General features: G+C 53.3%; 14 protein-coding genes and 4 long non-coding RNA genes across 27 annotated transcripts; 9 read left to right on the forward strand and 9 right to left on the reverse strand.

The window, feature by feature from the left end:
* Positions 1-3,153: 3,153 nt before the first annotated feature.
* Positions 3,154-12,010, forward strand: BCL2L11 (BCL2 like 11). Its single transcript, XM_086744247.1, has 4 exons — positions 3,154-3,233; positions 3,435-3,813; positions 8,619-8,731; positions 11,480-12,010. Exons 2-4 carry the CDS (start codon positions 3,444-3,446, stop codon positions 11,567-11,569), a joined length of 573 nt encoding a protein of 190 aa, XP_086600373.1. The 5' UTR covers positions 3,154-3,233; positions 3,435-3,443; the 3' UTR covers positions 11,570-12,010.
* Positions 5,626-31,296, reverse strand: LOC147601486 (uncharacterized). 3 transcript variants are annotated; one of them, XM_086744249.1, is made up of 3 exons: positions 30,836-31,296; positions 16,480-16,627; positions 5,626-8,064 (listed from the first exon to the last, which is right to left on the reverse strand). In XM_086744249.1, exons 1-3 carry the CDS (start codon positions 30,980-30,982, stop codon positions 7,892-7,894), a joined length of 468 nt encoding a protein of 155 aa, XP_086600375.1. In that variant the 5' UTR covers positions 30,983-31,296; the 3' UTR covers positions 5,626-7,891. The 3 variants fall into 3 exon arrangements, 2 of the variants coding, with proteins under 2 accessions (XP_086600375.1, XP_086600374.1); XM_086744248.1 differs by having other exon boundaries at positions 16,440-16,627; XR_015258103.1 differs by lacking the exon at positions 30,836-31,296 and adding an exon at positions 26,543-27,201 and having other exon boundaries at positions 7,906-8,064; positions 16,440-16,627.
* On the reverse strand, positions 12,135-15,096 carry LOC147601487 (uncharacterized). The gene is made up of 2 exons (XR_015258104.1): positions 12,846-15,096; positions 12,135-12,602 (listed from the first exon to the last, which is right to left on the reverse strand). It is a non-coding gene; the product is annotated as an uncharacterized LOC147601487 (long non-coding RNA).
* Positions 31,297-32,570: 1,274 nt separating the features above from the next.
* Positions 32,571-63,426, reverse strand: ANAPC1 (anaphase promoting complex subunit 1). 4 transcript variants are annotated; one of them, XM_086744253.1, is made up of 47 exons: positions 63,128-63,426; positions 62,800-62,961; positions 62,573-62,624; positions 62,280-62,383; positions 61,860-61,942; positions 60,725-60,798; positions 60,311-60,456; positions 59,732-59,952; positions 59,035-59,244; positions 58,332-58,427; positions 57,789-57,879; positions 57,610-57,675; positions 56,813-56,950; positions 56,342-56,482; positions 55,900-55,960; positions 55,178-55,365; positions 54,286-54,360; positions 53,131-53,396; positions 52,069-52,160; positions 51,072-51,220; positions 49,345-49,423; positions 49,201-49,237; positions 49,027-49,097; positions 48,710-48,888; positions 45,831-46,057; positions 44,507-44,625; positions 44,096-44,367; positions 43,569-43,803; positions 42,708-42,799; positions 42,389-42,523; positions 42,149-42,231; positions 41,925-42,003; positions 41,227-41,301; positions 40,484-40,560; positions 40,152-40,242; positions 40,006-40,059; positions 39,508-39,701; positions 39,041-39,127; positions 38,469-38,586; positions 37,554-37,631; positions 37,059-37,126; positions 35,326-35,464; positions 34,944-35,030; positions 34,572-34,667; positions 34,035-34,233; positions 33,407-33,541; positions 32,571-32,934 (listed from the first exon to the last, which is right to left on the reverse strand). In XM_086744253.1, the coding sequence occupies exons 1-47, from the start codon at positions 63,338-63,340 to the stop codon at positions 32,819-32,821; spliced, it is 5,850 nt and encodes a 1,949-aa protein (XP_086600379.1). In that variant the 5' UTR covers positions 63,341-63,426; the 3' UTR covers positions 32,571-32,818. The 4 variants fall into 4 exon arrangements, 2 of the variants coding, with proteins under 2 accessions (XP_086600379.1, XP_086600378.1); XM_086744252.1 differs by having other exon boundaries at positions 60,311-60,459; XR_015258105.1 differs by lacking the exons at positions 32,571-32,934; positions 33,407-33,541; positions 34,035-34,233; positions 37,059-37,126 and having other exon boundaries at positions 34,615-34,667; positions 60,311-60,459.
* A 4,804-nt stretch (positions 63,427-68,230) lies between these two features.
* Positions 68,231-81,819, forward strand: MERTK (MER proto-oncogene, tyrosine kinase). Of its 2 annotated transcripts, none has more exons than XM_086745614.1 (19): positions 68,231-68,375; positions 71,128-71,491; positions 71,680-71,780; positions 72,006-72,179; positions 73,297-73,383; positions 74,026-74,141; positions 75,569-75,752; positions 75,981-76,132; positions 77,792-77,945; positions 78,198-78,351; positions 78,486-78,571; positions 78,679-78,774; positions 79,032-79,112; positions 79,377-79,469; positions 79,603-79,721; positions 79,867-79,976; positions 80,145-80,304; positions 80,624-80,760; positions 81,267-81,819. In XM_086745614.1, the coding sequence occupies exons 1-19, from the start codon at positions 68,306-68,308 to the stop codon at positions 81,745-81,747; spliced, it is 2,919 nt and encodes a 972-aa protein (XP_086601740.1). In that variant the 5' UTR covers positions 68,231-68,305; the 3' UTR covers positions 81,748-81,819. The 2 variants fall into 2 exon arrangements, with proteins under 2 accessions (XP_086601740.1, XP_086601741.1); XM_086745615.1 differs by having other exon boundaries at positions 77,795-77,945.
* A 1,424-nt stretch (positions 81,820-83,243) lies between these two features.
* FBLN7 (fibulin 7) lies at positions 83,244-87,754 on the forward strand. Its single transcript, XM_086744774.1, has 8 exons — positions 83,244-83,324; positions 84,476-84,635; positions 84,854-85,024; positions 85,371-85,496; positions 85,583-85,720; positions 85,813-85,950; positions 86,520-86,658; positions 86,786-87,754. Exons 1-8 carry the CDS (start codon positions 83,244-83,246, stop codon positions 87,156-87,158), a joined length of 1,326 nt encoding a protein of 441 aa, XP_086600900.1. The 3' UTR covers positions 87,159-87,754.
* An 824-nt stretch (positions 87,755-88,578) lies between these two features.
* Positions 88,579-91,815, reverse strand: LOC147601489 (uncharacterized). The gene is made up of 3 exons (XR_015258173.1): positions 91,569-91,815; positions 90,922-91,261; positions 88,579-89,840 (listed from the first exon to the last, which is right to left on the reverse strand). It is a non-coding gene; the product is annotated as an uncharacterized LOC147601489 (long non-coding RNA).
* A 476-nt stretch (positions 91,816-92,291) lies between these two features.
* Positions 92,292-117,150, forward strand: ZC3H6 (zinc finger CCCH-type containing 6). Its single transcript, XM_010116112.2, has 12 exons — positions 92,292-92,997; positions 102,740-102,920; positions 104,286-104,411; positions 105,418-105,673; positions 106,577-106,698; positions 108,686-108,802; positions 110,295-110,406; positions 110,934-111,043; positions 111,831-112,084; positions 112,657-113,177; positions 113,452-113,691; positions 114,680-117,150. Exons 1-12 carry the CDS (start codon positions 92,906-92,908, stop codon positions 116,179-116,181), a joined length of 3,633 nt encoding a protein of 1,210 aa, XP_010114414.2. The 5' UTR covers positions 92,292-92,905; the 3' UTR covers positions 116,182-117,150.
* Positions 117,151-118,163: 1,013 nt separating this feature from the next.
* LOC147601490 (uncharacterized) lies at positions 118,164-118,957 on the forward strand. The gene is made up of 3 exons (XR_015258267.1): positions 118,164-118,367; positions 118,570-118,719; positions 118,821-118,957. It is a non-coding gene; the product is annotated as an uncharacterized LOC147601490 (long non-coding RNA).
* A 3-nt stretch (positions 118,958-118,960) lies between these two features.
* On the reverse strand, positions 118,961-126,487 carry LOC147601491 (uncharacterized). The gene is made up of 7 exons (XM_086745631.1): positions 126,306-126,487; positions 126,024-126,213; positions 122,621-125,866; positions 121,777-121,947; positions 121,320-121,492; positions 121,067-121,184; positions 118,961-120,076 (listed from the first exon to the last, which is right to left on the reverse strand). The coding sequence occupies exons 1-7, from the start codon at positions 126,479-126,481 to the stop codon at positions 119,816-119,818; spliced, it is 4,335 nt and encodes a 1,444-aa protein (XP_086601757.1). The 5' UTR covers positions 126,482-126,487; the 3' UTR covers positions 118,961-119,815.
* Positions 126,488-126,883: 396 nt separating this feature from the next.
* Positions 126,884-134,354, forward strand: NAPB (NSF attachment protein beta). Its single transcript, XM_086744270.1, has 11 exons — positions 126,884-126,999; positions 128,249-128,328; positions 128,689-128,805; positions 129,396-129,442; positions 129,547-129,624; positions 129,973-130,028; positions 130,282-130,366; positions 130,973-131,077; positions 131,347-131,415; positions 131,785-131,835; positions 132,321-134,354. Exons 1-11 carry the CDS (start codon positions 126,902-126,904, stop codon positions 132,423-132,425), a joined length of 891 nt encoding a protein of 296 aa, XP_086600396.1. The 5' UTR covers positions 126,884-126,901; the 3' UTR covers positions 132,426-134,354.
* A 291-nt stretch (positions 134,355-134,645) lies between these two features.
* Positions 134,646-142,982, reverse strand: GZF1 (GDNF inducible zinc finger protein 1). Its single transcript, XM_086744269.1, has 6 exons — positions 142,897-142,982; positions 139,536-140,903; positions 138,289-138,383; positions 137,565-137,732; positions 137,186-137,343; positions 134,646-136,774 (listed from the first exon to the last, which is right to left on the reverse strand). Exons 2-6 carry the CDS (start codon positions 140,879-140,881, stop codon positions 136,427-136,429), a joined length of 2,115 nt encoding a protein of 704 aa, XP_086600395.1. The 5' UTR covers positions 140,882-140,903; positions 142,897-142,982; the 3' UTR covers positions 134,646-136,426.
* Positions 142,983-143,194: 212 nt separating this feature from the next.
* Positions 143,195-154,645, reverse strand: LOC104475230 (uncharacterized). 4 transcript variants are annotated; one of them, XM_086744265.1, is made up of 7 exons: positions 154,591-154,645; positions 148,375-149,682; positions 146,906-147,844; positions 145,312-145,406; positions 144,934-145,101; positions 144,246-144,403; positions 143,195-143,504 (listed from the first exon to the last, which is right to left on the reverse strand). In XM_086744265.1, the coding sequence occupies exons 2-7, from the start codon at positions 149,679-149,681 to the stop codon at positions 143,265-143,267; spliced, it is 2,907 nt and encodes a 968-aa protein (XP_086600391.1). In that variant the 5' UTR covers position 149,682; positions 154,591-154,645; the 3' UTR covers positions 143,195-143,264. The 4 variants fall into 4 exon arrangements, with proteins under 4 accessions (XP_086600391.1, XP_086600392.1, XP_086600393.1 ...); XM_086744266.1 differs by lacking the exon at positions 154,591-154,645 and adding an exon at positions 151,223-151,607; XM_086744267.1 differs by lacking the exon at positions 143,195-143,504 and adding an exon at positions 143,516-143,687.
* Positions 154,646-180,344: 25,699 nt separating this feature from the next.
* Positions 180,345-184,170, forward strand: CD93 (CD93 molecule). The gene is made up of 2 exons (XM_086744297.1): positions 180,345-182,505; positions 183,461-184,170. The coding sequence occupies exons 1-2, from the start codon at positions 180,698-180,700 to the stop codon at positions 183,477-183,479; spliced, it is 1,827 nt and encodes a 608-aa protein (XP_086600423.1). The 5' UTR covers positions 180,345-180,697; the 3' UTR covers positions 183,480-184,170.
* A 108-nt stretch (positions 184,171-184,278) lies between these two features.
* LOC147601494 (uncharacterized) lies at positions 184,279-186,853 on the reverse strand. The gene is made up of 2 exons (XR_015258110.1): positions 185,436-186,853; positions 184,279-184,757 (listed from the first exon to the last, which is right to left on the reverse strand). It is a non-coding gene; the product is annotated as an uncharacterized LOC147601494 (long non-coding RNA).
* Positions 186,854-187,604: 751 nt separating this feature from the next.
* Positions 187,605-189,803, forward strand: THBD (thrombomodulin). The gene has a single exon (XM_086744487.1). The coding sequence runs from the start codon at positions 187,605-187,607 to the stop codon at positions 189,297-189,299; it is 1,695 nt and encodes a 564-aa protein (XP_086600613.1). The 3' UTR covers positions 189,300-189,803.
* Positions 189,804-190,324: 521 nt separating this feature from the next.
* On the reverse strand, positions 190,325-193,767 carry SSTR4 (somatostatin receptor 4). The gene is made up of 2 exons (XM_086745539.1): positions 193,078-193,767; positions 190,325-192,696 (listed from the first exon to the last, which is right to left on the reverse strand). The coding sequence occupies exon 2, from the start codon at positions 192,646-192,648 to the stop codon at positions 191,404-191,406; it is 1,245 nt and encodes a 414-aa protein (XP_086601665.1). The 5' UTR covers positions 192,649-192,696; positions 193,078-193,767; the 3' UTR covers positions 190,325-191,403.
* A 19,176-nt stretch (positions 193,768-212,943) lies between these two features.
* On the forward strand, positions 212,944-215,103 carry FOXA2 (forkhead box A2). The gene is made up of 2 exons (XM_086744892.1): positions 212,944-213,071; positions 213,654-215,103. Exons 1-2 carry the CDS (start codon positions 212,985-212,987, stop codon positions 214,905-214,907), a joined length of 1,341 nt encoding a protein of 446 aa, XP_086601018.1. The 5' UTR covers positions 212,944-212,984; the 3' UTR covers positions 214,908-215,103.
* Positions 215,104-273,823: the final 58,720 nt, after the last annotated feature.

Here is a 273,823-nt window from a genome sequence, read left to right on the forward strand (position 1 = left end):
TGTCGAGGGGGTGATTTGGGGGTGGGGTTTTTTTGGAGGGGTTGGGGGTTTTCGGCTCACCGAGGGGGGGGTCCTTCCGCCCCAACCGGGCACCGTGTCCTTTCCCCCATCCCTGCTCCCCGCACGCCGGGATAGCGCAGCGGGAGGGCTGGGGGGGGTGTGTGGGGGGGTCCGCGGTCGCCCCTCTTCACCTCCCGTCTCATTTCCACCCGGGAACACGCGCGACGTTGGGCTGCCACGTGGCGACCCCGCGTTCCCCGAGGACGGACACCGCGGGGACGGGCGGCGGCAGGAGGAGGAGGGTTTGCGAACTCCCCTCGCTCTCCACCAAAAAAATGAGGCGCCCTTGGGGGACCTGGCTTGGGCGCAAATACCTCTCGGGTGGTTCAGAGCGAGAGGAACGAGGACGAAGTCGAAACAGATTTGTTCCGGGGGGCTGGCGCCGTGATTCACGAGGGGGGGGGGGAGGGTTAAAAATGCGCTGGGGGGTGAAGCCGGCGGCTCTCCGAAAAACCGCGGGCGCGGTGGAGGTGCTCGGTGTGTTCTGGCGCTTCCCCATCACCTCTCGGCTCGCGTGAGCCCCCCCCCGTCCCCCCCCGCAGAAACCAAAACGAACCCGGGGGGAGAAAATAGACGCAGACCTCTGCCCGCCAGCCCCCCGTCCCCTGCGAGCGGGACCCCCCCTCGTCGCTCCGCCGCGGCGCCGCGGGACCCCCGAGCCTTTCCCTCTGCCCCCCCCCCCCCCCGCCTTCAAATTGTTCCCTCGTGGGGTTTTCCTAACGAATTTCCCAAATTCTTCGTTTCTGGCACAGAACGGGATGGCAGCGGAGCCGCCGGAGCTGCGATGCTCTGTCAGCGGGCGAGACGAGCGCGCCCGGACCGTGCCGGGCTGATTTTGGGGCTGGACAAGGGGATTCCAGGGCTGGGACCCCCTGCGAGGGAGGGGGCACAATCACGAGGCCGCCTTCACGCCTCTCCCCGCGTGGGTTTTGCCATCCATCCGGAGAAACGCCGGCGGGCGCAGAGGCGTCGGCCACGGAGGGCAGGGTCACCCCAAAATCCAGGAGGACGTCCGGCGGCTCCCGTCAAGCCGCCACTTCGCGGGTGGGTTTCGCTGGGGCTCGTTTGAGAAAATTCCCCCCCTTCGCCGCGGAGAAGGGTGGGCGCCGGATGGCAAAAAAAAAAAAAAAAAAAAAAAAAAAAAAAAGGCGATTTTTGGCGAGGGCGCGCACCGGCCGGGCGTGGGAGCGGGCGCCGGACGGATGTTCGCGCCGCCGCCGGCAGCTCCCACCCGCGCCCCACCACCGTTCCCAGTTCGGGGGGGGGGGGGCAGGCGGCAGCGGGACGGTGGGTGCCCCCGGCGCGGGCGACGGGGCCGGGGGAAGCTGCGGTCGGCGGCCCCCGGCTGGCAGGGCGCGGGTTTGAGTTAAGTCACCGCAAAATAATATTGTGATTGTTCATGCAAAACATGTCGTACGCCCGGCCGCTGGGCTGGGTTGGGTGGTTTGGGGTTTGTTTTGCTTTTTATTTTGTTTTTTAATTTTTTTTTTTTTTTTTCTTCCACGGTAAAATTGGGTGCCGGCGGGGGACAGTGATTGCCGGCGGCCCCGGGATGCCGGGCACCCGCAGCGTGGCGGAGAGGTGGGGAGCGCGCGGGGTGGGGTGGGGGGGTGCGCACCGTGCGAGGGGTGCGGCGGGGGGACGGGGTGTGCGGTGCGGTGCGGGGGGGGGGGGCAGCGGGCGGTGCGCGCAGCACGGGGAGTGTGCGCGGGGGTGTGCGGGGCGCTGTGCGTGTGCACGGGGGGTGTGCGAAGGGCTGTGCGTGTGCGCGGGGGGTGTGCGTGTGCAGGGAGGGTGTGCGAGGGGCTGTGCGTGTGTGAGGGGCTCTGTGCGTGTGCACGGGAGGTGTGCGAGGGGCTGTGTGCGTGTGCACCGGGGCTGTGCGAGGGGCTGTGCGTGTGCACGGGGGGTGTGCGAGGGGCTGTGTGTGTGTGCAGTGGGGGTGTGCGTGTGCACGGGGGGTATGTGAGGGGCTGTGCGTGTGCACGGGGGCTGTGCGTGTGCACCGGGGGTGTGCAAGGGGCTCTGTGTGTGTGAGGGGCTGTGCGTGTGCACGGGGGGGTGTGAGGGGCTGTGTGTGTGCACGGGGGGGTGTGAGGGGCTGTGTGTGTGCACGGGGGCTGTGCGTGTGCACGGGGGGTATGTGAGAGGCTGTGTGTGTGCACGGGGGCTGTGCGTGTGCACGGGGGGTGTGCAAGGGGCTCTGTGTGTGTGAGGGGCTGTGCCTGTGCAGGGGGGGGTGTGCGAGGGGCTGTGCGTGTGCACGGGGGGGTGTGAGGGGCTGTGTGCGTGTGTGCAGGGGGGGTGTGCGTGTGCACGGGGGGTATGTGAGGGGCTGTGTGTGTGCACGGGGGCTGTGCGTGTGCACCGGGGGTGTGCAAGGGGCTCTGTGTGTGTGAGGGGCTGTGCGTGTGCACGGGGGGGTGTGAGGGGCTGTGTGTGTGCACGGGGGGGTGTGAGGGGCTGTGTGTGTGCACGGGGGCTGTGCGTGTGCACGGGGGGTATGTGAGAGGCTGTGTGTGTGCACGGGGGCTGTGCGTGTGCACGGGGGGTGTGCAAGGGGCTCTGTGTGTGTGAGGGGCTGTGCCTGTGCAGGGGGGGGTGTGCGAGGGGCTGTGCGTGTGCACGGGGGGGTGTGAGGGGCTGTGTGCGTGTGTGCAGGGGGGGTGTGCGTGTGCACGGGGGGTGTGAGGGGCTGTGTGTGTGTGTGCACGGGGGCTGTGAGTGTGCACGGGGGGGGTGTGAGGGGCTGTGTGTGTGTGCACGGGGGCTGTGCGTGTGCACGGGGGGTGTGCAAGGGCCTGTGCGTGTGCACGGGGGGGGGGGTGTGCGCGGGGCCGTGCGTGCACCGGTGCCCGCGTACAGGAGCGCGTAACCCCTGCGTGTGCGCACCCTCACCGCCGTGGCCGCGCAGCCAGGTGCGCACCAACGCGCGTGTGCGCGTCCAGGTGCGTGTGCGCGGCGCCAGGCGGGGCTGCGGGGGGCCGGGCCGAGGCGCGGGGGCGGGCGGTGGGGGCCGGGCCGGGCCCGTGTGGCGGGGCGGGGCGCGGCGAGGCGCTGTAAACACGGGGCGGCGGCGGCGGCGGCGCGCAGGCCGCGGGGCAGGCGGCGGGGCCGCGCACACGCACCCACGCAGAGCCGGGCCGCCCCGCACCGCCGGCGGCGTGAGCACCGTGAGCGGGGCCGGGGGGAGCGGAGCGGGGCCGGGCTGGAGGGGAGGAGGAGGACGAGGAAGGCGGCGGGGGTGGGGGGGGCGGCGCGGCGCGGAGCTGCCGCCTCAGCACTTTCGGCAGAACAATGGGGCCGGGCGGGAGGGGCCGGGCCGCGGCCGGTGGCGGTGGCCCCGCTCCCCTGACGCCGGCCCCTGTCCTCAGGCAGCCCCCATGGCCAAGCAGCCCCCGGAGGTGAAAACGCAACGCGACGGCGAGCGGTTACCGGCGGCGGCGGAGGGGCCGGGCCCGGCCTCCCAGCTGCGCCCGGGCGCTCCCGCCGCCCTGCCCGGCTCCGGTTCCAGCGTCCCGGCGGGGCCTCTTCCTCCTCCTCCTCCGCGGGGTCCTCCCGCCAGCCCCGGCCCCTTCGCCACCCGCTCGCCCCTCTTCATCTTCGTGCGGAGGTCGCCGCTGCTGTCCCGCTCTTCCAGCGGGTACTTCTCCTTCGACGCCGAGCGCAGCCCCGCGCCCCTCAGCTGCGACAAGGCCACCCAGACCCCCAGCCCGCCCTGCCAGGCCCTCAGCCACTGCCTCAGCGCCATGGGTAAGGTCCTGCTTAAAAATTGGGGGGGGGGCACACCCCTAAAAACCAGCCCACCGGGCTCTCCTCGCCCCCCTGCCTGCCAGCAGCACCCTCCGCTCCGCGCCGTGCTCGGCTTTTTTCCGTTAAAAGTTGCCAAGTGCACCTGCATCCCACCGTCTCTGGGTTTTTTTGGGGATGCCGGCTGCGGTCGAGCCAAGCTGGCCCCCGCCGTACCTGCGGGACGGTGGCCAAAGGCCTCCCCCGGGGCGTCGAGCCCACGCCGGGACGAGCCGTGGGGCTGGCCGCTCGCCCCGTTTGGCCGGGGACCGGCGAGCAAACGTGCTGCTGGCAAACACCCGCTCGCCCAGCCCTTAAAAAAAAAAAAAATTTACTATTATTTTTATTCTTTTCCGGGATGGGTCAGTCCAGGCCTGGGGAGGAGGGGACAAAGTTAATCCTGCTTCCTAGTCTGAGCTTGCTCCGCTCGCTTTTCGCCAGGCTGTGCGCTCCGCTGCCAGGTAAGTGCCTGCCCGCTTGTGGGGTTGGTTTTTTTTTTTGTTTTGTTTTTTTTTTTTTTCTTGCTCCTGTTTCTTTCTGAAGAAGCCGCGTGGCGTCGGAGGTGCTAAGGTCACGAAACTCCCGCTTGTTTTTGGCGGAACCCAAGACGAGCGCTCGAAAGCAGCGCGGTGGTGGGCGGGCGTGTGTTTACGTGTGGCTTAGCCAGGTAAGGCTGGGCCGGAGCCTGGGGCGCGGAGCGGGCGTCCCGCGATGCCTTTTCTCCCCCTCTCGCCGTTAATTCCCCCTACCTGGAGGAAAGCTTTTACCTTCCGCCAGGATTCGGGAGAAGCGGGAGCGTTCCTGCGACGGCGAGGCAGGCACCGCGTCGCTAGCGCTCCGCCGGGGATAACAAACCCCAGCTCCAAGCTTTACGTGAGCAAAAACATCTTTTTTTTTTTTTTTTTTTTGTGTTTGCTTGTTTTGGTTTTTGTTGGGTTTTGGTTGGTTTTGTTTTTTTTTTCTCCTTGGTTAATGGCTGTGGTTACAGCTGCAGAGGGCTTACTGTAATGTGCCCTCAGGAAAGATTTTCTGACATTATTGCAGTAATTACGGCTTAATGCAAGTTTCACAACCTCGCGCAGCGCAAACGCGCGTGGCACCGCCGCGCAAGGATGCTGGAGTTCCTCGCGGGGAGAGCCGCAGCCGGCGTTTTATCAGCAAGTAACTTTTTTTGGTGCTCCAGGAAGAAATTGAAATTTTCCCTGTTTTTTTTTGTTTGTTTTTTTTTTTTTTCTCCTGAGCTCTTCCTTTTCCATCCCCGCGCAAAAGCCGTGGAAAACGCTGTTTTTACCGGAGCCTTTGTTCTGTTATTGTTGCTAGGGGCATCATCCTAAAACAGCTATAAGCAAACGGAAAACACTCGAGCGACGTAAACGGGACCCTGGAGCGCGGAGTCGGGGACCGCGGCTCCCGGGCTGTGCCGTACCGCGCGGCTCGCCTCGAGAAGGGGCTGTGGGTTTGCCCCTCGCTCCTCTTGGCGTGCCGTCGAGTTTTCCCCGCGCGGAAACGGGTCGGTCCCCGGGCGGGGAAGCGAAAGGGTGTAATTTCTTGCCGTGTGTTTACGCGCTGATTTTTATCTGTTGTAAGGCGCGGGCTGAGGGATGGAGAGCGGCTGTAGGAAGCGTAAGCAAGCGGCCTTTAGCAAGAATATTAATAATAAACAGACGTTTCCTGTAAGCAGGAGCAGTTTGTGCGCGGTGGGTGCCCTCGGCCTCTCCCGTGGACGGCGACCGGCTGTTTCCAACGCTGGGTCGAGCGAAGCAAGCTCGTAACTGCCTCTCCTAAATCCCGCGAAGCCTTCCCCAAAATTCTCAGCGGTGATGGCCCAAATTGTAATTAAGCGCTGAAAGTGCCCCTGCCAGGCCAAAAAGCTGGAGGCAGCCCTGGGAAGAGCCGTTCCTGGCGCGGGAGGCGGCAGGCGGTGATGCTTCAGGCTGTTCCGCTTCTCTGTGAGGGCCGGGGGGTACAGCTGGCCGCCCCCAGTGCCCTTTTTTTTTTTTTTTTTTTTTTCTTTTTCTTTTGGGAAATGAGTTGAAGGCGGCGAGGGTGACGTTCTTGGATGGGAGGAAGTGGCGCGCAACTGGCCGGGCGTGCCTGGGAAGGTGGTTTTGGGGACGGGTGGGAGAGGAGCGGGGATGAGTTCATCGTGCGCGGGGTTGGCGTGGCATGGGAGCGCTCGCCGCGGAGTCACCCGGGAGGAGAAACCCACCCTTTGGTGGGGTCGTGCGACTCTCGCGCTGGTTCCTCAACTCTTCGGCTCCGAGGTTTCGCTTGGCTGGGTGTTGTTGTTTTTTTTTTTTTTTTTTGTTCCAGGAGCATCTCCGCCCAAGGGCGCGGGGGTTCGGGGCTCGCAGGCGGGTTTTTGGGGATGTGCTGGGAGCAGGCGCGCGCGAGTGCTCTGCAGATGGGTTTTCCCGGCGCTGTTCTGATCCTGATGTTTTCCCGCGCTGTGGAAATGGGGAGAGAAGCAGCGTGAGCCTCTCCTTGCCCATGAAGGAGATCTGGGTGGGGTGGGTGAATTTAAGGGGGGAAACCTTGAGGTGAGGAGCTGGTGGTGTCATTCCTGTTGCCCTTCTTTTGGGGATGCTGCTGTTTTCTCCCTGCGCTTCGCACGTGGATCACATGAAGCCGTTCTCCAACTCTGGAGGGGTTTTATGACCAAGTCCAGGAGGTGGAGGTGCAATTTGGTGTTGGATTTCTATTTTTTTTTTTTTTTTTTTTTCCCTTCCAAGCAGGGACAGCGACGTTGCCGTGGTGGTCCACGGCTGGAGCGTCCCGTGGGCCGGAGCGAGATGCAGGCATCCCGGGGCCGCCTCTCGCTTTGTCCCCGTCCCCACGGCAGCCGTCTCACCGCCGCCGGCGGGCGCCCGGTCGCGGTATGACTGGGGGGGCCCCCCGAAAACACCTCTGACTGGTTTTGGGACCGGTTATGACTGGACCCTTTTGACACCACTCTTTGGCAGCGCCACAGAAAGTCCTTTCTGAAAACCTCAGCCCGATTTCGCTCTCAGCCACCAACCCCAGCCATCAGCTCTTCAGCGGCTGAGCTCTCGGGTGCGATGCTGGGGCGAGGAGAGAGGATGGAGAAGGGGGAGAGGATGGAGAGGGAGCCATACCTCTCCCCATCGCAGTGTTCTCTGCCTCCCTGGGTCTCTTTACATCTTTTTGTCCCATGTTTTTAATTTTTTAATTTTTCTAGCTTAACTCTTGCCGGGAAAGGCAGCCCGGGGCCGGCTCTGGTGACGGCGGTGGGATTTCGGAAGTTCGCCCCGCCCCAGCCAAAATCCTGTTTGCCTTCCCGGAGCGTCGGGGTGGAGTATCGCGAGGGCTGCGCCGCGTTTCATTCACCAGCGAGGAAAATAAATACTCCGGGGCCGTCCCCGGCCAGGCGGCGGGTACTACTCCTGCGCTACTACAGCGTGAAAACAAAACAGATCCTCGAGCCAAGCGGTGCTAGTTTGGCTCGGAAATACATTTTCCAGTCAGATTGGAGCCAGGCTTTTATTTAATTTTTTTTTTTTTTTTTTAAACTGCCCCACTAATCCTTTGAATATTTTGAGATTGGAAGCTATTTCTGTTCCCTTGTGATTCCTTCTAAGCTGCCGTGCCAAAACGCTCTGTTTTGTTTTGCACAGTGGTTTTTTTTTTTTTTTTTTTTGGGCTGTGTGGGGTTGTTTTGGGTTTTTTTTGTTTGGTTTTGTTGTTGTGTGGATGGTTTTTTTTTGGTCGGTGGTGTTTTGTTTTTGTTTTGTTTTTTTATTTTTCTTCCTGAAGGCTGTGATTCTTGCGGAGATCCTGCGCTTGTGGAGGAGGAAGAGGTGGTGCAGGTACCGCACGGGGTCCTGCCTGGATCACAAGCTGCTCCTTTCTCCCCCAGTGTTTTGGGGATTGCACGGTGACTTTTCCACGTGCCTAATAACTTCTCAAAAGGGAGACTACAATAACTGTCGTTGATGCATTAGCTCTATTTTTTGTTTGGTTTTTTTTTTTCCCTTTCATAAGCCAGCCCTGTTTTCCTGCGCCGCCTTTATTTTGTTTTCCGCTAAAGCGCAGGAAGATGCCGTTTTGCGAGGCGAGCGCCCCGGTTCCTTCCCGCAGGCGCAAGGTCCTTCACTTCGCTGGAAGCGGGGTTTCTCCGCGTACAAATCCCGTTGTGGCTTTCTTCTCCGTGCGACAAACCCAGTCGTTTTCCTTTCCTCCTTGAGCACTTCAGAGCTGTTGGGGGAAGAAATGAAAGAAGGGTTCAGTTAAACTGTCCAGACAGAGGGTGTTTTGGTTGTTTTTTTTTTTTTTAAGGTTAGAGAAGTTGCTACTGTGCCTGCAAGAAAAGGAAATTGTTTAGAAAAGAGGGGGAAGAGAAGGTTTTGCTAGGGAGAGAAATTGGAGGGTGGCATCTCGGCCTTCCTCCTTATTTTAGAGGGGACTGGGGGATGTGCCGGAGGAGATGCTCTGGAGGGAAGCCTGTCATAAAGAAATAAATTAATAAAAGCATAATGATGATGATGATAGGAAAATAATAAGGAATAAAAACCTGTCCTGCGATGCGTGTGTTGTGTAACGAGTCCTGTTTGCACTGCGTACCACGTACAGCCTGGCACCTACATGACTCCTAGGAACTGTACTTAAAAAAAAAAAAAAAAAAAAAAAAATTAAAAATAGTAATAACAACAGAAAACCAGTAGTAGTCCATTGAGTGTTGCAAATTTAATGGAGGGTTTGTGTTCTGTGTTGTTCATCGGCTTCAAACGCTGCGTTCTTCTTCCGTGCAGCTTCCCGGTGGCAGTCTCCCTCGCTAGCAGAAGACCTGCAGCCCGAAATCTGGATCGCCCAGGAGCTGCGGCGCATCGGCGACGAGTTCAATGCCTCCTATTGTCCCCGAAGGGTAACTTTCATCTTTTTTACTTTCCATTTCTTTACGCACGGTCTCTAAAAGGGGAAAAGCTTAATCATCTCTGGAAACTAGCTCTGCGGCGAACGTTTCGTTCACTCAAACGTAGAAAAGGATGCGCGGCTGGTTGTGCTCATCTGGACGCGGCGGCGTGCTGTCGGCGGGGTCGTCCGCTGCTGCAGCGTCATGAAATCGTTTTAAAAATAACCTTTAAACTGGAACTTGAGGTTTTTGGGTACAAAGTTCACAGTATCTTTTGTAGCAGCCAGCCTAGTGCTGCTGGATTGGGGCTGGAGCTGGCAGTGATGAGGAAGAAACTTGTAAAAGTTGAGAGGCAGGGAAAGTTTGGGTGAGTCGGGGTGTTTTCGGGGCAACGACGGGAAGAGCTGCCTTGGCAGGTACCGAACGCAGCAGGTTTCTGCACCCAGCTCCCAGATTCCTGCTGCCGCGGATCGCGTGCGTGGAAGCGTAGTTGCAAATAAGAAAGAGAGAGAGGAGTTGGTCTGAGAACTGATTTTTCTTACAAAGGATCTGCCAGAGCTGTTTTGAAACGCCTGTATTTATTTATAAGGCTGTAAACTCTCTCACCTTCGAGTGTTGCAACAAAAATAGGTGGCATTAATGCAAAAAAGAGGAGGGGGGGGGGGGGAAAAAAACGAACCCCAAAGCAAGCCAACCCAGAGATGAAGTAACAGTGTTTTTCAGAGGAGCGGGTGTTAGCCAGCAGCTTGCCTGCCAAACGTTACCGACGGCGGCGTGTCTGTGCCTGCGGCTTCTGATCCGTCCGCTCCTCGCTGGGAAGAGGAGGCAGGAGCACCTCAGGTAGCGGCGCCGGTGACGAAATGCTGGCCGCTCGGATCCTTATCCGTCCTCCCTGGCTCGTGAGTCACTGCTGCGGCGTGTTCCCTCGCTGCTCCCTGCGGCAGATGGCTGTAGGCAGGGGCTTTTCCCCCAAATCGGGTGCCGGGCTGCCGTGGTCCGGCTCCTTCTGCGCAGCCTCGCTGCCTCGCCTCGCCGGAGCCTCCTGCGCCGACTCCGTTTGCTTTCTGGATGCTTTGGCTTTTCTGACCCGCAACAAACCGGAGACAAGCTGCGTTTTATCCCGAATCCAGGATGCGCGTCTTCCAGGCTGATCCCTGGTGATGCAAAATACCCATTTTTTTGGGTTTAAAGGACATCTTTTTGATGAAAGGTAGGGACTAAGCCAATCCTGCTGGCGTTCAGAAACGCGGAATGCCGTGCCGTCCCTTCTCCTCGCTGGCTTCTGGAGCGGTGCCTCGAATCTGGAGCGCGGGCAAGCCCTTTGGGAACAAGTTTGTGATGAGCAGGGGTGTCCTCCCTGCTTTCTCTCCTGGGGACCGGCTCCCTCTGTGCTGCCTCGCGGGGGACCTTGCACGTTGGGGATCTGCGCTGGGCACGTCGTGCTGCCCCGTACAAAACCGCGGTCCGTGCTGTGTGGGGTGTAAGTGTGGATTTAACGGGGGGGCTGAGGAGGAGTGGGAAAAGGTTGTTTTTTTTTTTTTTTTTTTTTTCCCCTGAGAAGGATGGGTGTGCTGAAGGGGCAGCGGGATGGGGCGCAGAGACCGCGCAGGTTCGCACGAGGTGATTCCCAGCGCCGCGGCCGCACTTCCAACGTGCTGCCCCGGGGAGAGAACCGAAACGCGGAGGACTGCGTCCTGCTTGCTAGATGACACGAGCAGAGGCTGTCGTGCGTGACCCTGAAAACACTTTGTACCTGGCGTAATTAGCATCTGACGAACTCTCGCTGGTTGGAACGAGGGGGTTTCAGAGCGTTTAAGCCAACGCGATGGAATTATCGTCCGCGTTGCGCTTGGCTGTTGCTTTGTGGAAAGGTGTCTTTGCCGTGGAGAAGCGGTGATCTCCGCGGAGCTGGAGCCCCTTGGCAGGAGGGGCGGGTGGGACGCCTGAGCGGCACGCCGGGCTCTGCCGCTCGCCGCCTGCCTGGGGTTTGCCCTTTAAGCGCGAGGTTAGAAATGGGGAACTAAGAGCCCTGCCAAAAAAAACCGGCGACTCGCCGGGCAGGTCGGAGCTGTCGGACGGGTCGCGTGCTCCCAGTCACGTTCCCCATCGGTGCGCCCTGCGCCTTGCTCCCCCGGCAGCGTCTCTTGGCCAAGACAGCGGGGAATAGGACGGTTCCCCGTCCAACCCCTCTTTACCCCCACGAAGCTCGTGGGTCTGGCGAGTGGAGGTGGCCGCAAGACCTTCTGGCCGCGGGGACCAGCTCCGTGCCGAGGCTTTTGCCGGCAGAGGGGGCATCGCTTGGCCACCGTCGCGTGCCCCGAACTTTGCTGCCTGCGCTCAAGCTGCAAAATATCTCGTTTCAGCTCTTATTTTTTTCTTTTTTCCTTTATTAAAGAAGACCTAATTTTGGTGTTTTCTCTTGCATCCTCCTCTAAGCCTGTTGGGTTTTTATTTTTTCATTTGTTCGTTTGTTCCGCCCTTGCTGGCGGTCAGGTGGTGCGGTGGGCGTAGCGTGGCGCTGGTGAGGGTGGGTAAACCCCGCTGGTGCGGGGACGCCCCGGGGTACCCAGCCGGGGGATGCTGGAGCATCGCCCCCGTAGCGGCGTGAACGGCATCTCTTCTCTCTCTGGGACGATTGCACATAAATTGACATTTATTAATGTCATTAATATTTTCCAGCACAAGGTGTTTGTGCTGGAAATTAAAATCACAATCTTGTTTTTTTTTTTTTTTTTTTTTTTTTTCTCCCCTTTCATTTAGGGTTTCTTGGACAACCGGGCAGGAAACCCCCAGGTGGTCATCTTGCGCCTCCTGCGTTACATCGTCCGCCTCATCTGGAGGATGCAGTGAGCGCCGGGCGCATCCCGAGGCACTGGGACTGGTTTGCTCCTTGGGAAAGCCTGGAGAGGACGGACGGACGGATGGACAGAGGGATGCGGGGCTCCCCGTGCCGCCCTGCCTCTCCCCCCAGACACGCGAGGATGGACTGGGACGCTCCGATGCGGGATTTTGTCCGAGAGTGGTGTTTACTGCGTTTCTCTCAACTCTTTTATTATTTTTTATTCCTTTTTTAAAAAATTTTTCCTAAAGAGTCTCAGAGAAAATACTCAATGGCGATGGAATTTTTTTTAATTGGTTTTTTTTTTTTGGTCATCGTTTCTGGAAAGCTGTCGGCTCGCCTGGTGGCAGCGGGGGAAGAGGAGAACCTGAGCCAGCTGATGAGCAGACCCGCCTTCGTTTGCCTCGCAGGCCTTATCACAGAGACTCTGAGCCCTCGCCTCTCCCACCGCCTCCTGGAAGGATGGAAGAGGGATTTAAATCAGCACTTCTTTTACCTGTAAATACCTGATGCTACCCCAAATCCATGCAAATAGCCTATTTCCTGCTGACTGATTTTTTTAATTTTTTTTTTTAATCTATCTATTTTATTTTTTTCACTCTGAATTTCAAGACTCAGCTGTCAGCCTCCCAGGGTCCAAGATACCACAACCAACCAACCAAACCAAACCAACCCACCAGGTTGCCTTTTTTTTAAAAATTCTTTCTATAAAACGTCTGAAAACGCTTAGGTGTTGTCGAATTACGAGTATGTGATGGCGGTGACTGGGTAATTCAGCAATAAAACCTTCTCGGAGGCGGGTGGAAACAGTTCCCAGCGCACCGCAGCTTTGCACCCGGAGACCGCAGCTCCTGCCGCTCCGCTCTGGTTTACGCCGTGGCTTCTCCCTTGCTGGATTTTTAAGGTGCTGGATTTTTTTTTTTTTTTTTTTTTTTTTTTTTCCTGGATTCTCTCTGAGTTCGGACAGGACAGCCCGGAGCAGGGCAATGAGCGGGATGAGACTGGCGGCGTGAAGACCCCGAACGCCGGCGCGCGGGGATGCAGCTGGAAGAGACGCGACGAAGGATGCCGACCCGCGTGGGGTCTGCTCCCAAACCGCCCTCCTTCCCCCCGCGAGCTTGCTGCCGTCCCAGGGCGTCTCCCCTTCCACCCGGAGACCCCGCAGCCCGGCTGGAGGAGCCCCGGGGGTTCGTCAGAAGAAGCAGATCTGTCTCCGGTTCATCTCACGGACGGGCGCTTTTGTGGGGCTGGCTGCCGCCGCCCCCCCGTATCTATGCACAAACGTACCCCTCGCCGCCTCCGGAGCTGCCCCTTTCCTCTGGTCCTCAGCCCCCCTTCCAGACACCGCCAGTTTAGTTCTGGTTTCACCAGCACCGTAAAAAAAAAAAAAAAAAGGAGGAAAAAAAAACCCACAAGCCTACGATCACGGTTTTTCCTGGAGGGAGAAGCTGCCCGCCCCGTGCGGCGACGAGCGATTTTAACGACGGACAAACTGCACAACCCGACCTTGATGCACCGGCCGCGCGCTGCTCGGGTAGGCAGAGAGCCGCGGCGGCGCGGGGCTGCGTGCCTCCCGTTGCGCTCCTCTGGAGCCTTACGGAGCGGTTTTTAATGTTTATTTTAATTTTTTATTACTTTTTTTTTTTTTTTTGGACCTGCGAGATGAGCATCGGTTGCAGGAGTTAGCCTCCGCTGCGGGACCAGGGGATGTTCTGGAAAGGGTGTTTTGCAGAGGGTTTCCCGTTGGGAAAATTAAAAGGAAAAAAAAAAAATTGGCAGCAGCGGGGGGAACCCAAACAAGCTTTCTTTTTTTTTTCCCAGTTGAGTTTCATCCGTCGTGGGTGGATGAAACGACGCTTTTGGGTCTCGCAGCCTTACGGCATCCCGCCGGCACCGCGCCGCCCAGAATGTGTCCCTTGGAGTACACCAAAGAAACGCCGAGCACTTTACCCCGTCCTCCCCGCCGGGCCGCCCCAGCTGACGATGCAGCAAGAAATGGGATTGATTTTTTTTTTTAAGGAGGGGAAAAAAAAAAAAAGAAAAAAAAAAAATCAAGGTATTGGCGGTGTTCGCCTGGGACTTCCCAGCCAAAAGGCAGGCGTAGGAAAATTAGCCCCCAAAAAACCAGATTTCACCCCTGTAGAGTTGTGAGGTTTAGGGGAAAAAAAAAAACAACCCCAAAAAGTCTCTAAAGAGAAAAATTATGTTTTTAAATGCCGATCATGCTCCTTCTGGCCGCGTTGGCCGACTGCTGCGGGTCGTTTTAAGCGTCACCTGTGGTCTGTGTGCTACCAAAAGGATGCGATGAAGTTTTCCAGGCGATCTCGCACGGCGTGTTAACGCTTCTCCTCCTTCCCTAACTGTAAATACCCAAATATTTATTAGAGTAGGGCACCGTATTATTTCCACCATCTGAGCCAAATATCTGCGTGCAATGTATTTCCTTTCCTTTCTCTCGTGTAAGTTTTGTACAGCTTATAAATCAGTAAAAAAGAAAAAAAAAAATTTTTTTTTTCCTAAACTTTTTTAGAGTTGAACTTGGTAAATACTGTAGATTATTATTATTTTTTTTTTCCCCCCTGTGTAATTAATGCACTCTACTGTTCCGTCATGCTGTAACTTGTAGAAATGTATATTTATTTTCTGCTTATTTAAGTTCCTGGGAAGGTTTTGTTGCCCCCTTCTCTCCTCCCCGCCCCCGCCGTAAGCGATGGATCACCTTCCGCAGCGCCGTCTTCTCCCGGCGGTGCAGCCAACACGGTTTGGATGATGAGATTTATTATTTTAATTTTTTTTTTTTTTTTCCCTCAAAGTGCCTAAGTCCCACTTCCCAGTAGTGATTTAGGCGCCTCACAGACTTCAGCATTAGCGAAACTCCGTGGGAATTCGGCTTCTCCCTCCCTGGGATTTTTCAGAGCCGCCCCGGGCCGCTTTCCCCGGCCGGCGGGAACGTCAGGTACCGGCCCAGCGCGCCGCTGCGCCGACGGATCACTAACTGGTTTCACCGGACCCAGCGTATGTAGCATTTTTACCGCAATTTCCCTGGCTTCCTTGTGTTTTGCACTGATGAATTTCGGACAGGGTAATTGCCACTTTACTCGTGCAATACTGCTGTAAATAATTGCAGAATTTTTTTTTTTTTAAATGCAATCTTTTATGTTCTTAATATGAGTTTTATATGAATAAAAACTTTCAACTATTTCTCACGCTCGCTGTTTTCGTTGGGGCTGGGGGTGTTTGCTGCTTTCATCGCCCGTTCTCCCCGTTTTTCACCAGTTCTCCCCCAGATTATCGTCAGCCAGTGGTGAGGTTGCGCCGGGTCGGCTTTTGGCACGAAGGGAGCACGGAGGAGGCAGCGTGGTCCCCAAATCGAAGCGGTGAGGTGACAGGAACGAGCACGGGGTGGGGTGGGGGGTACGGATATTTTTAGCCGCTTTCTTCCGAAATATCAGCTGGGTGGCTGGGGGTTGCGTGGCGCGCGGCGGGAGCGTGCGTCAGCTGGGAAGGCTGAAGGGCAGGAAGAAATCGGGGGGGAAAACAGACGGAGAAGTCCCCGGGTGGGGCGGGGCTGCGCCGAGTGCTCCCGCGCCTCAGCACCCACCGGCTGAAATCTCTTTTTTTAAAAACAACCCCAAAAAGTCCTGCTTGACAAACAACTTGAAAAAAATTCAGGATTTTTTTTTTTTTTTTTTTGTTCTTGTGTGTGTTTCAAATTACAGAAGTTCCTGAAAGGGAAGTTTATTCGTTTCAGGTGCTATTTTAGGGGCTTCTTTAATTCAAAAAAAAATTAAAAAAAAAAAAGGCTTTATTGCCGAGCCGAGGCTCTGGCAGCTGCCAGCCCCGCTCGGCCTGTGGCTCTTCGGTCCCACTGGCGTCTGGGAGCCCACCAGCCTGTGCTGGTGACTTCTCGCACCTCGTGCTCTCAATTTTGCTGTGACTCATGTTGGAAGGAGCTCACTGCCTGCCTGAACCCGGTGACCCGGGTGAGACAACAGGGAAGAGAAACGCCGCCCCGCCGGCAACGCGCAGCGGCGCAGAGCGCTGGTGGGATCTCGCCTTTGGGCAGGAGCTTGGCCGTCGCCAGGTCTAGGTTGGCCATGGCCAAGTCAAAGGTGGTCATGGCCCGGGTTGGTAGCTGTGGCCAAGATCAAAGGTGGTCGTGGCCAAGTTGAAGGTGGTCACGGCCCAGATTGGCCATGGCCAAGTCCAAGGTGGTCACAGCCCAGGTCCACCAAAGACACGTCATCTGGGCCTTACCCCAGAGACGGGCCCTTTCTGTGGCCTTGAATTTTTGCTTTAGTGACTAATTAAACCCACATGCAGTTGTGTTTTAAGGATGACAAACTTTCTTTATTCCTTGAAAAGGAAAAAACCAAAACCCCAAAACATTGCTTGTGGAAAAAACCGTCTGACAGCCTCACCGCCACAGAGCCCCGCGTCCGTCGGGAGTAAGCCCTTCTACATTCGCGCCCTCCCCAAACGCTCATGGCTGCTTTGTGCACACGCGGTTGAGGACACACGCGGTTGAGGACACACGCGGTCTCAGCCCAGGACATTCCCACACCCCTTAACCCCCGCCCGCCCCGGGAATGATGGGCAACGGGAGCCAACGATGAGCTCCCCGGTTGGGCACTAACGCTGGGCGTTGCGCTCGCCGGAGGGGCTTGGGTGGGACGCACAAACCAACGCGCCTGTCAAGCGTGAGCTGAAGGGCCGGCGGCTGCCGCGCTGTGGCCATCCAGTTCCACGGGAGCGACAACACCACTCTGCCAGGCTCTCAATATATATATATATTTTTTTTTTTAATTTTTTTTTTTTCCCAATGACTCGCCTCTGACCTTTCAAACACCTGTTCAGCCTTAAACAGCTAAAAATACCCACCCAGCTTTGCATTTGATTTTCATATTGCAACAAAGCTCACTGTTTCCAGCGGGTTTTCTCGCCTTTTCTGGCCGGGTCGAGGGTGGTCGGCCTCTACCTCTGGTCAAACCCAGCGCAGACGGGGACGGGAGGCCGCTGGCTGAGGGGAGGGTTGCTCGGGCCTCCCTGGCACATGGCCAGACAGGTCCCTAAAAGAAATAAAGGGGCATTATGGATGCTGTAATGGGGCCGGGCGTACGTTGATATGGGGTAAGTCAAGCCCAAGGGTGGTAGGACCAAGAGGACCTTCTCGCTGCCCACCCGCATGGGCTTTGCGAGGTGCCTGTGAGCCGTTGACCCAACCTCTGCTGCCCTTTCCCAGCATCCCAAACCTATTCCGGGTTCTAAAACGAAGCCCTGCAACGCTACGAAAGCGAGACTAATGGGTTATTTCCGATGGCGACCCCGCTGTAGTCCTGCGGAGCCGCAACGACCTCAGCCGCTGCGGCGCTGGCTTGCTCGGTGCCGCGTGGCTCGCTGGGGCCGACACTGGGCGAGGGCTGGGACTCTCACGGGGATACGGGGCCTTTTCTTCCCCGATTTGATGGATTTCTCCTCACCGGCCTTCTGACGGGCTCGTATGTTAATTTTCCCAGGAGGACGGGCGAGGAGCCTCTGCTTCCCAGCTCGGCGGGCCGCCGCTAATTAAAACATGCTTCATCTCAGCGACATCGTGCACCCATCGAAAGATTTTTTTTTTTTTCCCCCCCACAAAGACATAATTATCTTGGATATTAATTAGGGGAAACAAAGTTGGAAGACGGCACAATAGCCATTCCCCGAGCTGGGAGCAGCAAACCACAGCTTCCCCGAGCATCCCCCTCCGCTACCCACACCAGCGCGCGGCTCCGGCGTTAATTGGCTTTAATTGGTATCTCTGGAACGGCGCAGGCTGGAGGGTGGCATGCGAGGAAGAGCGCTGGAGCAAGAGCGGAGGGAGAGGGCAAGGAGAGCCGCAGCTCCGCCTCGGCACATCCCCACGCCACGGGATGGCTGCGCGTGACCCTGCGTTAAAAAAGTATTAGATTTTTTCCAAAATCTTGGGTTGTTTTGGGTTTGTTTTTCTTTTTTTTTTTTTTCTGAAATGCACAAATAAACCCCCTGAGCATCAAGGAGCAGGGGACAGGAGGGTGCTGGGGACCCTGGAGCTCGCCGAGCGCCCACGGCACCGTCGGGCCCGGCAGCGGCGCAGAGCCCTCCCGTCAGCCGGGACGGCCACGAGCGCCTGCCATTACCATTCAAATGACTTATTGGCAGAAATGGGTTTAAAAATAGGCTTTTTTTGTGATAAACAAACTAACCTCATACAGGAAGTGAGCTGCAAATACTAAAGACTGGTGTGTTGTAAGAGCTGGTAGAGCACAGAGCTGCCCCGCAAAACTCAAAAAAAACAACAACAAAAAAAGCAGCAGTTGGCTTCTTTTTAATCATTTCTTGTTTTTTTTGTTTTTTTTTGTTTTTTCCACATTATTTTCCCCGCCGACGCGGGGAGACTTGAGGGGAGAAAGGGCTGGGGGGGAGTAGGGGGGATGAGAGAATTGCTTCTCTACGCGAGCCCCTGAAAAGAAAGGCAAAGCCCGGCGATGCGCAACCGGCTCGGCGAGCCCCGCGCCTGAGCGTGCCGGCACCTTCAGCTGGCGCTTGCTTCTGCTGCTGAAAAGGTTAAGCAGTTTTCCTCCCGAAACCCCGCGTGTGGGCTGCGAAAGAACATGTTAATGAAGCAAATTTCCCCAGGGCTGCTCTTTTATTATCACCAAAAGCCATCGAGTTTCAGTTTGAGTTATTTGTATTTATTTATAAAAACAAAGATTAAATAAGTAGAACGAAAACAAAAACCTCATCCTAATTTCTGAGCCCGGCCCGAGGTATTCAAACGAAGAATTTTTCCCCCCCAGAGCAGGGAGCTGCAGGCTGTTTTCCCCTTCGTGTTGAGAAAGAAAACCCAACCTGAGCTGCTGACGTGCTGCATGTGAAATAGATTTAAGTGTTTTTTTTTTCAAAAACCACCCAGCTCAAGACCCAAACCATTCAACTGTCCTCGTTGGCTGAAAAAAAAAAACAAAAAAACCCAAAGGTTTTGAAGTCATTGACTGGAAGGGGAACGGCACGGTCGGCCGGGGCAGGTTGGCCGGCCCGGCTGTTGGGTTTGGCCATGGTTTGGTGATGGAGCATCACATATACGAGAGAAAAAGAAGAAAAGAAAAGAAAAAAAAAAAAAAAAAAAAAGCATTTCTCTTTTCATGTGTTTTCACTTCCATCACGAGAGAACTGGTGAAAAAAAAACACAACACACGCGCACACAAAAAAAGCCCTTCAGTGGTCTTGTAGCCTTCAACGTGTTGTTTTTCTACATATTTTATGTTGTTGGCTTTTGTTATCAGTCTCATCTGCAGTTTGTGGCCAATTCTGTCATGCTCAAGGCAGACATCTTGTTCCCAAAACTGTTTGCAACCTTTCAGCACCGGTACAGCCTCGAAGACGGGCAGAGACGAGCCGCAAACGAGAAAAAGGGCAGATTTAACCCCAAAATGATCGCTGGGCTGCGTTTTTCCCCCGGAGACGGGGACGAGGCGCGGGGCAGCAGCGAGCCAGCCCCAGCCCCGTCCCCTCCCCAGCCCGAGCATCCTCGCTTTTATTCGAATTATTTCGGGTTTTCCCATCCCGGGAGAAGCCAAACCCATCCCGACGCAACCCGGTGGGTTTTTCCCCATCCCAAAGAGCGTTTTCCGCCCCGTTTTCCCATCCGTCGGCGCGACGCCGTCCCGGTGGAACCCCTCTTTTCTTTTCTATGCGCGGCGCGGATTAAATCAGTTGAGCTGTTATTTACCACCGAAAACAAACGCCGCCGACCCGGCACCTCTTCGATATTAATAGCGAAACCAAAAAAGCAAATTAATACCGCAGGGTGAAGGCATTTAAAAAAAAAATAATAGTAATAAAATAAAATGAAAGTCTTCGAAGTGGCTGACGGAGTCGAGAGCCACGCTGGAGGGTGGGAGCCGATTTTGGCCTCCGCCGGCCCCCGTGGGTCGGAGGGGGACTGAATTTGGCCTTTTTTTGGGGGGTGGTTAAACCGAAAGGAACGGCGAGCGGCCGTCCCGCGCCCCGCTTCGGCAGGGTTTACGGCCGGGGCAGCGCGACGCTCGCCGGTGAGGGAAGCCGTGCGCTCCATCCCCAGGCAAACCCCCCCCCAGTCCCGGGTTTGAAATAACCAATTTTGGGGTTTTTCAAAGAATTTGGCGCAGGCGGCGGGGCAGCCCGGCCGGGGGAGGAATGAGACATTGTGAAACCCAGCTCCTTTTCCTGAGGCTGCCGGCAGCGCCCGAGCCCGAACCCTGCCCGAGAGAGAAAAAAAAAAAAGCTCTCAACGGTTTCCCGAAGCCGAGGCGCCCGAGCGGCTCTCGCCCTTCGCCGGGAGCCGCTCACAATTTTGGGCTCCCCGGCGCGGGGCACGGCTACCGGCTGCCGCTCCGGGAAGGGCTGCCTTCCTCCGCCGGACCACCGCAGCCCCCGGCCTCGGCTCCCCGGGATGCTCGGGGCCGGGGGGTCCCGTCGCCCCGCTCCCCCTCCGTCCAGCGTACCCCCTCTTTGTGCCCAACGCAACTGCGCCGCAGTTTTTTTGGCCAGAAAATATTTATTTAAAAAAAAAAGACCAAAAAATAGTCAATCTCGCAGGGCTCTCCCAATGCTCTCTCCACTTCCTGTGACAAACCAAAAAAAACACACGCGTCGTTTGAAATTTATTCTTCCTCTATCGAACGCCGAGAAATAATGACCGAATTAATCGAAACCCCGGCCCGCGGAGGGCTGGACGGCCAGCCGGGGCTGAATTTCCACTTCGCTATTTTCGTCCCGCCGCCGAGCGAGTCAAACGCTTCCCCCCCCTCCAACCCCCCCCCAACACAACCTCCTCCCTCCACGTCATCGTTTCAAAAACCCAAATCAAAAAGCAGCAGCAATGGGTAAGGGTTCGATCCATTCGTATTTTGAGTCATCCGTTTCGCCGCGGCGTGATCGAACTCCCCGCCGGCCGCCGTAATATTCGCCGCCGGGCGAAGGGGAGCGGTAACCCCACTCGTGAGATCGAGGTGGGGGGGGGGAAGAAAATCATCATTTTCGTTTGACTCATGTGGAAAGAGTGAAACACAGAGCGGGCTACGCAGCGGCTTTCACGGCGCTGTTCGCCGCGCGCGGAGATAAAGCAGAATTTTGGGCAATTTCAGGTGCAAATTTACAGCCGGAGGCTTCCCCCTCTGCAAACGGACGCGGTTTGGACGCAGTTTGCAGCCAGATGAAAGAAAACGAGGGGGAAAAAAAGAATAAAGTAAAAGGATTTGTGGTCAGCGTGACTTTGCGCCGTGGTAATTTTTCCAAACGGGGCTCGGGCTGCGCCGGGGGGAAGCGCCACTTCTCGTGGTGAGAGGTGGGTTTTGCCTACGGTGGGGAAAACCGGCTGGAAAAGTGAAACCCACCTGGAAAATCGTACGGGGAGTTTCAGGTGGGTTGGGCAATTAGCCTCTCTGAGAATTAATTAATCTGGAAAAAAAATAATAAAAAATAATTAAATTCATAAAGAAGCCCCAGGAGGGATCTCAGGGGCTGGCCGCTGCGGCGCGCTGGGTGAAACCTAAGCACGAAGAGTGAAAAACTGGGAGTTTTTCCGTGTCCTGCCCCCCCGAGGAGGGCTCCCGAGGGAAATCCCATCCCTGCGGTGGGAGGACTGGGAGCACTGGTCCCCTTTTGGGCTGCATCCCGCTGGGATGCGCCCAGCATCCCCAGCGCATCGTCCGCCGCGGCCTCCCGGGCCAGGAGATGCCAATCTTTTCATCAAAGCTCGCCGAAAACAAAACTGAGAAACAGCTTGTGGTTTGACAAGAATGTATTTACATTTTAAAAAAATATTCTTTAAAAAAAAAAAAAAAAAGCCTTTGGGGCTGGTGAGAGAAGGCGCTGGCGGTGTTTGTGTGGTCCCTGACATTTAAGCGCGGCTCGCCGAGCGTGGCGGCCTCACGTGTTACCCATGCCGAGCCCCATGCGGGAGCCAAAGCTCCTTCCTTAGGCCTGGCTTAAATTTAAGCAGGGCTTTTACCGTCTCCCCATTGCATCCATCAGCAGGCTGGACCGACAGCGGCCATCAGGAGGAGCGAGGAATTGACTCCCAGGCGTGTGTAAGATAAGGGCGCCGCACCAATTTCCTCACATTCCAGCCCAAAAACCAGGCAGAGCTTTAAAAAAAAAAAACAAAAAACTCAACCAAGCAACTCCAAAAAACCAACCCAAAGCCGGGTTTTTGGCTGCTCTCCCGCTCATCAGCCGTGACGCTTCGCTCCTTTGCTCGGCACCACGCATCAAATCCGAGCGCGCTTGGGTTTCTTTGCCAGGCTTGGTGTTGGGTTTTTGGTTTTTTTTGTGTTTTTTTTTCAGGTTTGTGGTTTTTTTTGCAAGGTTCGCAAACAGAAGATTGTGTTTATCTGCAAAGCTTGCGTTTGTTTGCAATTGCAACGTTTGCTTGTAATGCCTGCATTTGTTTGCAAGCACCCAATTCTTTGCTTTCCAAGTTAAAAAAAAAAAAAATAAATATCAAAAAGAAGAAGGTGCGAAGGCGCTGCCCGTTCCCGGCCGGCCCTCGCGTCGCGGGGAGCCGCCGGCGCGCGCCCAGCCCGGCGGTTTCCGTCAGCGAGCCTTTTCCCTCTTTTCTGAGTCATTCTGAGATCGCTCGACGTCTCGAGCACGCCGGCAGCGAAAACTCCGCTCCTAGAGCCTCGGACGGCGGGTGCGGCGGCACGCGCCCGGCACGCCTTGGCGTCTGCTGGTGCGGGCTCCCCGCGTCCCGGCAAACGCCCGCACTACGGCGGCAGCGCCGGCAAGCCCTCGCGAGCAGCACCCAGCTCCGGGAAACCCCAAATCGGCTTTGAAGCCTTCTCGTTGAGCGGCCCGGCGGAGCTCCTGACCTGCCAAAACCCTCGGGACGTGCGGCAGCAGCTTTGGGCTCAGCGGCATCCCTCCGGCATCCTTCCTGCATCCCTCCTGGACCACAAGTATCCCTCCTGCATCCCTTCAACATCCCTCCTGCACCCCCAGCATCCCTCCAGCATCCCTCCAGCATCTTCAGCATCCTCAGTGTCCCTCCAGCATCCCTCCAGGACCGTCAGCATCCCCCCCACATCCCCAGCACTCCTTCAAGATCCCTCCTGCATCCCTCCAAGACCACCAGCATCCCCAGCATCCCTCCTGCCTCCTCAGTGTCCCTCCAGCATCCCTCCAGGCCCGCCAGCATCCCTCCCACGTCCCCCCCTGCACCCTTCAGGATCCCTGCAGGACCACCAGCATCCCTCCTGCATCCCTCCAGGAACACCAGCATCCCTCTCATGTCCCCAGCATCCCTCCAGGACTGCCAGCATCCTTGCAGGACTGCTACCATCACTCCTGCATCCCCAGCATCCCTCCAGCATCCCCAGCATCCCTCCTGCATCCCCAGCATCCCTCCAGCATCCCTCCAGGACCACCAACATCCCTCCCACATCCTTCCAGCATCCCCAGCATCCCTCCTGCATCCCTCCAGAACCACCAGTATCCTTCCAGCATCCCCAGCATCCCTCCAGGACCACCAGCATCCCTCTAGGACCACCAGCATCCCTTCAGCATCCCCAGCATCCCTCCAGGACCACCAGCATCCCTCCAGAACCACCAGTATCCTTCCAGCATCCCCAGTATCCCTCCAGGACCACCAGCATCCCTCCAGGACCACCAGTACCCCTCCAGCATCCCCAGCATCCCTCCAGGACCACCAGTATCCCTCCAGCATCCCCAGCATCCCTCCAGGACCACCAGCATCCCCCTGCTCCCCAAACCCCAGCGCAGCCCGAGGGCGAGCGGGGCGATGGCCGGCGCGGGGGGCTGCCGGTGGCCCAGAGCCGGCCCGGCAAAGCTCGCCCTCCCCAAAGCCCCCGGTGCCAGCGCGGGGTCTGGAGCCCTCCCTGGCTTCAGCTCCCCCCCCCCAAAAAAAGGGCTTGCTCAGCACTTTTAGCAAAAAAACCCTCAAGCATAGAAAATGTTCACGCGTAGCTAGCAGCCGCGCTGTCTCACCAAAAAAAAATACTGAAAATATGGAAAATACTGAAAATATTAAAGATATGTGGGAAATGTTGAAAATATATATAAAAAAATAAATGTTGAAAATAACGAAAATGGTCAAAAATCTTTCCAATGTTGCAATACTTCGGGCGGACTGGGCCATTTCCTTCTTACCAACCCCCCCTGCAGCCCTCGGGGGGAACTGCCCCGCGCAGAAAGTGCTGGAAAATTGAGGTTTTTGTTGTTTTTTTTTTTTGTTTTTTTTTTTTTTTTAAAAAACAGCCCCCAAACCCCACCAAATAAACCCCAAAATGGCTTTTTTTTTCTGTTTCAAAATTAATCCTTTTTTTTTTGTCTCCATTGCCAAAATAATCCTTTTTTTTTTTTTAAATTCCATTGCCTAGATAATCCTTCTTTTCTTCCCCCTTACCAAAATAATCCTATTTTTTTACGATTAAAACCCCAACTGCCTTAATTTATACATCTTTTTATAAGGACCTACGCTACCTTTGCCAGCAAAAAGCACCCAATTGCTTTAATTAATGGCAGTATTCAGAGCCAGGACTAACAAAGCCAGGACTAGCGAAGCACAGCTTTAAACAGGCACCATGGGAATATTCTCCTGTCTAAGATGCACAGGGCTGTTTTTTTTTTTTTTTTTTTTTGAGCACGCTGTGGTGCCCAAATCCCTTATTTCAAGGCATTCAGCAGGAGAAAATAGCGAGAGTAGCTGCGTGGGATTGAAAATAATGGGGGGAAAAAAAAAAGAAAATTAAAATGTGACGGTGTGGTACAAGGCAGGTGAACCAGGAAAACGCAGCCAAAGAGGATTCACCGCATTTCTCCATCATTTAAAAAAAAAAAAAATATATATATATATATATATATCTCAGAAAATACATATGGATCAGAAAATGATCGGATCACATCGGAAAATGAAGGGAATAATCCAGCACGGGGCACCATTTCCAACATGTTTCACAAAAATTTCCCAAAAAGCAACAAATCTCCCGCGGGAAAAGCCGGACTCGCCGCTGAGAGTCCCTCCGTTTTTCCCCGTTTCGGGATTTTGGAGCGCGGAGGGCGCGGGACCCGGCGGTGAAATGCGAGTTTTACTCCGTTTAAAACCAACTGTTCCAAGCAGGAATTAAATTGTCGGCGCCCCCGGGAGCCAGCCCACCCCACCTGCCGCGCGCGTGGGTGATGGACATGAGCTGAGGTGACGGTGTGAAAATACGGAACTTTTTCTACGTGCGTCGACAAAAAAAATAACCCTGCCTTATTTTCACGCTTGGGTGCGGCTGAGGAGCGACACCCCCGTGCTGGGATTTCGTCCCAAATGGCAATTTTAGTAATTTTTTTTTAATAAACCCCAAAAATGTGGAAGACCCTGAAGTGCCGGCAAGCGGAGCAGCCGGGTGGGCGTTGGCGGGGGCGAGCGTGGCTTCGGCGCCCGGCGAGAAACCCCCGCCTATGGCGAGCGGCGGTTTCGGTTTCGGGGCGCAAGAAAACGGGGCGGCAGGAGCTCTTTCCTCCGCCGCCGCGCGTCGAGGGAGGGGACGGGGGGTCGGCGGCTGCCATCCCGGGGACGGACGGCGGCACGCGCCCCGCGCGGCTCCCGCCGATGCCGTACGGGTGTCCCTGGATGGCCGGTGTCCCATCCCGGCTCCGCTTGGAGCCTCCAGACGTGACCCCCCGCCCGGGTTTGGGCCCCCCAGCTCGTCTCACTTCTTTAAACCCGTTTCCCGTGCGTTCTCGCGAAGGAACGGTTCCTGTTTCTCCGCCTCGGCGGTGACAATGCTTTTTTCCTACCCGGCCCGCATCCCGCAACTCCCCAGCCGCCCGGGAAACCCCGGAATTTTAAAAAACACTTCGGCTTTGCTCTAATCCAGAGCTGGGTTGGGTTTTTTCTTTAAATTCCCAGGAAACGTTGGGTTTGGAAACCTGGCGTCACCCACCCCAGGGCCGTGGTGCGACTCGGGCGACGCAGCCCCCGGGCCGGAGCGTGACCCCCGCCGCCACCCCTCACCCCGCGACGGGGAAGCCGAAAGCCCCGGCCGCGGCACCTCAGTCGCCGTTCGCCCCGTCCGCCAGCGCAACGCAACCGCGCGCTCGGGCACGGCGGCGGCTTTTGCGGTCGGTTTAAGGGCGCCGTGATTAACGCGCGCCTCGGCTCGAGAAAAAAAAAAGCAGTTTTTCTTCCTCTGCCACGCGGGCGCAGCGGGGTGCGTCCCGGCGAGAGAAAAACCGGGGCTGCCCAGAGGCCACGGGGATGGGCACCCTGATTTGCACTCGTGCAGCAGCCTGGGTGCCAGGCGGATTATTCACGAGAGGAGAGCGAGGAAGAGGAGAAAACCGGCACGTGGGTGAGATGCTGCGTGCACCGGCATCAGCAGCATCATCGTCACCAGCATCGTCATCATCACCAGCATCCCCATCAGCACCATGAGCATCACCAGCATCACCACCATCATCATCATCACCACCACGAGCATCACCAGCATCCCCAGCATCACCACCAGCACCATGAGCATCACCAGCATCACCATCATCCCCAGCACAAGGAGGGAGGGTGGCAGCGCCCTCCCCTCTCCTGCAGCAGCCGCCCTTGCCGCTGACTCATTTTTGGCCCGCGAGCCCACGAGAGGCTCGGCGCCTCCCGCCACCCCGTGGGGTGGGGTTTTTTTTTGTTTTTTTTTTTTTCCCCTTTCCTTTCTTTTTCTTCGTCAGGCAGGCGCCCGGTTACCAAAAACCCTCGTCATGCGGCTCGCCAGCCGGCCACTTTCATTTACTGGAACGGCGCGACCGTGAAAAAAACAGCCCAGCCGAGCCGCCGGTGCTCTCGGAGGGCGTCGGGGCTGGGAGCGGGCACCCGGAGCGTCGACGGTGAGGAATTTCGGCGCAGGTGGGCTCCCCCGGCTCGGTGCCTCGCCCAAGGGTGCGCCGGGCCCCCCAAAATGCCCATCCCGAAGCCCCACGGCAACACTCACCCCAACGGCGGCTCCGTCGCCGTGTCCTCTGGAGCCATCGCCTGCGACGGGGAGGGGATCCGGCAGCGCTGGGTACGTTTTCACGGGAACGGGGTTAAAAAAAAAACAATCCCAAAGCACGGGGGGCGAATGTCACTTCTTTCCCATCATTAGGTGATGACCAAAATAATTACCAGGGGAAAAGAAAAGCCAAACCCTGGCTCGGTTGCTGCTCCCTGTGAGACGGCTGCGGTCCCACCGCCGCCTCCTCCGGAGAGCCTGGCGCAGTCCGCTGCCCCGGTGAAAAATAAGCTTTTAAAAATGTTTTTTCTCATTTATGCTGCTTGAAAAAAAAAATCTCTTCTGCTACTTGCGTTTCAGCCACGGGCCGGGGCATCGCCTACGGAGGAACCAGACCGTCGTCAGCGGTAATGGGGCAGCCGGAGCAGAGCGGGGGTCCCCGCGCGTGGATGTTTCACCCCCGTCTTGCCATGGGGTTGACGCCGGCGCGGTTTGGTGCCGCCGGGTGGAAATCGGCCGCCTCGGATACCGGCGGCGCGCAGCCGGAGCGGGACGCTCAACCGATGGGATTCACCCACTGCGTTTCGCCTTTCGCCGGCGTTTGACGACGAGGGCGAACCGCAGCCCAGCGAGCGCATCCTCCTGTCCCGCGCACTGCGTCCCCGCCGAATCCCCCCGACCTCCTACCCGGCCTCTCCTCGCCGCAGCTGCCAGGCCGGGACGCGCTGGCGGGTTTATACGGCCCCGCCAGCCTCTGCCGAGCCGCGGGGAAGGGAGGCGTTTTCCCACGGCCGACACGATCCCGCTTCCCCCGTCGGGAAAGGCTCGGGGATTTTTTTCCCATCGGGATGGGGCCTTTGCTGGGAAAGGTCCCGTTTCCCAGGGCTCGCGGCCAAACCCACGGGGTCCGTGGCGGCAGTGGGGGGGCTGGGGTGGGCCACCGAAATCCACCGTCCCGCAGCGGCGCGAGGCTCGGCCGACCAGCCCCCGTGCTCCTCTCGCGCATCCGCGAGCCGTGGGGCACCCGGGTGCCCTTCCAGCCTCTCTGTCGGGAAGCGCTCTGGGGTTTTTTTCCCTGCTTTCCATCAGCTGGGCTGAAAAAAAAAGCCGTGACCTCTCCACAGACCCTGTGGGAAAGGCCGGCGGCTGCCGCGCGGGCGACGGAAACGCTCGCCCTTCCCCAGGGAAGCGCTCCGGCAAGCGCCCATCCCAGACGCCGGCCGCTCCGAGGCCGTTCCCTCTCTCCTCACCCCAACTTGTGTGCCATCCCCTGTTTTTTTTTTTCACGCCCGATTTCTGTTTCGCGTGATTCCGGGGTGGCCGGGAGGCACGGTTCCTGGCTGTTTCAAGAAAAATGAGCCCAGGTTTACCGGCAAGCCCGCGCTCCCCGATTCAGCGGGGTTCAGAGATGAGTCAGGCGGTGGCGAGCAGCTCGGGGAGGAGGCAACGCGGAGGCTGCTTTAATCAGCCTTTCGCAAATTTTTTTCTTAAAAAAAAAAAGAAAAAAAAAAGGGTTTATGACAGCAGAGCAGCTGTGGCGGCGGCTCGGAGCGGGTGGGATTCGGCAATGCCGGGCACCCCGCGGCCGTGCTCACCGGGCGAGCACCCACGGCGTCGGCCCCTCGACGCCTCCACGCGTCCTCACCGCTCGACCCTTCCAGCCTCGTGTCCTGGGAAGCGGCCGATGCGGCTGGGACTGGAGGGATCACGAGCCCCTCGGTGAACCCAGGAGCCGTGGAGGCGGCCGAGCCCCGCGCCCGGCTACCTGGCAGAAGCCGTGGCCCTAAACGCCTGGATATTGCCCCAAAACCAGCGAGGGGATGGGTGGTCCCCTTCACCCAGCGCTCCCCGGGAGCATCCCCGGAGGGAAACATCCTGTGCGGAGGAAATCACCCCATGGGCATCCCACGGAGGAGGGCTGGCCCAGGCGCAGCGCGAGGCCGCGAGCTTTACGGAAAACCAGAGTTTTCGGTAAATTTTTGTCATTTTCCAGCCAAACCCCGCTGGCAGGCAGCAGGATGCTGGGGGAGCGCGGGCGAAGGTGCCTTTGGGGAAGGAGGAGCAAGAGGCGTGGGTTTATCTTTTATTTTGGGGAGGGGAGGTGTGTGGTTTTGGAGGGCAGAGGAATCCTTCCGAGTGGGATTTTCCTGGTGGCTCCCAGCCGGCGGTGTCCCAGGGGATGCTCTGGGAAGATGCAGGTCCCGAGGGACCGCGTGCCACGAGATGCCGTCACCATGGGGGTCAGCTGCGCAAATCAGTACGGGCAAAAAGCCACCACCCCGAAACATCCCCGAAATATCCTGCCGGGATCCCACGGGATGGCCCATGAGCCGGGCATGCCGGCACCTGCCTTCCCGTGGAGCCGAAAAAAACAAGTCGCTCAGTCACGGCAAAACCATGAAAGCAAAACCACAGAGCCCCAGAGCGCCTCTGAGTCACTCCCCCGGCCGCCGCCGCCGCGGCCCCACAGCCCTCCCAAAACTCGCCGCCACCTGCAACCAGCCCCAGAAGCTGCTGAGCCACGCTCGGCCGCCACGGCATGGCACGGCACGGCACGCGTCAGGGTGCCGTATGGGTGCCGGCAGCATCTTCCCTGAGGGAAAGCGCGGGTGGCAGTCGCCGTCTGATGGACGGAGGAGCCCAGGGCAGGGGAGAGCGGCCGCGACCCTTCCCACCAGCTCAGCGCCCTCCGCCGAGCCAAAACCCGCTCGCCGGCACCGCTTCGCAGCCAAAACGCTTCCTTCCCCTCTTTCCCGTAAAATCGCCCGTATTTTTATTATTATTATTACTTTAAATTGTAAAAAACACGCGCCTGAGCAGTGTATGGCGATGAAACACTCACAAAGCGCTCGCGGGATTAGTCAGCGGCTGCACCGTCTCGATTTACGCGAGGCAGGGAGGTCGGCTGCCCCGCTCCCAAATTAAAGCCCCGCCGGGTTTTCGGTTTTTGGGCTGTCCTCGGGAGACCTTTCGGTAACTTTTCTCCAGCTGCCTCCCAGCACGGGTGCTTACCGAAACGCCGCGAGGTGCCAGCCGCGGCGTGACGCGGCAGCCGGGGCTGGAACGCTGGAGGGGAGGATTTGTCCCGCTAAAACCAAGAAATGTCCCCGTTTTGTGGCTGGGATGGGGAGAGGGGCAGCGGGCGCCGCGGGGTGACGGGTGGCTGGGATGGAGGTGGGCGAAGGGGCCAAGGCGGCGGCGCTGGGCCCCGGCGGCGGCGCCGACAGAGGTCACTGTTGCCGAAAAACCGCGCGCCCCCGTCGAAAAAGGGAACTCGGCGAGGGAAGGCGGCGATGGGGCAGGCCGGGTTTTGAACAGGCGCCACTGCCACGGGACGTCCCCAGGGCCAAAAAGTTGAGGGATGGGGCAGGATGGGAGCCCATCGGCTGCCAAACCCCTGGCAGAGCCGCTCCATCCCGGGACAGCCGCAGGGAAACACGAGCGGAGCCCGAGAAAGCGCAGTTTGGGATGCGCGGGATGGATGCGTTTGCTTCCCACGGCAAAACGTGACGGGACGCCGGGAGCAGCAGGAGGACGCCTTGCCGCCGCCTTTCCTCGCCCAAAGCCCGAGGGAGGGCACGCGAAGGGCTCGCGAGCGCGGCAGGAAAATCAAACCCCAGAAAGGTGACTAAGCACGCTGGGTACCGAGGCATGACGCCAGCGAGCCCGGCCTCCCGCCCCGCCAGCTGCCGCCCGCCGGTATCCGGGTACGGGACCCCAGCGCGGGGGGAGCAGTCCTGGGGTGCTGCTGGTGGGTGTCCACGTCCCATCTCCCCCCGTTGCCATAACCAGAGCAGAGCGCCCCAAGGACCCCCCAAAGCTGGGGGTCCCCTTGTCAACAGGGTGCTTGCTGGGGACCCCCCGAAGCCGGGGAGGCTTTGAGGTGTTGAGATGCTGGGCACGGGGCAGGACAGGGGGATGCTGAGGGGGACCCCTCTTTGCCAGGCAGAGTGGGGGTCCCCATGTGCTGCCTCACCCCCACAATTCCTCCCCCACCCGCCCCCTCCAGCCAGGGCTCCCCAGGCAGAGCCCCCCGTGCGCAGGGGGACGAGGCAAAGCCCGAAACGCAACCAGCAGCCAGCGCTCGAGGCTGGAATGGCCAAAAAGTAAAATATTCACCCTGCGCCGAGGGCACACAGCCAAGCGACACCCAGTAGCGCAAGAAACTGCAAAAATCTCTTGCATATATACATTTTTTTTTTTTTTTTTTTGTAATTCACAGCCAGAAGCCAAAACAAGCAGTGTTTGGAACCGCCGGTAAAGCCTCGCCCGCAGCAGCAAACGGCACCTTACCCTGGCGAGCCGGGGCCGGAGGGAGCGCGGGGGCTCCGCGCGAAACCGGGAGAGCTGAGCGCCGGCGTTGGGAACGGCGAAGCTGGCATTCGTAACGGGCGCCAGGCACCCCGAGCCGAACCTCCCTCGCCGCTCTGCCCAGATCATTGGTCCAGGTCGCGGCGGCGGCTGCTTTCAAATTCTGTTAAAAGCTTAAAAAGGAAACAGGAAGCCTCTCGGCTCTTGACTTCAGGCAGCTCGAGAGGCTCGCACACCCACACGCTCGCCTTCCTACCCCTGAGCATCCCAGCCCCCGCTGCACGGAGAGAAACCTGTGCCGTTCCTTCTGTGTTGGTGGCTAAAAAGCCTTCGTCCTCAGAAAAGTCAGGAGCAGAGAGCTGGGGAAAGCAGTTCGGTCCGTTTTGGGAAGCGGGTGTTTAACCCCTTGTGTTTCGGCAGTTTAGAAGGCAAAAAGGAGGCGGGTTGTGGCGCGGTTTTTAAAATACTAAACCCCACTGGCTCCAGCTGCCAGCGAGGCACTGCTGTGCGCCCTCTCCTCTCCAAAATCTCTGGTGCAAACCGTTTCCCCTGGGGAACTGCGACATCTCTGTGTGCTCTCCTGTCCCTCAGGACACATCCGATTTCCTCTTCTCCTTGCTGCTCCACCCACAAGCGTGTTGTGTCAGGCTTTTTTTCCTTTTTTTTCCCCCCAACCCCTGTCCTGACATGGAGCCAGGAGCAGGATGCAGGAGAGCAGGAGCCAGGAGCAGGAGACCACCACCAGCAGGTCACTCAATGGACCTCTTGCCCGCAGAGAAAACCCAACTACTCACTTCCCATGGCCAACACCGAGCCCTCAACTCAACAAGCTCTTCGGGCTCTTTGTCCACCACTCCTAGTTGTCTTCCTCCACCCATTCGTCCCCTCCCCAAAATCCTTTGGCTCCCCTACCCCAGGGTTTGGAAAAAAGGGGACCGGGACCAGCACAAGAACCCCCAGAGCAAGATCAAATTTGAAACTGCAGAATAAGCCGAGCCCAGCTTGGCTCTGGCTGCTTTTCCAGCAGTAATCATTCAACCTCCGGCTGCTTTTATTGGAGCGACTCCACCTGCTTTATGAAAAATTAAGAGCCTGGCCTGCCCCGAAGAAATATGGAAGCAGCCACGCTCCAGGTTCAGCACTCTAGGGAAACACACGAGGCAGGGCAGCAGAGATGAAGGAAACCCAAACTGATGCCCAATTATTTAAATTGTCTGTAAGTAGTTTCAGTTCTTGCCCAGACATAACGTAACGTAGTGGAGGCAGGTGTTTTCTCAGCAGCCACTGACTAATTGCAGAACAAAGATGAGAAGAGGGGAAAAAAAAAAAAAAAAAAAAAAAAAAAAGATGTAAACAGTGCAGCAGCGAGTGTCACGGATGAGTCTGAGCAGAGCAATTCATACTTACAGCGTATGTACGCTTAGGGAGGGGATACACAGCAGCCTTTGAGACAAAAAAAAATAATATACATATATTGCATGAGCGAGACTGAAAGATCCTGCCAGTTCTTGAAAAGCAGACTTGGCAGGTAGCTCGCTCTCCCTTCCAGCCTGGGACCCAAGAGGAAAAACACGCTTGGCGCCTTCTGGGCTGCCCACCTCCTGCAACCGTGGAAGCGGATTAAGATACACTACAAGCAAAGAAGTTATGAAAACACGGAAATTGTGTGGTTCCCAGCCAAGAATTCCCCACAGACAGACATACTTGTGAACAACCCTTAGTTACAAAAGTAAATTTATTATCAGTTCACTTTTACAATTTTTTTTTTTTTTAATTCATTGTAACAATTTATAAATAACTCCTGGTCACAGCCACCACATCCAGGGACAAGTTTGGAGATTAGGTTGCTTGAGAAGTTACAAAACGAAACACATTTCACCTGTATGCTTTGGAAAAAAAATCACGGAACACCACGCAGCCAGCTCTGTCGTCCAGTAACCAGACGCAAAACGGAACGGCGCAGACCTACAGCACCATGGACTGCGGGTTTCTAAGCAACAGGGGAGCGAGCCGCAGCAACGCGCGAACCGGCATGTTCAACTGTTTGAACTTCAAGAGCAGCTCGGAGAAGTTAGTGCTTCCTAAAGAGAGGAAAGAAAGAAAGTGAGCGCAATATCGGCACGCTCGGCCAATAAAAGAACTGTCAATGGAGGAAGGAGGCGTACCTCTGGAGATGTGCTGCTACTCGTTTTGTCACAATGCTGCTTTAAAAGTAAGTTTTAATAGCAGAACTTTAAAAAAAATCCTAAATAAATGTAATACGGCCCCAGAACAGGGGCTTGTAACCAGCAGAGAGGACACACAAACCCAAGATTTCCACAAAGGGCGTTTGTCCAGTCCGAATCTACCTCGCTCTTATTTTCAAACCATTGTCCCTTGACTTCTTTAGTCCTGCATAAAGCCTTTGACGTCCAGATTCAAGACAATTAAATAATATGAATCGATGGAACACCTTGTCAGAGAAAAGGCCACGTAACTTACAAGATGTACTTCTCAAACCGAGGAGCGTGTGTCCGTGCAAGTTCGGGGTGCTGCCCTGCACCCCAGCCTTACCTTCCAGGCCTCCCGCTGCCAGCTGCCCCGGCGTCAGCACGGAGTGGTAAATGAGGAAGCAAGCCAGCATGCTCAGCTGCGACTCCTCTGTGGGCTGCCCGCTCAGGTAGGAATGCAGAGAGACGTCCCCTCCAGCTGTAACACAGCAGAAACTCTGACTAAATTTAGGGAGCACTTGCGGGAGGAAACAAAGGAGACACACCAGTATTTCCACAGAAGGAGCCCGCTGAAAAGAGTTTCCATCTCCCCACGGAGCAGGCCAGCGGTTTGTCTGCAAGCCTCCTTCACTCTGCCGCGGCCGCCCTTCGCCCCGTTCTCTGCGGTGGTCACCTCTCGCTTTTGCTCCTAGGAAATTCTCCCAGTGCAATATTAAGAAAGCATTTTCTCTGGGAAACAGACTTCTACATCGACTAAACGTCCCACCAACACAGTTCAGCATAATTCTTCAGTGAATGCTTCAAGACCAAAAGCATTAAACCAAAACCAAGCTGTTTTATGCTAACACGCAAGCGCCTTCCCTTCCGTTACCATTCTCCAGTACTTTTGAGGCAAAAGCCAGCCCGGATCTGTAAGACGAGGACGCTGAATTGCGAGCACAACTGCAGGATTAGAGTTATCTTCTCCGTACCTTGGAGCCACTGGTCCAGAGTGTTATCGATCGTGCACTTCATCACGGGCAGAAACTCAGAGTTCATGAAGAGCCCTCGGTTTGGATTCCTGCTCATCCTCTCCTGGTGACTTCTGGAACTGAAGAATTCTAACACCAGCTTTATCTGCCACAGCTCGAACGTCTCGGACATTTCTCCTCTTTCTAATCTCCTCACAGCCTGGCAGAGGGGAAATGCCAAGCGACCGTGAGAATGTGAAGAGGAAAGAAACGTTGATAAACACGAAGCAAATAAATCCTCAAACCCCACCTTGCCAAGGGCTGCCCTTCTGAGCACCTACGGAGAGAAACTGCCAGCCAATCCTTCTTGTGTAATTTCAATTTTCATTACCTTTGACTATTTTCCAATTTGCTTTTCAAATCTCTGCTGTGTCCCCATAAGCTCACTAATATGTCTCCCCTTCTTCCTTTCCACCCTCTATAAAAGCACCACAGTTACGCCAAAGCGTGGCTTTAAAAAAGAAGAAAAAAAAAAAAAGAAAAAAGTGTTTACTCCACCTGATCTATCGCTATGTACGTGGGCAGCATCTCTGGATTTTCTTGGGTAACACACTCGTAAAGGATTGAGGAGAAGAGATCCAGGATTTCCTGTTTCTGTTAAAAGATGCACGTTTCACAAAGCACACAAGTGAGAGAGAGTTTATTTCAGGTTCCTGCTTTGCTCACATTTCCTTCCATTAAAATTAACCCACGCACTGACACGGCATAAACGAGGGATCACCAACAAGGCTACACAGTTCGCTTTTCCCCCCTTCAGTCATTTTCCCTGTCCCCACTACTCGAAGGATTAATTCTTTTCCTCAGTTTAACATCGCATTTTCCCACCTTTTATTCATAAAAGCAAGAGCCCGTGCTAGCTAGGCATCGTACCTGGCCCATGTTCACAGTTGGTTTGCAGAAATAATCGGCGAATGAGAACAGAGCCGGATCAGAAGTGAAAGCTGAGATTGCTTCCGGCTAAAAAAAACCAGATTAAAACGCACACTTAAAACTCACTTTTTGCTTTTACTGCACAAATACAATAGCAATCTATACCCAACCCTTCCTTCCCAGCACGTGAGTGGGAAGACTGCAAGCGACGTAAAGGATTTCACGGGCAAAACGTGGCCACAACAGCTTATCTTAAGCTCATTGCATGCCCTGTGAAAGCCACCAGACTTCCTTTCCCTCATGCAAAGCAAGTAACTTCAGTGCTTCCCTCAGCCCTTCCAGAGGCAGCATTCCCACCAGGAATACCGTCCGGGAGCCGCACCTTGAACGCCCGAGCTTCAGAGTTGCGGTGAGTAACGGTCTGCGCCAAGAGGCTGCGCCAGCCCATCGGGTCCTCCTTGTAGGAGAGCTGCCCAGCTCTCAGCTTCACGTACAAGACGCCACCCTTTGAAAGGATTGATCTGAAATAACAACGGCGCTTGCTTTAGACTGATGCAGATACACAGCGAGACAGACCTGTAAAGGACACAGGAACTCCAACAGCTGATAACATGCTCGTTTAGGCTTTGTCTTGATTATTTAAGCCCTGCCGCACTTGGAGGGGGTACCAAGATTTCTGCGTGGGTATCTTCAGTGAGGTGATGGCAGGCAGTGACAAAAAAAAGGGATGAGCCCTACTGATATAAGGAATAAAACTTCCTGAAGCCACCGCAGGTTCTTTTTAGACCCTTCTAGGATGAGCTCCCATCACCGAGGAAAAGTATACAAGTTGGTATCCACAGCTGATGGTCCCTTCTCCACGTTAAAAACAAAAAAACCCCAAACCAACCACAACTCAAACCAGCAAAACCCCGCTATTCCTGATCAAGCCTACAAACAGAAGCGCGCGGCAGTTCAAAGTTAAGCTACCGCAGAGCAGGTGCGTGTTTACACGACGTAGAGTATCAGTTGCACCATTAACCGTAGGCATGGGCACCCTTAAAATAACTAAATTATCTGTATTGAAACTAACTGCTTAACATAACAATATCGCAGCAAGTCGCACGTGGTAAGGCAAGGAAAATTATTTCTCCCACGTGCATTTTCTCTAGAACACCACCAGCCAGGTCCCTGCCACTTTCAAAGGCCGGGGACAAGATGCTGCGACGCGAGAGCCGACAGATTCAACGCATCTGGAGACCCACAGAACAGATAAGCCCCAAAGGCAGCCAGTTCCTCAGTCACCCTCGCCGTTTGCTGCTGCGGCGGCACAGGAAGGTTTTTCTGGACAAAAAAGCACTCAAGCGTGGCGAAGGTTTGAGGCAGCAGGACAATCTGGCTTCTGCAGCAGACAAATCCATACGCGCCTCCCGATCCGGAGGGCTCCGCGCTCCGCCTCAGCCCTGTTCGTGATCTTTAACGGCACGGACCAACAGCTGCTGCGTCGTGGCGCCCAATTTAACCTCAACAGCGGCACTTCAGGTAACTAGAAAATCCACGTTGCTGGTGAAAGGCGCAGCCGGCCGCTCCTCTGCTGCTCGCAGCGGCGAGTTACGCCGCAGGCTGCTGAGCGCAGAGCCGAGAACGATTTTACCCACAGATACTGTATTCCGGTAAGATTTCTGTTTTTCACAGTCGCCCAACGGAGAGTTACAACGCAGTAAGCCATGCTTTGTATGCTTCACGTAAGATGAGAAAAAGAGTATTTCACAGAGCAGTAACAGTTAGCGAACGACTGTATCAACAGTCTGGGAAACATGACATCACATCAACTCAAAACTAAACTAAAACCATGAGTTGGAGATGGCTTCTGGTACTGCTCCATCCTGCTGCCAATATCTGCGGTTTTTACTATCAGGTTTTCCCCTGCTCTGTTTTTGCATGAATTATTCACATCAATAGGTGAAACCGACTACGCAGTTTCTTTCTTCACCCCAAAGTGCTGTCAAATGCACAACAGCGACCTGATCAAAACCAGACTTCTTTCCAAGTCGTAGGCGTTACAAGTAGAGGAGGTTTTAAAAAAAAAAATTTAAAAAATTATTACTACGAGGTCATGTTATAAAGAATACTTACTTTAGATGATTCGTCCCCTTGCTTAAATCTATTAATAACTCCCAGTACCGTGGTCCCTTCACTCTGATCTGTCAACGTAAGCATTTTTATTACTAGATATAACCAGAACCATCAAATGAAGAGTTTTCTACACAAGCCTACAGCTCTTTTGGGGCCCTTACAAGGGCACGTGCCCTTTTATAGTGCCACCCACCCGGAAAACTCAGAAGGAAGAGCACCTAGCTTTGTCTCTCCTACAGCAAAGCTTTCTGGCACAGGGAACTCCCTGCTACATCAGATCTTGAAAGCGTTAAGATCAAGACTGAAGCATAATTTAGCACGTGCTCCACAGTGACAGAATTGTCTTTGGAGCCATTACTATGGGACAGCGTTGTCCAGTCTGGCTAAGGTTGGACAGGGAACGAAAGAAAAGTCACTAAGTTTCTTTTCTTGCACTGTCTGTGACACAAAAAACTGGGCGATTAAATTCTTCATTAAAATGGATACTTCCTTTACCTGCTTCAGTAAGTGAAGCTCTGGAAGAAGCGTGGGTGCCATCAGTTCCTCGGTGGCTTCTGCGTACCACTGCGTGCCCTTCAAAATGCCACACGCAGTCACATATTAGTGGAAGGTTGTTTTAGTGTGAAAAGAAATAAATGAGACACACATTTCCTAACGACTCCATTGGCAAAGGTCAGCCAGTTTCTGTTCCTGAATTCTGAGCAAATTCATGACTTAGCATTGCCTTTAATGTCAGGAAACATAAGCCTAAATTAAAGGTTTATTTCCCACGGATGGATCAACACGCAACATTGTGCAAGTCAGGCACACTCCGACTCAAATCTGAAGGTTTGAGAAGTGAAGTATATTATGAACACGCAGAACTGTTTGCCAGACCCACAAGGTGCACCTCTTCTCCCCTGAAATCCCAGGAACCCTTTCTTTAGTCCTTTCACGAGGACCATCTGTCTCACGTAAGCCTGCAGAAAATAAATCCTGCAGAAATGACTCTTCCAAAAGACACACAACGCAAGCACTAAGTTGCCCGTTTCAGCAGAATTAGGAGAAAACTTAAAGCCACAAATGGTTTTAAGCACCTCTGAAAGCCTTTCCTCTTTAGAAAGAGAAGAGCTATGAGCCTGGGTCAGTCACGACACACTGCCAGTCTGAAGACTGCGTGGTGCCTTTTACTTGTCCCATGTTCTGCTCTCAGCGTGACACCAAAGCACACGTAAGGTGTGAGTGGGCTGAGCGCAGCCCTTCAACGATTTTTGTGTAGCATTTGGCTTGTCTCCATCACTACTTGAAAACAAACCCAAGGCTGCTGGCCACAACAATGAAAATAGCGTGCCTTTGGCACATCAGAGTCTTCAGTTGTCTCCCACACCTTCTCACAGGCCTTTGCTCCTCGCTGCCTCCCAGGCACCGTACCTTGTACGTAACCTCTATCAGTGCGTAACAAGGAGTGTTCGAATCCACATCCACGGGCGTCAGGAGCCGGGGTTCTGCCGCCAGCACGTACAAGTGACGCAAAGCCTGAAGGTGGTACCTGTGCGTGGGAATAAAGAACTTGGCACTGTGCTGGGACTAATCCGCAAATACCAAACTACGCACAGCTCAACAACCAGATACAGCTGTCGATTAAACTAAGAGACATTTGTAGTAACGTAGTACGTTTTATACTTTTTTAAAACATGTATGGGTTAGCTAACAGAACAGGACTTAATGAATCATAACTAAAACTAAGAGTCATAATTGGACAGATTGTGCGTGAAAATCTTTTCAGCTGAGCAAACTGGAACAGTCAAGTTACAGAAGCGCAGCGTAGAGCTTCAGGAAACCCGCTTGCATCTCCTCACTGATCAAAGACCACTACCATCATCTTACATCTTCACTTGTTTCTTCTGTTTTCCACTTTTCTTTTTTTGAAAACCTCCAAAATTTATTTGCGGAGTGCCCGGGTAAAAATTCTAGATAATTTATGAAGCCCAGCAAACCCTTACCGATTGTCTGTGCTGTGAACAGGAAAGTGAGGGTACAGAGCACAAAGGAGAGCAGCAATCGAAGAATTTGAAGTGCTCAGGGAATATCTGCAGAAAAATATTATCTATTAGTTTCCTTGCTAACAAACACTGACCACGAGTGCAGGTGTTCACAATGTTTTTGTGCCCCAGGGAAGGGAAGGACAGTAGCGAAGTGCATACAGGCACGAACTTACAAATGTGTTCCCACAGCAGTCAAAATAAACATGTAATGGTAGGAAATAAACACAAGCCAGAAACATTCCCGTGGCATTTAAGAAATGCAGTGTCTAGAAGACAACAGGACTTGCATTTGCAATAGAAGATGTCTTTATGCATCCATATGTTATTAAAAAAAAATAAAATCAGGTAAAGTGCACACTGCTCCAGCTGCTGCAGGAGAGGTGAAAGAAGGAAAAGAAACCCTCTCTTTGGAAATCGCAACTTACCTTCCTCCTCCCAGGAAGAGAAGCCCCAAAGCCATGTGGTGAGCCAGGTGGAACCCGTAGTTCATCTCTCCGCCCGTCTTCTTGTGCATGAAACGGCAAAGCTGCAGGACTTTCAGGTTTCCAGAGCCAGCCATCACCATTGCAAGAGCCAGCAGCAAGACGCTCAAGCATGTTTCGAGATTATAGTGACCTGTCTTCAAGTGAAATAGAGAAGACACTATTACACTTTTGTGGTCAAACACACGCTTCTGGTCGGTCTAATGCGCCGCTTTCCACCTCCGAGTTCAAAAACCACATTACACCGAAAGAGGGAGAGCAGAGAACCAGCAAAGTCCTTAACAAAAAGGATTCGCAGCCCTGCTACGTTCTGTAAATAGGCTGTGACATAGAAAAATAAAAGGGATGCGTGTGTTTGCATTAAGGTTTTGGTGAGGGGTATCAAAGTTTGTTACACAACAAAGCCTCCTTTCCATTGAGAGAAAACTAGAAAGAACTTACTATTGAAGCTGTCGGCGCTGACAAACACTTCAGGAAATCTGTCGCATATTTGTACTGGAAAAAAAAGAAATAACACACTAAACATAGACGCAAGAGGTAAGTGACAGCTCTGTGGAAATGGAAGGGAAAAAATAAAAACCTCTTACCAAGCAGTTAAATGCTGCCAGGTTTTCTGAACCAGCAAATCGAAATCCCATTGACAAACAGGCTCCAGCAATGATGTAGACATGAGCTTGCCTAATGAGCAACATAAACAGGAAATGACTCAATATTTCCCTTTTCCTCATCTGAATAGGCTTCACAAAACTCCTTCATAATTAAAAAAAGGGAAAATTGAAAAGAAAGACACATCCTTTACAGAAAGTGGAGAATAAAATTCCCTAAACATCAACGGAGAGATTTTCTTTCGCATACCGATATCTCCATAAAGAGTTCAGCTGCGTTTTTTTAAGAAGAATAATTTTTTACGTTTACTTACGCCAGTGTTTCTAAACTCAGGTCTTCAGACGAAGGCAGCTCTGTTGCATTAAGAGATATACTGTTCTCTCTTATGATCTACAAAAAGCACGAGACAGAAAAATTAATCCAGGGCAAACCGATCAATTAACTGAAACTCTGGGCATTGAGTGATACAAAACAGGGCTGTTTCACAGGTGTATAAGAGCTGGTTTTTCTTCCACATGTGCTATTGCTCCACTGCATTTCTGATCCAAAAGGGAAGCACCTTTTGATGCTCCTGGATCTGGTCCCTTAAAGATTTCTAAAACAGCAGCAAGACTGTGCCAGAAGCACAATGTTACTGTACGTACGCAAATACGAGAGGAAACAGAACAGGATGAGACCTCAAGAGGCTGTGCAGTCCATCAGCAGCCTGTATTTCTGACAGATATTTATCTAAGTAATTCGTAACGCTCAACTGAGCAGCAATTTTGCACCTGGCTTCTTGCTTGGTCAATGTGGAGGGAAGTTTAATCCCTTTCTCTCTGGCACCGTTTAAACCTCGAACGGTTGCGTCCCTCCTCAATCCTCCCCTCTCTAGCACGATGGGATGGGAACTCCCAGTGCTCCCAGTCCAGGGATCCAGTGTAACCATTATCTCCGTCACATCAACACGATTAACGCGCATTTTCCTGCGCGGCTCACGTGACTGAGGAAACGCATGCAAACCAATCCAGTGAGATGTAAAATTGTGAAGTAAACACATTAACCGTAAATACCTACTTGAGGCACGTTGCTGTTAACCCACTTGGAATTGGGCAAGATGTCATCCCACAAAATCAGGCATCGCGCCAAGGTCTAAAAAGGTGAGGAAAAAAAAAAAAAAATCAAAACATAACGAAGAAAAAAGCCTAACACAACGTTGTTTTTTTAAGGCACTAAATGCATCCTGAAACACAGACAATCCAGCTACCCACTAGCAGCTTCTTCACTGTTTCTCAGCCTTCATATGAGAAATGACAAAGCAGCTTTTATTTTAAGAGATGCAAATTCTGCTTGCAGAAAAAAGAACCACAGAATAAACCCTTGCAAGGTCTGTGTCTTTAGCTGGTAAGCAGAGATGAAAATTCACTATGTGCTTATATGAGGTCTAGCTTATTTTTTACCTGTGAAATTAATTTGGAAAAAGCTATTAAAAATTACCTGAACATTTAACACTCCCCTTAAAACGTATAATTGAAATACTTTTCAGTAAATTCTGTATCCAGTGCTGCATGACAAGCAAGCTGCCTTACTACAAGGAGAAATTGTTTGAAGGTATGAGTTTGGCTGGCAAGCAAGAGGGTTACCAGCTAAAGGATTCTGCACGATAGGCATGTGGACAGGATTAATTTTTTTATTTTTTTTTGGTAAGTTTTAAAAAAATCCTACTTTTTTATATCGCTAAGTAGACTTGAGAAACAAACAAAAGAAAATCTCACCCTCAATAAAAGGAACTCTGGTTTTACGAAGTCCAGCAAATACATGGTATCCGGCGCTTGAAGCCAGTCAGCAATGGATCTGCAGAGCACAGTAAGGGAACAGGATTTCCAGATCGTATTTCAGCAACGCACAGAAGTAAGTAAGCTGCGCAAAGCGGATCCAACGTTACGGCAGTTTAAGCCGCTGTCACGAGAATACGCCTGAGCAATTCCAAGGTGAATACCTGTTATTGGTCTTTAGGTAGATCATAGCAAGGGCAAGCGTGGCACCCGGACAAGTAACATCCACGTTTATGGTGTCTCCCTCCTGCGAAAACACAACGTGTACTTTCATACCAGCTGGGTAGGAAGGCAACGACCTGCAGCGATGCGTACAGGCATTCAAAGTCACCTGGTGCAGCGAGGTACATGCCTCTCAGACTTCTAATTTTCAGCTTAAACGAGCAAAAATTGTCAACACGGACCTTGATTTGGTAACTGGGAGACTTGTGCTTCTCTCTGTGCATTCCGGCTTGGAACCGCCTGTGACCTCCAACCATGTACTGGTAAAGCTGCTCGGGAACGTTGAGGTCCGACATGCCTATCAAATTACTGCCATGCTACGGGACGAAGGGGAGAAGAAACAATATGGAAGTGCCTTTCTAAATAATAATTAAAAAAAAAAAAAAAAATGCAGCTTTCAGCCAAAAGCAGTTGAGAATGAAGGCTGAAAGAGCTCTTATTACCCCACCCCAACATATAAGGGCTCTTCTAATTGCAGCTGAAATTAAGAGAGACACTTACCCCCAGGCAAACCATACCCAAGGCCAGCCCAGATGCAAGCGAGTAGGACTCTCTGTCAGTGCAGTACTCCATTTCTGGCCCAGGGGGACGTCCTAGAGAAAACATCCAAACACATCTTTTAAAGTTACAGCTAAGTCAACATTGTTTAATTAAGTACCACATTCCTCATGAAATGAGTTTAAAAAAAAAAAAAAAAAATTGTCCCTTCTCAAGAAAGTTAGGAAGGTTCTCAGTGGAACTACAAGTAATTGCCACTTAACCCATCCATCGCCAAACTGCAAACCCCTCCAGAAGCAGCATGTATTTCTAAATGGTACGGTTGGAGTTCAGACACACAGCGAGAACGCCATGTTACAACCGCATATACGTTAAGACCTCCAAATCTATCCAGATGCTGACAGCAGAGTTCAAAAGCTGTTGCTAGAAAAGATTAAGCGTATCCAATTACCAGAAACACAACAGGAACAACTTCACCTTTAAATTTTATCCCATTTCATAAACCATACAGTCTTGTTTAACTAAAGCTACATACAAACACGAACAGGAACTTAACTGCTACAAGCAGAAACCCCAGAGCAGCTCTCAGCAAACAAAACTGCCAGATGGAAAAAGTACGAAGGTTCAGCACTGATGCTGCTACATTTACTCTACTAAATTCAATGCTTGTTCTATGCTACACAAACACACAGTTCACGGTAACTCCTGTTCCTCTGAAAACAGAGGATGGAGTTTGGAAAGCGAGAGGTGAATATTGTGGTGGCAGATGTATAGTTAACAATGTTAAAATTCTCCGCTGTGCCAATTGCTCACGCGTTGCGATCCTCCCAGCCCTCATCCCGTTTTTTCAGGGTTAGCACCCACCTATTTCAGCCAGCAGAACCTCAGCCGTGTGCCTGTGAGCGGTGCCCTGATAGACGAGGCCTATTCCTACAACGGCAGCCACCTGCACGTTGTGGGGGACATCCAGCTCGGTCGAGGTTGGCGGCAGGAGGGCAGGGATGTGGATGCTCAGGAGGCGTGTGATGGCCATGTCCATCGTGCCCAATTTGGCAGCGGACACGCCAAGCAACAGTCCGATACTTGTCATCTCATGGCCCTGAGAAAGGAAATAAATATCAGCGACCTGTTCCAGCGTTCCAGTCACTTATGCCAATGAACTGTGCACAATATGGAAAGATTTAGCGAAAAAACTGCTGAAAAATCTTTCAACAGAAATAAAGTCCTGCACTACAAATATTAATGAAGCAACTCTGATATTCTCCCACACCAGGAAACTTCCAGTTTTCTAGTGTTTCAAAAAAAATCTGTTGACTTTTCCATCTTGTTTTGTTTAAATAATTCAGGTCCTATAGGTATTTCCCTCCGTTGCTTCCGAAAGAAGGCCTCACCTTCGTTAAGTAGTCGTGTATATTGAGCGTGGCAAGTTTTGTGAGATGCCCGTTGAGACCCAGAGCCATGAGGAAGCCCGCGTACTCGTTTGCCAGCTCGGCAATTTTTGGCTTGTTATAGACGATCCAAGCGGAGTCGATCTGCGAAGCAGGCGCTATCTTCAGGCCAGCGGCCACCCCGTTGTGAAAGCTGGCCCAGCAAGCCATGTTGGGAGGCACGTCGATGTTCCCGCTGTTCAGATCGACAGTAGTATTCCTAGGAGGAGCGCGGCCTGCCCACGAGAGAATCGTTAAAAGCAGCTAGGTGAATCCAAACTGCTTCAGAAACAGCTCCCAGCTACACGCTACAAAAATTATGAGAGGTTCAGCAAGAAACGGGGTAACAGCCAAAAGAAACTCAGGCCGACGTACCAGTTAGGTTCAGCTTTGGGATGGGCAGCTGCTCCGTTGGAACAGGGTGATAGGAGAACAAAGTGAACATTCCTCGTCCGACGGGCAGTGCCATGGTTCGCTGGCACAGCTGTAACAGCCTGTTGACAGGGAAACCAAGCCAGTTGCTCAATACCGAAAATTTTTCCAAATACGTGACATAAAATGAACCTGCAGACAACAGGCACTGGACAGACAGGTTTTTCCTGACTATGGAGATAGCATGTTGTCTTTATTTTTTTAGTAGGCTAGACTTTTGAACCAAATCTTTGGTCCTTACAAGATTAATCTCAAAGATACACTTTAGCCGACATCACGTTGAAACTTGTCTCTATTTCTCCCTCAAAACTAGGTGCTAGTTAAAGAAATCTGTGCTACGGACAATTTAGCAGCCACAATCAGAAATAAGGTGAAAGGAGAAAGCAAAACAAAGCCGATTGCCGTACGGGATCTTGCTATGACTAGTGCTCACATCTAGTAGTAACCCGTGTACAGCATTAATAACGCGCTTCCAAGAACGCTGACCACAATTCTCTACGATTTACTCTGGAAACACTTTCTATGCTCGTTAGATTACTCAGCTTGTTAGGTCAGACAACAGTTTGATGCATTCCTTTAGCTTCCTACTTCTGTAGAGTGTTTTGCATGTTAAGGATGTTCTGAAGTTTGCTTTTTTTTGGTTTGTTTTTGTTTTTTTTTTTTGTTTTGTTTTTTTTTTAAAGAAGGTATTTTTAACTTCCCCAAAATAAGTGAATTAAGAGGCAGGATGGGGACAACCATGAGGTCACTAGGCATATAACGGCTCCAACAGGAAGTTTCAGAAGAGAGAGGGATGGCACAGTGAATTTGCTCTCTGTAGAGCTAATTAGGTCCCCTGACCCAAGCCTTGCTTAGACCCAAGATCAGCCTCGAACAAAGAGCTCTCCAGTTTTAGGTAGGGGATAAGACGATGCCTTCTTCTCTACAGAGCAGGTCCTGCTTATATTTCGTACTTTTTCGGTGAAAACACAAATGCTACAATCTGCTTTCAAATCCCAAACGATCTCAACATACGCTGCTCCAATCCAGAGCGGCCTCCAACTCAAACACGGCAGAGTTTCGATGCACGCTGAGCTTCGAAGACTTGGATTATGAAATCCAACCTTCTTTTACGTGTCCCTCACTCAGGCCTGTCTACTTTCCTGTTCAGTTCAGATGAAAACACATTGCACTGCTTGGTTAGACATACTTAACTTGAAGCCATGAAACAATTTTTTACCTGAAGTGAAACACTAAAGAAAAACTGCTAGAAACAGACAGTTTTTACCTGTTTTCTTTCTCTTCTATGTACTCATGGTCACTAGCTTCTGGCATCTGCACTACATTGACGCGTACAGGACGGGCACTCTGAAGGAGCCTGCGTACTTCCTGCACTCTCAAGTCCTCGCTCCAGATTAGCGACATCACTTCCTCGTTCATGTCGTTCATGCCATCCTCCTCCTCCTCCGATTCTGTTCCAGAGGGAATATCGGAGGACAGCACTGGGCCCACAGACTGCAAGGGAAAGAGGAAGGAGAGAAGTCATTTTCAGCAGCGCACACGGGTGTTGCTAACTCTCAGAAAGGCAAATACGAGAACCACAACCTGGATGCCCTCAGTGCAATTTCCTGCACGGAGGTGGGTCTGTAAATAAAATGGACTGAGATTTGTGCGATCATCATCGACGCTGTTCCCCCACTCCTTACATCCCTTCAGAAGGCCATGAGGAGTTCTGAACATTGTAATCAACTATTTTTGCACACTTAAATGGGATAAATAACTACCAAGAGAGGAAGCGATGACACCTCAAATATGTCAGAGACGTAGCAAAGACTGTCAAGCAACGACCAACAAGCAGGAGCTTGAAGAAGTGACACATGAAATAGTGACCTTTCTTTCAAAGCTAGAAAAGGGCTTTCCCCTCCCTGCCTACACAATTATCTATGAGACAGATACGAAAACATATGTGTATTTTTCTTCAAGTTCAGCAGTGAAAAACAGAAACCTAGATGAGGATTTCGGTGTCTATTAAAACGGAGGTTAAACTCTGGACGGCACAAACACAGTCCCCTGGTGACACCCTGCTTTTAGAAGCACTGCTACCTACTGACCCTCAACCCAAAGCTGCTGTTCTGCATATTCTGCTTGGGAACCTGCTTTATTGTTCTAATTATTGATGTTTTCAGGAATTGGGGCTTCAACTTGGACCTTGGAAAAGCCAAGCTACCTATTAAAATAAACAGTAAATTCCAAATGTTTGTTGCTGGCAGCCAGCTTGGGTTTCACCACAGTACCAGAACGTTTTTTGAACTTGCAGACCAGAGCTACACCACCAGAAAAACACTGAAGCATTCCAGAAGCACTGCGGAAAAGCCCTCCTTCTATGCAAGATTTATGAAATCCTCATTTAAGATTCCGTTCTCTCCGGTTTACTCACATCACACAAGCGATGCACCGACAAGAACGGCAAGGATAGCACAGGTCAGCACACAACGGAGTACGCCCACTACCTGCTTGCCCTACGCTTGCTGCAGACAAGGCTGTTGCTCTACATGAGTGACATTTCATTTTATTTTCAAAGAGCTCTGCAGAAATAAGCTTTCCTGCAGAATATACAGCCTCCTATAGCCTGACAAAATAATCTGGACATTGACCCTAAGGTGGGCCAGCAGACTCCTCTTTCTTTTCCATCTTTCACAGATGAGAGGTTACTTTAAAAAAATAACAAGGCAAGCGATGACAAATATTGATATGACAAATCTAGGAACAAAAAAACCCCACACCTCTCTCTAAACTGGTCATTTTTCCTGTTCTACACCTCAGAATGTCAGCAAGCTGAAAGACACAGAACACCACAGACTAGATTGAATACAGGGTCTTCCTACGGCTCACTGGTAACACATGACACCAGGAGTGCAAGTAAATGAACAGCTGATGAAGGAAAACCAATTTCTTCTGATAAATACGCACTAAATCTCAATACAGAACTGCACCACCCAGAGAGCCAGCGTCCGTTTTGAAACAGGAAACTCCACCCTGCCCTCCTGAGAAATGACAAACAATTTGGTGTTTGAAGATCACTTTATCCTTTTAAGGTACCAGATATTCGAGGCATTGTTATAAAGTAAGTGATAAAATCAATTTTATCGTAATTTTAAGATTCAGTACTGCTACAGGGAGGCAAAGCTTAGCCAGCAGAAAATGAGATTGGTTTTTAATGAGTGTTGGGACACGAGATTTGAACATGTAGTTCACTTACTTTTCTGCTAAATTAATCAACTTTTTTTTTTATAATTAGTTAGTCATGAAGCCTGTTATCAAAATTTGGAATAATATTAGTATCACTTCCAAGGTTAAAACAGCAAAAAGGATCTTGACCAAGACGTACTTGAAACTACAAATCCCCCCTCCCGACTTCTGAAAAGGCTGCAGACAATCTGCTACTATTAAGTGTTTTTATGCATGCCACTAGCCAGCTTTCAAGAAGAGTTTTGGCTTCCAGAGCGTCCTCAACAAAAGACAGTTAAGTGAGTTACAACTCTGAGATGCTAGGGATTCCCACCATCAGAAGAAAATGTTTAAAAAACCACCCGATTTCTTTCATTTTACTTCAGGATACAAATAAACTAAACCCTTTTTGAGAAAAAAAAAAAAAAAAAAAAAAAAAAAAAAAGAAGTGTGAAAAGTGTATTTCAGAGGGTAATAGCCCGTTCTTCCAAAGGAGAGGGAGATCCCAGCCATGCCAGCTCCAAGAAGGAGCCAGACTGATAAACACCCATGTCCTCCTCCCTGTGCCACTGCTCTTTGGATGGCAGAGCCTCTGGACAGAGTGCCAAAACCCCTCCAACACCTCTCCAAGGTGCAGCTATTTTGGAGAGGAGGAGGAGGACTTAGAGGCAATCAAATAGCTCTGCAGGCAAAACTTTTGAGCCCCATGCCTCAAGTTTAAAATCTGTTTTATATTGACAGTTTCCACAGCTGTGCATACACTCTTCCTGCGCCGGATGCTGGTTTTTATACCGAAACCCTAATATGTGTGCAAACCCTGCGTTGCCCTCAATCTTGAAATCTGCACCTTCTGATGCCCCGAGCATCAGCAGATGGTGGGAAAGTTTCTGAACAGAGAGCTCTGCCCAATACGCAAAATCCACTTATGCCCGTACTCACAGATTTACCCTTTTGCAGGTTCCCTTCACACGCCTGTTTGGACAGATCCTGGCGCCCGATCAAGAGACAAACAGCTTCCGGCCAGTCTGAGGCAGGCTGCTCTCGGCAATAATATATTGCATCTCTGATAGGAAGAGCCACGCCGAAGGGGAGAGACTCCAGATCTCTTAAGGTGAAACCTTAAAATTAATGAGAGAAAAAAAAAAAAAAAAAAAAACTGTTTAATCAAAACTAGACAAGGTGTATTTTGTATTAAGCAAGCACAAGACTTACTTACGATTGTTACCGCTTTGCACAAGGATAAAAGCTGCTCTTACCAACATTAGTCATCCAAATAACTAACTTTTCAGCCAGGCTGGAGACAGATGTGCTGTGTCTGAAACTGCAGCTGTAGAATAAAGGCGAATAAAGGAGCAGTCAGTAAAAGCTAATCCAAAAGTCAGCAGAAAGTCCAAACCTCATATTTAAATTAATCCTAAAAGAACCCCTACCGATTGTCATCCTGTTCTATCTGCTGTTTTCGTTGTCCTAGGAAAGACAAGGCCACATTACTTCCACATTCTCCAAGGAAAAGGACAGCAAATAAGAAGCATAAGACATGAGGGGATGCTGTGATGGCACCAAAGCATCATTACCTGACGTAATCTTGTACAAATAATGGGAGGCTTCGTTAGATACGGCGCTCTCGTCACCAAGTATGTACAGAGCCACACTCTGGACAGGAAAGAGACACCACAACACAGAGTCACTTAGTGTGCAGCTATTGCTACACAGCCTATCAAAACAGGCAGAAGAGAACTTCAATAACTCAAACCGGGGGACAGGTTTGTTACGAAAACATTATTAGTAAAAGGAGACAAACAACTGAAGCAAGTTAACACTCTTACGCTTGAGATTTCTATCCTGAAGTTTGGAAAAAATAAATCCGGAAACAATTAACTCAAATCTCCCTAATAATTGTTTCAGAGGTAAAGAGAGAAAGATCTAACAGAAAAACATGTTCCCAGCATACTCCCCGTGTTTCTCACATTTCATTTAATTTCTCTTGCAAAACACGCACATCTTTTGCTGCCACCATTCTTCACTAAGTTTTCTCCACATCTTGAATACTGGCTACTTTGTGAAGGCTCGGAGTGAAAAGCCGTTTCCCTTTCAAAGCAGGGTCCATTTCAGCTATACAGCCAGCAAAATCAAAGTAATCAGTCACCCTATTTACTTTCTGATACTGACAGACGAGCCGGCATGCCAAAAGCAAACACCACAGCTAAAAATCTTTTGTTTTCCACTAAGATCTTCCGGTAAGACACACTGCTGACATGCCAGTTCTGAGCTCTGCATAGGCAAGTCAGGCTGAGGTAGGAGAAAAGGTGGAGCTGGATGGACAGACACGGGTGACAGCCCAAGAGAAAGGCTACAGTTCTTCAGAGCTTGAACGCAGAGGCAAATTTCAAGTGAAAGCATCAGCACTTTAAACAGTTTCAGTGCTGCAGCTCCGACTCCTCACACTTTGAAGCAGAGGACAAGCTGATTCCTGGCAGCTCCTATCAGAGACTCTGCAACTAATCTTGGATGCCTGGGTCAGAGCAGAATCTCTCCTTGTTTTTCTCTTCAGCCACCTCAGGCTCAACACCTCTGCCCCAAACCCTGTCTTGGCAGGTTTTCTCCATGAACGCTTTGTGAATAAGCAAGCGAGGTTGACTGGGAGATAACATCAGCACTCATAACTACTCATGCGACCAAATATTTATGTTGATACCTGCCCAAGAAGAAAGTCGGGGAATTCTCACTCACAAAATACAGTTAACTTCGAGTTACATTATTACTTTGCACATGCCACTACTGCAAACCACAAAAAAACATAAGCAGTGAAGCATAGGCTACTCACGCTGCGCTCACAAGCGATCCTTCCCGACCTCAAATACCTCCTCCCACCTGCTGAAAACCATCCACACCCTTCAGTAATATTACAGTAATAAAAAGAAGAGAGGACTCAAAGGGATTTCTCTCTGCTAAACAGATATTATTCTCCCTCTGGAGAGGCTGACACTGCACAGTTTACCATATTGCAGGGATACTCAAGAGAATTTCAGGTAGACAGATGAGGTCTGCTCACTAAGGAGCGGCAACACTTGGGAGACACTTAATTCTCCAACGAGAACAGCTACAGCAGAGTTATTTATCACAGGCTCAATACTGCTGCAGTATGCCCCCGTTGCTCCACGCAGTAGGATTAAACCCTCTGTTATTTGACTTCCCGTTGACGATGCTTCACTCACAGGAAATTAAGCAGCTGGGGCAAACCCTGGCCACGCTGCTGCTACGTTGACAGAATAAGCCAGATCCTTTTTACCAAAGTACGCACCAGTACTACCAGTTTGCTCCTTTCACAGATTCCTGGTAAGTAAGGATAAGGCTGCACTCCTTCTCCCTTCAGACAGGAACTCAGCCACTGAAAGATACTTGGAGGCTCAGCGGAGAAAAACGAGGGATGGTGCATGAAACCTGTTTGGACTGAAATCATATGAACAGCAATGACACTGAGCTCACGGCAAACGCACAAAAAAAAAATTCTCCACTATTCCCAAAGCCAGCCCTACAATACCTCTTAACAACAAAAAAAATTATCTCAGCCCACAGTGAAAAGGACTAAGTATAACGAGTAATCCTCAAAAACCTCACCGGAACAGTCTTGTAATTCAATAACATTAAATCACTTAAGGGAGAGGACAACTGAATTATAACCTCCTTGCCTTCCCTGTCCACAGGGACATGCAGCAAAGCTTGACCAATGCGATGAGATTTTTTTTTTTTTTTCCTCAGGAGAAACAGTAGTTTCTCCTACATGACTGCTAAATTTCAGCCGGTACGACACTAAACAGCTGCACATACAATATATGACCTTATTTCAACTTTAATTTCTGTGGTTTTAGCTCTGATTCAATTTTTACGAACTTTAAATTGAGAGCCTGCCAGCCTAGAATACTTTCCACAAGACAGACACATCTCACTGCCAGGCTTTTCCACAGCTGTCTGCTAAGATTCCTCAGCCAGCCTAAGCTGGGAGTTTGCCAAGATGAAACCACTGTTCCCTCCCAAATCCCTGTTCTGTGGAGTGTCCCGTGAGGAACCGGACTGAAGGCAGCAGCTCATGACTACACTGTGCTGATTCCAGTCCAGGCTTCTTAGGAGCTATTAAAAACCAAGGAACAAGGCAAACTCGGCACGATGAGCGCAGCTTTGCATATTGGGATTCAGCCCTGACCAGCTTCAGAGGGAGCAGTTACCAACGCGCTCAGTATTAGAGATAATTTGCATTTCATTATCACTGGGCACCCGGCTTCGCAAAGCCTTAAACTCACCTTGATCAATTACGCAAGTCTGTCTGGAGGTTTTTACAAGGGCTGGGTAGTCTCTGTAGTAATAATCTATATAAGCTTCAAGTTTTAAGTCCCTGGAACGAGAGAGAGGCGAATCACATTAGAGGGGGAAAAAAACCCCACTTCACCTTCCTGCATTTCTGTGGAGTTTTTTAATGCTTGTGTATGCACCAGACACACGGAGAGAAGTTCTGACTTCCTTAACCACCACCCTCATGGGCGCTGCCCATTCCCTGCATGTTTAATTGCCCCCCCAGTGCACTTCTGTTCAGCTGTCCTTTTGCTTTTTCCACCACCGCCTAAGGTGTGAACGCTGTCACTGCAGTTTCCTCCAAATTCCAGTTGCTAAAGCTAGATAACCTGCTGGGTTATCTGCAAGACATGAATGCATACAACAGCTGCCAGCCTCAAAAGATACACAGCCTTTCATTTCAGGCTTGCTTCTTGTTGGGATGACAGAAAGGATAGGCCAACCTAGGACTGGTTCCTACTTCTGGGAATGATTTAGCCAGCCAGCTATAGCAGGTGCTACTGGGGAAGAATCTATAGCCATAGAAAAAAAATTGGTAGAAATAGCAAATACAACTCAGGGAGACACTGCTGGGCATTTTACTTAAATATCTATCTGTATCTTTCAATCTATATGCATGCAATGCAACCTGAAGGTAGCTGTGGAAGACATCAGGATGCAGTCTCTAATTACAGTGAAGATGCCACAATAAGCAAGAATATTTGACAGATCTCATAAGCTGAGATGTGACAATACAGCAGAAAGAAAAAGAAAAAAAAAAAAAAAAAAAAGGAGCTGCAGCACCTAAGATTTGTGAATCACACCGACGCTGGGAAGCAGTCAGAACCACGTAAGAAATTTGGCAAACACATTTAAGTCCAATAAGGTTTTAAACGTCCATTCGTTTTCTTCAAACACACGAAAAGTCTGCTCCACTTTGGGCAATCCCCAAATTCACCATAAAAATAATAGACACCCATCATCAAGAGACACTGCACGACACGTAGTACCTGCAATTCGGCAGTTGGGCATACCTGGCCAGCTGAACGAGAAGAACAACGAGTGACCGAATTCCTTCGCCCATTAGACTATTCAGTTTGAGCTCCTCATAGATGAGATGAAGAACAAAGAAAATAGCAGGAATATGGGTGAAAAGGAGAGTTGAGGAATCCAAACTAAGGCTCTGTGAAAAGTCATCCTTTGGAGCCAAAACTTCCAGAGGGTCCAGTCGCAAAGCTTTGGCAACAGGATGAGACTCAAAATTCCGATGGTAATCAGAGGTCAAGAGATACTCCCAGTCCTAGACGAAACAAGCAGGCAAGAGAGGCAGAGGTTCCACAGTGAACATAAAACTTTCCAGCACTGTAATTCCAAAACACTGTTAGAGAGGAAGGTTTTTTCCCCATAAACCAATAGAAACATGATTGTTGTATGGTAAATGTGCTGCACAAACTCTGCAAGCCACAGAGAATCAATTGTTAAGTTTCATCCTTCTCTTTTTTCCTCTGTGTTGTGCATAAAAGAATCAAAGCCTTATATTTAAAAGAACTAGATAACAGAAAGCTGAGAGTGCCTGCCTTCCTCCAATATTCTGTGCATCAGACCTCACTGAGTATTCATGCGATTCACCCAGTGCTCCCAGCTTTCTTTGTACCTCCCCCACCGCAGCACATTAGGCATTAGATCCTGGTATCTGTTCCACGTAGACCGCAGTCTGTAACCCCATGGGCTCACCGAGCCGCCAGCCCACAGAAAGTTAACAGCACGACTGGACCACCACAGCTCGTAAGCCCCTTACGATGGGATGATAGGTAAGCCTCATCTGCTTTACTGATTGATTATGTAAAACTTCCTATTCCTGTCCAGGTGGAACTCAGTGAGCTGATCTTAAACGCTCTTCTAAGTTCATTGAGAATCAGTGCGTTCAGTGAAGGATGTAATTTGATGTTTCTAGCTTGCTAAAGGTGCTGAGTGAGAACCCTGACAAACAAGGTCACACGATGCAGCCACTAAACAGGGCAAAAATAACTTTTCTTCCCCCAAAGGCCTGTAATTTCAGATGAGCTCAGATGAAATGCAATACTCAGAGGGTGTTTCCTCTGGTTTGCCTTTAAAAATACAAAGCCAAACACCACCGCCCCCTGCCCCTCCATCCCGCCTCTTATTTGCAAGAGATAACCATTTCTTACTTCATCCGACCCTGTTTCTGATGGTCTAGCCTTCTTTGGAGCAATAACTGGTGAAAGTGATCCTTCAAAATCAAGCTGCAAGAAATAAAGAGATCAAAAGTAGCTCAGTATTGAAATTCCCAAGGTGGTGTAAGTGACTCACCCAGCATAACATCTGAATTTAAACCCAGTATTACATGACATTGCTTTAAGTATTCTATACGTTGCCTTCACATAAAACATATCCTGCAACTAGATTATTCTATACACAGCCAGTGTATGTAGCATGAATTTCACAGTTTGACTGCCAACACCTGGTATTTACTAGGACAGAGGAAATACTGTGGATGAGCTAATGCTAGCAACACAGATATACTGTAATTGCTTTCGTTTCAGCTGTACACATATCCTTACTGCTTTTTTTTTTCTCCTCTGCAAGTACTGCAAACAGACTTGCTAGCAGGAAACCCATTTACAGAAAACTCCAAATATATTCAGTAAGCAGCTGAAAAAACCCAGAACTTTAAACACTGTAATCCAAAGACGGCATGGAAAATCCTTTTTAGGAAACAGGAATCTGAGTGGTGACTTGTGTTTCTAGCAAGAATAAGCTTAATATGGATGAGATTAATCAAATCTTTAATATATCAGTGTTACCAGTGAAATGGCATAAACCTTCATTATTTATTTTTATTTGACCAGGACAGTTGGTTTATATTAACATAAAATATTTTTCATGATAAACACAGAGTAAAGTCTACGATTGAAATTGAGAAACACAGAATTGATTCAATGGCATCTTGTGATTTAAGACAAGATACAATCTATTTCTGACTTCAGCGTGTCTCTAGCCATTTTGAACTATCAGGAGTTTCAGCGTAAACTAGGAAAACAAACATATGAGCTTGCTTACATTACGGGTCCAGGACAGTCTCTCTGTGTTGTAACCCATCATATTCATGAGACACGTCACAAATAAATTCCATTCTGAGTGATAGCTCGGTCCTCCTGGGGCATTATAAGCATTGTACCACTTGACAAGCATCTGCACGGCTATCTCCTTGGGCAGGATAGCTTTGACTCCTTGCAGACACCTTTTCACTATTGGAAAAAAAAAAAAAAAGAAAGAAAAATTAAAAAATCAAGTGTGTTTTCCATCTTACCTCCTGGTACTCCTTCCCATCAGTGCTACACATCTCCACAGGTCCTCTTGTTGGACCCATTTTAACTCTCACACTCTTTCAATAAAAGCCACACTACACAGCCTCCTTTAGTTCAGGTTGAGACCAGCCCCTCTCATTCACCACACAAAGGGAAAAAAAAAGTTCCTTTTTGCTCATTACTGAAGCCAACTGTCATCTGAACTGGCATCTCAGCCTTTCCTCAAGCAATAACATACACAACAGTAGAGAGCAAAGCAACCTAAAGGAAGCAACAAAGGAAGTTCTAAGAGTGCAGTGGGTGAAGCACTGAAAGCAACAGAGCACACCTAAATAAACGGTAGCAGCTCTAGAAGGTAAGTTAATAAAGCTTGGAATAGCGGTCTTCTACCATTACAGTCTGAGCTACGCGTGAAATGAAATGAACCCTCAAAAATTACAGAACACATTTCACGGGAAGGATTCTGAATCATACCTAGTTCCGAAGTGGCGATTTCTGGAATTGTAATCCGAACCATTGTGTTATTGCTGAGTTCCTGAAAAAAAATAAAAAAGTTGAGTTAAATTATGAAATGTCTAACGTAAAGCCAAGCTCCTTTTCTATCAGCTCAGAACTCATTTATCTATTAAGCATATTCCTAATTCCTGGCTATTTGCTACACTAAAGATCTGCAACCTCAGATGCTAGCTCCACGAAACACTCAAAACAGATCTTGAGCTGAATCACTCAAGGGAATCAACTAAATTCTGTGACTTTTAGAGTATTCTACAGATAGAAAAACGTGGAACCACCAATGCAGGTCTGTTATTTCGCTGTTGATCAGGTGCTGCTAGCAACTTCTCACAGCAGAAGTAAGTGAGACCCTCGCTTTGTGTTGCTAACAAAACATCGACTCGAGTTACAGGATAACACCTACTAAAGTTACTCTGTTGTGGACAGGATCTCTCAGAGCATGAATGAAAGTCCCAAGCTGCTGAAAAGTACAGTCTTCAACGTAAGTTGAGTCCTGAAGTTTGGAAGAATCTCTCAGCTCTGGAACTGGTGACAAAAGCACACCCTGAAAAGTTGTAAAAGTGATTGCTTAGAATTGTTGAAACAAGAGGGTCTGAGCAAAGGACAGCTAGAATTGCCATTTTTCATGTACTAATAAGTATTTTGAAAACAATTATAAAACTTTCCAATCTCTGCCTTAGAAGTTTACAGAAATCATAAATAAACAAATAGGGCAGTACTAAATAGATCTTTAAACACTTTATTCAAGTGATTTGCAGAAGAATAATAAGATTTAGCTCCAAAAGATACTTTGAAAGTTAAAAATCAACCCATCAACCCATTGGAAGCTGTTACCACTGAACCCTTTCCAAGGCAGGATTGCCTTTCTTCTTACCTCTTCCAGGGGCCCCAGATGCTTATTCAAAGGCTTGGATGGAGTGCTGACACTATCCAAGGGAGTGCTTGGCCGAGGCATTTGGTTGGACATCGTCAGGGATGGAGCAGGCAGCCCGGGAATAAAAACCTTCCCCACCTTCGTGTGAGCAATATACAGGAAAACAAAGAGTCGGTTTCCATGCCTGTGCTTCCATCAGTTCCCTCACACACACAGACACGATGAGATTTTTAACATCTTTAAGGAAGAGTTTTAAGAAAAGTAGGTGTGTACTTAAACTAAAGTCTCTGAAGAGATTAAAGATGACTTCATGTAATTACTTTATTTAGATAATGACACAGGGAAAAAACTACCATATACGGTCAGTATTGTAGGTTACTGCTACAGGTCTGCTCCCACTAAAAGTTCTAGCAGGGCTTCACTGAGAAAGCTCTACTTTCAGAGTATATTTTTTTATATATGTACATACATATATACATACACACACACACACAAATGTGCGTACACACAAGTACAAACAGCAGTGCCCAAGGTTTCTGCGTATACAGAGAGAATATAGTGCATCTCCAGAGAATTTAAGAAAAAGTTTTAGTTATCTTGGATGATTCACGTCCATCCTAACAACAGCCCTTTGTAAAGTGAAATGATTTGAAATCAGAAACCATCTGGTATGCTACAGAGAAGTTTGAGAGTTTTTTGTTCAGGACCCCCCTGTACAGCTCAGCTGGTAACCAAAGATTCAAACATTGATTTTTGGGACAGGAAAGAAAAAAAAACAAACCAAAACTGTTACTTACCCGAACCACTCCAGAATAAAGCACTAGATTTCCACTGCCTTCCAGAACCAGCAGCATATCAATGCCCTGGAAGAATCAGGCAGCATATTCAGCTTCTTGTATTTAAGTAAGACAACAGTGGGAGGACAAGTGACAAGGCAGGACACTCCACAGTTAACAGCCCGTACAGAGGTACGTACCTCCACCGGAGCTGCGTCCTTTGCTTGAATATTAGTAACAGAACCAAAGATCAGCTGCGACTTATCGTTGCTCTCTTGAAATTTTACACACCTAGAGATTTGTGAGAACAACAGGAAACATAAAAGGACTGTCCTATCTGTTGTTACAGAAAGGAGACAGAACATTAAAGGTGTTGCATGGAGCGGTTACTTTTATTGTGGTATGCCTGGTTCCTTCCTTCTTCCTTTGCTTGTTTTGCCCTGCTAGTCAACTTATTTTGACTCTGCTAGTCTAATAAAAACCCTCAACGTACTTCCAAAGGGTAAAGATGAGGGTAAATAAGAATATCCTTCAAATTACAGTAAATGTTCTCTCATAACTCAGTTTTAAATAGCTCAAATGCCACCACAGTTAAAAGCACGTCATACGAGAGCCAGTGACGTACCACGTGTTCTCATAGCAGACTCCACTAGCTGGAGGAATAAGTGTGTTAAAACCCATATCTAGCTGGTAATTTCTAGAACGCTCCTCTGTTCACCTGTCCCCAAGACAGGGATGCTCACCGCAGCTGGAGCTGGGATTCCACCAAGAAGCACAAGAACTTCTGCCCACAAAGGTCAGCGGTAATAAACACTTTTGATGCTTGGGAATTCTTCTCTCTGTAAAAGAGACAGGATAATCAGCACACTCTTTGGTCTACCATAAAAATTTTAGGGAAGGAAAACACAGTGTCCATAAACTGTAGGGTCACACTGGACTTCAACTAGCAGTGCACCCAGCTGCCAGAATGTGCCAGTCTCAGTTTCAGTCATTACTCTTGAAATTGATTTTCTCCAGTTTTCACATTCCCCACTTCTTGGCATGCGGAGCACATGCTACTTGGCTTTGTTCTCCTATTCATTTTGATAGTAACAGAGAAAGAGATACTTCCTCTAGAAGATAAAAAAAAAAAAAAACCCCAAAGCAATGACCAGGTTAGAACCTACTTCACTTTACAGCTCTCGTTAAACCAGCCCCCAGCTCAGAGGGGCTGATAACACAGCAGGTAAAACCGTTCCAAGCACCCAATTCCCTTTTCAAGAGAGCTGCACACTTAGCGACCATCATTTTTCCAAAATTAGGACGTGCAGGTCCACACATCTATTTTAAGGCAGCACCACTTGCAGAAAGCACACGCTAAAATAAGTCATTAATTTACTTCATTTCCTCCCCCCGACCCCGCAACGGAAATCTAGAACACCTCACCCTCCAACACGAGCGCCTAACCTCATGTTTGTGAGGGTTTCTGTCCACAGGTGATCTATACACAGCTCAGGAACAATCGGCTCGGTTTCTGCCATAAGGAAGGAATCGCTGGCAGCGCTGCTTGGCGAATGGGTCATACTGTGCCTCTTCGGCGACTGAGCATTACTGGAAAAGTTGAACCTCTGCACTCCCGAGAAAGAATGCACTCCCAGGGCAGGGGAATGAGAGCGGCTGCAAGCAGAGACATAAGACACTATTGAAGATTTACAGAGCCAGGTACAGAATCCCCGTTAAGCCAAGGAGCTCATTTGTCAGTAGAGACTTTAAAAAACAACACACAGCCAAACCCACCCTGAAACAGTTCAATACTAGCTTCTTTTAGCAATACAAAAATCTCTCCCAACCTGTTTGCTCTGAATACACCTTTCTTTAGAAAAGCTAACTGAAGAGATCTGCAGGCAGTTCTTGACTCCGCTACAGACTGGCTGTGTCATGACAGAACAGCCTCTTTGGTTCTTGCACGCTAATTACCTTCCTGTGCTACAGAGGAACCAAAAGTCCGTTCCAAGAGGGCTTTTCAGGTGCTGTAACAGAAAAGGCACCTGCACCTTAGATTTGTATCGGCAGAGAAAGACAGGCAGCAATATCAGATGTCCATCCTGTTCTGCAGCTTCTATTCTTTGGTGTCGCCTGTCTACGCGCCACGGTCGGCACCCACCTCAAAGCAGCCATGTTGGAGATGGACGGCGAGCGGGACTGCATGCTGGGGGACGACACCGATCTGCTCTGGCTGTGGATGGACGAGTAGTTCTGGAAAGGGGAGCCCACGGGAGAGTCTCCTTTTGAGAAGCTTCTGAGATGAGCGGTCAAAGAGCTGCTAGTGGCCATGTGCTGCGGCGTGCCCATCTGCTCCGAGAACTTCAGCACTGTGTTCTGCTCCTGGGGGAGAAAACAGAGCTGTCTGTGCACAAACAGCACAAAGGCAGTAACAGCCAGGAAGACACTCAAATAGCCTGTTTCATCAGCGAGGTGTCAAAAATTTGTGCCTAGGCAGGTACTCAGCCCAAGAAGTTGTTCCTACCAACCACGCTCTCTCACTCCCAGGCACAGAAACTACTCTGGTTTCATGGCACTACGTTGTTTGTCGCTCTTCTTACAGAGCACAACAGTTTGAGTCCAAACTGTTTGAGTGCAAACATCCTACTCCCCTATAAATAAAATAAATCACAAATACCAGGCATTCCAGCACACAGAAAAGTTTTTTTATAATGGTACTTAGTCAACAATAACTTCGTACCTCTGGCTTCACTCTCCGAAGAGCCCACACGGAATGTAAACTCTGCACATTGTCATAGGTCATCACAATGGAAGGCTCAGCGTTGAGAAACACAATCCTCAAGGCATGGTCAGCGACGTACTGCACTCTAGCAGAGCCAAACACGCCTGCTAAAGAAGCGGTTACCGCGAGTTCAGGTGAAAGGGTCATTGCTACAGCAGTGTTGTCACTTACAGGGTTATGATTTTTCACACTTCCTGCTGCATCGAGGTTTATTTTCCCTGTTCGCAAAGCAGCTAAAACCACCCACCTCTGAATTCTTGAAAGAGGGATTATTTACAGATTTTGTAATAGAGAAAACGCTGAAGTGACACATGAAGCGTCCGATGCCACACGGACGGACTCCAAGCGAAACATCCAAAGACATAAACCTACCTCCAGACTTACAGACGAGCGGCGTTATCTCGTCTAACGGGTGTAGCATGCTGAACATAGTAGGCAAAGGCTCTCTACAAAACAAAAAACACATTCAAAAAATAAACGCTAACAAGTGTAATTGTTCCATCTTGTAGCCTGTACACGTGGTGCCATCCCAAAGCTCCTCAGTCCTTAACAAATCAGAGCCAGAAATCCAACAGTAGAGGCGTCGTTGGATTAACTGAGCAGAGTCAGACGAGGCTGGCGTATCAAACAGGACGATGAGGTCTTGTTTTACATCTCGGAGCACCTGAGAATGACCCCACCTGGTGGCCACAGGACAGCCTTGGCTGGCCCGAGTGCACAGAGCTGGCACTGGCTGAGTTAGGAGGAGCAGGAAGAGGAGAAAGCCCTCAACTCAACCTCAGCTTAAGAATTCAGCTTCCACAGCTCCCAGAGGAGCAGCCAGCCATCAGGTCTCTGTATCCATCACAGAGCTGCAATCAAGCCACTCATCTGCGGTGGCGGCTGCAAACGGAGGAATTTTCACAGGAGGCCACCTTGAGTGGGGTCAATCACAATTTTTGCAATGAAAGTTTTCAGGACCTCTATTTCTAATCCCAACTCTTCTAAGGACTAGAGAATCACAAGTGCCTGGGATGGACACATAAAGCCTAAGAGACAGCAAGCAGCTGTATGAGACGCTGCTCATCAGCATTACTTTGCTTCTCAGCTGTACGCCCAGCCGCAGAGCGCAGGGTCTAGGACCCTCACCAAATAGGTCACAGGAAGCACCCCGCAGCTGAGAGAAAACATCTCAGTGACAGTCCCTCAGTGAATCTCCCAGTCTGCCGCCGCAGCCTGGAACCAATTCCCTGGGAAACCTCAGTGAAATCAGACAGTAACACCCATATCGCGCCTCCCGTGCCCTGTTCCCAGGATCACCACCCCCAACTAGTTCTCAGGACAAGGCAGTATCGGAGGAATATCACGAATTGTCAGAATTCAGCCCCTTCCTGCTGTTTCCTGATGTTCCACCCGTCCCTGCCTCAAATGCACAGATCCTTTCATTATTGCTCTTCCAACTCTTGCACTGCTGTAATAAATCAGCGAGCAGCCTATAACGAAACAATCAGAGCCACTCATTACACACCTGGGCGGACTTGGGGGTACTTCGTGCGAAGAACTGCTGCGCTCAAACAGCAAACCGTATTTCGTTGGCCAGACATTTGCAACCTGTAAAAAAAAAAAAAAATCAAACACCAAAGAAAAATAATAAAGTACTTCCTATATTGATTAAGTTTCGTGTTTGAGTACCTCGTGACAGCAAAGGAGATGTTTAGGCCTTTTCTTGAGAGAAGGGTAATCGAAATCGGAGCGGGTTCTCACACTACGAAGCGGTCATACCCATGCTTTCACAAGCTATACAACCAGCTGCCGCTACACCCGGAAGCGTCCAACACCCTGATCACGCAGCCAGCCCCAGCTCTGTTTTACGCACACCTCCCCACCCCAACACAGCGTGCAACCAGATAACAAGCCTCTTCGTGGACAAAAACAGGACAGCCCTTACCTGAAAAGGTAAAGCAGCAATGTAATCCTTTCCTTCTACGCTATGCACATTTATACAGGAATTCTGCAGTATGCAGATACATTTCTCTACTGTTTCATCGCTGCCTGAAACCGAGGGAAAACAGAAGAAAAAAAAATACACAGTGAGGTTTCTCTCTTTCCTCAGACACCTTCTGTACGCAAAACGTAAACTTGAAGGGGGGGGTGGCTGTCTTAACACAGCAAGTCTTCATTAAACTTCCCATGCCAAACTCCAAGCTTTCGTTTTGGCATTACAGCAAGCAGCAAACTTACCGTCAGCTTTCTCAGATTTCTCCCGGGGCAGAGTGAAGTCGCACCACAAGGCCTGCAACCAAACACAGTTTAACCGTTTCTGAAGGATGAGCTGATGACAGTACACAGCCCGATCTTTCCGTGTGTCTCCCCCGATAACCCCACCTCAGAACACCGAAAACAGCCAGCGAGGGCTTTTTTTAGCGAAGGCGCACTCATTCGGTCGCCCCCTTTGCATGTTTTCGTACCTGCAGAACGGGGCTGTCGACGGTGAAAGCCTTATAGACGGCAGACGCTTGGTTTTTACTCCCTTTGCTCCAGATGACCACGTTGCTGGCCACATACAGCTCTTCATCGTAGTCCACCTCTTCCCCCACCTCACCGGCGCCTTTCCTCAACTGCCAGCTCTCCTGAAAACCCAGCGTTTTTAAAAAGAAAAAGTCACAAGACCCGTCGGTGCGACCGCAACAGCCTGCCCGTGGCTGGCTGGTCACGTTTTGGCCAATTTATTTGGGAAGACCCCCCCCCCCCCCCAAAAAAAAAAAAAAAAAGCCAGGCCCAACGGCTGCCTCCTACCCGCTGCCGCTCGTGGATCGTCACCTCCCGGAGGGAGCCCACCAGGCCGGCCGCCCCGTCGGAGGAGCAGAGCTCGGAGGCGGGTTGGAGCCGGCGTAGCTGGAGGGTGAGGGCGCTGGGATGGCGCCGGCAGTGCTCGCGGCCCCGGGGGGAGAACTCCTGCAGGTCGCCGGCCGCTATCATCGTCGCCCTCTCGTCAGACTGGTCCGACATGGGGACCCCGCTATCCTCATTATTTCTGGGACAGGACGAGCACCCGCCGCGAAACCGGGCTCCTCCGGTTTACCCGGGGAGCCCGGCGGGAACGCGGCGGCGGGAACGGCGGGGGAACGGCGGCGGCGGCGGCTCCTCCTCACATGGGCGCGGCCATTTTGCTGCTCCCGCCCTGCCCCGCGGCGCCGCGCGGGGGATGCCGGGAGGGAAATGGCGGAGGGCGGCGGGGTGAGGGAGGGTGAACCCGGCCCCGGAGGCGTTTGGCGGTGTCTCCCGAGGGGAATCCTGCTCAAAACGTGCCGGGTTTGGGGTGCTACGGTCACGCTGATCTTTAAAAGGGAACGGCTGGCGTGCGGTGCGGTCCAGGTCCTCGGCAGCCGAGTGGTGCGCGGCTGCCACCTCAGCCTGCTGTAGCGCCATCCCTTTTTCCCCGCTTTCCTCCTAAACCTGAACCTTCTCACAGGCTGCACCTTCTCTTCTGAGTGTAGCCAGCAGGACCGTCCTCTCCATCTCGGAGGCTTGTGAGAAAATCTCCCCCCCCCCCCCCCCCCCTTTACAACCAGGCCTGTATTTCCGCAATTAAATGTTTAAACAGCTTCTACACCGATGCTTCAACGTCTTTCTGTTTTAAAGCATAAAGTTACACAGCATGGAGTTAATTTTCCTGTACAGTTCGGGCAGTGTGCATGAGCAGTGGCTTTTCCAAGGTAGGCGTGGTGCTTAAGAAACAGAAAACACAACATTTTGTAGGACTGGCAGGGCCCCTCAGACCCCTGCCGCTCTGCAGCCGTCGACAGGCGTGTGGTACAACCCTCCATGCAGAATTTCAGCTCCTCACGTGGTACGGATTAGCCTAACTCGGTGGAAATCAGCGCTCCGCTGACCTACGCCAGCTAGAAACCCAGCGGACGCAGCGGCCGTCAGCGCCCGAGGTGGCCGTTCTCGTGTTTCGAGCGCAGAGAGGTCGCGTCGTCCACCTTGGCTCCTGATCCGGTGCGGGGACAGCCTGCCACATGCTCCCGAAGGCTAAGAGGGTGCCCAAACCTCCGCAGCTGCACCTCTGACTACCGGCGCTAGGTGTCAGGCGGTTAGCCTGGCTTTTCTGAGGAGATTTGCTCCGAGGAATGATGCGTGGATGCGCATTTCTGTATAATCAAATGCGTAATGGGGCCGTTGGGGTTCCAGCGGCGGCTGTTCTGCCTCGGTTGTGGTGTCACAGCGAAACGTGCAGAAACGGCGCTCCGGGATGTGCTCAGCTGCCAAAATCTGCCGGGGCAACGGGATTATTTTTATTCTTTTAAGAATTCACTGGTGAGATGAGCGCCGCGCTGTTGGTCTGCCCGTCTTGCGGGCGTCTGTACCATGCGGACGCGTTGGCAGGACGTAAGCTTATCCTGCGGGCTCGCAGCCATGCGTACATTGCAAAACGAGCTCTTTATTACCGCTCACCTTAATTCTTTTAATTAGCACCTGCAGTGTGAAGCACAAAAGGAGCCTGTGCTTCTCTGACAGGCAGTAACAGAGTAAAAACCCGTATGAAGTCCCCTGACGGGAACTGGAAAAGCAGCGCGTTCTGCCGAGGGTGATTTGTTTTCAAGACGCATGAGAAATCAAAGGAGGAGGGAGAAGCTGTGGAAGAATTGAAAACATATTTGGAACTGTGGTTCCAGCGCGTAGCGTGGGGGGGGAATCCTCCGTTCAAGTCACGACAATAAGCACTCTCGTTTTCTCAGAAACAAGAAGCAGCTTGCTGGGGAAAGCCAGGTTTAGGAGAAGCAAGAATTCACCCAGCTGCGGAGCGCTTTCCAATTGTGTTGCAGCTTCTGGCAGGAAGAGAAGCGGAAGAAACGGAAGCCTAGAGTTACAGATCCAGCCAAGGAGCGAGTTTCCATGTGGAGGGAAATGGGGGTATTTACAGAAATAAGGCTGTGAAATACAAAGAGCGGTTTTGCGGGCGAGGAAGACTGCTCGGGGCTCCAAATGAGGAAGGTTCAAGCCGGTGCCCAACTTTTGGAGATGGCTTTCTGCTTTTGCGAAAAAAAAATAAATAAAAAAAAAATCTGCAGACCGGGAGAAATTGTCCTAGGAAGAAACAGCTGAGCCAAGGGACAGAAGGTGCCTGGTGAGAGACGTAGCGTGTGCCATGTGCCTAAAGAAAGCGGCACAAGAAAAAAAAAAAAAAAAGCATTTTAGTAGCACCACAAAACGTTCTGTTTTCCCTGCAAATGGTTTGCAAGCGGCGTCCCGTGAGCGGGGTAGAACATTTGACGCAAGCGGGCCATCTGCCTTGAGCTCAAAACATGTTGCCAAAAGAGTTTGGCGTGTAAAAGAACAAGAAGAGCGCCTGCGAGTAGAAATAAAAATAGAGGAAGCAGAAAGAAAGGAAAGAAGATGCTTATCAAAATGAAAATAAAAATACAGAAATAGCAAAGGGGAAAAAAAATCTCAGCGGGTAACAGCCCAGAGCCTGATTGCTGAGTGCCGTTTCTGCTAAACGGTGTGCTTTCTCAAGTGCTGCGTTCCCTCCCGGGTCTCCTGCGAAGAAATTATGTCAACGCTCCGAAGTGAAACTGCAAAAAAAAACCCCAACGGGTCACGTTCAGGCGCTACCCTGGCACCGCGGTGCCTCCCAGAGCACTCGCTGGGATCCCGATGGCCGGCCGCGGGCCGCGCCGTTGGGGAGATCTTCTGAGTCCGGCCGCGCGTTGTGGACTTCGGGACGCAACGCCACAAGCCGTTCACGTGCAGGCCCCGGTGGCTGTTGAGTTTGGGCTCTGAGGGATGAAAATGTGAAATCTGCTCCAAAAAAAAAAGGCCGTCGAGGCCGCTCCGAGCCTGTATTCCATGTGCCGTTGGGCCAGACTGTCTCCTGCCTCTCCTGTCACAAACCTGGCCTGGGAGTTTCTCCTCTCCCTGTTTCTTCCTCCCCCTCGGCGCACCGGCCTCTTCCTCGCATCAAGCTGAAACGGACTGCAACGCCCCATCAAGCTGGAGACTGCGCTGAGCAGAACCCAACCTGCTGCAAAGAAATGACCCAAATTAGGGGATTTTAGAGAGCTGCCTAAATCCCCTTTATGTGCCCACGTGTTCTCATTGTTTATTTATTTTTTTTTTCCTCCTCTTTTGCAGAAATTGCTCCTTTTTCCTCGCCCCGGGCAGTCGTATGCCACGATCCCAACGCGAGGGGCCGTTTTCCACTCTGCCGGCCGCAAAGTCCGAAGGCTTTTCCATTGCTTTGTTCCCAAAAATCGCAAAGCCGGCAGCGACGGGGCACGTGGCCAGCTGAAAGTGCATCCGTGCGGCAAAGGCTCGTACCAACAGCCAGCCTGGAAAGGCAGAGGGATAAATCCCCGTCCCCCGCTCTCCTGCTCCCTGAGCGACGCCGGATGCACGGGGAACGCGCTCGGAATCCCGGGGAAAACGCGACGCCGCTGGAGCTGCACGGAAGACGCCGCTGAAGACGCTCAAGTCTTCTCGCAGCTGCTTTAGTAGGTTTTTCTTCTCCGCTTCAAGTCTGGGCCTCTAGCGACACGCGCCCTGCCTCAGCTGCTGATGGCTTCAAGATGTGGGAAGCCGGGCTGGAGCGAAAGAGGCGGCGCGGGGGGGAAATTCGATCTCTCTCGCCACGGCCTGAGAGAATACGCGGGGAATAAGCGGCTTTGCAAGTCGGAGAAGCCTGGGAGTGATTTGTTCTTTTTTTTTTTTTTTTTTTAACTGAACTTCTGAAGTTTTTTCTTTCCAATTGGAAATGATTTCATACTGGGTTTCGTGCGGTCCGGAGCAGTGCGCTGCCCTTCCCGGCTCTCGTTATAAATTTTACACAAACAGCAACGAGCAGCTTCCGCACAGAGCTGTCTTCTTGCCCCGGCCCTGTTTCCACGGTGCGCCGATGCTTCCCCAGCGCTCGTCGGACAAAGTTTACATCTCTTGCCCTAAATTCTTTGGGGAAAACTATAGCAGCCTGCCGAAAAAAAAAAAAAAAGTTACACTTGTGTTGTTGTTTCAGAGAAATTTACGTGCAGGGAGCGGAATGGTCGCAGCGGAGAAATGCACGGGGTCACCTCAAGTCAGGCTGGTGGTTCCCCAAATCCCGCTCCCTTCCCATTTGTGGTGGGGGAGATGCTGATGGCCTCGATACGGTTTGGTTTCAAACCTCTTCAAGCGTGGCCAGCGTTCGGGTCAGGTTCTGCGTACCCAGAAACTCCCTCGTTTCCTTCCCGTGCCATCGGGAGACGTCTTCTGTTTCGCTCCTTCCATTAAACTTGTGTCGCACGTTAGTTTCGCTTGGGTCTTCCTCCTTTTCTCCCTGTGCCTTGGTTTCATCCCCGTCCCCTCTTCTCCAGGGAAACGTGAAGGAACGGCGCTTTTGACACAGCGTGCCCTTCCTAGCCCGCAACATGGGGGTCCTGCGGTCCCCCAAGCGCCTGCCGTGTCCCCACCTTCTCGGCGCGGGGCTCTGCGGGAAGGGGAGGGTGGAAGCACGGAGAACGTGCAAGCTCAGCCCTAAAACACCTTCGGAGGCGTTTGTTGGTGAGAAACTCAACGGGAGCCAACGGCATCCCGGGCTGCGTGGTCGAGGGAGGGGATCCTGCCCCTCTGCTCCTCTCTGGTGAGACCCCCCTGCAGCTCTGGAGCCCCCAACACCAGAAGGACGTGGACCCGTTGGAGAGGGTCCAGGGGAGATGATGGAGCTTTGAGCGACCTGGGCTGGCGGGAGATGTCCCTGGTGGGACTGGGTGGTCCCACCCCACCCGAACCCCTCCGCGAGTCTCCAAATCCCCGCAGAAGCCCTCCACCCCGCCCCACGCCGAGGCCCCGCGGGTGGGAGGAGGGTCCGGAGGCGGGGCGGCAGCGGGGCGGGCGGGCGGTGCCGAGCCGAGCCGAGCCGAGCCGAGCCGAGCCGCGGCGGAGCCGCCGAACGATCGCCGGTACCGGTCCCGGTCCCGGTCCCGGCGGCGGTGGGCGATGGGCGGTGGGCGCTGGGCGCTGCTCTGGGCGCTGCTGGCGACCCTGCGCCCGCCCCGCGGTGGGACCGGTGAGTCGGGGTTGGGGGGGGGGGTGGGGAAGTTGGTTTTTGGGGACTTAAAAAGCGTGGCGCCGTCGGGGCCGCCCGACTCGGGCTGCGGGGGTGGGATGCCGGGGGTCTCGGGGCCGGGGTGGGGAGGGGGGGCTTCGGGCGGGATGGAGTGAAAAGTTTTGGACTCTGTAACAGCAGGAGTCTGCAGCTCTCGTTGGATTTAACCCGCGATCCTGGACTGGTTTATACTGGTGTTTGAACCCCGAGGGTCTCTGTGGACATCGGGTGTTGGCCCGGGGTGGGGGGCTGGGGGGGGAAATTCCCTTCCGCCAGCTCCCAGGGGATGGGGAGGTTGGAAACCCTCCGTTCCCCCAGCCCGGGCGCGGAGGTACGCCCAGCAAAACGCTGCTGTCAGCAGGTGAACGGCGTCCGGGAACGGGGAATCCAGGGCCAGGGATGCAGGGAGCTTTTCCCAACACCTTCCTCACTGGGATGGCGGCGGAACGATGCGCCGCTTCGGTCGCGGGGCGTGCAACTCTCTGCTTTGCGGTTTTCACCCGTTTTGAAATATTTTGCCTCCGACGGCAGAACGTTCTCCGGGCGAGATGCGTCCTTGCTGGCGCTTTAGTTTTCCTGGGATCCCAGGTCTCCCAAGAGAGCAGCTGCTTGCTTCCCACTGGATTTATTTCCACGCCGGCTTTTTCCTCGGGCTGAGCGAGGGGAGCTGCTCCAGCGTGGCAGGCACCCACGCGGGCACGCCGGCATTCCTCGGCTCCGCCGTGGGCTTTCGGAGCCGGCCTAAGGAAATCGCTGTGGACGCAGGTGAGGGGCGTCCTGCCGCGTGTTCGGAGATGCCGTGAAGGTGTCCGCATCCCAAACGGAAGGGGTGCGTGAGGTGTGAGAAATTCCCGTTGTCACGTGAGCCAGAGAGGCAAGCATTTCATTCCCCAGCCAGCAAACGCCTCTTTCCGCTTAATTGGCGTAAAAATGAGGCCGAGATCACCTTTGCTCTTTGCTCTTTAACTTCAAGCAGCCGGGAGGAGCAGAAATTATCCCGGACGAAGGGCAGGGACCGCAGCCACGCGTCCGTGTCCCCCCCCGGCCGGCCGCTCCGGCCAGAGCTGGGAAAGCTTCGAAAGGGAGCGCGAAAACAGCTGGATTGTGCCAGGCGGCGAGCGGCTCCAGCCTGGACGAGCTCCGGGAAGAGCCGGGGAGGGAAAGGGGATTTGGGGGGTCGCTGGCTTGTTTGCCTTCGGCAAATCTTTCGGGAGCCGCTGCCCCGGCCGGCGAGTAAATGGCTGCGGTTTGTGGCAGTCACATGGGGTTTGTTTGCGCGGGGATGGCAGAGCTTAGGAAGCAGGTTGGAAAAGCTCAGGGCCTTTTTTATTCTTTTTTTTTTTTTTTCCCTTCCTAAAAGGGAAACCCATTGTTTTGCGGGAGAGCCAGGGAGAGCCCGGCCGGGACTTAAAATCTCCTCTCGGAGGTCTGTCTCGGAGGAGTAGCGTTTCTCGAGGGTTAAAAATAGCCAGGGATTTAGCGAAGGGATGTATCCAGCCCCAAAATGAGGTTGCTGTTCCTTGGCTCCGGGGAAAGCTGCTCACAATAGTAGTGACGTAGCTTTCGAAACTCGGCGTTGGGTGTTTCGGGACTCAGACCTGCCTCGGAACAAAGTCAGCTCAGTCTGAAAGTTGGGCTTCCTACTTCTTTTAAATCGTGAATAGGTTGGGTTGTTTGTTTTTTTTTTTTTTCCCAATTAATTTAGCTGAAATTCCTGCCTGGCACGATGCCTTTGCTTGCTGAAAGCAGCAGGGGAGGTTTACTCTGCTTGGGATTTCTGAGGCTGGGAAGCCGTCTAGTGAAAGCATCAACTCGCCACACGTTCTTGAGATCTTGTCTCTCCAAAATACACTTTTTTTTTTGGGGGGGTGGGGAGTTGCTTTACACGGAGCCGCTTGTCGTCTCGTTTGTGGCTGGGGTGGGGAAGCGCTGGGAGGCAGGGGGAGATCGCCCATACGGGACCGGGTACGTTAAGTTTGAGGGTGGGGGGGAACGAAGCCCTCAGAAAGAACCCGTAAGTAGCTTTCCCTTGGGAAAAACGTCTGGGAAAAGACCCAGGGAGAGCAACGCTGAGCAGCAGCCGGCTCCTACACGCAGTCCAACGGCGCTTCTTCACCCGCCAGCAGCTGTTTTCCCGGGAAAAGCGGTTCGGCGGGGGCCCTTAGCCTAGCAGGAGTGTTTTTGGCTGACTCAGAGAGCATCTCCCTCTTTCGGAGCGGCTCAGCCTGCCCTGGGAAGGGAGCAGCGTCGCCGGCAGAGAGCCTGCAGCCGGAGAAATCCCCGCCGGGGACTCTGGCCCAGCTGAAAACGCTTGAGAGGAGGCCCCCGAAAGGGGTTGACTGCAGTGAAGTCCCAAATTCCTCCTGCCCAGGGAACCTTTTCTGTTCCGGTCCCGGGAGTACGATGCCGCAGAAATAGCTCCCGCCCAAAGACAAGCGGCCTCGCGCGTTCTTTCACCCATGCTGCTCCACTTTCCTTGAAAAATATCTTTTTTTTTGGAGGGGCTGCTTGTACACGTTCCCCCTTGGGACAGCCCCCAGCTCCGTGTTTCCCCGTCGGGGCTCTTGCAAGAGGTCTCCTGGAGATTTTAAGGTTTTGGAGCCGCTGTAAATGAAGTCCCTTTAATTATTGATGGAAGCGGTGGGGCTTTGTGGGGTTTTGGAGGGGGGCACAGGCCGCCTGGGGGTAACAAACCCGAGGTCTCCTCTTGCAGATGCTGCTGAGCAGAGTGGAGGTGTGCGGCCGTACCTTTCGGCAGAGTCCCACCGCCCCGGGCGAAGCGTGGCCGGCGTTGGCCGCTGGCCTCGCCACAGGACGGAGCAGCCCCGGGAGGAGCCCTCGGCCAGCTCTCTGAGACAGATTAAGTTCAACCCCACGGTGCGGCACATCGTGATTAACGAGCACAGGGACGTCACGTTTAATTGCTCCATCAAAATACCTCAGCTGCTGCTCAGGCCGGACACCCCGGGCATTTCCCTGTGGAAGGACGGGAGGGAGCTGCACGCGCTGGACCGCATCGCCACCAGCCACTTCGAGATCCCCGACGAGGAGGAGGTGGCCATGACCTCCACCTTCAGGTAACTGGTGGTCCTGGAGGCTCCCGGGGAGAGGTGGGAGGCCGGGTGGCTAGCGGGAGCTTGAGACTGGGACTAGGATGGGCAGACCTAGCCCCTAAAGCCTGGCTTTGCAAGCCCAGCTTCTGCTCGGATGTGTGCCGCGTCCTCCTGCGCCGGAGCCGTGACGTGGTCTCCCTTCTCTCCGGCAGCATCCTCTCTGCCCAGCGCTCGGATAACGGCTCCTACGTCTGCAAACTCAACGTCTCCGGCACGGAGGTGGTGTCGGATCCCATCTCGGTGCAGCTGGAAGGTGAGCTGGAGGACGTGCCGGAAGCGCGGAGCGTTGTGCCCTGACTGAGTGAGAGCCCCCGGGGACTGTGGTCTGGGACCTGCGAGCTGTCCTTCAGAAATGAGGAGACCTGGATGAGCAGGGGTTTGTTGCCAGGGCCGGACGTATCCCCTGGCAGGACAGTTTGGGGTTGTTGATAGGCCTGAGCTCTCTGAATCTCTTCCTTCTCTGCTTGTGTCCTTGCAGGGCTCCCACACTTCATCCGCCAACCCGAGAAGCTGAACGTCACCAAGAACAGCCCCTTCAACCTGACCTGCCAAGCCGTGGGCCCGCCGGAGCCCGTGGAGATCTACTGGTTTCGCAACAACGTCCGACTCAACGAGAAGCCCCACATCTCCCCGTCGGTCCTGACCGTGCCAGGTGAGACATGCGGCATCCTTGCCACACAGCCTGTCCCCCTGCCCTGGCACCTCCTGGTAGGCAGGAGCTGGGTTCCCGTGTGCCGTCACGGGGCCGTTAAGTCCCAGCCTGTTCCCGCTCCGTCCTCGGAAGCCGCTCCGGCTCCCTCAGAAGAGGCAGGATGCTCAAACCTCTCTTTTCCAAGCCAGAAGCGGATTTTTTTTCCTTGAGCCTGCGGCCGTGCCAACAAGGACGTTGCTTTTATGGGCTGCTTTACTGGTGGTGGCCTCTCAATGTCACTGGAAGACCTTGGGTTGGCCCCAGCAGCGCGTCCCCATGCCAGCCTGGTGGAGCACGGGGAGAAAAGCCCCTCGTGTAGCAGAAAATCCGTCCCGGTTTGGCTGCAGAGGAGGGATTTCTTGCATTGCCCACGAGGAGATGGCCGCCGGCTAATTAGCAGCCGGTCTGTAGCTGGCCCATCTCGCGTCCAAAGGCAGGCTTTAAAAGGCAGCGAAAGCCGGAAGAAGTGACTCACTCCCCTTGGATGTTCTTGCATCCGGCTGGCAGACGCTAAATCAGGTCATTCGGACGGTCCCCCCTCCCGACCCGTCGCGCCGAGAGGGGCAAACGCTCGGCACGTCCTTCGCCTTGCGGCAGAGCGAGCGACGCGCCCGGGAGGGCCAGCCCGGCGCCTCCGCTCGCGTCCTTTGCCCGAGACGAAAATCCCCAGCGCTTTGCTGGCCGGCGTTGCCTTGCGCGGGCCGTGCCGGAGCCCCGGGGGAAGCCAGCGGCCCTCCGCTGCCGGGTATTTCCAGCGGCGCCCCGAAAGCAGTCGTTCTCCGCTCAGATCTGGGAGATTTGAGCAATCTTCGAAAAGCAATAAGTCATCTGATTCCAGCCGCGGGCGGTGGGGTCTTCTGCTTTCCGCCTTTCCCTTTCCGAGCGCGAAGCAGACGCTTGCTCAGGAGGTTGTGCAACGGCACTGTAGAAACGCACGCCCCCGCCGCGTCCCGCGCCGACGGCGCGGCGCGGGAAGGTGGGCGAGCCGGGTGGCAAGGGAGTCACCTTCGGGCGGCCGGCGCGGAGACGTTTTGTGCTGGGTCCGCTGAGCGGGTCCGTGGTTTTTTTCCCTCCGCAGGTCTTAACGAAACGGCGCTGTTCAGCTGCGAGGCTCACAACCGAAAAGGGCTGACCGCGTCCAGCCCGGGGCGGGTCAACGTGAAAGGTAAGCGGCAACGCCACGCGCGCTTCACCCGTTGAGTACGCGCGTCCGAGCAGCAGCGCTCCCCATCTCCGCCCTTCCCAGCAGCACGTGGGGTGGTTTTTTTTTTTTTAGGACTCCCACACTTATTTTTCCTCATTTTAAATCTATATTTAAAATCAAGTCGGGTGCATGCGGTGGGACGGTCGCCCAGTGCGGTTCTGCCATCCCAGTATCACCGCTGTGGGAGGAAGCACCAAAAAGCAGACTTGAAAGCAGAACTTCAAGCAGGAGCAGGTTTCGGAAGGGCTGTATCGCTCTTTTCCTTCCTTCACAACCAGGGCGGTGCTCGCTATTTTCCATAGGAAATGGTGGAAATTCTCGACATTCCTGACGGGAGCCTCTCTGGCAGCGGGAGGGAGGTGTTCCCCAAAACGTGTTGTTGCCTCGAAGCAACCCACAGCGCTGTTTCAGCTCACAAATATAGAACGTGGTCGAAACAGTCCTGCAAATTATTTTTATTTTCTGCTTCCCTGTCTGGCGGTGTGAACACCCGCGGTGCGCCGGTAGCGGCCGCGGCCGTGGCTGCGGCAGCGCAGCGTCCTGGCGTTCACGTGCGGTTTGTGCTGAGGCCTCCAGCCGCCTGCCCTTGGCTTTTCCCTGCAGGAATACCGTTTCCCCCCGGCAGCGTGCGCGTCCTCAACAGGACGGCCCACGGCATCGCGATATCCTGGGTGCCGGGCTTCGACGCCTTCTCCGCCTTGAACAGCTGCAGCGTCCAGGTGAGCGCCCGCAACCCCGCGCTGTCCCCGCAACATCCCCGCCAGCGGATGCTCCGAGGGAGCTGGAAATCGGCGGCGCCTGGCTCAAGCCGCGTGGATTCGGCCCAATTCGGCCAAATTGCGTTGGGCTCTCCCGGCGGCTTCGAAAGGGGAAGCTGGCACGCCGTCGCAGCCGCGCTCCGGGCGGCTGGGGGGATTTGGGGTGGCGCGTTGTTCAGTCCGAGCAGTCCCAGCCGGATCACCGCCGGGGTGGGCAGGAGGTTTGGAAGGAGCGGCTGAGGACCACCTCGGTGGTGTCAGCTCACGAAGAGCGGCTTTGCTCTGCCCGCTGCGAGGGAGGACGGGCGGCGGGAGCGGTCTGGCAGAGAGGGTGGCGCTTGTGAGGCGTGCGGGAGCGAGCCGTGAGAATCTCTCCCCTCGGGCGAGACGTCCAGGTTGCCATGACTCCTCGTGGAGAGACGCCCAGAACTGCTCCAAGCAGCTCTTCGGGAGCCTTTCCAAGCCTGGAGCTGCTGCAGGCATGTCCTTGTCCCTGCTTTTACCTCCCGGTCAAACGCTTCCCGTCCAAAGCAGCTGGAGGTTTGGAGGTGGAGGTTTGTCTCGGCTCTTCACTGGGAAGGAGCTGAGGGGCTGCCTGTCCCCTGGCCAAGTCAGGGAGTGCCATCTCCTTGGGTACAGCCCTGCGACTAGTTTCCACCTTCTTCTGTTCAATGTTGATGGGTTTCATGGTTCAAGCCCGTTGGTTGCTCTCTTGAGCTCATCCATAGCCCAGCTGAGAGAACGCGTGGAGAGAGGCGATGTTTGCAGCCAGGTAAAAGTGAAAGGAGTCGTAGGGAGGAAAGGTACCGGCGCTAATATTAGCGCCGCGTCCGCTGCTGCCTTCCAGCTGGAGCTCGGGAAGCGGGGTGGAGAGCCAAGGAATTTCCTCTGACTGAACGTTCACGGCCTGTCAGTAGGAAACAGCCTTTGGAGCTGGAAAACAAGACGTGATTCCCGGCGAAAACACAGCCGTGACTAAGCCCTTTCGCTCCCGTGCCCTCGGATAATCCCCCTGCTCGGGTCATCCCCGCGGCCCACTGACTCATTTCTGAGCGCGCTGGTGCCTCAAAGAGAAGCCAAGTTCGAGCTGTTCCAGTTTGCCAAAAACCCCTCATTTTGAAAAAAAAAACAACAACACGGGGGGGATGGAGATAGCTGCGCTGGGTTCGGTGCTCGGGAGAGCAGCCGGTCCCGGCGGCGCTCGCGCGTTCACCTGGACGTGTTCACCTCGCTGTCGGTTTTCCGCTCGGCAGAGACGAGCCGGCACTGTTGGGATGGGAGGCAGGGCTCGGCATCCCGTTTACAGAGGTAAAATTCTCACCCGGCAGGTTGTCGCTGACTAATCCTTGTTTGCGGGCTTGATTTTTTTTTTTTTTTTTTGGTTGAAGGTGAAGGAAGCCGCTCCGCAAAGCAACGGCTCACTTCTGCTTTTCACCACCTCCGTGCCTCCCCACGCGTATCGCATCCAGCAGCTGCAGCCCGTGGCGGACTACGACATCCGCGTTTCCTGCAGGAATGAAGTCGGCTGGTCGGCGTTCAGCCCCTGGATAACGGCCAGCACCACCGAGGGAGGTAGGAAACGAGTAGCCAAGAGCGGGAAGGGGTTTCCTCGCCGGGGTGGGCTGGGACATCTCGCCTGCGTTGAGCGGGGAAAGGAAATTTTCCACCTGGAAATGCTAACGGCTGTAGGAAGCACCGCGTGCTTTCTGGTCGAGCTGCATCTCCTTTTCCGTCAGCTTCCCGTGTCCCTGCACCCATCCACCCGCCCTCCGTCACCTTCTTCCTCTGTGAATCCCGCAGCTCCCACCACCCCGCCGCTGAACGTCACGGTGTCCTTCAATGAGTCCAGCTCCTCCGTGGAGATCCGGTGGGTGAAGCCGCCCCTGGGGAGGATCCACGGGGAGCTGCAGGGCTATCGCATCTGGTACGGGTGGCGGGACTCCAAGGGGCTGGTAAGTCACCGGGGAACGGGGCAGAACGGCTACAGCCCGGGAAAAAATCCCGGCAGGCACCCGGCAGGGATGCCCAGTTCGGCCCGGGCGCTTCCGTTCTTTCCGAGCTTATTTGCCTGCGGGCTTGCGCGTCGGATGGGATTTATTCCCTGCGTTAACTCGTCTGCAAACCCGTGGCACACACTTTCACGGCTCAAGGACCGTTTTGGGACCTGTCCGCGAGCGTACGAAGTCATCCGGCGCAGCCTTCCTCGCCTTTCCCGGGATTTGGGAAGTAGCCTTCGGGAATTTGCTAGGGTGAGGTTGGCCTGAGCTCTCGCGCTGTCCTGCCTCGTCTCTGGCGAAAAGCGCGTCCCGCCCGGGTTCTGCCGGGGATCCCCGGAGCCTCCGGATCGTCGCGCGGACGGATCCAGCGTTGCCCCTGCGCTGTGGGTTGCTCTTCCTCTGTCCCAGGCCGAGAGCACAGAGAGGCGCCGGCGGCCTGAACCCTGGGTGGAAAAAGTGACTCATAGCCTATTTTTTTTTTTTTATAGGATGCTGCATTTTCTGTTCTCCTTTTGCACCGCTGAAAAAGGGCGTATATAGATCCAGCCCCAGCGAAGTCAGGGAAACAATATTACGGTCTTGTGACTAGCACAGGGGGAAAAAAAAATGCTGACACACTTGTCACCTCTCGAGCGGAAGGCAACAGCCAGGACTTGCCCTTTAAGCCCTGTTTTGTTGTTGTTTTTGGTTTTTTGATAAATTTCCCCCCCGGGCGTGCTGTCGCGCGGAGCTCTGGTTTCGCAGAAATCGTGTCCCCGAAGGAACCGTTCGGCACGCCTGGCGCGCTGAGGGCGGGGGGATTCTGTATTTCTGGGTCAGCAGGGCCACCTGCAGGCCTCTCCTTCCCCACAGCTCCGAAACCAGACTCAAAACTTCCAAAAAATTGTTTTATTCCACGCTGAAACCAGCAGCTCTGGTTTGAGCCAAGGCTGCCGGCGCTGGGACGGGAAGAAATTCCTCCGCTACCACAAGATTCCTAAAAAAACCCCTGAACTTTGGCGGCTCTGTCCTGCCAGAACGGCTTTGCCGACGCGCTCGTGCTCTCCGCGGTCTGTTTGCTGTCGGCCGGGCTCCGTCCTCGGGTGAAGCGGCGGAGCCGTCCGCCGTACGGAAGCATCCCGCTTGCGCGTCCAGCCGGGGCGCGGAGCTGGGCTCTGCCAGATGTTTCGGGCGCTGCCGGGCAGATGTTCGGCAGCTGGGGGTTGGCGGCGAGCGGCAGCGGGCGCTTTCACAGCCGAAGGTCAGGAAACGGCGGTGAATTTGCGGGGAGAGACTCAGTTGTGCTTTCACCGAGGACGAGGGTCCGTGCCGCAGAGCACGCTGCCTCCTGCCGTGGTAGCGGACACGGAAACGCGCCCCTAAAACTGGAAATATTATTAGCTCGGCGCCGAAACCACAGTTGGAAAGTATCTGCCCCGAGATCCGCTTTCTGTGGCGGGGCGCTCGAGCGAGCGAACCGGGAGCGCTGCGGCCCGAAGCGGTGGGCGGCGCTGCGTGGCGGAACCGCGGCTGACCGGGGGGTGATTCCCAACCCGTCTCTGTGTTTCCCTCCGGCGGCAGGGACGGGCCGCCCGCCTGCCCCAGCCCAGGCTTTTCCTCCCTCCCTCTCTCCAGCAGAATGTCTCCGCCGAAGCCCGGCGGAACGCCAGCCTTGCCGTCCTGCCCGTGGTGGCCACCAACGCCACCTGCTCCGTCCGCGTGGCCGCCGTCACCCGCGGGGGAGTGGGACCCTTCAGCAGCCCGGTGGAGGTCTTCATCCCCGGCAGCGGTGAGGAGACGCGCGTCCCTGCCCGCGCGGCGTGGGTACGGGGAGGGCGATGGGGAAGCGGGCAGGGCGTTTGGCATCCCTCCTTCCTCCTATCGGCCAAAAATCTGGGACTGTCAGCGTGCTCTGGAAACCGGGAGAGGCTCGCGCTGCGCGTCCCACGCCCTCTTCCACCGCGTAACCCGTTGGGCTGTACTGGGTTTGGTTTTCAGCGCCGGGACGTTCCCTGGCTCCGTTAACGGGATGTTTCCATAGGGTTGATAACCTCAGCCCCCTCGTTGACTCCGGCCTCCGGGAATGCCGACTCCTTTATCGTAGCCCTGGGCTTTATCTGCGGGACGATGGCCGTGGGGCTGATCCTCTGCTTGTCCGTGGTCATCCAGAAAAGATGCGTGGAGACGAAATATGGGTACGCCCGAGGGGAAACGGCTCGCCGAGTTGGGCGGGTCGCAGGGACGTGGGGTGGGCAGCCAGCCCGCGCTGGACGCGGGGAGGAGGCTTCTACCGCGGGTGTCCCAGCAGAATCTCCTCCTGTCCCACCAGGAACGCTTTCAGCAGGGACAGCCTGGAGCTGACGGTGAACTACACGGCCAAGAAGTCCTACTCCCGGAGAGTCGTCGAACTCACGCGTAAGCGCGTCACTTTATCCCGCCGCGAGGACGCTGAGGAGGACGCGGCAGCAGCTGTGGGTCTGCGGGTTGGGGGTGACCTGAGCTCCCCTTCCCGTCTCCCGCAGTGGGCAACCTGGGCATCAGCAGCGAGCTCCAGCAGAAGCTGCAGGACGTTGTGGTGGACAGGAACGCACTCAGCCTGGGGAAGGTCCTGGGAGAGGGTGAGTGGTGCCGCTGGGGATGGACGTGGGGCTGTCACCTCCGCCATCGCCCAGGGGATGTGGGGAGATGGTGGGGGAAGGTCACCAAGTGCCAGGACCTCAGATTCATGTCCTCCTTCTGCCGCTGGTGTGACACAAGCCTTTTGGGGACGAGGTTTCTGCCTCGGAGCATTTCAGATCTTCCAGGACGTAGCGGTGTCCTGACAGGCGGTGCTTCGGGCGGTGGGTAAAGCGTCTGCTTCTCTCTCCCGGCGCAGGGGAGTTTGGGTCGGTGGTGGAGGGGCGTCTCAGCCAGCCCGAGGGCACCCCGCAGAAGGTGGCTGTGAAGACCATGAAGCGTAAGTCGTCAGCCTGGCCTCGCAGAGCTTGGCGTTGCTTGTCCCTCGTTCCTGCTGCCCATCCCGGGTGCTCTCGGTACCCTTTTGTGGGGATGCTGGTCTCTCTGCCGCAGCTCCGGGTGCCGGCCGGGACGGGGCACTCGCACCACGCAGCCAAGGACGGCAGAGACGTCCCGGTGGTCCCTTGCCCCCGACCGCGCAGGAGCTGTGCTCTGAAGCGGCGATTCGGGGTGTTAAACCTCCTCCTTTTCCTCTGCTTCCCAGTGGATAACTTTTCCCAGCGGGAGATCGAAGAGTTCCTCAGCGAAGCAGCCTGCATGAAGGACTTTGACCATCCCAACGTCATCAAGCTCCTCGGTAGGGGGGCCGTCGCTCCCCGCCCTCCGGCTGGGATTTAGGCCGGGGAGCCGGACCGGGGAGCGCCCGGATCCCGCGCGGATGTCTGCCGGGGGCACGCAGGCTGGCGTGCAAACCCGTCGGTGTTTTCCAGGCGTGTGCATGGAGCTGAGCTCCCAGCGGGTCCCCAAGCCCATGGTGATCCTCCCGTTCATGAAATACGGTGACCTGCACAGCTTCCTGCTCCGCTCGCGGCTGGAGATGGCCCCCCAGGTGAGGAGCGCAGGGAGCCGGGGGCTCCGCGAGGAGCGAGGCCGGACCGTGCCTTTGTTTTTGGAAAACGTGAGAGGACTTGGTTGCCTTTGTCAGGTGCCCTCACTGGTGCTCGCGCCGTCTAACCCGCGCCTTCCCTTCCCAGTTTGTGCCCCTGCAGACGCTGGTGAAGTTCATGGTGGACATCGCCCTGGGGATGGAGTATCTGAGCAGCCGGCACTTTCTCCACAGGGATTTGGCGGCTCGAAACTGCATGTGAGTTTGTTTTCCTCCGGGAAGCCCTGCGGTTTTACGGCATGACTCGGCTGCCTTCGCTAAAACCTCCCCCGGTCTCGGGAAACGCGAGGAAAGAGCTCAACCTCGGGTTTCTCCTTCAGAATTCGGCACTTTTCCCACCTTTTCACCCCCATTTCCGCCTGGCAGGTTACGGGACGACATGACGGTGTGCGTGGCAGACTTCGGCTTGTCGAAGAAGATTTACAGCGGCGATTACTACCGCCAGGGCCGAATAGCCAAAATGCCGGTGAAGTGGATCGCCATCGAGTCCCTGGCCGACCGCGTCTACACCACCAAGAGCGACGTGGTAGGTCCAATGTGGCCGGGGACCGAGTCGCCCGCCCGTGCCGCGTGGTACGACGACGGTTGGAGGAGCGGGAGGCTGCCGGGAGCGGGACGCGCTGACCTTTCGCTGCCTGCCCGGCCTCCTGGAGTAGGTTTAGCGAGTGGGCCGCTGCGAGTGGGCCGCTGCGGCCGCGCCTATTATTCCCGATTTTGGGGAGGGCAGGGCTGCAGCGACAACTCTTCGCATTGTGCGCGGGCCGGGTGGGTGCCGGCGCAGCGACCTTTCCCCGTCAAAAGGCTCATTCACTCCTCCTGGAAACGCTTTCCCCTCGTCCCCGCAGTGGGCTTTCGGCGTGACCATGTGGGAGATAGCCACGCGAGGGATGACGCCCTACCCGGGGGTGCAGAACCACGAGATCTACGAGTACCTCTTCCGCGGGCAGCGCCTGAAAAAGCCCAACGACTGCTCGGATGAGCTGTGAGTACCGTAACGCTCCTTTCTGGGCCGTAGCGCAGCCAGAATCTCCTTAACTCCAGGCAAACCGGGGCGTGGAAATCCCCACGGATATCCCGGAGTTGAGAGCAGCGTGGTTATTGTGGAGGAATCGGGCTTTTTAGTCTTTTATTTTATTTTATTTTAAAATTAAGATAGTTTTGGCCAGAAAGTCTTGGCTGGCGATGCTCTTCTGTGCCCCACAAAGCTCCCTCTAGTTACTCCGGGCCCTTCAGCACCTAAAATCTAGGAATCTGTGGAAAAATGTGGAAGCCTCGCAACTTTGCACGTCCGAGCAGCTCAGCGAGGGTTTTCCTCCCGAGTTTTCTTCCTGGAAAGGTTTAACCCCTCTCCATGGCTAAGAGCTGCAAAAACGAAACCCTCAGACCAGCGAAGCCATTCCTAAAAGGGTTTGCCCAGTTTGGGGAGAAGCGGGGAGTTATCCAGCAGGCATCCCGCAGCGATAGCCGCCCCCCTCTCCCCGTTTCCAGGTATGGAATCATGTCCGCGTGCTGGAGAGCCGACCCCGCCACCCGCCCGACGTTCTCGCAGCTGAAGGTCCACCTGGAGAAGGTGCTGGAAAACCTGCCCGTTGCCAGGGGACGCGGGGACGTCATCTACATCAACACCAGCCTGCCCGAGGAGAGCCCGGACTCCACCCAGGATTCGGGTTTCCCGCAAGCGGACTCTGATTTGGACGCCGGGGACGTCGCCGAGCCCCGCTCTCTCCCAGCGGAGCCGGCGCTGGTGGCCGTGGACGTCCATCGCCACGAACCGTGGGGGACGCGCTACGTCCTGGAGGAGCGGTTCGCCGGCCCTGCCGAAGAGGCTTACGTCCCGCTGCTGCCCGACGGGGCGGCCGGAGAGGGCTCGGCGTGGAGCCGGGCCAGCACCCTGCCCGCCGATGCCTCCCTCGCGCCGGGGCTGCCGCGTGCCGATGGCGGCGCGGAGGAGCCCGAGGCGCTGCTGTGAAAGGGGGCAGGGTGCAAATGGGCTGCGAGAAAAGGACAGAGAGGGTTTATTTTAATAAAATCGTCGGGTTTATTTCTTCCCGCGTCGTTTTCTTGGCGGAGTCGTGGCCAGGAGCTCTCCCCTGGGTTGAAGTCGCAGGGGTAATTTGTAATTAATTGCCTGTAAACGGGGTTTTTTTTCTGTATTGGGAGGCCGAGAAAACCGTGGTGCTGTCAAAACGACGGGGAAATGGGAGTTGGTAAGGGGGTCCCGGGGGGGATGGAGCCACCCTGCCATGGCCTGGCCCCTCCCAGTGGCCCTTTCCCCATTGCGGGGGGGATTTCTGCTCCTTCCATTGCTGCCTCGCCCTGCCCGGAGACGGATCTGGGACCCCACGCACCGCCCGGCCGCCTCTCGCCTCTCCTGCTGGGGTGCAGGGCTGGGGAAGGGGTGCAGGAGTGGGGAAGGGGTGCAGGGGATGAGGAAGGGGTGCAGAGGATTTGGGAAGGGGTGCAGAGGATGGGGAGAGGGTGCAGGGATGGGGAAGGAGTGCAGAGGATGGGGAGGGCGTGTAGGATCTGGGAAAGGGGGTGCAGGATCTGAGGAAGGGGTGCAGGGGCTGGGGAAGGGGTGCAGGGGATGCGGAGAGGGTGCAGGGGATGGGAAAAGGGGTGCAGGGATGGGGAAGGGGTGTAGGGATGGGGAAGGGGGTACAGGATCTGGGGATGGGATGCTGGGCTGGGGAAGGGGGTGCAGGGGCTGGGGGTGAGGTGCAGGATCTGGGGAAGGGGTACAGGGGATGGGGAAGGGGTGCAGGGGATGGGGAAGGGGTACAGGGGATGGGGAAGGGGTACAGGATCTTGGGAAGGGGTGCAGGGGATGGGGAGAGGGTGCAGGGGCTGGGGAAGGGGGTGCAGGGATGGGGAAGGGGTGCAGGATCTGGGGAAGGGGTGCAGGGATGGGGAAGGGGTACAGGGGCTGGGGAAGGGGTGCAGGGATGGGGAGGGGGGTCCCAGCCCAGCCGGAGCGGGGGGCTGGCGGGGGGCTCCTGCGCGGTGCCCCCTTGCCCTGTCAGAGCCAGAAACGCCTTTTCTGCAAGAAAAAAAAAACACCCCAAACCACCACCCCAAAACGCGGCGGGGGCACCGAGCCTTTGCTTCGCGGGGGGGGGGGGCGTGCGGGGCGGGATCACGCGTGGGCCGGGGTCCCGGCTTGGGATGCTGGCAGCGCGGGCCGGGGGCACGGATCCGCTTCCCACGGGGGTCCCGCATCCTGGGGCGGGGGGAGATTTGGGGGTTTTGGGGCGGGCGGGGGTGTGAGGGAAGAAGCGCTGCCCACGCGTGAGCGCGGCCGCCCGTGGGGCGGGGGACGGCGTGGGGAGGGAGCAGGAGAGGCGGGGAGGGGCCGGGCGGCCGGGAGAGCCGTTCCTCGGCGGAGCGGCGCGGAGGGGAGCGGAGGGGAGCGGAGGGGAGAGGGGCCGGGCCGCCCCCCGCCCCCCCAGCCCACCCCACCCCACCATGCCGGGCCCGCGGGGCCGCCTCCCGCTGCTGCTGCCGCTGCTGCCGCTGCTGCTGCTCCCGCCCGCGCCCGCGGACCAGGTGAGCGGGGGGGGGGACACACCCCTCGGGGGGGGCTTTTGGGGTGTGCGGGGGGGAGGTCCCCTCTCCCCTCTGCCCCCCGCACCCAGCGCCCTGCCCTGGCCCCGCAAACAGGTGGGAAAAGCCCGGGGAGGGGGCTTAAACCGGGCTGAAACCAGCCCCGGGGGTCTTCTTCTATTATTTTTTTTCCTTTTTTTTTTTTTTCCTTTTCCCCCCTTTTTTCTTTCTTTTTTTTTTTCTTTTTTTTCCCTCTTTTTTCTTTTTCTTTTTTTTCCCCGTTCTTTCCCTGCACCTGAAACCAGGCGCAGCGGGGGCGCGGGACCCTCCGGGGTTCGTCCGGTCGAGCATCCCGGGTTGACTCTGAGGTTAAACCCGGCCCTAACAAAGAGCTGTTGATTAAAACCCGCTCCGTGCCAGGCATCCCTTCGCCTCTGCCTCCCTCCCTCCGCCAGCAGCCCCCCGAAACCGCGCCCGGGCGCACCGCACGCCGCTCGGGCTGGCTTCGATTTCTTCGTCTTCATCCTAAACCCTCAGGAGCTGTTCGGGAAGGACGCAGCTCGGCAGGGGACAAAAAACTCCTTGGGCCAGCGGCTCCCCTCGCTTTCCAGGGGCGCGTTCGCCCCCAGCCCCGTGCCCTCCAGCCCGCCAGAGGCCTCTGCGCCCTCTCCCCAGCCCTCCGCGCCCCTGAGCTCCAAAACCGGCTGGGCTTCGCTCGGCCCTCACTCTTTTTAAGCCGATTCCGCGGGGAACCGAAATCCTAACGCTGCCCGCCGCCCGCGTGAGTCGGTCCCGCGGCAGCGGCGGGTTTGCCGGCTGGAGTCCGGCCAGCGTTCCTGGCTCCGGCAGAACTCACAAGGCTTTCGCTGTTTTTCCTCTTTATTTTGTAACGTGGAAGCGGGACGGGGGCCGGAGCTCCAAGCAGGACGAAAGGCGAGTTACGGCATCGCTCCCCGGGGTTAACGAAGCGCTGTGTCGCCTGTTTCGGCGCAGGAGAGCGCGCTGTAAAAACTCCCGCGTCTGGGTAAACGGGGTGGGAAAAACCAAAAAAAAAAAAAAAAAAAAGGGAGATCTCGGGGAGCCTTCGATGCTGCGGGGCAGCCGCGTGCGGCGGGTCGGGTCCCCTCGCTGAGCGGCCGCCCCGTACCCCGCAGAGCTGCCTGGGCAGGCAGCAGCTCCTGGCCACCGTCCGGCAGATGCAGCAGCTGCTGAAGGGGCAGGAGACGCGCTTCGCCGAGGGCCTGCGCGCCATGAAGAGCCGCCTGAGCGCCCTGCACGCCTCCCTGGCCAAAGCCGCCCCCGAGCCGCCGGCCGGTGAGCCTTCCGCGGGGTCGTCCCGTCGCTTTTACGGCCTCTGGGGTGGGCAGAGGGGGGGAGGTTTTGGGCATCTCCACGGGTGGAGGGACCCACACCCACGTTGGTGATTGGCGCGGGCGCCTCCCCGCTGCGGGGCTTGACCTCCGCAGGCCGATATTCGAGGGAAATAAATTAAAAAGGTCTTGACTCCCCCCTTCCCCGCGTGGCTCTCGCAGCCTCCTGCCCTGCCCCGCAAGCCCCCGCCGACGGGAGGATGTTTGGCACCAAGTATTTGGTGGAGCACGAGGTTCACTTCGCCTGCGACCCGGGTTTCCGGCTCCTGGGCTCCGGCACGCGGACGTGCCAGGCCGACGGCAGCTGGAGCGGGCAGGAGCCCCGCTGCGCAGGTAACGCCCCGGGACGCCCCGCCGCGCGCTCGCCTCCGCCCGCCGACGTCGTTTGTGAGAGGGGGAGGCAGTTTGGGTTTGCTGGGGTTCACCCGACGGGGAGGTGTCGCGGCTGTCCCCGGCTGGGATGCTGCGGCTCCCGCGGGCGGCGATCCGGGTTCCTGCTCCTCGAGGAAATCACAGCGGCAGAGATGAGGGGAAAAAGGCGTCGGCGCCGCGCCGTAGGGACCAGAAACAGCCAGGGTCCGAGTTCGGCAAACGGAACGGTTACGGCGTTCCCGCGGCTCGCTTCCCGAGATAAAATAAAAAATGACATTTTTAAAAAATTTGCGCGGCTGTTTTGCAGAGATCAGCGCGTGCTCGAGCAGCCCCTGCCAGAACGGCGGGACGTGCGTGGAGGGGCTGAACCAGTACAAGTGCCTCTGCCCCCAGCAGTGGACTGGGGCCACCTGCCAGTACCAGGCGCAGACGGGTGGGTGACGATACATTGGGGGGCACCCCGCCTGATTTCCAACCCCGTCCCGCGGTGTGTGACCCCCCGCCCCCCACCCCCACCAGCTCCCCCAGCCTGGAGCGTGACGGACGACCCGGCGTTCAGCCGCCAACCCCGCTGCGCCCAGATCGACCGGACCCAACACTGCAGCTGCGAACCCGGCTTCCACATGAGCGGCACGGCCGCCAACGGCCTCTGCCAGGGTGAGCCGCGCCGGAGCGGGGAGACGCGCGCCGCGGGGTGGGAGGCGGGGGTCCGCAGCCCGGGGCGACCCGCTGCCCTCGTCTCTCCGCAGACCTGAACGAGTGCGAGGTTTACAAGAGGGAAGGGGGGCCCCGGCTCTGCGCCCACGCCTGCGTCAACCTCCCCGGCTCCTACCGCTGCGCCTGCCCCGCCGGCTACGTCCTCCTGGGCGACGGCAAGAGCTGCGAAGGTGAGGCGCGCTTACCGCTTTTCCCAACTTGCGCAACGGCTTCTTTTTCTATTTTTTTCCCTTTTTTTAATGTTATTCTCCTTGTTTGCAAGCATGCCCACACGCAAAAAAATTGCACGGTGGGCACGGAGGGGTGGAAAAATGATGGAGGTTGAGGCGCCGGCAAAGCCCTGCGATGATTTGGGGCGGCGTCCCACCAAAAACGCGCACGGGAGCCCGGCTGCGGTGATGGGGCCGAACGGGATGGCCCGGAGAAGGAACGCGGAGAGCGTTAAAAAGCAAGAACGAGACGGCGAGGGGTCAGCTCGGGGGCTCTTCCTAAAATGAGGGAGTCGGGGTGCGGGTCCAGAGCGCGGCAAGCGACGGCAGGCGGCTGGAACGGCTCGTGGGAAAGTCTCCTCCTGAAAACCAGGGAATTTTTTTGCGTTACAAACCGTGGATTGATGCAGGTGGTGCTTGGAAAAGCTCGCGCTTTCTGCTTTTCTCCCCCATTTCTTGCCGACGCCCCTCGGTGGGGTCGGTTTGAGGTCTCCGGCCAGCGTGACGCGCCGCCCGCCCCTGTTTTGCAGACGTCGACGAGTGCGCCCTGTCCCAGGATAACTGCACCCGCGGGACCACCTGCATCAACACGGGGGGGGGCTTCCAGTGCGTCAGCCCCCAGTGCCCCCAGCCCGCCGGCAACGTCACCTACGTCAAAACGTCACCCTTGTGAGTGCGGCGGGGTGGGAAATCTGCCCCTTTTCGGGGTGCTGGATCCCCAAAACAGGCGTGCAGCGTCCACGCGGAGGTGGGGGACCCTGATAAACCTCCCCCCTCCCAAATTCTGTCTTTGCAGCCAGTGCGAGCGCAACCCCTGCCCGATGGAGAGCCGGTCGTGCCACCAAGCACCCAAAACCATCTCCTTCCACTACCTTCCCCTGCCGTCCAACCTGCTGACGCCCACCCCGCTCTTCCGCATGGCCACGGCTGCGGCGCCCGGCCGGCCGGGACCCGACAGCCTGCGTTTCGGCATCGTGGGGGGGAACAACCGCGGCCACTTCGTGATGCAGCGTTCGGACCGGCAAACCGGGGAGCTCATCCTGGTGCAGAGCCTGAAGGGTCCCCAGACCATCCAGGTGGACGTGGACATGTCCGAGTACCTGGACCGCATCTTCCAGGCCAAGCACGTCTCCAAAATCACCGTCTTCGTCTCCGCCTACGAGTTTTAGGGGAGGCGGCAGCCGGGGCGGCTTCCCCGGCGGCGACGGTCCCTGCTCGGCGTCCTCCACCCGAAAGCGCCGGCCCTGGAGGCAGGCGCCCCCATGGGAGCTCCGGGTGACGTCCCGCGCCAAAGCCTCTCTGCAGCCAACCGGAGCGGAAAAATCCCTGACCATCCGTCCCCGCCTGGCTCTCGGTGCCCTCCTTGGCAAGCAGGACGCGGCCGCCGGGCGAAGGAGGCGTCGCCAGGGCTCTGCGGACGGGTACCGGGGCCGTCCCGTCCTTCAGCGGCTCCTCAAACCTCCTGAGCTGGGCCGCGCCTTCGGGGAGGGCTTCGGCCGCGCTCAGGGCTCGCGCCGAGGGTGCGAACGTCGCATTTTTCAACCGGCCGCAGCAGCCTCCGCCTCCCCGTTGCGCGAGCAGCTCCGGGAACGGCTGTCAGGCGTGTCGGGGCGCGGGGTGGGGGGGATGCCGCAGCGCCCCGCCCTCGCACCCTTTCCCGCGGGGTAGCTGTTCCTCGTGCATGTTGCCCACCGAGCGCCGCCGGTATGCATGTTTCTCCGTTACGCTGGTTTTTTTTAGCACCATTAAACGATGATATAACCGCCGCAGAGCAAAGCACCCCACGCGCGTGCGGCCGGAGGGGGGTGATGCTCACCCCGAGGAGTCCGGGGTCTGTGGGGCACGAACTTGCCCCCTCTTATTTTTATTTTTCCGCCTTTCGTTGCTTGGAAGGGGCTGGCTCATCCCCGAGGATCCTTTGGCCTCCGAGTGTCAAGATTGATCTGTGCTGCATCCTAAAAATCTCCCGGATTTTTATTTTTTTTGGGGGGGGTTACGGCTTTTCCGTGGGAGCTCGGAAGGGAGGCAGCACCTCTCCGCGCAGAACAAGGAGGGACATTCAGTGCCTGCTCCTGGCCGCCGTCGGCACGGGGCTGCCGGAGCCCGGGTGCGCGGATGGAGGATGTTTGGGTTGGCGGGCGCTCCGGCTGGACGGCGGAGCCGGGCAGGGAAACGCATCCCAGGGATGTGCTGGGGGAGGGAAACGAAAACCCAACGGGCTCGCTCCTCCACTCGAGTGCTTAAAAAAAAAAACCCCCAAACGCAGCTTTTCTGAAATGGTAGCTACTTTCAAAAGCTCTGATGCCGGGCGCGGTTGGAGGAGAGACAGGGAACGGGCAGGATACGTGCTCTGCCATGCGACCGCATCCCGGGATGCCCCGAGCAGCAAGCGTCGAGGTTTTCCTCGGAGCTACCCGGCCCCCGGCCAGGAAAGGCAGCAGTTATCCCCAGGAACCCAGCCCGGCGTGTGTTTTAAATTAGCGCCTTAGATAAGAGAGCAGCGCTGCGGAGGCGGCTGGCCGCGTCCTCGGACGGCACCGAAAATCGCTGCTGGAAGAACAAAAAGCCCTAGGAGGAAAGGAGCTGAGCTGAAACGAGAAGGAATATTTTATTTTGACGATAATAAAGGAATCCCTGCGCTGGGGGATGCGCTCCTCCACCAGACGCAGAAGAGGAGGCCGGGGACGTCCCAGGAGCAGCTCCTGGTGCTTCACCGCTGCCGCCTCCATCGCCCGTCCTGCCTCTGACGGGGTGAACGATGCGTTTCACCATCCTCGCGCTGACAGCACTTTCCCCCCCCCCCCGCCTCGCCAGGCCCTGGGAGCCAAAAACCAGGAGTCCGTCCGAGGAGAAGCTCCTGACGGGGCAGAATAGTTTCCATCTGATGCTTTAACCAGCTAACGAAGCTGGAGACTTGGATGGAGCTTTGCACTGGAGGCTTCTCCTCGCAGCACAGCCCCGAACTGACGACATTTCCCCAGTTCCCGAAGCCAGGGTGAACTGGTTTCCCCTCTCCGGCACGGGCCGGCACGCCGCCGGGGCTTGCGAAGCTGTGCCCGTCCTCCCAGGCGCTTCTCGCCCGCCTCGAGGGCCAGGAGCCGAGCTGGGAAGCTCAGCTGTCTCTCCCAGCGTCAGCTGGCTGCACATCTCCCTTTCCGCCCCAGAAACGTTTTAAGGTCGGCTCTCCGGCGTCTGGACTGGGCTGCAGACCTCTGGCCGGCATTTGAGCTGACTAAAGGAGATATTTTTCCTTCCCAGAGCGGCCACTCTGGCATCTTGCAGACTTCCCGAGCCTGGAATGTGCAGAGAGAGGCTCTTCTGGCCTTGGTAAATACAACTTCTCTTTGGGATAATCATCTTCCAGAGCTCAAAAAATAGCCGGTTTGCCTGTGTCCCCTCCTTCCGCGGGCCGAGGGTGGGCAGTCCCTGGCGCAGTCGACTCCAGACGCGCTCCGCGTGCCCCGGGAGGGCTTGGCCGCCCTGCCCGAGCCCCGGAGCCGCCGTCTTTCGCCCCAAACGGCTTAGTGGGGCGAGGACCCAAAGGCTGAAGACCTCGCACGGAGGCGGCCTTGGAGGGAGGCTACGCAGCGCCCGCCGAGGTGCCGGCAGAGAAATACGGCGCTTTCGGATTTTCTGGGGTGCGTGTGTGAAAGCGCACCCCCTCCGCTTCACCTCGTAAGGGGAGACAAGCCCTCAAAGGAGGCGACCGCGGCGCTGTGCCCCAGTTTTCTCCTCCTACCCATCATCCTCCTTCCGAAACGCATTCCTCGTGGGCCTTTCCCTGCCGAGCTCCCAACGTCCCGAGCGCCCCCGCGGCTCCTCCTCGCCTTCAGTCTCACGAGAGGACAGCCCTGCAAAAAAAAATAAGGGGAGAAGGTCAGGTTGTTTTCAACTGCGGGTTAAAATCTGCATTTTACTGCCTAGCTAGCGTCCCTGAGAAGCCGGCGCCCCGGCGCACGGCACACCCATCCGCGCCGCCGTTTCTCCTCCCAACCCCACAGCTCCGTTACGGCGGTTCGAGTCCTTCGCACGGGCGCACGCGCGCCGAAACGCTTCTTAATCCCGTCAGGGGCTTTAACGAAGAGCCGAAGCCCGACGTTTGTATTTGTTATGGTTGCTGGGCGCGTTGCTACGCTCTCCGCGCCATACCCCAGATCCCAGTATATCTGCGATACCCGAAAAGAGCGTACCGGGGAATTTGTTCAGCCGCTATTGCCAAATTTAGTTATACCCTGGGAAAAAAAAAAAAAAAAGAGCCATTTGGGAGCTTCTCGCGAGCGTCCCTCTTTCCCTGGCAACGCAAACACACGCAGAGATATTTAAACAAGCAGCCGCACACCGCGCCGGCCGACACGTTTTTGTTTAAAAAAGGGATTTTTGCACCTGTGCGCTGCAAGAAAAGCAGGAGCCAGGCTTTTATTTGGGATTTGAAATATCTTTTTTTTTTTTTTTTTCTTTTTCGCCTGCTGTCTGCACACCACACTGAGATGCACACATGCTGGTGGCACTAATTAGCCTTGATTAGCCCTAATGGCCCTCATCAGCCCCACCTGAGGCTGCAGGTGCTCCCTGGAGCCCTACTTCAGCCCCGGAGCTGCAGGAGTGCTGTTTTCCAGCTTGGTTTTGGAATTGTGTGATGGTCTGGGTCCTTGGTTGTGATCTCCTGCCTTGCTCCTCTTCCTCAGGTGCTACCTTGGCGCGTGAGACTACGGAGGGGTGGCTCTGCCCTCATGGGTGTGAGGCCACGCTTTGCCTCCGTGTAAGGGGAAAAACATCCCACCCAAATGGGAACCGATGTGTTCTCTTTTTTTAGTGGTTTGGTTTTTTTTTTGCTAGGATTGCTGGCACTGGAAAAAGAGAGTCACATGTCCCAAAAAGCCCTGCAAGCCAGGGAGGCTGGCCTGTAAAGGAAAATAAGTTGATGTAACTTACTTGGGATTGTTCCAGAAAGTTTTGACAAAGTCCCTCAGAAGACAAAAAAAAAAAAAAAATCGTTAAAATGGTTGGAGAACAACAAACAAGCTTCTCCTGGGGACTGGGAACTGCTGAGAGTCAGCAGAATTGGGACAGGAGTAAAAGGCCAGCTCGCAGCGTGTGGAGGTCTAGCAGGTGGGGTATCTCCATCTCGGCGCCGGTGGCGGCGTAAACAGACACATACAGTTTGTGGAAGGCAGGGCTGAGCCGCGGGGTGACAACGCTTGCAGCCCACGCTGTTTATTTGAGCTGGACAAGGCTATTCCGAGGTGAAGGCGCCGGATTTGGAGACGCAGACCTGCAGAAGAGGATGAAATCCACTGAAAATGCGGAATTACGCGCGTAGGAAGGGTTGTGGGAGTGGAAGGCTGCTCTACGGCCTCCCCAGAGCCTTATCTCCTGCAGGATGCACAGCCCCAGCTCTCTGGGCTTTTCCTCCATTTTAATAAAACAATAACCAGTGAGGTGATGCTAAAACAAAGTGCATCTTCCCTTTAGCTTCTTAACTTTTGTACAGGGTAAGGTTATTGCCTCTTAACCGCTTTAATACCGGTTTTTATCACCCCCTGACCAATAAAAACTTCTCCAAGCGATAATTTTATTACCTATCTTTGCTAGGCTGCCTGCTTTCTCCCAGGCCGCTCCTTTTAAACGCTTCCCAACCTCAGGAAGCGTCTGCCGAGGGCCTTTCTCGCGGGAGGGCCTCTAACGGCGCTTGTTTTAATTAAAAAAAATGCCACTCTTCGAGTTAATTAGCGGCCCGGGTGGGGTGGGCCTAAGGCTTGGCGGGAGGCCTGGCCCACCACGGGGTGGGGGGGAGGCCGCGGGGAGCGGGAACGGCGGCTGAGGCGGGACCGGGCCCCGCTACCGGTACGGGGACTCTCGCGAGGCGGTGCGGGGCGGAAGCGCCATTGCGGGAGGAGGGGGAAACGTGCGGAGGGGTGCGGGGGGGGGGGGGGGGGGGTGCGGCCGCCATCACCGCCGCCATCATGGCCGGCGGGGCGCGCACGTGACGCCAGCCCGCACGCGGCGCGGCGGGGCCCCGCCCCTTCCCCCCCCCGCCCCCCACCCCCCACCCCTTTCGCCACCTCTCCCGCCCCCCGCGCAACGTCACGGCGGCGTGACGCGACGGCGAGCCGACTGCCAATAGGCATGCCGGGTGGGGCGGTGACGCGGGGAAGCGGCAGCCAACGGCGGCGCGGGGTGGGCGGGGCGGAGAGCGGCGGCGGTGGCGGAGGAGGAGGAGCGTGGTGGCGGGGCGGCGGCGGCGGCGGCGGTCCCAGCGCAAGGCGACGCCATCGCGGCCCCGACCGGGCGCGGAAGACGCGGTGGTTGGCGGCGGCGCGGGCGGGTCCGCGGCCGCTGAGCCAAGCTGGTGGGGGGGGGGGCAAGCGCCGGGGGGGTCGCTGCCGCCGCCGCTGCTGCCGCCGCCGCCGTTCTCCTCCTCCTCCACCGCCGCCGCCACCACCACCACCACCTCCTGCTGCCGCCGCCGCCGCCATTTTGTGAGAGTGCCTCGAGCGGGCGCCATGTTTGTAAGGAAGAATTAGGGCAGCCATCTCCGGCCACCAGCACCTCCCTTCCCCCGTGTGTGTGTCCTCTCGTTCTCCTGTGCCCCGGGCCTGCTCCTCCGAGCCGCCGCCGCCGCCGCCACCTCCTCCGCCTTCCTGCCCGCGCGGGGCGGCCGGGCTCAAGCCTGTGCAGCCTCGCCCTGCACTGAGTGCCCGTTAGTGTCTCACTAAGTAACCGTGAGTGAAACCTTCATCATCTCTCCTCACTGAGGGACCCGACCCTCCTCCTCACCGAGCCGCCCCCTGAGCGGCTGTGTGCGCGCCGCCGCCGCCGCCACCTCCTCCTCCTCCCTCCGCACCACGGGCAGCGGCAGTGTCCTGCCTTCCTCCACCTCCCTCCTCCTCCTCCTCACCACACCACAGCCAGCACAATGGCCTTTGAAAGCCTGTTCTCCAAACCCCCAAACCCAGTTCTTGACCCAAACATGCCCGACTCTGACAGGCAACATGCAGGGGACGAAAGGTCGAGTAACATTCTTCTCTCTCTCTCTCTCTCCGCTTCTCATAATGGTGATACTAGTGGGGTGATGATGATGATGATGCTGATAATGATGATGATGATGCTGTGTCTTAATGTGCCTAGGGGGTTAACGATGTTTTTGTGGGGGCAGGTCACTTTCAGGCTGGAAGAGCGGGGAGAGGACTGGGGTGGTGGTGGGGGGGGTGCTGGTGGTGGTGGTGGGGAATGCAAGGAGGGGAGGGGAGGTGTCACTGCATTAAAAGTGCATTTTTTTTAGTAGGGTTTTATTTTTTGGAATGCATGCCTTTTACATCTTCACTTATTTATTCTGGCTGGGAAGGGGGACTGTTTTCCATTTCTTTCCATAAATTGCACTTTCCAGCGGATGTCTGTTGAATGTCACCATTGTTCTTTTTCTCCCTTGCCCTGGCGCTGCTAGTCAGGTAGGAAAGGGTGCCTTGAGTTGTTTTTTTTTTTGTTGTTGTTTTTGTTCATACAAGAATCTCTTCACTAGATCCATATTTAACGTCATTTTCTTGCCAGATTACACCGTACACGTTTAACTGGATCTTTTTTTTATGCAGATTAAGCTCTTGACTGACGTTATCTTTGCCACCTCTCAGTCCCCATGCGCAGAAAACCAGAGTCCTGTTCATGGTGAAAGGACCTCTGTTCCTCCCTCCCTTTCTCTCCTGCAGCTGCTGGAAATTCAAATCCTTTCTCCAGGCAGCCCTGGCCTTCCTAACTAGTTCCAAAAATACCATGCCAGGCTGACAGCAACCAGTCCTTCAGTCGGAGCATTTGTGACACAACTGCAGGAGTTAAAAATGCTGGTTTTCGACAGCCAGGCTTCAGCCTGTCCTCCCCACACAGCTCCACAGTACTTGCTTCAGAGGACTGAAATACACTGGGAGGTCAGAAAGAAAGATAAAAAAAAAAAAAAGGCTTTCGAGTGAACGTAACCGTTCCCTTGCTGGAGAAAGAGTCACTAATTCTGTGTTACAGAGTGGGAAGCGGAGGGCCGCACGAGCTGGCTGGCTGGCTGGTCCAAAAATTGCAGTGTGATTTAGTGACGGGTTCAGGGCAGACCCCGGAGCTGCTGATTCTTGTTTTGACCTTCCTGCTTTTAATTGTGAAACAGTGTTAAGTTGTGTCGTGCTCTGTGTTCCAAAAAGAGTGCTGTGTAAAAAGCAAACTAGTAATCCACTGGGATTGCTGGAAGGTAGGGCATAACTACGTATTAAAACCGTGCAGCAGGAGCAGGCAAAGTGTTCTAGAGTTCCTGGAGTTACTAAGTCTGTGACTTTTTAGCGTTTTGGGGATTGAAAATACTGTATGCTTTAAAGTCCTCCTTGAGGGCAAGCTCAAGTTACCCGCTGTTCCGCTGGAAGCGTCGTTTTTCTAACTCGGAGTTACTCATGCGATGCTGACAGGTAGTGTTCCTTTAACCAGCTGTTCTCACCAGTACGCCGGTCGTTACGCTGGTAAATTACAAATCAGAATAAATAAGTACTACCTAATAGCCTAATGTGCTTTTAATACAGGTTCAGTTATAAACATTGCTTTAGAACGTTTTAGTTGCAGAAGACTAACAATAAACACATCTACCTGTTAAAGAATACTTTTTGTAAACGAGACTTTTCTACAACTTCTGCTCCCCTCTGATCTGTGCAAAGTGTATTCTTAATACACCTAGGGCGTTGTTAAAAAAAAAAAAGCCCCAAATAGAACTCTCTGTATTATATCAGGTGTGCAAATGTAATCCTGTCACAGTGCAATACTTTAACTTTCTAAGGTTTGTAATGATTTCCCTGCCCGCTGGTGACTGGGAAGGCCTAAAGAGAAAGGGAGTTTTTCCCATCCCCAGAAAACATGGTCGCCTCGCCAAGGGGCGGGGCGGCACAGCTTTAACTACGAAGGACTTTTCGTGCTGAACTGGTTTTGTCCAGTCTCCCTTGTAGCCGGTTGAAAAGCCAGTTGTGAGTTCTGCAGCAAAGGCGCCGGTACCTGATACGCTCGCGTTCTGAGCTACCTTGAATTGGAGCCCCACTGTGAGACCAGTTTGGTATTTTAAAATAAACACGTCTGGTTTCGATACGTTTTATCTTGCAATCAATTTTTTTCTGCACCGGTAGCTCAGCAGGACTGGTTTACTGGAGGTACAGCCCATCATAGGAAGCTGCTGAAATGATTTAACAGATTTGCTCGATTTGTGCAGTGTAAATGAATTTCTGTTAACATTAGTTTGATTTTGAACTGATCTGTAGAATTATAAAGAAGTTGGGTAGTGTATTTGAGGAGTAGCAAAACCTTGTCTGATCACGCTTTGAATATTCTGAGGTGAAAGATTGTTTTATTCCAGAGCCTGTGTTTTCTTGGTTTATAGATGGGGCACCTGATTAAGTGGGGAAGATTTCACATTCTTTAAATATTTATAGTTAACTCATTATGGATATGTTCTCTTTGATGAAACACTCAAGACTTTTTCTATACAGTTTTTCCTTTTTTTTTTTTAAATTTAGGTTAGGTTTTATTAAGGATTGCTTGTCATGTAGGGAGTCTTCGACAGAGTGAGAAAGAAGCCCCAGGCAGGGCGCAGGCAAACTCAGTTCCAGCAAATAAATACACCAAAATCCTCACGGAGTGGACGCAGACGCAGGTCCCCCTTGCCACCAGGGAAGTGAGGCTGCCTTGGAAAGAGGAGTCTCGCTCTCAGAAAGGAGCCCCCGTGTCGAAGCAGCTGTGCCTGCAAATTGTTGCTCTCCTCCGGAGGTCGGCCAGGTTTGATCACTTTGTTTGTGGGTGCTGTTACCCTCGTCTGCAGGACTGGGCGCTTCATGTTTCGCCTCAACTCTTTTGCAGGCATTGTCCTGCTTACACAGCGTGCTGTAGGTGAACGTACCTGCCTAAGAGGAGAGTTAAATGCTTGTCACAACTACAAAAGAGTTCAGTCCTCACCCAGCCTTCTGTGGACTTTGATTTTCTGACTGACAGTGAGCTGTTACAGGCGTGAGGAGGACTTGTTTGCCGCAGTTGGGTCTGCGCTTGAAATCGGTGCCAGATTTACAATTCGCCAGGAACCTCCAAAAAATAACTTGGAGTTCATGTATTTTTAAAATCTAAAACGTTAGGTTGGTACTGATACTTTCTGTTGGCTCTCTCTGCTTTACTGTCATTTGATCTCCAGACTTGGCCGTTTCTTATACCATTATCTGCTGAAAACATAGCAGTGACCCAACGATAGGTCTGAACGCTGACATGCTCGCTCACAGATCACAGAGGTGCAAGTAATGCTTCTGTAGCTGGCGTGGTCTTACGAGTTGCACTGCAAGTGTATCAGGCCCCTTTTTATGTGCTCGTGGTACAGTAGAGGAAATTCTGCAGCAGAGACAGCTCTCTGACAAACCCGAGTGGCCTCTGCAAAGTTTCTTTAGAAAATTGCAGATGGTGTTTGGAAATGCCGCTTCGAAGCTGGGCTTGTCTTTTGCGTTCCAGGTTCCTTTTCCCGAGAACCGTGCCAATCCTCGCTGTACGCTTCTTAGTTCCGTATTTGATATAGCTCTTACATGTAAAAATTAAGTTGCTATAGTCACTTTCTTATTAAAGATAAGCTGATTTGAGTTTTACGAAAGCGTAGCTGAAGTGTTTGATTATGCCTGCTTCTAGCTGTGCTCTTCCGCAGCCTCCCCTTCACCAGCTGTGTGTGCCTGGTGTACGTCCAGATGAGCCAGGTGCGTAGAGATTCCACCCGGCCACCTCTTTGGTTTGACTTTCTCTTCCCAGTTTCCCACTCCAGCTCTCTTAGGAACTGCTTGCTCCCTTTCCGTGTGCCAGTTTCGCGCTCCTGTCCTCGGCCAGCGCGATTTACACCGTGCTGCTCTAACAGGTCTGGCTGGTTCACCCTTGTGGAGACCTGCTCTGCTGAATTACAGCTGGTGGCAAGCGAAGGGAAAAACGCAAGTGGCGCGTTGTAACCAAGATGAGTTACGGCAGTGAAATCTGTGTTATATACCTTAGTTGTACATTTTCTGCGTTACTGAATTGCAAGCGGCTTTGCCTGCCTTGTGCCTTCATCCGCGGGGCTCCTCAGCTCCGAAGCGCCGTAGTGTTACAGGTCAGGGAAGCATTTGTGGAGCTGAAGGGCGAAAGATCTCCTCTCATCCGCTGTTGCTGTTGTCCAGCCCGGCTGCTCTCCCTGTCTCCCTTGCCGTAAGGCCTCCATCCATCTTTAGTTAAACTTGACGACTTAACTGCCTCTGTTTTATTCTGCCTGCTGCTTTAATGCCCTCTGACCACGTGTGCATAGCTTGGTTTGAAAACGTTCACTTGTAGCTGGTTTGAGAGTTTTTTTTTTTTTTCCCAGTAATAGTTAATCACCGAAGAATGTGTTCTTGTGAAGTTGAAGTTGTTTGTGATCGCTGAAGGCAGCCTTGTAGTGATTTATTGTTTTGGAGCACGATGTCAAAACTTGCTTTGACATTAGGAAACTAGGAAGTGAAGAGATAATTGCTCCCAAATATGCCCTGTGGGCAAACAGGGCTTGCTTGCCGTCTGGCAAACATTGCAGGAGTGGCAAAAACACAGCTGGCTGACAGAGCTGTTACTCCTTGTCCTCCCCGGGAAGAGGAGGTGGCCTGTGTGAATTTCTGTGATTTCTTCTACAGTGTTAAACCCCGGAGACGGTTAGGCAGCAGGCTGAGAAGGTGGGCTTTCCAAAAGTTGCTCCTTGTCCTCCGGTACCACCGCAGGAAGCTATTTTTTGGTATGCCTCACTGCTGTCTTTCTCACTTCCTTCCCCCATTTCATGGGAACACAGTATCTGTTACAGCCAGCCCTGGGGATGAATGCAAAACAGAGTTTAAAAAACACGAGCGATCTGGTCCGTAACTTTTCACGACACGGTTTCACTGCCTGGCTGTAGAAGAACTTCACGTTTGTAGAGCGGTCAAAACTAACGGGCAGCTGAACAGTGCCGTAAGTGACCCGCGTAACATCGTCAAAGGAGCCAGTGCCGATTCTCGGTGCACGCTGCCTTGCTGTGTTGACTGCAAAAGCACCTTCTAGTTTTGTCGTTATTTTCCCTATTAACTCATAAATTCTTTAGTGTAGCAGTGTGCTAGGACAAAGGGATTTCATTAAGTTTAGCCCTCGAAGATCTTTAGACGCATAATTTTCGTATCACTGAGTTGTGTCCGAGTTACTGCGCTCTTCATCGTTTTATAAAACCGAAACCTTACCTGTGGGAGTCTCGCAGTTTCATCGCGTGATAGCGAAGAGGACAGAAAGTGCGTAGTGATGAGAAGTGATAGCCCTGTACGCCTGTGCAGTCACGACTGTTTTTCCAGACCCACTGGGTGTGGAAAATATGCGTAGAAGGGAGATGTTTGCACCCTTTAATTTTTATCTGTTGTATACTTCTTGTAGTCTTGGTAATGCTTTCAGAAGCTCTTGGCTACTTTTGTTCTCTTTAAGGCTTATTCCAGTAACTAAGGTCAAAAGCATCATCTTCTAAACCAAAATGTAGTTGTTTTTAAATGAGACCTTTCCTCAGCTGGGAATCAAGCCTACCGAAAATGGACTTAACAGAAAATAACATTTGACGATAGAGATTCACATTCTGGTTGTATGATTTCTTTCATGTAAGTTCTTAAAACACACAGAAGCGTCATTCTTGCGTAGCACTTGCTCCGTCTGGAAGTAGGCTAACTACTCCTGGTAGGAAGATTGGAAAAACAGTCCCACGGGGAAAAACTCTTTGAGTTTTCTTAAAATGTGCCAGAGCTACAGGCATCAGTGTGCTGAGAAAATGCATGTCGTTTTTGTATCTTGGACTTAAGGAGCTTGAGTTGCAAATCTTCTTTGAACATAAAGAATGCTATTTTTAAAAGTGGCTCGGACTAAGGGCAGGAAAGCTAAGTTAAAGCCGAGTCTGAATGTTAGAGATTAAACAGTGGAGTAATGGTGAGTTACTTTACCTGGGGGTTTCTATTTTCCCTAACCAAATATTTGCATAACTGCGCTTTCAGTGATTTCACCCGACTGATTCTCCCTGAAAAATCATTTGGCTTCCGTGCCTTTCTAATCCAGTTTGGAGATGCTGTAGAAATACGCTTGGGAGAGTGGAAACACTTTGTTTTGTTTTCACGTAGCCGTCAGGCTCCGGGTGCCTGGAGATTGTGGATGAGGGAGTGATGCGTCAGCGATTTTAATTCTTTCTCTTGGATTTGGAGGTGAACCAAATGTTTTTTGTGCGCGCCTCATCCTTGTACAGGAAAGATCATGGCCAGCGTGTTGCCTTTTGTTTAGAGTTTGTGTAGCTCGTGAAGTCTCGCTGATGATACTTAATTTTGCATCTCGGGTGATTTGGATTGCGCTGGATTGTGTTCACTGTCCCTTGGGCTATGAGGAAATAGTACCGTATGGCAACATCCGTTAATCGTTCAAGTCGTCCGGGGCTCGTTATGAAGGCGTTCCAGTGGCGGCCAAGCACCTCTAAGCAGCTTAAACCGGGTATTTTAATGAAAATGCTTTTGTTTCTCTTCCAAAATAACCTAAAAAGCACTAGGATGCAAAGGACTAGGTACTGCTAGCTGAGCTCTCTGGTTAGAGGTGAGGAACCTCTTCTGCTGCTTTCTCTGCCAGAAGTTTATACTGCAGGTCTGCGCTGCAATAGATCGGGGATTAACTTCTTTTAATCTGGAGGTGCATCAGATTTAGCTCAGCTTTGCAAATACAAGTCTAGAATCCAAGAAAATTAACACGTGGCAGAAATTTAAATTTGCCAGTGTTTGTTCCTTCAGCGCAGAGGCTTTTTGACTCCCGAGGTATGCGTTGTGTGGGCATCGTAAACTGTTCCCCCCACAGCTTGTTGGTGTTACTTCAGCGAAGGTTGGTTTTGTGGGATAATGTAGTCGAAGAGAAGTGAATCTTGAAAAAGACAACAAAATTACACTTCCTTGCTTTTCGAGATGGAGAAAATGTTGAGTTTTGTGCGGCAGGCGTTTCCAGCGATAACAGAAGCGTACTAAGATATTGTGTAAACCCGGAATATTCCGTAAGCAAGAAGCTGTGCTTTGCAAAACAGAAATTGTTAGATCAGCGTTGCGATTTGTTTGCTGTAGATAGCTGCCAAAGGGAGAGCAACCTGAGACTCGACCCCGTTTCCTAGAAAATCATCTGCTAGCTGTGTTTTTTCCAGACCACATCTGTTTGTTGACTTGCATTACTCATAGTGGAAAAGGAGGTAGCCTTGGTTCACATCACTGAAAGCCCTTCCCAAAGCTGCCTGCTGTCGCCAAGTCTGTGGAATATGTTTAGGACCTGAACTTCTAAAAGGGATGGGTTCTGCACTCGCTTTCTAGAGCACAGCTCCAGTTTGGATTTCAAATGAGGAAAAAAAAGGCTGTAAAACAGAAGGTAATTCCTTCCCTATGAGTCCCTTTAAACTCTCCTTGAAGACTAATCCACTTACGTCCCAGAAATGATACATTTTTGACCATTATATTTTCAAATCATATTTGTCTGGTCTTTTTTTTTTTTTTTTACACATTCTCGGAGTTCAGTGCTTTAAAAATTCTAGGATGTTGTGAAAAGAATTTAGGCGCTTGGGAATTAGAGGACTTTTGTAACTTCGGCTTTGAAATGCAATCCAAAGGATAGTGTTACTGCGATTTTGCATGATTATCTCACCTAGAAAATTATTTGAGTCCTGGATGCGTTACGGAAGTGTAAATATATGACGACAGTTCCCAAAGGAACTGGTAGCTGGTAAATACCTTTTTTCCCCAAAGAGTATTTTCAGTGGGCATTTTACTTAAGAGGATGTTTTAATTGAGTAGACGTCCTTGAGAGAGTCAGTTTAGCTCGCTCTGTCAAAATGTGAACTATTGTTTTTTCTAGTAGCTACAGCTGTTTCATAAATATTTGCATTTCAGTTTCGTTAGGCACGCTTTATTAATCAAGTATCTCCTGGAAAGATGTGACAAATGCTTTCTTGGGATATGGCGTGATGTACTTTGGGATTTGTCAGGGAATACTGGAGATAATGGACGCTGGTGTTTGAAGACAGGATTTATTTTATGCTTGGGGTATATTCTGAAGATCCTTTATCTGTTCTTAAGTGTGGAAGTATCTTTGTATTAGGTTCTCCTTTGCGAGGCAGCGTTAAGGATGGTGTATGAGCAGAACTCCATGAGCACCTTGTAAAAATCACATAAAAATGGGTTCTGAAGCTGCCTCTCCGCGTTTGGTGCCCACTTGGTAGCATCGTGCGTTGCTTAGAAATGTTCTTCGAGCCCCCTTCTCCATCATTTAATGCAGCAAAGCATCTCCCTGAGGTTTGGATGTGTATAACTTGTCTTTGCGTGGTGGCGGTGGGCTGCCACGCGGCGACAGGAGTGTCGCAGTTGCTGTAGATACGCTGTAGGATCCTAGCAGTAGTTGAGAGTTGCAGGCGAAGAGGTGGTAACTGAGGGATTCCCTTAGTTTTTCTCCAAAGCCTTTTTGCGAGTCGATCATCTGAGCGTGGGGATTTTTTCCTTCTTTTTTTTTTTTTTTTTTGCCGGTTAGTGATCCACAATCATATCTTGGTGGTGTGGTTTTGTGTTTTTTTTTTTTTGTTTGGTTTTTTTTTTATTCTTTTTTTTTGTGTGTGTGTTTTGGCTTTGTTTTTTGGCACTGTTGCTAAGAGCATTTAATGGTAAGAAGTTGCAGGACATAGGAGGTGACAATGCAGCAGCCGTGTCTTCTCTTTTGTTCTCCCTTGCGTATCCATTTATCCTCAAAACAAAAAGTCAGAACTTTGGGTTGCTTCTGACTTCTTAACCGCTGTTTTTTTACTGTGGAGTCTGAGATCGGAGCCTGGTACGTTCATAGGATGAGGGTTCCAGATACCCTAGGAGTGATGATGCTTTCAAGCAATCTCCATGTAAAAATTCAGGACTGAGTTTCTGTAAGGTTCCACGATGCCTGCAAAGGCTGAATTCCTGAAGCTGCGGTAATGTACGAATAATTATAGAGAGCCAGTTGTCAGCGTTGAAAAGCAGTAAATTCTTCCACAACCAAACCTCAGCAAATACCAAACAGCAGAAGGGAAGCTGAGGTTGCGTGTCTGAAATGGGTTAGCTGGTGTTTGGTCAAAATGTTTCTTTCATGGCAAAATATTTTCAGGGTTGTTATTGTTTGGGTGGTAGACAAAACTTTTACGTTTGAAGTCTGATGTAATCATAGAAACCTTTTTTTTCCTTACTGAGGGAGATAAGCACGAGCCTTTTGTTATTTCGTCTACAAGCATCCTTTGGTGTTGCTCCAGTGTGAAGTTTTGTGAGACAGTCACATTCATATGCAGAAGTTACACTCACATGTGTCTCGTTCCGTTTACAGTATTTATCGAAGTATGAAATAACCCCCTACAAAAGTCAGTGTTACAAATTTTAAAAAGAAAAAAAACCCCACCCTGGGTAGCTTAGAAAAATCGCATAATCAGATACCTGGTTTCTTTCAAATTTTGCAGTACAATTCAGGGCCGTTTAACGGCTTGCTTTCCATTTTGGTGTAGCTTTAAGAGAAAATTCTAAAATCCTAGTAGTTCTTGGGGTGTTAATGTGTATTAAAAAGTTTATGCACCTGTATGAAAGTGTAACCGGTGGAAAGAAATACTGCATGTGTTTATTTTTACTGTGCTGTTGGACAGGTGAGATGGATAGTAACGTGTAATTTTATTGTATTGATATTTTTCCTCCTACAGAGAAGATGGAGAGCTAGAAGATGGTGAAATAGATGATGCAGCGTATGAAGATGTGAAAGAACATGGTACAAAAGGTGATGATAAACAGAAAAACGAGAAAGGACATAGAAAATCACGGAAGAAACGCAAAAAAGAAAAAGAAAAGAAAAAATCAAAAAGGAGAAGACGGGATAAGCATAAGGTTAGGAAATGCAAAACAAAATACTGGAGGCACTTATTTTAATTCCAGGTTTCCAGGTTTAGATGAGAATCCAGGAAATTAGAGAAGAGACTAAAATGGTTTTATTACTGTTTTAGGCGGTCTTCAGTCTCTGAGGGAAAGTTTTGGGATTCCTATCTTACCAGTGCACTTCAGTATTAAAGAATTTGTTTAAATAGACTTTTGACACATCAGAGTGAATATTCATGTGTTTCAATGGCAGGTTATGTGGGCTAAAAGACGACAAATCATTAAATAATCCAGCCATAGCACATTTCAGATGATAGTTTGGTAACTCACTTGTTAGCTTTGCTTAAGTGGATTTTCAAAACCTTGGTTTTCATCTGTCTAAAAGAAGTACAAAATCAGATCGTGGGTGTAACCATGTTATTTGTGTTACACATCTTCCTTGGATGCTTGTTTCTTTTGGTACTTCTTTTAAGAGCAGTTTACAAAACACTGACTTTTGTGAGCGTTTTACTCTTTGCCGTTGTCTGGTTGTGGCAGGTCTGGCATGAAAGGCTGAAATGTTAAATCTCTTCTTAAATTGTCTGAATCTTAAGCAGCAGTGTAAGTTAAGCATTGGCCGCTGACAACAGTAATGGTAGCTGAACCATGGCGAGTGGGAGTTTTTTAGGAGAAGAGGCAAAATGTAAATTTATCAATTTCCCTTTTTGTACTAACTATCATATTTATGGAAAGAAAAGATTTCGTGCTAGTTAAGTGAATTCTTCAGTAAAGTGCGTTAAGATAGTGTGTCTAGTATGTATTTTAATCGACTTAAATGCAAGAGATTCACAAAATTGTAACCTAGAAAATTAAACCTGATAGTCCTTTTCTAAAAATCAAAGAAATACAATATTCCCGTATGGATTCCTCTCTAGATTTTCTGCAAAACAATACATCTAAATAAAACACTTGCCATGCAGTGACGCGGAATTTTCTGCCAGCAGAAAATGACAGGATGCTAATAATTTCTATGGTCATGTGCAGGCTTCTAGCCACCTCCCAGATTTGTCAGCCTTCCAGCAGCATCCCTGCTGTGTCGTGGAGAAGCAGGGCTGAGCGAGACCCGTAGGAAGCTGATACAGCCCAGAGAAACCGCATAGCCCTCACTGTTTACGTTCGGAAGCCTCATCAGATCAGATCTCTTTCTCTGATAAAAAGAGTGGGTCATCAAAGAGCGTGCTTTCTTTAGCTTCCCCCAGAAGCAGGGGTTTGGGAGAGTTAGGAAGATATTTTTGTTTGTGTGGATAATGCTTCCTTTAAGTTCATACACAGCAGACCAGTTACACAGGGAGTGATGTAACAACGTTTGAGAGCGCTATTTTCTTCTTTTTTTTTCAGCATAACTCCCCTTCCAGTGATGACAGCTCAGACTACAGCCACGACTCTGATATTGAGCGTACAGAAAGACCGCATAAAAAGAGCAGCAGCTCTTCGTACAGAGATTATGATTCTTCGTTCAGTCAGGTAGTGTTTTTTTTAAACTGATATCTCATGTCTTTGCTTCGGTGTAATTTAAAAAAGGCAAATGTAAATGGTGTGGGTTTTGAAGGCTGGGTTGATCACAGTGCCAGTTCTCACAGATTTCAGGAAGCTCATCTCGTTCTCATCTCCTTGGGTAGATTTCCAAATGGAAAGCAGGAACGTAGGTGGTGTAAACAAGCCCGATACTATTTTTTCCTCCATCAGGCAACAATTAAGATATCTTTATTTTGGCCCACATTGGATTTAGACTGTACTAAGAGGAAACAGTTCTTGAAAGCCCTGTTTAAATATGTAGAGTTGATTCTGCTCTCTGATAGTTCCATTTGTCCTGGCTTTTCTCAGTCTGTGCAGCTTAACAGCCCTTCTGAGACCGCTGGGTGAGGTAGAATGCTGTTCTCCAAAGCTGCAATAGAGCAGCTAGAGGCTTGGTGTAACTCTGGTGCTTCAGAGGAGAGGAGATGTTCCTTTTAGCCTGAAACCATTCCAGAAAGCCAGCCTAATTTATTAACAAGCTGAAGATCCTGTCTGCAGAGGCCGGAGAAGGAACAGCGCTGGCTTAGGAGTGGCCATAAGAAGTATTTCATCCTGACTGGCAGAGACAGGGCAGATTGCATCAGCTGTGTCCGAGCTGGTCAGGATTGGAGATCGCGAAGGGGAAAAAGTTCTTTTAATCGTCGTTCATCTGCATAGCACTTAGAGCTGCATACGTTAAAACGCTTTGTCAACCTCACTGAAAAGTTTTCTGGAGTACAGATGCTGATGCCGCTTTTTTAAAATGTTTTTTCCAATTTTGATGCATTCGGAATCAAAAGTAGTAATTTTTACTAAATAACTTTCCACTGTGTGTTATTGATGCTTGTTTGTGCCAATGTGGTAAGACAGCATGACAATAAAACAGTGTAAAACCAGTTGGTTTTGTAGAGCAGTTTGGAGGGGTGGTTTTTGAAATACTGAGTTGCTTCTAATCAACGCTGTCCCTTTCATACAGCACGGACACGTATCAGGAAATTACATGAGTTCACAGAAAATGCAACATAAAAAAAATGTGAAAAGTAAGGAGTACGACGACTATAGTCATTACAGTGATGAAAACTTTGGTAATTATAACGAGGAAGAAAAGGATGAAGATTATGCTGATCAGCTTAAACAATACAGGCAATCTAAAGAGACCTCCAGTTCTGATTTAGGACCTCCATTCCCAAAAGAACCAGTGAAAAAACAGGGGATGAAGGGGATCCAGAAAGGTAAGATAATTTGGATCGTTCACTGCAGTAACAGGCAGTGGCAGGGGTTGTATCGTGCGTCATTTCGGGGTGTTGGTCTTGAGAGCTGAGTGAAGCAAGCTGCCAGTGTTGGCTGCCCTCAGTGAGTGATAACGCTGTTGGTCCTGAAGGAACAGCATCCTGTGGTTGCGCTCATGCGTATGTTGAAGAAAAAGATCAAGTGTTGGGTAACGTGTACGAAGTAAATAAAGAAACAAAACCCTGTTAAAAAGCCCAGGTCTGGCCTCTGTATTATGAGGGGTCTTCTGACTTCCCGGTTGTCTTGTGTTGCTGCAGTCAGGGTGTTTTCACTGAATCATCCTTGCTGTCGCAAAGTGGCTGCCACCTGAAGTGGGCGTGACGTGCGCAGAACTTTGGTTTTGTTTGGTTTTAAATTGCTGAGAAGGCTGTCTCGGTGGTTTCAGTCGAGACCATGACACCTGGCCTGCTGCTGAATGGGTACTTACTGTCTTGAGAATTCCAACAGTTACCGTTAAATGTTTTTCTATTCAAAGCTGTGCTATCACGTTCCGTGTTCAGAAAGTGACCAAACGGCACGATATTCCTCAGGTATCTGGGCTGGTTCGAAATAACGTGTCTGCACTTCTCGTTTTGAGCAGCTGCTTTGAACAAGATTAATTTGATATTCAGTTTGTCAGTCTGCTATTGATTTGCAGAGCTTTTCAAAGAGCAGGCAGTCGCACAGAATTACAATTGGCTTGTGTATCTGTGCTTGCCAACTCGCGATTCAAGACAGCGTTTAGGAATTCAGACTGCAAAAAGGTAGATGTTTAGTTTGTTAGATTTGTCGGCGTTCTGGGTCACTAGATAACCATTTTTCTTTACTTTCTGAGGTCATTTCAAGAGGTCACTGCTGTTTTTCAGGTATTTCTCAAAGAGGTAATAATTACAATGTTGGTCGAGGGCGTGGAATGCAAAAGAAGTTGAAGCGTAAAGATCGTGGAAGGGGACGAGGGGGCAATAAAGGATCCGATGGCTTTCATGAGGTACGTGGAATTGAAGCTGACTGGATGCTTTGCTTTAACAGAAGACTATTTAAAAATAGATAGCTTTAAACTTTTTTTTCTCTTATGTAGGCAATTACTAGAATTCTCCAGCACTTGGTGTACAGAGTATAATTGATAACCTAAGCTAATACATAATTTTCATAATTACAAATTAAGACGTTTTGCTACTACCAGTTCACCTTAGATTTTTTCAGCAAAGAAAATGGACGCCTTCACGGCTTTTGCCAGTTTTCATCAGGATCCTGAAGGATTCTTCTTCTCTTTCCGTAGCTGTGACTGTGGGAATGGAAATACACGTGCCCTTGGTTTTCATTTAGTAATTCTTTGCGCAGGCATTGGAGAAAACATAGCGTTCAGCATTGCCACGGTATTTGTAAATGTCTCACTCCAACCTTCATTTACATGAGAAACAATACAAAATTGATGATTAATGGATCAAATCCATCCGTGGCTGGAAAACAGTCTTTAAGCCAAATCATACTTAAGTCTGCATATTGCAACTAAAAGGTCTGTGGTTCTGCTCCCTTCTGCACTCACAAATTCACGCGGCTGGCTTCTCGCTAATGTGGTGATGTGTAATTCAGCCACGTTAGTTTTTCCCCGTGTTCTCCAGCTGGGGCTCCCGGGTGGCCCCGATCAGATTTTCCTTTCCCTACTTTGCGTGTGGTAGGGAAAAGGGCAGCTGTTTGATCTTCGTTAGGACGAAGCCTCATTTATAGGACTCCTCCTTTCTGTTGCTGTAGAGCGTGCCCTGTCCTCCAGTGCCGTCTCCCAAACCGTGGAGAAGGGTGGAGGCGAGGAGGCAGCTCCAGGCAGGTCCCAGCAGGGCTGGGAGGCAGAAAACAAAAAAGCTGGGCTTGTGGCTACAGCGAAATAATGAATTCTGTGACGCAGACGCTGAGCTGCTTAGCGTGGTGGGGTAAACACTGAGGCTCCCGAGATGCCTGGCGACATCCCTGGGATCCTCGCTGGCACAGTGGGAGCGTTTCAGCCTTCCTTGGGCCGTTGTTTCAAGTGCTTTGTGGCGTGGGACGGTCACTGGTTTGCAGTGCTCCCGGAGAGACTTGCAGCATTGTGTTCATGTGATACTTGCATTAATCTTGAAGAGGATCAAGAGACTCAAAGCTTCTTTGTCTGAAGCAGTTGACATTTCTCTGGATTTAATGTGTTCAGAGTAGAAAATGGACCTTGACTGATCCAGCAGTGGCATTTCTAGCTTCAAGATTCCTGCTTCTCAACATCAACAAAATCCGCTAATCATTCTTAGTTAATGTTTTGCGACGTTGCTTAATTTGCTGGGCAGAATGAGACCAGACACCTGATGTGCTGCTGCCCGTGTGCGCTCACGGTTCGGTGTGGTGACTGGAGAACCGTGTCCGTTCCGTCTCAGAAGTTCCTACTCACAGTCGAATCCCTGCTTGTTTTTGTGAAAATGGGAAATGGGAAAAGCCTGTTTCCCTCTGCCATCACATCAGTAGGTGACCACCTAGCACTGCAAAGACGACGTTTTCCGCTGCCCTCTGTTGCAGCGTCACAGCGATTCGTTAAAAGCCACCTTCAGCTCTGCCAGGCCCCCTCAACACCTGTCCCAGACTCTCTGGTTAGATGAGTTTACTGCTGTTTCTTTAGATTGTCTCAAGTGCAGCTGCCACATGGGAATCAGATCAGAAGAGGGAACAATTATTTTCCTCACCAGGTACATAATGGTTCTTACGTGTTGGGTCCTGATTGAATTGTGCTTCGTCTCTGCTTGGCCTTACGGTATAAGCAAACAGGTTATTTTCCTTCTAGTGGGAGAAAAAAAAGAAGACAGATAATCTGGAGATAACAGTCGCGTGAGAAGCACGTAGAAGGGAAGGATTAGCAAAGTACAGTGGCTAAGATAGTCATCTGGAAGCCTGCACGGTGACTCAGCTCCTGGTGCTGAATAAGTAAGCGTCAGTAAGGATGTTCTTTTCTCTTACAGGACGGCAAGCCGGTGAAGAAATGGGTTAATATGAGTCAGGAGTTCATAAATCAGCATACGGTGGAACACAAAGGCAAACAAATTTGTAAATATTTCCTCGAAGGGAGGTGTATTAAGGTAATTACGCCCTGTGTCTGTCGGTCTGCTGCTGTGGTGTGAGGAAGGGGAGGAGGCGCTCTGTTCCTTTTTACTTCAGCTGATGCCGAGGAAGCTTGCATGCTGAAACGCCGTGTTTTGATTTCTTGTGTTTTGCATATTTACAGATAAATGCCACCAGAAGTACTTGTGGAAAAATATCCCCTTCTGTTATGCATTGTGAATTACAATAAATTCAATTAAAAATGAATGTGTTTGCTTATTAGTATATACAGTGAAACCATCTGTGGTTGTATCATGTACTTACAATAGATCGCATGTAAATACACCAATCTTACAAATGTGGAATCTGTAAACAGGCCGTGATTGCTGAATGTATTAGATTATCTCTCTTTTATGTGCTACTGCTAATTTTGAAACATTGTAGGAACTGCTTAATTATGCTAAATTATCTCTCTCTCTAAAGTAAAAAGTGGAATTGTAGTAATAATCCCCCTACCAAAGAATCGTCTTCCTTCAGCCAGCAAGTGGAAGGCAGCAGAAAGAAGAGAATGCTATTCAGAACAGTCAGCTGTCAAGCAAAAGCCCTAGCAAGACAGTCTCTTATTACGTAAAAAAAATTACTGGTGCTTCATTTTGAAGCTTATGCTGCCGTGGAGTTGGACGCTCTGGTGTCAGACTAGCTCAGTCAGTTATAAAACACACTTAAGAAAACCGCATGCTTCTCCAATAAGTGAGTGTGTCATTTATATTTGGTTCCTCTGTGTATTTAGAGATAGAATAGTTTCTGTTTCTTTTTCAAACGGTGAAAGTAAAGGTGAAAATGAGTGTGTTTTTTTTTTCCCCAAACCAAGGAGCTGCTGAATGCATTGTTGCTGCCTTTATGTCTTTTAGGATGCCGTGCTCACTAAGATGAATATTTGCTGCCACCTTCAGTTTTAAAACAAGTGTCTGAAAGAGCGCTTAGTATATTTTTCATGAAAAGAAATTAAAAAAAAAAAAAATTCCAAACCCGCTCTCCAGCAAATTAATCCTAATGTATAACATGATACGGCTGATATAAACTTGATATTACCCGGATTCTATTTTTCCTAGTGGGAGAGTCTTAATACCTTGCTTGTTGGACTTTTAATTTCTCCCACACACCCTTAAAACAGAATCAGGTTTTCTGAACAAGTGCATAATTGTTTCTATGGAAAATAATCTCAGTAGAGTATTTGTTGAAATGCCTTTTTAATGCTAATATCTAGGTGGAGGCAGAGGAAAGAGCTGGTTCTGTAAGAGCAGCTTGTTTTCCGTCACCACACGTATATTCTTTTGAGTCCCGATTCAGGAATTGTTTCTCTACGGCCAGGCCCCCCTGCTGCCAGTTTTTAGGGACAGGCTTATAATGCAGTTCTGTGTTAGTAAAGATAAAGTTTAAATTAAACTGAGGAGGATGCTTTACTTGAGATATGAAATGGAATTTCTCAGCATCTCAGATTGATAATTTTTCTTGTTTTTTTATTTATAGGGAGAGCAGTGTAAATTTGATCATGATGCAGAGATTGAAAAGAAGAAGGAAATCTGCAAGTTTTACATACAGGGTTACTGCACCAAAGGAGAGAACTGCATTTATTTGCACAATATCCTTTAAAAAAAAATACTTGAATTAAACTGAAAGCTTCTATTTATTCTTAATTGATGTAATTGATTTTTAAGGGTAGCTATTTATTTTCTTAAGAGACTATGCCAAACACTATGTAAGTTTACCACAAAAAAGATTATTTTTCCGCTCAAATACTTAGGAGGAGAAAATACATATGAAATTACCGGTTTGTTTTCAGTTTTAAGAATTTTTAATGTTTCGAAAGGCAAAACCCCTTGAAGTTAGATGCATTCTGGAATTGAGACCTTCATCTTTTTAATCACAATTTTAGAATCAAGTGAAAAAAATCATATTAAGGCCACAGTAATGTAATTATTAGTAGAATGTTAAATGGAACTAGGAGGTAAGTTGGTTATTAGCTTTCAAAATTTTTAACGTATTGCTTTGGAAAGATAACATACTGGTGAAGAACTGAAGGGTAGTTTCAGCTGAATTTCATAAACTTGCCGAACAGCGCAAACTGGAAGTCAGCCTTTGTTGAGGAATCCTTAACACATTGCTTACATGAATTCCCTTGCAAGTTCTACCATACCGGAGCAAAATGCTATCAAGGAGATAAGTGCAAGTTTTCTCATGCTCCCCTGACTGCGGAGACAAAAGAGCTGTTGGATAAGGTGAGCAGTTCATAGTCTAAACACAGGGTTTGTTACTGGAGGGAATAGGGGGGAGTTGCTGGAAATTTCCGTGGGATTCTCGAGGAGCGTGGTGCTAGACAGAAATGATGTTAAGCTTCCCCGTTCCTCAGCACGGTAAGTCTGTGACCGGGTTCAACACCAGGAATTCCCCTTGCCGTCAGTTATTCCGTTATTTTTTAGCCGTATCAGACTTGTTTATTTTCACAACTCAAGCTTCTGCCCATGAACTTTCTTTTGCGTCCCTTTCTGTGGAAATCTTCGTGTACTCTGCAACAAGAAGTGTGGCTTTTTATGTTGTCTGCCTTTAGCTGCCTGGAAGTTTGACTACTTCCCCAGGGTGGGGAAAGGAATGAGGTGCCTCCTCTGAATGATTCATGAAATTCTGACCTTTGTGTTAGGTTGGGTACTCGTGTCTCTCTCCCGTTACTGTACAACAGGCCTTAACAGAAAAGTGGCCTGAATTTAACAGGAGAAACGTTACGAATCTTAGAATAAGTCCTTCAATTTGTGTCACTTAAAATCACTGTTTGAAGGAAATGGGCTTGTGTGAAATGGTCCTTTGCAGACTACAGAAATAGTTCTGTTCCCGGCTATGAAGCAGCATCCTGCAGAACAAGTAATCATAGATTTATAATTTGTCTGAGTTTGACGCCAATGTACAGTAGCGTTGTAGGAGATAATTACATTTAAATGGAAAGTGCAGGACTGAATCCAATTGCATCTACTGCAAAATTAATGAAGTGTTTGTCACATGGCCTCGTTCTAGGTTTTGAATACTGAGGAGGAACCGCAAAATGAAGACGAGAAAGAACTGGAGGAACTCAGAAAGCGTGGCATCGTTCCTCTGCCCAAGCCACCACCGGGCGTTGGGCTTCTGCCGACCCCGCCAGAGCAATATCCGTTTTCTGAGTCTGACCTCGAAAATTACCAAGATCCTTCAGGAGACTATAAGAAAATCCCGTCTCTCTTTGAAATAGTCGTGAAGCCGACCGTGGATTTAGCACACAAAATTGGAAAAAAGTAGGTTTTAGAATTTTGTGTAGGACTCTCCTTATATCGTGGTTGCATAAATATTTAATCAATCCTCTTTGTTTCTGTCAGAGGTGTATACTTCTGAGTATATTGCTAAGTTAATGATCTGACAAATATTGGCTGTTATAATTATTTACTTATTTAATGCTTTCCGTAGAAGAGATCTTACTGAGCCGTGACCTTCCAGAAACCATTGGCTGGTGCTTGCCTTGCCTGTCTCCATTTGCAGGTTGCGCAAAGTTCATTCTCTTCTAAAATCTTTTTGCGGTTGGCTTTTTCATGACCGAAGCCAATGGATGCTCCTGTGTTCAAAACTCTTGTGTGTAGCAAACGTCCAGCTCTGCATGTGCTAATATTGGAAAAATGTTCTACTTTGAGACAAACTCTGCCGTGTGTAATGTATAGAGTTGCTCCCTTTGAAAATTATTCTGCTGCTTTCAGTTTTTTTATCCAAAATAAGTGCAGACATCTGGAAGAGTGAGGAGGGGGAGGAGATAGCTAATAGGCTGTTGATCTTTGTAGGTGCAAAACCGGATTCACTAATTTTCTTTTGCCCACAGGCCACCGACCTTTTATAACAGCGCGTCACCGCCGAGACAACCGTTTCAGGGAAATGACTCGCATTCTCAGCATATGTATAACCCAGGTTCAAGTCCAGGGCCGGGACCCGGCATGTCGCAGGGCCATAACGGCCCACCAATGCACCCAGGTTCTCCCGGCCATCACCCGTGCGCAGGGCCTCAAGGCCCCGGAATGCCGCAGAGTCCTCCCATGCAGGGCGTTCCGCCAGGCTTTCTCGGGCCGCAGAACCAGACTGGTATGCCTATGCAAGGACAGCAGGGTGGTCCGCCTCTCACGCCGCCCGGTCTGGGCGGATCTTACAACGCCCCAGGAGTTCAAGGACACATGGTGAATATGGGAAGGGAGAACCATTGTCCTCCGGGGCCACAGTACCAGCAGATGCCGGGGGAGCGGCAGCCGAACATGAATTACGAGCCCATTCAGAACCCGACGGATTTCTATGACAATTACTATTCTCACCAAGCCGTGCATAACTTCCAGCCGACCAATAACTCTGGTGGTAAGGACATTTTAAAAATTGTTCTTCCTTAATATGGCGCTTCGTAGTTGTACGATACTAAAACATTGTGGCTCCAGAGCTGAGCAGTTGGAAGAATTTTGGATAGAAAGCCAAACCTCTGGGAATGTCTTCAGCGTATAGGCTTTTTCAGCCGACGCTTTCCCGTCGTGTTTTGCTTGACTATCTTTTATCTCCTCTGCTGTAAAAGCTTGTGTAGGATAGCTGCTAACTGGTTTGGTTTTTTTTTTTGTTGTTTTTTTTTTTTGTACTGCAGATGGAACATGGCATGGAGAATTTACAGATCACCAGGCTCACCTCATGGCTCAAGAGTCGCACCAAGGCGGAAGCGAGTCAGACTGCATGAGTAGCCATATGGGCCACAAACCAGCCATTAACGTGCCGGATTTTCTTCCGGCGATGCAGAAAGCCCTTTACGTAAGGCTTAGTCAAAAGCATCAAAGAGATGGAGACTCTGTCAGCAGCCAGGGTCAGAGGGCGATGAGCAAAGACGAAGGTAAAGATATTTTTTTCCTCTGTGATACCTGAAATTTGCCGTGTTTAATCTGAGTGTCTCTTCCGTAACCTGGACAATGCAGAGCAGTAAGCCTGCCGGTCAGATTCAGCCACCCAGAGTGCGTTTGTCCCTTGGCCTGCTCCCTGCTGCGCCCTTTTCTGAGGTTATGTGACCGCAAATGCACCTTCTGTGTGGCCAAAAGGCGGTGTAACGGAAACACGTTCCCATTAGCTGCCTCCAACAACGCGTCGCTGCCTGTGGCTGAATATTCAGGTGGCACACGAGGGTGGAGGAAACGCGTTACTGTGCGCACCGGGGATGGCGGTGGGTTTTCTCTTCGTTTCTCCTTTTGCTGAGCCAGAACAGGCTTCGAGGCTCCTTCAGTGAGTAGGCGAGTTTAGGGTTTGGACCTGAGCACACAGCTGTGTTGATGCGGCTTTCCAGGAAATTGCACAAGGTAGTCGAGAATTTCTCCTTTAAAATTAAATTTTCTGATTGCTTCCCTTCCTGAATCTTGACCTCTCCCCAAAACCTTGTGATTTGGGTTGTAGTAGGGCAGCAAATTCCACATTTGTAATCTCTCTATTTCTAGATTACTACAAGGTGCCATTTAACTTTTTGCTTTGCCCTCTTACAATGAAGGTCATTTTCATCAAGGTTCAGATTTTAAATGTTTTTTTTTTTTCCACTCGTACTGGTAGAAGTAATTGTTTGAAAGCAGGTTGTTTTCCCAGATTAGTATTGACAGAGAGATACATAGAGAGAACGCAGCAGAGTTTGGGACTATCTCAGCTAGCTATGGTATTTTTGTTATGTCAGTTCTTCCTTGAAAACGATTTTTGCCGTTTTAGATTACAGTTGTTAGAAAACAGGGAGCGATGATGTGATATCAGGCCTTTTCAGTTTGATTTTCCTGAGAGTAAATGTGTTGTATTCCCTGGTGATCATTTGCTTGAATAATTTTTTATTTTTTTAATTTTTTTTTAAGATGACAATGTCAACTGGTATTCCAGCAGTGAAGAGGAAGAGGGGAGCAGTGTTAAATCAATACTAAAAACCTTAAAGAAACAGAGCGAAAATTTTAGGAATCGGCAGCAACATTCCACGGAGCAGCACATGCTTGGTATTCCGACTGATCCGAGGCTGGCAAAAGAAAAAGGCGCAGGGCCTCAGGCCGCTGACCCGAGGCTTCGCGCCTCTCCGAGGTCCAACCCCAGAAAGCCTTCCGAATCCGCGGCCTTGGACCCGCGGCTCGTACGGGATCCCCGGATGCACAAGGTCAGCGAGGGCGGTCACGCCAGCTCGTCCCTCGGGGGAGCGAAGCTGGATCTGCACCATGCACACGCTGGAGTTAAAGTCAAGCAAAAAGGGATGGATGACGATGAAGAGGACTCGGAAAGAGAACTGAGGGAACGAGCTTTTCTGATCCCCTTGGAACCTTTGCCTGGCGTAACGTTAAGGGATCCCCGATCCCAGCTTCGGCAGTTCAGCCACATTAAAATGGATGTGACCCTGATGAAACCAAACTTCGCTAAGCATATCGTGTGGGCACCCGAAGACTTGCTCCCAATACCTTTGCCTAAGCCTGACCCTGTCTCTTCAATCAATTTACCTCTTCCTCCGCTCATCGCTGACCAGAGACTGAACAAGCTGCGGAATTTGAAAAATGATCCCCATCCAAACGCCATGCCAGCTGACCCGCGACTGGCTGCAAAGGCGAAAAACAACTTAACGGGCCGGAGCGGCTATTTGGATCCCTCTGCAGATTCCCATGCCAGTAGCTCGAGCAAATTAGGAGATCCTCGCTTACAAAAAAACGTCGATCCCAGACTCCACAGACTGTCGAGCGCAGATACGCATCATGGAGTCGCGAAGGATTCGCACCCTGCGAAGTTTGACCCCCGCCTGGCCAGATCTGCCGCTGGCTCATCGCAGCCCTCGGAAGCTGCGCCTGCTAAACCTGACCCGGATGCTCTGCCTCCGTACGCGCCCAAGTTATCATCGAGCGGCGTTAGGCTGGGGACTCCGGGCTCCATCCTGAGCGGTATTAGTTTGTACGACCCAAGAGATCCCAGCTCGTTGTCGGACACGGCTCCGGCCAGTTCAGGAGAGAACGGGGAGAACCAGAAAAAAAGCATTTTGAAAAATTCTGGTAAAAACGAACCCGGTCTCTCAGAAGAGGCGTCGCTGCAGAAGGCTGCCTCGAACGTGGAAAAAAATACGGAAGGATCAGCAGAGGCTACTTCAGAGAAAGCAAATAGCACCAGTAAATCTCAGGCTAAGCACTCCAGCGCCGCGCCTGCGGTGCATAATCTGCCGATCCAAGCTCTGTCGGGATTAATCAGGCCGCAGTACAGTGACCCGAGGCAGGTCAGACAGCCGGGACAGGCCGCTCAGGCGCAGGAGAGCGATCCCAATGGGGAGTCAGATGATAAGTCCTTAAAAGATGTTTTCAAGACTTTCGATCCGACCGCTTCGCCGTTTTGTTAGCGATTGATTTTAAGTCTTTTTACTGTTGTGAATATTGCAGTTTTCTGCTGTTTTGTAACTGGTTTACCTCTTTGCTTTATTTATTTTTAAATTATAATTATCAACACTTTTCAGCTGCTAATCTCAGAACCACATGCAGTTATACAGTATGCTCTAGTGTTTGCAAAGCTGTGGTATTTTCTATAGAATACTTTTCCGATTTCAGGGAGACTAATAATTGACACGTAGGAAAAAAAAAACCGAGAAACAAACCACCACAAACCGACAAACCAACCCCACGTATTGTGTTAGAGCTGATCAGAGCACTTTCATTGTAAATACGTCATTGAGAAAGTCCGAAGACCTGTATATGTGTGAGCCGTCTCTTTCATAAACGACATTTAGATATGATTGCCGCATTGGTATGATTGTATAGATACAAGCAATATTATGTACATTACTGCGAGAGACGCCGTTTGACGAGGGTCGCCCGCCGCGTCAAGCCAAACCTACTAACCGATTCGAAACCCCCGGCAGGGACTTCGCAGGAGAACGGCGCTCCTCCTTTCCAGATCGGTTGATGTAAGACATTGACAGTTTTTATTCATGCAGTCGATATTCTTAGTGTAAAAGAGACCTATATCGCATATTGAGGATTAAAAATGTCATATCTTTTAAAAGTATTTTATTCTATGCTGTATATAGAAGAAATTGTGAAGTACATAACTAGAAGAAAGTTACTGTTAAAAGTGGAGAATACCTAAGTTGTCTAATACAAAAAAAAAAAAGGTTTTTATTTAATTTTTTTTCACGCATACACAACTCTGATTAGTGCTATAAGTTACATTGTGGTGTTCATGTATTTCAATGTATTTTTGTATCCAGCTGCTTAATTTGTATTGCTTTTTTTGTATTGATGTAACTGCAGTACTTGTATTCATGGTGTCTTTACGACATTTTTAACAAAACAATTAAAAAGGGTACCGTTAACGCCTGGCAGTGACTGTGATGTTGACGGCCTGGCAGCTAGTTCATCTGGGGAAAGAGCAGCGGGGCGTGTCGGAAGGACGAAGGTGACTCAAACTGGTTTGCAGGCGGACGGCGGTGGCTTTTTAACCCAACCTGGTCCTGCATCCCCACGCAGGCAGCTTGCCGCGTGGTTCCGAGATCAGAGTGCCGGTCTGGGGAGAGCCGTCGCCGTTCCCTTGCTGCGGTTACCAGCCTCGCTGTGAGAAGTGTCGTGCATGGTCTTTAATTTCTGAGGGTGTTGCATGCCGAGAGCACAGCTGTCCACAAAACCTCTCTTGTTTTGCCTTTGGGTTGCTTTTTCTATAGAGGAAATGTAGTCACCCCTCGCTAGCTACGTTCACAATAAAAATTCGCCGTCTGCGCAGCTGCCGTCTGCTTCCCGCCCACTTGCCATGTTTCTTTCCTTGGTGGACCTTCTCTTCGTTGTTTCTGTTTGTGGGCACGAGTACCGCTTGTGATTGGGACGGTGTAATGTTCTACCACAGTTTCTGTGGGTTTGGTTTCTTGTGTCTGGCACTGACGAGCAGAGCTTGGACGGAGCGAGGGAAGCTGCTCATCTCTGTGTGTGCGAAACAGCGCAGGGGAGATGTGGCTGAGGGCAACAACGGCTTCAGTTCGCCTTCCTCATTTCCCAGGGTGTAACTTGTATTCGTTTTATGATACTTTGAATCGTGCTCACTCAAAATAATTGAAAAGTAGACAACAGAGGTGAAACTTTGTAGTTATTTTGGAGTAATCTCTTAGCCCTGCGTAATCACTAATTATCACTTCGTCATCTGGTGACAAGGTTGGCTGTTCAAGAATTTTGTCCAAAAACCAAGCCAGCAGAATTAGACAGCAGGGAAAAAGAGAACAAGTTTGGAAGCAGCACATGGATTAACAGGGAAACAAAGAGAAAAAAGTGACAGTATCGAAGCCAAACGCCTGGTTTTGTGAACATACTTGGGAATGCGCGGCTGTAACCTGAAGGTGGTGCTGATGTCATCACTGAATTGGATTTTCTGTGGGGTTTGTTCTTTTTTTTTTTTTTGGAAGTACTGGAAAAATAAGAGTCAAAGGAAAAGCTTTGGTACCAAGAGCAAAATGACATGGGTTCCAGCTGAGATAACTGAAGGATCTCGGGTGGTTTGCCCTCGGTCTGGTTATGAATGCGTTTTGGAGGTGCAGATCAAAACGAGGTGCGTTGTGGTTGTGGGGGACCCAGAGTGCTGGCTCCGAACCCCCGAGATCTGCGGCCGTCTCAGTATCTTTACTACAACACAGGTCTTTGTTTTGGAAAAGAAGGGGTGCAAAGTAAGGAGGAAACGTCCTTTGGAAGGGGCCAGCTAGTCCTTGCAGCCTGTTGTCTCCGCGTGTAACCACCTCTTTCCTTCTTCCCAGGTCCGGTGCACGAGCTGCCTCTCGGCTCTTCCGTGCGCCTGTGCCCGCTGCTTTCTTCGTTGCAGATTTCTTCCCTGCGTCGACGCTTTGGCGTGCCCGCTGCCGCTGCGCTCTCTCAAAACCTGGAGGAGACTCACGGCTACGGCGCAGGTATGGGGCAGGCGGGGACAGTCCTGCCACGCCGGGGTGGGCTGGGAGGGGCCGCAGCCACCAAGTCTGATCCGCTGTGCGACGGATTGCGCGTTCCGCAGGGGAGGCTCGTTTCCGTCTCTTCCGCAAGTGCAGCGCGCTGGCGTGGAGCGGCGTTTCCCTCGGACACTTGGCAACTCCCGCTCCGGAGTTGAGAGCACGGTAACAGAAGCAGCCGGTGTCATCGGCCCTCGATGCTATGAGGTGGGTGACCATCAACACTGAATGTTTTACTCTGGGTGAAGAGAGTCCCGGGGCTGAGAGGGATTTTGGGAGGAAAGTCTCATTTCCCGGCGGGATAGGCTGAGTCGGGGGCAGCAGGTGAGACGAAACGCTCCCCGCTCCTACGAGCCTTGGAGATGTGAGAGAGTAAAATGTCTCTGACCTTGTCTGCTCTCTGCGCTGCAGAAAGACGGAGAGTTGGTAGATCACCGCCTGGTGTTTGCTGCCCCGTGGTAAAATTGGAAAGTAATGTTATTGAAAGTAAGATAATGAAGGTGCCCCATCAAATGCTGTCTTCCCTGTATCAGCGTTTGCCAAAGGAAAAAAAAAAAAAGCCTGGCTGACCTCCTAAGAGCTGAGCTGGGGGTGGGCAGTATACGAATATAAAGAATTTCATTCCCGCTCGGCCCCGCTTGGTGGCCACTCATTCTAGAGCAATGGTTTCAGAAGGACTTCTCGTGCCAGCTAACAAAGAGCAGTGAATGATATTTTGCCGTTTGACTGGGTCGTAAAGCTCTTCCCCGAGTCCCATGTCCTCTGTGGGTCGGCATCACGTCTTATTGCTCAGCTTCCAAGCCCATCTGGACAAGAGGCCTCCGGAAATAACGCTGGCATGTGGCGTCGTTTTATTCTCCTCTTTGTTCGGTCGCCAAAAGGAAGCAGTGTCTCTGCGGGGTGGGATTTGCCACAGGAGGAGCGGCCAGCACACAAAAACCCTTTTTCAGGCCTTGCGCTCTCCGTCTTCCTGTGAGAGCAGCTCTGGCAGAAGAGCCGCGAGCCGGGAGGAGCGCAGCGCGAGGCGCGTTCTCTCTGCCTTCAGCAGAAGTCCCCGTTTTCACGGGTGGCTGTCCGTAATTGTACGTCCTTTAATAGGTTTGGGATGCTCGGGGCTGTTCTTGGTCTGAGGTGACTGTTCTCGCACCATAGCCATCAGGGTGGGTTCAGCCCGTGCCCGAGTCTTGCGGAGCCCTAATTCGTCCCTGTCTGAGTTTAACGACTCCTTGGCTCTATGCCACAACAAATTTTTTCTCCACTGCGTGCAGAAAGCTGCTACTGCCTCTTCTTCTTCAGAGCCAGGCGGGGGCTGTCGCAAACCCTGTTAGGAGGAAGCAAAACATTCGCATGCTTTAATGTGACGTTACGTTGAACTGGTTTAAAATACCTTAAATGATATGAAAGTCTGAACTGATCGATGTGTGTGCGACCAATTTGGCATCTTCACCGGTTAGTGCTTAAAAAATGCTTAAAAACCTGCTTGCAGAGAGACAGAAGGAACACAGTACAGTTAGTTTAGTGGTATTTTAGGGGAAACATCCGGGTCAGAAAGGATTTTAATCTAGACAACCGAGATAAAAGATAGTTACTTCAGGCTGACATCAGCCAAGTAAAAAAAAAATTGACATATATAGCGTGTTTTTAGCCGTGCGGGCAATTCACCGCAGGAGGAGTGTTTCCACGCTTGTGGCTAATTTTCCATCAAATAGGGTTCTAATCAAAAGCACGTCCCTTTCGAAAAGACGTGCCGCAGCTCAGCAAGAGTTGTAGGGTTATAGGGGAGGCTAGGGCACACGTTGAAAAATGGCATTGGTGGAGTCTGGTTGTGTTTGCACTTGTTTTCTGCGAGCTTTCGGGTAAAGCCTGCTCTCACAAACTGTTTCCAGTCGGATCCGTTGGCTGTCCTTGGCAGCTGCAAGGGAAGCTCGTGGGAGTTTTGATCTAAGCTCATCCTGAGACAACATAAAGACTAAGAGTGATGTGGACCGCTTCCAAATAACGGCCTCCGACGAGATGCTGCTGCTCTCCTGTCCCAAAAATGAAATGGGAAGAGGACCGGCTGAAGACGACTGCAGAGTTGGTGGCACCTACGGAGCAGAGTCTGTGCCTGGAAAGATACGTCGCAGGCTTTGGAAACATTGACAGAAAGGCGTAAAATAAAAACAACACAGGAGGAATCTTTATCCCCAGCTGGAGTCAGAGGTCCCGCGGCAGCCGGCTCCCACCTCCCACGCCCAGACGTGGCCGTAGGAGCTCCCCACAGCGTGGACCCGCCTTGCGAAACCTATTTGACGCCGTCGGCGTTACTTACTTTGATACACGCTGCCTCGGCTGCCTTCAGAACGTGCGAAACCGCGTGAATTAGGTTCTGCGCGTTGCTCACGAGCAGTTCAGAAGAGGACTTGCTCTCCGCAGTGACCGCTTTGACCCTTAAAAGACATTTGAAAGGATTTTGTTGGAAGAGGATCAGTGCGCCTCCCCTGTCCGTCACCTCTGGAGACCCACCTCCTCGAGAAGAGGGCCACCAACCTTGGGAGAGACGGTCCTCGACCCCGGCGACTCACCGGGCCACGATGCCGAGCTGGCTGCTGACGGTGTGGGTGTGCTCTGCGGCGCACAGCAGCTCCGCAGAGCACCTCTCGTCGAGGCAGTGCTTCGCAACGACGCGGCCAAACTTAACCAACACCCGCCCGTCGGAAGCGATTCGCTTTGCGCAGGCGACGAGCTGGTCCTTGCTCTAAAACAAAATAGAAATGCATGAGTTTGGGGAGAGAAGGAGAAAAAAAAGACCACTTTTCCTGCCGGACAGGAAGCCCGGATACATTGTGAAACAAGGAAAGGACTGGACGCCAGGTTCCCATCTGGTCAGAAAGAATTAATTTCTAGTGTTTTGCATAAATTTAGCTGGTGCCACTCTTACAAGAGCAGGGTAGTGCAGGGGTTTCAGCGGGCACTGGGCTTTGACTCTGCTCTTGAGGGGAAAAAAACGTGCTGAGGTGGAGGGGGGGCAACTCTCCATACCAAAATGGGGCCCTTCTTCCTCAGGAACTGAGTCATGTGCAGCATCCTCGTTGCCATGTCCTTGGTGACCTGGGGCATCTTGCTGGGGCCGCCCTGCCACGTGTCACTGTTTTCTCTCTGGTGCTTCGCAGGGCTGCTGGCGAGGGAGACGCTGGGAGGACCGTTCCGGTGCTGCGGAGACAAGAACTGAACAGATCGGAAGCCTGGGGCGTGCAGACGCAGCCATGCCGAGAAGTCTCTGCCTTGCGCGTTTCTGGAGCAGGTTTTGGTGAGTAAAGGAGAGAGCCGCTCGCCACCTCCCTGGGTCTGCTCTGCCTTCCCAGCCAGCCCTCCTCTCCCCTGCCTTCACCCGCGGCGGGACGATCAAATCCCAGCGCCGTCGTCTCCCGGAGCCGTCTCCAAATGGCTGGTAGCTGTCGCGTGAGCTGACAGCGGCGGCGGGTGAGAATTAACGATTAAGTGCTGTGAACCACTCCACTGAGTGGGCTGGATTGTCTTGCTGCAGCCGCTGCCGGCTCCCGACAAGCGGCCGCTGTGGTTGCGGGGAGGTGAGCTGAGCAGAGACGGGTCGTGGTTCAGGGGAGGGAGAGCACTACGGCCCCCTGCTCCTCAGAAACGGCGTTCTGGGGACGAGTTTGTTTTGCGCAAGGCCGTCCGGCAGATCAGATATCCAGCACTCAGCTGGGCAGGGCAGCCTGCAACCTGATCTCACTTGAAGGTGAGCAGGGGGTTGGAGTGCTGACCTCCAGAGGTCCCTGCCAGCATCACCTAACGCTCCACGGTGTGACGAACAGGACTCACAGCCCTGACCGTCGCCTGACGGGGGGGGGAAACGCTACTGTACCATTTCAGGTGCCTCCCCGGCGGCTCCGCTTCCTCCTCCGCTCCCACTCGGGCGAGTTTCTGCTGACGTGGTACGGCTCAGGGCGTCAAGCTCTCGGGCTGGGAAGAGCTTGGCCGTGCCGTTGCGTTGTTTTGGAGTGCGCCGGTCCCCCGCGTTCTGCAGGTGCTGTCCGATGAGCCGCAGCACGTGTCCGCTGATGCCCCGCGCAGCCTGCAGCTGCGTGACGAGGTAGTGCGCCTGTGCTGACCAGTACCAGACGATGCTGTCCAGGCGGAGACGCCCTTCGTCCCGATGGCTCTGGAAGAGCTGGCCGGCGCTGCCCACTGCCTCAGACGTCAGGACCAGGAGGTGGTCTGCCACGGAGAGCAGGTTCTCCTGCGACTGCAGTTGAGTGCTGGCCTCCAGAACGTCTTGGAGAGTGGCTTTGACCCACCGAACATTGGCCGTTAGCCGGCTTGCCTTCTCTTCAAAGGCCTGTTTGCTCCTCTCCCTCTCCTCTTGAGAAAGGGGGGACAGGGCTGGTCCAACGACGTCTCGGATGACCCGCAGGTATTCGCCGTTGACCTTCTGCAGGTGGAGCAATAACGCTTTGGCCCTGAGGGCCAAGTCTCGCTGCAGGAGCTCAAAGCGAACGTGCAAGCTGGCAGCAGGCAGCAGGGAGACTGCGAGGATATCGGAGGCCTCCAGCAACGCTTCCATTAGCACCTTTATCTCCTCCCTGAGCGCTAGGATTTCACCGCGATCACCACCTTCAGCGCAGGACAAGCAGGAGAGCCGAGCGGCCTCCTGCAGCCGCAGGGAGTTCTCGGAGGCAGCAGCCAAGAGGCTCCGCGGGCAAAGCTTGTTCTCCACAGCGTCCCTCAGCTCCCTGAGGAAGAGGAGGTCCCTGCCGATGAAGCGATCCACGGCGCCCAGCAGGACCCGCATGCTGACGGCCCACTGGACGCAGCGCAGCTCCAGGCTGGCCTTTCCCACACTGCAGGAGCCCTGGAAGGAGGCGGCTTTCTCCAGTAACGCTTTGGTGACCATCTGAGCACGTGAAAACTTGGCTTGGACCTGCAGAAAGCTCTCCCGGACGTCGGGGGAAGTGGGATTTCCCATAGCGCAGGCCGTGCTCGCGATGTCTCCCGCGAACTGAACTGCTCCGGCTAAACCCGTCACGGTCTCCTCCAAAGCCTGCTTGCCGCTCGGGAAGTCGGCAGACGAGATAAAGCCCAGCACTTGCTGAGACAGGCGGTACCAGGAGCCTGCCGCGGCTGCCAGGCACTCCTTGGTCTGGCAGATCCTTTCGGAGAGCGTGAGTGCCGTTCGGAGAAGTTTTCCTGGAGGAGGACGCTGCCCCAGGGCCGTTTCCCTGGCCAGGCCGATGACACGCGGTGTCAGTAAGGCAATCTTCTGGTACTGCCCCAGCCTCTCCATCTGGGGAGCCTCTGCAACGGGCAGCGCTTCTTTCGCCGCCTCGATACAGCCCTCGGAGAGCTCCAGCAAGGCGGAGCAAGCGGCGTTGACGGCTGCCGTATCGTGGGTGCTCGTCGCCACCAGGAGAGCCGCGATGACGGGGTGCGTGTCTCCTGTCCTTGGGACAGCATCCGCGTGTCCGTTTCCTGGAGACAGACGACTTGAGACGGCTTCTCGCAAGGCGGCCTCGCCGGTAACGGTTTTCAGGCCAGCAGGCGACGGGCTGAGCTCAAGCGCCTTCGCAACATCAGCGCTTCGCACTCGGTCTCGCAGAGGGCTGAGGACGTCTGGGTGGTTGGAGCCGTCCAGCCCGTCTCGGACGCGGCGGGCAGCATCCAGCAGGCAGCTGGCTGCCTTTGAGAAGACGTCCCTAGTTTGGAGGTGGGAGAGGCTCTCCGGACAAAGGGCTGCGACCGCTTTCAGCTCAAGGATGGAGCCGGCCAGTTGCTCAACCCAAACCAGCAAGCCGTTCCTGAAAATGGGGTCCGTGGCTCCATCCGCGTACCTGGCGGCGGCTCCCACCGCCCACCGAGCCCAGCTGCAGAGGCGAGCCGCGTGCCAAGAGAGCCTCGCGGGGTCCTGACTTGCCAGGGCCTTTTCACACCGTTCCCTGTGCTTGGCCATTTCCCGGACGGACAGCTGAAGGAATTCCCTCGTGCCGACCGTCTCCTCGAAACGCCGCAGGAGGTTTTCGGTCGTCCCGGCCCAGGCGTGGGCCAAGGACCGCAGCCGCTCGGCGGCGCTCCTGCGGGCTGTGTTTCCGCCCATTTCCGCGAGCAGCGGAGGGAGGCTGGCGAGGAGCCTCTTCAAATACTCCACTTCTTCAACAATTTCACGAGCGGTTCGGGTTTCGGTGCACCTGGCCAGGACAAAATCTGCCGCTCTGAGCATCTGCTGGGCCTGCGCGAAGAAGCTGGCCGCGAGGGGCTGAAGCTGCTTTAAAAATCCTCCTTGTCCTGCTGGAAAACGCCCTGTGCCGGCAAGGCTGAGGGCCTCTTCAACCAACCGCCTCAGGGGCTCCTTCCCCTCCAGGAAGGCGTGGAGGACTTGGCACAGAGTAGCTGCGAGCGCTGCCCGGTCGAGCTTCTCCAGCTCCTCTCTCATGGTCCGACATTCCTTCTGCAGGCTGCTTTCTCCCGGGCTTGGCCCCGCCCGGCCCTCCTGCCGGCTTAGGTGGCTGCGGATTCTCTTCCTCAGCCGGAGCAGATCCCAGCAACCTTTTACCAGCTCCGCCTTCAGATCCGGCCGGGATGAGTCTGCTAGAAGCACGCAGTGGAAAACGACCGCTTCCACGTGAGAGCCGAACTCGCCGTCGGAGAGGCGCGCGGGGTCCGGGCGAGAGAGGAGAGCCAGCAGCCTGCTGACGTGCTGGGAGAAGGTCCCGTCTCTGTCCCGCGGCTCCCCGCTGCCCGTATCGTCGAGGAGCAGGGACGTGAGCTCTTTGATGGTCCTCTCGGTCAGCCGGAACGCGTACTCTTTGGAGAGGCTGGCTCGCCCGTCCCGGGAGCGTTTAAGATGGCTGCGCTTGGCCGCGTGGAGCAAAGGGACGCACTTCTGAAGGAGCCGCAAAGTCTGGGCCAGGCTCTTCTTTCGAGGACAGTCTCGGAGTTCCTGGAGGTGCCTGGCTGTCAGATCGCTCAGCAGAAGCAAGGCCTCGGAGAAGGCCCGCAACGCAGCCAGCAGTCCTGGCACGTCCCCCGCATCCCGCAGCGCGCTCAGGCGCTCCGAAAGCCGGCTGGCAGCCCGAATGACCTTCCTCGCCCCAGCAGCTTCTTCCATCTGAAGGATCTAATCAGGAAAACAAAAAAAAAACCAAACAAACCAGCAGAAAATCTGCTCAGAGCGGGTAAGGCTCGGAATCGCCGTTGAGCGTTTCTTCCCGTGCGCAGCCAAGGCAGCAGCGCGGCCCCGGCAGCGAAGAGCCGCGCGTTTTGCTCGCCGTTACCTTCCCCGTCTCCGTTAAGACCCTCTTCGGCGACGCGGCCAGCTCCTCCCTGCTCCTGGGGTTCTCCGGCCGTCCGCGGAGCTCGCGGGGCGCCGGCAGCACGCGCCTGCCCGCCGGGATGAGGGGCTCGGCTGCGGGACGCGTCTCCTCCTCCTGCTCCAACGCCTCGGCGCCGGACTCCTCGGCCAACCTGGAAGGCAAGCTGCCGGGCTCGGCTCCTCGCCGGCCCGTGAGTGCCCACCTCGCGCCGGTAGCCCCACCAAAGACGCCCACCGGACTCACCGTCTCGCAACAGAAGCGAGTTTTTCGGCGGTGGCCCTGGCTGAGCTCCCCGCGTTCTCCCCCAAACTGGGAGAGGCCTGCAGCGTCCCCTGTTCCCGTTCCAGGGCCGTGGGGCAGAGGATCCTCTGAACGGCCTCGCTGTCCCTTGGGAGCCCGTGCGAGTGAACAGGCTCCATCGCCCGGAAAAGGGAAACGAGACCTGGGAATGTTCGGGAGCCGGTTTGGAGAGCGGCTCCCGGCTTCGCTTTCTCCCGGCGCCTTCCGCCGCCAGCTCGGCTCCATGGAAACGCTGGGGGGGGGGGCGCGGGGTGATGACGCCATCGCGGGGCGCCCGGCCGCGGGGCACGCTGGGAGATGTAGTCCGCAGCGCGGCTCGGGCCTTGGCTGCGGCGGCTGCAGAGTTTAAAAAAAAAAAAAATTTTTTTATATATATATATGTATATAAAAAAGTGGTTTCTCCCCACTGCCCCCTCCCCCCGCAGCCCGCAAGCACACGCAGCGCCGCGCACGCCCCGCCCCCGCGCACGCGCCCGCCGGCCCGGTGCAGCCCCGGCGGAGGAGGAGGAGGAGGAGGAGGAGGAGGAAGGCCGGCCGCGATGGACAGCACGGGCAAGGAGCGGGAGGCCGTGCAGCTGATGGCGGAGGCCGAGAAGCGGGTGAAGGGGTCCCACTCCTTCCTGCGGGGGCTCTTCGGGTGAGGGGGGGTCCCAAAAGGGGGACGGGGGGGTGGTCTCAAGGGTGGGGGGGTTCCCAAGGGTGGGGGGGGGTGCAAGGGAGCTCCTGTCCCCGCCCGTCCCTGCGTGGGTGGGGGTCCGGCTCAGCCCCTGCGGGTGGGGGGGGGGGCCGCGGAGCACAGCCCCCCCCCCCGTGGGTGGGCACAGCGGTGCGATGAGCTGGCCCGGCCTCTGCCCGCGGGGCGGCCAGGGAGGGCGAGACCCCCGGCAAACCGCAAAGCCGGGTGGTTTTACCCCAAATCCGCCGTTCCCGCGGCTGGCAGAGCCGTGCCCGGCGTCGCTGTAAAGAACAAGCGGGTTTGGCCGCCTCCATCTTGCCGCTTTATTTTGGTTTGGTTTTTTTTTTTTAAAGAAAAGAGGATTTGGGGAGCGATGCCCCTGCGGAGGCCGCGGTGTTTCCAAACAGCAGCCTGGAAAGATGTACCGTTAAAAATAAATTCCTCCCCGGCAGATTAAGCGGGCAGGGCGTGCTCCAGGGGCGTAATCCGGATGGCAAACGGCAGAGATTTCCAGAGGCGAATTCCTCGTTTTCTTCAGCTAAAAATAGAGCCAAGAAAAATGGCTTTTTTTTTTTTTTTGCAGGGATGAAAAGGTGGCGGGTGACTTCGCCCTCGGCGTCCTCCCGCGAAGCGTTACTGCCGGCCGGGTTTTTTCCTGGAGAGCTCCATTAGCTTGCGCAAGCGCTTTTATTTTAATTTTTATTTATTTATTTTTTTTTAATTTTTTTTCGACTAAAAGGCTGAGATCAGCCCGGTTTTGGATGCCTTGCAGGGTGTAGCGTTACATCGCGCCGCCTCCCTCGGCTTTAGTTCACGTTCAAGGGCACGGAGCGGTCCGAAAAATCCTGCCTGTGCTTAGAAATGAAACGGGGCGGCTGCCAGAAGGAAAAAGGGGAAAAAAAAAAAAAAAATTAAAAAAAAAAGGCAGTAATAAATATCGTCACCTCCCGTGCTCCGGCCCTTCCCAGGGCCCGCAGGGCTGCGCGCTACGGAGGGCAGTGCCGCGCCGGCGGGAGCGAGACGGTGATGAAATCTGCGTTTAATTAACAAAAATGTTGAACTCCTCTCTCTCGAGTGGGTTTCCCTCTGCTTTCTCTGAAAAAAAAATAAAAATCTCACCTCCGCCGCGGTAACGCGCCGGCACCCCCCCCCCCGAGGGAGCGTCACCGTTCCGAGGGTGGCGTCAGGGGCTCGTTTCGCTGCGTTTCAGGGGCAACACCCGGGTGGAGGAGGCCTGCGAAATGTACACCAGGGCTGCCAACATGTTCAAGATCGCCAAAAATTGGAGCGGTGAGTGGAGAGCGGCGACCCGCGAAGGCCCCGGCGTCTTCCTACGGATGTCGTACATCCCGGGTCGTTTCCATGGGGACGCTCCCTGTGGCGATGCGGTTCCCTGCGGCGATTTCCGTATCGGGAGGGTGGGGGGGGGTGGGAAGCGAGATCCGGCGGACTGGGAGATGCGCGGCGCAGCCGGCAGCGAGGGCGAACGCGCCAGCTGCGAGGGATCAGCCCCGCGCAGACCAGCACGGCGCCTGGACGCGAACCGTCTGGGGTCGTTGGCGTTTCGCCCTCTCCGCGTCCCGGGAGAGGTGATGTGCTTTTTGCGGCGGTCCCGCTCCTCACGGGTTTCGGCGTGCGCTTCTCTCCCAGCCGCAGGGAACGCGTTCTGTCAGGCGGCCAAGCTGCACATGCAGCTGCAGAGCAAACACGACTCGGCCACCAGCTTCGTGGACGCCGGGAACGCCTACAAAAAAGCGGACCCGCAAGGTAAGGGCAGCGAAATCCGGGATTGCGTCTCGCAAAGCCGCTTAGCGGCGGGGGATGCGCTGCGCCAAGGCTCTCGGTAGTCGCCGGCTCTGCGGGGCCGCGGAGCCTGGCTGCAGGCTTCCCAAAAGCCGCGATACCTCCCGCTTTTCTGCCGCGTGGAACGGCGCGCGTAGGGGTGTCGTCTCGAGGTGATCTCCGGCGATCACTGAAGACGCCGGTAATACAGTTTTAGCACAGAAAACCACCCAAATTTCCTGGAAAAAGGCAGCCCCTGCACGTTTCCGGAATCGGCGTTTTGATTTTTGCCCTGTTGGAGGACGCGGCCTGACAAACCCGGGCTACGAGCCATTTGTATTTTGCCCATCCTAATTTTTGACCGTTACCTTTCCGCATCAGGAGGTTTTGCCCGGGCGAACCGGACAAAATGTCCTTCCAGACGTACAGCCGCGCGCGAGTAGGTGTTTATTGAGGTTTGCGGTCTGGTGGAACGCTGCCGAGATGTGGTTTTTTCGGAGGGAGGGGAGGGCTTGGGCTGGGAGGGCTGACGCGCTGGCTGACTTTGTCGTTTTTCCTGAACACTCATGCTGCAGAGGCCATCAACTGCTTAAATGCAGCTATCGATATCTACACCGACATGGTAAGAGGCCGCTCCGGCAGCTCGCCGACCCGAGACGCAGCTCGGTCAACGCCGAGCGCGCTGGGCGGAGGCGTCTCAGCCGCCACACCCTCTGCCTTCCCCAGGGCCGGTTCACCATCGCCGCCAAGCACCACATCACCATCGCCGAGATCTACGAGGCCGAGCTGGTAGACATCGAAAAGGTAGGGGTGTGGCGGGCGCTGCCGCTGCCGCCACGGCGGTTGCGTTTCCTTCCCCGGCCAGAGCGGCGCCGAGCTCAGCACGGCCGATAAAACCATCCAGCACCAGGCGCCTTTGAGTTTGGGACCGTGAACGAGTTCACGGTCGGATTTCCAAGGGCAGCCCCGTGTTTTCAGCAGCGGCGGCGGCGGCGCCTCGCTCCGCCGGAAAGCCCGCAGCGCGCCGCGCCGCGCCGCCGCTCCCTTCGCAGGCGGAAGGGAAGAGCTTTCGCGAAGGCGGTCACTGCGCGCCGCTCTGCCCGAAAATCGCACTCGAGCAGCGGCGTTCAGGCGCGATGTTTCTCTTTCCAGGCGATTGCGCACTACGAGCAGGCTGCGGACTACTACAAAGGAGAGGAGTCCAACAGGCAAGCGGTCTGCGGGGCTCGCGGCAGGGAAGGGCTGGCGACGGGGATTTATCTTAGGTGGCCGCCTCGCCTGCCGGCCTCTCCTCTCCATGGGTTTTAATTTTGGCCGTTAAAAAGGAAATTCCCCTAATTGGCAGCTTTTGGGTCCCGCTTTCACGTCGGCTGAGCCGTACGGGTAGCGTGTGGGGGTGCCAGGGCCCGGATTCGGTTTTCCCCGGGACACGGTCGCTGACGTTAACGCTGTTGGTTGCAGCTCAGCCAACAAGTGTCTGCTGAAGGTGGCTGCCTACGCCGCGCAGCTGGAGCAGTACCAGAAGGCGATAGAAATCTATGAGCAGGTGAGGACGCGCGTGCTTCGTCCCCCGGGGCGGACATTTATTGAAAATGAAGGGCGGGTCAGCGTGTCGGCCTCGCAAAAAGCCGAGAAGCTCCTAATCTGATTTATTTTGGGGCTGGTTACGCCTTTATGAGCCGTGGTTTGCTCTTTCGCTTTTAAGAGTTGCTTTAAGTCACCCAAGGCGTTTTTTCCCTGAATTCTGTTGTTTCTAGAGAAAGGCCAAGGGAAGGAAATCTATAATTACGCTTTTGATCCTATTTACAAATGTGTTTGGCAGAAAACGTCCCCCTAAATGCGATTGCTCTGCCTTCGTGCCAGGTGTTTCCCTGGGAGTACTGGCAGCGCTGCTTTTGTGCTTTGGTTAAGATGGGAGCAGGTTTTTGTGGGGCTGAGCTTCTCTCCCCTTTCTGCTTCGGACGGGACGTACAGAGGTCACAGCGTGGTACCGCTGACTTGGGGCAGCGGCTCCCCGGGAGGACGGGCTGCCTGGGTTGGGATCAGTTAAAAAAAAAAAATCCCTCTGGCTTCAATCAGCTGTCCTGGTTGTAATTCCGTTCTTGATGATGCGGTTTCCTTTCCCATCCCAACGGTTCCGTGTTGCGCCCAGGTCGGGACAAACACGATGGATAACCCCTTGCTCAAGTACAGCGCGAAGGAGTATTTCTTCAAAGCCGCTCTGTGCCACTTCATCGTGGACGAGCTGAACGCAAAGGTGAGCGGGCTCCGAGCCGTTACCCCGCCCCCCCAAACTCCGCACCCCTCTCCGTCGGGGCTGTTGCCGCCTGAGACGCGTTCCTGCGCACGCGGGGATTGGCGCGGCCGGCGCGCGGACCGAGAGGCTGGAAGTGCCGCGGCGTCAGATCGGATTTACTGTGAACGCTCTCCCGCGCTCTCTGCGCGGTTTTAGGACCGGAGCGGAAAAACTGAACTAACAAGCAAGTAGTTCTGTGAAACGAGGGTGAGGGTTGTCCTCTCTTTCAGCTTGCGCTTGAGAAATATGAAGAAATGTTCCCAGCGTTCACAGACTCCCGGGAGTGCAAGCTATTGAAAGTGAGTAAAGCCGTATTAAACCCTACTCACGCTTGCAAATGCGTGCCGCCCTCTACTCCGTGCTTTTTCACTCAATTTGATCATTATTCAAACATTTTAGAGGACATCAGGCTCCCTCTCCGTTGGGTTTGTATCGGGTTTGTGGCAGCAAGTTGGTTGTTCTATCCAACTTAAAAAAACACCCCAAATAATTTCCGTGTCCACGGCGGGTGGTTTCAACGGGTCGTGAGGTGCCGCTGCCGGCTGTGTGGGTGCCCCGCGGGACGGGCGCGGCGGTCCCTCTCTGCTGGGGACCAGATGCCCGCGCGCCGGCCCCGCGGGGACACGCAGTAACGGAGCGTTGTCTCATTTTTCACGGTGTTCTCCTAGAAACTTCTGGAAGCCCACGAGGAGCAAAACTGCGAGGCGTACACCGAGGCGGTAAGTAGTCACAGAGCGCTAAGATGCGCTCGTGCATGCGGCTTGTTCCTTTTTTATCCTTTTTTTTTTTTTTTTTGTGCGTGCGTGCTGTTAAACGCTGGGTGCGTGTGCTCCGCACGCTGCGGGGCTAAACACCGGGCGCTTCGCGGCTTCACCGTCCCGCCACGAAACAACCCGCGGGAGAGGTGGGCGATGGCAGAGCCGCTGTCCGCCTGTGCCCTAGCAAATCCCAAGCGAAACGCTTCAAAATGACGAGTTTATCATCAAGAACCAAGTAAGATCCTGCCTGGTTCTGCTCCAGCGGCTTGAAAGCGCTCTGTGTGGTTTTGGCTAGACAGATCGCTTTTTAAAAATTTAATTTAATTTTTTTTTCTCTGGGAAGAGTGGAAGTGTTAAAAGAAGACCATCCTTCAAGAGCTGCAGGACGCTGCTTTTGCAGCAGTCTACTTTCTAATAGTTTAAACCATTTTTTTTTCCCCCGACAGGTTAAAGAATTCGACTCAATATCGCGTTTGGATCAGTGGCTCACGACCATGTTGCTTCGCATCAAGAAGTCAATCCAAGGAGAGGGGGACGGGGACCTGAAGTGAACGGCGCGCGGTGTTCGCGGCATGCAGCCTACGCCATCTGTGCTCGTGTTGTTACAGCCAAGGACCGCCGCGGGACACGCGATGAAATACCTAGCGTTCTTTTGTTGCTTACGAACCCCAAGCCGTGTGTGTTTCTTTAGTACCCTGCTCTTTGTCGTGACCGCGGGTAGGTGAGAAGCGATGCTCTGGGTGGCAGCGGCAGAGCTTTCCGAGGCGCGAGAGGCACTTGTGGCAGAAATCCCTCCTTGGTTTGTTCGCTCTGAGCCCCAAGGCTGCACTTCAGCTGCTGTTTATTGTTTTTTTTTTTTCCTGCTGCTCTGTCTTAAGGCCCGGTACCGTTGATTCCAGCATGTAAATACTCCGTGTGCGCCGGCACGGTCCGAATAATTGCTGCTGAGCTGTTGCTGTGTTGTGACCGTTCTCCGTTTCTAAACAGCCCTCTGTCAGACACGCTCGGAGCCGGGTTGGGTTTGGTTTTGTAAACGATGGAGGCGCGCTGCCCCAGTGCCGAGCGCGTTGCGTGGTGGGGGACAGGACCGCTGAGGCTGGTGGCAGTTAGTGGCGTGTTTTGTACGGCAGATCTAAACAGAAAGTGTAAGGTTCTCTATTTTCCTGGTCTATTTTTTCCCCTTTATGTTGTGGCGCGCCCATCCCTCCCACCCCCGTGAATAATAATCTATTTTTCTAACTTTTCGTTTACCCGCGCTCCTGCTGCTGTCTCTGCCTCCGCTCTTCCGTGCGCGCCGGGCGACGCGGTTTGTTTTTGCCCTCGCCGCTGCGTTGTTCCTGTGCCGCGCGGAGGTGCCGACTGAGGCTCGCTGTCGTACGGAAACCTTGTTTGAGCTGCCTGGGTGACAGCTGAAGTGCGTTTGCTTTGGAAAGGTGTAGAGACGTTTAAAAATTCCTGCGGTAATTTTAGAAATGTGTTTGAAAATGTCCGCGTTGTTTAACTAGAGACGATTACGCTACCTATTATTTCCATGCGCATACAGTGAGGATTTTGGGAGCCTCCGCAGCTTGTCACACAGTGTTTCTCTGTCGTGAAGTGCTTTTGGGCTGCACTACTGCTGTGCAAAGACAGAAAAAGTCGTTAATTAATTGCTTTCTTTGGCACAACTGCCGTTTGAGCGGGCCCTTTTCCGTGGCCAGAGCAGGAAGAGCACAGTTGGCCCCCAGCGTTGTTTCTCGTGACGAAGCGATTGTCTCTGGCCCCCAGCACGCCGGCTTTCACCCTTTTTTGGTTTTAATCGAGATATTTATTGGAGCTGAACGCAGTTTGGCTGATTTTGGTGTAAGGGGTTTAGTTCCCCTACAGTGGTGCTTCACCGCTGGTTTATGAATAAAACCAAAACGCTCCTGGTTACAGGGCAAACTTTTTTTTCTGTGTGGTCCTGGTCTGCGTCCAGCGAGAGACGGGTGCGCGGGGCAGAGGAAGTTCGGGGCTGCGGGCGCAGCTAGCGCAGTAGGTGAGCTTACGGCGAAAGCTGGAGGGGCCAAAGAGGGGAAAAGGGAGGCGTTGGAACCGTTTCTGTTTAATTTACCTCTTTCCTCAGGCGTGAGGTTCGCTTTCCCCGGCGAGTATTTTACGCCTTTTTTTTTGGTTTTTGTTCGCCGTTCCAGTTGTCAGTATTAAACGCGGTTGTGCTGAGATGGTGGCGGACCAGAAGCCCGTAGCCGTGGGGTTGTGCGGTCTGTTCCTGTGCTCTGGAGTAAAATAATTTCAGTTACAAGTGTTAGTCCTCTAGCAGCATGTCCTCCGTGTCTCAGTGGTACGTTGTGACAGTTTTCCAGTGACAATCTGCCACTCCGCTGTTCTTTCCCCCCAGTGCACAACTCTGTACCGTGGAAACTGATTCATGAAACGGCCTTAGCGAGAATCTGATGTTTGTGTAAATCTGTACGTTAATAAAGCGGAAATCATGACTGTGAGTAGCGAGAAGTGTTCTTTCCTGGGAACTGCAAAGCTGGAGCCTGCCGTAAAGCTGCGGCAGGAACGCTTCCCGTTTATTCCGGCACATTTCTCCATGCCCAGCGCTGAGACACCGATCCCCATTTGGGGAAGGGTCCCACGGGGCCGTGCTGTCGCGCTCCGGCGGCTCTTGCAGGGGGACAGCCCCGCAGCAGAGCCCAGCTCGGACTTACCCCAGCGACGGGACTCAGGGTTACGCGGAGGGGACAGAACCATTCAATACGGTCACCGAGTCACTGGAAGGGTCAGGCTTGAGATTTCAAGGTTTTAATAAGAACAGTTCGTCCGAGTAACTGGCTCCAGTACATTCCTGGAGTACGAAAAGCGTCCCTGGCTACAGGTGCTACTGCTCCGACTTTAAATAGAGCTACAGAACCTTTACATTGGTCACCGGAACACCGAGCGGCAACAGGAACAGCGCGGCTGAATAAATATCGCAAATATAACCTCTAGGAAATGGTCTCGCTCACAAAAATTCCCTTTCTATAGATTAAGTTATGACTCCACGGCATCAGCCATCCCTTTGCAGGTCAAAAAGAGCTCTGTGCCGCCGTTTGGGTATCGGTATCGCTTTGCCAAGCCCGCAGCCTTGGAGCGAGCCTCAGCAAGGCCTGACTGTGCTTACCTCCGCGCTAACGTGCCCTCCAGAAAGTTGTTCTTCACAGCTGAGGAAGAGTAATTAACAGCAAAATAAAGAGAGACAGAAAAGCAAACCAGGAAAACGAAACAGAAAAGCTGCTGCTTTTTACACAGCGGCACTGGGAAGCTGGTACCCCCCAATCCTCCTGGGAGGGCAAGCGAAGCGACTTTCTTGTTCCAGCTCAGCTTGGGCGTTGGCAAAGGGAACGCAGAAAATGCTTCCCCTGGCCAGAAACCCACGCAGGTTTCCCTGCGCGACGGCGTTCCCGGCTAGCGGGCGTGGCTGGGGAGAACAAGGGGACGTACGCCCCGGGGAAGGGGAGGGGATCTCAAGGAAAGGTCTGGCTGGCGTAGTCAGAAACGCCCAAACCAAAGCACGACTCGTAGGGATCGGCGGTGCTGGCCACAAGCCCAGCGGGCGTGGGAGTCACGCTTCGGCCCCGTAGTCCCTGCGCTCGCTTTGTCACGTTTCCTTACTGAAAACAGACAAAAAAAAAAGGCACGCTGCCAGGGTTATTCTGCCAAAATTTAGCAGCAGAGGCTAATCTGGAAAAGCCTTCGACCTGTTAAGTTTGTTCACCCGTGATGTTCTTGGGGCCCGCCTCCCAACGCCTCGCTGTTCACCAGACGCAGCCCAAAGCTGCCGCTGCGATCCCAGCTCACAGACGGAGTACGCGCAGCCGGGGAGAGAAGGGCCCAAATCCCTCCAGCAGCCCAGGAAGCAAGCGTGAGACTGCCCCAGGGCTCACCGAAACGTAAAAATGACCCCAGCGCCTCTACGGACGCAGCCCTTGGCTCCCACCCGGCTGTTTTGTGCCTAGAGACTCAAAACTCCTGCAATGACACTCCAGATCTTCCCGAAGCTCGCTCCCACCCGCCTTCCCAAGGAGTGAGCTGGCTCACTGCTCGGATTTTTGGCAAAAACAGAGATAAACCCAGATTTCCTGAAAAGCCATTTAGTAAAACTTATTTTGTGTCGGAATTTCCTCTGGGGAAAACACAATTAACTTCACTAAGCTACCAGGCTGAGAAACACAGCATCGTTTCTCCTCGTTGATTGTTGGCGTGTCATCAAACCTGCGCCACCTTTAGAACCTTCCAAAAGTTGGTGCTCGCTCCTACGGCGGGCCAGCTAGAGCCAACAAGCTGAGCGACACCCTTTTATTCGCACCCCGGTGTGGTGTCGCCCTGCCCCTCCCTTCAGGAGGCAGAGCTGTGCGCGTGGGAGGTGGGTAACGACTTTTGGGAGGAAATTCTGGAAATCCAGTGCGTGTTTTTCATGTCTAGCCCTGCTTCCTCGTTACAGCGTCTCCTGGTTCCCTCAGCAGGCTCCCGGCAAAGTCAAAGGACTACACAAAGGGCGTGGCTTAAACCGGGTTTGTAAAGAGCCAGGTTACTCCATGTTCACCAGAGCATGAAGCTGGGGCTGGAGGGAGTCCGTCTGCGTATGCAGCACCGTCAGCTCGCTCAAAGTGAGGGCTTCCTGGGGCCCCGGGGTCCCGTCTGACTTACAGTCCGTTCCCATGGCGGAACCGGTGTCGTGCAGTGCGGTCACGCTCCCCGGGACAGCAGTCAAGTTTTGATAGTGGCCGTTCTCGGAGAAAGACAGCAGCTTCTCCGGTACCTTGGGCGACACGTCATATTCCTCGTCGGGAAGCTCCGTTTTGTGACCTTCGTCATTCTTGGATGCTCCTTCAACAATGACAAGGAAGGACTTCCAGGGTGTGTTTTTATCGTGTATCTGAAAAAAAATAAGCACAAAACAGAAGGTGGAACACACGCAGACTGTCTGGGAGGGAAAAGCTGGGACCCAGCTCACACCCAGCTCTGGCAGAAAAGGTCTCTCCTTCCATCCCATGTAACTACCCCAGCACACACCCATGCGCTGGTCTGGGTCCCCATAAAGCATCTGACAGACAGCGAGTTCTCCTGTCACTTCCCAGGCGCACGGGGAACACGCTCAGAGGTCCCCAAACAAATCCGCGACTGAACACGAACCATTTGAGTATTCTAACGCCATGCCAAGAGGAGATGGTGTGCTCCATCCAACAAAACGGGGACAGAAGTCCCCTCCAGGCCTGACAACGTCGACGTGTCAATACCTGGCCGCAGAGGAGGAGGGCTGCAGGGTCACGGGGCGGCGGGTTCTTACCGAAGTGTGCCGCCGCAGGGTGGACTTGTCGGTGAAAGTTCGCCCGCAGGCGTTGCACATGAAGGGCTTCTCGCCGGTGTGTATGCGATGGTGCCGCTGCAGCGCGTTCAGCTGGGTGAACTGCTTACCGCACTGGTCACAGCAGTAGGGTCGCTCCCCTGAAAGGCAGAGCGCAGCGTGAAAGCGGTGGCGAAGGGGCAGCGCGGGTGCCACTCGCTGGGGACTCTCAGGTAACCCCTGCACCGCAGCAAGCAAGGCATGCACAGGCATTTCCAGAAGAAAAAAAACAAACAAAAAAACAAAACCAAGATGCTTTCAGAATTCTCGCTGTTTGCTGCGGCGGCGGCGGTTTGTTCCAGACAAGGAGAGCGTTTCCTACCTGTGTGAACTTTTATATGCTGGTAAAGCGAGTTCCTCTGCGCAAAGGTCCTGAAGCAAACTTCACATTTGAAGGGTTTGGAGCCGGTGTGAATCCTGTTGTGGTGTTTCAAGTACTCCTTCGAGGCAAAGCTCTTCCCGCAGGTTTCGCACATAAAAGGCCTCTCCCCTGCAGCAAGGGTGAAAAGGAGAATTAAACCAGTGAGCGTTTGAGAAAGCGATTAAACATCCCTGGCAAAAACCTGAGCGCTGTTAGATACAGCTGAACCCCACGCCGGCCTCACAGAAGGACCGGAATGGGCCGCAAGTGATCTCTGATCAGAGCTTTCCTGGGAGAAGAAGATTTATCTGCAGGTCAGGATAAGCCAAGACAGCTGGTTTACGTTCCTCGGGCTAACTGTTCCCGGCTTACAGAGAAATCATTTTTCTCTGGGTCTTTTACTGATGACAGCTCCTTGGGTACTGAAGACCACCCAAAGCAGCCTCAGCGCGCACTTCGGACGCCGGGTCCCAGCCAGACGGGAACTCCTGCTCTTCAATCTCCTCCTTTCCCTCTCTCCACTGCCCGCCTATCCACCTCTCTCAGTAAAATCACCTCTAGGGAGGAGAATATCTGATTTTACATGAAAAACAACCACAAAAAAAATTTTAAAAAAGCATTTAGTGAATGAAAAGAAGATCTCCTGGTTTCACAGCAGGCCTCGCGCTGGAGAAGCAAGCCTTACCTGTGTGGCACCGTTTGTGATAGATAAGCATGTGATTCTGAGTGAACCTGGCACCACACTCATCACAGACAAAAGGCTTTTCACCAGTATGGATTCTGAAACGAGAAAGCGACGTTAAAGCACCGAGGTAAATCTCTTTCCTGTGCAGCACAACGCAAGCTGGCTGTACTTTGTGGCTGCTCTCTGAAGAGCAACCGTGTGCTCGTGCAAGATTTTTGTGTCTTTTAAAAATGCCTTCAGCCGGGCCGAATTCTGCACTGCGATTTCTGCAGCGCCGCTTTTCTTGCTCCATCACGCACGCGCTGCACGATCCAGGCCCGGATCCTGAAATTTCTTTGGGGTAAAACCAAATTCTTAAAAGGTAAAAAAACTGAGCAGGGTCTAGAAAACTTGTATCCAGACAGACAGACTGAAAGAAAAACGTAACCACCTTTTGGGATCTGCAGGGAAGTGAGTACCTATATTGCCGACACCATCAATAAAATATTCCACTACTACTTCCTGCTCTCGCAGAATTGTTGCCTCTACCAGTATTCCAGTTTCCTCCAGCTTAAATTTTGAGCCCACGCGCACTTCAGGGCTCGTTTGAGCAGCGCTGCAGGACCGCGGCCAGCACAGACCAGTTTCCATGGCAATACACCAACAGGAGGAGCACAGATTTAAAAATACGCACAAAAAGATGAGAAATTGTCACCACAGGCTGTCACGACACGCAAGTTTGAGTTTCCACCATTCCACAAGCTTATTGACTAGTCACAGCGGTGAAGAACGGAGGAGGAACTCCACTTACGCCAAAAAAAAAATCATTTTTAAGCAGCACAAAGCGGTTAGGGAAGGACACACGATGAGAGGGAGACGCCGCACAGCTGCCTCAGCAATAACATCGGAGGAGCACTCGGGCTGGAATTTCTGCCCTGATAAAGACGTCTCTCCCCACCCCAGCACGGGAGCTGCTTTTCTCATGTGAAGTCTCCTCCCATGAGAAAAGCTAACCGCGCGCTTCAGCAGCAGCAGGCCTCGGCCCACGCGCCTCTACTTTGGCTTAGAGAAAATGACAGCAACTCCCTTTAACCTGAAAAGCAGGGGAGAAAAAAAAAAAAAACAACAAACTGTGAAAAAAGGAAATAGGGAAACTTCCCAGTCAGTCACGTTTTACATCCCCACTTCACCTGAAGGCTCAAGGTGTGTTCCTGGGGATTCTGCGTCTCCCCCCAGAACCTAAGAAGCCCAGTTAAGTCTGTTCATACCTCATGTGTGTTTTAAGTGCAGAAGGCTGAGAAAATTTAGCCTCACACTCTGTGCACCCATAAGGCTTGTCGCCTGTATGCGTCCTTTCATGGAGCCTCAAGGCAGTTTTGGAGCTCAACCCCTTTCCACACTGCTGGCACTGATGACGCTCCCCACCACCCTCATGAACCTGGAGAATGTGCCTCTTGACGTCCTTCTTCCTCTTGAACTTCTTACCGCAGAGCTCACAAGGGAAGTGGCGCTCGCTGCTGTGGACGTGGCGCTGGTGGCTTTTTAGGTTGCACCGGTTGGCAAAGGTCTGGCTGCAGGTTTCACACCGATAAACGATTTCGGCTGCGATGCCGTGGCTGTGCTTTATGTGCTTGAGGAAACTTTTCTCATACAGGAATTCCTTCTCGCACGTGCTGCACTTGAAGTTACTGCCCCGTTTCTTTTTGTCCTCTTCAGACTTTTTCAGGTTTTCTTCCGATTCGAAGTCGCCGTCGCACTCTCGGCTTTCAGGCTTGATGTTGTTCTCCGCTTGCTCCTCCTCTCTCTCCGTATCGCACATATCCTGGTCTTGAGGATATCCGTCTTCTTCAACGGCAACCTCTGCGCTCTTCTGCTGCTCCCTCAGCCGCCTGGTGTATTTCTTCTTCGGGATTTCCACAAACACTTTCCTCCCAGCCAGTCTGCCGCTCGCCCTCCTGATTTTGGCATAAGGAGGCTTCATCATTTCCTTCTTTTTGTCCGTTTTCTCTTTTGGTTTGGCAGCCGGCACCTCAGGAGGCATTCCGTTGCTGGGCCTGTCTGCCGGGGGGTCCGGAGGATCCAGAGGACAGCCTGCCTGGTCAGCTTCTGCCACAGCAGCTGCTTTGGACTCCAGCAAAAGGCTTGGCTGGGTAGCGCTCTCTTCCTCGGAGTTCTGCGATTCAGAGAAGTTCTGCAGCTCCAGCAGCACCGATTCAAGCATCTGCTTCTTTAACTGAAAGCAGGTTTCCGAGAGGTCCAAGCACTTCAGCTTTTCGGCTATTTCCAGCATACGCTGCACTCGGTCTTCTTCCACTTCCACCTTAGCCGTGTAGACAAACTCCAGGAAGGAAGCAAAATCGGCAACCTGGACCTCGTTCAAGAAGACGTTGCTCCTCGGGCCGTCCATGCCCTTCTCGTTAAGGAAGACCTCCTTGAAAAACTTGCTTGTTGCTGCCAGTACAGCCTTGTGAGCAACAAACTCTGCCCTGACGCCTTGATACTCCACGCTGACGGTCACGTCGCAGAGGTGGCCCAGCAGGCGCAGCTGATGCATTTCATTCAGCAGGTTGATGGGAGAGGACTTGGATTCCAGTAGAACCGCATTACTTTCCATCTTTCTTCTCTCTGCAAAAAAGCTGTTAACAACATCGCACGTTAGGTATTTGCACGGAAGCGAAGGAAAGTCAAAGATCTCACCGGCCAAAAGTCACGTGCAGACTTTCGAAAAGCGCTTCAGGCGCTGGAGCGTAAACGAGCAGACTTTCAAAGGAGCGTTGTGAAAATGCCGGCTGGAAGCGCACATTTCAAGAAGTGTCACCCTAAGCAGTCATATCTAAACACTCGCACACGGAGATTTCTTTGAAGTTAACTGGAGTTTAAATCGCAACGGTAATTTTACCTGAAGCACTAGAGACCACGAGAACCTGCGACAGGGACAAAGCAAACAGAGGAAGATCAAAAGAAATGCTCTCATTAAGGCACGCAGAATTAAGAAATCACTCTCCCTCCTACTCAGGCAGTAAGAGAAATGTAAGATTAAGTAAAAGTTAACTGCCGTCGAGATAATCGAGACTCGGATAAAATTCCCAACGGTTAACTCGCCAAAGCACAGGAGACCGCGTAACGACATCCTCAAACGGGAAACCTAAGAACCCCTGAGCCCTCCCCAGAGTGCTTTCTTTTTTAAAAAATTCCCCGCTCAGAACGGGCTCGCAGCCTCGATGCTTCGCAGCGCCCATCTGCAGCCTTCCAAGGGCTTTGCCGTTTCCGCTACCGTTTAGGTCAGGTCACGTTTCCCAGCAATGTTTTCAGCTGCTCCAAAGTTCTCAAAAGAACTGAATGGTTTGTTTTTTATAAAAAAAAATTCGATCTCAGGACAAACAATATTTCTGTGAACTTTGAAGAGGGCTCTGAGCAACACCCCCCTGCAATCTTTTGCTGTGTCCCTAACAGCTACGTAGGCGTGCATTTTGAATGTGAAGAATTTCTTTCTGCTCCCTAAAAGTCAGCTACGGTTTCTTTTCTCTGTACACGCTCAGGTACAGCGGACTCGCAGCACTTTATACACAGGACAATGAAAATCTTGCTTAGAAAGATAAATTAAAACCCCCAGTGTACAAATGGAACAAAGCCTGCATTAATCTAACACTAAGGAAGCCGTACTAAGCATGATAAGAGACGCGAGATGTGTTTTAACTACTTATCACGTTACTTCACAACTATCCGTCTATTTTCCGCTTGAGCACACAGCAAAAGCTGCGGTCACACGCAGACAACAGCCATCCCCAGCAGGAAACAAGAACCCAAACCACAGACTTCTCCCGCTGGGGTGAAGGAGCTCGTAACCGTACTCGGCGAGCTGCTCGTTTCGGCCGACCACAGACGCCAGACACGTTGCGCCAATTCCTTTTTTTCCTTAGGGCTGCAAACCAGAAGCCTCCTGTTCTTCCCACCGCAGCGTTTGCGGAATCAGGAGTCACCGTGCAAACACGCTGCTCGCTCCCGTCGCTCGCCTTCCGCCGGTTTGGAGCAGTAATCCAGTAGGACACATCGCGGCGTGAAGGCTTTTCACCACCGCTCCTGCGGCAAGTACACCAAGCTGGCTGAGGCGCCACGTCTTCAACAGAAGCGTGGTGTATTAATCTTAAAAAAAAAAAAAAGGCAAGGCCAGAGCACCCCACGAGAACCCTGCAGCCCCTGTGGGGGCACTCAGAGACGCACAGCGACCCCGGAGCAGGCCAGGAGACTCCCGCACGGAAGGAGGATGGGGGTACCATCATGCAGTTCCCCCCAGTTCATGTGACAAGGCCGGTCGCCCTCCTCTCCCTCGGCCTCTCCTGCTCGCCACAGCGGCCCGAGGCCAGGCCTGGGGACCGGCTGCAGCCCACACCTCAACCCGGCCACAGGAGCGGGCAGCAGCCTCCGCAGCGGGACAGGGAGAGGAGGCCCGGCTGGCCGCCCGTCCCGGGACAGGCAACGAGGCCACGGACCCGCCGCTGAGGGCCGCGGATGATCCGGGAACGCGGGGAAGGGCAGCGGCGGAGGGAAGCAGCCAGGCCGCCGTGGCCAGCCCCCTCCCCCGCGCCTCTCCCCGCCGTGGCCAGCCCCCCCGCCCGGCCCCGCACTCACCGGGCAGCCCCGCGGCCGGAGCGGGCGGGACCGGGTCGCTCCTCACCCCTCAGCCTCCCGGGCGGCGACCGGAAGCGCAGCCGCGCCGCACCCCCGCCCCGACAACGGCCGTTGGCGGCGGACAGCGCAGGCGCGGCCGTGACGCGCAGGAAGCGGCGTCAGGCCGGGGCGACGGGCGTTGCTAGGCAACGCGGGCCTAGCCGTACCCCGCCGCCGTAGACAAGCAGGCCTGGTTTTATTTTTACCAAATTAACACCTTTTCTGCCCTCAAACTTATGCAAATAAACCACTTAGGGGATGGGTGACCGCTTATTTTATTAAAAAAAAAAAATAAGTTTGGCCGGTTACGGCGATAACCGGCAGAATTATCAGGAGAGGGAGCGATCCGAGCCTTCTGCGTTACCAACACTAGGTGGCACATCCTCTGCTTTTTTAAGAGCAACGCTTTCTGGTTTGTAAAGTTTACCTTGGTCAACTGACCAAATTTCCGGCGCGGAGTCTTCACCCGCACAGGTTTCTGAGAATGTTTCTATTTTGGACCAATTATGGTCTTTTTTGGTTGTAAGATCTATTAAGAAACTTCTCCAGTGAGCGTTCCGGTCGTGAATCTAGGAAAAAAAAAAAGGGGGAAACCAATTACATCTGAGTTTTTAAATATTTAATCCAGTGCAAAATCCAATCATATCAGGGTTAACCCCGCGCTGCTGTGCTCAAATGCAGAAGCTGAACTCCAAAATGCGCCGATTTTCTGGCTCTGCTGTCAGGGAACGCGTCCAAAAGAAGCCAGATTCCTAGCAGACAGGCAAATATTAATTTAAAAACTTGTAATTGGAAAAAAAACACCACAAAACCCTTATGTGACTGTCTTAGCAGTCACTTCAAGGACCGGAAGGTCTCTGAAAACAGCTCAGCAATCCGTTTTTCAGCATAGCTGGAAACGCGTAAAATCACATTCACCTGCAACACGAAGACGTTAAAAACCACGGTGTTTGTAATACACAACGTGGCACCGCTCCTTTCCCAAGAAAATTATCCAAACATTTTAAATAACCACTAAGATTAGATTTTCCTTCAGAAGAAGGAAAGGGAGACGACCGGTTTGACAGCCAGTAGTGGGAGCTGCTGTGCTGCTGGAGGAAACTCTCCACGCTTCAGAAATATATTTTGAAAAGCTGTCTGTACACCAATCCCCCAAACCCTAATATTCATTCTTTCACCGTTTTTTTTTTTTTTTAATAATGATCAAAACTTAAGCACCAACAGGAACCAAGCCCAGAAACCTCTCTCAGCAGCTGAAGGTCACCACCGCAGCCTGCCCGCCGCAGAGAGACGCGCGAGGGGCAGCGTACCAGCACGTGTCGGCGCAAGGTGGACATGTCGGTGAAGGTCCTCTCGCAAGCGCGGCACTTGTAGGGCTTTTCCCCGGTGTGAATGCGCTGGTGGCGCCGGAGGGCGCCCTGTTGGGTGAACGTTTTCCCGCACTGTTCGCAGAAATACGGACGGGTCTCTAAAATGGAGGAAAAAAAAACACAAAAAAACCCCAAACCCCAGGAAGCACGGAGTTAGAAGGCGTGTTCTTCCGGCCTTGATTTCCACAGACCAAAAGCACAAGGAATTTTTAAAAGATCAATATTGGTAAGCGGCGTACATAGGACATACACACCCCAGGCCCCCCTGGTTTTTAAGGTTATGTGATGAATGTTTCTCGGCTGCAAGGGAAGCCCGAGAACAGCTCGCTGATCTTGCAAGGGGAACAGCAGCAACTACAGCCACTCTCTGCTCCGGCATCCTTCAGCAGCCACAAACAGCCCTCAGCCTTCCGGGCAAGCGCCGACTGACACGATACGAGACGATATCGTGATCCGTTTAACGAGCCAGGACGGGTACGAGCCCTGCTTCTCCTCACCACCTAATTCAGGGGGCTTACAAAAGTGGTTCTGGAATAAAACGTCGCCATCCGACTTCAGGATACCAACCTTCCGCCCCGAATTCCCAGCGCCGTTTGTTTTCCCAGCCCGGAGCAGTCGGTTTCCTCACCTGCGTGAACGTTGCTGTGCTGGGCCAGCGAAGCTCTCAGTCCAAACGTCTTCCCGCAAACCTGGCACTTGTAGGGCTTCGCACCCATGTGGCAACGTTTATGGCATTTTAAGTATTCGTTGGTGGCGAAATGTTTCCCACACACATCGCATTTAAAAAGGCGCTCTCCTGAGAAAAAGGGAAGAGACATTTGGAATTCTCTCGGCAGAATTCCGTACTTCAAAGCCAGTTTTCAAATATCTACCTCTGGTGGCACCTTCCTGCTGCTCAAAGTCTCTTCTGCGAGTTACAACAAAAAGCGCGCAACCTTCTTCAAATCCCAATTTCTAACAACATAAAAGGGAGGCAGCAGGAGGAAGAGGAGTATTAAATCCCTACCTGTGTGGGTCCTTTTGTGGCCAGTGAGTTTGCCTTTATCAGCAAAGCAAGCCCCACAGTCCTCGCAAATATACGGCTTTTCCCCCGTGTGGGACCTAAAGAAAGCAAAACACAAACGAGGATTAATAAACGAGCGCTGTAGCGCATGCTCGAAGAAATGCATTTGCAATTTGGAATTACGTCGTACAGAGAGCACACTTCATTTTTTTTTTTTAAATGAAGTGGAAAAAAAAAAAGGACATTCTGCCCACTCAGGAAATAAGAGTGTTCACGAGCGTAGGCGCTACACAAAAGCCCTGAAATTCCCATTTGAGGTTTACCTTTTCCTCACCCTCAGGCCCTACAAAATCCACCTCTCCTTCACAAGTTAGGGCTCAAAGCAGAAGCACCGGAAGGGAGAAAGCGGGGAAGATGACGAGCTGCTGCCGCGCTGAAGACCAAAAGTGCGTCCCCAGCACGACGCCAGCAGCGGATCTCTTGGGACGCTGCAGGTCACGTTCTTGGCTGCCGCAATCCCTCCCTCTCCTCTCCTCCGGCCCGCAAACTTTAACCGGCAGGATATTCCCATTTTTAAGACAAAAGGCACTAAGGAAAGTCCGGCAAGCAGTGTTTCCAAGCGCATGCTGGACATCCGATTTTAAACTAGCGCAAATCAGTGAAAGTCTGAGCCTAACGTTTGGTCTTAACACTGTGCTGACTTCCCTTATTCCAACCCAAAAAAGCACGACGTGCAAAACCAGGCACGGTTTTGAGTTGCCAGGCAAAACGCTGCAAAGACGAGACAGCCAGTTACCCAACCCAAACCCCGTGAGTCGCCGCAGCGCAGCTCTGCGGCGTTGCAGCTGACGCGGATTATCTCTCGATTCCACGTCTTTTGCTGGTCCTGAACGCGCATGCCTCACAATTTTCCGTATCGCTGCGAGAACACTCAGGAGACAGGAGAAATCTATTGCCCGGGTGCACAGTCTCCAGTATGGGATTTCTCTCACCTCACTTCGCCCTCCCAACAGTTAATCTCCTCTTACTCCTAAGTTCTCCGTTGGGAGAAGGATGGGAAATTCCACGGGATGATTCACCCTCCTGAGAGAGGACACATTTGACACAGACACCACCAGAGAAGAACTCATCCAGTCTAGCTCCAGCGACTACAGAGGGAGCCCAGATGAGCAGCTCAGCTTTTGTATCACGTACAAAAAAAAATGAAATTCCACACTAAATGAGTTGCTCAGAGTCATAAAGAGCGAGCAGGGCTCAGCGTCTGGGTCTCTGAGGCCCCTGACTCACTCTTCAGCCTGTCCTTCACGGGTGAAGGCCATCATCTTATTTTGAAGACTCACTCAAACGTCTGGCTTTGGATTACAAGTTTGGACGGGGCGTCTGTTTCAAAATCCCTCCCAAAACCCACGCAATGACCAGATGCAGACAAAGCCTTTACGTAAAAAGAATTAACCACAGACACTAGAGAACAAATCGTATCTCAGTGTTCCTGTCACAAGGACACGCGAGGAGAATGACTCAGAAGAGGAAAAAGAAGCGCCGAAGCGCAGCGGGCACGCAGGGAGGGGTAACGGGAGAGGCAGTCCCGCAGGCTGACCTGGTATGGATCTTAAGTTGTGACGGCTGAGCAAATCTGGAATGACAAACAGCACATTCGTAAGGTTTTTCTCCTGTATGCGTGCGCATATGAAACACCAGCGCCGTTCGGGAGCTGAGGATCTTCCCGCAGACGGAGCAGAGAGGGCGTTTGACCCTGCCTTCGTGCTTCCGCATATAATGCGTCCTCACATCTCTCTTTCTTTTAAAGGTAGCGTTGCAAAGGGTGCAGGCAAACTGCCTTTCTTCCGTGTGGACGCAGGCTCGATGCTCCTTCCAGCTGTTGTAGCTAGCGAAGGACTTGCTGCAGATCTCACACTGGTAGACTTTGCCGGGCAAGCACTGATGGACGTCTCTGCAGTGATCCACGTACTTCTTCCGGGAAACGAACTGCTCGTTACACTTATCGCACCTTATCACATAGGCAGATTTCTTACTCGCCCCACCTCCGTCTACCTTCTTTACTTTAAACCCTGCATCTGATTCATGTTCTTCACCGTCCTTCTCGTGAGAGTACTCATCATCCTCAGCGTCCTCCTCAGCACACACCTCCTCGTTATCTCTACCATCTTCGGCTCCTGAACACCCCGCCTCGTAATCCACCTCCTCCTCGCCCTTCACGCCCGTTTCACCTTCATCTTTGTTCCCCTCTTCGCTTATTTTTTCACGTCTTGCTTCAGCTTCCTGACATTTCCGCTTCCGCTCTCGTTGCTCCTTGCTGCGGTCTGCTTCGGTGACAGACGAACCCCCGGGTTCTCCCTCACGACTTGTGGCCTCTTCGTGCCTCGCGCGCTTTTGTTGTTCAGCCTCCAGCGTCCCATCCCGCGTCTCTCCGTCAGGATCTCTGTCACAGCTCGCTGCGTTTGGTCTACGCGCAGGCGGAACTACCATCCAATAGACAGGCACCAGCTTCCTTTTTTGCCCAGATTCATGGATTTTCCTGTTAAAACAAACAACAGGGAACAACTTCAACATCTTGTTTTCTGTCAGGCAGCGCTTAATAACCTCCCGCTACGCAGCAAAACAGCACACAGGGTATCTGGCCTCGAAAAACCATACTGAAAGGTACCACGCTGCCCTGACATTTACGAAACGGGCATTTTCTTATTAAATCAGCACTTTAAACAGATGCCGACTCTTTTCCGGCTCCTATTTAAAAAGCCAAATCTGAGGCTTCCAAAAATCACCTAAGAGACCCAGTTGCACAAGTCCCTTTTGATTCAACAGGAAAAGTTCGCCTAAATTCCCAGTCTGGGAGACCTCGATCCAGTAAACCCAGCTGAGAGCTCGATGAGGTCAACGGAAAAAAAAAAAAAATCAGTGCGGATTTCAACACGCTTCTGATCAGATCCAAGGAATTCTGCAACTAAAGCATCGAGGACTTCAGGAAGGCTTTGTTCCTGGCGCCCGGAGAGAAAACACATTTTCCTGCGTGTGCACGGACGCAAGCGCACGGAGAGAACTCTGTACCTTACGTGAGCGTTGTAAGCAGACCTCTGAGCGAAGCTGGCGGGGCAGCGCTCGCACTTATACGGTTTCTCCCCAGTGTGCGTTCGGATGTGGACGGTCAGGCCGCACTTGGAACTGACGACCTTGTCGCAGTACGGGCAGGCCTGGGGATCCCGCTTCTTCCCGTGCACCCTGTGGACATGGTCGCTTATCTCCTTCCGGCGCGTAAAGCGCTTGTCGCAAAACAGGCAGAGGAAGCCCCGCTCACCGCCGTGAACGGCGAGGCGGTGCCGCCGGAGGTTCTGGTGAGTGGAGAAGAGCTGCTCGCACGAGTTGCAGCTGTATTTGACGGCCAGGTTGACGTGATGCTTGAGCTCCATGTGCGACCGGTACTGCTTGGCGACACGGAACGACTGGTCGCACTTCTCGCAGGCAATGCGCGGCAAGGCTTTCGCCACGTGCCGCAGTGATTTCCTACCTTCGGTTTTACTGGCGAATTTGGAAATTAAACTGTTTTCATCCTCCCACCGCTCAGGCAGGGTGCTCTCAACGACGGCAGGGGCTTCCTTTGCCTCAGTCTGACTGAGGAGAGAACGACCATCCTCGTTTTCCGGGCTAACGATATCCACGCCGAGCCTGTTCCTGGTATCTGTCTTGTTACATTTCGGTAGCTTTGCCGTCCTGGATTTTGGCTCTGGAAAAGCAGTGTCCTCTTGCTCCAGGCTTGCCGGTTGCCCTTCAATGAGTTCATAGCCAGCCAGCAACTTTTTACGTTTTTGCCTATCCCAAAGCTTCCTCTGCACGGCTGCTGCCACAGCTTGGGAAGAGTTACTCAGCTTGCGGGTCTCCTCTTGCGGGATGCGATTCCACTGCGGCCCACCGTTTTCACACAGCTGACCCTTCAGATGGAGGCTCAGATCTAAACCCTTCCTGCCCTCTGCTTTCACCTCTTCACAAATGTCAAGCAAATCCTTGCATTCAAGTCTTTCGGCTATTTCTTTCATCCGTTGCAATTTTTCTGCTTCGATCTCCACTTCTGCAGTGTAAACAAACTCCAGAAAGGAGGTGAACTCTTCCGTATAAATGTCTTGCAGAGTCACTGTGCAGTTCTTGGTGTCCAGCATCTCATCATGCAGGAAAAGCCCCTTGAAGTAATTGCTGGAAGCTGCCAAGACAGCTTTGTGAACCAGAAACTCCTCCTGAATTCCCAGATGTTGCGTGTGAACCGTCACATCACAGAGGTGACCGAACTGGTACAGAGAATGCAGTGCCCTCAGGAGGTTAGGAGCAGCAACCTTGGACTTCATCAGAATTTTCTTTTTCTCCATCCTGCCAGAAAAAAAAACAGACAAAGGTTTGAGTGCTTGCTCTCTCTCTCTTCCGTGAGCTATCTTTTCATTCATATACGACACCAATCGCTTAAAAGTAAAGCTCAGTGGAGATCCATGTCCTAATTCCTAATTTACAGGATGTGGCAAAGACCTCCAGGTTACTCCTATCGACGCAACCGCCAGCAGCAAACACACTTGGTTTACTACAGTCCCAGCTTTAGATTTACACTCTGGCATTCTCCGTACAAACACTTTTCAACGGCAGAGGTCACATCAGCTCACAGTGGAAGCAAACGTCTTTCCCCGCTCTTCTGCAAAGGGGGAACTGAAGCACAGCAAGTCACTTCCGACTGTTTCCAGGCCGGTGTCGAAACAGAGCCTGAGTTTCCACCGTCCCACCAGGCTCCACTCACTGCACGAGGCAGCCCCTTCTGCCAAAGCAAGGGGGGTTGTTGTATTTGGCCACTTAAATCATATACAGGGACAAATTACTTATCTAGAAATAGCCACAATTTTTTTTTTTTTAGGAGTTATTAGTGTTTTATTTGAAAAAAATATGTCAAAACTGTTTGCTCCTTCTCAATCAGCAAAGAGAGGGGCGAGAAGTTTTTTGACATTTTATCTTTTTCAGAGAGAACAACTTGCATTTCTCCCGCTAGCAATTACAAATCAGACGCCAGAGAGCTCTGTGGCGTTCCTGTCTCAACCCGCACACGACATCGCCGGAACAAGAAGTCTCGTTTGCCCTTGCCCGTAAAGCGGGACAACGACGCTGCCAATCTTACCGAGGCCTTTAGACGCTCTGAGCCTCTACGCTGATATTGCCGATCTAGCATAAATGTCTGTTGTTTAGCACATGCTTAAACAGCTTTGTAACCGAGGGAAGAACACGAGGCCAAAATAAACAGAGGAGTCAGCTTGTTATTGCTTAAAGGCTGCATTTCAGCTTGGCTTGCGGTGCTTCCCTCTCACCATAATCACGGCTGGCAGAAAACGACACCAAACCGTGCTTTCACTTCTCATCTAAATTATGTTTGACATCATATTAAATGCACTCCTGGCAGACAGAAACCATCTGATTAAGAAGACAAATGTCTCTTCAACATAAAGTATCAGGAAGTCAAATACAATACATAGCCCAGAGCGAACGGGTTTGAACAGCAAGCTTAAGAGAGAGCTTTGAGAAGACTTTTCCTTTCACAAGCTACCGCAGCCAGCGCCGCAGAGGATAATCGTCTTCTAATCTGCAAGGTCTAACGCATTCCGTGCTTGCGACATGCCAAAGACTGCTTAAAATTTACATTTAACCGTTTAAACGGATTTTCTAATGACCCTATGAAGCTCGGCGGGAATGCGTACTGCTCCGTTTGTAGGAAACGGAGGAGATTTCTACCAGATGGAAAACGTCTGTAAATCTGAGTTCTGCAGAACCTCAAAGACTTGCACTTAGTTGGAGGGCTGATCCCGAGCACTCGATGAGCTCCTGCGAGAAGTCCCACCCCGATCGACGGGACTGCTTGGGATGTCAGCCTTCTCACCTGGCTGCTGCAGAACCTCCTCGCTCCCGCTCTCCTCAACCGCTAGCAAGCTCGGAGAGGTGTACTCAGAGAAAAGAAAACAAAAATATTACTACAGGAAAGATACTAGAAGAAAAAGCCAAACAAAGCATGTGTTGAAACATCCCGCAGAAGCTGGAAATGAAGGAGAGGGATGTGCAAAACACATCTAAATTCTATCAGAAAAGGACTGCTCACATCCAGACTTCTACAAACGTTCAATAATTATCACGGGCTCTGCCTTAAGAATTCTGCCCAGCAGGCATCTTTAAAACGCTCCCAACTATTCCCTACCAACGCTCACCAGCTACGTGGAGACACAACCCTAACAGCTCCTCCGGCACGCTCGCAGGCTGCAAGGAGCACGGATCCGGAGGTTAATACATTTTGGCAAATGAAGCCAAAAAGAAAAATTGGATTGTATTTAATGAACCAGTACTCAAAAGTGAGCAGAATGAATTATATAAACCGGATTTAATATTCGTTAAAGAAAATCAAGCTATGGTGGTAGATATAACAATAAGGTATGAAAGTAAAATCACTTCCCTTGTAGATGCGGCCAATGAAAAAGTTAAAAAGTATGAACCTTTAAAAATTCCACCCACAAACTCACAAAAGCTTCCACTTAATCCGTCCCCTGGCTCGCCCTTCTTAATGTTTTCCAACAGGATATCCTTCTCCATGTCTGCGCAGAACTGACCCCAGCGTTGCGAAGCTCACCGATCGGTAGCGCTTCAAGAAATCAATGAGCAGAGCGCGTGCTAATTTCCTCCTCCTCCTTTTTAAGATCCCCATCTGCGATAAATTCTTGATAGGAGCTCCCGTGTGAGCTCTGCTAACACTGATATCTGATCCTAAGCCAAGTGGAGAGGTAGGTTCCAACATCATCTCTGCAGTTCAGCTGGTTCTAGATTAAATCAGCCTTGAAACGGTTTGCTGAACGGCCTTTCCAAAGAAAAATGCCAGAAGTTAATCAATTCTATTTTTTTTTTTCTTCAGAAAAAATCAGGCTGTACTTTCTGTCACTGCCTGGAGAGGAAATTGACCTTTAGTGGTGCTGGATACAGTTTCTTCTCATAAGTTTTACAGTTGAGAGTAGAACACAACGTTTCACGAGTATAAAATAATATGCAAGTTTTTTTTTTTACCCTGCAAAAAGTTCAGGTAATAGAAGTTTCCAAGTATTTTGCTTTCATTTTGGGGGTAAGGGAGCAGATTCTTGTACCCAGCAGCTAAGGAAAGCTATTTTCTCCTTACTTTTTACACTTCATGATAAGAAACCAGGAAGCAAAAGGGAGCTGGCTAGAGGTTAACAGCCCGAATAAACATCGTCCTGCTGTGCCCTGAAGCTACTTCTGAAAGCAGCAAGCTGTCTCCAAAACACTGACTTCAGTGGGAAGATTTACACGAAAGCAACATTTTTTTCCACATATTTAACGCATTTGTTTGTCACTTCTTTCAGGTTTTTTTTTTTTGTGTCCAGTAATAGGGGAATAAATACTTTAAAGAATTTGCACGCATGCAAGACTTACAGAAAACACAATTAATCTAACAGAATCACTGCAAAAGCCAAGAAGTATTTCAACTCAATTACAGTTCCTGATAAGGCCACTGGAGTAAGTACAACTGTTTTAAAAAATAAAGTCTAACAGTGGCTTCCAGTCTGCAAGCAGAGATTTATATTTGCTCTGTGCTAGAGTGCTTTTTTTTTTTAATGATGCAATGACATAGTCAATAGCAGCTCTCTAATTCGGGGTAATTAACACACTAAAGGAAGGCATTTGTAGAACAGACAGTAAATACTCCTACAACATTGTTGTTTCTTGGACTTTCACTGTTTGCATCTACTTTGTAATCCCTGCGGGCCAGAGCCTTAACTGGTGCGGTGCAGTATAGCCCTTTTGAAGTGAAGGCAGCGGAGGTACGCTCATTCAAACACCCAAACATCTAGGGGAGAAAAAACCAACAGATTAAAGAAAGTGAACTGCACAGTTCTTAAAAATTCTGTTATTTCACATAAACACACCCTGCGTTTTGCAAAGTACACATAATCTTTGGTTGCTTGATTTTCTCCGAGCCTTTTCAATTAGATCTTAAGTTTCTCTTTAGAGAAGCGAGGAGGAACTTCTTCCTTAATTTATTTTCCCAGGGAGGGCTCCTTTTAACTCTCAGTAGCTGCACATTCATGTAAAACAAAGGGCCCTGACCGTGATCAAAATGGGAACCCTTGAAATATCGATGGCGTCGGGGGGAAAAAAAAAAAAAATCTAAAAAAAAAAAAAAAAAAAAAAAGAGTCCTGGTGTGCCCTTACTTGATCATCTTTACCCTCAACAGCAACTGTCCAAATATCTCTCTGAACTGCTGGTATGGTGTAAGAGCATGTAATTGTTCCTCTCGACGCCCGGGCGAAACGAGCCCAACGCGGGTAGAGCGTAACAGCGGCGCAACGCCCCAGATCCCGACTGATAAAATGAACTGCGCAAGAGAGGAGATGAAACAACCAGAGCTGCAGCGCAACAGGCAAAACATGTAAGAGCACACGAACTGCGCTAAGGAAAGGGCAAAAAAGACTCGTTACCTCACTGCAAGACCTAGCTTCAGGCCTCAAACGAGTCACGCCCAAGATATTTTTCTGACTTTTGTAATTTCTTTCCTGTAATATTTGCCTGTCTTGAAGGATTGCAATGACAAAATGCATCAATGACAGTGACATAATAAGCTAACAAAGATGAAAAAGAGCTTTACGAGGACATAAATAACAGCTGGAGTTACTCAACTGTATTAATCACCCGGGAAATCGAGCTTATTCACATAAATTCCCACATGAGACAGATACATACAGTCAGGTACGTCAGGACACCCAGCGAACAGTCACAACTGCCACAGCTTCTGGCCAGTTTGCGCACTGCTGGGTGAGCTGAGGAATTGCCATCAGGGCATCCCAATTTCTCATCCAGCAGAGTGCCGGACAAATTCCTCCAAGAGTCATTTAAATTTTTTTTTTTTTTTAAGCTTACAAAACTTCGAATTCCACCTTACTAAAAACCTAGTATGTTACCCTAGAGATACAACTGAAAAAAAAAGCTCTTCATACGAGAAAATCAAGGCCGAGCAGGCCGTCACCCGCCGCCAACGCAGGGACCGGCCGCCCCCGCTGCAGACCGCAAGGCCCCACCGCCGCCATGTCCGCTCGCGACGCGTCGAGGCCCGGCCCGCCAGCGCGGTAGTGGCGGCAGCCGGGCCCCCTCCGCACCCACCCGGGGTGGGGTGGGCGGGGGGGGGGGGGGGTGCTTCCCCGCTGCCTTTCCCCGCTGCCCGGCCCCGCCGCCCCCTCAGGGCCCGGCCTTACCCTGCCAAGGACCCCGCTCCCGCTTCAGCCGCACCCGCCGCGCTCCTCCCGCCGCCGGGAGAAACCACCGCTCCCCCCACCGCCCCTCGCTCCCCCCCCCCCCCCCCCCCCGGTCCTCGATGGAATGGTACGGCGCTGCCTGGCGGGGGGAGTGCTGCCCGAAAGCAACATGGCCGCCTCGGCTTCGCCGCATTAGCCGCCCGTGTTTTGCCGCCATCTTGAGTGAGGGAGGCTGAGGGGCAGGGGGAGGCAGCCATCTTGAGTGTTCCCACGCTCCCTCGGGGGCGGCGCTGCTGGGCACGGTCTCCTGAGGAAGCCCTCAAAATTCCTCAGAATTCCTCAAAATTGCAGGTAGGGCTCAGTTTTACCGCGTTACTTGGAGTGCCTTGCGCCACGCTTTTAATTATTTTCTCTCAAGAAGCTGCAGCAACTCCACCGTTGGTTAGGAGAACCGCAGGGCGCCAGGCCTTGCTATTGCCCCACAGATTCGTTTTGGAGAGCAGGAAGAAGAAAATCTGTGATCTCTGTGCAAGGGGTTTTTTTTGTACCTGTGAAAAGGCAAGCCAGCCTTGCTCCAGGTCTCATAGCAGATGAGGTTTCAGGGCTCTGGTTGTGAAAATTGATTCAAGCTGGTGGTCAGGGCTCAGTTCACTCTGGTGTCCAGAAATTTAACAATTTCTGTCGGGACTTTGTTTTTCCAGTGGTCCGTCCACATCTTCACTATGAAGAACTGATTGAAAAAAAAAATCCACAAATTTTTATAGCTTCTGCTTAGTTGTTTTCACAAAACTGAAAAAAAAAATCCCCCCCGAATCCATTGCTTTTCACATTTGCAAAGCACAGAGTTTAATCGGGTTAAATCGCTGCTGTTGCCAGCGGCTGTCTATGCTGGGTTTGTTCCTCGGGCGCAATAAATCTCTTCACTCATCTTACAGCCCAGTTTGCTCTGCCAGCTCGATCCAGCTCCCCATCATCTCCCAGTATGGATACTGGGGGATTGTTTCCAGCATTACAAGAAAGGTTACAGGAACTAACTTAAGAGCCTGCGCTTTCGTGGGGTAAGTCTGGTCTTCACATCTCCCAGAACTGCCATTCCTGTAGGACAAGCCGCTATTTTTCACCAGTCACCCCGTATTGCTGCCGTTTATCACATTAAATGATTTTAAGCAGCCGGCGGATGGGACAAATCACTCTGTGCCAAGCACTTAAGCGTACAAATCTTGTTTCCGAGATAAATCACAGATAAATTCCTCCTTGGAAGCATTTTTTTTTTTTTTTTAAGTGGAGATTTTAATCTTCACATTTTAACAGCTTGTAAAAATGCTGGATGATGATTGTAATTCCTTGAGGTAATGTAAAATAAGTTCCTGCATTAAAAAAAAAAAAATCAGGAAGAGGCAGAGATCACTGAAAGTTGTTATGCTATGTACCTTTTTCTATACTTCTGTCACAGAAATTTGAACCTAGATCTTACAATTATCAGGCTGCTGGCCAGATATTAGAAAATGTTCACACATTTATGTGAAAACAAGAGTACCATCTGAAAGACAGAATAAAAATACTCAGAGTAAAAAGAACTAATGCAAACTCAACTTGCTTAGACCCGTGCAGGCTGAGAGGCGGAGAGGAGTGAGTGCTTCCACCATGAATTTGGTTTTCAACCCTGATTATTTTGTTTGTATTCGGGGAATGTTTCTATTGTCAAGCCACAGCTCTCAGAGAGGAGAGAACGAACAGCAATATGAGTGATCCATGCTAAAATGTCAGGATAATATTCCTGTATCTTAGCACAAGGGAATGGTGTTTGCTTTTACTTTATCGGCAACCCGGTCTGCTCGACAGTTCTCACCCAGAGGAGTTGGGAGAGAAGATGAAGTGCGGGCTCCTGTCCAATTTAGTCTTGCTTTCATAAGGATTGAGTGAATTGCTGCAGAAGTTGGCAGGGCTGCTGCGCTGGGTTCTATCGGCGCGTCAATCTTTGCGGAGCTGCCCAGGAGGGATTCTCCCAACACTCCGTCGGCTGCGTGGCTCCGGGCTGGATTTCACGCTACCCTCTGCCACCAGTCTTATTTCTCAGGCCGGAGGAGATGAATTTGATTCTCCAAACGTCCTGGGTGCTCAGCTGCACTTCAGAGGTGACTGCTACCCCGTAGCTTCCGGACGCAGGGCTGTTGTAATAAAAGAGGAAACAACAACCCGTTTTGCCCTGTAAGCCAAAACACAGCAAAGTCCAGGGGAGAACCACAGCCTGGGAACCCAGATTTTATCTGAACGCTTCCTTTGACCGGGAGTGAGGGTTCAATTCAGGTTTTGATCATGGTGACTAAGACCAGGAAAAGAGGAGAAAAGTTGGGAAGGATATCTGCCAGCTACGTTACACCAGTCTGGGTACACACTCTGCTCCTGTGGCACCAGACCGTCAGAAAATTTGCAGGTGCTTGCCCAAGGTCGGCAAAGCAAAGTCTAGTCCCCCAATCCCAGGCTGAAGCACAGGGAGTAGCTGTGCTTCATAGACAGCATCGCCTGGTCAGCATTAGGGAGGTCGCAATTTTGGCTCTTCCTGGTCGTGTTGCAGATGGGTGAGGCTGGGGAACATTTTTAGAGGCCCCGAGCACTTCCTTTGCAATGCCAGCCCAAACCTCCTCTCCTCTGGACAGCCATCCTTTTCTTGCAGCTCCGCCAGAGGATGCTGCAGACTTCGGAAAAAGCCGCCCGCTCTGCAGCCCTGCTCATCCTTTCCAGGATCCAGAGATCTGCATCCAGCTGCTCGCTGACATAATCCTATGTGCAAGACGAAATGACTTTAACGCGCTCGCCGTCAGAGAGACTAACCCTGCAGCTTTGCTCGGGATCGCCACCAAGCCTTTCTTCGCCAGCTTCCAGGCTTGGTCCTGCCGGTTGCGTAGCAGCACTGGGGTGCACTGGTAGCCTCGCCAAATTTGCAGGTGGGGAGAAGCCTGCCAGACCTGCGCGGGGTAGGAGCAGATCCATGAAACGTATCTTTACGTAACGGCCTCGCAGTAGGAGCGCAGTCTGTGCCGGGGAGAAAGGAAAAAAGACGGGTTAAATAGTTAAGGAGCCTGGAGTGAAAATATTCTGGGAAGGACAGAAAAAGGCTGATTTTAAGTTTCCTTCCTGGACAAATTCATCCCCCATGCTGTTCATCTGGCTGTTACATCGGGAGGAATCTGACCAGGCATCTGCAGAGCCTTTGAGGAGGAGAGGGCTTCAAAATGCGGTTTTTCCAAGTTTGGAGCTGAGGAAACTCTAGCTCTCCTGAATGGGAGCCAAGCCACCACTCAGCAAACCCTTAGCCTTGTCCCCAAAACAGAGACAGAGCTTTCAGCATAGTCTAAAAATGCAAATTCCAGACAAAATCATAATGAAAAACAAACAGCAGGCTCTTAGTCGATGCAGCAGCGGTGCGTACTGGTTAGCTTCTAATACTATCCCGGATAATACGTTTTGGCACGTGATTTTGCTACAAATCAAACATACCATATATACTCCCCCTTACGCTGTGTTAAGTCTCAAGAAGCAGGAGTTACATATATCCTGGAAAAAAATTCCAGAATCTCGGTGTCACTTGAAAAACACGTGAAGTTCTTATGCATTTTTTGTCGTAAAAAGGAGATATTACAATGCCGAAGAGCAGCAAAATTTAATTCTCAGCAAGGTACAGTTTGTTCCACTGGAGAGAGGCTGGCCACTGGAGCAAACCAAAAGGAACCAGTGGCTTCTTCATCTCCAGGTGATTTCAAGCGCCCTTCCAGAGGGAAGACTTCAGACAGCCGCAACTGCACTCAGGAACTGGATGACCTTGCGTGGTTGGTGGTAAACGAGATCAGACTAGGTGGACTAACAGGTCTGGTGCGCTGGAGTGGTGGGAAAAAGCTCTTTTCACCCTTTCCTGTTCCCTTATGCCATAGAGCCGACAGTTTTGATATTAATTCCACGTTACTGGTGCGGGGACACATCCAAAGCCTGCAAGAGTCTCTGGGAGGGCTCCCACCGCGGTGAGGGGCTCTGGGCAAGACCCTGGTTGGAGAAGGTCTCTTGGAAGTGAGCTTGGAGCCAGGTCAGTGTCTCCTGATGGCTATTAGGGCATTGCAATTCTGGTGCTTTTCCCATCTGATTTTTCTTTGTAGCTCATTCCTGCAGTCCAGCATTTGCGATAGGATATATTCCCACAGCTTGGGGGATGGCTGCTTTGGAGTGAATTCGCTGCGATCCTGACACCGCGCTCTTGACAAACGGCCTGTGAGGTCGACGGAAAACCAAGCGTAAGAGGTGCATCGGCGGATGGGTTCCTTTTGTTACCAAATAAATCCCCCGCACAGCTCGTTTAGTTACGTGCCCGGGTTTCTTACACGTATTTAAGCTGTTGACACGTTGTAAACTTCTGTTTCTCCCTGTACCTTCCACAGAACCAAAATATTTTAACTTATGCTAAACTATAGGCATCAAAACTGCAATTGCCTGTGGAAATGTATGATTTTCTATCACGTTCCAGGAAATATGGAAGGTCTGGTGCAGCTCTGGAGAGCTCAGGCAGACTTTCCCTCTGTGCAAACCCTTTTTTAGCTCCCTGACTCTTCACGTTTCCAGTATTCAAATAGTTTGCTGAGCCTGGGGGTTTGTGAAAGATTATCAAGATCCTGTTTCTCTGTCAAGAATCTAGAAAGCAGGTGGGTGATGTTTAGTCTCTGGCTAACGGACACTGCTGATATCTGCAGGACGCTAGAGCTTTCTCCTCTTGGAAGCAAGCTGCCTCCTGTTTAGTTACAGGCACTTAAATATTAAAAAAATTACACGATCAGCAGAGGGAAAAGAAACTTTTTTTTTTTTTTTCTCTCCTACATCAGGCCAAATGGTTTACAGAGGATCACAGAGAATAAATGAATATTAGCACCTTGCTCCCAGCCAAAAGAAATAAAGCAAAAAAAACCAAAAGTTATTCTTAATGGCAAGAAAATAGCGATCTCTTGCCAGATTTACAGCCCCAGCCTTGCGCTGCTAATGCTATCATCCTTTATTTTGACCAAGACTTCTATTAAAATAGCTGGCGATTTGACGAGGGTGGTGCCAGACGAACTCCACCCGATCCTAGCTGTCGACTGAGGGGCATTTTAAAGAAAAAAAAGGTAAGTCTAAATACAATAGGGTTCTTTTGTGATGACTAGCCCTATCTCCTCTTGATCCCCAGAAAGTGGCCTTGCCTTGCAAGACCCCAGACTCCCTGGAATTCGTGCATAAACCCTGCTGTGCAGCCCAGTCAGGCAGCAAAGCATCCCTGGTGCCCGCAGAACACATCTGGCCTCAAAATCCCCGCTCTGCGCCAACCTGGATCCCTAAAAGCCTGGCTGCTGCTTGGAAACGGGCGATTGCAGGGCAAGCTAAGACCTAGGTGCCTTCCTGCAGCTCTTCCTCAACCAAGATTTTTTCTACTGTAAGAAAAGGAAACCAAACCAAACCAACTACCCGTCTTTCCTTGCCATTAATTTAGCCGAGGACTCAGTTTTACGTTGTCATACCCATCCCTGCCCTGCTGTAAGCCAGCCGGCGGTGCTTCAACGTAGAGCGGACATGAGCACGTCCAAAAGAACAGACTCGCCCCCAGGAAGGGTCTGCCCCCTCCATACCGTCTTAGAGAAGCCCCTTGATCTTTGGACACCTGAGTTAGCCTGTACATTTTTTTAACGCATACGCATCTCCTGTCTTCACGGCGATAACATTTTTTTTTTTCACCACAGCGATTATTTTCCTTAGTGATGGGCCCTCGTCATGATCTGAGAATCCAAATTATTTGGAAAAAAATATGAGAATTTAGGTTTGCATCTGGTTGCTCTCTCTGGAGGGGTGGAACCGATGTCCTGGACTGGAGTGTCTTCAGGGAGCTGTGATCCAGCTCTGAACTTTTTGCCGTGGGTGTATTCATACCTCAAACTGCTAAAATGCCCTTTTTATCACCAGATTGGGCTTGGAGTCTTCGCCTGCGATGAGTAAACATGCAAAAGAAAGCTGCCTGGAGAAATAAACATCTGGCAAAATATTTTTTGAAATCTCACGATTGGTCACTGCGTGTTTGTGAAGGTCGGACCCCAGCTGCGCAGCTTGGGTTGCGAGGAGCGTTCCTGGAAGCTGCATCTGTCGTCAACAGGTTTTATGCATTAACACAGCCTTTGTTTTCCAGCATGGCTGCTGGTCTAAAGATGTCCCTTTCTTACATTGGTTGGTAGCAGCTTTGGGGAACAGAGCTTTTTGGACAATCCTTGGTCATAATTACCAGGTCCTGTGGTGCCATGTTCTTCCTTTCACCAGAAATCTGGGTTAAAGTCAGCACAAGTAGCCACATGTGGAGCTCTGGGATTTCATCCAAGAAACCTGATACGTGTACTTTGAAATACAAATAAACAAGCAAGCACGCTGCAGAAGGAGAAAGGAGCCACACCAGGAGAAGGAGATCCTACAGCAGGGAGAGAGAGGGAGAAGTTGAGGGCAAGCTGTTTCAGCCGGTACGCTGGAAGGAGAGCCACTCTATCAAAACCTTCATTGATGGTCCACGTCTTCTCGCAGCTCCAGGAGCCGTTCTGCTGGGCACTGAGCTCCAGCCGCTTTGTCCTGGAGGTGCTCTGAGTGAAATCTCCATCCTTGGAGACACTCAAAAGCCATCTGGACACCGTCCTGGCACCCGGCTCTGGGTGACCCTGCTTGAGCAGGGGCCGGAGTTGGTTCGGGGAATTAATTGTATGGTTATACACCAGTATCACCTCTGCTTTTGCTCCCTTGGGAAAACCGCTCGAGGTGGGGCTGGTGGGCTTCGGCCAGCCACGCGCCGGTAAGATGCAGCCTGAGAGCCCCAAGTTTTATTGACGTGAGGGATCTTTGAATCAGATCTGTCATCTCACAGCTACAACTGGAGAGCAGAAGAATTTGCCGTCAGGCTCAGAGAATGTTTTTCCTGCTCGTAAGCCTGCAGATAAATGCGTTCTCACATTGCTTCTCGTTTCAGAGAGACGATTTTGCGGCAAATTACAGCGGCACCGCAAAGGAAGCAATGGGAACTCTTGGCAACAAATTGCTGTTTCACGCAGCGGCTGCTCGCGAGGCACGTTGTGTTTACCAGCGCTGGATTGGGAACTAAGCCTGCCTTTTAAATTCATGATTCACCTAGATACCGAACAGCAGCACCTTTCCAGCCTCTGTTTTTTTCTTTTTCTCCCAACTATTTATCGAATTATCTGTCAAGCTTAACTCCAGAGGTTCTGTAATTTGCAGTATCTCCTCTGATACCACGGCAAGAGCTCTCACTACAGCAGTCAGGATCGTTATCTACCAGATATCAAGCAGAAAAGAGACACGAAAACTTCTTTAGATTACTTAAATAATATTGGCTTTATGTTTCCCGTAGATGTAATTAGATAACAGACTAAAATAAATGGAAGCGTGTATGCATTTAGTCTAGCTGCAATGCTTCACTAGCGTGAAACCTGACTCAGCTTTCCTGGATGCAGAATCGGTCCAACGCCGTTTTCTCATCTGCTTTCATCTTTATTCCATCGTTGCATGCTCCTTTCAGCAGTCCTGCCCGGAGCAGGGCCACGCCGAGATCTGTCCTCGTCACCGCTAACAGAAAATGCTGATGGAACATCGTGATTCCCGCGCGGTCTGCAGCAGGCTCCAGTTTCTGTGCAAGTGGAATGTTCAAGCTCATTAAAAACACAATTAATCCCCTTTTAACCATCAGTATTTGTTCCCAGAATGGTCATTAAACACAGAAAAGGAGGGAGGAAGCTAACAAATTGGTTAGTTTTGGACTCCTCCCAGGGAGTTTTGCTTTTCCCTTAAGCCCTCCTTGCCCTCTTCAGCCCCCAAGGCTCCATGTTTGGATGGAAATAATTAATTATTTTGCTGGTAGAATAACAACAAAGAGGAGTAAAAGAAATAAATGAGAACATTGTTCTGCTGGACGAGGAGGTGAGTCCGGCTCTCCTGGTCCTTTGCGCCAGCCGTGGTGGAGCTGCAGAGACACCTCAGTGTTGATCAAACCCTGTGCTCTTGCAGATATTAATTATGATAAAAAAACTGGAGCAATACCGAGATTGCCATCTTTCCTGAATTGCAAAAAAAAAAAAGCTTGAAAAAGAAAAAAAACCCGACAGCTTGAACTGAAAACGGGGGTTACATTTGTTTTTGTCAAGATACAGCTTGCTTTGTAACTCGTGAAAGTCAAAACTAATCCACATGTGAGGCGAGCAGATTTATTAACTCCAGCTGAAGGAAAAGGGGTGCAACGTTCTTCACCAAGGTTGCGATAATTTACCAGCTTTGTGCTTATTTCATGTAATTACACGGTACTAAAGCTCAGGGATGGGTTTCATGGCTGGAAGCGGGGCCAAGCATAAGCTCAGCTGAGGTCCACCGCTCTCCAGTGCAGAACGATGGCCACCTTGCTCTCCAAATACACAAAATAAATAGAAGTGTTTCCAGACTTAGAAAACTAATTTTTTGAATAATGTTTCCCCAGCTACTGTTAAAAAAAAAGAAGGAATATTTTAAAATAGCAGTAGGGCTAATAAGAGGCTGTACACCCTTCGGGGTAGCAGCCGTGACTTTTGTTCAGGCCATGAGCTCTTTCTTAAAAGCATCTGCTTTTACTTCAGGATATTTGATGATTGTAGGGTGCCAGAAATGCACAAATTCAAGAGCTGTAGAAATGCCAGAGTGCAGAAAGTGAAAAAAAAAATACTCCTTTGGGCAGAGTTTACAAAGTGTTACTTCACCTTAAAGTCCCAGAACATTGTGCACTGACGGGCTTTTGCATTCTTATTTCCTTACTCTTTATATGATTACAAACGAGCGTGGCTGAGAAATAAGAAAAAAAATCTTGCTGCAAACACGCTGTCACAGGAACTCCAATGCGAGCCAGAACCTTCTGTACTTGAAGGAGAAATTGTGCTGCGTAGACGTGGCAGAGCTCAGCTTCCCCTTGTACGTGGGGCTGAGGTCAGGATTCGTCCTGCGAAGCAGCGCCAAGCATCCACGGGTGCTCTGGGAAAGCCCTAGGTTGAGCAGGCAGTTTGCACATGCTGAGCTTTGCAAGGCCGGAGTCTAACAGCAGGGATACAGACCGGGCACGGGGCGTTTATATAAAATTCCTGCAGCAAAACCATCACGCTCAAGGGTTATAACGATGCCGTGCCACCCAAACCAGCCGCCCCAAGTGCATGTAAAAACCTCGGCTTGATTTGATCTGATTTATTGCAAAGTGCCCTCGGAAACGGGGCAAATATGGAGCTTTTGGTTAAATACAACCAGGCGTGCCGTCTTTCCAGCGCTCCTCTCCGTCTTCATGCTGCCGGCGATAAAGCGTTCTGACGTTAACGGTGGGCTCTGTAAGAAGTCGTGTCACTTTATAAAAATGTATTTTTAATTGCCGCACGGTCCTGGAGGATGCAATTATCTCATGGTTGGAGAGCTGTAAAAATTACATTAAGAATCTGTATAAATCAGCCCAAATTACCAGTTCCTGTAGAAGCTGGACGACGATGGAACCACTGGAGGGGAAAAGATGTTTTATACCGGCATGCAGAACAACGCAGGCCGACAAAGGACATCTATTTACATCAAAACTTTGGAGTTTTTTTGGAACGGAATCACACTGGCAGAGAGACTGGGTTCCCACCAGCACCTGAAAGGTAACAAAAAACCCAGGTGGCATTTTGTGCATCTCTTACAGCTCAGAAACGGTCAGAGCACTCAACTGGAGAGGAACGCGTAGGGTCACAGAGATTTCCAGCGGCTGGAGAGCTGGCCCCGCGTGCCTGCGATCTCAGAGACGTGCCAGGCTGTGCTGCTCTTATCTGCTCCCATCCCGAGCCACAGCGAGCATCTTCGCCGCACAGCCAAGCAGGACAAGCCTTTCAAAACCACACTGAGCAAGGAAGGAGAGGAAATTTAGTCATCCTCCCCCACCGGCAGCTGGGCTGCAAAAGCGCTGCGGCACGGCAAGGGCTTTCTGTGTCTCTGAAGCGATTACAGGGTGTTGCTGCTCGCAATAACATGTTACACGGAGTTGTGTCATTTCGGAGACAGATCCCGGGTGACTCGCGTGCTGCCAAAGGGCGAGGGAAGTGACAGGAGCCCCGCTGGCGTGCTGCTCAGTTGCTAGGTTGTCTCCTCTCCTCCCACTCTGTAGCTGACTAATGCTGGTGACCTCGGAGACGTTTCACTTGTTGAAGATAAAACAAGGAACACGAGGTTTCCAAACTCGCTGTCGCTCTGGGGGCGATTTTCGGCTCTGGTGAAGGGGAGTGCCTCAGCTTGAGCCCCTACTTAGTCTCACCAGGCTGCTGTGGGCTTTTAGGAGAAGCTGTGGGTGAGAGCCCAGCAGGAGCAAGCCATCTCAAGATGGTTGCTGGTGGAAAGCGGGGGAAACAATTAACGTGCCCCCGGTTTTGGGGGACCCCAACGAGGAGGCAGCAGGGCGAGGACGCTGTGCAAGTGCAGCCGGGGTGGGAGGAAGGACAGGGTGTGCTTGCCATGCTTGCCAGCCTTCCTGCACCACCCCGGGAAGGTCCGGCCACGTCCCCGCTCCCACTCAGGATAAGATCCTCATCAAAGGCTGTCCTGAGTATCCCACGTTTCCTCTCTCTGTCTCTCTCCTCAGGAGACAAATGCAACCCGTTCCCCACCCCAGGCCTCGATGGCAAGCGGAGTACCGCTTTCTGCGCTGACCTCATGACAACGCCACTCCCTGCTTTTCCGATCACGTCCGTGGGTAAACAAACATGTCTCCTTGGCACGCACGTCCAGCCAAAATCTCCACTCCTGCGGTGCCCGGGATGCTGTATCCTTAAAGTGTCAGGGAAAAATCTGGCAGAGACCTAAATGCACTTTTCCTACTCTGTTAAAGACTTCACAGTCTCAGGCAAACCACTTAAAGCTCTCTCAACATCAACTTTTTGTTAAGTCCATCTCACCTGGATGGACCCCTTGGCTCTGGGGCCGAGGAGCAGATCGGCTGCCTCCAAACACAGCAGCCCTCTCCTTGCCCCACACTGCCAGGAGATGCGGCAGATGCGCAACGTGACATTTAAAACTTCCTGAGGGAACCGCACGCTCGGTGGCAGAGGTTATGGAAAAGTTTCCGAGTGGATCCGTGTGAATGTGGCTCCGCAAATAGCGCTTTCGTCTCCCGAGCAAGAGATTGGGAGCTCAAGACACGCACCCAGAGTCGAGATACGAGCAAACGGCCATTTTTAAGCCCAGAAATCTCATGTCAGTAAATGCCAACCAGTGGGCTGTGCAGATATTTCCTGCATTTTTCCAGTGCCACCCAGCCCGTGGGAGACCCGTTGGCAGCAGGACAAGGTGCACGAAGTCATGCCATACCCATCGCTGCGGGTTGAGATGTCAGGATCAGGGTGGGAATTTTGTTCCTCTGGAAAATGTTAGTGCACGGGAAGGAACATCCCAGCTTTCCTCTGCACAGAACAAAGCGGTAACCTCGCCCTTTATTTCAAGGGCAGGGTACAGCTCCTGCACCACGATGCTGAGCGGCCAGGTGTCTAACTCGCTGGCAGGGACGGAGCAGAGGAAGGTGGCTTGGCACGCTCCGCTCCCCTCCTCTGAACTTTCAAAACGGGGCTGAAAAAGTCACTTGGGTTATTTTGCTGGGAAACGCAAAGCGGAAAGATAAAAACAAGAGGCTGGAGGATCGCCGTGCCTCACTGCAAGCCTCCCCGACGGCCCGGCACCTGCGGAACCCGTGGAAAGAGCCAAGCCACCTCTCAGCCCTGAAACCCTCCTGGCACATGTCAGGGATGCACTTTCCTCAGCTGGCGCATCCCACCCAAAGCATCACACTCAGCAAGTGCTGCTGTTTCAGCCATGGCAGCTTGCGGGGGTCCATCCCAGAGGATCCTCCCCTTCCCTTGTGCAGCAGGACAAACGTGCCTTTTCCAAACACCAGCCTGGGAGTTCCTTGGGGCAGCAACATGCAGCCCGCCTGTTTATTTTGGCGGGGCTGCGCTCGCTGGGGTGGAGTTTCCACCTCTGAACCGCTGCTAAAGCGGTCAGGCCCTCACCGCGACCCCGTGTGCAGGCACATCACATCCCCAGGTGCTTCTGGGGTGGTATTTTTAGGGAAATTGTGCTGCCTGCCCCCCCAAAAAAAGTTTGCCAGAGTTGGAGTTTGTATGTTCACACCGTTTCCCTGAAGGACAGAGGCTGCTCCCTCTAATCCCCTCCACGCTACGTGAGGATGGAAAAGTTTTTCCCGAAAAGCACGCCTGGCTGCTCTGAGCCTGCCCTCCTGTCACGGTGCCTCTGCAAACCCAGCAGCAGGCGGGCAGAGCCACCGGCAGACCCCAGCGCTGCGCCCAGCACCAGAGCCTGGTGCAGCTCCTCTGACATTCCTCCTGGAGATGACTGGGATACTTGACAAGAACGCTGGAGCACATCCTAATTTCGCGATTTTTCCATCCCCTTTGCCAGTTTGAAGCTGTTTTCACAGATATCCAGAAATAACTTCATTTTTCTAGCGTGATCTCAGACTCTTGTGTCAACAAAACGGGTAGCAGGAGCATGAGAGCAGCCCAAAACGGAGCAGGTGCCTGCTGTTGCCTCCTTGCTGTGTTTCTGTGGTGCTGCTGCGGGCAGCACAATCCATCTTTTCCTCAGATTGGGGCTAACGAGGATAAGCAACGAGGAGAAAGAATGCAGCGGGCTTTTCGGTAAAAATATTTTACTCGCAGACGTGAAGAGGCTTCCACGGGTGACCCCATCAGCTCTGCTGATGTAAACCAAGAGCTCATTGCCATGGCAACAGAGCCAGGACCACAACATGTATTTTCTTTTTTTTTTCCCCAGCATGATCTCAACAGTTTCTGATTCATACCAGAGCGCCTGTTCTCACGGGAGGTTTGCTCTCTCCCCTTTGGCACCCGGAGCCACCGAGGCTGCTGATGCGCAGCCAGTTCAACTGCGGGGTGTGAAGAGGGTCACACAGACTCTAATCCTGAACAAACGAAGAATATCCCTGCAAGGAAGGGAGGAATAACACCTCGTGAGGATGCTTTCCACCCAGTTTCCACAGAAAATGCTCACGGGAGCTGGCCACGCAAGTGAAGCCGCACACGCCACGTGCGTGAGGTCGCCATGAATGACTTGCGACTTAAATTCGGAAAATGGCAAAGCCTCAGCGTTCCTTCTGTCCGGGTTTGTGGCCGTAGCGAAAGTACAGGATGATTTACACGAAGAGTTGCATGCTCTATCAGCAAAATAGGAGTTGCTTCGTGCCAGCGACAGGCGGGACCCAGGCCGCTGGGTAGCACTGGCTATCCCCAAACACATGTGCTGGTGTTTTCAGCCAGCGGCTGCAGCTGGAACATCTGGAGAGAGATGCCGGGGTGGATGTGCTCCGAGCGATTGCGCGTGAACAGTACATTTGTTCCTCTTCTCTCCCTCACCGGGGCAGAGGCTGTTTCACCCCGAGACAGACCGCCCCGGGGTCGCGGTGGCTTCTCCACCTTTCCAGTGTTTTAATGGAGACCAAATGCCGTTTTTTTGAAGCCGAGTCAGAGTTCAAACACACATTATTCTCGCTCAGCGCCAGAACTGCCAGGTGGAATTTACAGCCTGGGTTGCACAGGAGGTCAATCCCGAGCGCTACGAACTTGAGACGTGTGTGCGGGCGAGATCAGAGCTGAGGTGCAGATGGTTTCAGAAAGGGGTTGTAGTCCCAGCAGGCGAGGTTTAGCACCGCCTAGGAGGGAATTTGCCGTTTGGATGGGGCTCTGGCACAGGCTGCGCTGCTTGGGTATGGTGGGATGTCACGCCATCACCCCATGGCTTTGCTTTTCTTCTTGCCATCCGTTAATAGTAAAAAATGATTAAAAAAGGTGTCCAACTTGGACACAGCACAGTAGGAACCCCCCTAGGGTCTTTGCAGTGGAAAGAAAAAAAAAGGTGCCAGGCTCATCGGGAGATCCTAAGAGGGTTTTGGGAACAGGCTGAGCTTTTAGACACGGGTTCATCATGTTTTGCCACAGCCAAGGGCATGCATTTTTCCTTAAATCCTTCTGCGTGTCCAATCTCTCATCCCTCAATCCTTTCCTTCCTGCAAAAACATTGAGGGAGGGAATATTTCCCCAGTGAGGTCAGTGGAACGGCTCCACTTGCCTCCAGCTGGGTTTGGATCAGGCCGGGGCCGTGCAGGTGTCCAGGAGGGACCAGGCACCACCAAGGTTTTCCTTTCGCGCCCCTGAGAGCTCGCAGCACTTTGCAAACAGCCCTGCACCCTTCCCATCCTCCACAAGCCCGTTCTCGGCCCCTCTCTGCCCCCCGGAGCGGGCCCATCCCTTGTTCCTCCCCACCTTTCTCCTCCCGCTTGGCTCCTTTTCGGATAACAATTGCAGGATCCAGATGCTTATCTGCAGGGCTCTTCCAACCGCCACCCAGTGCTTCCAGTGGGATGCTTGCCTGTCCCTGGCCCACACCATCCTTTGCAGAAATCTGTGCGGATGCTCAGAGCACGCGTCCACAGGCAGCCTAGCTCCTGGGAAAGAGAAAAACCTGGGAAACGCTGCGGGAGGAGGAGCATCCCAGACATCTTCAAGAGTTCTTATTCATCTCAACCAAGTTATAAACATGAGAGCTGGGTGAGGTTGGCCATTATCTAACCAGATGGCAACAAAATCCCATAGCAGTGACATTAAGACACAGGCACACAGCTTTGGCCGGTCACCGAATCTCCAAAATATGGGAAAAGGGGAAGGTTTGGAAAGGGGGAAGCATCCCGCCTCCGTGCTGTGGGACCAGCTGCCTCCACGTGGTGCTGCCAGCAGGACACGGCCCCCAGAAATCTGGTTACAGCCCCGATCCCTGTGGCTCAGAAGGTAGCAGCCAGCGAGTTTCCCCTTCCCAAAACCAAGATGGGAATATCTCTGTCCTGCAAACATCCGAGCCCTCCCGGGAAGTTTAGCAAGCGATTTGGAAAGGATAACGGCACCGCGGCGTCTCCGGAGACGGAGCCTGGAGCCCAATACATCTTTCTTGCGGCGGTTTACATTTTCCTCCTGGTGCTGGCGGTCTCAGGATATAGCTGCATCAAAGCCCCAAAATACCAGTGACCTCCGCCCCGGCTCCGTTAATCAGCCGTCCCCGCGGTGAGCGGGCCAAGCGGCGGATGCCTACAAGACATATGTTTATCATAGCGCACGGGAGGAGCCTGCCCATGGGGACACAAATAAATAGCGCTGTAAAAGAGATAAAGTGCCTTTGTTTTAAACACCCGAGTAAGCATTTTCTTCTCCGCTTTTGGAAGTTTAGGACAGGGAAGTGGAAAAAAAAAAAAAAAAGCAGAGCCAGGTCCGGAGTCAAGGGAAGGTTGGGACGCACCCTAGAACCCATCGTTTCTCCCTCCCCAGCGCAGAGCGGCACCAGACAAACTGCTATTCACTTTCTTTTTTTTGCTACAGAGGCCACATTTCGGCTGGGGCACCGCCAGCATGTCCCCTGGCACCAGCACCCGGCGATAAGGAGCGAGGAACACAGACACCGGACGAAGGGTGTGCATCCTCCAGCTGGCCGGAGAACGGTCCATGCCGGCTTTCCACAGTCTTTCCAGCTCTTATCTTTATAGAATGCATTACGAACAATCTTTTATTTATTAAGTTCTTATCCCAGAGGTTAATAATTCTAAACAAGGCTGCTTCCAGCGTCCCCATACGGCCTTGGATGCGCCACACACCTGCACGCTCGCAGCCAAGCTCAGCAGGGATGCAAGATGCTGTGCTACGAGTACGACCAGTAGCTCAATTCAAGCAAAAAAATTAAGTTATTCATGCTTAATAATTAAAAAAATAATAATTGCAACATGCATTGTTATAGCAACAGCAAAAAACTTCTAAGACCCTTCGTCCCCACCTCGATGCCCGTGTGGTGCAGCCCGGGGATCCCACCCCGGTCACGGGGTGGGAGGGCGGCTGGGGGCCAGGCAGCAGCCGAGCGATGCCTGCAGAAAACTGCTGATGTTTTCCTGGATGGCAGGGTCCCCTCCCCGCCGGAAACAACGCATTGTGCTGCAGAGTGCCGTGCTTTCCTGCGGAGCACCGGCAGGGTGCCAGCCTTCTCCTCTGCCCTCCACCGCACCACCAGGAAAAGAAAATAAAAAAAAATTAAGAGATTTCACCTTGTCCACAAAGTAAAAAAAAAAAAGGCAGCGTGACCCTTGCTTTCCAAAGCTGCGCTACTGAGGAAACCCTTGGAGTTGGTTTAAAGCAGAGCTTGGCAGCTTCAGTAAATTAAGCCAGGCTTAAGGCCAGGGACCTGATCCCCAAACACTGTCAATCCGTGGCACACAGGCTTTTTCTTGATTTCCCCGTGGGAGCAGATTTGGGCACGTCCCCTTGCCAGCCGTCCAGCTTGCCCTTTTTCGGCAACGCTGAGCACTCCGGGGCCTGGACCTGGGCTTTCGTCGCACACAAACCACCACCGACGCCGAGCAAAGGGCATCTCATCCCAGCATCCCCCCAGGGAGACCCAAAATCCCAGTGACACTTCAGTGAGCTGGGATTTGCATCTGCCCGGAGTAAAAGCAGAAGCGATTCCTCCTTCAGCCTCCTTAAACGTAAGGAAGCACCTCAGGATCCCACCGCCAGCGTCGCAAGAAGGCGGCAGATGCGGAGCTCCGACCTTTCGGCAGGCAGCGATGCCGCGCGGGGCTGGGCCGCTCCCGCCTTCCTGCCATTGAAACGCCCAGCAGCCCCGTTTCCGTGGGTAAACACGAGTGGTAAAAGAGTTAAATGGAAAAAAAAAACCCACAACAAAACACCAAAGGGATGAAAACTTGGACCAAGCCGAGTACATGGAAGATGAAGCCTTCTGGAATTGCTCTGTGTCACAGAAGCTCTCCCAAATTGTGTTCAGGAATATGACTCAATGTTCATTTTCCATGCAAAAAGGAGGTTTTGGTGGGGTTTTTTTTTTGGGTTTTTTTTTTTTTTTATTTCCCCTGCAAGCTAAGGTAAACAACAGCTTGTAACAGCGCAAGGCTTTTGCTTCCCTCCTGTTTTACTCTTTTTTTTTTCTTTTTCAGCTCCCTCTTATTTGCTTTTGGGGTTTTAAGTGCAAGGTTTCTGAGCATTTCTCCACAACCACAGTGGCTAGAAACTGTTTTTTTTTTTTTAAAAAAAAAAAAAAGCTGAAGCATCATGCAATGCCAGGCACTGAACTGCAAAGGAAATATTTACACATACATTCACTTATTTTTGGCCTGGGTGGAAACAGATTTCTTTCCCATTTCACATTTGAGAAGGGCACAGAGCCGGACCCAGCGCCACACACCACGGGGCAGGGAATAACCAGGAATTCCTCGCACTGGGAGCCACAGCATCACACGTCCCGGGTGAGAAAACAGACCCGGCAGCCGCTTTCCCAGCCGCCGAGGCTCAAATCCCGTGGGAAGTGAGCTGGGAAGAGGGAACGGTTATTCCAGGGCATTTGCTGAGTTTGGGATCCAAACCTTCGGAGTTCAGAGCTAGAGCCTTCCCGGCACTATTCCCAGTTAGAGGTACCGTGGAAAAGATGCCCGGAGCTGGCATCCACACTCACAGCAGGGAAGTGGGAAGCGAGTTGGACTGATCTTTCCTTCAGCTCCTTGTGCCGTACGTCGGCTATAAATATCCTGTTTCTCTCGCCTCTGAGCGACAAAATTCAGCAGTAGAAAGGGAAAACAGATTTTTTTTTTTTGGGGGGGTTGCTGTCACCGCATCCTCAGTCCCAGGGCAAATCAAAGGCCATCTTGTCCATCCTCGTCCTCTTCCAAAGAGGAGGATTTGCTGGGTGTAACTAAAGATTTAGGCTCAAAAAAAAAAAAAAAAAAAAGCCTTGTTCTGGAAGGGGTGAATCACAACACTCGCAGCAGCAAGAGCGGCTGGGGAGGGTCCGGGTGAGCCCTTGTCCACCACCATCCCTTTCCTTCCAGCTATTCCAGGAGTAAAAAAAAAAAAATAATAAAATAAATAGAAAAAGAAGGAACGACTCAGTGGGGTGTGCTGGAGATGGAGGCAGAGGGATGGTTCCGCTGGCACCCTCCCCACTGAGTCACACCGGTCCTTCCCAGTCCCACGGGATGTGGGAATTGCATGTAAATCAGGCTTAGCTCGGCAGAAAAAACTGGCATTCAGCTTGCACAAGCAGAGCGAGCCCGTACCCAATTTAAACCAGTCTGTGCCACTCAAATTCTTCCCCATCCGCACATTCCACGCGTGGCAACCTCAGCCAGGAGATTCAGGGGGAAAAGCCACAGAAACTCTAACGGGAAGGCGAGGGCAAGCAGCTGGGAAACCAAACAGTCTGCAGACGGTGGAAATTAATATTTCATAAAGAAAGCCCACCACTCCCGTGGTGGTGGGGTGGAAAAAAAGAAGCAAAAACTTCAGGAAAAAGCTTTAGCGAAACCATTTCTCCCCACGCCTGGCTCCCAGGTGCCGGTGTCCTCAGCGTGGGCACACTTATCTTGCTTCTGCTGACAGTGCTTTGTGGATTTAGGGTGGTGGGGTTTTGGTTTTTTATTATTCTATTTTTTTTTCTTCTTAAAGTATCAGGCCCAGCGTTGCACAAGGGCTGCAGCAGGCTCTGAAGAGTGGGCACGCGTCTGTATTTCCAGTATCTGTATCAGTACTTCACAGTCCTTGCTGTGAGTATTTAATAACCTTTGTTCATTTGCACTAGGGGAAAAAAAAAAAGAAAAAGAAAAGAAAAGAAAACCCCAAAACCACAGCTGAGCTAAAATGGAAATCCCTTCCAGCATTTACTGTTGACAAATGAGGATCCCAAGTAATAGGAAAAAAACCAAAACAAAACAGAAGGCACATGACCAGGATGAGATTCAGGAGATTTTAAGCATTTTTTGTGGTGGAGGCAGAGTACGAGCCTGTGCCGGGGTGCCAGCAGTGAAACCCGGCTCTCCCCCACCCCGAGCGTCATGAGGTCCCACCCTGCCATCCTAGGGGGAAGGAAACCCAAAGCAAAAATTAAAAAATAAATCCAGATCGCAAGCCAACAGCAGGCAAATGACCGCTGGCTCCGAACTCAATATCCCCGAGCGAACTTCACGGGATAGGTTGGATCGTTTGGCCGTAGAAATCCCAGGGTTTATTTTTGCGGCTGGAGGGCGTGTGCTTTAGCCAGGTGTCCTGGCGGCATGCCAATATTAATATCCCAAAATCTCCCTCTGAAATTAAAAGGGGGAGGAGTTGGGTGGTTTTCTTCTTTTTTTTTTTTAAGTTTGTCCTTTTCTTTACCTTCCCCCAGCAATATCTGTTGTGTAATACTGCTCGTGGGTGGGAGGAGAGATACGCCACGCGCTAAGGAACGGCGCCTGACTTGGCTCTCTACTTTTCTTAAACGTGCTCCCTCTGCCAGAGGTTATTACGACAATAATTCACAGTTCACGCGCCCCATCGATACGCCGTCCCCAGCCCGCCCAGTGCAAACCAGTCAGCGGTTCCAGCGCTTGCAAGGCGAGGTATTTGGGCCAGTCCTTCCACCCTGGGATTTCAGCCCAGTGGCAGCAACCTTACGTACGTCCTTACTTGGCCTCCAAATCAAGACTGCCATGCAAATAGCAAATCTCCTTGCCTCCTCTTAAAAAAAAAAAAAAAAAGGGAGGAAGAAATTGAGGTGCATGCTGTGCTGATGCTCAGAAGGGAGGGGACTGCTCCTTCCCCTCCTCGCCCACCATTTCCTTCCACCCAGGCAGGCGTTCACCTACTCGGTCAAAAAACATCACCTCTGCTGGACAACTGTCCTGGGATTTCGCAAGCATTTCCCAAACACAGGGTAAGAAGCACCAGGAGCCCACCTCCGCCTCCAAGCCCCCTCCTCAGTGCTCTGAGTCACCAAGTGACCATCCTGCCGCTCGTTAATCACGCAGCATCTGTTGGGCCAGTTGTACTTCATTAATGAACAACAGGGTGTTCAGGCTGTTAAAAGGCACAACGAGCTCCGAGCACTCAGGCTAGGGAGCTCACATCTGCGCTTGTTTTGCCACAATTAAACAGAAATAATTAAAAAAAGAGGACATCATAAAATTATTTGCCATGTAGATGTGAGAAACCTTTGTGTTGCACGTGAATCCTGCCAGTTTGGTCCGGTTTTGCCCTGACTTGTTTTACTTCTGCTCATGCTTTTTGTTACAGGAGATTTATCCCAAGATTTTTAAAGATTATTATTATTTTTTTTATGCTTTAGCAAGATGACTCTTGTTTGCCGCAGTAGAAAACCCCACCAGTGCCCTGCGATATCCAGAAAACAAATCACACTGTCAGGAGCCACCATCGAGGTCCCTTCCCGCATGCTGCCCTTTCTGCCAGCCATTAATGCCGTTTCTGGGAAGAGGAAGTCATCCCATTGTTTTGGGGTGCAGTAAGACATTTTGACCCATGTTTGGCCAACACACTGCATAAATACGCTGAAGTATGCGGTTGGGGCCCCGTTTCCCCTGTGCCTTCCCAAACAGCACACCCTCCAAAAGAACAACCCCAAACGCCAATGGCAAGCGTTGAACCAGCAGTAGGCCAACTGTGGCCCCCAGCGAAGAAAAAACACTGCCCATCACCATCAGCTTCTTCAGAATTACCAACCGGCAGCTACAGCATCACCAGAGCCAAGACCAAAAAAAAAAAAAAAAAAAAAAAAAAAAAGCCTCTGAGAAGCTTCACCAGACCATTAGCAACATACAGCCCACCCATGTCAACCCCTACCTGCTGTAGCAAAGCCCACAGATGCTCATCTGGAGTTTGTAGGACCAACACACATTGAATTTTGAGCAATACTCAACATGCAACACAGAGGAGGTCCTCACAGCCCAAGCTCTCTCGGAAGAAGCGTGTTGGGGGAGCAGCCGGCTGAAGTAGCGGCAGTGGGACGAGCCTGACGCCCGTCAAGCCCTAACGAGCACAGCCCCAGTTCGCTGCCCTGGTCCTCATCACCCAGGTGCAGCAGCTTGAGGGAACTCAACAGGGCGGTGGGTGGTTTGGGCAGCAGAGATGCCCACCTTCACCCCGAGATGCTTCCTTGGGGTTTCCCATGAGTCCTTCCCAAAAGAAGCAACTTAAAGGCTTCCCCAGTGGTGCCCAGCTCTTTACAATAAAAATGGAAAATTGCACAATTTTTTTGTAAATTATCGCTTGCGGTACGCACAGCGTACGCTCTTAGGGAAATCCTGGCAGGTGACGGAGGACAGCGAGACCTCACAATCAGTAGCATGCGCGTAGGAGACGTGACTTGGTGCTGCGGACCTCCCGATTTCGGCGCTGCAGGTCAGCGTCGGGTCAGGTCAGTCACGCTCATGGGCCCGGCCCCCGTTGGGTTTTGTCCGGCGTTTGTCCATCCAACACTCACATTTTTAATCTTGTTTTCCAGGCTCCTGGGGAGCTGCGTCAGAGCTGCTGGAATGCAGAAAACGTTATTTTGGAAAAGGCTTTCGGAACAGCCCCCAGAAGGAGTTTCACGTCCAAAAACACCTTTTTGCTTTTAAAAGACCCCGTTTTGCAGCCATGGCTTTGAGCGGGGGGGGTGTGAACGCCCCGTCCCCTCTGCCTGCCAGCCGTGAGCACACTAAGCTGCTGCTGAGGCTTGGGACGAAGCCGGCGCCGAGGCTTTTGGAGGGGCCACGTCCCGGCTCTGGTCCTGCGGACGCTTAGTGCGTGGTTGGACTTTGCGCAGGCAGCACGCGTCCCGGCGCAGAAGCGCGTGGAGAAAAGATGCGTGAGGAGGGCCCCAGCACAACACCTCATCTGCCTCCCGGCCAGGAATTTTTACGGAAAAAAAAATTCTTCAAATATTTCCTTAAATCTCCCTTGCTGCCATTGAAGTCTCGCGGCGGAACGGAGGGAACAGATTATCACCCCCGCTCTCCCCGCGCTCCGCTTCCCACCCCGCTGCGGTAGCAGCATCCTCGCGGCGACAGAACGATGGGGAAGGTGCTCTGTTAGGAACAGCGTCTTTCTGGCCAATACGTATCTGTACGGAGCCCAAAAGCTTTACTGGGAGAGTGGCGAAGCAGCTGCTTTCCAGCCCCCCTGAAAAAAACTTGTATAAATCGACCCCGGCTGTTGGGATTGCAGGAGAGAGAGGATGGAGCAGGGAGAAAGCCAGCCCTGGTAACCATCTGCCCGTTAAACCACACGTTTAATTGGGGAATAAACTTCATAAAAATAACATTTCGCATCCATTCCCCGGTCGCCAGTAAAGGCAGACGCACCATTTACATGGGAAACTCATACCCAGGGAAATAAATTGCAGGCAATAAAGTGAGTGAAAAGCGGAGAGTTTATGGGTTTGGATGCACCCTGCCTCTCCCTCCCACCTTGTCCTCGCCGCCTGTGTTTTAATTCTCCTCCCACCCTCGTCATTATCGTCCCGTCCTCTTCCCAAGGAGGCAAAACTTGTATAACTCTCTGTCTTGGAAAAATTAAAATCGGTGGCTTTAGCCGTAGCCCGTGCAACGCACGCCTTGCCTAAGCCGTCGGTTGTATTGCTGCTCCTCAAAACCGGGGGAGCCCAGGGAGAAGAAAACCATTGAGAAATGCACGGCAGCACCAGGGCCATCGCGTTACAGCGGATGGGGTGCGAGGGTCTGGGTGTCCTCCTACCTGGAACCAAACACCCTCTTCACTTAATAAATCAATGGTACTTGGGTGCTGTGTTTTCATTTTTAATTTTTTTTTTTCTCCAACCGAATCTCCAAAGGTTTGCTAGGACCGTAGCTCCATAAAAGAAGACTATTTATTTGTCTCAGGAAGAGTATTTATGAGTCTCAGGTGGTCCAAGCATGATTTGGGCGTGGGACTGATGTTTCTGCGTGGTTTTCTGGAAGGCAGGACACACGGTGACACGAGGATGGAGACCTGGGTGCCACCTTCTCTTGTGTCTGTGTGGCAATGCTCAAGGGTGAAAGAGGCTCCCTGGAGCCGCCTTCAGCCTTCATTACCATCAAATTGCGCCAGCTTGCCAAATGACAGCCTCTTTTCAAAGAAAAAAAGTGAAAAGGCATCCCAGGGAAACGCGGTTTTTCGCAGAAGCGTGGCAGAGGCTGTGTCGGTGGGGAACGTGCGCTGTGCTGGTGCTTTACAAGCCTTCCCAGCTCTTCCAGCAACTGAGAGCAAGGTGGAAAGACATCCTCCCCGTCCGCGCTGAAGCCCTGTCTGTGTCACAGCCACTTGGAAAAACCAACAGTGCTACACAAAAATAATCCCGAGCAATTACCGCTGAAGAATGTGCAATATTTTCATTTGCTTTCCTTGTAAAATTGACCGTGTTGCCTTCATTCGCCGGGAGTATTTTTCTTTCTCTGCTCAAAGACCCCTGCAACAATCCTGGGAGGATTTGCGGGGCGTGATGTTCCTCGGTCGGACTTCTGAGAGCCTACTGCAGCCCAACGGGAATTCTGATATGTAAAATATAAAAATATATAGAATAAGGTTTATAAATGTGGATATAAGGTATGCACGTGTATATGTGTGTGTAATATCATAACGGGTGTATATATAAAAATAAATAATAACTGAAGATGGTATCGATTTCCTGCAAAGACAGGAATTGTGTTATCGACTAAACCGTGGCACCAAGCCCCACGCGTTTTTGGAAATGCCGGCTCAGCCCGCACCTGGCTGACGCAATGCACCAGGCTCGTAACCCCAGCTGCAGTTTGAGGAGAAGAACACAAGGATGAGACAACAGCCTGGTGCAACGGGCCCCCCCTCTGAGGGTGAGACCCCGCTCGCTCCCCTCCCGCTCGCTGGGATGTTTCCTGGTAGCCGGCTCCGGCGCTGGCGGCTGTTTGCAGAGCCTTTCTCCATCCGTCCCGTTGCGCTCCGGGTTTGGGAAGCAGATTTTCTCCCCCCTCGCCTTGTGCTCGCTGTTGTTTGCTTTTCTCCTTCCTTCCAGGCGTTTTTAAATAACTCGCCGAGTCTCCAGCGGCTTGGCTGAAGCGTTGAGCGGCCGGCTTTGTGACTCCCGGTCCTCGTCTCGGACAGCACCCGGGGCCCTGCGGCGTCCAAAACGTCAGTTAGCAGTAGCTGCTTCAAGATGCTGCCATCATCCTTTAAAAGTATTTAGCTGGAAAATCTTCCAGTTGGCTCTGAGAGTATTAAATTTTTCTTGCTTTAAAAGCAGATGGTGAAAACCTTAATATCCTGTCAGGTGTTGTTGTAGATCATCAAAACTAAAGCTCACCCATGCAGCCTCTCCAGTGCCCGCATTTGCCATTGGGAGGAGTCAACCCAGTTGACATTGCCCAAATCCCCAACATTTCACATGCCGAAAACGCTACCCCACCCCACGAGCCTGCCCGCTGCGCGCCCGGCCCCGCTCCTCGCCCGGGGGAGCAGGCAGTTGGCCAACCCAACGCGACGGCCTTGAGGACGTTCCCGGAGGAAGCCCAGTTCCTCCTATTCTTCTCCGGCTGCTGCTGGCGCAGGTGTGTCCCCCCCATTGTCCCTCGTCCCAGCCGTGGGGGTCTGCACAAACAGCCCGTGCTGATGTCAAGCAGGCTGCACGTTTCCTTCTTTGGCCTTGGAGAAACATTTTTTTAACCAGTTCCTTCAGCGAGCTGATCTTTTTTTTATTTATTTATATTTCGTGCATGCCGTTTAGCAGGATTTCTGGTCTCCAGAAGATAATTTGCTTTTTATTATTATCCGAAACAAGGCTTTGTAGACTTGTTCAGCTGAGAGGGTTGAGAAACAAAACCCCTTTTAACCAAGGAACGAAGACTTCGATTGATTTTCAAACGGGAACCTCAGCCCCATTGAGGAGAAAACGCCAAAAGCATGGCAAATTTAATAAAAAAACAATAGAAGTGCGATGTGTTTTCAAGTTACCAAAGCCAAAACTGTGGGTAAAAATAAAAGCACAAGCTCCGCAGATTAGGATCTCACTAAAAGTGTTGAGGGGGGAGGTTTCCTGTCCGTGAAATGGTAACCAGGCCATAAGCAGCTCGAGGAGGAACATGTGAACATTTATCAAAAAGAATAAAAAGCCACTGGAAAAAGTTATTTAGCTGTATTCTTGCAAAGGATCTGACATGGCGTCTTGAAAATGAAGTTTTCTTCCCTGGGACAGGAGCCCTGGCTTCTACCCGATTAGACCTCGTCCACGTCCTAACGAAGGATATCACCAGGAATTCATTAATTACTTGCTCATTTTCTGTCCGTGGAACCTGCACCAGTAAAGATTTAATTTAAATATTTTACAATATTTTGGAAAATTTCAGTCGCGCTGCTCAAACGCTTGCAGATCCTCACGCGCAGTTGCCCTTTTTGGGGTTTTTGCCACGTTAATCTTTGTTTCGCCACGGCAACGTGCTGGGTTCACGCCATTGCCCTTTCTCTACCGGCCCGTTCTCCGCGCTCCACCGCCAACGCGGGGTCAAGCGATTAACGAGTTCTTCACGCGCAGCATCACAGCACCGACCCTCGCTGGCGCGATGCTGGGGCAGCGCCCGGCCAGCGCGTCCCCCGGCATGGTGGCTTCTCTCCAGACGGCGTCGGGGACCGGCCCAGCTTGGCTCTGGACCTTCCCACGACCTAGCTCCTATTTCAGGGCTTGGCCGGCTATTTAAAGCGCTGGAAGAAGGGGAAAAATGTCGTGTGCGCGTGAGACACCGCGCCAAATATTCCGTTTCTTTTAGAGACTGATAGCGAGGGATCCCACGGCTTTTTATTTTTGTTTTGGTTTTGTTTTTTTTTTTTTCCCCTTTTAGCAGCACATGCCTGAAAACTATCAGGCCCTATTAGGGATTAGAAAAATCATCCGCTGGGCAAGCGAGTAGACCGAGCCCTCAAAAACTAAAAAAATAATTTATAAAAAGCCGGAACCCGGCTAGTTTCTCCCGCAGAAAAGCGTCGCCAGCCGAAGCACAGCGAGCCCCGTGGCAGCCGGAGCTTTAGGATGGGAGCGGGGAGCTGGCTGCGCCGGGGGGGGAGAGGAAGACAGCGAGGCCATCGGCTGGGCTGCCACCAACAATCGGCCAGCTAGACCACGCTACAGGAAGCCGTAGCCTCCGGTGATAAATAAGAGAACCCGGCCGCACAGGATGCGCGCAGGGCGAGCTCGGTGGGACCGAGGGGATGTGAGCCAGCGGCTGACGACTCCCTCCGTCCGTCCGACCGGCGGGATGGCCGTCGCCCAGCTGCTGCTGCTGCCGCTGCTGCTGCTGGCGCGGGGGTCCGGCGGGGAGGAAGCCGAGGTGATCTGCACCGGTACGGCCTGCTACACCCTGCACAGGCACAAGCTGGGCTGGAGCAGCGCCCAGGAACACTGCCGGAGCAACGGCGGCAACCTGGCCCCGGCACGCAGCCCCGCCGAGGCCGAGCGGCTGCGGGAGCTGCTGGCGGCGGCCGGCTGGCCGGGCTCGGCTTGGATCGGGCTGTCGCTGTCGCCGGGACGGTGCGTCCAGCCGCAGGAACCATTGCGGGGCTTCGCTTGGGCGACGGCCGGGGAGCCCGGTAACTACACGGCTTGGCTATCCGAGCCCGCCGTCACCTGCATCAGCGCCCGTTGCGTCAGCCTGCAACCGGACGGAGCCTCCGGTAGCGCTGGTTGGGCCGACCGCCCTTGCCGGGTCCACTTGCCAGCTTTCTTCTGCAAGTTCATCTTCCAGGGGATGTGCGGACCCTTGCCGCTGGCCGGCCCTGGCCGAGTCAACTACACCACCCCCTTCGGGGTCAGCAGCCCCCGCCTGACGTCGGCTCCCTTCGGCACCTTGGCGGAGCTCAGCTGTGAGGGGAGCAACGTTCCGGCCTTCGCCGTCTGCAGGGGGTCGCTGGAGGGGGGCGGCTTCGCCTGGCACCCCCCCGGCCCCCTCTGCCCAGCCTCCTGCGCCAAACGCAATGGGGGCTGCCAGCACCACTGCCTGGAAGCACCCGGAGAGCCGACGCGCTGCGCCTGCCATCCCGGCTACGTTTTGTCCCCCGACATGGTCTCCTGCCTGCCCGAGGACGCTTGTCACTCCAGTCCCTGCCAAGGGACCTGCCGGGCCCGGCCTGGCGGCTTCGAGTGTGGCTGCGAAGACGGCTACGCCCTGGCACCTGATGGCCGCCGCTGCCGGGACGTGGATGAGTGCCTGGCGGGGCCCTGCCAGCACGAGTGCCGCAACACGCTCGGCAGCTTCGTCTGCCTCTGCCGACCTGGCTACCGGCCGGCGGGGCCGGGTGGCCGCCACTGCCACGATGAGGACGAGTGTGCCCAGCCCGGCATCTGCCCCCAGCTCTGCCTCAACGTCCCCGGCTCCTTCCTCTGCGTTTGCCGGCCTGGCTACCAGCGCCAGCCTGGCGGTGGGGATGCCTGCCTGGATGTGGACGAGTGCCTGCGGGACCCCTGCCCCGGGCTCTGCCACAACCTACCTGGTAGCTTCACGTGCCTCTGCCCGCTCGGCTTCGTCCTGGAGGAGGATGGACGTGGCTGCCGCGCTGCACCCACCGCTGGAGAGGAGCCCGCCGGAGAGGAGCCCACCGGGGCCACCAACAGCACCCTGTGGACCACGGCCGTCCCACGGACCACGGCCATCCTGCAGACCACGGCCATCCCGCGGACCACGGCCATCCCACGGACCACAAGCATCCCCCAAACCTTGGGCATCCCTGTCGGGGCGATGCCGCCAGCCCCCACAGCAGCAGGCTCGGCACCTGGCCCCGAGCACAGCGCCGACGGCCCCAGGTTGCTCCTCTACTACATCCTGGGCAGCCTGGTAGCCATCCTCCTGCTGCTGGCCTTCGCCCTGGCCTTGCTGGCCTGCAGGAGGAGGGCGGCCAAGCGGGAGAAGCGACCGGCCAAAAACGCGGCGGACAACTACTGCTGGGTGCCCGAGCAGCCGGAGAGTCGTGGGGTGGGCGGCGAGCGCAGGTAACGGTGCCCGGGGTAGCGGCGGCGGTGCGGGGACGACGACATGCAGAAAAGGCGGGTTTTTTTGAAATTAAAAATCAGAATGAAAAGGCGAGGAGAGGGGGGTGTGATGCTGTTTGGTCGACGTGGCGTTGCGTGTCCCAGAGCCCGGCTGGGGGGGCTGGGTGGGAAGGCAGCCAAAATCAGTCCGGCGGTCTGTAACGAGGAAGGGTTAACGGGGACGGTACCGCAAGGTTGGGGGTGGATGGGGTGGAAGCTGCCTGCCAGGGCTGTTCCTCAGCTCTGCAGGTCCTCACCGCGCTTAAAAATGGCAAATTACAACTCCTGATTTGTCTTCCTCAAGGCAAGTTTCCCCGCCCTATCCCCGCAGCCCCTCAATCCTTTGCCATCCCAAAAGTGATGCTAGCCCCTCCTCCCCTGCCCCGCAGCCGGCAGCCCCCGTCCCACCCCTGCTTTTCCCTTGTTCTCATTAAAATGGGTTTGAAATTCTGTGTTTCACCAGGGCAAGAACTGCAGGGGTGGTTTTTTTTTAGTGTGCTTTTTAATTTTTTTTTAAATATGTCCCCCCCAAAAAACCTGAGGGGCTCTTCCCATCCAGCAGCTTCGTTGTTTCCCCGTGCCCGACCAGGAGGAGAAGAGGCGTGCGGTTTGGAGGGCATGCAGCTTTCCTGGGGTCTCTGCCGGGGTTATTGTGTTAATTTGAGCCTTAATTGCTGCAGAAATGGGAACCGCGCACAAAGGAGCTGGCTGCTGGCAGCGGCCTGCATCCTGTTCTTCTGCGCGCGGAGGAAAACCCTTTCCTGCTGGTTTTTTTTTTCGTCTTCGTTTCGCCATTGTAGAATTTAAAAAAAAAGAAAAACCGAACCGCAAACAAAAAGCCCCCAGACAAGACAGGAAAACGCAGCTGATTGGAATGTTTTTAACATTCTCTCCCTGCTTCCTTTCCTCCACACAGCGGCTGGGAGAAGCAGTGAGCGCGGCGGCGGCAGCGTTCCGGGACATCCCGTGGAAAATGCGTCCCCCCTGCCCGCGTTCTGCCGAGCCAGCGCGGCATTTTGAGCATGCCCATCGATTAAGCCCAGGAATAACCCTCCCGAAATTGGTGGGGCAACCTGCGCCCGGCACATTCCGCCCGCGCTGCTAGGGCCGCGGGGGGAAGAGGCGGTGGCAGCGGCGTGCCTCGCCTTGTCGCCACGACTTGGCGAAAGCCGTGGCGTTTCCCAGCCCTTAATAACCTCAGGAGTGTTTCTGCCTTATTTTTCTGTTGAGGTGTTGATTAATTGTTGTATATAACGCTTATTCTACTTTGAAAAAGGGAAAAGGAAGCACAAGGGTAGGCTTGGCGCAGGTACAAATCAGAGAGGTGCTATTTATTCCAGAAATTCCTCCGTAAAACCCATAATCCCGATTTCTGCCGCGACATTTGTGTGTTCCTGTGCGTGTGCTGCGATACCAGCAGAGCGCGGCACCCCGTCATACAGCCGGCTACCTCTGCTCCCTGCTCCCTCCACCTGGCACCAGCAAGACCCGCGGCCATCCCGCCCTCGCCTCGGCAGGACGGGGCCGGCCGATGTGCGCCGAAGCACTTCGTCCGCACCGACGCGGCGGAAGCGTCGCGCTTCTTATGGCCCAGAAGCTAAGACGCGCCTCGGCCTTGGTGGAAACGGCTGCGTTTCACTTCGCTGTCCGCGCGGCGATGGCACGGTGCCCCGGCCTCGCGGTTATCCCGCGCGTTGGGTAGCGCCGCGTGTTGTTTTTCTGGTGAAACACCAATAAAATATACGGTTTGTAATAAAAGTAGTCAACACCCGAGCCTGTTGTGGTTTTTGCGCTTTCTGCAGCGGTGGACACTGCTGACAAACCCTCTGCCGGCGCGCGTCCCGCGTGTGTCGAAGGCAGCGAGGTCTCAGCCTCCCCTAGGGCCGCTCGCTTCACGTCTGTCCTGGGCTGGGGACACGGGGGTGATCTCGGTGGGACCCTCAGCCCCGAGTCCATGCAGTGAGCCGGGGTGTCCCGGCGGAGCACAGGGAGGGACGCTGGTTGTATTTTAGCAGGAAAGCGCGGTGAGAGACCGCCGACCCGCTCTTACCTCTGATCTGGTTTCTCCAGCGCGCTGAATGGAGTTGCCCCTGAAAGAACTTCTCTTTTTTAAATTATTTTTTAATCTAATTGTGTTTTCTGCCCCCACGCTGGAAATCCTGGCTGTACCAGACCACGGAGGTGCGGGGGCACGGAGAAAACGGATTTTCCCACTTTTAACAAAAAAGAAGACGCACTCACCGCCCAGCGTTCCCCAAAACCACGGCAAACAGAACTCCCTCCAGGCAAAACTGCCCTAAGTAGCGCTCTTTATTAATACACAGCCAATTAAGCATCCTCAGTGCGGCCACGCAGGGGACGAGTAGGCATTAAATCTTATTTTTGGGAAATTTGCCTTTCCTGCAAGGGATTCCTGCCCTGAACGGCAACACGGCTCATTGTCGTTCGCAGCCGGCTGCCACCGCGAAAACCCAAGGATAAATCACCCAGATCCTGGAAAAGGGACCCTGGAGGACGAAAAGGGACCCTGGATCCCAGAAAAGGGACCCTGGCGTGGTTTTCGTAGTCCCATGGGGGATCACGCACAGACTGTGCGTAGATGGGAAAGCACGCATACGCTCCTATACGCTACTTTATGGTCTGCTTTTCATTTTTTTAGTCCTGACATAAAAAATTAATATTATATTGCTATATTACATTATATTACATTATATTACATTATATTACATTATATTACATTATATTATATTACATTACATTATATTATATTATATTATATTATATTATATTATATTATATTATATTATATTATATTATATTATATTATATTATATTATATTATACTATATGACGTGACGTGACGTGACGTGACGTGACGTTCTATATATTACCTTACTTCCCCTGGCCAAAGAGGCGACAAGGACATTTCGGGTGAGTCAGGCTGAAGTAAATCACGAGGTCTGTGTCGTCCCCCCACCCGCCCCGCCCCGTTATCGCAGCGGGCAGCCGGCGCTGCCGCGCGATAACTTCTCCTCGCTGAGGCGCGGTGATTAATCGGCTTTTTGTGAAGGCGAAGGAGAATGTCAGCAGGAGGGGCAGCTCTGGATCTGTGAGTCAGCCCGGCGGGGCCACATCAGCCAACGCCTGTCGTGCTCCGAGGCAGCCGAGGGAAAAGATCGTCGGAATAAGAAAGAATTACTAGAAAATGATTAATCACGCTCCTCCTGCCCTGATTATCTCTCCCTTCTGCTGCGAGATTGGCCCTGTACACTGCGGTCGGCGGGGCAAGGACGTCGGCGTGACGAGCTGAGAAATCATTTTGGGAAGACTGTGTTTGCTTTCCTGGAAATCTGCAAAATATTTCTCAGCACGCAGCCTTGAAAAGGAAATTTTTTTCTGTTTTTATAATTGCTTTAAAAAAAAATAAAAAGGACAGAAATCTGTTGGTGGTTTTTTATGTTCCAGCGATGACATTCTGCCTTCTTTCTTCTTCCGTTGTTTGCCCTGACCTTCCCCCCTTATTTTGCTGATTTGCTTCCAAAAACACACACACAAAAAAATTAAAAAAAAAAAAACAGAGAGAAAAAAATTAAAAGGAAGAGAAAATAAAAGAAAACCAGCAGGAGTGAAAAAAACCAAGATGAAAACTGGGGGAACAAGAGGTTTTAGTAAAACAAGGACAGGCTGGCAGTACCCAGCCCGCTGGGAAACTCCCGGGAATTATCCAATCCGCGTGTTCTGCGGCGACGAAGAGCGGCCGAGCTCTTCTCGGGCACGCCATCGTTTTACGCTGGGAGCGGCTGGCGCTGCCTGGAAGGCCGTCAGCTGCCCCAACGCCGCAGTGTCCCCCAGTTCCACGGGTCGGAGTGGGACCCACTTGACACGTGTGGATGAAGATGATGATGATGATGATGATGATGAAGGTTTGCTATTACTCTTTTCCCCATCTTGCCTTTTCTCCGCAGCCGGAATCGATGCCCGCAGCCTCGCGCGAGCTACGCAACGGCACGAGGCTGGAAGAGGATGAGGGAAACCTCAGGAGTTTAGCAAAGCCGGCTCCTTGCGAAGAGCACAGCGGGGAAACGGGGATTGGATTGGCTTTGCTTTTGAAATTGGGAAAAAATGGGGTTGAGCATCCTTCCCGTTGAGCGGGGAAACTTGGGATGTTCGCTTTTCATTTTCACTGCGCTCTTGGCCGCGTGCTGGCCGGCAGCGGTGGATCCGGCAAAGATGAGAACACGCTAGGATGGGGGGGCCAGCACCCCACCCTGACACCCCCTGGCCCCCGCATCCCGGCTGCCTGGGAGGGACAGGGGGAGTCTTGGTGGCCTTGGAGGGGGCAGAAGTGATTGGGACACCAAAGCTCAGACGGGCAGCGGGAGGGGAGCCATCCAACCTCGATGGGGCGTCCCGGGTGGGGGGTGTCGGTGCTGCACCCCCCAGTGGGACGGGGCTGGTGGGGCTGGGGTGGGCTGGCTATCCCTCCCCCCCCCCCCCCCCCCGCGGTCCCCTCGTGCGAGCCACTGTCCCTCCAAGGCTTACTCCCGGGGAGAAAACCCCCATTTTCCCCCATTTCCCCCCATTTTGCTCAGCCTCCAAGCCCGCGCCCCCGGGGCTGCCGCGAGTTCCCACCACCTCGGGGCCGTTACGGAGCATCCGGGGGGGGGGGGTACACCCCCGTCCCCTCAATCCCTGCCTGCTCTCCAGCCGGGAGCATCCCTGGGACCAGCCCCCAGCGCGGCAGGGAGGAGCCGGGACGGCGCGGAGTGGGGTGGGGGGGACACGAGTGGGCTGCGGTTGGACGGCTGCCCCCCCCACCCCATCCACCCCCTCCCCATCCCCTCGGACAGGGTTTCCCCGCCGCCGGGCCCCCCCCTTCCGCCCGCCCCGACGCCGCAATCCCTCCCCACAGCCCGGCCCCGCAGCCGCTTCCTTCCTGCGCCGAGGGGGCGGGCGGGGATGGGGCGGGGGTGGGGGGGGGAGCTGAGCGGCTATAAATGGGGCGGGCGGGGGGGATGCTGGGGATTTGCGGCTGCGGCCGGGCCCCTCCGCCGCCTGCCATGCGGCAGCTCCCGCTGCTGCTGCTGGGGCTGGGGCTGGGGCTGGGGCTGGGGGGGGACGCGGGGCTGGACGGGGGGGACGTGGGGTTGGGGGGTGGGCCGGGGCCGACCGCCCCGTCGGGCGCTCAGTGCCTGGAACACGAATGCTTCGGCATCTTCTGGGCCTCGCGCCCCTTCGAGGAAGCCGGCGCTGTGTGCCGCGCGGGCGGTGGGCACCTGATGACCGTCCGCTCCACCGTGGCCGAGGACGCCATCGCCCTCCTGCTCCAAAACCGCAGCGGGAGGTTGTGGTTGGGCTTGCGGCTGCCCTTCCCTTGCACCGAACCCAGCCAACGGCTCCGGGGTTTCCAGTGGGTGACGGGCGATCGCCGCACCGATTACGCCAACTGGGCGCCGTCGAGGCAGAAGTGCGGGGAGCGCTGCGTGACAGTGTCGCGGGACTTGCGGTGGGAGGAACGGCGCTGCGAGGCCCCGGCCGACGGCTTCCTCTGCGAGTACAACTACACAGGCAGCTGCCCTCGCCTGCCTCCCGCCGAGGGGGTGGCCGTCACCTACGTCACCCCCTTCGGCGCCCGCGGCGGGGACTTTCTGGCCCTGCCGCCCGGCAGCACCGCCGTCGTCCCGGCGATGGGGCTGGAGCTGCGCTGCCAGGAGGATGGGGAAAGCGGGGGGCTGCGCTGGGGTCAGGCCGCCCCGGGAGCTTGGCCCTGCCAACTGGCTAACGGGGGCTGCGAGGGGGCTTGCGGAGAGGAGAACAGCCAGCCGCGCTGCTCCTGCCCCGACGGCAAGGTGCTGGGCGCCGACGGCCGCGGCTGCAGCTCGCCCTGCGCCAACGCGCCCTGCCAGCATCACTGCTTCGTCTCTGGTACCACCTACGTCTGCATGTGCGAGGTGGGCTACCAGCTGGCCGCCGACGGCAGCAGCTGCAAGGACTACGACGACTGCGCCGTCTTGCCCAGGCTGTGCGAGCAGGCCTGCGTCAACACGGTGGGCGGCTTCGAGTGCCAGTGCCACCGCGGCTACAAGATGGTGGAAGGGCGCTGCCGGCCTGTCTCCCACTGCTACGAGTCCCCCTGCGAGCAGTGGTGCGAGGACTTGCCCGACGGCTACCGCTGCGGCTGCTCCCTGGGCTACGTGGTCGACCCGCAGCTGCCGGCCCGTTGCCTGCTGCACTGCAACCGCAGCCAGTGCCCGGCGCAGTGCGACCAGCACTCCCTCTCCTGCGAGTGTCCCGAGGGTTTCCTGCTGGACGAGGATGCCGAAGGTGGGCGCGTCTGCGTGGACATCGACGAGTGCGACATGAACTTCTGCCCGCACAACTGCACCAACCGCCCCGGCGGCTACGAGTGCCGCTGCGACGCCGGCTACCGGCTCCTCAACCAGAACGACTGCGTCAAAATCCCGGAGGAGGATGAGGAAGGAGCGTACTCGGGGGATTTCGAGCCGGGACCCCAGACGCCTGTCCCCAGCCGGACCCCGCCACCAGCGCAGCGCCTCCACCCCGGCACGCTGGTGGGCATCGCCGTCAGCGTCCTCTCGGCCACCTTGGCCTTGCTGGCCCTAGGCTACCACCTGGCCAAGAAGCGGTGCGGGCCCCCTGCCACCGCGGATTACAAGTGTGGCGGCCCCCACGAAAAGGAGATGGGGCTGCAGCCCGTCACCTCGGGCTCTGCCGCCGCCGGCCAGAAACCGTAGGGAGAGCGGGACGGACGGAGAGAGGGAGGCGGACGGGACGGGGGGACGTTTTCTCCCTCCTTATCCCAACTTTTGAATGAGAAGGGGAATTTGGGAAAAGCTGCCGTCACCCCAGCTTCTGGCCAGGGAGCGGGGAAGGTGGAAGGCGCCGAGCGCTCCTCCGTTTCTGCTCTCTTTGCCTCCAGCTTTCATTTTTCTCGGCTTTTATTTTTTTTTTCTTTCCGAGCCGGCAGCTGCGGGGGGCTTCAAGGGAAAACAGCGTGCGTTACGGGAGGGATGGCTCCGTCTGGAAGCGCCTCGGAATCCGCGTCAATGTGGGGTGAGAGCTCCTCCGCGGAAGAAGGAGCAGAGCTCCTGCGGCCAGTGCTTTGCCCCCCCCCGCACCCTCCCCAAATCGGGTTTTGTTTTTCCCACCCCAGTCTTTCGCCTCTCGCCTCCGGCAGCCCAGCGCTTTCCACCCGGAATCACGGACCGTGCTTCCCCGCCTGGGGGCTGAAATGCCCCATTTCCATGATTGCTATTCCCAACGCCCCATTTTGGGGCGTTTTTGGGGGGGGGCGCGGAGGTTAAATGGGGACACCCAGGACGCCGGGGTAATTTTTTCGGTGGTGGGAGAGGTCGTTGGCAGCGCAGGGAGCCGCGCATTCCCCACACAATTCCTTCTGTCATTTTCAACTGTTTGATTTTTTTTTTTTTTTTTTTTTACAAACCCACTTAACCAACCCCTCTGGCTTTTTTTTTTTCCAATTTTTCCTTCATTTTTGCCCAGTCTAATCTATGTCAAAGCCGATGGCAAAACTTTCCTGCGGGGGGGGGGGGGCCCGATCCGGCTGGCTGCTCGCTTCCCAGCCACAGACTCGGGGTGGGATGGGGGGGGAAAAGAAAATACGGAGAAGCGTTTTCTGTGTTTTTCCGGCTCCGTCGTCCGGCGGGGAGGGAAGGGGCAGCTCCGCAAAGCCGGGACGCCGGGGTGGGTCGAGAGCTGCGGTTCTCACTGTGGCGTTCCCGCTGGAAATGGTTCAACGGTTTGTAAATACTTATTTATTTATTGGAAATATACCCTCTGCGGCGCGCAATCGCACGGTGATTTTGTCTGGAGACCAATAAAGCTTTGACATTCTGGTTTATAGAAAGCCACTTAAAATTGTACTTTCTCCCCCGCCCCGAAACGGCTGGCCCATCGCGCAGCTGCACCTCCAAAAATCCCCCCCCAAAAAAAAAAAAATCCCCCAAAAATCCCCAGAGCTCTGGGCTCACAGCGGAGCGGCGAGCTGAGAGCATCGCCCCACCGGTGATTTCAGCGGGGCGATTAAAATTAAAATAGAAAGGATGAGCCGCAAATAACGGAGAGGAGGAATCGCGTGGAGAGGGCAGGGTTAAACCCAAACCCGCTGGGAAGGGATAATTCACCGCGCCCGGCTTTCCGTGGGGATGGATTTCGGCTGGAGGCGCCGTTCACCTGCCGCACAGAGAGCGGGGCTCGGTTCTCCCGCGTTTCTGTGCGGAAAACGCGCTTGTGGTCCCGCGTGCGCTGAAATCCTGGGAATCGGGGGGGCGGGGAAGGGTTGTTGGCAGGCCCTGGTATTTTTTCCCTTTCCCCGCAGCCAGAGGGCGGTTCGGGACGCCCGGCACCAAGGCTGAGTTTACGTAGTCTCAAGCTCTGATCTCAGTTGCTCAGAAACTCCCTCTTTTTTTTTTTTTTTTTTTTTTTTCCCTTTTTTCCCACAGAAGAAGAACCCAAAAATTCGCCCTGTGCTCCGAGCTGAGGCAGAGGTCCAGCCCGGTCCTACCCCCGCATTCCACCATCGCCGTAGCAGGGCTGGTGACCTTCAGGACTTTTCTCCATCGCTCCGTGCGTGTCTTGGGAAGGAGCGGGACGGTTGAGTTTCGTTATTCTGGAGGAACACCTGCCCCGGGGGCTGCGGCCCCTCTCCACCGAGGCATTCGTGAAACCCTCGCAGCCGAAGGCGGCGGGAATAATTGCACCGCTGGCGGAACGAGCCGTGGCGTGGGCCGGCCTTATGGCTTTTCGTTTTGGCCAACCGCACCGCGCAAGCCGGGACCAGCGGCGCGGGGCACGGCAGTCGGCCCCCCCGGGGACACCCTAGAAGGCGGTGGTCTTTGCGAGGAGGGGTCCGGCCTTGCAGCAGGGCTCGGGGTGCGCGGGCTCCTGTTGGCAGGGCAGGGGCGGGCACATGCAGCCCTTGCCCTTGTCGTCCCCCCGGGGAGCGGCGCGGTAGTCGAGGGGCTCTTCCTCCTCCTCCTCCTCCTCCTCGGCCGCCCCCTCCCTGGCGTGGCAGCAGCAGAGGCTGGCGTCGAGGCAGCGGCGCAGCACGCCGTGGAAGGAGTGCCGGAAATTTTCGGAGAGGAAGCCGTAGAGGATGGGGTTGGCGCAGCTGTTGGAGTAGCTGAGGATGAGGGAGGCGTTGTTGACGGTGGCGTCCAGGCGGCCGGGCAGCAGGAGGTTGACCAGTTGCACCACGTAGAAGGGCATCCAGCAGACCACGAACATGGCGACCACCATCAGCACCAGGCGAGTCAGCTTGCCCTCGGAGCGCCGGCGCTGCTGCCAGCCCACCCGCTGAGCCACCGCCCGCATCTTGCCCACGATCAGCAGGTAGCACAGCCCCATGGCCAACACCGGCAGCAAGAAGCCCAGCAAGGTGGTGTAGACCACAAAAGCGGCCGACCAGGCCGGGCTGGGCCACAGGAGGTTGCAGGCCACCGCTTGGCCGTCGCGGGTGGTCGCTGTTCCGGCGAAGATGGGGATGGGCGAGGCCACCAGCAAGGAGAGGAGCCACACGCCCCCATTGACCATCTTGGCCACCCGGGGACGGCGGTACGTGGCTGCCCGCAGCGGGTGCACTACCGCGATGTAGCGGTCCAGGCTGAGGACGGTCAAGCAGAAGACGCTGGTGAACATGTTGAGCCCGTCGACGCCCAGGACGGTGCGGCACAAGGCCCGGCCGAAGGGCCAGTGGTGCAGAGCGGCCGAGGTGGCCACGAAGGGGATGCTGAGCATGAAGAGTTCGTCGGCGATGGCCAAGTTGAGCAGGTAGATGTTGGTGGCCGTCTTCATCTTGGCGTAGCGCAGGATGACGAAGATGACCAGGGAGTTGCCCAGCAGCCCCAGCAGGCACACCAGGGCGTAGATGCACTGGATCACCACCATGCCGGCGATCTCCCCCGCCTTGCCGCCCCACTCCGCCGGCCCCTGCTGCCGGCCGGCCTCCCCCGCCGCCGCGCTGGTGTTGGGGGGCGCCTCGGAGGCAGCCCAGCTGGATACGGTCCAGAGGGGCACCCCAGCCGCCTGGGCCCCCGCCGGGACCTGCTCGGCGTCGGCGCTCATGCTGGGTGGTGGTCCATGGACGGGATGTCGCCGGGGACGGGGACCAGCCTGCAGGCGGGGGACGGGGCAGAGAGAGACTGGGGTGAGATCCGCGGCAGGTGCAAAGCGCGCTTCCCGGCCTTCCTGCTCGGATCACGGCCACGCGCGTCCGGCAGCTCCCGCCGCGGCCCCCCTGCTCCTTCCATCTGCCCCCCTCCCTGCCCGGGCGCCTTCGCCGCCCTGCTCAGGGCGGCAGCATCCCTCTCCAGGCCGGAGCATCCCGGCTCTTTGGGGTCTCAGGGGGCGTGGGGCGCGCGTCAACCGTGCATGGGGTCACCTCGCGGGTGGCGTGGCCTAGGAATCCACGCCGCCATCCCGGAATGCCGACGGGTTTGTTAACCCCTGCGGGGAAAGCAGGCAGAAGGAGACGCGGAGCCAGAGCTCTGTTACCTCTCAATCCTGTTGGGATCCACAGAGCATCCCGCGTCCTTCCCGGAGGGCGGCAGCAGGCGCTGGGAGCTGCTCCGGTGGGATCCGCTGGCCGTTGGCGGTGCCAAGTCCCGCTCGACCTGAATCAGATGACCAGGAGGATGCGGACCTTTTAAAGCGAAAGACAGACCGCACTTGTCCGGTGGGAATATCCTCCCTCACCCCCATGCCATGAAATCCTGCTTTCCCGTTGGAAAGAGAGAAAGGAAAAAAAAAATAAAAAATCCAAGTTTCTCATTCTCGCTCCCGGCTTTTCCGGTGGAAAATGGAGCGGCAGGCGTACCCTTCCCCCTTCCCTCTCGGGATGCGGTGTTGGGGATGCTGCGGGGGATGCTGCGGGACCGCCCCCCCCTTTTCCCCCGCATCCCGCACCCCCGGGTCCCTCCCGGGATGTCCCCGCCCGGGCAAGGCGGGGGATGGAGCCCGGTTGCCTTGGCGACTGCCGGCAGCCCGCCCCCCGCGCTCGCTCCTGCATCCCCGCAGCCCCGCATCCCCGCCGACCCGCACCCGGCCCCCAAAACCGTGGGACCGGGAGGCGGCGGGGTGAGGAGCAGCCCAGGCCTGGCCCCTAAACCCGTTACCCACCCAAAATGTCCCCCCAGATCCAAATCTGCCCGGAATTTCACGCTGCAACCAGTAACAAGGGGCAGAGATCGCATCCTTCATCCCTTCATCTTTTTTTTTTTTTAGGCAACTATTGTGTTTGGATTTTTTTTTTCCTCTTTTTTTTTTCCTATTGAGATGGATCGAAGCCGCCTTTGTGCCAAAAAAAAAAAAAAAAGAAAAGAAAAAAAAATCACCAGCAGCGTCTCAGCTCAGCACCAGCCCAGGCCTGCGCTGGGCCGTGGAGCGATGGAGCGCGGGCGCCTTTTCCTGGGCCGCCCGCAGCGTTGGGGAGGTTTTGGGATGTCGCGGTGGAGCTGCGAGCCAGCTGAGGAGGGTGGGAACGCCGAAAATCCCATGTATCATATTTCGGAGAGCGGGGTGGGAAAGCAGGTGCGTTTTTGAACCGTAGATAATTCCGCAGCTGGCGAAGACGCCTTGGCCACAGCATCCCGGCTCTGTGGGGGTGTTTCACTGGGACACGATGACACAAATATTCCCGGCGTCCCTCCCCGCCGGACTGGGTGCGGAGGCCCGGGAGGGGCAGCGGGCTCCAAGGGTTCCTGTTGCAGCCGGCGACCGGAAAAGGTGGAATAAAACAATGAAACGGCCTGCGGATCGCGTCGCCCACCTCCCAGGAGGGACAGGAAACTTTTAAATGCTCTGTTACTGTAAAGGAGGAAACTCCTTCACGGCGAGATGGACTTTTGCCTACATTGAGGGTGGGGGAGGAAAGCTTTGGGTGGGGAGAACTGGGGCTGAATGGCAACTGGTTGGGCTGCTGGGGAGGATTTCGTGGTGGTCGGTGCCGCAGAGCCTCCTCGTAGGCCGCCGAGGATGCCCCGGCACGCGGCATGTTCGTGCCCTAGGAAGGACGGGCAGCTCCGGAGCAGCAGGGCTCATAAAAAATGGGTTTTTCCCGTGGCCGTGGCTGGAAGGACGACCGGCAGTGATGGCTTTAGACCCTCTCCCTGTGCTGCCCTCCACGCCGAGCCCACCGGCCTTTCCCCATCCTTCCAAACCTCACGGAGCCGAGGGATTCGGGGCCGGAGACTTTGCTAAGAGGAAATTATTATTATTATTTTAAAAGAGTCGCCCAAGAAGCAAAACCAACCCCTCTTCCCTGAAGTGAAGCTCTCCAGATGGTTCGTTTTTAAAATAAAACCCAAGGCACTCCCACCCCGAGACGGCATCAGCTGGTGTTTAAATAAATTAAAAAAAAAAAAACACAACTTAACCTCAACACCCGCAGCCTGCAATAATAAAAATCGGCTTTGCCAGGCGCAATCCGAAGCTGGCCCTCATCGATTTATCGCAAACGCTTGCCAGCTTTTTTTTTTTTTTTCTGGTTACAGCAAAAAAACCCACCTTGAAATATGGCCGAAAGAGTTAAACTCAGCTGAAAAAATGCCTTGTTCTTCTCTGGTCAAAGCGAAAATCCAATAAAATACGGTGGGGTTTTTCCTTTTAGGCTGGTTTTTTTTTTTAAAAAAAGCCAACCTGGATCTGTGCATCTTTCCAATCAGGAGGAAAAATATGTCTAAAACACCCTTCACTTTAAGGAATTCCAATTAAACGGCGATTTTTAAGATTTCAATTCATTTCACGTTTTCAGTTTTAAAAAAAAAAACCCAACCACTGGAGCAGAAGAGTCAGGCACAGAAGGGAGAGAGATTTAAAAGGCGTTAAATCACGTTAGGGGATTTTGCCGACTGCGTATCCCGCCCTTCCCTCCGGGCAAACGTCTCTCCTTCGGTTCTTGCTTTCAAAAAGAAAACGAGGGCACTGCCCTCTCCCCCCTTCTCCTTCATCGCGCTGACAAACATCTTTTGCATGTCTGGCATTTTCATTTAAAAAATCCTTTTCTTTTTTTTTCCCTAGCCATCGCATCCCTCGAAATCTGAAGAAAATGATTTTTTTTTCCTTGAAAAGGAAATCCGTCACTTTCTAAACCACTCAGAGCAAAAACGTAGAGAAAAGTCCCTTTTTTTTCCAAAAAAAAAAAGCACCTTTTGCTCTGAAAAAGCCTTCACTTTCACACGGAGAGGAGCCTGTGAAAAGCACCGGCACTGGAAGGACCCCAGTTTGGCAGGGGGAGCAGGGAGGAAGCCGGTGTCGCTCTGACCTGGAGCGATCCAGGGCTGAGCGGCGCAGGACAGGGAGCCTGGGCCGCAGAGGATGTTATTCCACGGAGAGCAGGGGGCCTCCATTGGCTTTTTAGGAAAAAAAAAAAAGAAAAAAAAAAAGAAAAAAGAAAACTTGATTTTCCTGATATTGTTTTGCACCTCTAAAGGAAATTCCAGGACTGGGAACCTTCAGGGGAACAATGAGCGGGGCTGGGGCCTGTGGGGGGCTGTCCCAGCTTGGCGTGGTCCTCCTGTCCCTGCGTCCCCACCCCAGCCCTTTTGGACACGGTCGGGGCGTCTGCCGGGGCCCCCGCCCTGCTGCGGGTGGTGAAGGGGTGGTGGTTGCACGAGACCCGCACCCTGGCATCCCACACCCGCAGAGCATCACGCTGTTGGCATCCCACCGCCCGCATCCCACCGCACCCACACCCGCATCCCACACCCGCAGAGCATCCCACCGCCCGCACCACTGAGCATCCCACCGCCCGCATCCCACCGCCCACACCCACAGAGCATCCTACCAACCGCATCCCACCGCCTGCATCCCACCACCTGCACCCACAGAGCATCCCACCAACCGCATCCCACCGCCCGCACCACTGAGCATCCCACCGCCCGCATCCGCAGAGCATCCCACCGCCCACACACACAGAGCATCCCACCAACCGCATCCCACCGCCCGCATCCCACTGCCCGCACCCGCAGAGCATCCCACCACCCGCTTCCCACCACCTGCACCCACAGAGCATCCCACCACCCGCACCCACAGAGCATCCCACTGCCCGCATCCCACTGCCCGCATCCCACTGCCCGCATCCCACCGCCCACATCCCACCGCCTGCACCCACAGAGCATCCCACCACCCGCATCCCACTGCCCACACACACTGAGCATCCCACTGCCCGCGTCCCACTGCCCGCGTCCCACCGCCCGCATATACAGAGAATCCCACCGCCCGCATCCTACCACCCGCACCCACAGAGCATCCTACCGCCCGCATCCCACCGCCCGCATATACAGAGAATCCCACCGCCCGCATGCTACCACCCGCACAGCATCCCACCATCCGCACCCACAGAGCATCCCACCGCCTGCACCTGCAGAGCATCCCACTGCCCGCACCACTGAGCATCCCACCGCCCACACCCGCAGAACATCCCACCGCCCGCATCCCACCGCCCGCACCCCGCACTGGATGCAGGGCTTGTTTTCTTCTTCACAATTTCCTGCAGCCTTGCTTTTTCGGAAAAAAAAAAAAACAAATTCCATCTTGGGATGCTCCCCGGAGTTTTGTTTTTCAGAGGGACCAACATTTTTTGCATTATTTTTCAATGCTGTTGAGTTTCCCGGGGAGCACAGCTCTCCCCTCTCAGCATCGTCCACATTCTGCATCCCTGCGGATGGGGCCGATGGATTTCATCCCGAAACACTAATTCGGGACAAGGGTTTGAGTTCATTTTACCATCCATCCCGCTGGGAAAAATGAAGAGAAAGCATCATCGCCCTGCCCGCCTGTCTCTGTCGGAGCTGGAGGGCCCACAGAAAATCCCACCCCTCCCCTCAGGTGGGGGACCACAGCAAACCCCCCCGCCTGCCACCCCATTTTCTTCCTCCCGGCACCAATCCCAGGTCATCGCCACCGCCACGTTCGTGGGAGAGGGGTTCGGACTTAAGGGCAGCAGAAAAAAAGCAGCATGAATTATTTTGCGTGGGGAAAAAAAAAAAAAAAGGTGGAAAAAAAATTTTAAAAACCCAACCCAAACCCAATCCTGCTTGTGTTTCAGATTTCTGACAGCATTTACGCCTTCCCAGCCAAACTGGAAAGAAAACAAACCCAGGGTTCAACGCCTGAAAAAATGCTTGGTTTGCTAAACGGGGCGAAGTTCCTCGCGCTGGAGGGAGGCGGGGGCGGGCGGGGGGGGGGATGCTGGCCGGGACCCAAATAGTTCGTGTTATCAAAAAGCCTGAAAAATTTCAGCTGAATCAGAGCGGCTCCCGGCCGCCGGCGAGATGTGGCTCAGAAGTAAAACATCCTGGGGCGAGCACGTCGTGTCGGGTTGAGGGATGCTGTGACATGACCCCCTGCCCCGCTGTGTCCCCTGCGAGGGGTACAGGGGTGCTCCCCATCACCGGCACCCTTCCCGGCCCCCCCAGCCAGCACAACTCCCTATCATTTTATTTTTTTTTAGCCTATTTGAGGGGAATAACCTTTTTCTTTGGGGGGGTCTCCCTCTGTACTGTCCTGCTGCCTCTAGCAATGCTGAGGAATTGCCTCAGTTCTTCCTAATTGCCCAAAATTAAGAATTTGGGATTTTTTTTTTTTTTTTTGAGATATGACAGCATAATAATAATGTTATTAGGCCCAGGAGTTGGCAGGGAGAAGAAAACCTGTCCCTGCCGGGGCTCTGAGCATCCTGATTCGGTTGGAGATGCCCCTGCTCCTGGCAGGGGGGTTGGACTGGGTGGCCTGGAAAGGTCCCTTCCCACCCAAATTATTCCGTGATTCTGCGATTCCAGCCCCGCTTTGGTAGCTGAGCTTGGTTTTGAAGGGTGGCCGCGGTCTGTCTGTCTGTCCATCCGCATCCCCGCGCCCGTGGGGCGACCGGCGTGCTCCAGGTGATGGATTTACCCGTGCATTTCTGGGACTTTTGTAGAAATTTAAATTTTTTTTTTTTTAATTTTTTAATTATTTGATTATTTTTTCCCCAAAGCTGCCCCATCTCCCCCGCCTGCAGAGCCCCAACCGTGAATCTCTGCTGCCCTCTCCTGTTCTCCCTGCCCGGCAGCCGGCTGCTGCGGGGTTTGGGGGGGCTCTGCCCGAATTTCTGGCACACCAGGGAAGCTAGCTAATATTTTTTTTTTTTTAAAGATAATTTCCCACGTGCCATAACCACAACCACCAAGGCGTTTGAACCCCACGGCACCCGCAGACCGGGCGGCGGCGAGGAGGGGTGGCCTGGCTCCAGCCCGCCGGTAGGTTTGGTGCTTCCCAGTTATTTTATTTTTACGCTTTCAGGGTTGTTGGTTTTTTTTTGTTGGCTTTTTTTTTTTTTTTAACACCACGTGCGATCTCAAAGCAGAAAGTCATTTCCAGTAAAGAAAACTTATTTAAGAAGTTTCCTTCCGAAACACCAAGCCAGCAGGTACGGACCGGTTTCAAAACCTCTCTTCCCCCCTAAAATTCTCCGGTACTGGGAGGTGTGATAAAACTTCACCTTTGATCGGGAAGAGATTTTTGGCCAAAATGCAGCGGCCGGAGAATTTTTGAGCAGCCCAGTTAACGGCTGGGACCCTGTGGGCGTCATCTTCAGGGCAGCCGCTGCCTTTTTGTTTTCCAGAAAATAACGTCTTTAAAATCTCTGGGCTTTTGCCCCTCTTACTCTGGGGTTTCTGGTACTGGATTTGGGGAAAATCACGGGGTTTTTTTGGCGAATGAAGGCATTAACACAAAGCAATTCCATGTAATTTAAATCCACCTTGCTACTGGAGAAGTGTTTTGGAGAATCCTCAACGCGCGCGTCCCCGTAGAAACGAAAAAGGTGTGGAAAAAATGCAGTTTGTGCATTTATTAAGTGATGATCTTAAAAAAAAAAAAAAAAAGGAAAAAAAGAAAAAGAGGGGGAGCGCAGATGGAGGTTGGAAGGCTGGCGGCGCTTCCGTTCATGCGATGCGCCCTGCTTGGACGGCGCCGGGGACGGATGGAGCCGCTCGCGGGCCGGTCGGTGGCTGACACCTTCCAGGGTTTATCCCCAGGATGGGATGGGGTACAAATCCCCCCCCCCGAACCCCTTTTTCCTCGCCGGCTGGGTGAGGAGGTGGTGTTATCCCCGCTCTCCGGGCGAGGCGGAGGCCGGAGCTGGGCGCGTCGCCCCAATGCCGGCCATCGGAGCGCGGGCGGGAGGCCGGGTTGAGCAGGTATTTGTTTACACGGGCTGAGGAATCACAGTGGTGTTCCTTATTCCTGCCCTGGCCGGTATCCCGGCGGCTCCCGGACGCTGGCAGCTTGGTGGTGCCGGCCGGGAAAGCGGCAGACACTGCTGCGTTTCACGGCCCCGCTCAATGCCCCTGTGTCCGCCCCTCCAAATATTCACACCTCCGCCACAGCCCGGGGACGGGGCAGCCGCCCGCGTGGGGTGCGCGGGACGGGGTTACAGGGGTGTCCCCAAACCTTGGTCACCCCGGACCACCCCCCTTTTCCCTCGCAAGCCACAGCAGTGGGGGGACACGGCGGCCAGTTTGGGTTGGGGCCGTGGCCAAGGTACACAGGGAGACGTCTCGGCGCGGGCAGCGGCCAGGGTCGGCTCACTGCACCCCGTCTGACCCAGCTCCATCCGGATGCCGCTCACGTCCTCCCCGCCGGCCGGGAGACGTGGCAGCGGGACGGGCGGTGGGCCTCCCCGGCTCCATCCCCCTCCTTCCCTTCCCCAAAACCCCCCACCATCTCTCAGGGCCGGCGAGTTCGACTCTCGCGCTGACCCGTTCTCGTTCGCACACGCTGGAGCGCGGGGTTTTGCGCCCCGGTCCCATCTGTGTGCCCAAACTTTGACTTTTTCAGCCTAAATCTTTGGGTCAGGCTGCAAATCTGCCCTGACAATGTAGGGAAGGGGCAGATTGGGAGGGGACCCCTCTGTCCCCCAAACCCGGGCGGATTTCGCAGGTCTGAGACCTACAGGTGCATTTATTACTTGAGAAACTTCAACCTACTCAAAAAAAACCCTTGGGTTTGGAGGGATGAGAGGCGACGCAGGATGCGCCGGGTGAGAAATCTTAATTAATGTTCAAATAGCAGGGCGGAATTTGCCTAAATCCTGCCAGATTAAGCGCAACGCAGGAGCGTGACTCGCCAAGGGACATGGCGGCGAGCCACGCCGCGGCCCGACGGGCGCTCGGAGGCTGCGGCGCCCTCAATATTTGGGCCAAATGGTGCTTTTCTCCACGCCGTTATATTTGTAGTTCACCCCTCCCTTAACACTCCCCAAATTTTCCCCCCGGGCGCCTGCGTTTTCCGCCCCGGCCTGCGGCTTTTCGCCGCGCGCACCTTTTCCTCCAGCCCAGCCCCGTTTCTGGGAGGAGGAGTACGAAGCCAGGACAGAGGGATGCATTTATCCCCCCCCCCCGCCTCTGCCACCCCAAAACCGCTCGCAGCGAGGCCGGGGTGACATCACTTCGCCCGGCCGCTTGCACCACATTAATTTCGCTGCACCTTATTTTGGAGAGCTTTGGCCGTTTCCGACGCTCTCCTCCAGCCGGCTGAGGTTTCCTGGCCGCCGAGACGGAGAAGCAGGCGACTTTTACACGGCAGGGCACTGCCGAAACCCGCCTGGGGATGAATAGAGCCCAGAAATAGCAAAGCCTGGAGCTGCTCCCCTCGCCAGGCGCGCTCCGGCCGGAGGAAACCGGAGAGCCGGAAAGCGTTCGGCCGTGCCCGTGGCGGGACGGCGGCCGCTGGCCACGGGGATGGGCTCAAACCCCAGAAATGGCCATGGCTCGGGGGTCTCCTGTGCCCGTGACGGGAAGCTGGGCTGCAGGGCTGCCACCCACCTCTGCTGCCTTTTTTTCTTCCCCATTTTTCCATCATCCTTTTTTTTCCTTCTTCTTTTTACGCATGATTTTTTTTTTTTTTTCCCCTTCTTTTTTTGCATGATCCTTCTTTTTTTTTTTCCCCCTTATTTTTTAACTTTTTTTTTTTTTTTTAATTTTCCCATGGGCTCACCCCTCGCCGATCCCTCCCCACCTGCCGAGGCGAGGAGAGCCCGGGGTGCCCGGCCCACGGGCCGGCTGCGGGTCTCCCTGTTTGCTCTGGCTGAGGAAACACCCCCCTGCGCTTTCCCGAGCCTCTGGCACTCGCGGAGGAAGGCCGCTACCACCTCAAAAACCATTTGCAAATAGCTTCTGTTTGCTCAGACAAACACTGGAAAAAAAAAATATAATTTTTTTTTTTTTTTAATTCCCTCGCAGCAGCGTGTTTATTGCCCCCTGCGCTTGGCCCCCACGTGATGCTGGGCGCCGCTTCTAATTTTCTCATTTTTCTAATTGTCTAATTTCAAGCTGGCCACTGTTTTAGCAGGTTTGTTTTTTTTTTTCGCGAGCGATTCTCTCCGAGCGGCGTACACGCTGCCCTTAAGCCTGGCTTTTCCATACCCGGCTCTGCCTCCTGCCCACCCGCCGCGGTGGCGAGGAGAGCGGGTTGGGGAAAAACCATCCGTACTGGTCAAGGCGACACAAATTGGGCCAGAGAGGGCGATTCCCCCTCGCTTTCCCGTGAAGCCGGGGTGGGATGCCAGCGCGTCGGCGGCGTGGGAAGCCTGGGAACGCGCCGAAAGCCAGTGTGGCGTGGGTTTAGCATCGAAGCATGAGCCGGGCGCCGGCGGGCTGGCGGGCTTCGCTTACTGTGTGCACAGCTGGAGGGGGAAAAAAAAAAAAAATCGCTCCCTGCTTCAATGGCGCGGTTAATGCCCTACCTGAGGAAATGTTTTTTCCTGCCTGGCGTCGGAGCGAGGTCTGGCAGCTGGGCCAGCAGCAAGAGGCCCGAAGGTGCAGCGGCTGTTTGCTCAAGCCTACGGCTGCGGCGGCGGCGGCGGATGCTACCGGGCGCTCCTCGGCAGCATCCCTGCATCCCTCGGGAAGGCAGGGAAGGTGCCCTCTCCTCCCTGTTTGGCATCCGGCATTTTCCCACCGCATCCGGCGTCTCCGAAGCAGGGGATGCTGCGGTCCGGGGGCGCCTGCCCTCCCGCTGTCCCCTCACAGCATCCTCTGCCAGGGGGCTCAAAATTAGCAAATTATTTGTTTTTTTTTTTCTTTTTCGGTCCCTTCGAGCCCGTCGGAGCGCAGAGCCTTGTCCACCTGTGCTGCAGAAGGCAGACGTGGCTCATTCTGCCGGGGAAAAGCCCACCGTGTAAATTCGGAACGCTTCCCCGGAGAAAATCACCCGGATACGAAAAGAAAACACGGGGGGTTTTACTTGTGATAGGTCAGGGATTTCAAGGCAGCTCGAGTTTGCCCAAATCCTGTGAAATTTCAGCGGGGTTTGGGGAAACAAATCTCCTAAACCCCAGCAAAAGGGGTTTCCACGGCAGCGGCGGCTTTTCTTTCTCCCCCTTGCCTCTTGTCTGGCAGATGAACAAATAAAAACAAGGGGAGAAGGTGCTGGGAGGGATGCTGTGCGGGGCGGGAGGCTGGCGTCTGAGCCGTGTTATTACAGAGGAGATGACCTGGCACGGCAAGAATTAAAATAATGTCATCCCTGTTTGCTCTGGCTCGGTTTTTAATACGCCAGTCACCTTGACATTTCTAAAAAGAATTTTTCAAGTATGTTAAGTTGAAAAATTACGCGGCTTGACAAAAGCAAGGGAGGCCGGCGGAATGAATCGGGAGGCGGAGGCCGCGCCTGCCCCTAAAAATCGGGGGGGGGGGGGGGACGGGAGCGGATCCCGGCGGTCGGGCGACCGAAGCCGGGCGAGGGTGCCTGCATGGAAGCCGCCGAGGAGATCATTTGCCGGGGTAATTGTATGCTTTGCTGTTAAGCGTATTGATTCTGAAAAGTTAATCAGACAATTTGGAGGTGCTATATCTAAAAACGCGAAATCCCATTAAACTGATTAAATTAAAACTGAATCCGTCTTAAATAACCCCATGCACCTTAAAACTGTTGAAACAGCGCATGGTACTCAAATAAAATTATTTCAGTCAAACAAGGCCGCTGGGAGCTCTCGCCCGCCGACGCCTTGGGCGCCGCTGCCGGGGGCTGCGCGCCGGGATGCCCCGTCCCGCGTCGTCCTCCGCGTTTTGGGACCACGGAGGGACAGACCCCTGGGCGGTGATGGTGGGGACAGGGCCGTGACCGGCGGCGGCCACATCTGCAGGAGGGATGGCGCGCAGGCTCGACAGCCTTGTCCTGGCGGAAGAGGCCCTCTGACGAGGTCAGCGCCTTGATTTGGGAGATAGCGTGGGGCGGCCGTGAGCTTGGAGCGATGCTTGCGTCCCGTCCCGAATCATCTCTGAGCCCCACTCCCCGGCTCCGGCGAAACGCCAGCGTGGAGCGCTGGCAGCAGGAGCCGATTTCAGCCGTCTGAGGGACGAGAAAAGGTTTTTATCTGCCGGGTTTGGGATTGTTTCTGATTGCATCACTCAGCTAAAAGCGCTGCGGAGAGCCGCGCGCCTCGTATCGCCTCAGCGATGTTATCGGCCGGCAGCCGGCGAAGCGGGACTCGTGACGCGGAGATAAGCGGGGGATTGCTCAGTCGCTTTGCTCCCAAATTTGTTTATTTTCCCCTTCCTGAGCCGGCCATCTCTCCTCCTCGATAAGTCCAGATTGCCAGCCGGCCTCGGCGTGTTTGTAAGGAGAGAGCTCCTTTTCGCCGGTACCGGGCGAGCGATGGCGGTCGTCACTGTGTCCCGGGGATGGGATGAGCACCGAGCTCATCCAAGGGAGCTTGGTGTGGGGACCGGGGTGGGGGCTTCCCCAGCACCCCAATGCCTTTTTCACGGCCACTGGAGAATAAATCCTCTGTGCGCGTCGTCCCGCCGTCACCAGCAGCGGGGAGCCTTCCTCCCGAGGCCGTGGGGTGTGTGGCAGGGGCGAAGCCCCCCTCCCTTGGGCCTAATCCCCCCATTCTGCAGCGGGGGGGGTGGGGGATAACGAGGAGAACCATTAGCATCTCTATGGGCGGGGGGCTCGGGGAGCAGCGGGGTGCGGGGGCCCTTCCTGAATCCACATCCTGGCATCCCTGCCCTCCCAGGTGCTGTTTGCCCACCCCAGATGGGCTCGGACGCAGCTGTGCCCCCAGGAAGCATCCTCCGCATCCTCCTCCTCCTCTTCCTCCCACCCTGGGGGGCTGTGCATCACAAGGCCCGGGGTATTTCCTTGTTGGGGGGGCGGGGGTCCGGGTTGTGTTTGCCGGGGTCCCCAGGGGAGCTGATGAGGTGTTAATGTGAGAACCACGGCTTTTCAGGACGCGAAACCCACCGGGTCCGTGGCGGGGAGGGGGACGCGCAGGGATGCTCCGCTGCGGATTGGGAAAGCCGTCCCAGAGGGGGGTCTGGGAAAGCGGTCCCCGAAGGGGGTCCTTTGTGATGGAAGTAGCGGGGAGGGGGACAGTGAAAGTTGTGGGCTGCGGTGAAAGTGGCGGTGCTCGGGGACCCTCGGCGGGCAGGGCGGGTTGGGTCGGTTCCGTCGGATTTGGTGGCCGCCGTCGTGGCCCGGGAAGGGGACACCTCCAAGGGCCAGCTCTGCGGACCCTGCCGGTGAGGGCAGGCAGGGCGAGAGCCCCGCTGGGACCGGTACAGCCAGCCCTCAGCGGTACTGGTGGGAAGGGGTCTGACCCGGGAGGGTCCCTGGGCGCTCTCCTTTCCCTTCCCCACGCAGGCACAAGAGCGAGAGACCCCAGTTACGACAGTTAAGGAAAAACCACACCTATTTCTTTCTTTTTTCATCTTTTTCAGCTTTTTTCTAGCTCCCTCATCACTGCCTTTTTTTTTTTTTTTCTGATTAAGGAACAATCACGTTCTCTGGGGCATCTTTTGGTACAAAAACACACGCGTGGCAAGCCCAGACACCCGTCCCTCCTGCTCTGGCCCACCAAAACACGCCCAAAATGTAGGGCTCGGCGTATAAACCGTCATCCCTGCCCTTCGTTTGGGAAGCGCCGGCCGGACGAGGAGGTATGGGTCTGCAGCGGGGCTGACGAGGCGTGTAGTGGTCCCACGTCCCCGCGAGAGTGGATTTGACTCTCGGCTGGAGACCCCGAGGAGATTCAATCTCCCACCCAAAGATTGAATCAGTCGGGTGATGGGACCGGCCACGGCGGCCAGGGGGATGGAGACGGGGAGGCTGCTGCCGGAGATAAGCGGGGCCGTGGCTCCGCAGCCGGGATGAGGGCTGGGTGGGATGGGGTGGGTGATGTCCCCAGGGAATGGGTGTCCCTTGCTGGGGAAGAGAAGGGGAAACAAGCAATGCAGCCCTGAGCCATCGCCGGCATCACTTGGTGGGGCTGGCTCCCTCCCAAAAAATGGGAGAGGTGGTCCAGCAGTTTCTCCTTCCTGCTGCTATGTCTCTGCGATCATACAGAGGAAAACACCCACGAATGCCTCAGATTTTTAAAAAAATTTTTGAGCTATCTCTTTTCCAAGCTATAACCATTCACTTATTCATGAAAAAAAAAAAAACCCAAACAAACAAACCCCTTAAGAAGAACTTGGTGATGCTCAGGTGATGCTCAGGTGCCTCCCGGACCAACCCTGAGGTCCTGACCCACAGCTTCGCCTCTGCAGGGCTGGCGTCACCCGCCAACGCTACCGGACCCGGCGAGGAAGCCGCCTGCTCGCCGGCCCACGTGCGTGCCACGTGCTGCCGAAATCTCCCCGGCGCACACCCGGGGCGAGGCGAGGGGGCCAGCCGCCTCCGCCCCGAAGGAGCGGCGGATGGAAATAGCAGTGGCAGTGTTGATTTACAGCCGCAGCCCTGACTCTGACGGGCTGGTTTTGCTCGCCGACAGCTACGGATTCGGTCTTTTTTTTTTTTTTTTTTTTTTTTTTAATACAAGCCTCTCTTTTTCCCCGGCGCGCGACCCGTCAGCTCCTCACACCCAGGGTCTGCCCCGCGCGCCGCGGGTACGCACAAACCGCTCGCGTCTCCCCATTGAGAAAAGCAAAAAAAAAAACCCAAAAAAAACATCAGCACAAAAAACCTTTGTCCTTTGGGTCCCCGCGCCCCCGGGCCGGGCAGCGGGCGACGGCGAGCCTTCGGGTGCTGCCGCACCCCGGCGAAGGGCCGAGGGGCAACGAGCCGGCCACGCCGCCGGGCGATGCCTCCCCGCGCCAGCCCCGGCAGGAATGTTTGCTGTCACCGCAGCCTGCGGGCGAGGAAATATTTTCCGAGCGAGAAAAAAAAAAAAAAAAAAGAAGAAAAAAAAGGCCTCCCAGTGTATTTCGCGCCGCCGGCTTCCAGCAGCCCTCTGTAGCCGTCTTGTTCTGCCGCCGCCGGGACACCTACCCGGAGGAAGAGAGGAGGCGAAGGTGGGAGAGCTTTAAAAAGCTCTGGTTAAATTTGTTCCACCCGGGCCGTCCCCCTCCAAAGCGGGGCGTTAGCGGCTGCTAGGGGCGGGGGGCTTCCCCTCTGCCCAGGGATGCCCGGCATTGCGTCCCGGGGAGGAGAGGAGGGGAAGCGGGACGCCGCGCGTCGCCAAGCGGGACGGCGACGTCGAGGGATGTCCCGGCTCCTTTCCCCGGGCTGCGAATGTAGGTCAAAGCCCTCGCCTCGCTGAAAGCCGGCGACGGTGATGGCGTTACGGGTTGGGCTGAAATATGTACCTCCGGGTCTTTACTCTGGCACCGAAACAAAACGTACTCAGAAACCCGTGAAAAATAAACCCAGGCTGTGAATGCCGCTGATTGGAAGGGGTTTTTTTCCAGCAGAAAGTGCTGTCCGACCCGCGTAAAATCATTCCCCGGCCGTGTGTTGATTTGGGCAATGTTTCCTCTGAAAAAAAAAAAATTAAAAAAAAATCAGAGCGAGAGGGGGAGAAATGTTTGGAGAGAGCGGGAGCTGCTTTTCCATCCCGGCTGCAGAATGGAAACACGCTTTATCGAGCGGCCCGCTGCCCGGGACGCGCCGCCGTCGCGGGAACGGGCTTCGCCGCCGACCCCGGGTGGATTTATGGGGCGGTGGCGAGCTGGCTGCTAGCGGGGGAGCTAACAGGGCTCCCAGTCCCCGAGCGAGCTCCTTGTGGTTTGTTGTTTTTTTTTTTTTTCGGAGCAGAAATCACCGCGCCGGCTGTTTCGCCGGCGGCTCTGCCGGGGACACCTTGTTCCCACGAAACGCCCGCTCCGGATGGGGCACAGGTGGAGATGGGGTCCCCCCGCACCCCCCAGCAGCCGTGGTGGGACGGGGCGGGGGTGACAAGGAGCAAAAAGCACCTCGGTCCCCGAGCTCGGAGGAGCCGTCGAGCGGTTCGCCCGGCTATTTATACCCGCCGCGCGCGAGAGGAGCCTCTGGGTATAAATGGAGCTCTTTTAAAGGTCTTGGCCGGGTACCACCGGTTTAAACACGGCCGGCAGTGACTCAGAGGGCTATAAATGTCCGTCAGCGTCCTCGGCGAAGCCGTCGGGGATTGATCTCCCCGGCAAGCGGCCTCCCGTCCCCGTGCCCCCGTTCGCCGGCCGCGTCCCCGCGGCGGATGAGCGTGGCGAGCCCCGGGATGGACTGGGGATGGCTCAGCCGCCGGCTCGGCCCATCGCGTCGCCTGGATTTGCGTTCGGCCATCCGTAACCGGGTCCCCAGTTTAAGGTGGTGGGGGCGACGCGTCGGGTCGGGGCCATGGGGCTGCTCGATCCCACTCCGGGCTGGGCCCGACGGGGAAGGTTTCCAGCAGAAAAGGGGTTTTGTTGGGAAATAACAGGGAGTTTTGAAAGCAGAGGTTTCAGGGAGGAGTCTCCATATTCCATTTTTTTCTGTTTGTTTTCTCATTGTAAAACCAAAGACCTTTCAGTTTTCGGAAACTGATAATTAAACATAAAAAAATATTTCCCCTGAATGGAACCAAAACCTGAATTCTTTGGTCGGCCAGGTAGAGCTTCCCCTGCCCGCCTGGGCCTTCGGGAACGAAAACGTCCATGGTGGGACGTTCCTGGGCGGTGAGGAAGACTTTCCTTCCCTCCTTCCTTTTTTGACCCCTAAAATCAGCATCACCGGGCACCTTCTCCCTCAGCCGCGTGGACGTGGGGGCAGCACCGGGATGAATCCATCAGCTCGGGGTTTTTCAGACCCGGCCGTCGTTGCAGATGCCTGCGCATCTTGTTTACCCAGCGAAACGCGCTCGCGGAGAAAACCGGCGCCAGGGCGTCACGCGGGCCACAGTAAACAACCACTCTGTTGGTTTTGCCTCCGCACCTTTCCAGAAGGCACCGTTTTCGCCGGCGGGCTCCTCAGAGGGGGCTTCTGCCCATGGCCACGTCCTAGCAGTGCCCACCGCACCAGCTCCAGTGCCGGGTGCCCTACGTTGGGCCATGGTTGCGTCCGGGAGACCGTTAGCAAATTCCCTCAGGTTTCCCAGTTGCCTCTCCGGAGCCGGTCGTCCCCATCGCTACTGGTACCAGCACTCGGCGAGCGTCCTGGTGAGCGGCGAGGAGCTCCTCCATCTCCATGTGGGACAATAACGGGGCTTTATTCCCCCTCCCTCGCTGCATTCTTCAGGCGCGCCATCCAGGGTTTTATTTTCCTCTGTGGTGCCAACCACCGATTCCAGCGACTCGTTACCTTCACTGGCACATTGAATAATTACAGAGTGGGGAGGAACGTTAAAATAGCACCTGGAGGACTGGATACACCAAAAATAGCCATGCCGGCCACGTCCCAACCGGCCAGATCCTTGCGTACGCTTGTGGATGTCTGCGATGGTTGTCTACGATGGGATATCGTTCCGGTATTATAAAGATAGACATCCTCAGGCTCTTGATTGGGTAATAAAACGGCAAAAAATTTTGCATACTCCTCACTCTTCCTTCGTTAGACTTGTTAAAGCCTTGGAAAATATTTTTGTGAATTAAGAAGCCCCATTAAAGGTTGACTCTAATTAGGAGAGACTTGGCCGTAGAGTTCTTCAAATAGTTGAGTCAATATTGCATGGTGTAATTGTGGCAATTCCCCGGCGGCGCCGCAGCTGATGACAGCCAGGTTTGGGGCGTAGGTGACGGCGTGGGTCGGGGACAGACCCTCCCCACCATGGAATGTCACTGGTTTCAATGGTTCCTGGCTGAATCCTTGGATGGGCGAAGGATATCGCTTCCTGACAGGCCCCGTAGAAATCACAGGGATTCCGGGGGTGTCCTGGGGAATGGGAGCTGGGCGCGCCGTACCCAGCCTATGCTGGACCTGACCTTGGGATCAGGCTGCGCCAGAGAGCCGGGCTCTTGCTGGCTTTGCCATGTGACTACCCAGAGAGCTTGGGGGAAGGTGCTCAACCCCTCTCCAGTGTACTTCCCCGGTTCAGAAATGTGAACCATCATCAGCGCCATCACCATCATCATCATCATCATTGCCATCATCACCACCATCATCAGTGCCATCAGTGCCATCACCACCATCATCATCAGTGCCATCACCACCGTCATCATCATCGCCATCACCACCATCACCACCATCATTGTCAGTGCCTTCAGTGCCATCACCACCATCATCATCAGTGCCATCACCACCATCAGTATTATCGCCATCACCACCATCATCAGCAGCACCATCACCACCATCGTCATCCTCCAGTTGTCTGTTCTTCTTCTTTGACTGGAAGCTCCTGGAGACGGTCCCAACTCTCCTGACCTTATATGGCTCCTTCCAGTGATCCCAAAGGCGCAAACCGACGGCGCGAGGCAGCAGGGTGACAATGGCTCCCCTGCCCCAGCTCCACCTTCTCCCGTCCCTCTCCATGGCTCAAAGCCCACCACTCCCACCTCTTCCTCCAGGACCTCTCTGCACCAATCCGATGTCGTTTTCACAGCTTCTCAGGGAAAGGCCTGGATCAATCCCGACAGCAACAACCCTGGTTAGGTGGCGCGGGTGGCGAACGCCAGCGCCGCGCCTTCACCCTCTCCCACCTCAGGGCACGCGGTTCATCGCCGCTCGGCCTCCAGCTGCGGTGACCTGCTCATTGCACACTTGCCGCCGAAGCCCGGCCACCAGCCACCGCTCCGAAGGATCCCAGCCACCGCCCTGCTCCATAGACGAAGGAAGCGGGAGCGGGATGCTCCGGCTGGCATCACCAAAAAGCGTCCCGACCCCCGGCGAAGCTTCGTGCCCTGGGAAGGGAGAGCGGGCTCCTCAAGTCGCGACTCCTAAGGCTAAGAAGAACGCGATTTAAAATTTAAATTTAAAATAAATATCGGTTAAATATTAAAGAGCAGAAATATTTTTAAATGGCCGGTGTGTTTCTCAGGAACCCAGCCGGGTGTGTTCAAACGAGCCACTGCGGAAAATTTTCAATTTTTATCATCCTGGATATTTTGGAGATATTTTTTTAATGGTGCGTTTGAATGTGGCCGCGGGCGGGAGCGGAGCGGGACGGGTCTCGGCCCCGCTGGCCCGCCCAGCTGCCCCATCGCTGATTTTAGTGAATTGTCCCCAAATTCTGCCTTCCCCAGCCTTTCGGGTGTTTCCCCAGAGGAGAGAAGCGCCCCGCGAGGGCCTGGCCTCGGGCTCTGTGGGGTGCGCCCAGCCCGGGACCCCCCTTCACCCCGACGGGTGATTTTGGGGCGTCGGGGGGTGCAAAGCCCCCCTCCCCTCTTACAGCGTGCCTGGGCCACCGGGAGGGAGACCCCCGCCCCGGGGAGGGTGCAGGATCCGCACGGGGGTCCCCCGGGGTGTGTCCGTGTCCCCCCCCACACCCCGCGGACCCGGGGACAGCAGGCGACAGGGGGCGCCCCGCCACTGCTTTTAAGCGGCCGGCCCGCGGGAGGGGGCCCTGCCCTCGCTTTTGGGGGTGCGCTCCCCTCGGCTCCCACCCCCAAAATCCCCCCCAGAGAGGTGGGGGAGGGAGGCGGGCTGTCGCCGGGGCCGTCGCCATAGGTGCGTGCCCTCCGGAAGGTGGCGGTGGGGTTGGGTTTTTTGGTTTTGGGGTTTTTTAAGGTTTTGTTTTGTTTTGTTTTGTTTTTTTTTGGCAAGGGGTGCCGGAGCCCCGGGAGAGGAGCCTGGCGGGGGGTGTAGGGCTCCTCCCGGGGAGGAGTTGAGGGGAACATTCAAAAACTCTCGCCAGCCTGTCCAAGGTCGATGGTTTCCCCCCTCTCGGGAGCGATAAATAAATAAATAAAAGGAATAGAATAGAATAAAATAGAATAGAATAAAATAAAATAGAATAGAATAAAGTAAGATAGAATAGAATAAAATAGAAGAAAATAAAATATAAAAATTAAAATAGAATAAAATAGAAAGGAACAAAATGAAATAAAATAAAATAGCATAGAATAAAATAATAATAATAAAAAAAATAAAGCCAGCAGTTTCTGAGGATTTTTTTGAAGGTGGGAGCCACGGAACAGGCAAGACGGGTGATTTTTTTTTTGTCGCACATCCGTCCGTCCGTCCGTCCTTCTCCTCACCTCCCCCCCCCCCCGCCCACCCCCGAGGGTACTGGCGCATTTCGGCAGCGGGAGCGGCGGTGCTGTCCCGACGGCGCCCACTGGGACCCCCGCCCCGCCCAGCCCGGCGCCGGGGGGGCCTCGTCAGCCCCTTCCCCGCTCCGCCCGGCCCCTACCCCTTCCCCCGCCCCCCTCCCCGGTTGTTTTGGTGACGGAGCCGTCGCAGGTCCTTCAGCCGCGGTGGGGGGGGGGGAAGGTGCGTGGGGCTGGGCTGGAGTGGGGGGGAAACACCTCCCGTGGGGGCTGCGTGGGGGAAACGGATCCCGTCGGGGATGCTGGGGGGGGGGACGGCTCCCGTCGGGGCTGCGGGGGGGACGGATCCCGTCGGGGATGCTGGATGGAAATCCGTCTCCCGCAAAGTCGGGAGGAAGCCGGGTGCGGGGGAAAGGCGGGGATGGGGGGGGGGCGGGTCCCGGGGGGCTGCGGGCCCACCGCGGCGGGCGGCGGGGGCGCGGGCGGGTGCGCGGGGGCCCGCGGAGGAGCCGCTCCCGCCTAGGTGTGAGCTGATTATTCAAATGGGCAGCCGAGGACCTGGGGATTGGAGGCTCGCCCGGCCGCTCCGTGCTATATCACCCGGGCACCCACGTCACTGCAGCACTTGTCCTCCTCCTCCTCCTCCTCTTCTTCCTCCCTCCTCCCCTCTCTTCCTCCTCCTCCTCCTCCTCCTCCTCCTCCTCCTCCTCCTCCTCCTCCTCCGGCTCCTCCATCGCCTCCGGGCGACTCTCTCCGCCGCCAAACGCTGCGAAAACCCACCCAAGGAGCGGCGGAAAGAAAAAAAAAAAAAAAAAAAAGCCAAAAAAAAAAACCCAACCCAACCCCAGCCCCAGAGCCGCTCCGTTCCCCCCCCCCCTTCCTCCCTCCCTCCTCTTCCTCCTCCTCCAGAGGCTCCGACGGAGAGGAGGGAGGGCTGGGGACTTTTTTTTTTCTTTTTTTTTTTTTTCCTTTTTTTTTTTTTTTTTTTTTTTTTTGGGTTGCTCTCTGTCGTCGCTTGTTGTGGCTGTTAAATTTTAAACTGCCATGCACTCCGCTTCCAGTATGCTGGGAGCGGTGAAAATGGAAGGCCATGAGCACACCGACTGGAGCAACTACTACGGGGAGCCCGAGGTAAGAGACGGGAGCGGGGGCTCCGCCGCGCCCCCCCTGCCCCAAACCCCCACCCCCCCCCCCAAGTCCCGGTCCCGGGGTCCCCCCGCCGTGCCAGCCCCGGGACAAAATGAACTCGGGCAGCAGACAGCGGCTCGGGGGGGCTCCGGGCTGGCTGCGGGGGGCAGCGCGGGTGGGGGGGCACTGCGGGGCGCGGGTCCCTATTTTTTCCTCTCCCCCCCCACTCTCACCCCCCGGTATTTCGCCCCCCCCCGGGGTGGGATGTCCCTCCAGCTCCCCTCTCCGCGGCCGGTCCGCCGAGCCTTGCTGCCGTCCCGTCTCTTTTTTTTTCTTTTTTTTTTTTTTTTAATATATATTTATAGAGATTTGGTTTTCTCGAACGGGAAAAACAGCCCCCCCCTTCGCCCCCGCCCCGGGATTTAACCCTTCCCACCCCGCGTATCCCCGTCCGCCCCCCCTCACCTCTCACCGTGGTCCCCAGCGGGGCGACCCGCTTGCCTTCTCCCCATCCGACACCCCCCCCCCCAAAAAAAAAATTAAAAATAAATAAATCTCCCTCCTCTATCCGGCTTGCCCCCGCAGAGCTACTCCTCGGTGAGCAACATGAACGCGGGGCTGGGCATGAACAGCATGAACACCTACATGACCATGTCGGCCATGAGCACTACGGCCAACATGACGGCCGCCACCTCCATGAACATGTCCTACGCCAACCCGGGCGTCAGCCCCTCGCTGGCCGGCATGTCCCCGGGCGCGGGGGCCATGGCCGGCATGGGCTCGGCCGGCGTGGCGGGGATGGGTGCCCACCTCAGCCCCAGCATGAGCCCCATGGGGGGCCAAGCGAGCTCCATGAACGCCCTAGCCCCCTACGCCAACATGAACTCCATGAGCCCCATCTACGGGCAGTCCAACCTCAACCGCTCGCGGGACCCCAAGACCTACCGGCGCAGCTACACGCACGCCAAGCCCCCCTACTCCTACATCTCCCTCATCACCATGGCCATCCAGCAGTCGCCCAACAAGATGCTGACGCTGAGCGAGATCTACCAGTGGATCATGGACCTCTTCCCCTTCTACCGCCAGAACCAGCAGCGCTGGCAGAACAGCATCCGCCACTCGCTCTCCTTCAACGACTGCTTCCTCAAGGTGCCCCGCTCCCCGGACAAACCGGGCAAAGGCTCCTTCTGGACCCTGCACCCCGATTCGGGCAACATGTTCGAGAACGGCTGCTACCTGCGCCGTCAGAAACGCTTCAAGTGCGAGAAGCAGCTGGCCGCCAAGGAGGGAGGCGGCGGGGCGGGCGGCGGGGGCAAGAAGGGGCCCGGGCAGCCCCCCAACCAACCCTTGGGGGAAGGCGGCTCCTCGGGTGGCTCCGAGGGCTCGGCCGGCGCCGAGTCGCCGGCCGGCGCCTCGCCGTGCCAGGACCACAAGCGCGGGCTGGCCGACCTGAAGGCCGCGCCGGGTTTGAGCCCCGGGGAAGCGGCGGCCTCGCCGGCCCAGCACCTCCTGGCCCCGCCGCACGCCGGCCTGCCCCACGACGCCCACCTCAAGCCCGAGCACCACTACGCCTTCAACCACCCCTTCTCCATCAACAACCTGATGTCCTCCTCCGAGCAGCAGCACCACCACCCGCCCCACCACCACCACCACCACCACAAAATGGACCTGAAGGCCTACGAGCAGGTGATGCACTACTCGGGCTACCCCTCGCCCATGCCCGCTAGCCTGGCCGTGGGGCCCGTAACGAACAAAACCGGCTTGGAGTCCTCCCCGTTAGCCGGAGAGACTTCTTACTACCAAGGCGTCTATTCCCGGCCCATCATGAACTCCTCCTAAACGGGGCGAGGGGACAATCCTCCCCTGGCCGGGGCAGGGGGACGCCCCCCGCGCAGCCCCCCGGCGGAGCGCTGGACTATGAACGCTGTCGAGCACGGTACATATCCATCTCTCTCTCTCTTTCTCTCTCTCTTTTTTTTTTTTTTTAAATTTTTTTTTTTTCCCAAAGGTGTTTGCATCCTTTCGGGAAACGGCAGCCGCGTGTCCCCCTGCCCCGGCCCAAAGCCACCCCGGGGGGGGCTGCGATTCCCTTGTTGGGGGGTTATTTTGGTAGGGAGGGGGGCGAAGGGATGGGGAGAGGGTGTGGGGTTTCTGTTGGGCTGCTTTTTTTTTTCCGTTGTCGTCGTCGCAAGGAGGTATAAATATATCTATTTTTTTGTGTGGAAGTGGCGGGGGGGGGGAAATACGCAAACAAAATGAAGCCCTCCTTCAGTGTGAAACCCCTGCTAGTTTTGAATCCCAGGACCAAAAGTCTTGTAACGTTGTAAAAAAAAAAAAAAAGGGGGGGGGGGAAAGGGGAGGCGGGTTGGGGAAAAAAAAAGAGAAAAAAAAAAAAAAGACGAAAAAAAATTTTAAAAATATGGAAAAAAAAAAAAAAAGTCAGGATAGCTCGTTGTAATTGAAACAAACGCTTGATGTTACCGGGAGAGTAAAGGACTTGGATCCGAGTAATTTATCGTTTCTGTACGCTTATTTATGGCTGGAAATGTGTATTCTGGTAGCGCCCGCCGGGCTCGCGCACGACTGAATTAAACTCGTACTGGCCCGGGTTTTTTTTTTCCCCCTGCTTCTCTGTTCCGCCGGGCTCCCGCTACCGGTCCGGGGGTCCCCGCCGCTTCCCCTCCACGGGATGGGGGGGTCGGGAAGCTGGGGGACCCCCCGCTTTTCGCTGCGGGGAGCAAAGCTCCCGCACCTGGACGGCTCGGCAATTGGCAATTACCGGGCGGTGTTAATTGGAGTGCGGGGGGGGGGCGGGATTGGGGCTTCCCGCTCCGCTCCTTTATCCCGCGTGGGGAAACCCACGGGGAGCGATTGGTTTGGGGTTTAAACCGACACCCCCGGGGTATTTATTCCCCCCCCACCCCCGCCCGACTCCCCAACCACTTGTTGGTTTTCCCACGCGTCCGCGGCACGGGCGCTGCTTTCCGAAATAACGCTCAAACCGCCTAAAAACCGCGCAGCGGCCGCGGGAAGAGAAAAGGGGAGAAGGAGGAAGGAAGGGGGGGAACAAAAGAAAAAAAAAAAAAAACCACAGGGAAAAAAAAAAAACCACCAAAAAAAAAAAACAAACCCGAACACTCCCGAAGGGCGGACGCCGGTCCGTCCCCGCGCGGGAAGGAAGGACACACACGTCGCGATGGGTGGCATTAGCACATTAAAGGCTCCCGCGGGGAAGGGGCACGGGCGTAGGGGTGCAGCTGGTTTGGGGGATGCCCCCCCCACACACACCGCCCCGGCCCCGCCGGAGCCGTTCCGCTGCTTCAAAACCAGCTCTCCCCTCCCTCCTCCTTTCATTATTTTATTTTATTTTATTTTATTTTATTTTATTTTACTTTATTGTATTTCATTTTATTTTACCTTATTGTATTTCACTTTATTTTACTTTGTTTTACTTCATTTTAAAAATTTTCCCCTTCCTCTGGCCCGCTTCACGCCGCAACGCAAGGCTGCGGTTCACGCAAGGATGGGGACTTGAGGGAGAGAGGGGGGAAAAAAAGAAAAAAAGCCCCCAAAAACCCCAAACGCCGGCGCTAGGGGTTATTTCATTTTCTTTACACCCCTGGCATTTTTTCTCTGCCCCCTCCCCACACACGGCTCAACCCCCCCCCCTCCAGCCCTTCTGCTCCTACCGGTTTAAGCAACCGTGAGCTGTGAATAAACAAAGTCAGTAAACAAAAAAAAAAAAAAAAAGGAAAAAAAGAAAGAAAAAAAAAAAGAAAAAAGGGGGGTAAACTTTCAACACCACGTCATACTTCAGCAAATTTACACAGATATTATATTGCGCCCCTTCCCCCCCCCCTCCTTCGGAGCCATTGTGCTTAACAGAATTTTATAAAGCTGATCGATATCTTGGTAAAATATTCATTTTTAAAGCGGCGGGCAGCGAAACCTTTGCTTTGTGCTAAAGTCAACAGCGGCTCCCGATAAATGCGGGGCTGCGCGGGCTGCGGCGGAGCCGGGCCGGCGGCCGGGGCGCAGGTAGGTGCCACCCGCCGCTCTTCCTCTTCCTCTTCCTCCTCCTCTTCCTCCGCCTCCAGCTCCCACCTTCGGCTCCTCTGCCAGCCCTCCCTCCTCTTCCTCCTCCTCCCCGGCTCGACTTGGAGCCGGCGGGGCGAGGGAAGGGGCCGGGGGGCGCGGGGGGCCGGATGCTCCTGCGCCTTCGTTTTGTTATTTTATTTTATTTTATTTTATTTTATTTTATTTTATTTTATTTTATTTTATTTTATTTTACTTTATTTTATTTTATTTTGTTTTACTTTATTTTATTTTATTTTACTTTATTTTATTTTACTTTACTTTATTTCATTTCATTTCGTTTCGTTTCATTTCCTTAAATTTCATTTTATTTTATTTTATTTCGTTTCATTTCATTGTATTTTACTTTGCTTTGCTATACTTTACTTTATTTTATTTTACTTTATTTCCTTTTATTTTTGGGGATGGGGGTCCCGTCCCAGCCGAGGAGCCGTTCGAGCAGGGGAAAACCGCGACGGCGGGGAGCAAGGGGTGTTATTGCGGGATGAGCGGGAGGGCGGTGCGGGAGCGGGGTGCGGCCGGGGCCGGGCGGGTTCTGAGCGCCGGTTTTGCCCGTTTCGGCACCAAAAAGCCCACCCGGGGGGGCTAAGTCGTTGTGGCTCGGGTGGAAGAGGGACGGGGACACGCGGGACCGGCATTCCGCCCTTCTCCCGCTCCCGACTCTTCTTTTTTCACTTTTAATTTTTTTTTTTTCCTTTTATTTCCCTCTTGGTTTTTTTTGTTTTTGTTTTTGTTTTTTTTTTTAAACTTCCCCCCTCCCCGCTGTGCTCTCCGCTCCGTGGCACTCTTTCGTTCCGGGCTGGGAGCTATCACGCCGTGTCCGTCCCACCGAGGGGCATTCCACCCGTGTCCGTGACACCGGGAAAACGCGGCTGCCCGTGCCGCTGCTGCCGCCGGCCAAAAAAAAAAAAAAAAAAAAAAAAAGCGGGGGGGAGAAAAAAAAAATTTCCTCGATAGGAGGGAAAACCAGGACTTTCGGCGGGCGGCCCTTCCCGAGGGCACGGACACGAGTGGCATCGCCCACGCGGGGAAGGACGGGGGTCCCGGGGCCGGGGAGCATCCCCGTGTCCGTGTGCGTGTCCGTGTCCCCACGCCGCTGTGACAGGGGCGCGGGCCGGGATCGGGTCCCGGACCTGCCTGGGAGGGGACACCCCATCTTTTTCCCCCGACCCCCGCTCGCTTTCGCCCCCGATCCCGCAGCCCACCCCGCACGCGGAGAGCGGGGCAGAGCGCCGAGCTCCCTTTCCGCGTGAATTTCCCCCAAACCCACGGGTTTATTTTTCGGGGGGCCCGCGTGGCACCCGGTGGCTCTGGCCGGTGTTTGCGGAGGCTGAGCCGCATCGGAGCGGGGTGGGGGGATCCCGGCCTGAGCCCCCACATCCACCCGCTCGCCTTCCCCCTGCTATTGAGAATTTAAAAAAAAAAAAAAATTTTTTTTTTTTCTTCCTGACTTCCCACCCGCGAGGCGCGGGGGGGGGAAAGGCACTTTTTTACTCTTTCTAACGACAGAAGGTGACAGCCCCCCCACCCAAGCTGCCCCTTCCTCGGGGTAACGGTGGGACAGCGGGCGCAAGTGCGCTTATTGCTGGGGAAGGGAAAAAAAAAAAAAAAAAGGAAAAAAAAAAAACAAACCAAAACACCGGACAAGTCGGGGGTGAGATGAGTCTAATTATTGCCGGTTCTAAAAAGAGCTGGAACACCCAAGTAGGGCTTAGCCGGTCTCCCGGGAAACTGATGGAGAGCGGGTTTACCGGCTGTAATTCCGCTTTGGGCTGGCGCGGGCCGGGGGCGGCTCACACTGGCCTCTTTCTTCTAGAACCGGTCCTAATCCCGGGCTTCGGCCGGGCAAAACCTCTGCTCCGCGCTGGGCTAATCCAGAATCCGCACGCGGCCAGGTAGGGAAGAGGATGGAAAAAGGGACGAGGAGAAAAAAAAAAAAACCTAAAAAAAACCTTAAAATTCGAAGTTTGTTACTCCTGCCCCGCTTAACCTTCGGAAAAACTCGGTATTAAGGGCGGTGCGGGGTCTGCCCCTCCCCACCCACGGGCCGGAGCTGAACCCGGGCCGGGCGGTGCGGGGAGGGGGATTTTGGGGTGGTTTTGTCACTTTTTGGCCGCGGCGGGTTTTCAGGCTCGGGGTCCCACGGTGGGCAGTGGAGCCCGGGTTGGGGTGGCGGGAGAGGTGAAATTGGTAAGGAGTTCTTTTTGTTGGGAAAAACTACAACTAAAGGAAAGAAAAAAAAAACCAGGAAAAAGAAAAAAAAGAAATAAAGGAAAAAAAAATAAAACAAAACCCGAACGCACTCGTAGCCCCGGCCGGGCACCAAAATTTGGTGGTGTCGTGTTAGCCCCCTCCCCGCCCCCCAGTTATCCTTTCAGGAGCAGTTGTGTCCGGGGTGGGGGGGGTCAGGCTGTCCCCAGAGCCACAGGGTCTGTGGAGCCCCCCCGGAAACCAGGGGCTCAGCTCTCAAAAAAAAAAAAAAGAGGGGGGAGGATTTTTGGGGAGAGGGGGGTCAGAGAGGCTGGACCTGCCGAATGAGCCAAGGGCACGGTGGTGTGGAGGGAGGGATGGAGGCATGGATGGAGGGATGAGGGATGGATGGAGGGAGGGATGGATGGAGGGATGGAGGGATGAGGGATGAAGGGATGGAGGGATGGCAGGATGGATGCAGGGATGAGGGATAGATGGAGGGATGATCGGAGGGAGGGAAGGAGGGAGGGTTGGAGGGATGGAGGGTGGATGGAGAGATGGAGGGATGGAGGGATGGAGAAATGGAGGGATGAAGGAGGGATGGAGGGTGGATGGAGAGATGGAGGGATGGAGGGATGGAGAAATGGAGGGATGAAGGAGGGATGGAGAGTGGATGGAGAGATGGAGAGATGGAGGGATGAGGGATGAAGGGGTGGAGGGATGGATGGAGAGATGGATGGAGAGATGGAGGGATGGAGGGATGAGGGATGGAGGGATGGACGGGGCGGTCGGGGGCCCGGAGCGGCGGCTCCGCCGGGCCGTTATGTTTGCAGGTGCAGCCGGGTGTGAAATTGCATGTAAAAAAAAAAAGAAAAGAAAAAACAAAAAAAAAAACCAGAAAAAAGAAAAAGTTTTTTTAAAAACGCAACTGGCGGGGAGGCGGCTCCTCGCGGGGAGCGGCCGGAGCGGGGCCGGGGAGGGGGCGCCGGGTGCCCCCCGCCCCGAGTGGGGCGGTTGGTTGGCACACGCCTCTGCGCCGGTGCGGGGGGAGCGTCCCGCCTGGGGCTGCGGCTGCTGGGGGTCCCGGCGGGCGGGGGGCGGGGGGAGCCCCTCTGCCTTTCGTCTGCCCGCGGACGCCTCTCCTGCCCTTTCTGTTCCTTTTTTTTTCCATTTTCTTTCTCCCTTTCGTTTTATTTCCTTTTCTCTCTCTTTCCCTTTCTTCTTTTCCCCCATTTTTTTTTTAATTTCTTTCCCTTTTCTTTCCCCTCCCTTTTCTATCTTTTATTTTCTTTCTTTTCCTTTTATTTCCCCCTTTTCCCCATTTTGTTTCCTTACTTTTCCTTTCTTTCTCCCTTTTCAATTTATTTCTCTTTTTCCTTTCTTTCATATTTTCCTGTTCTCTCCTCTTTCATTCTCTTACCTTTTCCCACTTTCTTTCCTTTTTCACACTCTTTCCCTTTTTTCCATTCTTTCCCTTTTTTTTTTTCAGTTTCCTCCCCTTTCTTTCCTTTTCTCTTTCTTTCCTTTTCCCCTATTCTTCTATTTTTTTCAGTTTCTTTCCCTTTTCCCTTTTCTTCCTTTCTTTCATTTCCCCCCATTCTTTCCCTTCCCCCCTTCTTTCCCTTTTCTCCCTTTTTTCCTTTCTTTCCTTTTTTCCCAGTTTCTTTCTCTTTCCCCTCTTTCTTTCCTTTTTCCTCCATTCTTTCCCCTTTTCCTCTTTCTTTCATTCTTTCCCCATTCCTTCCCCTTTCTCCCCCTTTCCCCCCTTTCTTCCCTTTCTTCGCTTTCCCCCCTCTCCTTCCCCTTCCCCCCTGCCACTCCAGCAGCTCCCCTCTCCTGGCAGCCCACCCTGCTCCCACTGCCCCCGTCCAGGGATCCCCGTTCTGGGAGCGGGGCAGGGGTGGTGGTGGTGGCCGAGGCTGTGGGCTGGGGACCCCGCATGCCAAATGGGAGCAAGGCTGGGGAAGGAGCCGCTGCCTTTCCCAGGGGATTTTGCCCCACGCAAGCCGTACGGAGTAACCGGCCTCATCCCTGGAAAACCAGCTCCCGAGCGCCAGCGGCGCAGAGGAGCGCAAACATGATTTTACTTCCCAGCCCGGCACCGAAGCCATTGTGGATTTGGGAGCCGGCGAAGGGCTTTGGGGCCACGAGCGGCTTCGCTGGCTCCCCTGGGTTTGATTTAATCCCGGCACAAGGAATTGGTGTCGGGGGCAGCTGGGCCAAACTCCTGGGCCTGCCTTATTAAAACCACAGATTCCCACCTCCGATCGCCGCTCCGTGCCTGCGCTTGTGCGCGAGACCTGTGTTACACTCCGGTAATTCCTGATGGGAATGGGCAGAAGTGTTATCCTGGCCCGGAGGAAGCTGAGGAAAGGTGCTTTGCCAGGATGGATCTTTTTAGGATCCCTCAAGTGGAGGGAAAAGAAATAAAAATAATTAAAAAATCATACCAGCACCCTGAGAAAGTTGAGGAGTGAGTTAATGTGTGGAGATGGGGGGGTCCCAACCCGACGGTCCCGGGGTGGGGGGATGCCTGACCCGGAGAAATCCCTGCATCTGATCCCGCATAGCTGCCAGAGCCGGGAGATGCAGGTAGATCCTTGAAAACCTAAAATCAGAGGGAGGCAGGTGCCACCCTGCTCGTCGGCCGGAGCGAGGATGAGGAATACATCAACCGGGGTGACAGGCTCTGCCGCCGCAGAAAAGGGGGTTTCCGCAGAAAAAAAAGAACCCCCCGTGCCCGGGGAGGGGAAGTGTCTGCTGAAGTGCCTCTTAACCTTTTCTGTATCCTGTTACCAACGAGGAAAAAAAGAAAAAAACACACATGAGGAGTTCGTGGCTCTTCACCTGACCAGAAAGGCTAAAAAAAAAAAAAAAAAAAAAAAGAGGATGCTGCTGCCCGGCTCTCCCAGACGATGGGATCCATGAAACCGGGCGAGCGGCGTGGTAGCAAAAAGCCAAGCGGGGCGCTCGCCCCAGGCTCCAGAGGGATGCTCTGGGATAGAACGCTGCGGGGGCAGGCATTTCGGCTGCCGCTCACACAGCAGCTGCTGGTTTCACTGGGGGTGCTGGAGAGAAATCTGCTCATCCTGATGTGTTTTTTCACAGCTGGGAGCGTTTTCCTTCGCGCTGCCCTGCATCCCTCGCTCCCACGCGCCAGAAACGTGGCTCCGGTGGGCACATCGAGCCCAGCGCGGTGCGGCTGACGCTCCGCTCGTCAGCGATACCCTTCCCTCGGGTGAAACCGGGGTGTTTTGGGTCAGGAGCGGCAAGGGTGAGCCCTCCCGGTGTGCCAGCCGTGGGATGCTCGCACCGCGTGCGGGCAAGGGCGAGGGAGTGAGCCAGGGGGCTGGGGCGTGGTGGGGTTTGGGGTGCAGCAGGGCTTGGGATGCAGGAGGATTTGGGATGCAGTAGGGTTTGGGATGTGCCAGGGCTTGGGATGTGGCAGGACTTGGGATGCGGCAGGACTTGGGATGCGGCAGAGTTTGGGATGCAGTAGGGTCTGGGATGTAGCAGGCTTTGGGATGCAGGAGAGCCTGGGATGTAGGAGGGCTTGGGGTGTAGGAGGGTTTGGGATGCGGCACAGTTTGGGATGTGGTAGGGCTTGGAATGTAGCTGGGTTTGGGATACGGCAGGGCTTGGAACACAGCAGGGCTTGGGATATAGCAGGGTTTGGGATACAGCCTGGGTTTGGGATGCAGCAGATTTTGGGATGTAGGAGGGTTTGGGATGCAGTAGTGTCTGGGATGCAGCGGGGTTTCAGATGCAGCAGGGTTTGGGATGCAGCCTGAGTTTGGGATGTGGCTGGGTTTGGGATGCAGCAGAGTTTGGGATGTAGGGGGGTTCAGGGTTCAGCAGGGTTTGGGATGCGGCAGAGTTTGGGATGTGGCAGGGTTTGGGATGCGGCAGGGTTTGGGATACAGTAGGGTTTTGGATGCAGTAGGATTTGGGATGCAGCAGGGTTTCAGATGCAGCAGGGTTTGGGATGTGTCAGGGCTTGGGATGTGTCAGGGTTTGGGATGTAGCAAGGTTTGGGATGTAGCAGGGTTCGGGGTTCAGCAAGGTTTGGGCCGTGGCAAGTTTTGGGATGCCGAAAGCCATTCCAGGGCTTCCTGCAGGACACAGGGGTCTGTCCCCGCCCTGCCGCCTCCGTCGCCTTCCCCGTAACCCGCCTCACCCTGCAAAGGGCCCCGCAAGCGTGTCCTGTGGCGGGGACGCTCCCGCGCTCTGCCAGCCCGGAGCCGGAGAGGGACGGGAGACGGGGCCGTGCTGCGGCAGGGACGGAGAGAGAGCCGGCGTGTTTTCCCCGAGTTACTTATTAACCACCGTTCGTTTGACAGGATCAATATTTCAAGCGAGGGAGTAAACACTTAAGCAGCACCACTCTGCTTCGCTCTCTTTTCCTTCGCAAAATGATTTATTTTCTAAAATGCATCTGCCTGGAAAGGAGGCAGCGCCCGGAGCCCGCCGGCTTTTATCTGCGGGATATGCAAAGCACATTTATTCCGTCTTTTATCTCTCATATTGCATGTTGATCCCATACATATAGATTGATTTTGTCCAGGTAGATAATGAAAAGTCAAGTGGAAAATTTACACAAAGGCACTCAGGATCTCGGCTTTCTATTGGTATATAAATTGGTTTATTACTTCATTCCCTTAAACAGGGACTTTCACACTGGGGAACACTTTAAAATATATCATGTTTAAACACAAAACCATTTACCTTTCGGGGTTTTTTTTTTTCCATCAGTAATTTCCTCGCCACTTTCGTTAATTACCAAAGATATTTGTGTTTAAACAAGGGCTCGCTCCTTCTCCATCCCCCCCAGTGATTCATCATCCTCCTCCTCTCCTTCCCGTCGCCCGAAAAGTCCTAACGGGAGATTTCCGAGCCGCCGGCCGTGCCCGCCGCGCCGACACGTTGAGCGCCAGGGGCCGACAATACCGCCGGAGCTTTTATTAATTCCCCGTAAGCGGCTTTCGTTTCGCCACCCTCGCCCGGTGAACAGAGGGCAACTGTGTGCCGAGAGCACAGCTTGGAACAAAAACAAAACAAAACAAAAAAACTCAAAAAAAAAAGAAAAATCAACCCCAAAAGCTGGAGGAAACATTATTAATAAACATCTTCTGGACATTTGGTGGTGGGTATAGGCTGCTCCAGCTTAAAGCAATTAATTCAGGATGCTGACATAAACTCTCCAGCTCTTTGACAGCTTGGAGCTGAAATAAAAATGCTAGTTCTCCAGGGAAAAGGAGAGGATAGTTGGCTCTTTTCTGGACTGTTTGCTTATAGGCCCAGAGAGCAATCTTCCTCGCGGAATGAAATGCAAGGACACAAACAATGTACCGGGGAGAGAATGGGAGATGGGAATGAACAGTTTGAACTATTTGCTCAGCAGAAGGGCAGCCACAATGCTCGGCCAATGGCTTTCCCATGCATCAACCCGGCTTCTTAGCCCCTTTTGTTGTTCAGCCTCTTCCTCCGGCCAGATAAGAGCACAGCTGCGGCGGCGCGCCTAAGTCAGGCCTTCTACTTATCCCCCCCAAATCTCGGCTCGCCTTCGCCGTCCTTCCCCCTCCACCCCGTCGAACGCCCTCCTCGTGTCCCCAAAGATGGCACTCATCCTCCTCATCCTCTTGCTTTGCTTTTACCAACGTCGTCACTGCCGCAGCGATTAAAAATAAATATGGAGCACAGGCGGGCGCAACGCGGCACAGGCCGGTCTTCGCGTCCGAGCCGGGGATGCTTCGCTATTTTTACTCTTTGTCCTACCCCAGGCTGTAGGTTTTGGGAGCCCGGTTCTGTCGTAAGAAGGTCGATTTATCTTGAAAGGGTTTTAAAGAAAATGCCGGCCTGGCTCAGACCACGTTGGGCGTTCACAGCCACGGAGCACACCTGCAGGAAACGCCGAATTTAAACACCGTCACAAAAATCCCAGAAACCGACTGGGGGGCTTTGTTGTTGTTGTTGTTGTTGTTGGTTTTTTCCCTTCGCCCCCTTCTTCCCTGGTGGGTGGTCAGGAGGACGGGTTGAAAAGCAGGAGGGCTCCCATTGTCTCCGGGTGGCCGTCGGAGCCGACCCCGCATGTCTCTGAAGTCACCCAGCAGCACCCCGCCAGCCCCAGCGCTGGTGAGATGGACCGCGGCCGTCGGCAGGTGTCTGGCCATGGTTCATCCCATGGGAAAAGAGGTTTTTTGACCTCGCAGCGGCTTCTACGCTCAAGTGGTTTCTTATCACCCCTCACCCTTGGGGTACTCTATTTTATTTAATCATGTTTCCATTACAAAATGGAAAACCGATGCTGGTGGTCACTTCAGGGCGCTCAGATGTTTCACCGGCAACCTGTGCCTCATACCTGACAGCTGAACTCCCTAAAACAGGCCAAACCCACCCAAACCAAGGCCAACTGGCCACCCAAAAAGCCAAGGAATGATCCTGGAGGATCAACCGGAGAAGCTCTACTGACAGCCGAAGCAGAGGGATCCCGGCGGCCCACGGCCATGCCATGGCGCAAGCCCGGCATCACGCCCACCGCGGGGCATCCATCTGCTCCCAGCCTGGGCGGGTTAATTAATGAGACGTTAAAGAGGCAGAATGACGCTTCCCACCGCTCACTTACGCCGCTAATTTCCAAAGCGCTCTGCCGTCGACAAAGAGGAAGCGCAGTTAGCGCAGAGTAATTTGCGTTGTGTTCCCGGCGAATGAATTTAGGGGAGCAAATATAGTTATGCAGAATTTAAATTAAAGTTGACACTAATGTAAATACAGCAATGCAACTGCTTGTTTAAGAAATATGATGAGGCTACGGTTTTAATCAGGTCCTTTTAACTCAGGTGGCATTTTAAATCCTTGCCATTTAAATTGGATCAAATCCGTAAGCTGGGAGAAGGAGCGGCGGAGGGAAAGTCTGCGGGCTGGGTCTTCCCGAGGTGCAGGCTCGGGGTTCCAGGTCATCCGAAACACGACGTAAAGCCAACGGTCAAACCCAACCCAGAGCATCTCTAACCGGGGCCAACACCCCTTGTATTCCCATCACGCCGGCCAAATTTCTCCACTGGTTTTGGGAGGCTCTGCTTCCCGCCTCAATTGTAGACTTGGGGTTTTGGAGAGGGAAAAAAAAAAATTAAAAAAGAAGAAAAAAAAGCAAAGAGGAAAGAGCAGAGCCCGCCTCACTTACTTCAAAGCGGGGTGATGGCGAATGTGATCGGCAATAACAATAGGCCCCAACGGCAACGCGGCAAGAGCGGCTTAACAGGAGCTTTGTAACCTGGCAAGGCCAGAGTTGTTTCTGTTCCAGTTACCGGAACAATGTATTTGGCAACTGAATTCTTCTGCCTTTTTTTTTTTTTTTTTTAATGCCTCTGGCAGGGACACGCCGCCAGGTTTCTCTGCCGCCAGAGAAAGTGCCTTGGCATAAGGCACTGTCCCCACATGGTGCCGGGGTCTCGCTCGCTCACCAAACTGGGGTGGCTGTGCCCCGGCTGGCTGCTGGGACCTGTCCCAGTCCACGTCCCCGCTAACCCCTGGCCGCGGGGCTGGGGACCGGCTTCCCAGATGCTGAAGATGCTGCATGCAGCAATTACATGAGATGAGTTGGCCATCGCAGAAAAGAAGAGGGGCCTGCAATGCGTGTCCATGCACACCATGTTCCTTCTCCTCTTCCCCACCATACGTTGGAGCCTATAGCTGTGGAGGGGAAGCAGCCCACCCCCATGACCGAGCCGGGTCAGAGCCCCTCATCACCCAGCCCCTTGCACCCGCAGGGGCTGACGGCCGCAGGTACCAGGTGTTTCAGAGGCATTGAAACAATCACCTTGAGAAGATGCAAACCAAGTCAAGTTGACGTCCGTACTGAGTGGGTTCTGCTCCAACAGCAAAATAATAATGACAAGAGTAGTAATAATAACAACATCAATAAGGAAATAATAATAGTAAGAAGATGAAGAAGGAGAAGAAGAAGGAGGAGGAGGAGGAGAAGAAGAAGAAGGAGATGAAGAAGGAAAAGAAGGAGAAGAAGAAGGAGAAGAAGATCAACTGATCTTTGGGGCAAAATAAATCTTTTTATTGCGATTTTTTGAAATCCTACGTGTAATTACTGGCTGCCTCCGGGCATTCTGGGTGCCTTGGCCAGAGGGATTGCCAGGCTTGTGTGAAGTTTAGGGACACTGGATCTGGCCCGAGGTGTAGGGGGCTGCGAAGAAAGTACTCGGGGGGGACCAGGACTGGTCACACACGTCCTCCATGCGTTACTGTGCAACGCAGGAAATATCCAGCCAGGCGCGTGATGGGGCTCGCGTTGTCCCAGGTAGGTCCTGCCTGGCAGGGATGCCTCCTGCGGGACGTCTCCGGCTCCTGGCCCCATCCCAGAAATCCACTGGCCCGGCCCTGCGGAGGATTTCGTATTCCTGGGGCTGTGCTAATCCCCCGGTGTGACGCAGCGTTGTTAAGATGCCTGAAAGAGTAATAAAAAGTGTTATAATGCCATTAATTATCCTCCTTAGATAGCCCGGCTGCTCTGCTATGGAAAAAAAAAGAGATGTTGCAGGTGCCCGATTTGGGGAAAAACAGCAAGAAGGAGTCGAAGGAGGGGGAAAGCCTCCTCTGAAAAGTGAGGGGAAAAATCCGGGGAGCGTTCCGGGCAGGGGGGCGACGTGTGTCTGCTCTCCAGCGAGGGAAGAGGGGTACCGGCGAGGGGATTTCACCCCGTGGCCATCCCCCCGCCTCTCACCCGCGCACTGATGCCTGTGTCCACAAACCCCTCCCTGGCCCCGAAAGGACTTAATGAGCTTCCAGACGGCTATTGTCTTGCCAAATCTGATTGAAACTGGCCAAGGAGTTCAAGGGTTAGGAGGGGAGGGACACGCAGACGGGGCGACACCAGAAACCCCGTCTGGATGGAAATCAAAATAGACGGGGCTCTTAGAGGGGCGCGAGCCGCCGAGACCTCTGGCGTGGCGATAACGGGTGCTGGAGAGCACTCCAGCGGCCCCGACGTGCCACTCGTCAGGGTTCTAATTTCTGGTGGGCGACGCGGGGAAGGAAGAAGCAGAGAAGGTGATGGAGAAGCAGAGGTGATGGAGAAGCAGAGGAGCTGGTGTGCTCTGCCCTGATTTTTCTGTCCAAGCCTTCCAAGCCAACACTTCCTCTTGCAGAACTGCTGGGGAAATAAGAAACTCAGCAATTTTGTACGCAAAGCCAATTTTGGTCCCACGTTTTTTTTTCCCCCCCCAACTTTTCGGGAGAATTGCTTCTGCGGGCTGGACCGGCCCCCAGGTAGAAGGCGCAGCGGCTCCCCAGGGAGGACGAAGAGCCCTTATCGAGAGGCTGGGGCAAAGTCCAGGTTGCTCAAGGCGTTTTGGGCGCTCCTTGGACCTTGCCTGATGCGTTTGGAAGGGGGACGGCGAGGCGGGGGTCAGTGTCACCGCCCCCAGGCTGCATCTGCTGTGAAAGCCAGGGACCCCTGGGCCAGCGGGCCCCTCTGGCCAACCACACCGGGTGGGTTTTTTTTTTGTTTTTTTTTTTAACATCTTGAGACAGTCAGGAATGTTTTCCAGGGGCAAGTGTAGGGCATTCAAAAATCCCGAAACTGACTTCCTCTCAGCAAGACCAACAGAGATAAGGAACAGCGTCTAAGCTGGGCGAAATTAGCCACCGCATCTGCCGCAACAACACGCCGGCTGCCATTAGCTGTGACCGGGGAATGGCACGAGCAAAGTATGCTGGCAATGTTTAACAAACCATCCGTCTTCTACCTGCGCCCGCTCAACAGAAACCTTTGTTTGAACCACGGGCCTACTCAGTCACGCCGCTGTCTGCTTATCGGGAGGATTAATTTCCTGGGTATCGCTATACTAATTTTAAACCTGGCCTTTATTACCCCAATTTGTGCCGCTGATGGGGAACCAGGCTCCGCGTTTGCCCATCGCCACCCCTGTTGCCAGCAACCGTGCTAAAAACCCAACGTCGCGCGGCTGCGTGTCCCACGTCCGCTCCTGCATCGCCCCACCGCGACTGCTCATGGCGGGGATGCCGTGGTGGGAGCATCTCGGAGGATCCCCGTGGGTACCGGGATCACAAGGGGGGCACAGGGTCAGCCCTGCCACACAAAGGGGAGTGAGCTGGGGCGGGGAAGGCAGCTGTGGCGGGGGGCTGGGCCCCAAATTCCTGGCGGAGCGCTGTGCACACATGCCTTATCTCGCACAGCAGTGTTTGCGCGGCAGGAGCCAGCCGCGCCGGCGTGGAGTGGGGACGGCCAACATGCAGTGAGGGAGTCCCCCAGCTCCTGTCCCTTCCCTCCCCGCGTGCCCGGGGCGGTCTCTGAGCTATTTTGTGTGCTGCTTGTGGGGTTTTTCACCAGACGTTGGTGTCTCCTGGTGCCCCAACCGCCCTGGATGGGTCTGCTCTCCATGAGTTGAGTTGTCTCATTGCGGGTGTTACAGAAGGTCACTCTGACCGCAGCTGTATCTCGCGGCGCTGAGACCCACACAAGCACCAAGCACGGCGTTATTTCAGTACCGGGCTGTTTTATTCGCTCTGCCTGGTTCTGGTGACAGAGGGGTGGCAGGTCACAAGCATCACCTAGAGATCCCCCAGCCTTCACAGGCCAGCTCTGTGTCCTCTCGAGGCCGTGGACCATCCCCTCCGGAAGGGATCTGCTGTGGAAATGTTGGTGCTACACGTAAAGATGACCAATGCCTGCCTGGGTTTCCTGAAAATGAGCCAAGCCCTGTCTCCCCAGCTGACCCCCGCGCGGATGTAGCTGCCAGCCACCGATCTGAGCGCGTGGCTCCTTCTGTCCTGCCTCGCCGTGGGGGCAAAGACCCTTTTCTTCCCCATTAATCGTGCTGCTGGAGGATGCTCAGGACTCCCTGTGCGTGTGATGGGCCGCAGTGGCCGCTGCCTGGCCACCCCTGCCCTCTTGACGCAGCCCCCGTCACTGCGTATTTACCCGCCGGAGGCTGTCATTATCTCATTATCACGAGAGGTTCACCAAGTGGCTCTGGGTCACCGAGAAGGTCACTAACAACGCTAGGAAGGGTTCGGATTCATTCGCCAGCTTGGCATCGTTCTGGCGCTGAGGGACCGATCCTGAGGATGCTGCGGGTAGGCTGGATGCAGCGTACCCGGCACGGGCGATCAGAGGGGGCAAGCCCAACGTCCTCACATCCCTTCTCTTTGCACCCCAAAATCGGTTGAGATTGCAACCAAGCCCCCAGGCCTCAGGGACCGGGCTTTTCGTTCCTCTGGACAAACCGGGGGCGGCATGGCTTTTCCACGCGGCACGCCATCACCGGGCAGTGGCCACCTGTCTGCCCGCATCCCACTCCCCAGGGCATTAGCATCGTTTTCAGCCCATCAGCGCCGAGGGCGAGATTTGGGAAGAGCACCTAGAGAACCCAGGATTTCCACCCCGCGGCAGGAGGAGCGGCCCCTTCCCCTTCCCCAGCTGACTCTTCTGCGATGTCGAATAACAGGCAGGCGGAAACCCGGCCGGCGCTGGCAAGGGACAGAGGCTTCCCTGTTTGGACTCGGGATGGGGATTTCTGTGGCTGAAAGTACCTTTGTTATTTTTCCAGGAAAGCTTCCTTTTTGGCTGGCTTCGCCCCGGCATAGGATGCACGCGGCAGATTGACTGCAGCGACGAGGAAGGAAAAATATTTAAACAAGCAATTATGAATGAGCTCTGGTTGCTAACTCGGAGGGCAGTTTCCTCCGCCTGTGTGGAAATGTAAGTGATTTACCCTCAAAGGCCAATCGCGGCCTCAGGAGTTCATTAAGAATGCCTCTCCGATTAGGGCTTTGTGGCCGGAGAGGACCATAATTAGTCTGCTGCGCTCATTAATCACTTGGGCTACCAGAAAGCTGCACTCCGATCCCGGTTTGGGTAGGCCTGGGAGGGGGTCCTGCCGACCGCTTCCCATTTGTCTTCTCCCCAACTGATTTTTTAGCACCCCCGGGTTTTCTCCCCTGGGGGGCTGACCCTACACCATGGCCAACTCACTCCTCAACGTTTCTGAGCAGCTTGATGGCCAGTCCCCATGTCCCTGTTCACAGTGCACATTCATCTCATTGCTCCAGTCTTGCGTTGCGTTGACCACACGCCTCTGCCCCATGGCAGAACCCAGCTTGGCATTCCCGGCAGATGACATAGCCAGCTCCCAGTTAAAACCTTCAGAAAACAGTGAAAAATATTTCCCCTAGCTCTCTGAAAGCTTTAACTTGGAGCAGAGCATGCCACAGCTCCTCAATAACCAAGCAAAGACCTTCAAATCCAACCCCACTGCCAGCTTTGGGCAGGAGGACATGGGCAGAGGCCCAGAAACCCCTTCCCACCATCCCAGGTGCTGGTATTTGGCAGGAGGGAGGGCAAATCCGGCTCCAGCCCTTCCCACCCTGCTCTTGGCCAATCCTGGAGAGGTCCACCCTACAAAGAGGGCCCAAGCATCATCACCTATCTGTGATGCAGCTGGTCCATGCCCTGTGGCTTTGAGGTGTTGACTGTGAGTAGTGGCGAGCACCGTGTTCTGGTTTTGTTTTCTGTGGCAGGGCTCTCCATCATGTCCTGGGCGTTTCCTACGGCCTAACCTTAAAATCCTTGAGTTTGCTTTTGGGTGTTTTTAAAAAGTGAAAAGTAAAGGAGTAAATAGGCATGAGTGACTGAAAGGGACCCATCCTGACCTGGTTTCAGCTGAGCTTTGCTGTTGTGGCCTACGAGCCCTTGGCTGTGGCATGAGTATGCAGGCATTTCTCAAGGATGGAAGAGCCCCCAACACCTGGCCTCATGGGTGGCTTTGTTGCCCCCAGGAGATGCAAGCTGGCTCATAGCTACGCCAGGAGTGCTTTAAGTTGCGTTCTTTGTTATAGCTGTTCTGTTAGGCCCTTGTTGAAAATAGCCAGACGTGCCTGGACGTTTCAAAAGGTGGAGATGAAAGCTGCTGGTGTTATCAGGCTGGTTTGATGGAGATCTGGCTGTGGAGCCCAGTGCTGTCCTAGACTTGTGTGGTATTTGGGATGCATCCCTATCCGTTTGGTGCAAACGACAGCATGTTGGCTCTCACACCGGGAATTGTTTGGTGCAATGTACCTGTACAGGATGCTATGGGTGCATGTGTTGGTGCTACATGTACATGTGTTTAGAAAGGGATTAGTTATATCTACAGGGGCTGTTGCGAACAAAGTCTCTTCCCTCTCTCAGCCATTGGAGTTTCTAGACGTGAGGATGAGTGCAGGTAAAACACCATTGTATGTACCCCATCCTTTCTATCCTTCTCTAAATATCTATTATTTGCTACTGAAAGACCAGATATGGGGTGTTTGTTCTTCTGATCTGGCCAGACTGGGTGATGTTTATGTCCTTACATGTGCTCCTCCCTCCCTCCCCTAAGCCTAAAGTCCCTTCTGAGCCCCATGGTCCATCCAATGCCTGCACCACCTGCAGAATTGCTGGTGCAGGTGCCTCATTGTGGGAGGGGTTTCATCTCATCAGGCACCAGAGACCTAAACCATGGCGAGGTGCTCTCTGAACATTGACTTCTCCAGAGACAGCTCAGTCCACTAGGAAGCTGGTGGTACCAAGGCTTCCAGGCTGCTTCAGTGTCCTTGAGAACTTTATCTCTGTGAGTCACCATTAGCTGGCCTTTACCTATCTATAACACTTAAGGGAGTTTCCTCTTTGATGTGAAAAAAAAAACTTGGCACGAGGAGTGGGTGGCCCGGCCCCGCATTCCTCTAGTGGCTTTGGGGCGTGCCAAGTTTGTGAGGAACAAGGTGACAGGGCTTCCTGGGCCAAGAACTCCTTGAGGAGAAACTTCTTGGCTGCCTTGCATCTCCTGTGTCCCCTCTCACCAGGAGGACAGTCTGGAGAGAAGTGCTCTTGCTTGTGCTTGAGCAAGGAGACCCTCCTCTCCTTGCTGAGTGGGTACAAGCTCTGGGTGACGGAGAGGGGACAAGGCACTCTGGCCATGTCTGACCCCAAACAGCCCCAGAACCCTAATGATGTCCCATGCCGGGTGCTGGGCTGAGAAGCTGGCTGTGAGGACCTTGAGGAATCACCAACATTCGGTAGAGCAAGTGGTATCATGGCAGGGATGATCTGCAATTCACACCATTGCTGTGCGGTTTGGGCAGGCTCTGCTTTTGGGGCAAGCGAAGTGTGCCGTCAGGGTTTGATGGAATCAAGGGAAGAGTTTGAGCACCTCAAAGTTTGACTGTGGTTCTTGTTTAAGCCAGCACAAATCACCTCCTCCACACATAAACCTGTCCTTTCTGCTGCAGAATGGGGGTTTCTGTTCAAAACTGGTGCAGAAAAATGTGTTTTATTTGTGAAGTCAGGGAAAGCAGAACCAGTCGCTGGTGCCTTTATCAGACACCTTTCAGTCATTTCTTAAACCGCGTCCTTGAGAGGTGAGGTCCAAAAACCTGTGCCCTCCTTCCCCTGGCACCAGGCCCCGAGCAAAGAATTTGGAAAAATAGATGTGATGTGGAGAAACACCCAAGCCCCTTGGTGACACCGGGGCGGGGAGGAGGCAGTCTGCGTTCTTCCCCAACCATACGTTATCCGCCAGGGATTATTTGCTCGACCCCCAAAGCGTGCGTACGCAAATTGACAGCCGCTAAGAAACACGAAGTGCTGTGTTCGGAGGACTGACACGGAGCGTACAGGCTGGCCCACGTCTCGGAGGCGCTCATCCCAAAGGAAGGATGAGAGTGGCTGAGGTCAGAGCCGAGGGAGCTGCACCCTCGCTGGTGTAAAAAAAAATCATGGGAGCTCTCCTGTGTGGGCTTGGACCAGCCGGGAGCCTGGCCCAGCTGGAGAAGCGGTTGTATATAGGTGTGGGGGTGTCTGCACGCACGTAGGGACACGTGTGGGGAGCTGAGGTGTGGCGACGAAACGGGGAGGTGTGAGCCAGGCTGCTGGTTAGTACCTGGGTATGGCTGCCGCTGACCCGATGGCAACTATGAAATATCAAAGCGCTTGTCAGCACTCCCGAACGGGACAAAGAAAAGGCGCATTAATGATTAACTCTGCTAAAAGCTCAGGCTTTTTGATTCCCATGGCGCTGGGGCTATCTTGCTGCCATGTGACATGCTCGGGCCATTTTCTAGCAGATTGGGGAAAGCTAGTGAGCAAACACAGGTGCTTTGGAGTCAGCAGCGCTGTCAGGGACAACCACAAACACCACCAGCTATGCCGGCCTAAATTAGCTCCTGTGTTTGCCTCCATTTTTCCTTCCTGGAGATTTTACTTTCTAAGTCCCGGCGTCTTTCGCTCCTGTCTTCGACTATTCACAGGCAGTGCTGAGAGAGAAATGGAGAAAAGAAAAAAAGAAAAAAAGGGAAAATACACAGAAAGGCTCTTTGAACCCGCAATGCCGTGAGGGGGCTGGATGCAAAAGGCCCAAGTAAACTAATTAAAACGACTCTGGTCTTTAACTGCAAAAACAAAACGTGTCTATTGCGCTCAAGTGGAATTATTTCAGCCGTCCTTGGTAAACACCGCGTACCGCGAACACGCGCGGGCTGCCGCTGTTTGCAAGGAGCCTGGCGCAGTGCTGGAGGGGTGGGGAGAAGGGAAGGGATCCCGGGCTGGGCTTGGGGGGGGCTTCACCATGGCTGGCTGCGAGTTACGGGCCGTGTGCTGGGGGGGAAGGTCCCTCTAGTGGTATTATTGGTTTTAATTTATTCCCGCCGTCGTGCGAATCAGACAGACTTTCTTTTCCTGTTCAAATATTTATATCTGCGTGTTATTGCGCTCTGCTTAGGCTCCTTGCAATCACACTGGGGCAATAAAGAACAGACTATCAGCGCGCGATGATAAAGGCACTTTGAGTAAACAGCAGAAAATGAAATAAAGTTATAAAAAAAGAAGGCCTGGGGTGGTATAAATGTCTACAAATAATTGCTATATTGGCCTGCCTGATATTCCAGCAATTAACAACGAACAGGGTGAAATTGTACCTGAGCTGTGCTAGTGAATTTAAATTCCACCTCTTCTCCAGGCCCTCGAAGGAGGAGGGAAGTGTCCTGCCTTTCCAAAGGGGGGATTTGCTGCTGGAAGCAATGAGTTGGCCAAGCAAGGCCAAGGTTGGGAAGCTGGAGCTCCCTCATTTTTATCTTTGTGGAGAAACGTTGACCTCCCCCAAAAATGGGATGGGAGGATTCAAACATGAAACAGCCAAGAGTTTTCCTTGCGTTGAGTCTTTGCTGCCAATGCATGGTGAGGCCAGCACGGTCCCACGTGCCAGCCAAGCACTGGTGAGCATCCATGAGCCCAGTCACAGTCCACAGCAAGTGTGCTGTGACTTGATGGTGGGGAGCATCACTTGCCTCAGGTCAAGGGACTCAAACATAACGTGGATTAAAGTTGCATAACCCAAAAGTTAACAGGGTTCAGCTACTGGATAGCATAATCAGGGGCTCCAGCAGAGCCACCGTGCATCCGCAAGCCTGCCCTTGCGATAGCATTGCATGTCGAACGCCCAAAGGCACAGAGCAAGGAGGCGGTGCTGTCAGAAAGTAAGTTTCTACAAGCAGTGGAAAGTGCAGGAGTTTGAAAGCGGTGTCCAGATTTTGCAGCAAGGACAATGATTGCAGATGCAGCATAGTTCACTTGGGGGGAAATTAAAATCTGTGTGTTTAGCGAGATTATGCTTGAACGGGTACCAATTTATTTTGCCAAATTGAGCCGCAGCCAATTTCTCTCCCATGCGATGATGGATAAATATCGTTAAATAGGGAAAGATGAAGGCGATTGATGCCCTTGCATTAGCAGGAGCTAACGTGAACGAAAGGACAAAACTGGGCAGATCTGGATGCAAATCATCCAAATGAGGCAGATTAAGCACGAGGGGCCCAGGGAGAACGGGATCCGGAAAGCGCAATGCTGGGGAGAGTGGGAAACTGGTCAGGTCGTCTTTGTTGGAGGAGTGAGAAATGGTGACACAGACTGGGAAAACTGTCCTGTGCGTGCAGGTGTCGGAGCCCGAGGCACCCCAGATATGGGGACTGCTAAAGGCGGGAGTGCTGGGGGCACATCCTGCCTCTGGACAGTGGAAAATCTGAGGGCACTGGTGCCATCTGTGATGGGGATCTTTTGCCAACGGCGTCCCCCACGCTCATTCCCAACCTGCAAGTCACGCTTGGGCTTCGCGTGGCCGTTGCAGGAGAGGCTTGAAAGAAATTCTGTTCTTGAACCAAATCTGTTGGTGTTGGAACTTTATTTTCCAGCAAAAAGAGTTTAAAAATCAACAGTAATTTGTCCTAACTTCTGGCTTTTAAAGTCATATTTTTAAGAGTTTAATATCCCTTAGTTTGGGAAATGTTGTTGTTCCTAATGAGATCATGGATGCTTCCTTAGTGAGAGCGATGTCTGGTGTCCTACAAATTACAGTTGGTTTTTTTAATTGACGATAAATTCACAGAAATTAATTTTACAAGCAGTATCACAGTGAGGGGGGGGACACACACCCCTGACAACTCCCTCTTATCCACTGCCGGCTCCTTCCATGCTGTGTTGGTGAGTGCCCCCCTATTTCTGTGTTTGGAGAGGCCAAAGATAAATCTCTGGCTTGCCACCTGTGACAGATGCTCAGGTAGAGTTTAACCCTTCCTTTGCCCCCTCTCCAAGCTAAATAGTTGCGGTCTCTGAGATTTTTTTTTCCTGGATAGGATTTTTTTCTATATATTTTATTTTGCCAGCAAGGTGTGCTACCGGTGCTGAACTCAGCAGCAAAGCAGTTTTTAATCTTTCAGCACACCGAGGTGTGCCCCTCCGTTTGCTTTCTTCTTTTTTTTTTCTGCCAAGCTCTTTCTAATCCGTGTTGCTATCGGAATACTGTCAAGACCTTGCTTGTGTGCACTTTTGAGAGGGTTGGGTGCCACGTTCTCTTCCCTCTGTAAATCCTCCCTCTCGCCAGATGACTCTGAAAGACTGACTTGATTTCCCTTTTGGTTTACAGGAGGGAAAAAAGTCTCCTAATGGAGAAAAGCTTGGGTTGGGAGCGTGTTGGGTTGCTCTAGTGTAGGCTCATTGCTTGGTTATTTTATAAAACCATTTTAGCGATCGCTTCCCAAGAAAGCTTGAAGGTTGATGTTTCCTAGCATGGTGCAAAGATGATGCAGATCCAGCTTTTCCTTCTTGTAGAACCATTGTTGGTCTAGTTTTAAATATCACTGCTTTCTTCTTGGGTTCCCTGTGACTATAGACCATCCCAGTGGGATTTTCTTGGCTTTGTCCCATGATAATCCATACACTGTGGACATGAAGGGGACTTGGAGTCCATGGGGAGATTCCTAGGGGCTTTCTGGGTTGGAACTCAGCTGGTTTGGGACAAGGATGACTCTTGGCAAAGCTGGTCCTTGGCAGGGCCGGGTAATGCCCAGACGTGCTCCATCTTTAGTGAAGGCAGAGCTGGAGGAGCGTGTGGCTGGCTTTCCCTTCCCAACGCATCTGGAAGGACTCATCGGTGTGTTGGTACCCACACAGCCTGGGCAGAGAGGGAGACACCAAGATGTGGAGGTGGATGATGCTGTGAATCCCCATGACCGTGGTGGGGGATGTTCAACCTTGTCCTGGGAGGGCATGGAGAAACTGGAGAGGGTCCAGAGGCAGGCAGGGGCGGGCACGGCTTGAGGAGGCACTGCAACCCGCACGGGGTTGCCACAGCCCAGGTGAAGGACCCAGGGTATTGCAACATCCCAGCCTTTTGGGAAATAACTGTGACCCAGAATGCTCTCCCAGCCTGAGCTATTTGGCAGCGTGGCAAAGCAGATGCTTTGGGGTGTGCTTGCAGATGCATTGAGTTATTTTTTCGCTGCTCTATTTAAAAAAAAAAGACGAAGGGGGTGGGGAGAGGAAGTGATACTCTTGCAATCAGCACGCTGTGTGATAAAGATTTATTACAGGTAGAAAGCAAATAAAGGTATGGTAGGAACTTCTTTATTACCCATATCATGCTTGCTTATGTGATCAGTGACCTGGAATACGTTCAAATTCATGTTAAATAAAGGCCTAATAGAATTTCTTCCCCCCCCCCCCGCCTTATGGTGACATGTGGGCAGTAGAAAGAGCAGCCAATTGCCGTGTTTACCCGCTTCCTGCTTTTCTGGAAAGTCAACAGTTTTTAAAGGCTTAGGCTGGCTCTGAATTAAGAAACTTGCACTGGTTTAACTGAGGTCACTGGTGGACAAATGGGATGTGACTGTGGGGCTTGGGTTTTTTTTAATGAAGAAGTTGCTGTGCCAGGCTCAGCCCACCGTGCAGGCTGGTCCCCTGCCTTTCCTCAAACCCTCTTCTCGCTGGTTTGAGAGGAGGCCAGTGCCACGGGCAGGCAGAAGAGGACTGAGGCAGAAAACCTCTCAAGGCACCTCAACAAGTTGCAGAGACCATGTCCATCACCACCCTACAGTGGTCGCAAACCAACCTGGGGGCTTTGGCTTGCATGGCAGCCCCAGAGGTGTGGGCGAACTCAATACCACCCCGCTCCTGGGTGATGGGGTGCCCCAAGCTTTCCCGCTTTGGGTTGAGAGCTTGGAAACCTGCCGCTCCGTGGGCAGATTCTGGTGGTTGTATCTCCAGGAGGTACCCACGGGCTCAGATAAGGCCTGGGAGGTCTTATCTGCTCACCGATTTCAGACCTTTCTTCTTCTGGTGGTTCATCCATCACTGGTTAAGAAGGTGCCCTCACAAGGCTGGCTTCCTTTGTGTGGTATCTTTGACCTCCTGGGAGTAAATATCCTTTGTACACATGTATCTTGCTCCTTGATAACGTATTGTATTCCTTCCACCACCAAAAGCACCGGTGGCATGAGGAGCAACAGTCCATTTAGATAAAAAGCAATTAGCACCTCCCAGGCTGGCTCGGTGTATATTGTTAAAGAGAAGGGCCCTTGCAGGAGGCTGGTGAAATTCCTCCCGCCTGGAAAAACGGATTGTTTCAAAAGAGACATCTCCTATAGATGTGGAGATGCTGGGGGATTTTTTTTCTGAAAAAGCTGAGGAGTTAGGTTTTGGTAGATAAGTTGTTGTGGTCTCTTCAGAAAGGAAGAAAAGTTGGTAATAAGCTCAAAAAAAAAGAAAATCACACCTTTGATTTGCTTCTCTGCAGTGTGGTCCTTGTGAGCCCACCTGGGTGGGTTTGGGGGGGGGAGTGGCAGGAGATGGGTTTGGGGTTTGCAGCCCAGCAAAATGTTTTGATTTATTCGCTGTCCGTCTCCGGTCAGTTATATCGCTGTACATGATGGGCTTTAACACCACGGTGAGGAGCAGTTTCTGCAAGTCTCTAGGAAGAGCCATGTATCTTCATTTATATGTTAATTTGTGTTAAATAAATGTCACTATAAACAACTTGTATCTCGGGAGAAGGTGAAAAACATATGGGCGTTTGCCAACCAGGGGTTATTAATTTTACACTTTCCATCTGGAGCCTATAAAGGGTCCATTCTCAGAAACAATAAAGATCCAAGGTCGCCCGAGAGCGTGGGGAAGGCCACCGGCGGGGCTCGGCCGTGTGCGAGGCAAGAGCCGCCCAGCCTTTGTTCCACCTCCTGGGTGCACAATGCCCACCTCTCAGCGCCTTGCTGAAGGCTGTGCGCGTGCTGGGGCATGCTCTTCTCTTCTTGGGAACCATTCCGCTTCTGAAAACCCCGGAATCAGCCGGCCTCTGTGCCAGGTGGAGGTGCGGAAAGGGGTTGCCTGGCTGGCGGAGGGCCATGGGGGGAGCACGGAGCTTCCCCCGGCTGTGCTGGGAACACTGTGTGCTGCGGCAGGGTCTCCCTTCCGTGCGTGGAAGAGAGGGGGTCCCGTACTGCATGGCTGTGGATGGGAGGAGCAGGGCATTCCGTTGCTTGGAGGACATGGGTGGTGGGAAGCCACCAGGTTAGTATTTCATGCAGAAAGTAAGATTGTCCTCAAAAAGGTCACCTCTTCCCATTTGTACACCAGGTTCCTCAACAGATGCTGTGGGGGGAAAAAATACTAAAAGTCCCAAGGAAGTTGAATGGGCCTGTCCCCAGAACCCCTCATCTGCCCCTTTGGCTCCTCTTAACCTGTTGTCCCCTCACCTTTGGTGCTTCTTGTTCCTGTTCCCTTCCTTTTGTTGCAGCCCTTGTTTGCTTTTCTCACCGCATGCCCCTCTCCCTTCTCACCCCCGCGTTTATTGGATTTCTCTCTCCTTTCTTGTTTCTCCTCGGTTCTTTCCTTCACTCGCTTTCCCGAGCAGGAAACAAAACTCGACGGTGTTGGCGTTGGCTGTGTGAACTTTTGACCCTCCTGGGAGATGTTTGAGCCAATTTGAGATGCAGTCGCATAAATGTGCCTCTACCCCTTGCACCTGGATCCCGAGCGTCCTCCCGGGTGGCCCATGAGGCTGGGGCTCCAAACCGGCCTCGGTAACCGCATCCCAGCGGGACTTGAGATGCTGAGAGGCAAGCAAGGGTTGACCCAACTGTTGCTTGCAGATATCCATGCAAGGGCCAGAAATGTGCTAGCAGTGAGTTTGTCAGTCTCAAAGGCAAAGGGAAACTGGAATCGAGCAGATGAAGCTGTACTGAAGCACCTTCACTGGAAATAAACTGAGATTTTAATTTTTTTTCTTTATATTCCCTCTCAGTTTCCTGTTTTTTCCAAATCTCCCAGTGTTTCAGCCAGGAGATGTTTTTCCCTAAGCCAAGAGGCCTTTTGTTAAAAATAAAACATAAAAAAATCCCAAAAAACCCAAACCAAAGACCTGTAAAGCCTGCTATCGCAGGAGAAAATTTAAAAAATGATATCTGGATTCTTCTGGGCACCCAAGCTTTATTCCAAAAAGTGAGTGAGGGGTCAGATGTCTCGAGTTTTTGCAGGGTCTGCAGCAGTGGCAGGGCATTATGGAAGTGCTCCCTGGATACTGGCCACCTTGGCATGTAAATATCCTTTAAAATTGGTTCCCTAGGAGCCTTGGAAGCCGCCGGGACTTATGCTCCAAAGTCATTTAGGTGAGCTGAAAACATCGACCCGGAGCTCTGAGTACAGTTCTGATTGTTTGGGTGGGGTTTTTTGTGGTTTTTTTTTTTGCTTGAAAATGGATTTACTTGGTGTTTTGGGGAAGGGAAAACAAGTTTAGCGTTGTTTCAAAAAACATTTTGAGGGGAAGAGTGGCTGGGTGGTTATTTCTCTAGAAGGTGGCTTTGGAGGTGGCCCTGTGCAATCGTTTCCTCGCCGCCCCAGCCTGTAAAAGGGAAATAGGATGTCAATCATATTTTTTTCTTTTGTAGCTGGAATAAATCCAACGGTGAAAGGAGTGGGATGGCGGTGTACAAGGTGTAGCAAGGGTGGGTGGTTGGTGTTGAGCTGGCGGCCCCGGTTTTGCCGCGCGCTGCTCTGCCCCGCAGCAGGGTTTTGTGTGCCGAGAGCCGGTGTCCCATCTCCACCTCCCCACCTGCTGTGATAAAAACCTTCCCAGGGGAGTTTCTGCCACCCAATTAAACACATCCAGCCCCTGACTTCCAAACACACTTGAGGTTTTTTTGTGGGTTTTTTTGGTGTTTTTTTTTTTCTGTCTATAAGGCTGGCCAACCTCTCGCCGGGTATTTCCACATGGCTCCCAGCTCTGTTCTGCCCCGTTCCCAGTCCGAGCTGTCCCGTAACAAATCTATTCAGGGAGGCCTCTGAAAAGGGAGAAAGAAATGCCATCCATTCAGCAGCCCCTGCTCCTTCTGACACCCTCTGTCTCCCCATCCAGTTCATAAAGGACTTTCTGTTGGTTCGCAGCAACCGGGGAGCAGGAATGCCGCCGGCCCATCATGGTTTATGTCGTCTACAAAACGCCAACAGTATGGGGATCAGATGACCCTGGACATGTTTATTGTGGTAGGGGAAATTAGCAATAAATAAAGGCAAGTGGGCAGAAGAAAACTGGGACCCTCTGGGACTCTTGTGTCTCTAGGGTCAGAATCAAAAGAAGGCTTGATTTGCTCCTATAATTTAACCCAGCCCCTGGGCTCCTTTATCAGAGCAAGGACAAGGACATGCTAATCTGAGTGCCCATAATTTAACGGAGATATACTGTACTTACACTCCGCGTTTCCAGGCGGCTGGATGGTCCCGCGGGGCCCCTGGCCCAGCCGGCGTCTGAGATGTGGCAGACCTCTCCCGCTGTGGGGAAGCTGTGCGTTTTGGTGTTTTGAGACCAGGGCTGCCCGAGCACGGTGTTTTGGGGCATGGTTTTTCACTGGGGTGCTGGTTTTCCCCATCCCATCCCTGGAGCGTGAGGACCAGATGTTTCCTCATCTCCAAAGGATGGGTGCCCTCATTCCAGCCCCACTGTGGGGCTGAGCTCAGACCCGTAGGCACCATGGGGGGTTATGAGTCTGCTCTTCTCTCACACCCCTCACCTCATCCCGTTAGATCCTGGCGTCCCTGCAGAGCCCGGTCCTGCTCCATCCCAATAAACCGACAAGACGGCGGTCGCTTTCCCCTCCGGGCCATTATTTAGGAGGTTAATGGGATTACGCAGCGGCTAAGTGATGCATGTGTGAGTGGATGCAGTGCTGGATGAGGTCCCGAAGGAAGGGTGGGGAAAATGCCCCTCTGCAAAGTGCCACCACCCAGTCCTGCTCCTGGGGCTGCTGACGGCTTCGTGGCGGGCTGGGGGAGCAGGATTTCGTCTTGCCTTAGCCTGGGAGAGGCATTTTTTTTCCTCCCAGTACAACCCACTTGACTTGTTCCTAAGATACTTTCCTCTTCACCACGGATTGTTCTTCCCATGGAAGGGAAGAAAAACCACACCAGGGTTTTCAACAATCTGGGACGGCAGAGCAAGCCAATAAATTCTCTGCTTGAAAGATGAAAGACTACAGTTAAAGGAAAAAAAGCCCCAACCCACCCTAACAAAACCCTCTTCCCTCGGTGCTGGCGCGCGGTGGCACAGGTGTCGGTGGCACCTAACCAAACAGCCCTCGGCCTAGGGACTACGGGGGCCAACAAAGCGTTTTCTTTCCCTTGTAAAACTCTCCCTCAGTGACCAAAAGAGTTTCAGCCTGCTTTTTTTTTTTTGTTTGTGTGCACAGATGCTTTTATCTATTCCTGCTCTGCGACCGCCATGTAAGTGGGATCAAGGCACTCGCGGTTTTTGGCTCCGACTGCGCGTGGGGGTGGGAAATGGTGGGTTCCCAGTGGCTTTGAAGGGGTTCCTGCCCAAAAACCTGGCCCTGGCCAGTGGTTCTCTTGCTGTCTCTGTTCGGTGACCCCTGGGTGTGTTGGTACCTGTTGCCCTGGGAGCGATGGAGCCACAGGGGGAACACTGAGGAGGTGGTGGGGAGCAATTGGGGACCCTGCCAAGGGGTAAAAACTTCTCTGTGTAAAATAAAACGGTAAACTGGGCGATAATGGAGGAAATTAATAATGCTCAGAAGACGTTAAAGGTAAACACAATTGTACTGTAAACATAATGGCTTTAAATATTGGCTTTTATGTGGCAGCTGCTCTCCAAGCACCTGCTTTAGGCTCTTGCTCACAACAGTACTTCACAGGCAGCGGCTTTTGTTGCATGGCACAAAAAAAAATGAAATAGCCCTATATTCCTATTGTCGTGATGTATTATCCACCGTGCCCCGTCCCCGACCCGGTGAGACATGTTAACGCTGTTACCATCCCGCTGCCGGACCCCAAAGGGAGGTGTAAAAACACCCACACCCCTTCCCCGGGAGCAGCTGGTGTTGGCTTTCTGGGCAGCTGGGTTTTTCGGAGCAGAGAAGCATGTGGGGCTGGGGGCAGCAGGAGCTGCTTTTATGCCAAAAGCCACGTTTTCTTTTTGGAATACAGAATTGTGTATTTGGGAGCAGCGTTATCCCTATGGATTTTCCCCCGTAGATGTTTACATGCATACAGTGGAGATGCCGGGGTTCTCCTGGCCCTGGGGTGGGCAGCACTGCTCACGCCCAGCGCATCGGTAGCCACGGGGCCAGTGGTCTCCATCCTTGCCCCAGGGGCCAATGCTGCCCTGGGAGGGGGCTCCGGCACCGGCGGATCCGTGGGACAGTTGGGAACAGTCTTTGCCCTCGCTGCCTTTTCCTGCGCCCTGCCCTGGGGATTCCTCACTCCTGTTTTTTGGGTTTCTTTTGGTGTATGGTTTTTTTTTTTTTTGGGGGGGGGGGGTGTGTTTTTTTTTGTTTGTTTGGTTTTTTTTTTTTTGCAATAGGTGTTTTCTCCTCTGAAACGGTGCAATTCCAGTGGCAGGTATTTTTGGTTCCACACAGTGTTTAGCTCAGTGATGTGAGGTGCAAGAGATGCCCGTCTATAGAAACTATCACAGTTCTCTATTTTTTTTTTTTGCATGCTTTGGTTGTTTAAAATGCCAATTTCTAGAGTCATATCATTCTGCAGTGAGCCTTTCACATTCATCCGAAGACTAGTAAGCTTTATCCCCCCTTTTGTGTTGGTTTGTTTTTTTTTTAACATCCTCAAAACCCAGGAGGGAAATAAAAATTACACCTATCCGGGATGTTTTTTAATTATGTCCTTTTAAAGGTCATTCCATCACTGGGTATTAGTTCCTTGGAGTCCTTTCTGAATGCTGGTCGTTAGCAGCAAAGTGTTTAAGAAGCAAATCCAACCCTGGGTGCAGGACAGGGCGATGGGCGCCCGGCAGAAAGGTTCTCCCGCGCCCTGGTAGCTTTTTCACAGGTGCTGGAGTTTTGCTTCTGTACGGGGCTGCAGAAATTTTTAGTTTTTAGGGGGTTGCATCACGCGGGGTTTGAGGGCTGGAATATTTCCCCTGGCCGCAGCGAGATCGGGGGGCATGGTAAACTTTTACCTGAAAAGAGCCATGGGGACGGATGAGATGTGCCCAAGCGGCGTATTTACTTTAAGATTAGTGAAGAATTGGCCGGAACAACGTGTTTTCTGTTGACTGCGAACACAAGTGTAACCCTGGCCCGGGTCGAACCCGGTGGGAGGACGAGCCCCACGCGGGCAGGGTGGGATGGCAAAGTTGGCAGTGGCTGGTGCAAGCCGAACCTGTGCTGGGGTGGCCAATGGACCCGCTCGGCTCTTTGCCGCAAAGGTAACGAATGTACAAACATGGGAGGGAAAGAGCCGTCGGGTAGCGTGGCTTAGGCTTGTGATAGAAAATTCAAACAATATTAGACTCAAAAAGTCAACATTAGACACACTTCTACTAAGGACCTACAAACAAACAGAGTTCCTCTGTACACACATTAACAAACACAGCTCGGGTGGCGACGGCTGCTTTCACCTTCTCGCTGCCTCCGTCTTCTACCCGGGCGTGGGGTGGTTGTCGGTGGCTCCTGGCCATCGGCTGCGTGGCAGAGGGCTCTTGCCATTAGCGCTCCTCTGTCCGTCCACCTCCTCGGGGAGCATGGGCCCCCAGTCTGTTGAGGTCTCGGCCTTTCAGGGCCAGAAAAGTTGCAAAGAGTTTGCGGAGGGCAAGCTGAGGAGCTGGCCATCCTTGGAACTGGGTGTCTCTATTACCCAGAGAGAGGCCAAGTCTCTCCTTCCCAAGCCAAAACAGCCTCCCCCAGGACCCACAGTTTCAGGAACAAGGTGGGAGATCTCCTTTGGAAAATCTGCCCTTAAATATTGAACTGAAGAGTGAGCCATGCGTTTGGGGAGATGAAAGAGCAAAGGGAGCCTTGGGCTCTGCTGCTGCTGCCTCCTCTTCCATGTTCCACTTTGAAGACCAAAGAGAAAGCATCCCCCTTAAAGAGCATCCTAATTGTCATTGCCGCTGCACAAGGCAGTCGATAGCGCCTGGCCGGCACATCCAGGGTGGCTGCCACGCCGCAGAGCCCCTGGTAATGCGATGCTCTTCCCCGGGATCAAGGTATTAAGGTTTCGGTTATTTGTATTGATTTTATGTGCTGCCGTGCTGTGTCAGTCATGCTCGTATTTGTGGTTCACAAATTCCTCCTTTAAATGTCACAGCCATTTCATCTCCCTCAGCCATCAATACTTCCAGCCGCAGGGGCTGTTTATTAACCCCCGGCGCCGGTGGCGGCTCCTTGCGCGCGTGCCGCGCTTCTCCTTTCCAGACGCCTTTTTTTTTGGCGAAAAAGGCAAAATCGAGTTACTTCCCCGCAGAGGGAAGAGACCTCCCGAAAGCTCGAGGTGCAATTTTTGGGCCCTCTAGTGGTTAATGCCCTTTTTCGATGGAATTTCAGCATTTCCCCACCGCCGTGGCTTCCTCGCTGGGCTACGTTTGGATAACGTGATTGCCGGTAGAAAGAGAACGGCGGAGACGGCTTCATCGGCAGCCCACCGCGCCCAGGGATTCCCCTGGAAAAGCGGGAGCGGGGCTGGCACGTCACCGGAGCCCGAGCTTTCCCAACGCACCGCCCTCTCGGTGAAGCGACTGGGAAGCCCTGCGGATTCCTCCGCAGATAGAGGGATAACGAGCATGGTTATTAGCTGGCGTCCTATTTTCTTTGCGATCCTTTAACAAACAGGCAGCAGAAATAAAAACAGCAAACACGTTTCCCCCCTATTCCTCCGCAAGCGCTTACTTAAGCTTTTATTATATTTGGCCATGGGACGTTTGGTAAACTTACTGATGATATCAGGGAATGATTTTACAAACAGTAAAAGTTACACTATTGACACCTCCGAATTCGGGCGTATTGACACTGCGCGAGGTGCACGCTGGCCGGGCGAGATTAACAAACATCGCGCGAAAGGCTCGAGCCAAATCCGCCGTGGTTGTTTAGAAAACCTTTACAACTCATCAGCTTCCACGAACGCACTGGCACCGTTCAATTACCATCACTTTTAGAGAGCCTTAGCAAAACACCCGGTGCCCATGTAAATAGACAAATCTGAAAACTCGCCGGTCTGTTGGCTTACATACTGTAGGTAATGTTTTCTTTTGCTCAAATTTGTTCTAGAAACTAATCACGCTCTGATAAAGCCATCTGCAAATATGAGGAAGATTGACATCCACATGTCAAAGTTTACACAGCCTGACCAAGTGTACATATAGCGCGGGCGACGCCAGGGCCCCGCCGTGCCGCCTTTCGTGGGGCCCTGCTGGCGGGGATGCCGCGTTGGGGAGCCGGCCCCGCCGCCCGAAAGGCGGTGCCTTCCCGGGGAGAGGGGTTAAGGGCGAATTATTCCAGCGCAAACGGCGGATCTTGGCTAAGCCCAGTTGGGATGGAGATGCTCTGGGATGCTCCCACAGCTGCCTGAACTTATCTTCCACGTCCCACTGAGAGCGACTTTACATCATCCCCTTCTCCAGGAGGAAAATAAAGCTCTTTTCTCCCAGGGTTTTGCGTGCAGGAGCCTGGAGGGAGATGGTCTGTTGGCAGAGTGCCTCAAGGCATAAGGCAAAGGGGCATCAGTAACACCGCGGCAGGGCCGGGGGCGAGCGGTTGCGCCTGTGCCGCCGGCTGCCATGCGACGCTTTCTGCACAGCAACCAGGGGAAAAAAAAAAAAAAAGTTGGAAAAAGCTTCGAGGCGAAGCTTAACGAAAGGTTTTGACACAAGACTTGTTATCCCACTGAGGAGCGATCGTTAGACTTGGTCCAAAGTACAGATTTCCGCTTGGCTTTGGGTCGCTAAACACAGCTTTTGTTGACTCCCAAACAAGGCCGGCGCTGGAGATTTGGAGCCGACCCCAGTGGCTGGCACCCGGGCCCTGAAAACCCAAATACAGGAGGAGAAAATAAATCACCAACGTTTCACTTAATCGTATTGCTAAAGAAAGGATTTAATGAACTTCCCGTCCTTCTTGTAATCAAATAAAATACTCTGCCTGCCCGGGGCCCAGCCTGGACGTCTGCCTCACCAGCGTGGCGAGGGAGCCAGCTCGGAGTGCGTACGGGGGCAGCTGGATAAAACCCTGGGCCAGCCGCCCTGGGCTCAAATCCTCATTTTTCAGGCCCCATGGGCCTGGGGCAGGACCCTGAACTGAGAGACTGGGGACCACAGCCATGGGTTTGGGACCCCCGCCGCCACACGTGTCCCATCCGTGTCCCTTGTTGATGCTGTGGGGAGGTGGGGTTTGGTGTCGCTCGCCTCGCTGCTCTCGGCGTTGCCCGCGTGCTTTTATAGAGCCTGTCTGGGATGGAGAAATTAGGATTTTTTTAGAGCGGAGGGGGAAAACGCAGCTCCAGTAGAGTGATGCTCCAAGCAGAGCTCCCCCTTGCGCACTTTTTTGTCGGTTGCTGGAGCAGAGCTGAGCCATCAGGTTGGGGATCCTGCGTGCTCCTTTGGCGCTAAGCGACTGTAGTGGCCATGCTTGGCTTCTTCCATTGGCCTTGGCTTTGCCCCTGAGTTTAGGAGCTGGCTGTTTTCTCAGCCTCTCGGGTAGATAGACAAGATATTAAAGCAAAACTCATGCCCCTTCCCTCTTTGTTAGGCTAATGAGACTGTCTAGCAGGGAGCGCTGGGGTAAAACCCAACCGCTCCAGGGTGCCGGGATGCTGCTGTGAAGGGGACCTTGTCCGAAGGGGAAACACCAGCCTCCAGAAGGACTTTCAATGGGCCAGATAAATAAATGGATAAATCCCGGCTGGCGCTGAAGGGGGGCTGGAGCTGCAGGTCCATACGTGCTGGTGCAAGGTGTTTCAGGCGACTTGTTTGAGAGCGCGTCGGCATCAATCATTGTCCGCCGCTACTTGAGAGGCCGGGCTGATGGAGCGGCGGGGCGCAAAGCCTTCTGCCTGCCTCCGCAGCATGCCGCGATTCAATTAGTCATGGTCAGGGGGTGCCATTATTATTCATACATTACCGATTGTTCCCAAAGCAAACAGCGCGGGGATGGGGTCTGTGATCCTCTCCCTGCCCTCCGCCGCCACACAAAGGGGAATGCAAGGCAGAGCCTGGGGTGGGACCTTGTTTGCAAACTTCACAGTCGGGTCGCGCCGGGTTTCGTCCCCCTCGCAGATAAGCGCCGGTGTACGCATACAAAAAAGCCCTGAGATATTTTACCCCAGAATTCCTTGATGGTTTCTTTTAGCCCTGCTAACTTTTTTTTTTTTTAATAAAAAAAAAAAAGCCACATGCTAATTTTAGATAGGATGGATAGCTCAGGCTATGCAAACACAAACTCTGCCACCACAGAATATAATAACGATCGACAGCTTAGCAATTAGCAGTGAATAACCGTGCTCTGCCACACAACAATATCATTTGCATGCTCGCAAAACAGCCACCCGCAGCCCTAATGGCCTGTGAAGCCATCTGTTTATTGGCGGAGAGAGCCGAAAGACGACGCAAGGACTGACCGACGTCTCCTGTCCTCCCTCACCCTTGGGGCTGGGGCGGTCGTCGGACCTGTGCTCCCCGCAGCCGAAGACCCCTTCCCCAGGACCGCGTGTGAGGAAGAGGGCTCCTGACGAGATCGCTAATTGCTTTACGCCTTTCCGTCTGTCCCCCCTGCCCGCTTTATCGCCTCCGCTAATGGCGCAAATTGCCGCCAGGGCTGATTTCCTCACGATTTAATAAGCAAATGCGAAGCCGTGGGGCTGGGGGTGAGCGTTGCCCGCAAAGCAGCGGCGAGCTTGCTGGAGGTCGTGGCATCGGCGACGGTGAAACTCTTGCCCGCTCGGGCCACCGGCGGCTCTCCTGGTGATGCTGTGGGGGAAAATGTATGGAACTATGATGGGCTGATGTGGAATAGTCTATCACCCTGGGAAAGCCTTGTGCTAAACCGCAGGTTTAGGTGGAGGTTGGTACCCTGGTCTGGCACCGCACGCAGGCGTGTGCTGGTTGCACGTGTATGATAAGGTGTTTAGGGGTATGAGCACCCTCGGAGTGAAGCTACGTTACGGTGAACAAAATGGAAATAGTCACAATTAACGTCAACACCACCTATGCAGGCACTTCGATACGATATGTGTCGTATACGCCTCGGAAAATCTGTTTTCAAACATTCAAGCTGAGTGTGGTTAAAGGCTCAATGGACTTCCAGTGCTGAAAAATACAGCGCTTCCCAGGCCAGGTGAATGCCAAAGGGTTTTATGTGCCCTCATGTTTGAAAAACTTCACGCTCCTACTGAATCTTTGTCCTTCAGAAGCATTAGTGAAACATTCTGCCCATATATTCCTCTCTTTTGGGGCAGGGGGCTTGAAATGCAGATGGGATTTCTTCTTGTCACATCCAAAACTAAAAACAATTTGTGAGACTGTACAGAAAATTAGTCTTCTCCCTGGAACCACCTCTTGGCTCCTCCGCAATGGGGATGTTCTCGCCGCTCCCTGGCAAACCCCTTCTCCAGCCCACTAGCGTATTTGCACAAAACTTGGAGTGCGATCTACGCGAGAGCCCAACAGCCTCCAGAGTTACGACAGGGGCTGACGGGCAGCCGCGCCGCGAATCAGCGTGTTTGCTCCTTTTCCTTTGGGAGCCCGACTGGCTACAATAAAAAAATGTGCTTTTTCCTAACTGCTGCTTGACAAAATTCCGGCGCGAGGGAGGGAGATTGCTTTGGGCAGGGCAAGGACAAAGACAAGCTTCCTACTGCAGCTGTCCAAGCTGTGTGGATCGAGGGAAGGAGTTGTGGTGGTTGGCTGTAAGCATCTTCCAGGCTCAACGGCGGAATTATTGATGCGGCTGCACTATTTCTGAGAGGACACGCAGTGCATAGCTTACAACAAATCCCACCTGAAGGAAAATAACCGCCTGATATGCCAATGATCTCTAATTTTCCTGTCTTAAAAAAAGAAAGAGGCCATATTCACCTTCTCATTGATATTCTTCCCTTGCCCTACTCCTCTTCCAAAGGACCAACCCAAACGTAGCAAGGGAGCAGCCGCAAACCTCCCGAAATGACAGATGCAATGCCTGGTGTCAGTCAGGGGCGTTATTTTGCATAGCGGTACTGTTCTGGCCCCCTTGACAGCTTGATTTAAGGCCGCCCTTGCTTGTCGTGTTGACATGACAACTGTGGGATATGTCGTAAATATCCCAGGAGTGGACAGGAATTGTGGGGCCAGATTGTACTGGCGGTATTGTACGGCATGTGGCTGAGCCCTCAGCCCGTCCCGGCGACCAAGCAGGGTTTGCTGTGGTTTTGTTTGAAAAAGAAAGAAATAAGAAAGAAAGGGGAGGAAAAAAAAAAAAAGATGATAAAAAAAAAAACTTTATTTTTTGGTTGGTTTTGTAACTCTTCACTGTTGTGGGATGGCTCATGGCCTTCAAGGACCCAGCTGGCTGAAAGCCGTCAATCAACCAGTGGTTTTCTCAAAGAGTCAGAGATATCTATTCCCCCGCCCCAAGGCTGAGCTGCTGCAGAAGGTGAAGCCAAGGCTTTCCAAGACCTGAAGTGGAGGACAGGCTTTTAAATCTGGGCGGGCAGGACGCTGAGAAGACAAGTTGCCAGAGTGAAGTCTTGACCCGAATCCCATCAAAGCTGGGGCAGGGTCTTAGCGAGCTCCGTGTGGGGTCCCACTGATTACAAGAGCCCTCAGAGCCAGGTTTTGGGGCGAGTTGGACCACGTGGCACCCCCAGGAATCCCGAATCCCATTGACGTTGTGGGGCTGCTCCTGGTCTTGGCGACCATGGAGCCTTGGCGAAGCATTTCCCACCTTGGCCACCCCATCTACCATGCTGGAGCTGCTGTCCCAGCAGACTGTGAGCAGAACTTGGAGGATGGAGGTTCCCAAGGCCAAACACCGGTGCCTAGTGCCTCTCTGCCCAGTCAGATGGCATCTGAACAGCTTGGCAGTACCTGGAAACAAAGATTACTGATAAACCAGCACAACTGGTACAAAATACCATTTTCCAAAGAGACAGCAGTTGGGCAGTGAGTTGTGCCAGAGCAACAGGCTTTTACCGTTTTCTGGGCTGTTCTGGGGTAAAACAGAGCAATTTGTGCTCGGAGAAACACCCCGGTCATCGTCTTCAAAACTCTGTGCTCAGCCCGAGACGGTTGAAAGCCCTTTTCTCAAGCTAGCCTGCGTTTGACGACATTCCCATTCTGTTATTTTCTCTTGGCTTCGGAGTTTATAAAGCAGCACACCCGCATATTGAGTTCTGTTTCAAATTGAAATGAGACATTACTGAAACAAAGGGAAGGTTTCCTCTCCTCTCCCCTCATTCTTTGCCGCTATTATACGCGGTAAGACAAATGATGGGGAAAAGCTCCTTCCCACTTTTTCCTTTTCTTTTTTTCCCTTTGTAATTTTGAAAGAAGACCCCAACTTGAAAGGAAGATGAGCCAGAGCAGCAAGGGAACAAAACCCATCACCAGCTCCATCGCTGGGATTTTAAAACATTTCAATGCACCAGGGTTACAAGGGAACAATCTCTGGCGTTTCCAAAGTTTCCCTGAGCTCGAGGAGCTGCGGAAAGGAAAAGAGGCAAGCGAAAAAAAAAAGAAAAAAAAAAAAAAAGGGAAATAATGACAGCTCCTAAATATGAAGCATCAGATGTGAGAAGTGAATTTAGACCTGAAGTTCAGGTTGATTTTTAGGACAGCTCATGCGGAGGAAGGCATGCGCTGCCTTGGCCTCTGTAGCCGCTCCCCTGGAGATGTGCAGGTCCTGAGTCCTGCTTGCAGGGCATCCTCGCCGTCCCGTTATTGGTGGTCTTGACCTGGAACGGAGCCTGGCAACCGAGTAACCTTGATCCAGGCTGTGATGGGCATGGCTTTACCGGGAGCTTTTCGGGGACTTCAAGGCTACCCCTGCCCTACCAGCAGCCTTAAAGAGCTCAAAGTCCTCAGGCACCAAAAATCCTCCCCATACCAGTTGCCTGCCCCATTTGTGAATATTTAGTAACTCTTCGGGCGCTTTTCCTTATAATATATTCTTATTCTCGGGCTTATTTCTTCCAACCTCTTCTAAAGTCACCGCTGCTGACAAGGGGTTCTCTCAGGGCCACCCCTGATGCCGTCAGTGCCGGAGCTCTTGTCCTCTTTTTGTATGACCGCCTCCTTGATGCGGTGCGTGGCTGCTGCCTGGAAATTTCAGCGCGGAAAGGCGTTCACATGGGTGGGTGGGTTGGATACACGATACTTCACCCTCTTGGGTCATTTCATAAATCTTAAGCTGAATAAGTTTATTAACGAGCAAACTGTAAATGCGGTGGGGAAGAGCGTCTGATCCCACCACCAGCTAAAGCATCGCCTTTGCGCGGGGCTGGGTGGCAGAGCACGGAGCCACTGTTGGTGAGAAATCCCAGGAAGGACCTTTAGTACGGCCAGGGTGACCACCTCCGTCCTGCCACCCAGTACTAGAGTGGCTCAGCGGTGCTTACAGGCAGAAATCATAAATGCAACACTAGTCCTTCCCTCCCTTCCCAGATGCCGGGAGAAATGTCTTGATTAGTTTTTGTTTGTCTGTTTGCTTGGGCTTGTTTGTTTGTTGATGTGTGGTGTGTGTTTGTAGGGGTGTGTAGGCTTTATTGACCGAACGCTAAGTTGACGCGTAAGTGGGGTTACAGGGAGGCATCGAGGAGGAGAAGCGCGCCGGCTGGATTGATGGAGATGGCATTTGCGTTCTCCGTTCAATCTGCATCAGCGAGGAGGGTGACCGCAATATTAGTTCTGTCTGAGATGTACTTTCTGGAGCTCCAAGGAAGCACAGAGCTGGCAGTGGGAAACCCTTCAGCCTTCCCCAAACCCCCCAAATCTGGCCAGAACCACCACCAGGTTGACCTGACGACCCAAGGGCCATCCAATGTTTGTCCCATGGGCTGGCAGGAGGCGAAGGGGAAGGTCATGGGGCTCCTGCTGCCGGGAGTGGCCGTGGGGCTGCCTGGGACAATCCTTGCCATCATCATTGTCATCACCGTTGTCATTGTCATCACCATCATCATCACCATCATCATCGCCATCACCATTGCTGGGGCAGCTCGGCGGGCACGTCACTGCCGTTCTGGAGGTCAAGTGCTGTGCCGGGAAGCTTGGCTCTGCCTCCGCGGCTGTGGGGGCTCCAAGCTGTGCTTCAAGAGCACTTATCAGGTTTCAGGACCCAGAAGGTAAATAAAAAGCACTTTTTTTTAAGATTTCATACTTACCAAACCAGTCTGGGGCTTTTTATCTTTGAGGTTTAACTCGAGGTTTTTAATCACTGGGAGTAGGGAAAGGAAGAGGAGGGAAGATGGGAAAAAGACGACTTTAATTGTCGCCGTGTCCCCTCCGCGGTGGGACGGCCAGGAGGAGGGGTGCACTCTGGTGCCCTGGAGTTCCCTGGGCGAAGGGGCTCCTTTCCCCTCTGCCCACAATGCGTCAAACCGAGCTGTTTATGCACGGTTTGTGATTTGGCTGCGTTCACTGCCGGCTTTTAACCCGAAACCGGCGGCAGGGGCCTGGCTCCCAAACAGCCCAGGAAAACCAGCTCCAAAACAGCACCCGTCCCTAAAAATCAACCCCACAAACAAAAAATAATATCGAAAGGCTGAATGATGGAAAGAGGACACGATGGCGCAAATCCATCCCGCTTGCGCTCCCGCCCTCCTGACTTCCATCGGCTCGGCACTTGAGCGACAAATATGAAATAAACGTCCCCCGCGGGCAGCTCTCCGTTACACGGGCGCGGGGCTGGCGGCCCCAGCGCCACCGGGCAACATCTGCAGCCGCCCGCAGCCGCAGGGACGGACAGACAGCCAGCCCGGCGTGAATTATTTAACGCCGAGTGCCGTGACCTCTATTAACAAAAGGAGATGCTTCCAGACCTGCGGGCAGCACCATGGGAAGCAGCTGGATCCAGATCAATCTCATTGAGGACGGGCCTGAATTTATTATAGGAGAGGGGGGCGAGCATCCTGTTGAAGATGCTGGGGGGGGTTGGAAGAGATGCCAGTACAGCGTGCTCGGCTGGAGGGATCGCCGCCAGAAATCCCGCTTTAAGGAAAAACGTGGCAGCTGAGCGCGTGTGGGTGCACAGGCGCTGAAAAAGAGGGGATCACTTCACGGCAGGGCGAGTTGGAAAGATAAAATTATCCTGAAATTTCCCTTTTTTTTTTTTTTCCTCTTTTTTTTTCTTTCCCCTTCCTCCGCAATCAAAAGAAAGAACTGAAAGAAACGTGCACTTCAAGGCTTTAAATCTGAAACTTCCTAATCCCCTGAAGTCCACACTAGACTTCTTGCCTCCATGGAAACCCCAAAGCATTCATCCAAGTGATTGGCCTCCAATGAATTTTAGATAAGACAGAATGGAAGGGAATTGATGTGATTTTAATGCAGAAGAAAGCGGTGGAAGGGAGGTCCACTTGGTTCATATTTGAATAAAGCAAACACGCCAGACAAAAGGCTGACAGCTGTAAATGACATTGTCAGTACAAAAATTATCAGCCAGTTTACAATCTGTTTGCTTATGTTGAACAAACAGAATGTGTGTGGCATCCCTCGGCTTCATGAATGGCAGAAATGCTTGCAGGCTCCGGAGAGAGGCAGATATCTGTTCCCTCCCAGCCCTCCCACTAGAAGATATCCAGTTGACAGCCACACTGAAAAGGAAAATTCTCTCCTCTTTTTTTTTTTTTTGCCCCCCTTCTCCTCCTGCTTTTTTTTCTTTAAAATTTTTTAGTCCTTTTCTTTAATTTTTTTTTTTTTTTTTTAGCCCTTCTCTTTTTCTCTCTCTCCTCTTTCTTTCCCTTAGTGATGGGTTTTTTGACGGTTGTTTTGTTCTAGGGAGGGCTGCAGCTGGGCGCAGCCCGCACCGGTGCGGCAACGGCGCTGGGCGAAGCCGTTCGGCGGTGGCTCCGGCATTCCAGGCACCGAACCTGCCGTTACCTAGCGAAAGCTGCGGCCAAACGTGCCTTCGGTGTCTTGTCTTCCTTTCTCTCTCCTCCTGCCCGGCGTGGGAGGCAGATCCCGGGAGCACCGTTCAGGGACGGCACTCGTGTGGCATTGTCCAGGCAGCCGTGGCGCAGGCGTTGGCTCCAGACCCCTTTGCTCTTTCATTCCTCAGACCATCCAAAATATTAGCTGTGACAAAAAAAAACCAACCTTTTTTCTTTGGGTACAGGCTTAATAAAGTAGTAATCCTCCTCATCTTTTGAAAGCTCTGGTCTAAGGCACATCTGAAATGAGTTGTGGGGTCTCAGCTTAGCATTGTGGGACATTCAGGGCACAGAAACCATCCCGCTTGGCTCATAAACCTACATTTCTAACTCAGGTGCTAAATATTTTCTTTTTTTTTTTTTTTTTTTGTCTTTCTGGAGGATTTTTATTGTTGTGTTTTCCCATCTGTTATTTTACAGTCAGGCTTTACAGAAGTTCTTGCCCAAGGGCCGTCCAGGCCCTTGCCCCCCACCCCGAGCCCATCCCCGTGGCATCAGGCTGCGTTCGCACCACACGGCTTGCCATTCCTGGAAGCGAGCTGCCTCCCAAAATAACGCCGTCCTTCATGAAAAAATAAAACCTGAAAACCCACCTTCAGGTTTCCGATTTGCCCTGCCAAGCAAATTTTATTCCGTCCTGAGCTGAGCATTGGAGATAGAGGGAAACCTGATGGCTCGGTGCAGTGAATCACGTCCCCTTCTTTTATGTAAATGTAAGGGAAAAAAAAAATAAAAAAACAACCCACGCCAGAATTTGTTCAGTGGCACTTGGCTTGTTTGATCAGAAGGAAAAAAAAATAATGACAGGTGAGTGCGGTCTGCGCGGGGCAGATAAAGGGACTGGAACAACACCGGGAGAACACGGCCGTGGTGTTCCGGGCAGCCGAGCATCCAAACACGGGCGCTGGGATGAAAAGTTTATCCAATTACGGCAAACCGGATGACGCTCGTTATGTTGTGTTACTCTTTTCATTTTAATCTAAATTGCCGTTTCTTTCTCTCTGATATGGCAATCGGTCATAAAGGGCTGACCACCATTAAAGCTGTTTGATTTGGAACCCTGTAGTGTTTGACTAAGAGGGTAAATGCAAATTTGATGAAAGAATAAGGATAAATTTACATATCAGCTTCGCCTCACATGGAGAGAGTAAACATTCTGTTTATCTCAAGTGTCACTTTATGATTTCGGTAGAATATAAAACTGACCTTGCTCCAGACGTTGCAAAAGACCTGAATGAAATATATTGTTGTCTAAATACAATTTACTCAAGTAGAAGTTGTCAGCAAACCCGGCGTAACTCAGCAAACAGGGTTAGACAGCAGGGTCGCCGGGACAAAATTGCGCCCATCGACTCCGAAATGAAAATCGCGGCGCCTTTGTAGCCGGCGGGCGGGTGGGAGAGGGAAGGAGCTTCCCTCGCCGAGGCCGGTCCCTAAATCACGGCTCCTTCCTCCAGCCGCGAGCCGGAAGGAAAATCCGAGGAGCTGCAAACTCCGCTACGCGGTGGGCGTTAATGCGGGGAGGGTAAATTTATTTGGACAAAATTACGTTAATATGCTACATTTGATATTTTAATTTTTTTCCACTTTTTTTTTTCCAGCCTTCTGGCTGTTACTCTTCCTCTCCGCTTAAATTTCCGCTCGTCCTTTACTCGACATCACCTACGAACAACTGCAATTGAAGTTGCACGCGTAGTTCCACCGCCCTTTGCTTATTTTCCTGCTGCCCTGGGGTTTCTAGTTGCGGGGAAGAAATATGAAACTTTAATGGTTAACGGGGCTTCTCCCACTGAACAGACATACTTCCTGGCTGTCTAAACTACACCGAGCTTTTTTTTCCCCCCTGCTCCATCAAATCGTCCAGAAGGAAAATGAATGTAGAAAGGAAGGGAGATTTTCTCCCACTGTCAGCGATGCCTAATAAAGGGTCAAAACGCGGAGCGCGATGCTTAATGAACGACTTTGTGTGTTTAGCGGAGAGACGAGTGAAAACGGCTGAACAAATAAATAAGAAAGTAGTCAGAGCTGGCACACGGGAGCGGGAGGAAGCGTGATCTATTTTTCCAGGTAACTAAAGAAATCGGCTGTCGCAGGGACGCCGTGGGCTCTCCCCGAAATGCGGGGACCAGCACAGGAGGCGAGCAGCGGGGTTGGTTTGGCTCCCTCCCCGCTCCGGGCCAGGCGAAGGCTGGAGGGACCCCGTTTTGGGGAGGGCAGGGCACCCCGGCCCCATCACCGCCAGCGGCCGCACCGGCCGGGGACCCGCGCGGGCTCGGCACAGACAAAGGCTGGAGGGAAACAAAAGGCGGAGGGACATAAAGGCGACTCGTGCGGGGTCGCTGGGCTTGCTGCAGGTGGGGTGCTAGCGGGGTTTGCTCATTTGTTAGGAGAACCGTCCATGTTTTAACGCTTATTTTGACTGCCTGGAAATTGCGTTCCCGGGCCAGACCGCAGGCGGACCCTTCGCCCTCGGACGGTGTGGGTGCCGATAAAACACCCCAAATCCGACTGGCGCATCGGGTTCCCCAGACTCTGGCAGCCTCACCATGCGTTTGGGGCCCATTCTTGCTTTAACAGCGACCCAAACCATGGCCGCATGGGTAATGTTGTACGATTACCATTGACCTGGGCCCGGGACGCGTTGAGGTTCCTTTTCTAATTCATTGATTTAACGAGGGAACCTCGCAAAGCCTTGGGATGGTTTCAAATAAATAAATAACCTGGAAAAGCGGGGCGAGGCGGTCTTCCCTGGGACAGCCCAGGCCGCGTGGGGAGAGCTCCTGCCCCATCGCTTGATCTGTGTATCCGTGTGTCCCCCCCCAGTTTATAGAGATTATTTGCACTTCTAAAAGGCTGAACAAGGCTGCGGGTCCCGGGGGCCGGGAGCGGGCCGGGAGAACAAGGGATTTGGTCTGACCTCGGGAATTCCCCGCTGCTGCATTGTGGCAGGGCGGCCAAGAATTAGGAAAAGGGGACGCTTTGCCTTTCGGGGGAGGGAGGGGACACAGAAAATCACATTCTGCTGGGTAGAAAGATTCACGTGTTGTCGATTCTGATGTTGTATGTAGATTAAAAAATCCCAGGAAGGGGAAAAAAGTTACTGGGAGGAAAACCCAAGGTTCCCTGCCCCTGTGCTGGCCACGTTTTTCCTAAATTTTGAACGGCAAATGGGATTATTGCTCTACATTTTCAAAGTGCTGATTTTTTTTTGTTTGTTTTTAAGAGGGATAAAAAGGTTTTGAAAGAAATAAAATGCTGGCTTTCCTCGCCTTCCCTGCCCCTTGGCGCAGCTGGCCCTGTGCTTCGTTGGGATTGCTGTAGGGCGGCCAGCACCCGCAGCCCTTTCCCGGATTTCCTCGGGTGGGCAACGGCCTCGGCACGATGGTTGCGCTCGCTTTTGGTGCCGGTGAGTGGGGCAAAACCATCCGGGGTTTGGCTTCCCCTCCTTTTGAACCCCTCTGCTCGCAAAGATGACTTGCCATGGCTCTATCCTCTTCACAAAAGGTCATAGCTGCTGTTTCTCGGTTTAATCTGACGAGGTACGAGCGAGGGCTCTGCCAGATGGGCCCAGGCGATGATGATGTTACCAGCACTCTTCAGAGACGAGCTACTTTCCCCGTGAGAAAGGCAAGAGCCCGTTTCCCGGAGCGCAAAGCGTGAAAGGGGATTTGCTCAAGGAGGATTTGGGCTTTTCCGGGGTGTGGATCCAGGGCAGGAATCAAGAGGACACCTGATAAACAGAGGCCTATTAATTCAGGTGAGGATGGTCCCTACAGACCAACCCCATCCATGATGGCCCAGATCCTCTGCTTTGATCCTCTCTCTCCCAGGTGGTTTTCCCAGCGCTGGCCACCAAAGCAGCCAGCTAGAGGGAGGACCAGCCAACCCTCGGCTCCATGGAGAGCACCCGGAATGAGGTGTGCATGGGACTGGGTGCTCCTCACCCCTTGGGGCTGCACCTAAGGACAGTGTGGCCACTCTGGCTCAGCACATCCCCTGCCACCTTGGTGGGCTCTGGATGGGGCCCTGTCGTCCAGGATGCCTTTTGCTGCCCATTCCCCGTTCTTCCCACCCAAAAGCCCAGCTCTGTAGCTGGCGTAATCCCACCGGCTTTCACACCTCATACCAATCTCCCAAAACCAGGACCCGTAGGCTGCTCATGCCATACGGCAAGGTCACATCTGAAGCATCATCCTGCCCGGTGATACCTACAAAAAGGAAGAAGACGGCTGCTCTGGGCTTTCAGCATCACAAGTGTGAACCTTCCTCCCCGCCCAGTGGAAACCAGGGCTCATAATGGAGTTGCTGACACCGCCTCAATTACCACCGTGCTACCCGCCGCCCGGTAATGAAGGAATTTTCCTCTTTTTGCAGTGTGAATACTAATTGAGAAGGGCTCCAGCGCGGCACCAACGCGGGAGGATGGTGCCATCTAAAGGAACCGAAGGCAAAGAAGAGCAGCAGCCAACACCGAGGGGGTGCAGAGGGACCCGCGGCACCATCTGAGCTGATGTGAGGTGGCTCAGCAGCAGGGCCCCAGCTCAGCAGACGATGCCAGAGGAAGTTTCTGGTGAGCATTTGAAATTTTTATGCCACCTTAGAGGTAACGGGGGCCCTCATTTGAGTAGAATTTTCCTGTTCCCTACAAAAGTGACATTCAAGGGTGTTTTCCTCCCAGCACCTTCTCATTTCTGTCACGTACGTGGCTGACACCAGGGAAACCGAGGGTAAAGTCTGGCTGTCTGGGGTCCTCCATCCAAGCAAAGCAGGGCCATCCGCCCCAAAGCCAGGTGGTCGTGATCCTAGAGGGCTTAGTGTGGGTCTTTGGGATCAGGTTTTATAAGCACCCATACCTGACATGCACAAGGCTGGTCCTGCCCCGATAGCCACGCTGGAGCTTCAGCGATGGTTACAGTACAGGAACTGGGAACCGAGTCCTCCACAGAAAAGCTTTTGAGCTAACCAGTCAAAGTCAACCCATGGGCACATCCGCTGGTGCTCTGACCCAGCTTAAACTCTCCCTGATGAATTCCCTTTGTCAAGAGGGCTGCAGTCATACAAAAAATCCTCTTGGCATACGCAGCTAACAAGCCCAAACCAACCCCAGCATTCCTATTTTACCTTTTTTTGACTCGCTGCACGCTATGAAAGAAACATCGGTCATGATTTACAGAGCTGCCACAAGAACCCTGCAAGACGGGGCTGCCCGCCGCATTCCAGGTACGTGAGGAAGGCTGACACTTTTGTTTCGGCAATTAATTAATTTTCACCGGGCTTTCACTTTTATAACCTCTTTTTCCACTTCCCGGGTTGCTCAACTCGCGATCAATAAGACCACCCCATGATAAAAGACGTCACGCTGAATGTATATGTCATTAATCACTTGAGTTACCTTTCAACCCAGCGCGTTTCCTTTGTTGGAGCCTTCCTTCGGGGTACTGGAAAAACAAACAGACACATTTATAACAACCCCTGAGGGCTAAGTCAACAGTTGCATTCACCTCCTTAATCAACATCGTGGGCTTAACCAAGATCATCTCTAAAAGTCCTCAAAGAGCTACAAAGCGGTGTACTGTACTTTCCCAGTACAGATAATTGGGATTTCACATGGCATGATGATAGACTTCATTGAAAATGTTATCCTAACCTCACTGCTCGCTGCTGGGAGTCCTAAAGCCATTGCCCAAACCGAACCGAGCGTTCGGATACCCGATGGCATCGTGAAGACGCGCTTGGGCATGTTTTCCAAACCATTAATATTTGGCTGTGGTGCAATGGAAGATGAAAGAACCGGAGTCCTGTGCTCTCAACCACCCAAACTGCGTGTGACACCGACCCACAAAACAGGTCCTGCCATGTCTCTGTCCTATTTTTACATGCAAAACCATCTCCTGTAGAAGAGTGAAGCGGAGGTCAACAAGTCAAGAGGTGGAGCGCATGGGACCGTCAGGAGCTTGCTTCAGCCTCCTTGGGCACGAGGGTCTCTCTTTGTAGGATCCGGCACCGGGGCTCTCGACACACCTTGTTTGCAGGATCTGGCATGGCTTTGGTCTTTCTTGGTCAAGGAGAACACCCGACCGGCTGTGGTCAGCATCTCACCTGCAGTTCTTCGCCCAGCCAGGTCCTCTCCTCTCCTGACACTCTCCACAGCCTACTGGGAGTAACAGACCTGTAGTATTCAAAATATTTTTGAATGAAAGTTGTCAGTTCAAGATCCTCGGCATAAAACACACCTAACCAAGCCTATTTGCAAAGTAAATTTACTCTGGATTTCCGATCCCTAGGAAAGTTTTTTCTATTATATTTATTTAAAATTACAACAGTTTACATTAGAAACAAGCTCAAACAATTAAGGCAAAAGATAAATAGCTGCATACAGTTTAATTTTACCAAATGCAAACACACATCTCTCATTGTTCCATTATCCCAGCATTAAGCGCGATATAATTGGCCGATGCGTTTTTCGCTGACTTAAACGGGCCTGACTTTTATGAAATAATCTTTATTTCCCTTTATGCTGCGAGCCGTGGCCTGTGGTGGCGGGGAGTTTTGGAGGGGACGCCTTCACACCTTCAAACGAAACGTTTGCTTTCCACTGTGTGGGTTTCAGGGGGCCCAAAGCACCGCCTAGGAGACACAATCCCAAGAAGCAGGAGCCGGCGGTCGCCTTTGGAAAAGCAGGACAGCATCCCAATTATTAAGCCATCCAGGAGAGCTGCGGGACGCTCCCAATGCCATGGGGAGCCGGCACGGAAAACTCGCCGCACTTTCCTTGCTTCCCCTCCCAAAAGGCTCCTGGGGGACACACTCATTATCTGGGATGCAATTATAAAAATTGGCTTGGAAATAATCCTTTTAGAGAGAGAAAAAAAGAGGAATAACAGGAGGCTTATGTTGTGAGGTTGGTACCGCACGCATTGCAGCGGCATGATATCAACAGCGGGCTGCACGGAGGTGTTGGAAAGATCGGGCTTGGTTTTTGAGGAATATCCTGAGGAATATCCTGACTCTGGAGGAAGAACGGGGAAAATTAAAGGTGATGTTATCTTCTTAGGGCCCTGATATAAAGAGGCTGAAGATGATGATTAATTTCGGAAAGAAGGGACGTGGATAAATAACAGCAAAGAGCGCGCAACCCAGCAAAGGCGGGTAGGAAGATGGCGGCAAGTGGTGGGGCAGCTGGAAGCAGAGCTGGGACCCCACCTCGGGGCAGGGCGGAGGCGAGCTAACCGCGTGCCGCGCTGGCATCCCGGTCCTCGGCCGCGCAGGCCGGGGGCCAAGCCAACGCCCCGTTGCTAAACCCAGCAGCACTTGGCGACTAATTGGGGTGTAAGTTACAGCTGAATCACGTCGTTCCGAGCTGCGGGCTGGCCTCACAAAGGTCTGCAGGTGCTTAGAGATAATCCCATAAAGCCCTATTCCTCCAGCTCTTTGAAGACGCCCATGGCTTTCAGTGAGCCAAGAGGAGAGGCAGCCTCTCCTGTTGCTTCCGCGGGGCCGAAACGTGCCCTCCGAAAAGCTGGCCGTATCCCAGCCCTCCGCGTCCGTAAGGCGCGTGCTGTCAGCGGCAGCCTTCCCCTGTCAGCCCCGCAAGCGCCTTTCCTCCTCCTTGGCACTATGACACCTTCGGGGGTTTAGGAGGGGATGCGGCCCCCCGTGTCACACCACCGCTGCGCCGGTAGCATCTTATCGCGTCCCCTGAGTTATGGAGACTGTGTTTGTCTTGAGAATAGGCACATTCCTCTTGCGCGAGGACGCCTCCAGCCACCGCCTGGGTGGGCATGAATCACGCGGCCCCGCCGAGATCGGCCCTATAACTCCTGTCTGCGGCAGGGTGCGAGCGTGGAGGACGCGGGCCAGCGCCGGGAGCGTTTTCCAAGGCAAATCAAGTGTTTTGCTAAGGCGAGCCCGACGCGCAGGCCCTGGGCGTTGATTTGTGGCGGCTCTCGGGGTGGCGATGCCGAAAGGGCAGACCCTCAGCGGGTGTAAATCGGCACTGCCCCGCCCCGGGTCAGCTCGTAAAGTGGTGTAACTCAGCCTGGCCCCGTGGATGTCACCGCATCCCCAGTAATTCACCCCCGCCCAAAACCCGCTCCCCAGGATGAAAGCACTAACTCTGCCGCCGGACAGCCGCAGGGGCACCGCGCCGACCACAACTGAAAAATTGCCATGAAACTTTTTTCGTCTTTTTTTTTCTTCTTCTTTTTTTTTCCCTTCTTCTTTTTTTCCCTTCTTCTTTTTTTTCCCCTTCTTCTTTTTTTCCCTTCTTCTTTTTTTTCCCCTTCTTTTTTCCCTCCTTTTTTTGCCTCCTTCTTTTTTTTTGCCTCCTTCTTTTTTTTCCCTCCTTCTTTTTTTTCCCCTCCTTCTTTTTTCCCTCCTTTTTTCCCCCTTCTCCTCTTTTTTCCCCTTCTCCTTTTTTTCCCCTCCTTTTTTTCCCCTCCTTCTTTTTTTCCTCCTCCTTTTTCTCCTCCTTCTTTTTCTCCTCCTTTTTTCTTTTTCTCCTCCTTTTTTCTCCTCCTTTTTTTTTTTAATAACCCTTTAATTCTTTCCCTTACAGCTGCATTCTCCGTTGCCTGCCCCTGCATCCCGAAAGAGGGGCTGCGAAAGGAGAAGCCGGCCCGCCAAAAACTCACTCCCTCGGCAGCCGCGGAGCCCCAGCCTTCGCTTGCACCCCCGGCCCAAAAGGCTATGTGTCACGGCCTTGAGACAAACGCTCCCGGCACAATGCTGCGACACAAGCGAGGGGGCCTGAGGTCAAAAGTTATTTGTGCAAGCCAGGATGCTTTCAGCGGGAAGATGGAGCTGGAACAAAACTTTAAAGGTCAGACTTGTCTCCATTTTTTTTTTTTTTTTTTTCCCCGCCTGCACCTGTCCTGGGAGCCCTGCCTGTAGAAAAGGCTGCGAAACGTCCCAGCGAAGGGAGCAGGGAGGGAGCCGTCCCCAGAGTGGGCACGGGATGAGGTTTGCTGGCAGCGGTGCGGCATCTGCATGGGGGAAGACACCTCTCTCTACGTGGAAATAATTTTTGTTTTGCAAAATAAAATAGAAAAGTAGTTTTAAATTTTATCCAATAGAAAAATGGGCGGAAAAAAGCTATTTTTGTCCGATTTTCTTTTTGCACCCTTGCGACAGGGGCCAAAGAGCAGAGGCGCTGGCTGACAGGAGAGCAAGGTAGTGCGTGCTCCAGAAGCTCAGACCCCACCATAGCAATGTGTGCTGGAGGGACTGGAGGAAAACCAGTGAAACCAGTCCTGCTCAGGGGCAGTTCTTCTCCCCAGCTGCCTCCTCCTGGCCACTCTCCCCCCTCCCCTGCGACGAGAGGGACCGGCAGCGATTTGGCAGAGATGCCCACGCCTTGCCCTTGACAGGGGAAGAGCATCCTCACCGAAGCTTCTGCCGGGGCTTTGGGAGAGGCCAGGGTTTGCCACAGAGGCCCTGCGGCACTCACCCCCCAAGGAATGCACCCCCTTCCAATGAGAGGGCATCCTTGGAGAGCGAAACGGGGTCCTCACCTTTCCCTCTCCCTTCAGTTCCCCAGGACAAAACATAAATACCTCCAGCCGAGTGCACTCCTGACGTACTTGTTTGCCAAGCCATTATCTACTCCTGGGTTATGAGGAGGCATTTGTGTTTCAGCGGGAATCCAATCAATAAATTCCACAGTCTTTCACCCTCTCTTCTCGGCAAACATATCCATCCCACCCCACTACACCGGGTTTTCTTCCCGTCGCTGGGGTTAAATATTTGTGGGGCCTCTTGTTAAAACATTGGGAGCACCGGGCTACGGCAGAGGACTCCGCTGGGTTCTCCACAAGGAAAGCCTCTCCTCCCATGGACACCAGGTTCTCCACAAGGAAAGCCTCTTCTCCAGTGGAAACGGGTGGGTAATGCTCTTGCTCTTCTCCCCTTTTCCAGGGTTTGGTCCTGGAAAAGGCAAATCAAAGGAAAGACTGTCTTCCTTGGAGGTGGACTCAGTGGTGGATCCCTTCCAACATGAGATGTTCTGTGATTCCTAATCCGACCTTTTGAAATGGTACCTTGCCCATAATCAGTTGACGAGATGAACATTTCTGGGCTCAAAACAAGAAAACCTCCCTGTTTACTGCATCAAGGACAAATCGTGTGCCAAAAGTTCCCCTTGGAAGTTCCCTGGGTGCCTCTGAAACTCATCCTTGATTGGTAGGAGTGTCACCAGGAAGGTACAAGGCTAAAACCCAGGTCAGGTGGCCCAAGAAGGACTTGCGGTGTACGGTGATAGCATCCCTTCAGCGGCTGCCGGTGCCTCCAGGTGTTCCCAGCTGTGGCTGCCCACACCCTCACCAGCCTTCTGCTGGCATTGCCTTATCGGGGTGTGTATTGCCAGGGCAAGAAGGCGTTGGTCTCCGGAGGGTGCAGAAAAATAAAGCATAGCTTTCTTACGCTTTATTTTAGCGGCAACAGCAAGCTGAAGTTATGGGGAAGTATTTTGCTGGTGCCAAATCCGTTCCCGTTCTTGCTCCGGAAGAGTGGAGCTGTGTATCCATCCCAGAAGTGCTCAGCACTAATTAGGAACTTTTATTAGGAACTCACCAACATCTCGCGCTGCCTGTAGCAACTGCCGCTCTCAGCCCTCGTTTAATAACTCTTCGTGTCTCTCCACAGCCTATGTCTGGGGCAACGCAGACTGGTATGTTTCCAATTAAGATTATCAACCACGGTACTAAATGAATTCAACGAGCGCTTCAGATCTGAAGGTTTTTTCCATGCTAGAGAGGTACCAGACACGCTGTGCAGACACTCTTCTGTCTTCTCGACATCTGGCCTTGCTTTGGGCCGTCTCAATGCACATCTCCAGTCACTGACCTGGACCCCGGCCATCCCGTCGAGTTGAGGTGCGTTAGACTCGGCAGTGGGAGATCTCCCACCAGTGCCAGCGGTGGGATGGAGCGGGTTATACTGGCGGGCTTTCACTGCTCATCAGCATGGTGTTTAGATCTTTCCAACTGCATCCAGTTAGGACATTTCCAGGCTTTCTTAATACCTTACTATATTAAAAAACAGATTTATATATATAAAATGTTGCAACCTCAGACTGAGCCGGGCTCTTTCACGGCTTTGCTCTGAGCCAAAAGATCTTTGCGAGACCCTTGGTGGTGGCCAGAGCTGAAGAGACTTTCAAGCTTTAAACTTCATTCGTTGTACCCATTGGTGTTTTCCATAAGAGGCTAGAGAGCACTTTGCACGGTCACGGACTTGGGAACAGATGCGAAAAATAAAAAAAAAAATAGCATTTGCTCTCCGCATCAGGAATATCTTGTGGAAAAAAAAAAATATGCCACCAGGGTGATGGGGAGTTTCTGACAGAAGAAATGGGAGTTGAAAGACATTGGCCCCGCTGCAAGAATCTCTCAATCAAAAGCCGAAATCAAACAGCAAAGGCTGGGCCGAGGAGGGAGGGAATTCGGGGTCGAGCTCGTCAGTGGGGCAGGAGCTGCAGGCGCTTGACAGGGAGCTGGGCCAGTGCCAGCTGCTGATCGGGGAGCATCTCCAGCTGGGACATCCTGGGGGTCACGAGTGGCAGTGGGGAATGGAGGGGAGCGGGATGATGCCTCACAGCAGGGATTTCAGGCGTTTCCCACTCAGATAGGGAAAGTGCAATAAGACATTCCCTGGATAATTTTCCATTTTCAGGATTTTTCAGGAGCATTTGCTCACTAGAGGAGGGCAAGGCCATCTCCTTGGCAAGACCACAAGCCCTCCTCTGCCCGAGCCGTGGGTGGGTGGGATGGGAGCTGGCGGGCAGGACATTGGCCGGCTCCTTCTGCTCCTACACTCTCAGCCATGGACACCGAGCTTTGGGTTGCCCCTCAGACAGAGCACAGCACCCAATAGTTCATTCCCCCTCGGCTCCATCTTTAGTGAATTGTGCCGGAGAGGCACCCCCACAGAATGAGGGGCTTTGTGGCCCCATCACATGTATCCAAAAAAAAAAAAAAAAAAAAGACATAAAATCAGACTCTATTATAATAGCTGTATTATATCAGGCTAATTTTTAATTAGGGCTATTATTGCAGTAAACGGGATCTATCTTTAAGCCGTAACCTTTTAAATCATCCCTCATGGCATGCCAGAGCTTGCGAACAGGAGCCTTTTGTTCCTCCAGAACCATCTCACAGACAATGGCATGCGAAGGCACCATCCATGTTTAATAGAAAACCTGTCAAGAGCCAGGCAGCTCGCCACCCTCAAACCGCAGGCCTGGATCAAGGAGAGGGGATTGAGCCCAGTTTTCAAAGGCAAGCGCGCTCACAACGGTGAATGAAAGGCCTTGGGAGCGGTGTTTGCTCAGCACCTCCGAAAACGGTGGCCTGGTGGCCATGATCCAGGCACTATTGAATTCCCTGGAAGGGCTCCACCGGGCGTCAAGGGGCGTTGGATGGGGCAGCGGTGTCTCGAGGGAAATGTGACTTGAATTAATACAAATAAATAAAAACCTTCATGCATACACAAACCCAGCCATTTAAACCGCAAACGAACTTGTTTGAGACTTCATGCGTATTCATGAGTCAGGCAACGGTGTGAAGGCCAACAACTAAACTATGCCGGCAAACCGCAAATCCTCTAAATCAATATCGCTCCGTTTACCGTGCTAATAACAGCGAATGGTGCCGTACGCGGCATTATTGTGAAGGCGCTACAGCAGACTGGGCTTCTTCTGCCCTTTGTGCGTCCCCAGCCAAAACAGGAGTAAGAGATGCCTCCAAAGTAGGGCAGGGTCTGGTGAAACCGTCTGAAGCACCACCAAGGTGCCCCTCAAGAGCGTGGAGCTGGCCGTGCGTTGCCAGCTGGATGGCATGTCCCAGTTAGTGCCTGTGTAGGCTCCTTCACTCAACGTCCGACTGGGGCGTGAGCGATGAGGTGTGGATTTGGGGAAGGGGGATGCTTCTCAGCTTCTCTTAGCTTCCTTCACACCACTGAGGTTTGGAGGCCCCCCAGGGACATGACACTAAGGGTGAGGGCCACATGCTAATGCATGGCTCACCAAAAGTGCTTGGAAAATATTGGAACTACACAGGTTCCCCAGGACAGGGCTCAGTGACTTCTACAGCTCCCCCAGGACTTCAGCTGGTTTCATTATATCTACGTATATATATTTTATTTAAAAACCAAGGTAACTGTGTAGAGTTCTAAACTCAGTTAAGGGGAAGCTCCGTGGGATGCCTGGAGTTTCCCTCCCCGAACACCTTCCCTGCAGGAAAAGCTCATTGAAAGGCAAGAAATCAGAGCCCAGAATTAAAAAAATTGCTCTTCTCTCCAGTTTTTAATTTATTTAATGTTTTCCTTTGCTTGAGCAAGATCCAATGGTGCTTCCTGAGCCCTCGTTTAAGTGCAAACCTATTCCAAACCCACGTCCCACGTATTGAATCGCTTGCCGTATGCTCCCTCCAGTGGGCGAAGGACCTCAAAGCAAAAGCGGCAGAAACGCTCCGACTTTCCGCTCTGAGACCCTATGGCAAACCTTGCCCGGCCGAAAGAGCTGGGCCCAGTTTGGGTTTGACTCCCAAAGGCTCAGCCTGCTTTTGCATGTCCACCCTGCTAAAAATCTGCAGGAAAATGTAACCTTTAACTGCAGGAGGAGGGTTATACTTTGCTGGGACTTGTTTAGCATTGGTCAATCGTTGGTCAACCCAACCTGATCCAAGCTCGGGAGGTCACAGCCCACCTCTTTCTTCTCTATTTATGCCCCCTGGCTGGGATCCCTCACCCACCCATCCACATGATTGCCTTCAAAACCTTAGCTAGGACCTTCGTTGCCTAAACAACCCAATTTTTCCTTGGAGACCCCAGTATTGCCTAAAAACCCCCCGATGTCCAACCTTCATACGGCTGCAAAACCACCTTGTTCCTCCTGCCGAGGCCGTAACTAACTTTTCGACACCCACAGCTGCCAAATGGGAACCTTTGGTTAATGAACAATGGGAAGCCCATTGTTTGGTGGTTCTAGAGGCGAGGCAGAAAGAATGCATGCTGTCAGCGCGGCTCTGGGTCTCGGGGGAGCACAGTCAGAGCACAGTGACCCGCAGGCTGCCGCGCGCGGCCAGCTTTCCTGGTAAAGCAACATGTGTGCTCAGACCGGCGCTTTTACGCCTCCGCTTTGTGATTTATGGCGCGCTCGGAGCTCGAGATTTGGCTCACAGTGGGGTCACGGTGCCTGAGGCGGCTGAATATCCCCCCGGTCTGTGTTGTACCCCAAAAATGGGGTGCATTTCCAAGATCCCTCGGGACGAGGCACAGTGCGGGGAAGGGCGCGTCGCCCTACACTGCCCATATGCTATTTAGCCGTGACTTCATCCCGCCTCCTTCTACACCGCTGAGGTACTTGACCTCTTCAGCATCACGTGGCATCAGTTTCCCTAATTTCTCGTCGATGCTGAATGCGCAGGGTTTTTTCAGCGCCATCCCCCCCGGTGCGGTGCGGTTTCGAAAGACTCCTTTCTCCGGGCAACGCTGCCTGCGTGGTGGGCCGGCCGCAGACAGGCGAGTTTAATTGCGGGCTCACGGCCTGTGTCATTACTCCTGGCATCCCGCGCTCCCGGGAACAATAGGGCTCCCTCTGCTAAAACAAGCACCTACGGCCCTGGTGAAATCAAAGCCCTTTCAAACTGACCCGTTCCCCCCAAGAAAATGCAGTTTTCCTATTAAGCCTGGAAGCAATTATCTGGGATTAGCGTCAGATCAAAAGGGATTACTTCCAGTATTGTTTTCAAAACCCTCAGGACTGGCAGAATTATGGTGCCGCTGAGCCGAGGTGCCCGTGCTGAGCTGCCGCGGGGTGCCAACCATCCGGCACCCCACTACAGAGGGGGCTTGGGGTGTCCCGGGCTGGCAGCGGGGTGACGCGGGGCGCCTCGGAAGGCTCTGGCTCCGATTGCTGCCCCCTTCCCCGGCCTGCTTTGGCAAGTGGCGGATCACAATTTTCTGGGTATCTTCTATGTGATGGTCCATACAGCCCACCACCCCGCTGTCCAAGCTGGCTGAGCGCCTCGGTCCCAAAACCTCTGCCCAGCGTGGCCTGAAGCTGCACCCAGCCCTCCCACCCCACAGCTGGGCTCATCATGCTGACTGCCTCAGTTTCCCCACCTGTGAAAGGGTCAGGGGCCATGACCATCGCCTCTGGAAAGCCCTTTGGCAACACCCACTGAAGCACCCGGCATAAAAAGCCAAGCTTTTTTGCCTTGGAAGCCAAATTAAGAGAGCAGAGTGCGAGGAAAGTCTTCGGAGAGCCAAGCAGCCAAAGGCGTGTATAACATCTGCGTTTCTCCCTAACCCCACCTGGTGACCGGCCATCGCCTTGCCCAAATAACGCAAAAGGATCCGTGAAGATGTTAAAGCTCAACCTGGTGCCAACATTATCGCAGGTAAGAGTCAGAGGGGCTGCCAGAGGGCGAGGGGTCTGGACCCCCGGGACCCACCGGCCATGTGCCGCGGCTCTCCCGGCTGATGCCATGCGCTTTTCCTGCGCTGTTTAGCGGGGTGGGTCCCAGCGGGAGCCGTAGATCTGCTGGCCGGCGTGGGGGGAAACCTTTCGTCTCCTTTCCCCGGGGAGGCTGATTCGGGGCGATGGGGCTGGGAGGGCGACCTCCGAGCGAATCCACCTCCCGAGGCAGCTTCGTGAGGGAAAGGGCGTCGAGGCGGCCATGCAAAGGGTCATTATTAAACCAGCAAAGGGTCGTTATGAAACCAGCAACATCACGATGCCTGCGTAGGTCTAGAGACACCAGCCACGCAGGCTCCATGTGGGGAGGTGAATATTCTTCATCGAGCAGTTGAAAACACTTTTGGGCTGAGTGAGCCCAGACACTTCCCCGATTCCTGCGTCTGTACCGAGTGGAACAGCTCGGCTCTTATTATTCAGCCAATTTTATTTTTAGAGCTCGTTCCTCCGTCCCAGCGTGAACAAACCTCCCCGCGGCCACACAAAGCCAGCCTGCATTTTAAAGGTTTGGGCCACACCACGTTTGAAAACAGCTATTTTTAGGAGTTTCCTGCGCACACCGCGTAATTGGGCGTTTCTGAGGCCGGGGTTAGTCCTGTCTTTATTAAACCTCTGGAAGTAAACAGAATATTATTAACTGCCCGAGCGTGTGCGTGACCCGGCGGGCGTTGGCGCAGTGTGAACGTGGGTGGTGGCCGGAGGGGGGGCCCTGGGGGTCCTCGTCCTCGTGGTAGCCAGGCTGGCAATTTTCCTAACGGGGTGAATCTCGCCCCAAAAAGGCCGGAGCGGAGTGTGGCGGGGGCGTGCGACCTGTCCTGAGCTCTGCAGCATCCCGGGAATCCCGGGGAGGAAGGCAGCCGTCGCTCTGTGGTGCTGTGGGAGATGGGAAAGGGCTTTGCCTCTGAGCTCCCGCTTTCTCCTGTCCTCTTACTCGGCAGATCTGAATTTTACCCGGTTTTAAAAAGTGTGTTTCTCCAGCAAACAAGCTTAAAAAAATAAATTACCCTTTGAGGTTCAATGGAGAGAGCCCGGGATGCGCAGGGCATCATGTCCACTTCTAACCTCCCTGAGCCGGGCTTAACGGCAGGGGTGCTGGGTTTTCCTCTCCCACACCACCCTAAAATTTGGCAATTCCTAGTTATCTGCCGCAGCACAGTTAGTCATCTGTAATTTTTCTTCTCTCCCTGAAAAGGAACGATTCTTCGTCGCCCGGTGCCAGCAAGGAAATGAAAGCCGGTCTAATTTTTATTTTAGAAAAAGCAATTTTCATAAATGCTGTTCCGCTAATGGCTCGTGATCGCGTATAAGCCCCACAGCAAATTACTCTTAATCCAGTTTGTCTGCGTTCCGTTACCTGAGGGAAATAATATCAACCCTTCCTCTTCGCTAGCAAACTGTTCGTCGGGACTTCTCCAATATATATTAATCCCATCATTTATCTTTGTCAACTGAGAACAAAAATAATTTGCGGGAGGGTAAACAGAAGAGCATACAAGACAGGAGCTCGGCGTTATTAAACAGCGGAAAGCAGGTGTTCGCCAAACCCAGCTTGTTTTTATTGCAAAAACGCGCGTCGTTCCCCGCCTGCATCCCTGCGTAGTAAACAAGAGTTTAGGGGGATCCTCGTGTTTTAGAGGACACTGAAATTTCATCACTCCGGGAGCAATGTACAAATAACTGAACACTTTTTATTTGCTGTAAGTTCGTCCAGGATGGAGGAACGTGGCAGCTCCTCCTCTCCCGGCGCTCTCGGCGGTACCACTTTTTGGAGGAGATGCTCGGCCCCAAGCCAGATGAAGGCAGGAGAACCCTTGACTGGCCTTGGTTGCTTTTTGGTCCCGTGCTGGGACCCCTCCTGAGACAGGGTCCAGGGAATGAACCCCTCCCCACCCACCCTTCCCTGTCCTCCTCCCACTCCTGCGTGGAGACCAGGCCCATCCTCAGTGCTTTGGTGACAGTGCCGGGTGCCAGCTCACTCCGAAACCCCCGAGATCTCCCCAGCGCCAGGTTCTTGTGGCCTCTCCTCCTTCTCCAGCACCCTCCATGGATGAAAGCATCAGGTCACTTCTTATTCCCCGTCCATCCCCGGTGGGTGCACCGGGACACCCTCTTCAGGAGCACTGTCTTGTTGTCTCCCATTGGTGATGTTTTCACCGGCACAGCACCTCTGGAGAATGGTTCCCCGTGACTTTGGAGATAACTTGTGTGGGTTTCCCTAGTTTTTTGGAGGAGGAAGCCCTGCCATCAGCAGCACGCCCCTAATTGGGG

The sequence above is a fragment of the Chlamydotis macqueenii genome, chromosome 3 (genome assembly GCF_036417535.1).
Source record: "Chlamydotis macqueenii isolate bChlMac1 chromosome 3, bChlMac1.mat, whole genome shotgun sequence".
In the NCBI taxonomy this organism is placed as follows: Eukaryota; Metazoa; Chordata; class Aves; order Otidiformes; family Otididae; genus Chlamydotis; species Chlamydotis macqueenii.

Bases quoted from the DNA above. Each gene is read 5' to 3' on its own strand.
- BCL2L11 (XM_086744247.1), top strand. From the start codon at position 3,444: ATGGCCAAGCAGCCCCCGGAGGTGAAAACGCAACGCGACGGCGAGCGG. The intron at 3,814-8,618 runs GTAAGGTCCTGC...TCTTCCGTGCAG, and splicing joins CCACTGCCTCAGCGCCATGG to CTTCCCGGTGGCAGTCTCCC. The intron at 8,732-11,479 runs GTAACTTTCATC...CCTTTCATTTAG, and splicing joins CCTCCTATTGTCCCCGAAGG to GGTTTCTTGGACAACCGGGC.
- LOC147601486 (XM_086744248.1), bottom strand. From the start codon at position 30,982: ATGATCTGGGCAGAGCGGCGAGGGAGGTTCGGCTCGGGGTGCCTGGCG. The intron at 16,628-30,835 runs GTAAGGTGCCGT...TATTTCTTTTAG, and splicing joins TCCGGCCCCGGCTCGCCAGG to GGACCTGTCTGGCCATGTGC. The intron at 8,065-16,439 runs GTGGGTATTTTT...TTCCCCCAACAG, and splicing joins AAAATCAAATGCAAAGCTGG to CTCTGAAGTGCTCAAGGAGG.
- ANAPC1 (XM_086744252.1), bottom strand. From the start codon at position 63,340: ATGTCGGACCAGTCTGACGAGAGGGCGACGATGATAGCGGCCGGCGAC. The intron at 42,232-42,388 runs GTCCGTGTTGAC...GTGTTTTCGCAG, and splicing joins CTCCCAGTTACCAAATCAAG to GAGGGAGACACCATAAACGT. The intron at 39,128-39,507 runs GTAAGTTGCGAT...ATTTTTCTGCAG, and splicing joins CTCTTCCTGGGAGGAGGAAG to ATATTCCCTGAGCACTTCAA.
- MERTK (XM_086745614.1), top strand. From the start codon at position 68,306: ATGGGCGGTGGGCGCTGGGCGCTGCTCTGGGCGCTGCTGGCGACCCTG. The intron at 78,775-79,031 runs GTGAGTGGTGCC...CTCCCGGCGCAG, and splicing joins GGGGAAGGTCCTGGGAGAGG to GGGAGTTTGGGTCGGTGGTG. The intron at 79,470-79,602 runs GTAGGGGGGCCG...GGTGTTTTCCAG, and splicing joins CAACGTCATCAAGCTCCTCG to GCGTGTGCATGGAGCTGAGC.
- FBLN7 (XM_086744774.1), top strand. From the start codon at position 83,244: ATGCCGGGCCCGCGGGGCCGCCTCCCGCTGCTGCTGCCGCTGCTGCCG. The intron at 85,025-85,370 runs GTAACGCCCCGG...GCTGTTTTGCAG, and splicing joins GCAGGAGCCCCGCTGCGCAG to AGATCAGCGCGTGCTCGAGC. The intron at 85,497-85,582 runs GTGGGTGACGAT...CACCCCCACCAG, and splicing joins CCAGTACCAGGCGCAGACGG to CTCCCCCAGCCTGGAGCGTG.
- ZC3H6 (XM_010116112.2), top strand. From the start codon at position 92,906: ATGGCCTTTGAAAGCCTGTTCTCCAAACCCCCAAACCCAGTTCTTGAC. The intron at 111,044-111,830 runs GTGAGCAGTTCA...GCCTCGTTCTAG, and splicing joins CAAAAGAGCTGTTGGATAAG to GTTTTGAATACTGAGGAGGA. The intron at 113,178-113,451 runs GTAAGGACATTT...TTTGTACTGCAG, and splicing joins GCCGACCAATAACTCTGGTG to ATGGAACATGGCATGGAGAA.
- LOC147601491 (XM_086745631.1), bottom strand. From the start codon at position 126,481: ATGGAGCCTGTTCACTCGCACGGGCTCCCAAGGGACAGCGAGGCCGTT. The intron at 125,867-126,023 runs GTAACGGCGAGC...TTTCCTGATTAG, and splicing joins TCTTAACGGAGACGGGGAAG to ATCCTTCAGATGGAAGAAGC. The intron at 121,948-122,620 runs GTACAGTAGCGT...TTGTCTCCGCAG, and splicing joins CCGGGGAGGCACCTGAAATG to CACCGGAACGGTCCTCCCAG.
- NAPB (XM_086744270.1), top strand. From the start codon at position 126,902: ATGGACAGCACGGGCAAGGAGCGGGAGGCCGTGCAGCTGATGGCGGAG. The intron at 129,443-129,546 runs GTAAGAGGCCGC...TGCCTTCCCCAG, and splicing joins TCGATATCTACACCGACATG to GGCCGGTTCACCATCGCCGC. The intron at 131,836-132,320 runs GTAAGTAGTCAC...TTCCCCCGACAG, and splicing joins GCGAGGCGTACACCGAGGCG to GTTAAAGAATTCGACTCAAT.
- GZF1 (XM_086744269.1), bottom strand. From the start codon at position 140,881: ATGGAAAGTAATGCGGTTCTACTGGAATCCAAGTCCTCTCCCATCAAC. The intron at 137,733-138,288 runs GTAAGGCTTGCT...CCCTTGCTGCAG, and splicing joins TCACAAACGGTGCCACACAG to GGGAGAGGCCTTTTATGTGC. The intron at 136,775-137,185 runs GTAAGAACCCGC...ATTTTTTTTCAG, and splicing joins CCCTGCGGCGGCACACTTCG to ATACACGATAAAAACACACC.
- LOC104475230 (XM_086744265.1), bottom strand. From the start codon at position 149,681: ATGGAGAAAAAGAAAATTCTGATGAAGTCCAAGGTTGCTGCTCCTAAC. The intron at 147,845-148,374 runs GTACAGAGTTCT...TTGTTTTAACAG, and splicing joins GCTTACAACGCTCACGTAAG to GAAAATCCATGAATCTGGGC. The intron at 145,102-145,311 runs GTAGGGATTTAA...CCTTTTTCTCAG, and splicing joins CCACAAAAGGACCCACACAG to GAGAGCGCCTTTTTAAATGC.
- CD93 (XM_086744297.1), top strand. From the start codon at position 180,698: ATGCGCGCAGGGCGAGCTCGGTGGGACCGAGGGGATGTGAGCCAGCGG.
- THBD (XM_086744487.1), top strand. From the start codon at position 187,605: ATGCGGCAGCTCCCGCTGCTGCTGCTGGGGCTGGGGCTGGGGCTGGGG.
- SSTR4 (XM_086745539.1), bottom strand. From the start codon at position 192,648: ATGAGCGCCGACGCCGAGCAGGTCCCGGCGGGGGCCCAGGCGGCTGGG.
- FOXA2 (XM_086744892.1), top strand. From the start codon at position 212,985: ATGCACTCCGCTTCCAGTATGCTGGGAGCGGTGAAAATGGAAGGCCAT. The intron at 213,072-213,653 runs GTAAGAGACGGG...TTGCCCCCGCAG, and splicing joins ACTACTACGGGGAGCCCGAG to AGCTACTCCTCGGTGAGCAA.